Source organism: Oryctolagus cuniculus, chromosome 18 (genome assembly GCF_051225735.1).
Source record: "Oryctolagus cuniculus isolate XC-2025 breed Fujian yellow rabbit chromosome 18, ASM5122573v1, whole genome shotgun sequence".
In the NCBI taxonomy this organism is placed as follows: Eukaryota; Metazoa; Chordata; class Mammalia; order Lagomorpha; family Leporidae; genus Oryctolagus; species Oryctolagus cuniculus.
Window position 1 is genome coordinate 78,125,247 of NC_142884.1, and position 243,793 is coordinate 78,369,039.

Sequence of the window (243,793 nt, forward strand, 5' to 3'; positions counted from 1 at the left end):
AAGACCCTGCCCGCAGCCGGGGCTCCTCGCGCTGGGGTCTGCGTCCCGTGGTCTGCCTGCTGCTGGGCCAGACCACGCTGACCACCGGTACGTGCCAGCAGCTGCACGGCAGAGGCACAGGTGTGCCCACCGCTGGGGGCGCCGTCCCCCAGGTGCCCGGGCAGGGCCAGGGGTCCCAGTGGACTCGATGCAGCCGGGGCGACTGCCTGGAAGAGCCCTGCAGCCTCCCACCCTGTCCTGCCCTGGACAACAGGCAGGCCTCGACATGGATGTGGACCGCCAGAGCAGAACCGTGCATGGGACACGCTGGCACCGAGCGCCAGACCAGTGCCATACGGCAGCGAGCTCTTAAGGACTTTCCCTCCCAGACAGCCGCTTCAGGCTCTCAGTGCAGAGACACTAAGTGACAGCCGAGAGCCTGCGCCCGGTCCCGCCCGCCCCAGGCACCACGGCACCCTGTGCCTGTGGGGACCTGGGTGCCCTCCAGCCCCGAGGGACTCCTCCCCGCTCCCACGACTCCTGCATCTCGTCATCTACCACGCGGGACTCCCAGACACACAGAGGAAGCAAACGGTGAGCGTGACAGCAGTCGGGGGAGCTGTGACACCACTGTGCCCGCGACTACACAGGACGGCAGCCCAGGGCAGGAGCCGCTGCGTGCCTCCCTCCACACTCCGCGCACCTCAGCAGAGGGCGCCCACACCGCCTGCTCGGCCCTGCTGGCTCTCAGAAGGGTCCAGTCCAGAACAGGAGTTGCTGAGCCACGGGGGAGTGCCGGGCGTTAGACTTAAAGTGGATGCGTGTAGGGGCGGGGTAGGTGAAAGGCAGCCGTGTGCGTCCTTAGGTTGCGGTTCCAGTGTTTACCTGGTGATAGCGCCAGCACGGCCCCTCCGGACAGGACCTGCTGGGCCTGGACCCCGGGGACAGGAGAGGCGGAGGCCCAGCCGCCCCCAGGACGCTGACAGCCCCTGCTCCGGCGCGTCCGGGACTGGAGGGTGGAGTCCCTGCCGGGGTCCGTGTGTCACTCCTCTCACGCTCACCGTCAAGGCACCTGCTAGACTTGAAGACGTCCATTTCCACAGCTGACCACGATCTCGACCCTCAGGAGGAGGCACGGCCACCATTTTCATCCGGGATCTTAGGGCTCGGCTGCAGGAGCCTGAGGCGGCTCCCGGGCGCTGCCGTTGCGGTGCCGGGCGGTGCAGCTGTCTCGGCTCCGTCCTCTTGCCCAGGCCCAGCAGGTGTCAGGGGATGCTGTCAGTCAGCCAAGGCCACAATGACCTGTGCCCAAGCGCTGGGAAGTGCCACTAACTCAGCCTGGAGAGACGCAAACAGAGGACAGTGCCTGTTGTGTTTTTTTCTTCAAGCCAAGTTGTGTCTTGCCCCCTGCCAGGACACGGCGAGCTCAGCAGCAGCGGGGTGCCGGGCGCTGGGAGAGCACAGGCCCGGGGCAGGAGGGTGGTGGGACACTCCCCAACCCTCCCGTCCCTACCCTGGGAGCAGCGGGCGCGAGGCTGCTGCCCATGGCGCGGAGTGCCTGCGTCCTGGGTTTCAGGGACGGGGCAGGGGTGCCCCTGGCTACCTCACCTCTCCTCTCTGCCCCGCCCCACCCACTTCCCACCAGCGAAGACGCACGCCTGCACACGTGCTTCACTGCGTGCAGGCTGCCAGCTCGGGCGGGCACTGCACGCCTGCCCTCACCTCTGCCACCTGCACGTGCTGGCTGCCAGCCACACCAGTGCTGCTTGGTGACAGCCACCGGCCAGCCCGGGGAGGCCACACTGCGTTCTGCCCTGGTCACCTGCCCATGAAAGCCACACCAGCCCTGCTTGGTGACAGCCACAGGCCAGTGTGGGGAGGCCACACTGCGTTCTGCCCTGGTCACCTGCCCATGAAAGCCACACCAGCCCTGCTTGGTGACAGCCACCGGCCAGCCCGGGGAGGCCACACTGCGTTCTGCCCTGGTCACCTGCCCATGAAAGCCACACCAGCCCTGCTTGGTGACAGCCGCAGGCCAGCCCGGGGAGGCCACACCACGTTCTGCCCTGGTCACCTGCCCATGAAAGCCACACCAGCCCTGCTTGGTGACAGCCGCAGGCCAGTCCGGGGAGGCCACACCGCGTTCTGCCCTGGTCATCTGCCCATGAAAGCCACAGCAGCCCCAGGGGCAACACCGTGGCAAATTCCACCCAAGGTCATGGCTGTCTCAAACCCATGGCTTCCTGCATCACATTGCCCAACCCCGATCACCCACAGCACCCACAGAGCCCGCGGCCTCCCCCTCGCGCCGTCAGGAGGCGGGGCTCCCAGATCACCTGGCTGTGAAAAGACAGAGGCCAGTCTGCACGGGGGCCGGCCATCCCCAGACACAGGGTTCAGGCTCAAGGGGAGGTCAGCGTAGGGGCGCAGCAGGGGGAGGCGGAGACGGGGAGGCCTCTGGGTGACACCCGCCCTTTGAGCACAGCCTCACCAGAGCGGCTCTGCCTTGTGCCTCCCTGGGCTCCAGGTGGGCGGGGGCGCCTGACCCTGACCCCCACGCTGACCCCAACCCCTCTGGCTGGACTCGCAGCCACCCGCGGCTCGTGACCGAAGCCACACCGGCTGGGGCCGCCCTGACAGGGAGCTGTGACCCCAGTGTAGACGCCACCTTGCAAGTTCTGATGGGAATCGGCCGTAACCTGCCTTGCCCTTTTCCTGTGCGTGTGAACGGCTGACAGTGCGGCCGTCCTGGGCACTGACACAGGATGGGGACCGTGTTCTGACTTAGATTAGCAGCTAAAACGCTACCTCGGCCTTCTTTCCTCACAGCTGGAAAGACAGCTCCGTCACTAACGAAAATAAAGTCGTTTTCTGTAACCAACGTCCACTCTCTCCGTCATTCCATTACCACACACCTCCCTTGGAACCAGGGGACACGGCTCGAGAACAATTTTGCTCCTTTTGGTAATGAACTCCATCATCTCAATCTGGAAAACATGTTTAACGTGGCTGCCGTCGGTCTTTGCCGGCAGCTCCTCCCAGCCCAGTGGGATGCAGAGGACCCCGCCCCCACCCGCATCTCCTGCACCACGAGGGCACCACGGCATTCACCACGGGGAGAACGGCTCTCCCCTCTCCACCTGGTTCCTCGCTACCAGGTGAGCAGACGGAGCAGAGGAAGGCGGGCCAGGCTCCGGCTCCAGCCGCACGCCTCCCGGAGCCCGTGCTGGCTCCCCAGGGCCTCACTGCCCGTGTCCCCGCAGGCGGGGCGCCCAGCTTCTCAGTGAGGCCCCCTCAGCCCGCGCTCCCGCCTGGCTGAGTCCCTCTGAGCACTGCGCTCCTTCCAAGTCCTCTCTCTGAGGGCAGAGGGTGAGACCGGGTACGCAAACCCCGGCCCTGCCCCAGGGCCACCTGCTCATCACCAGGCCTCCTGGCTGTGCTGGCGGATGCAAGGGTCCCCCCTGAGGGACCAAGCAAGGCCTGGCCTCCAGCGCTGCCGCAGCCGCTGTACGCAGACACGGAAGGGCAATGAGATGGCACTGGGCTCCAGGACCTGCTTTCTCGTGTCACCCACCTGGGCCGCAGCCGACACTGGGATCTCCTGTCCCTGCACGCGGAGCCACGCTGGGGATGCTCAGCAGGGTCAGAGCCCCAGCTGTCTTCCTGGCGGGAGCTGCCGCCACACCCCCACTCCCAGCCCACGGGGCAAACCCGAGTGAAGTCACCAACCACAGGGTGTCACTTTGCCACTGCCACACACTGCACTGGTTTCCAGGCACGGCTCTCACCTGCACACGTGGACACAAGGTGTGCCAGCTCCTCACCTGTCCCAGGTGGTCCACGGAAGAGGGCCTCCTGCTGCCACAGGCCTTGGACACGCACAGACGGGCACCCACCACTGACTTCCGCCTGTCACGTCCAGGACCTGTCAAACCACTGTCAATGCCACCGTCGCGTCTGAAACAAAAACCCTCGATGTCCAGGATTTAGAAACCAATTGCTGATTTCCCGCCAATTCAGCCCAATCCAACCCAAGAAACCTAAGCCTCTGCCCAGTTCCTTCACACGAGTGGACCTCCACAGGCAGCCCAGAGAATGGAGCCCTATTCAGAATGCGGGGGACCCTGGTCTGCAGGGCTGGCGTCGGAATGCGGGGGACCCTGGTCTGCAGGGCTGGTGTCAGGATGCGGGGGACCCTGGTCTGCAGGGCTGGTGTCAGGATGCGGGGGACCCTGGTCTGCAGGGCTGGCGTCAGAACGCGGGGGACCCTGGTCTGCAGGGCTGGCGTCGGGATGCGGGGGACCCTGGTCTACAGGGCTGGCGTCGGGATGCGGGGGACCCTGGTCTGCAGGGCTGGCGTCGGGATGCGGGGGACCCTGGTCTGCAGGGCTGGCGTCAGAATGCGGGGGACCCTGGTCTACAGGGCTGGCGTCGGAATGCGGGGGACCCTGGTCTGCAGGGCTGGCGTCGGAATGCGGGGGACCCTGGTCTGCAGGGCTGGTGTCGGAATGCGGGGGACCCTGGTCTGCAGGGCTGGCGTCGGAATGCGGGGGACCCTGGTCTGCAGGGCTGGCGTCGGGATGCGGGGGACCCTGGTCTGCAGGGCTGGCGTGGGCAGAACCCAACAAGTGGGCGGGAAGAAGGGGCTCATCAGCAGGAGCCCTCAGCACACCAGGGCAGCAGTGGGGGGGCGGGAAGAAGGGGCTCATCACCAGGAGCCCTCAGCACGCCAGGGCAGCAGTGGGGGGGCGGGAAGAAGGGGCTCATCACCAGGAGCCCTCAGCACGCCAGGGCAGCAGTGGGGGGGCGGGAAGAAGGGGCCCATCAGCAGGGGCCCTCAGCACGCCAGGGCAGCAGTGGGGGGGCGGGAAGAAGGGGCCCATCAGCAGGGGCCCTCAGCACGCCAGGGCAGCAGTGGGGGCCTGCGCACCAGCTCAGACATGGCGTGCGGCAGCTCCAGCTGCTCCCGCCCCAGCAGCTCCAGGCGCAGAGGCGTCAGGGGCATCGGGCCCGGCGGAGCGCCTGTGCCAGGCTGCGTCACGGCACCCCGTCTCGGGGAGCTCCTCCCGTTCCTCCTCGCCGACTCGCGACCGCCTCCGGCACCACGCCAGTCAGAGCGGCCAAGGGCCTCAACCCAGTGCTCTCCGTGTGGGAAGTTTCCATTTCTTTGAGGCTTCTGCCCTCTTGCTTTGGGTTATCCAAAATATATCTTCTTCCTTCAAACTCCGGGTCCCGAAGGGTCCCTGCTAACAGCCAACTGTGCTGCAGCCGGCGGGCGTGGACAGCAGCAGGCAGAGGCCGCCGGGCCCGCGGCCCCCACGACGCCTTCACCTGGCTTCTCAGCCATCCTGAGCAGGGTGGCCAGCTCAGCCGGAGTGCCACCCAGAGCCCCTGGCGGGCCAGCGCTCCAGGGAAAGCCAAACTCAACCCCCCACCCGCCCCACCGCACACAAACCACACACACGGCCGGAGCCACACGGCGGCCGCCACTGGCTCTGCGGAGCACCAAACTGGCAGCCTCCCTTGAGCCGCACGCAGAGCCCTCCTGCCTCTGGGCGCTGTCGGGTCCCGGGAGAGGGCCCGGCAGTCAGGGCTGCTGGAGCCCGGGGCCGCGCCAGGCCTGCCCAGAGGCATGGAGCGGCTGCAAAAGCTGCAGGCACCCTCAGTGCTGAGGCCGTGCGGCTGGGGGAGTGACAGGCTGCTCCCAGCCAGCTGTGGCTCAAGCCCTCCCCAACTTCCAGGCGGTGGTCATGGTGTGTGAGGGAAGTAAGAGCTATCCTCACTGATGAAGCACTGAACATGAAGCGGGGGACTGCGTGAACTCGAACCCCAACTTCTGGCCCCAATCACGCAAACAGAAACCAGGGTTCTGCCGTTCCCAGGCACCGTCACTCCCAGGCCCCCACAGCGATGGGGCAACGGGTGCCCTGCGTGGTGGGCAGGCGGCGCTGGGCGGAGGACGGCACAGGCCTTGCGGGTCAGCTTCCCTTCCTCCCCGCGTGCCCACAGGCTAAGCTAGAACAGGTGCAGCACAGGAGCTGCACTCCACCCAGGCGGCAAAGACCTCCACCCCGAGACCCAGAGTGAGCCCCGACAGGGCCGAGAACCGAGACAGTGCCGCGGGCCCTGGGCTGCCCTCGGCACCACAGCAGCAATGCCCCGCTCAACCACGTGCCCTGGCGGAGCCGTGGAAGGAAAAGGCCCACAACACGCAGCTCAGCCGCTTTTATTAGAGCAGAAACACTGGCTGTGCCAGGCCGGGCACGGACGATGAGCCGTGCCGCTCCCTCAGGTCCAGCTTTACCTCGATGACACCGGGACGCCCAGGGGACTCAGCCGCACCTCAGTCAGTGTCACGTGGGGCCTTTAACTGCATCCTCAGCTTCCGCCACGGCCCAGGCGTGCAGCACAGCCCTGTGCGGTGAGGGCCATGGCCCGGCGGCCTTCACCTGGCGCCGCAGGGAGCCGGCGATCTCCCTTCCGCCGGGCGTTGCGCCGCGTGCTGTCCGCGTCTTCTCTCTGTCGCCACCTCTGAGTGCGGGGGCTCTTCTCACAGGCCGAGAAAGAAACAGCGTCAGCAGGGAAGGCCTGGGCAGGCGCTCGCCTACACCACAGCCCCAGCACGTGGCCAGGCACGCTCTAGAGGGCCACAGGCTGAGAACTGAAGCCCAGGCCGGCTATCGTGGCGCAGCAGGACAGGCCGCTGCCTGGGATGCACACACCCCTGTCGGAGAGCAGCTTCGAGTCCCGGCTCCACTGCCAATCTGACTTCCTGCTAATGCTCCTGGGAAAGCAGCGGGCGATGGGCCACGTGTCTGGGTTCCTGCCACCCACGAGGGAGAGAACTGAGCTCCAAGCTCCTGGGTTCGCCTCGCCCAGCCCCGGCTATTGGACGCATCTGGGCAGTGAAGCGGAGATGGATGATCTCTGTCACTCTGCCATTCAGATCAATCTTTTTTTTTTTAACAAGTAAAAATTTAAAACTTAGGCTTGGGACAGACGATGTGGCACGTGAGATTAGGCTGCCACTAGCGACACCACAACCCATGCCACGGTGCTGGTTCCGATCCTGGCTCCTCTGCTTCTGACCCAGCTCCTGGCTGTGCGCCCTGGGAGGCAGGGGATGAAGGCCAAGTACACGGGATCCTGCCCCCATGAGGGAGACCCAGGCGGAGCTCCTGGCTGTGCGCCCTGGGAGGCAGGGGATGAAGGCCAAGTACACGGGATCCTGCCCCCCATGAGGGAGACCCAGGTGGAGCTCCTGGCTGTGCGCCCTGGGAGGCAGGGGATGAAGGCCAAGTACACGGGATCCTGCCCCCCATGAGGGAGACCCAGGCGGAGCTCCTGGCTGTGCGCCCTGGGAGGCAGGGGATGAAGGCCAAGTACACGGGATCCTGCCCCCCATGAGGGAGACCCAGGCGGAGCTCCTGGCTCCTGGCTTCGGCCTGGCCCAGCCTTGGCTGTTTGGGGTTTTTTGGGGAGGGAATCAGCGGAAGGAAGCTATCTACATATTTCCCTGCCACTCTGTCTTTCAAATAAGTAAAAAGAAGATTTATTTTATTTATTTGAAAGGCAGAGTGACAGAGAGAGGGAGAGACAGAGAGAGAGCTCTTGCGTCTGCGGGTTCATTCCTCAAATGGTGGCAAAAGCCAGGGCTGGGCCAGGACGAAGCCAGGAGCTTCTTCTGGTCTCCCACGTGGGTGCGGGCCCCAGCACTCGGGCGTCTCCACTGCTCTCCCAGGTGCACTAGCGGGAGCTGGATGGGAGTGGAGGAGTCAGGACTGAACAAGCACCGGTCTCCCACGTGGGATCCGAGCACTGCAGGCCGGCCCCAGCTTTAAAAACCTCCACTGCCTAAAGAGGGCGTCTGCAAAACGACACCCAATTTTACTAAACAAGTGATGAAGATACAAAGCCTCTCTCTCAACAGAGAGGCCAGGGAGGGTGCTGGCCTGTGTCCAGCCCCCATCCATCTGCCACTCACCTTCCTCCTCCTCTTCCTCTCCACTGTTCTCGTCCTCGTCCGAACCATCTGCACTCTCGGCTTCCTCACTGTCCTCGTCCGAGTCCGTCTCCTCCAGCCACTCCTGAGTTTCTTTAAGACCAGAGCAGACACACAGGTTCCTAGTGTGGCCAGGAAGCCAGGGATGCTGCCCAGCGGTGCTGAGCCACTTCCTTGGAGGCTGGCTCTTCCTGTCCGCGAACCGTGTGTGCCAACAACTCCAGCCCTTGGCAAAGACACAGTCTGCAAGCCCCGGTCTTAGAGCAGACGGGGAACAGTGGCAGGCTGGACGAGCCCCGCGTGGCACGCCTGCTGGACACAGGGCGCCAGTGCAAGCCCGTGCCTGCGCTGCAGCCTCGGCTCGCGGGCCGCTGCTCCTGTTGACGGCGTCAGTCCTGCCCCGGCGGCAGGCGCCCTGAACGGCAGGCTCTGGGTCACTTCCCATCTCAGCTCTTAAAGGCACAGTCCAGCAGCAGCTGAGGATGACAGCCGCGAAGCTGGCGTCGGAGCGAGCGGGGAGACGGCTGCGATGGGGGCCCGGAGGCCTGGGCACTGTGGACCAGCACTGGCCTTGCCCCGCAGCAGCGGGCACAGAAAGGCCAGAGCAGGGCCCTTGCTGGCACACAAACTGCTGTGCCCCCGGCAGCTCGGGCAGACGCCACCGAGCCTGGCTTCCTACCACCACCACCACCACCACCACCACCACCCCTGCCGCCAGCTTACCCGGGTCCACGTCCACCAGGACCTTCCACTCCTCCATCCTGTGCAGGTCCAGGCAGTACAGGTCCCCGAGGGTGATCTGGCGGTCACCAGCCTCAAACATGCCCCCGTAGAGGTACAGCAGCCCATGCTTCACAGCCAGCATGGCGTGGGAGCGTGGGCTGGGCCCGACCTCAGGCCCGCCGGCCGCCTCAGCCCCGTCCCCATCTTCGTCCTCCTCCTGGGGCTGTCCCACCGGGCCCGGGGCTGCGACCATCTGCTTGATGGTGACCACGGTCCCATCCTCGGTCACCACCTCGCTGACCACCTCCAGGGGCTGCGGGGCACTGGCTCCCCGGCTCTCCGGCTCACAGGCCCCTGCCAGGTCCTCCTTCTTGCCCCGCCTCCGTTTCCTCTTCTCTGATTTGGGGCCCTATCGACAGAACAAGCACGGGCAGTGAGCTGGACAGCAGCCCTGACAGGCGGATCTCAGGACACAGGAGACGCCACGCGCTCAGCCCTGGGTGGGGAACCCTGCACCTCACACGGGGCGACAGGACGGCCCTGGGGACGCCAGGCAGCGCTCTGCCCTCAGTGGAGAGGCCTGTCCTGAGGAGGTCCATCCACCCCCAACTGCTGCAGAGCCAAGACGCTGCCACACCGGTACCCTCCGCTGTCAGCAAGAGGACGAGGCAGGCCGCAACCCCGCCCAGCAGTGGACCTGCTCCTGCCCAGCACGTCACGAGGGCCCTCCTGTCAGGGCACTGCCTCCCACTCCAGGGCAGAGCAGGTCAGGCCCCTGCCATCCCGGGTCCCCTCCTGCCTCTCGTGAGATGGCCCCAGCCACACCTTCCCCAACCTCCCAGCCATCACCGCCATGCCCGAGACAACGAGGGCCCCTCGGCCTCTGAGCCTGGGCCACAGTGGACTTGACCCCCCCACCCCCCCAGGAACGCGCAGAGGCCCCGCGATCGCAGCCCAGAACTGCGACTGCACCGCTCCCAGACGCTGCACGTGGGCAATTCCCCACGGGCCTGATGGCCGCCAGAGGCCCCGGGCAACCGGCTTCACTTTCTTGCCGGCAGGGACCCTCAACCACACCCTGTGTGGGCAGAGCAGCTGGGGAGGCTCCGAGCTCATGCCGGGCAAGCTGAGGGCTATGGCAGGGACGGGGATCCACCCCCCACCCCAGGAGCGTAAGGCTCCAGGCCACAGGCCCCTGGCTAAGGAGCAGGCAGCGCTGCCGTGCCAGGGCCTGAGGGCTCGGGGCCCCGTGGAGCCATGGGACGCACAGCCCTCAGGGCCTAGCTACCTTCAGCTGCCCCGCAAACCAGCGGTTCCTGGTGGCGTCGTAGAAGTGCAGGTCATTGAAGAAGTCGCCCTCCAGGCGCTCCTCCTCTTCCTCGTCACACACCCCCCCGAAGAGCAGCGTCTGCTGATTTGGGGCCACGGCCACTGAGAAGCCAGACCTCGGGCTGGGCTTGACTCCGGAGGGGTGAATGCGGGCCCACGTCCACTTTCCTGTGGGAGGCAGGAAGACGGTGAGGGCCGCGAACAGGCCGAGGTCAAGGTCAAGGGGCCAGGCCCACCGCGCCCCCTTCCTGAAGGCTGCCTGTCAGCCCCACACTGCTCCACCAGGGCCGGACCCAGACGCGGCTGGGAGGCGGCCCCTCAGCCAGGAGCAGGCAGCGCGCAGGGGAGGCCTGAGAGGCCGTCCTGAGGTGCAGCCCCTGACCAGGGAGCAGGCAAAGCCCCGGGCGCGGCCCCTCTGCCCTGCTTCTGGGCCCCGTCCCAGACCCCCGCGAGGTCTCCGCTGTTTCTCCTCGGCCGTGCTCCAGTGCGTGGCAGCTCCCAAGGTCACCTGCGAGGCCGTGGGACAATCTCCCACCACATCCAGAACACTGAGACCAACACACACTCAAGAAACACGTTTCAAACAGCTTGGGGTGGGGGTGGGGCTGGAGGTGCAGAAGCCAAACCACGGCGTGGGCCGCCCCAGCCCACCTGGGAGCTCAGGTGCGAGGCCCGGCTGCTGCCCCTGGGAAGGAGGCAGGAGGTGGCTCGGGTACCTGGGCCCTCACTTGGGCGTGGCCCAGCCCCGGCCGTGTGCACACGGGGAGCGAGCGACCCGGCAGATGAGGCTCTCCTTTTCTTTCTTCCCTCCTTCTCTTTTAAACGGATGAAAATAAACATTTTTTAAGAAAACCTAATGGCAAGCAGTGCTGTCCAGCAGCACACAGCCAAGCCACCAACAGGCCGTGCGTCAGCTCCTTACAACGTCACCCCAGCACCCCAGGAGCCAGGGAAGGAGGAGACGCCAGAGCACCACACACAGGCCAGGACCCACGTGCTTCCAGCCCCACCAGCACGTGTGCTCACACGGCACGACGTCGCCCTGCCACCCGAGGCAGCCCAGCCACCAGCTCCCGTCTCGATGACCCCCACCCAGGTCACACCCGTCCTCCTGGGAAGCACCGGCACAGGCATCCGAGCCCCGGCTGCAGGAGCCTTCAGCAGGGCAGTGGTACGGCGGTACGCGGCCCCGGCGTCATAGCGGCCGGCCTCGCCCTATTTGACAAACCAGACATGGCCGGTAGGAGAGGCCCCTCGCTCCCCACCCCCCGGGCCACACCTAGGCAGGGCTCTTGGGACGTCGGGGGCCTTGAGAGCCTCTGAAAGGCCGCTACCGAGAAACAGCCAGTCACTCGAAGCCCGGCTCCACGCAGGAGCACAGAACGCCACAGAGCGCCTGGGCCGTCCAGGGTCAGGCTAAGGCCTCACCCACGGTAACCCCACTTCGGCTTTTAAAGAAGCCCACGAGACCATCACCGCTGCCCTGCATCCCACTAGGAAACGGCGTCCTCAGGCCCATCAGTGCCGGTGCTGGGGGCACAGCAGCTGCGAGGCGCCGAGGCTGCTGGCAGAGCTGCACCCAGCGCCGACTCCGCCCTGGCTCCTCGGGGCAGGGGCCCACAGCATCCTGGGCACGTGTCCTGGAACTCCCCTGTCCACACACGAGCCCTTGCCTGGCCAGGCTCTGGCCTGCCGACTCTCCAGAGCCCTGCCCTGCGTGCTACTGCTCTCACGAAGATCACCCGTGGAGGCCACCTGCACTGCCCAGGGCACACCCGTAGGCCACTTCTGTGCAGATAGGCAGGCACTTAGGGAAACGCACCCCTGGACGAGCAGGCTGGCCCCCAGCTCCAGGCAGTGTGCAGCCAGTCCCCACCCGTCCACCAGAGCAGGGCGGGGGCCTCCCCTCTGCCCCGGATGAGGCAGAGGCCAGCCCCCTGTGCCGTGCCAGTACCTTCTCTCCCGTCCTCGGGCTTCAGCAGGAACATGTCTGAGTGCTGGGTGCCGTGGTCCACGTCCTTCTTGACTCTCTACAAGACAAACGGAGTCGCGTGAGAACCGTGCTGCCACAGCCCCCAAGCCTGCGGGCGCCCCGGGAGGACCAGGAGGGCCCACGTCAAGGAGATGCCGAGAGGTGACAGCTCCAAGGTGCTGCCAGCCGCTCCTCCTGGTACCCCAGCAGGTGTGATTCATCAACTAGAACGGGTGAACCTCAAAGTCTGCCATTCCAGTGACCATCGACCATCAGGGACGGAACACTCCAGAACTCGGCTGCTGCGTAGAAGGGGCTGTGCCGGGAGCCGCCCGGGACGTGGGGCTCGCCCACTTGAACTCCTGTGTTCTCCAGTCCCATCGTCCTTCCAACGGCTCCAGCCTCGCACAGCGATCTGCAGGTGCCACTCACTGCCCACTTAGGCTGTCCTGGGCCTTGAAAACAACAAAAGCCACTTCTCTTCCCCTCGGTCTTCTGCTTCAGTGGGTCTCAGCACCCCCACCCGTCTTCTGTGACGCCCATGTGCCAAGGCACCCGGGCGTCCGGGAAGGACTCGGAGAACGCTGGCCCAGGGTGGGGAGCGCGGCCGTCCCCTCCAATGCCTCCCTGTGTCTGCACTATGAACTCAAAGTGGAAAGGGGGGACATCTATCACCTCCCAGATGCGCTTGGAGGCCAGGCTCACCTGGCTGAAGCCAGGAGCTCCACCCTGGCCTCCCGTGTGGGTGCTAAGGACCCAGGTACTTGGGCCATCTCCTGCTGCCTCCCAGGCCCAACAGCAGGTGTCTGGATTAGAACCCAAGGAAGGGGCTGGTGCTGTAGCACAGCAGGTTAAAGCCTTGGCCTGCAGGGCCGGCATCCCATATGGGTGCCAGTTCGAGTCCCCGCTGCTCCACTTCCGATCCAGCTCTCTGCTGTGGCCTGGGAAAGCAGTAGAAGACGGCCAAGTCCTTGGGCCCCTGCACCCACGTGGGAGACCCAGAAGGAGCTCCTAGCTCTTAGCTTCACATCAGCTCAGCTCTGCCCATTGTGGCCATTTGGGAAATGAACCAGAGGTTGGAAGACCTCTCTCTGTGATTCTGTCTTTCAAATAAATAAAACTTAAAATCTGGAAAAAAAAAAAAAAAAAAAAAAAAGGCAGCAGCAGCAGCAGCCAGGGAAGGCCCCGGAGGTGATGCACCCTAGATGGTGCCCGACTCACCACAAAGACCCCAGATGGGATCACCCCTCAGGGCTTTCACTGTGAAGTCACCATCCCCCTCCACCGGGCCCTACTCATACGGGCGGGGGGACACTCCGCCTCCCCCAGTCCCCTCCTGGGAGGAACAGCACTTGAGCCAGAGGGTCACTCCCCAGGCCACGCTCCTCCTGGCCCTGCCCCCACAGCCCCACTCTGCTGCACGTGGCTGCCGTGTGACCCGGGCAGGGCTCCTATGCCGCACACCCTTCCTACCGACCACCACGGCTCCACCCTGGCTCTGCAGCTCATCTGGACACGTGCGCACTCCACTAGACTAGAAAGGAAACGACGCAGGAAACCAGAGGTGTCGCGCCTCACCCAGAGCCTCCGCGCCGTGACAAGGCCACTCTGCTCTCTAGGCATGAGCCCCCGAGGCAGCTCAGGTGAGGCGTCCGGAGGCTACAGGCACACGCTCAGAGACGAGTCCTCCGGCCCAGCACCAGCGGTGTCTCCACGACACCCCCGGCTGAGACACGGCAGCCAGAGCAGCCGAGATGGGAGGCTGGGAGACACTGGCTACCCACGATGCTCCCCAGAGCGTCTGACCACCTGCCTCGGCCACACGTGCCCTGGCGGCAGGCCCGCTCACCTGGCTCCAGGACCTGTCATCTGCTCGGCTGGTCCCAGGGCCGGGCAGCGACTGCCAGGCAGGGGGCGGCACTAAGGGAGCAGGGCCTCAAGGCAGCAGGACGGGCCCAGGCTGCTGCTGCTGCCCCCGGGGCCTCCCCACGGTCACCACCAGGGGGCAGAGACGGGCTCCACAGAAAGCAGTTTCAACTCGGCCAAGAAGCAGGATGACAGGAGCAGGCTGCAGAGGAGAAGCCGCCCTCACTGATCTGGCCACGGCCTCAGCGACACCTCAAAACCAGACCCGCCATGCGACTGCCCCTCCTGAGGGCTCCAGCGGCCCCAAGGACCTGCACGTGCTGTGGGCGGTGCACAGAGCAGGAGGGGCCCCAGCCGCTGGCCGTGTCCCCTCGGGACGGCTTCCTGATAAAGGCCCTAAGACCCTCTGTGCGGAGCCCTGGGACCACCTCCTGGGGAGCTGCTCAGCCTGACCTTCTAAATAAGCCTTGATGGGCTTTATCTGTTTCTGCTGATGAATTAGAAAAATGAAGGCCATGTCCCCGCAGCTGCGAGACCAACCACGCGCAAGGACCAGAGAGGAGAAGGGCGTCCCCACCCGTTTCTCCTGCAACAGTCGCGGCAGGCCCCCACAGGAAACCCAGCACGGACGCACCCACTGCTCAGGCGCACCCAGGGGCGGAAGGGGGTTTCCCCTGGTGTCCAGGGCGCAGTGGCTGGCTCCCGACACAGCCAGCGACACCTGCTTCCTTGCACACGGCACAAGGCCGAAAGGAAGAAATGCAAATGTCTGCAACGGTGACAGCAAAGTCTACAAGCATCTCAGGGAGGAGCTGCCTGAACAGCCGCGCAGCAGGACGGGCACAGCTGCTCAGCGCACCTGCAGCACGTGGCTCTCGCTCAGCGGCAGCGGCCAGAAATCCCTGGCAATAGACAGGCAGGGAAGCCCAAAGTACTCAGAAATCACACAACACTCTTAAGTACGCCACAGTTCAAAACAAGAAACGGAGGGGCAATCACAAAATACGAATATTCCTAACTTGCTGATAAAATTCAGAGTGTCATTCAAACAACCTGCATTAGGAGAATCTCTGACTTCAAACACTTGCACTCAAAAAGGACCTGACACTGGCTCGGGGCGGGCGCTGTGACACAGAGGGCGAAGCACGCCTCACAGCAGGGTGCCCCCTTCCAGTTCCGGCTGCTCCACACTTCGTCCAGCACCTGGACACCAGCCTCCCACGGGGCAGATCCAAGCGCAATTCCTGCCTCCTGGACTCCTGGCCAGCCCTGGCTGTAGCAGGCACGTGGGGAGTGAACCAGTGGATGGAGGATCTCTCTCTCTCTCTGCTTCCAAGCCCGTCCCTCAGAGGCGGCCACAGGAAGGGAGGCGGAAGCTCCTCAGACTGGACACACGCTCACCACTACCAGGAGAACACCGGCGAGGCCGCAGCCCCACAGTTTTAAAACAGAAGCGAACACTCCAACGATTCTCCACCGACAAATCTGGCGACAAGACGAACCAGGCAGCTCACTTAAAAACCTGGCCAGTCCCAAACCCACTGAAGAAACGGCACAGTCAGCACACGCCTCTGGATAGAGACCTTCCAGGCAGCTGGCTGCAACGGTGAATGCCAAGGGGCACCCAGGGAATCAGCACCAGCCACCTGACAGCTCTGTCCCCACAGGACCCCCGCCCACCCAGGGAATCAGCGCCAGCCACCTGACAGCTCTGTCCCAACACAGGACCCCTACCCACCCAGGGAATCAGCGCCAGCCACCTGACAGCTCTGTCCCAACACAGGACCCCCGCCCACCCAGGGAATCAGCACCAGCCACCTGACAGCTCTGTCCCCACAGGACCCCCACCTACCCTCATGAGAGGCAAGGAGAGCCCAGTGAATCCTGCCAGGAGCATCAGAGACACCCCCAGGGCAGGCCCTCACTCAAAACACCAGCAGCCCCAGACGGCAGCACCACGGACCAAGGAGGGCCGTCACACCAGCACAAGCTCCGCCTACCATGGGGAAAGCAGCCAGGGTGACGACCAGCCAGCACACTGCCGACCCTCTCGGGAAAGGCAGACAACAGACGCGGCATGGTTCAAGATGAATTCCCAGCACGGACCTTGCGGCCTGCAGGACGTCTGTGCTCGGAGCAGCAGCGCCGTGGCGTGGGGCTGAGGGCGCGGTTTGGAACGCATGGCTGCCATACTGGAGGGCTTGGGGTCAAGTGCTGCTCTACGTCTGTCCCAGCTTCTTGCCAGTGCAGGTGATGATTCGAGTACTTGGCTCCCTGCCACCCATGTGGGAGACCCAGAGTGCGTTCCAACTCCTAGCTGTGGCTTGGCCAGCCCTGCCTGCTGTGGGTATTTGAGGAGTGAACTGGTGGATGGAAGATGTCCCCCTGTCACTCTGCCTTTTAAATAAATCAACAGAGCGTGGCACGGTGCCCAGCTCCTCCTAAGGTGGAGAATGGCCTGAAGTCCACCCTGTGCATCTGTGTGCTGTGCTGAGGCCTGGCCAGCAAAGCTCACAACCGCAAGGAAGCTGTCTCTGCACACTGCTCTCTCAAGGCCACAAGACCACAACCTGCACGGTGAACACACGCACAGTAAAATGTGCTTGCACTGGCAGCAACCAACTGGAAGGTGCTACGCCCATCAAGTCCTCTCACATCTGCATCCACAGGCACAAACCTAACCAAACGGGCATAAGACACAGCCACAAGACACTAAAGAAAACCAAAACAAATGGAGACGGTCAGTGTTCGACAACTGGGAGCGTAGACGTCCAGGCCCCACAGCCACGCACAGTTCTCGGACAGCCATGGCCTCCACTCCCAGCAGGCTGCAGGGTGCTGTCCGTCCTGACCACCACTCCCGGGGCAGAGACCGACAGACCGACACTCAGCATTCCGAAGAAAGGCTAAGAGCCTGGAACAGCGGGACACAAAGAGGCTGGCTGGCTTCCCTGCCCAACTCAAGACGTCGCGTCAGAGACTACGGGGGCCAGTGTCCATGCACGGCAGGAAGACGGGCAGAGAACCCAGACACTGACCAACACTTCATCTGCCTTTCACACTGGTCGCCAGAGCACCCACGGGGAAAGGTGACAGCAAGCGGCCCTGGAATAAATTACCGTCTCCGGGGCAGACCCAGGCAGCTCAGCGCCTCCCTGTGCTACCCATGGAGATGAGCTCGAGGCAGCCTACTGACCACAGAGCTAAAGCCAGCCGCCTGGAGAGAGAAATCTCCATCACTCCAAGTACAAGGTCTCCTCAGGCAGAACAATCATTAGAAGGCAAGGGGCCGGCGCTGCAGCTCACTAGGCTAATCCTCTGCCTGCGGCGCTGGCACACCGGGTTCTAGTCCCGGTCGGGGCGCCGGATTCTGTCCCGGTTGCCCCTCTTCCAGTCCAGCTCTCTGCTGTGGCCCGGGAGGGCAGTGGAGGATGGCCCAGGTCCTTGGGCCCTGCACCCTCATGGGAGACCAGGAGAAGCACCTGGCTCCTGGCTTCAGATCGGCGCAGCGCACCAGCCGTAGCGGCCATTTGGGGGGTGAACCAACGGAAGGAAGACCTTTCTCTCTGTCAATAACTCTGCCTGTCAAAAAAAAAAAAAAAAAAAAAAAAAAAAGAGGAGGAGGAGGAGGAGGCAAGGGCCTCTGAAACCTGGCTGCCAGCTGGGAGGAGAGACTGACACACACCCCTGTAAAGGACCCCTGCAATCCAGGAACAAAAACACAGCCCACTGAGCACAGCCAGAGACAGGAAGACGCACTGTCGACCAACAAGTGCCTCGCATCAGCAGAGATCGGAAAACCATGAATGAGAGCCACAGGGAGAAGCTCACTGCCACAGGACGGCCAACGCGCACACGGAACAGGGTGTGGAGCCAGCGGACACTCAGGGACCTTCTGTGCAACCTTCTGTGCCTCCCCCTGCAGCGCCGGCACACCGGGTCCTAGTCCAGTCGGGGCGCCGGATCCTGTCCCGGTTGCCCCTCTTCCAGGCCAGCTCTCTGCTGTGGCCCGGGAGTGCGGTGGAGGATGGCCCAGGTGCTTGGGCCCTGCACCCCATGGGATACCAGGAGAAGCACCTGGCTCCTGCCTTCAGATCGGTGCAGCGCCAGCCGTAGCGGCCATTTGGGGGGTGAACCAACTGAAGGAAGACCTCTCTCTCTCTCGCACACGCACACCGGGCCTGTGGGGCCGCTCCTCGGTGTTCACCGGCAGACAAAGCTGCAGCCACGCAGAGGCCTGGAGCAAAGTGCACGCAACAGGCAGAGGCTGGCCACGGCCCGGGTGCGGCCCAGGAAGGGCGCCTGCCGAAGCCTGCCATGGAGCAATCACACACAAGTCAGGACAGATGTGTTCCACAGACCACACGTGTTCCACAGACCACACGTGTTCCAGACGACATGTTAAACACAGATGACATGTTCCACGGACCACACGTGTTCCAGATGACGTATTCCACAGATGACGTGTTCCACAGACCACACGTGTTCCAGATGACATGTTAAACACAGACGACATGTTCCATGGACCACACGCTGGACCCCACGTCCATCAGCAACTCCCTCACAGGCAAACCCAACACAACAGAAAACCACAACAGCAACTGCCCCTGAGCCGCGGCCTGGGCTGACTGTGCGTCTGTGACAGCCACCAGCAAACACCCAACAGGAGGCTGGGTTTACACCAGCGCACACCTCAACCTCTACGTCTGAGTTCAGGCCCAAGTTCAGACTGTGCCACACTGAGGTCCCCCGACAGTGAGGACCCACACAAGCACTGCCCCCGCTCAGTCCCCGACAGTGGGGAACTACGAGGTAGTCACTGCCCACGCTCAGTCCCCGACAGTGGGGAACTAACTACGAGGTAGTCACTGCCCACGCTCAGTCCCCGACAGTGGGGAACTACGAGGTAGTCACTGCCCACGCTCAGTCCCCGACAGTGGGGAACCACACACAGCACTGCCCACGCTCAGTCCCCGACAGAGGGGAACTACGAGGTAGTCACTGCCCACGCTCAGTCCCCGACAGTGGGGAACTACGAGGTAGTCACTGCCCACGCTCAGTCCCCGACAGTGGGGAACCACACACAGCACTGCCCACGCTCAGTCCCCGACAGTGGGGAACTACGTGGGGAACTACGAGGTAGTCACTGCCTGCTCGGAGAGCACTCAGTGGTGAGAAACCACCAGCAATGACCACCCTCAGCTCAGGGTCCTGGGTGGCAGAATCCACACAGCAGTCCGCCCCTGGCTTAGGAACAAAGACCACCCCAAAGGCAGAACCACTCCTCCAGGGCTCCAGGGGACGCGGGTCAGAGGTGGGGTGCTCTGTAACACCCTAGAACGTGCAAGGAGAACACAGGGACACCACTTCCCACCAACACCACGAGACTGCTGAACCTGCAGATGGCAGCCTCCTGCCTGGCCCACGTCCCAGCTCTCACCTGCTTCGAGTAGCCCCCATAGACGACAATGCCGCCCTGGGGGGTGATGGACATCTGGCAGCCTGACCTGGGCGAGGGCCCAGTTCCGGAAGGGCACAGCTTGCTCCACGTGAAGGTGTCCAGATTAAAGGCATACACGTCGTTGTAGTAGATGTAGTCCCTGGTCAGACAAAGAATACAAGCCACCATGGTCGGTGACAACGGGAAGACACAGCGACAGGAGGACAAAGTCTGCGGTGCTGGTGGGGAGCCTGGTGGTTAAGACGCCAGTCAGGATACTGGGGGCCGTGGCCCCACCCTGAGAAAGTGGCTGGATTCCAGGATTCCTGTAACGCAACCCAGGGAGGCAACAGTGGGGGCCACTGGGAGACACGGCTGGCATTCCCAGCTCCCGGCTTCCGCCTGGCCCAGGCCCACCTGCTGTGGAGTGGGGGCCACTGGGAGACACAGCTGGCACTCCCAGCTTCAGCCTGGCCCAGGCCCACCTGCTGTGGAGTGGGGGCCACTGGAAGACACGGCTGGCACTCCCAGCTTCAGCCTGGCCCAGGCCCACCCGCTGTGGAGTGGGGGCCACTGGGAGACCCGGCTGGCACTCCCAGCTCCCGGCTTCCGCCTGGCCCAGGCCCACCTGCTGTGGAGTGGGGGCCACTGGGAGACACGGCTGGCACTCCCAGCTTCAGCCTGGCCCAGGCCCACCCGCTGTGGAGTGGGGGCCAGTGGGAGACACGGCTGGCACTCCCAACTCCCGGCTTCCGCCTGGCCCAGGCCCACCTGCTGTGGAGTGGGGGCCACTGGGAGACACGGCTGGCACTCCCAACTCCCAGCTTCCGCCTGCCCAGGCCCACCTGCTGTGGAGTGGGGGCCACTGGGAGACACGGCTGGCACTCCCAACTCCCGGCTTCCGCCTGGCCCAGGCCCACCTGCTGTGGAGTGGGGGCCACTGGGAGACACGGCTGGCACTCCCAACTCCCGGCTTCCGCCTGGCCCAGGCCCACCTGCTGTGGAAATCTGGGGAAGAAACCAGCGCACAGGAGAACTCTTATCTTCTTGTTTCTCTCTTCCTCTTAAAAGAATTTTTAAATAACTTAAAAAATTAAAAAGTAAACCTGATTTAAATTAAAGGCAAGCTTTCTATCATTTTTCTAAGTTATCTGTTTAAACTCACATGAAAGGCGGCAAGCACGTGCGAGCCTGCACTGGCAAACTAACAACCGCGCTCGCTCACGGGGGCGAGACCTGAACCCGCGGTCCCGCAGTCCTCACTGCCGACAGAGCCGCAGCCTGCAGAACGACGCTGGGACTCCCCGGGCGCGACTGCCGACAGCAGGGAGGCATCAACAGAACACACCCACAGTGTGCCAACAGGCCAGACCGCGGACAGGACTGGAGGGACGGCAAGGGGCCAGAGCGAAGCAGAGCCCACGTGTGCCCCAGCACAGCAGGCCAGGGCGGCGTCCTGAGGCTCCCCAAGGCCGTGCTCTGCGACGCACGCCAGAGGACTCGGGCTCTAAGGGCACTCAAGAAAGGCGCCAGCACACGGGCCGCGGGACTCGGCTGTCCCAGGGAGACGCACAGAGCACATGGCTGCCGCCGAGACAAGGAAACAGACCACACTGTTCACGCTGCACCCGAAACACCCCAAGTCTGGGCTTGGGACAAACCCGCACAGAGCCCACAGCCACACGGCCGGCCTGCACTCTGCTGAGCTCACCCAGTGCCACAGGCTTGCCAGTGTCATGAAGACATTTATTTACTTCAGACGTCGAGTTACAGAGACAGGGAGGGACAGACATCTTCCATCTGCTGGTTCATTTCCCAAATAGCCACAACAGCCAGATCTGGGCCAGTCCAGAGCCAGGAGCCAGGAGCTTCTCCGGGTCTCCCATGTGGGTGCAGGGCCTAAGCACTGGAGCCATCTTCCACTGCTTTCCCAGGCCATAACAGACAGATGGATCGGAAGAGCAACAGCCAGGACACAAACTGGTGCCCATACGGGATGCCGGCGCCACAGGCAGAGGCCTAGCTCACTATGCCACAGCGCTAGCCCCCGCTCCACGTCTGATCCAGCTCCCTGCTATTGCACCTGAGAAAGCAGTGGAGGATGCCTAAAATGTTTGGGCCCTGTACGCACATGGGAGACCCGGATGGAGTTCTAGGCTTCCGGCTTTGGACTGGCCCAGCTATCTGGGAACTGAACCAGGGATGGAAGATCTCTTTCTCTGTGTCTCCTCCTCTCTGTCTTTCCCAATTTGTAACTGCCTTTCAATTTAATTCTTTTCTTTTCTTTTTTTTTTTTTTTTTTTTGACACGCAGAGTGGATAGCGAGAGAGAGAGAGAGAGAGAGAGAAAGGTCTTCCTTTGCCATTGGTTCACCCTCCAATGGCCGCCGCGGCCGGCACTCTGCGGCCGGCGCACCACGCTGATCCGATGGCAGGAGCCAGGAGCCAGGTGCTTCTCCTGGTCTCCATGGGGTGCAGGGCCCAAGCACTTGGGCCATCCTCCACTGCACTCCCGGGCCACAGCAGAGAGCTGGCCTGGAAGAGGGGCAACCGGGACAGAATCCGGCGCCCCGACCGGGACTAGAACCCGGTGTGCCGGCGCTACAAGGTGGAGGATTAGCCTAGTGAGCCGCGGCGCCGGCCTGTAACTGCCTTTCAGAAGGAAGAGAGGCAACTGGCCCGCAGAGCGCCGCTCGTGCCCCCGTACCTCTTCCAGGACGCGCACTGCTCACCCACAGCCGAGGGCCTGTCGGAAAACCGCTTTGAAAGCCTCGCTGCGTTCCGTGCTGCTCGGGCTCAGCTTCACACTGCAAATTCTCAGTAAAGAAACCCTGTCGTGCATGTAGATCAACAGCAAATGCTCTGAGGACAACTCGGGAAAGCTGGCATTTAAAGGTCAGGCTCGTGTTTAACAGACGGTGACTGCACGTCTTCCAGGAGCTTCGTATTTTCTGTTTGAAATATTCCCTCAATAATTTTAAGATAACAGCTGCTTTGCAAAACACTGATCTGGGCAGTGCTGTGGCGCAGTGGGTTAATCCTCCGCCTGCAGCGCCGGCATCCCATACAGGCACCACTTCCTGTCCTGGCCGCTCCTCTTCCGACCCAGCTCTCTGCTATGGCCTGGGAAAACAGCAGAAGATGGCCCAAGCACTTGGGCCCCTGCACCGGCGTGGGAGACCCAGGGAAAGCTCCAGGCTCCTGGCTTCGGATCAGCCCAGCTCCAGCCGTTGTGGGCACTTAGGGGAGTAAACCAGCGGATGTCTCTCCTTCTGTCTGTAACTCTACCTCTCAGATAAAAATAAAAGCAAAAACAAAAACCTGTGGCACTGGGTGAGTTTAGCAGAGCGGAGGCCAGCCTTGTGGCTGCTCTGCGTTGCTGTGGACACTGTGGGTTTGCTCCCATATGGGCACTGGTTTGTGTCCCGGCTGCTCCTCTTCCAATCCAGCTCTCTGCTATGGCCTGGGAAAGCACTAGAAGATGGCCCAAGTCCTTAGGTCCCTGCACCCACATGGGAGACCCAGAAGAAGCTCCTGCCTCTGATCAGTCCAGCTCCAGCCGCTGCAGCCATTTGAGGAGTGAATCAGCAGACAGAAGACCTCTGCCTCTGCCTCTCTGTAACCCTGGCCTTTCAAATACATGAATAAATCTTTTATAAAAGAGAAACACTGATGCTAAGACAGCTGGAAGTTTAAACCACTGCAGCTTTGACCTACAGTCGCAAAGCCTGGAGTGCCCACCGTACCACAGGCCCTGAGTGAGCGCACTGACGCACTGTGCCTGCGTCCTGACAGCTGCTCCTCACGCCACACGCCTGTCCCTCTGTCATCTGTCAGCACATAATGCCTGTCTCTTTCTCACGCGTCAAGTCCTCAAGAAGTCCAAACTCCTCCAAAATCAACACTCAACCAAGCACCTGGCGGCAGAAAGAGGCACACCGACGGAGAGCAGAGAAAGGGCCACGGCCGACCACGGCCGACCACGGCCGACCACGGCCGACCACGGCCAACAAGGCCGACCACGGCCGACCGGCTGTGTCGGGACGGCTCTGCTGCTCCTCACCTTCAACCTGAGACGGTCGTCCGCGCCACTGCAGCCTGGTCTTGGCAAAGTGCAGAAACACTTGCTACACTACCCAACAACACACAACGGCAGGACACTGCCCACCCAGGCGGGAGCCTTCAAGGATATAAACGTGTTCCTTATTTAAAGTGAATTACACTCTTCAGTCACTCCCTCAAGAAGCACTTCAGAGTTCGGATCTCCTGGGCCTGGTGTGGCACGGCGGGTTAAGCCGCCCTTCAACACCAGAATCCTGTACTGCCGCGCTGTTTGAGGACCCACTGCTCCTCTTCCAATCCAGCTCCCTGCTAATGCCAAGAACAGGCCCACCCCCACGGTGGGAGACCTCTGCGTGGAAGTCTAGGCTCCTGGCTTCAGCACGGGGTGTGGCAAGCATCTGGGGAGGTACTCACAGGGTGACAGATCTCCCTCTCTCTCTCACCCTGCCCCTCTGCCACTCTGCCTTCCAAATAAATAAATCTTTAAAAAACAAAGTGTGAACTCAGATCCCATGACGAAAAGCCGAAGTCTGAAATGCACCCAAACTGGCCCTCTGTCTCAGCCCTCCTCACCCCAGCACCGCCATCCTCACTCACCCCAGCACCGCCCTCCTCATTCACCCCAGCACCGCCCTCCTCATTCACCCCCAGCACCGCCCTCCTCCCTCACCCCAGCACCGCCCTCCTCATTCACCCCCAGCACCACCCTCCTCACTCACCCCAGCACCGCCCTCCTCCCTCACCCCAGCACCGCCCTCCTCATTCACCCCCAGCACCGCCCTCCTCACTCACCCCCAGCACCGCCCTCCTCATTCACCCCCAGCACCGCCCTCCTCACTCACCCCAGCACCGCCCTCCTCATTCACCCCCAGCACCGCCCTCCTCACTCACCCCAGCACCGCCCTCCTCACTCACCCCAGCACCGCCCTCCTCACCCCAGGACCGCCCTCCTCATTCACCCCAGCACCGCCCTCCTCACTCAACCCCCAGCACCGCCTGAATGCATTTACGTGGACCAAGAGTTACCAGAAAAAAGCCTGTGCAGGTGGATTCACAATGTGAAAGTGTGTGTGTGGTGCCACCCCAAGGAGAAATGAACTTCTGCGATGTTTCACCAGAAACAAACAAGGGGGCAGGTGAGGCCCTGAACGACAGCCACCACTTGGACACGTTTGGGACGTGGGCAGTCACTGCTCTCCCCAGCAAGGTCTTCACGGGGGTCCACAGGAGGCTCTCTGTGGGAACTTAGGGAAGTGCAGAGTCTAGGCCACCTCCAGGCCCACTGAGCCCGAGCTGGGCAATCGGTTTCAACGAGCCTGACCCCAGCTCAGGGCCTGAGTCCCACCTCAGACAGGACCCTTGTTCAGCAACGACTGAGAACGTCAAGGAGAAAGCAGAGCCGCGAGGCCCTCCCAAGTGCACAGCCCAAGTCCAGGGCCTGGGTGGCTGCCAGGCTGCCCCGCAGGAAGCCGGCCTCGGGCGGGGCGGGCATCACCCTCCTGGGCACGCACACATCCTCCCCCAGGAAGTCCACCCCGCCCTGCCCCAGCAGAGAAACATTTTCCTGATCACACCAACCTTGCACTCTCATGGAAGCCACCGAAAAGGATCAGGTGCCTCTTCCAGGCAACCATCCGATGTCCGCTCCGACCCGATGGACCCCCTGGGGCTCTAAAAGGGAAAAGATTAAAAAGGTGTTGAATCTCTCGTCGTTTTTACTTTTTCAACTGTTGTAAAATATTTTTTTTAAATAAAGATTTATTTATTTGAAAGGCAGAGTTACAGAGAGAGAGGTAGAGACAAAGAGAGAGAGGTCTTCCATCTGCTGGTTCATTCCCCCAGTGGCTACAACGACCAGGGCTGGGCCAGGCCAAAGCCAGAAGCTTCTTCAAGGTCTCCCACGTGGATGCAGGGGCCCAAGGACTTAGGCCATCCTCCACTGCTTTTCCCAGGTGCATTGGCAGGGAGCTAGATCAGAAGTGGAACAGCTGGGACTTGACTGGGTGCCCACATGGGATGCTGGTACTACAGGCCTGGGCTTTAACCCGCTGCACCACAGCGTCAGCCCCCATAACATCTTTTTATTTATTGGACAGTCACAGAGACAGAGACTGACAAAGTGAGCTCCAGTCCATTTGTTCACTTCCTAAATGCCCCCAGTAGCCGGGGCAGGGGCCAGGAGCCGAGACCTCGTCCAGGTCTCACAGGTGAACGCTAAGACCCCAATCAGCTGAGCCCTCACCGCTGGCTCCCAAGGTCTGCACCAGCAGGAAGTGGCACGGAGGAGCCGGAGTCAGGACCAGCCAGGCACTTGGTCTGGGCGCCTGTGCCTTCACCATCAGGCTACCACGCCCACTTTCCAGTCGCTTCTCAAAAAGAATTTTCATGCTGATTTCTGTTTTACAAGCACTTACAAAGCCATTCTGTTAAAGAGTATAGCTACTTTAAAACTTCTAGAAGAAAACAAGATAAAGTTTCTATACTCCCAGAGCTAAGGATTCTCTTAGCAAGCACAAGACAAACCAGAACCCATCAACATAGGAAATCTCGAAACACCACTCACAAGTAAGACAGGATGGGGCAGCGCTGTGGCGCAGCAGGTAAAGCCGCTGCCTGCAGTGCCGGCTTCCCATCTGGGCGCTGGTTTGGATCCAGGCTGCTCCACTTCAGATTCAGCTCTCTGCTATCGGCCCCTGCACCTGCGTGGAAGACCTGGAAGTAGCTCCTGGCTTCGGATTGGTGCAGTTCCAGCCGCTGCAGCCAACTGGAGAGTGAACCAGCGGATGGAAGACCTCTCTCTCTCTGCTTCTCCTTCTCTTTGTGTAACTCTTTTTTTTGGCGGGGGGGGGGGGGGGAGGGGCAGGTAGAATTATAGAAAGTGAGAGAGACAGAAAGGTCTTCCTTCCGATGGTTCACTCCCCAAATGGCCCCCACAGCTGGTGCTGCGCCGATCCGAAGCCAGGAGCTGGGTGCTTCCTCCTGGTCTCCCATGTGGGTGCAGGGCCCAAGCACTTGGGCCATCCCCCACTGCCTTCCCAGGCCACAGCAGAGAGCTGGACTGGAAGAGAAGTGACCGGGACTAGAACCTGGTGCCCATATGGGATGCCAGCACCGCAGGCTGAGGATTAACCAAGTGAGCCACGGCGCCAGCCCCATGTAACTCTTTCAAATAAATAAATAAATCTAAAAATAAATAAATAAAAAGTAAGAAAGGCAAGTCAGAGATGGGGAGAAAACAGTTTCACACACAACTGACAAAGACTCATACCCAGAATGTACAAAGAATCCTACCTCACCAGTAATACAGACAATTCAATGAAAATAGAGACAAAAGCTTTGAACAGAAAGTCAGATACCAGAGAGTGGAAAAAAAAACAAAAAAAAAATGGATAAGAATATGAAAATATGTTCAACAGCCCCTCTCAGGGATGTACAAACTGGAACCACGATGGGGAGGGAGGCGGCTGCACGGGGGTCAAGACACCACCTGCAGCCCCTCCTCTCCAGGCAGGGCGCTGGGTGCGATGCCCGGCCCTTCCTCTGCCGACCCAGTGTCCTGCTGGTGTGCACCCTGGGAGGCAGCAGGTATGTGGGTCCCTGCCACCCCCATGGAAGATCTAGAATGAGCGCCCGTCGCCTGGCCAGCCCCAGCTGCTGGTGTCCGGGGAGTGAGCACTCTCTCCCCCTCCTTTTTGTGATACTCTTTCAAATAAAATAAAAATAAGTTAAAGACTTTTTAAACCACAGTGAGTTCCCACCATATGTTATCAGAGCACCTAAAACAAAGACGCCAGAGATGACGGAGACATGGCACAGATGGAGCCCACGGCACCGGTTAGAATGAGAAACGCTACGGCCTGGCCTCACGCCAGCCTCTCACCACAGGAAACACGGACTCAGTGCTGCACACGTGCTTGGCGATCTCTGAGACCCCTCCGAGACAGGGAACACAGCAACACGCTCAGAGAATCCGCACGCACTTCAGAAGTTTATCACAACTGTCGAAACGAAAAGCAAGGGGCAGGCTAGGAGACCCCCGACTCCAGGCAGCAGCAGTGAACACAGCCTGAACCACACGCTCAGTACGCACTTCTGCAACACAGGTTCTACCTTGCCATTTATTTGCAGGCATGCTAAACCACTTCCCCCAAAACTCACTTGCAGGGTTGATATAAAACCCCACAAAGGGTGGGCACCCTAAAAAGCACACCCACACACATAATCTCAGAATGAAAAGGGAGCTGAGCCTACCCACTCCACCCCTCCCTGCTCCCAGATCCCCGGTCGGGGTGTCAGCACACGTCACCAAGGGGGCGCAGGGTCCTTCCCCTGCTCCAATCCGGAGTGAGCCTGGTGCTTCCGATCTTCCCTCCAAGGCGACACCACACTCTGCCACTGTCCCTTTCAATGCGCCACTCGCTTGATCACCACGCTGTCCAGAGAAAGCCAGCGGAGGCCACCAGCACCTTTCTCTAGTGACTCAGCCTCCAGGCCTAGCCTTCTCGGCGGCCTCGGCACACGCAGGTGCCTGCCGGGGTTGCAGCTCCCCCGCTGCTCTGATCTCTCAGCAAGTCATACCTTGGCCCTAGATCCACGTGCGCCCTGCGAGGGAGAGGTAGCCCACTCGAATCCCATCTAGCTGCATTTGGTTCACGGAAATACGTTAGTCTTGCATGCACTCACAAATTTAATAGCCATACAAGCTTGCCAAAAATCCCAATTTCAAACACTGTGATGTGGCTTAAAAGGAGGCTCAAGGAATCCCAGGACCCCCTGCCTCAGTGGGAGCTGTGAAAATCCCCAGGATCGTGCTGGGGCCCACCCGGCTACCCACCTGCACGGGGAAGCCGTCTGCACGAGCTGCCTTCCCAGCGCTAGCAGACAATTCATGCACAATGCCCTCTCCACCGGAGCCAGGAAACAGAAGCCACACACCCAAGCCGTGCACAGGAGCTTGCACGAGAAGAAACCCACCACCTGTGTCGGCAGAGGCAAACTGCTATTCTGCGAAGCTTCCTCACCTACGACTTCACGACCGCGTGTGCTGGGGATGGGAGGGCACAGTGACAGCGGCGTGAGCCCCGGCCTGCTACACGGCGTCCCACATCAGGGTGCCTCACTTCTGATCCAGCTCCTGCGATGCACCCGGGGAAGCAGCGGAGCACACTACCTGATGTCCCCCCGCCCCACCGGATCTCCACAGCAGGAGGGACTGGTGCCGGCTGAAGCCAGGAGCTGGGAGTCACACCCATGTCTCCCACGTGGGGGCAATAACCCAGCTAGCTGGACACTCACTGCTGCCACCCTGCCCACTCCAGAGTCAGGACCCCTGTGGCTCCAACACAGAATCCCACCCGGCTGAGGAAGGCATGAAGCAGACACTTCACGTGTGTGGCAGCAGCCAGGCAAGGCACCACCATCCGTAACTGGAATGGAAAATCTCTCTTCAAGAAGATTCCACTCCCCTCTAAAGAAATAAAACCACGGGGAAAAGCCCACGTGTATCTGAAACTCCACCAGGCTCTGCCAGTGCCGACCTCCAAACAAGGAATCTGACAAACCAGCAGGTCCCACTGTCAGAGGCCTGCACGCGGCACAAATCCACCAGTGTAGCGCCGGGCACCCCCACAGGCGAGCAGCCAGGTGGGGTCCCACGGCTCTCCCAGGACCCCGGGCTGGCATGTGCACAAGACCCGCAGGCTGCTCAGTGCCAGCTGCAGAGGCTCTGCAGGCGGTGGCTTCACCTGCTACATCACAGCACCAGCCCCAAACTCCACGCTCAAAAGAAGCACTTTCGGGGCTAGCGCTGTGGCGTGGCAGGTGGAAAAACATATGTGTCCCATATGTTAGAACAAGCAGCCCACAGGAGGGAAGCCTCTCTAAACCACAAGAGGTGCGGGTCCCCGATGGCGGCGCTCCGCCTCCCCTGCCTTCCCCACCCTGGCCCCTCTCAATCCCAGTCCTTCACGTGGGAAACTGATCCTGCGAAGGAGTGGAAAACGCTAAGAACCACGTGCAGAGGCAGGATCTGAACAGCGCAGCCACACTCAGGACGCCACGCCCCCACTGGAGAGCCCGGCTCAAGTCCTGGCTGCTAGCTTCCCATCCGGCTTCCTGCAGGTGGACTCCTGAGAGGCACAATGTGCAAAGTACGTACTCGGTGCCTGTCTCACACGAGACCAGGACTGCGTTCCAAGTCCCGGCTTCGACCGGGACTGCCCTGGCTGTTGTGGGCATTTGGGGGGCGAACCAGCAGACGGAAGTGCGTGCTCACTCACTCGCGCTCTCTCCCTCCCTCCCTCCCTCCCTCCCTGTCCTCTGCCTTTCAAATGAAATGAAAATGACTTAAAAAGCGAATGCACCGCGTGGGGTCAGAACTCCTGTGCTTCTCCAGCGATCTGAGCCACGGAGTCATCACCAGAAACAGAAGTCCATCTTAGTTTTGCCTTTACAATTTCCTTACCTCTTCTCAAAGATCTGCTTTTAAAATTAAAGATTTTCCATGCACCACCAGCAGTTCTCTCTCAGGAGCGGCCATTACGTCAGCACGCCAGTAACCAAGTCCCTCAGAGCAGCGCCCCTCGGCCTGGCCTGACGTCCGCCGTCCCACTGCACTCTCCTCCGCGCTCAGACACGTGGGCTGAGCACTGCCAGACAAGCGAGGTAACGCTCGCACGCGGAGGCATCAGTAAATTGCAAAAGCAACACCCACGCTGTTTTAACCGCTCCGGATCCAAGAGGCACTGAACGCGAGTCTCCCTTCTTCAAAGGCGCAGCTCACTGTGTCCAGGTCAGGGAACAGCACTCAAGACCAGCACGCCACCCACCAGAGGACCAGGACCAGAGGACCAGGACCATGGACACGGTCCCCACCTTAGGCCTGCTGAATGGACGGACCTCCGGCACGGGGAAGGCTGGGGTGTCCGCTACATGACCGCCAGAGGTGCCCTCTCCAGGCTGGCGGCACTGCGGGTCACTGTGCCAGAGGCCAGAATCAGAACGAGCGCCCTTCACTGGCCGGCCAGAGGCCTTTCTATCGCAGGTGCAGCACTGAGGAGGCAGCATATGCCGCAGGTGTACACCGAGGGGACAGGGAGAACCACTCGGGAAAACCGGAGAACAGCAACCCAGCACCAGCAGAGGTCGGGACTCACCTCAGCGCCGGTGGGGAGGGGTCTTTCGGGGAAGGGGCAGAGGTAAAAAGCTGTTGCAGCCCCCACGCCCTGGGGCTTTGCACTGGGCAACCCCAGCGGTTAGCCTGACCGCTGGCAGCGGGCAGCATGCTCAGACACATCCCCGCCTCCTCCCACCCCCTCCTGCCAATCAGGTAAGCTGCTCCCGGCTGTGGCGCAGGCCCGCCTGGAAAGCTACTCCAAGCTGAGTGGAGAGGCACCCTGGAGCCAGCGTCGGCATGTCCTGTAGTCACACCCCTGGCGCCAGCGTCGGCATGTCCTGCAGTCACACCCCTGGCACCACCATCGGCTCTGTCCTAGAGTCACACCCCTGGCGCCAGCGTCGGCTCTGTCCTAGAGTCACACCCCTGGCGCCAGCGTCGGCTCTGTCCTGTAGTCACACCCCTGGCGCCAGCGTCGGCTCTGTCCTAGAGTCACACCCCTGGCGCCAGCGTCGGCTCTGTCCTGTAGTCACACCCCTGGTGCCAGCGTCGGCTCTGTCCTAGAGTCACACCCCTGGCGCCAGCGTCGGCTCTGTCCTGTAGTCACACCCCTGGTGCCAGCGTCGGCTCTGTCCTAGAGTCACACCCCTGGCGCCAGCATTGGCTCTGTCCTGTAGTCACACCCCTGGCGCCAGCGTCGGCATGTCCTGCAGTCACACCCCTGGCACCACCATCGGCTCTGTCCTAGAGTCACACCCCTGGCGCCAGCGTCGGCTCTGTCCTGCAGTCACACCCCTGGCGCCAGTGTCAGCTCTGTCCTGTAGTCACACCCCTGGCACCAGCGTCGGCATGTCCTGTAGTCACACCCCTGGTGCCAGTGTCGGCATGTCCTAGAGTCACACCCCTGGCGCCAGTGTCAGCTCTGTCCTGCAGTCACACCCCTGGCGCCAGCGTCGGCATGTCCTGTAGTCACACCCTTGGCGCCAGCGTCGGCATGTCCTGTAGTCACACCCCTGGCGCCAGTGTCGGCATGTCCTAGAGTCACACCCCTGGCGCCAGCATCGGCTCTGTCCTAGAGTCACAGCCCTGGCGCCAGCGTCGGCTCTGTCCTAGAGTCACACCCCTGGCGCCAGCGTCGGCTCTGTCCTGTAGTCACACCCCTGGCGCCAGCGTCGGCTCTGTCCTAGAGTCACACCCCTGGCGCCAGCGTCGGCTCTGTCCTGTAGTCACACCCCTGGCGCCAGCGTCGGCTCTGTCCTAGAGTCACACCCCTGGCGCCAGCGTCGGCTCTGTCCTGTAGTCACACCCCTGGCGCCAGCGTCGGCTCTGTCCTAGAGTCACACCCCTGGCGCCAGCATTGGCTCTGTCCTGTAGTCACACCCCTGGCACCAGCGTCGGCTCTGTCCTGTAGCCACACCCCTGGCGCCAGTGTCGGCTCTGTCCTAGAGGTCCTATGCCCAGTTACACCCTTCTCCCTGCCCTCTAAAAGCGTAGGTGGCTGTGAGTGAAGTGGGACACGTTCGCTGAAACTTGTCTCCGGTGCTCCTGTGGGACGGACTCTGTGGCCCTGCTCTCCCATACAGGTGGCTTTGCAGGACAAGTGCACTAGACCATTTTATTTATTTACTTTTTAGATTCATTTAGTTGATTTGAGATAGAGATACAGAGAGGGGGTGGAGAGAGACCTTCTACCCACTGGTTCTCTCTCCAGTCGGCTGCAATGGCCAGGGCTGGGCCAGGCCAACGCCAGCAGCAAGGAGCTTCTCCTGGTTCTCCCATGTGGGTGGCAGGGGCACTTGGGCGACACTTGGGTCATCTTCCATCGCCATTCCCAAGCCACTAGCAGGGCACTGCATCAGAAGTGGGGCAGCCGGGACGCCACCAGCACCACACGGAAGGTGGGCACTGCAGGCAGCGGCTTCACCCGGTCCACAATGCTGTCTGCTCTGGGCCGTGTTAAACTGCACTGAGGATAAGAGACAAACCTCACTACAGAGTCAGCACGCGGCGGTCCTGACGGAGAGGACGAGGACAACGAGGGCGCCGACTCTCCCTAAATGCCATTGATGGAGGCATGCGATGCAATCAGAAGTTAGGATTTTTAAAAAAGCATTCAGAAAACTGGTAGTGAAGCTCACAGAAAATGCACGAGAAGCAGTGTTAGGTGAGAAAAACTTTCCAAGCTGCCAAAACGTGCCACAAAGCTACAGTGAGCGAAACGGATGCCAGGACAGGCACAAGGCAGGAGCAGCGAATCTGAGTCCAGAGACGAGCCAGGCTTCCCCTGGGCCGTGTGTGCACGCTGGGGCCCCTGTGAGCAAGCACAGGCAAACGGGCACGTACAGACGTGCACACACGCGTGAACACGACGGGCACATGTGCACACACACCAGCCTTCCTGAGGCATGCACACAGGCTCTGCACCTGGCTTCTTTCTGCATATTTTTTCACTTCTTTTGATAGAAAATGACAGCAAGCACTTTCTTTTAAGGCAAACTCCTCAAAGCAAGGACACGCACCCACATGGGAGACCTGGTTCAGGCTGCTGGGGAAGGAACCAGTACACAGAAAATCTGACACTCTGCCTTCCAAACCCTTCTTTTTTTTTTTTGGACAGGCAGAGTGGACAGAGAGAAAGGTCTTCCTTTGCCGTTGGTTCACCCTCCAATGGCTGCCACGGCCGGCGTGCTGCAGCCGGCACACCGCGCTGATCCGATGGCAGGAGCCAGGTGCTTCTCCTGGTCTCCCATGGGGTGCAGGGACCAAGCACTTGGGCCATCCTCCACTGCACTCCCGGGCCACAGCAGAGAGCTGGACTGGAAGAGAGGCAACTGGGACAGAGTCCGGTGCCCCGACCGGGACTAGAACCCGGGGTGCCGGCGCCACTAGGATTAGCCTACTGAGCCGCGGCGCCGGCCCCAAATCCTTCTAAAAAGTAAAAATAAAAATGCGCTTAGCAGCTTCTACAACATACCTTTAAACACCCTCCCCTTTTATTGCGATAAAAAGGTATCTGAGTCACGGGACACCTGCAGAGTGGGTGGTGCTCGCATGTCCTGAGTGCAACTGGGCTGGCAGCAGCAGACAGCTCACGTCACACACAGAGGGAACGGGCTGCTCCCTGGGCGGCTGCATGTTCACATGTTCACATGTTCTCATGGTCACGTATTCACATGTTCTCCTGTTCTCGCTCCCTGGGGACAGACCCGGTGACAGGCACACTCCTGCTGAAGCCAGAGGCAGGGAGACCGTGTCTGTGCTAAAGCAGCTCCTAGCAGCCCTGCAGGGGTGGCCTGAGAGAGCTCCTCACCCGTGCATCTTCTCTCGGGGTGGCCATCTGCACTTCCCCTCAGGTGCGGGACATGTGCTACCAAGCTTGACAAAATGCTAAGGAAATATCAGTGAATTCATCAAAATGAACAAGCAAGCCAATAATAACAATCGTGCTTGGAAAGGAATAATTAAAGCAAAGCAAAAGACACAAGATCCATGCTTTGGGTCTCAACGCTTTTATAAAGACTCATTTATTGGGGCCGGCGCTGTGGCGTAGCAGGTAAAGCCGCGGCCTGCAGTGCCAGCATCCCATAGGGGCAGCGGTTTGAGTCCTGGCTGCTCCACTTCCGATCCAGCTCTCTGCTATGGCCTGGGAAAGCAGCAGAAGATGACCCAGGTCCTTGGGCCCCCGTACCTGCATGGGAGACCTGGAAGAAGCTCCTGGCTCCTGCCTTCAGACTGGCACATCTCTGGCTGTTGCAGCCACCTGGGGAATGAACCAGTGGATGGAAGACCTCTCTCTGCCTCTGCCTCTCTGTAACTCTGCCTTTCAAATAAATAAATCTTAAAAAAAAAACAAAACAAACAAACAAAAAAAAAACATTATTTCAAAGGCAAAGTGAGAGTGAGAAAGAGAGGGAGAGACAGAGAGACAGAGAGAGAGGGAGTGAGAGAGAGAGATCTTCCATTTGCTGTTTCATTTCCCAATATCCCCAACAGCCATGCCTAGACCAGGCTGACACCAGGAGCCCAGGTACTCGGACCATCTTCCACGGCCTTCCCAGGAGGGGTCGCAAGGGGCAGCCTACCCTGCTACAGCACAACAGCTCCAATACTTTTAAAGGGAAAACGGCTTGAGTTTCAACTTCGTCATATAATCAATGTTTAATATGAAAATAATTTCCTGGCTGCCCTCCTGCCTCAGTAAAGAATCTTGCCGAAAGCGAGCCCGAGAGAAACGCAGAACTGGGGACACAGTAACCCCTGCACGCCCCAGCTCCCCCTGCCAACGCCCTCTCCTCCCCCAGCAGCCGAGCGCAGCAGTCTTCACTCGCCTGCTCTCGTGTCCGGGCCCAGCACCCCTCCCGGGCTCACGCTCCAGTGAGTGGCCCTCGTCCTGCCAGAGTCCCAGGACTTCAAGAGGAGGCCCCACCACGGAATCCCACGACAGCCCTGCCGCCCCACTGGAGCAGAAGCTGCCAGAACTGTGCCGAAACACCCCCGCTCGGGGAGGATGAGGCACCGGCTCTACCGCCAGCTGCCGCTCTGCCAGGCTCCTTCTGTTACAGATTCGTCAACACAAACATGGTCTCTGCCACTCAGACCCCGCGGCGAGCGTGCCACCAACAACCAATCCCCAGCATCTGCGAGAGGGGGCATGAAGCACACCCACACCCAGCCCAGGTTACTGACAAGCGGGAATCCCGCCCCCCACCAGCCCCCCACCCCTCCAGTGCACAGGACTAGAGCACTCCCTTTAGCAACAACACATTTCCGAGGGGTCAGCTCCTCCCCAGCCAGTGTGAGACCCAGGGCGGCAGCCACGGTAAACAGGGCTCCTCCGTGGGAGGAGACGGCATTACACGTGACAAACGGGGTGCTGAGCAGAGAGGAACCGGAAAACAAACCCGAATGCAGTGCTGGAGCCCGCGACAAAGCCGGGGGCCAGCTGCTCCAGGCCGGGGTTCTCTGCAAAGGGTCCAGAGAGAGCATGAGCCGTCTCCTCACGGCCCAGTCACCCAGCCCTGTGGCATTTCAGGACTGCACCTGGGCTCCCCAGCCCTGCTGCTGAGACCCCACCCCCACCCGCCGGCCAGCTTACTTGACTTGCTCCCAGGTCTTGTTGGCCAGGTGCAGGACCCAGAGATCCTTATAGTGGTAGAACTGCTCCCCGTCGGGGGACGCAAACTCCCCTCCGAAGATCCACAGCTGCCCGCCGCCTTGAGGCACCACCACAGCCTGTTAAAAGGAAAGTGACGGGTCAGGGTGACCACAAAGAAGCAGAGCCAGCCCCAGGTGACGCCAACAGCAGCTCTGCCCACTCAGAGCCCTGGAACACTGCCCCATCTTGGCCAGCCCCACATCTCCATCTGCTTCCCAGGGCGTTCCCAAAACCCCAAGGGCACACTGCCCTGGGTCAAACATCCAATAAACCTGCATGACTTCCTAGGTTCAAAGACAAACGGCCACATAAATTCAGGTAACACCATGTGTCATCAAAATAAACAGTTGCTCTGGCCTCAGAATCAGCCCTAAAGGCATTCAGATCCGGCTAAAAAGCCAATGAGAGTATCTCAGGCATGGAAAGCCAAGATACTGTGGCAAAAAATAACTTAAATGAAAGATCTCTGTGAGTGAGACCCCGGTGGAAAGAAGGGGCCATCAAAGAAGGAGGTACCTTTCTCTGAAGGGAGAACTTCCACTTTGATTATAGCCCTGTCTCAATAATGTCGGAGTTTGTGGACTCAAAAGGTTTCCACAGCCTTGGCAGCTCATGACAAGAGCCTCGGGTGATTACTGACACCATACATCAGAGTGTCACTTGTTAAATCAACAACAGGAGTCACTGTGCACTTGCTCCCCATGTAGGACCTCTCTCCTTAATGTGTTGTACTATGAGAATTAACGGTATAACTACTACTCAAACAGTACTTTATACTTTGTGTGGGTGCAAACTGCTGAAATCTTTATGTAGTATAGAGTTGGTCTTCTGTATATAAAGTTAAACTAAAAATGAACCTTAATGAAGAATGGGATGAGAGAGGGAGTAGGAGGTGGGACGGGAGTTGAGGTGGGGGGGCGGGTATGGGATAAGAACCATTATATTCCTGAAGTTGTACCTATGAAACATGCACTCATTAAATAAAGTTTACAAAAAAAGTTCTACTCCCAAAATCCAGACCTAGGGAAAACAACAGACTACACAGTGACTTTGGCCTTGTAACTGTTTAAAAGACAAAGAACAGGATGCCAAATATCGTGCTCATCAAACCCAGCACAGGACACGTTTCTAGGTGCCAGAGTTCAATGGAGTAGATTCGAACTGTAATGATCTACAGGCAAGACTTCCTAACCAACATCTGCTCCCCATGTCTGGTTCACTGTGGAACGCTTTGGGGAAACAGCAGGTCACCCTCAGCGACACAGACAGCACCGAGCCCCAACACAGGAAGTCTTACGAGGCATCCAGGCAAATCAGATCTGAAGAGAAACCAGCAGCAAAACCAATCCAAGCTGGCTGAGGCCCCCACGGCATTAATCCTACAAGAATGCAATTAAGACCTGCGATCCCCTGAGCCGGCGGAGCCACAGCAGAGCTGCACAGGAAGTGTGACTGCTCCGTCGGGACACCACCAGCCCCACTCTGGCCCCAGATCCCAGGGCACACCAGACCCCAGCTGCGCCCCAGGGACCTGGGACGGACTCTTCCTCCTCCAGGACCGAACAGTCCTCAGCTCAGCAGGCAGGAACAGAACATTCCAGGCTCAGGACGGTGTGGACGCCTGAGGGCTGACCAGGACCCCTGCGTCTGTTTACACCCTACGCGTCACGAGCTCACTGACACCTGCCCCAATCCCAGAGGAAGGGTGGCCCGGAGGCCCGCTGGCCTGCGTCTGCAGGAAGCCTCCTCGCAGGCCTGTTCAGACCAGGGACTCCTTCTGGGCACGCAATCAGAAAACGGGGCAGCAGACACTGGGAAGCCATGTCCTGCACCGTGGAGACCACGCCCACCCTTCTCCACAGTCAAATCTCGTGTTGAGTGAACTCGGCTGTCCGAGGGGCACAGGAACATCCGGACGCGGAAGTGCTTCCCCCGCAGCCCACCCAGCAACACCGCTGTGTCCCCAACACCTCGGAGACAACCCCCCCAGGCCCACCCAGCAACACCGCTGTGTCCCCAACACCTCGGAGACAACCCCCCAGGCCCACCCAGCAACACCGCTGTGTCCCCAACACCTCGGAGACAACCCCCCAGGCCCACCCAGCAACACCGCTGTGTCCCCAACACCTCGGAGACAACCCCCCAGGCCCACCCAGCAACACCGCTGTGTCCCCAACACCTCGGAGACAACCCCCCAGGCCCACCCAGCAACACCGCTGTGTCCCCAACACCTCGGAGACAACCCCCCAGGCCCACCCAGCAACACCGCTGTGTCCCCAACACCTCGGAGACAACCCCCCAGGCCCACCCAGCAACACCGCTGTGTCCCCAACGCCTCGGAGACAACCCCCCCAGGCCCACCCAGCAACACCGCTGTGTCCCCAACGCCTCGGAGACAACCCCCCCAGGCCCACCCAGCAACACCGCTGTGTCCCCAACGCCTCGGAGACAACCCCCCAGGCCCACCCAGCAACACCGCTGTGTCCCCAACGCCTCGGAGACAACCCCCCAGGCCCACCCAGCAACACCGCTGTGTCCCCAACGCCTCGGAGACAACCCCCCAGGCCCACCCAGCAACACCGCTGTGTCCCCAAGGCCTCGGAGACAACCCCCCAGGCCCACCCAGCAACACCGCTGTGTCCCCAAGGCCTCGGAGACAATCCCCCAGGCCCACCCAGCAACACCGCTGTGTCCCCAAGGCCTTGGAGACAACCCCCCAGGCCCACCCAGCGCCATCGCTGTGTCTTCCCCAGGGACGATTCATTTCCTTCTAGAATAACCATTCTCCTACCCCCACACCCCACTCCCCTCCTTTCACCATCTAGTGGGAACCATGAGCCACAGGGTCCTCTCAACTCCGGCAGACAGCGAGCCCCCTGCAGACCAGCGGCTGCCTGCCGAGTACTTCACACCCCGCGGTGAAGAGAAGCACCACACCGTGAGAAGTCCAGGTCACAGGACGGCGGAGCCGGGACGCTCGGTAAGGCCCCGCCTCCGCACAGGCCCCGGTCACCCACAGCCTCTCCAGTGTGCGCCAGACTCTGACCGGGAGAGGAGGGAGCAGGCCACAGTCAGGGCTGCATACCTGGTGCGCACAGCGCCGCGGCGGCGGGCTGGGGATGTCCACTTTGGTCCAGGTGTCCTTCCTGGTATTGTAGACATAGAGCTCGTTGTACAGCAACGTCTGCAAGGAGGAGAGCAGCGTTAGCGTCTGAATGACGTCCTTCCAGGCCGCGGCAGGAACAACCGCGGTGGTTCCCGTTCCCGGGCAACGTAAGTCACGCACAGCAGGAGGCCAGCAGCTGGTCCCCGGACAGCTGGGTGTGACAAGGTCACGTCCCACAAACCCACCACAGCTCCAACCATTCTAGGTCAAAAGTGCACTTAGTACACCTGACGCGTCCCAAGCGTCCTAGCTCAGCCCAGCCCACCCCGCGTGTGCTCAGAGCCCTCACCTTAGCCCGCAGCGGGGCAGACTCACAGCCCACTTTGTGACTTACTGACGACTATCTCACCCCACTTACCAGGCACCGTACCGAAAGTGAGCCAACAACGCGGTCTAGCGCTCCCCCCGCACGTGCAGTGCTCAGGTGTCTAACCCATCCAACCCACAGCACTGCCCGACACGCCTGGTACCCCACCCAGCCCACGCCACTGCCCAACACGCCTGGTACCCCACCCAGCCCACGCCACTGCCCGACACGCCTGGTAGCCCACCCAGCCCACGGCACTGCCCGACACGCCTGGTAACCCCCATGACACCGGGCGTCTGGGATACTGGGTGAGATTCGCCGTTCTCCTAATTCAGGCCTCAGTTTTGAAGCATGAAAACCCAGAGCCGATCAATGAAGTCGAACGCACGGGGTCCCCACAGACTCGTGTGACGAGGCCGTCTCACACACAACTCAGAAGCGTGGGGCTTTCTGGGCTGCTTGACACAACGACCCTCCCCCCCCCCCCCCCAGCCAGCACACTCTTCTACAGGACCCTGAAGGCTGGCTGTGAAACCTGAAGACCCACCGGGGGGCTGCGCAGCGCGAGGGAGAGGAAGCAAGACCCTTCCACACCAGCGCCAGCGCCAGCACAGGCACTGGGTCCCCAGGCGAGGACAGCGCGTCACAAAGGCCTGATGCGCTCGGTGTGGCCCGCTGTCTCAAGCCAGCTCGCCTCGAATGAGGCCCAGGAACACTGGGAAGAATGGGAAGAAAAGGCAGGGGCGGTGTCGTGGCACCGCACGTTCTCCCACAGCAGGCGGCCCATGCTGGAGGGTTGGTTCAAGCCACAGCTGCTCCACTCTGACCCAGCTTCCTGCTAATGCACCTGGGAGGCGGTGACAACGGCGCGAACACCGGAGTCCCTGCCACCCACGTGCAAGACCCAGATGGGAGGTCCTGGCTCCTGGCTTGGCCCAGGCTCAGCTGTGTGGGCATTTGGGGTGAAAAACAGATGGACGATCTCTCTCTCTCTCTCTCTCTCTCTCTCTGCACTTCCCTCCTTCCCAACCCCCCTTCCCTCTCCCCTTCTCTCTGTATCTCCTCCATCATTCTGCCTTTCCAATAAGTCAGTCTTAAACCAAAATTTAAAAGAAAGAAAAACATATATACTTTACTTTTTGGCCATTGAAATATTCACCTCCGAACAGGATCAATTCATCTTTCTCAGGATGAGCAGACAGAGAGGCATTCAACCTGGGGGGACAGCACACCAGCACCAAATCAGACCCTTCGCTACTCTGAACAAGATCTGGCCTCCAAACTCATGCAGTTTTATTTTTTGCGGTTTTAGAAAGAGGCCAAAGTACCTGTATATTTAATAACTTCTTGACATGGTAAAAGAATTCCACACTACGGCCCACGGGTGGCAGAGTGAGGAAGGGCAGCGGGACAACCCGCGGAAGGCGAGACACGTCAGGCAGACATCCAGAGCCCAGTCCTAAGTTAACGTCACACACAGGGCGGAAACTAATCCATCACGGGCTCCAGGAGGCGGGGCCTAGCAGGAGGCCCTTCAGGCACCAGGCAAGAGTCCGGAAGGCAGTTCCCACAAAGAGGCCTGGTTATGAAGGCCAGGGCCAGACCAGTGGCTCTCCTCCTGCTGTGTCCCACACTACCACCGGCACCCTCAACAGGGCCAAACCAGTGGGACTGCCCGATCTTGGACCTGGAGCTCTGAAACTGCGAGCCGAATGAACCTGTCCTCCCTGTAAACTTCCTTTTTCAGGTACTCCCCGGCAGTGACAACGCTGACCACTGCGACACCGGCTCCCACCTGGCAGGCCTCCAGGGACTTGCAGCCTCCAGGCTTGTGCGGGAAGGGGCGAGGGTGCCGGCTCCCTCCCACACAGGTGTCCGGCTCCTGCACTGCTGGCCAGCTCACACTCCCAGGACAGCCCTGGCTCCACAGACCAGGACCAGGCTGCGCACAGCAACGATGCCCCTCACACCCACACTCTCCAAAGCTGTCCTCTGATGTCACCACCAGCACTGTTTTAAGATTTATTTATTTATTTGAAAGTCGGGGTTACACACACAGAGAGAAGGACAGGCAGAGGCAGAGAGAGAGAGGTCTTCCATCTGCTGGATCACTCCCCAGTTGGCCACAATGGCTAGAACTGCGCCAATCCGAAGCCAGAAGATTCTTCTGGGTCTCCCACACAAGTACAGGGGCCCAAGGACTTGGGCCACCTTCTACTGCTTTCCCAGGCCATAGCAGAGAGCCGGATTACAAGAGGAGCAGCCGAGACTCAAGCCAGTGCCCACATGGGATGCTGGCACTGCAGGTGGTGGCTCTACACACTATGCCACAGTGCCAGTCCCAGCACGGTTCTCAAACCAGTGTAGGCATTTTAGTCGACATCCCAGCAACCTTCCAACCACACACGACAACAGCACAGCAGTGAGGCCAACTGTAGATACACTGGCACACAACGACAAGGGACACACTGCCAGCCTTCTCCAAGTCCTCCACAGTGGTGTTCCCCACGCCTGTTCCCAGACACGCATCCCAGACCTCACTGCACGGCTCACCTTCTTGAAGCACGTTTCAAGGTCAGGGAACCTTGGAAGCCTTGGAAGCCTGAGAACTCTTCTCCTAGGGGTTTACTGTGCACAGACATTTCTCAGGCTGAGAAACGTGCCTGTGAACAGGTGAGTGAGCGGGCGGTGGCGATCTCACAGCCACGGGACAGAGGAGCCGAGCCCATCACACCAGTGGTGCACCCGAGACACACTCAGAGCTGAGAAGCCAGACCCTAAAGGACAAACGCTGTGTGCAGCAGTTCACAGGGACAGGAAGACTAGAGTGGGGGCGGGTGTGACAAACCCGCGGGCACCAGGTCACTACTATTCGGGGCATCGGAGAAGTCTGGAAACGCGGCACAGCGCTGGCTGCACAGCACTGCCAGCTCAGTAACCCACCATCAGTGACCCGGTTTAAAACAGCCACAATGGCTACCCTCTTCAGAAGAAAGTGTTTCCCACACTCCTCCATCACCAGACTTTTCCTTAGCAAACATCTACTGATTCTTGGTGGGAAACCACACGAGGCCCTGCACAGGTGTCTTCATACTCCGGTCTCTCAGAGCAGGCAGGGGACTGCCTGCAATGGCCTCACTTCCCAGACAACTACACCTGGGCCAACACCTGGGAATTCGCACACCCACAAATGGCTAACTTCTAAGGCTTCTCCATAGCATTATTGAAGAGGTGGAGTCAGACGTTAGTGAGCACCATGCACCGGCTCCTCCCACCCAGAAGCACCCCAGCCAAGCCAGGGAACAGCCAGTTACGTCCTGATGCAACATGGGACTTCTGGGCAATGCTGCTTTAGAAGTCCTACAGTATCAACCTCACCCCACCCCCTAAAAAAATCCCCATTCAAAGCAGCTCTCCTCAGGAGGGCCAGGGCACACCAAGCTTGAAGCCTCCAAAGGCTAAGCTGCCACCTGCAATGCTGGCATCCCCTATGGAACGCTTCTTTGAGACCAGCTGCCCAGACAGTAGCTCAAGTGCTGGGGCCGGCGCTGTGGCGAGCAGGTAAGGCCGCCGCCTGCAGGGCTGGCATCCCATAGGGGTGCTGGTTTGAGTCCCGGCTGCTCCACTTCCGACCCAGCTCTCTGCTGTGGCCTGGGAAAGCAGTGGAAGATGGTCCAAGTGCTTGGGCCCCTGCACCCACGTGGGAGACCCGGAGGAAGCTCCTGGCTCCTGGTTTCGGATCAGCACAGCTACAGCTGTTGTGGCCATCTGGGGAGAGAACCAGCAGATGGAAGACAGACAGACAGACAGACAGACAGACAGACCTCCCTCCCTCCCTCCCCTCTCTCTCGCTCTCTGCCTCTCCTTCTCTCTGTAACTCTTTCAAGTAAATAAGTAAGTCTTTTTAAAAAAAAAATAGTTCAAGTGCTTGGGCCCCTGCCACCCAACCAGGAGAACTGGATGCAGTTTCTGGCTCCTGGCTTCAGCCGGGCCCTGCCCTGCCTATTGAGGCCATTTGGGGAGTGAATGAGCAGATGGAAAGTCTCTCTCCCCCTGTGTGCGTATGTGTCTCTCTCTCTCCCCCTCTCTTCCCAACTCCACCCGCCCCCCCGCACCTCCCTGTCCAATGCTCTGCCTTTCAAATGAGTATCTTTTCAAACACATGCATAGGGGCCGGGGCTGTGTCTTAGCAGGTAAGGCCACCGCCTGCAGGGCCAGCATCCCATACGGATGCTGGTTCGAGTCCTGGCTGCTCCACTTCCGATCCAGCTCTCTGCTGTGGCCTGGGAAAGCAGTAGAAGATGGCCCAGGTCCTTGGGCCCCTGCAGCCGCAAGGGAGACCTGCAAGAAACTCCTGGCTCCTGGCTTCGGCTCAGCATAGCTCCGGCCATTGTGGCCATCTGGGAGTGAACTAGCAGATGGAAAATCTCTCTCCCTCTCTCTCTCTCTGCCTCTCTGTAATTCTGCCTTTCAAATAAGTAAATCTTTTAAAAATCAATCAATAAATAAATGGGTCATCAGGGTCCATGGTAAGAAGTTGGCTGAGCAATAAGTTGTATATATACAAGAGGGGGAGGGGTATGTACAGCACGGTCACAGCACGGTGGAACGTGTGAGGCCCAGAGACAGCCTGTCAACCCAAGGGAAAAACAGCCCAACTCGCAGTGTCATCTCAGGGGAATACACTCTTTTCCCTCTTCACACGCGGCTTAACCAGAGTTAACTGCAGACTTCGTGACTGATCAGACGCAAGCAAACTCCACAGACAGGTAACGCTCAAGAATTCCAGGGACTACAGGCAAACAGCTAGACCTGCAAGCCCCAGACAAGGAGACCACCAAGTCCGAGGAGCCTGATGCCCAAGGGACCACCGCCGGTCAGGACCTTCAGTCAGCGGCTCTAACAGTCAGGCCTCAGGTCACGGAGCCACCATCTGCTCAGCTGGGAGCTGATTCACCCAAAAACCAACAAAGCCCATGAGCCTCCCCAGCCCCCACAGCGGCCCCTCCCTCCTCTAAGTCCGCTGTACCCTGCAAACCCGGAAAAGCGCCTAGGAGACAAGTTCCCCTTTGCCCCAGGACCGCCAGCCCCGTGAGTAAAGCCCATCTCCTTGCACCAGCTCTAGTCCCTGGGAGCCGGAACTCCAGACAGACAGGAGGCCTGACGGGCAGGAAGCTGCTCAGAGGCCGCCCCCGCCCTCCTGGGTCTGAAGGGGGGGGGGGGGGTCTGGCCCTGCGCTGTCGGCGCTAGGTCCCAGGCCTCCCCAGGCTGGGACAGCGCTTTCAGTCCATTCTGAGAGACGTGAAACAAAACACTTCAGCTATACCACAGGCCCAGCTCGGAACGACGCAGTCTCCGCACTCCTCTCTGGGCTCCCACCCTGACCTCTCGACTCAGAGTCCCAAATCTAAGAATCACGCAGCCCTGAATCCAGACGTGCAGCACTCAGGACTCCCAGGCCGCGCAGCTCCGCTCCTTCCACGGCGCCTGAAATCCTGCACACCTGTAACTCGTCCACCTAATTCACAAATGCATCTACAGCGGCTTAACTTCCAGACAACAATAAAAAAATTAAGAAGCAACAGGACAGAGAGGCACGGTATTCTTCAGATTGTCACCTGCAAGGCCCACCTGTAAGATACGTTCAGGACCCAGGCGCCGCCCCAGGACAGTCGCCCACGGCGGTGCCCCGGAGGCCTCTCCCGCCGGCACTGGCCCTGTCTCCAGCTCCACAGCCTCCACAGGTTTGCAAGAGCGAAAACGTCCCAGGTGCCTGATGGTCACAAAACCACCGTGCTGATTTAAGGCACTTTCCAATTTGCAGTCCAAACGCTAACACAGGAAACTCGCCAGCTTACCGTGGTGAGGGCGGGGGGCACGGCGTCTCCACGACCTGGGTCTTCCTGGCGTCCAGAGTCTGGAAGTGGGCGATGAGGGCCTCCAGGTCTTCCTGCGGACACAGCGGGCCACACGTGAGGCTGGGGAGACTGCTCAGCTTCCTTCCTGGTCGCTCTGTCAGGGGCGTGGCCTCCCCCAGAACCCTAACCGCTCTGCCTGTTTGACACATGTGATGGTAACACCCAGGCCCCGCAGAGCGGACCTGAGGCAGCCTCCTGGGCGGCGTGGATGCCTGTGGTCCTCAGGACCACTTCACCCCAGCTCGGGCCCTCACGCACCTCGCTCCTGGTGCGGGAACACCCCCTGCTCACGCTCCAGAACCCCCCAGGCTCCCAGGCCAGCCTGCATCTGGTCTGCCCAGCAGGGTCTGCTGTTTCTCGTGTGCATTTGCATAAACCCCCTCCCAGAAGAGAGCATCGGCTCTGGGAACAAAGTCTGCCCAGCGGGGCCCGGCAGGCATCGGCAGGGTCCCCCCGGGGGAGGAGGTCTCCGCGGTACAACCCTGCAGCCGACTCGGGAGTTAGGGTGAATGCCCACGGGGCTGGCCAGCCCTGGAACCCAGTCTTCACTCTGGTGAAAGGGGGATGCGGCGGGAGGAAGGGGCACTGGTCAGAAAGGAGCAGCTGCAGCAGCCCTGGGTGCGGCTGGCATTACTGCCACCAGGCTAAGGCCATCCCCACGGGGCCAACCCAGCGCACAAGGGTGCTTCCATGTCTCCTGTTGGGAGCGGGCTCCGTCAGAATGTTCTAGACACTGGGCTGCAAACACACAGGTGCAGGAGGCGCACAGCCTGGCAGGAGCGCAGGTTCCACCTCCGCCTCCTCCACTCCTTGCCCACGCGGCAGCAGCCACTGCCCCCGTCTTGCCGAGGAACACTCACCTGGGCCCACACCTGGCACTCCAAGGCAGCACCGCTTCCCCTGGGCCCACACCCGGCACTCTAAGGCAGCACCGCTTCCCCTGGGCCCACACCCGGCACTCTAAGGCAGCACCGCTTCACCCGAGGGCCCCACGAGCACTGGGTTGGGGGAGACAGAGGTGGGGTCTGGGGGACTCAAGTGGCCCTGTCAGTGACAGTCTCCCCAAGGCAACAAGGAGCCGACAGGCAGAGAGGTAAGGCCACAGCGTCCGGAGACCTGGGAGAAAGGCAGTGTGGCTGGAGCGGGGAGCCGGGCGGCCGGGGAGCCGGGCAGAGGCCAGCACAGTGGCAGTGCCGACCAGGAGAGCCGACACAGGATTCTGGGGCAGGATTCCAAGCCGTCTGCAGGACCCCCGTTCCCGATGACCCCTGGCCTGTGACAGGACGGGAGATCACCGCTGTGGCTGCTTACAGGACACACACGGCCAGTGATCTTAAGGGTGGTTTTGAGGATGAACAGAGGTGATGAGCAAGGTCCCGGACCCACAGGCTCTCTCCCGGGAAGCAACTCCCAGGGTCGCTGAACGCCGGGCACCCCAGGGGACAGTGGAGAGCAGCGACCGTCACCAGCTCCTTCCTGACCGCCTGCTTCGTGCCAAGCACTGTGCTGCAGACGCCACACAGCTGAACCCACTTCCTGCGCCTCGGAGGCCGGCAGCCAGCTGCGGCGGAGTGGATTCGAACCCAGGCCCTCGAGGGGCAGAGCCCGTGCACTTGGCTGCTCAGGAAGCTGACAGCGTCGAGCCGGCCCCACGATGTGACTGGGGGGGACAGAAAGGCCTCGGAAACGCTCAGCACCGGGCGCGTGTGGTCACTCGAGGCGGTGTGACGCTCTGGCCTCTGACCTCCCGTCCGGCGGAGACATCAACACGGCACGATTCCCTGGGCGGCGAGGACGGCGGCCCGCGGGGCACCCCGCACGCGCTCCCGATTCTCAGAGGAGCCCTGAGCAGCAGGCGGCAGCAGGCAGCACGCTCGGCGCAGGTGCGCCCGGGGGGACGGACACCCCCACCGCGGCGGTCACCAACTCCAGCAGTTCCAGCGGCTCCCTCTGCCTCTTCACCCCCGGGAGCGCTCTGTGCCGGGACTTCTCGGCAGCCGAAACGGCCTCACTCGCGGGCCACGCAGCTTGCAGAGGCGCTGGGGAGGGGGAGCGGGCAGGCGAGAACGGCCTGGACCCCCCAAGGGCCGGCACCCTAGCGTCCAGGGCGGGGAAGGGAGGCCAGGCACGCGCGGGGTCCCGGGAGGGGGCGCCGGGCCGGACAGCGGCCTTCGCCCGCCCCGCGAGGCCGGTGCGACCCCCGCCTGCGGCCCCCGGAGGGCTGTGTCCGCACCCGGCCCGCTCACCTCCTCCTTCCGCGAGCGCTTGGACACTTTCTTCTCCATCTTGGCGGCCGTCTTCTCCGCACCGCGGCCCTTCTTCTCCTTCTTGCCCTTCTTGCCCATCGCGCCGGGTCCGAGGCGGCTCCAGCCACCAAGAAACTAGCAAAAGCGCGGCCGCCCGAAGCTGGCGCTCCCCGGACGGCGCGGCGCGCTGAATGCGCGTCACTTCCGGCACGCCCCCTGGCCGCTTCCGGGCGAGGGTTGGGCGGGGCGAGAGGCCTGGGGCTTCGGGGGCGTGGTCTGTGCGCTCCGCCCGCGCCCGCCTTCTCCCGCCCTCCGCGGCCCGTGGCCGTTCGCTGCGTGGAAGGACTCGGGCTCAGCGCACTGCTCGTCCCCGCGAGGATTTTCACGCCCGCAGCCCCCGCCTTCTGACAGCCGCTTCCGCCAGCCGTGAGCACACGTGCGGGGCACGCTGGCCGCGGCGGGGAAGACGCGCGCTGGGCCCCCGGAGGGGCGGCGGCTGCGGTCCTGGGGCCCCGCCGCCCTGTGGGCGACCTGGAGGGAGCGCCTGGCTCCCGGCGCGGCCCGGCCTTGGGGTGTCGGGGTGAACCGGCGTGGCGGCGCCGTCTCCCCACTCTGTAATGAAGCGCGGGTGGCGGACAGTCAGGTGCCGGGGCCGCGGGTCCTGCACTACACGCAGACGCACCCCTGCCCCCCGCGACTGCGCTCAGGCCCCCCGCTTCTCCGAGGGCGCTGGCCCGTCGCGGGGGGAAGTGGGACCCGAGTGCGCTCCAGCCGTGCGGCGAACGACTGCCGCGCCCGGACACTTCCCGGCTCAGCGGGGAAAGCTGCCACCTGCGGTGCTGGCATCCCACATGTGCGCTGGTTCGAGTCCTGGCTGCTCCACTTCCGACCGAGCTCTCTGCTGTGGCCTGGGAAAGCAGTAGAAGATGGTCCAAGTCCTCGGGCCCCTGTACCCTTGTTGGAGGCCTGGAAGAAGCTCCTGGCTTCAGATCGGCCCAGCTCCGGCCGTTAGAGCCAACTGGGGAGTGAACCAGCGGATGGAAGATTCTCTCTCTCTCTCTCTCTCTCTCTCTGTGTGTGTGTGTGTGTGTAACTCTGACTTTCAAGTAAATAAATAAAGCTTTCAAAAAAAGAAATGTCGGGGTGAAGGTGTTTGGTATTACTTAGAAGACGTCATCACGGACCTGGGAAGTGATGGGAAGGAAGAGAACTGGAACAAGGCCCAGAGGTGGCGGGAGACAGAACCAGTTTGGATCTGATCGTGCGGGAGCGGGAGGGTTGCCCGCGCGTGATAAGCTCCGGGAGACCGAGTTCTCACGGTGCCCCCAGGAAATAATTACATTCCATCTCCCGGGCTGTGAGCTGAGGAGCACGGCTAATCCTGCCACGCTCTTTCCTGGCCATCCCGAGAGGCCTGGGCACGATGGCCCTGGAGCCACAGCCAAGTGCGGCCCCTCCGAGAGGCTGGGAGACGGAGGAGCAGGTGCAGGTGCAGGTGCAGGGTTCGCTGCTCTATTACCCACAAGACTCTTGAGGCTGAATTGGAAGGCACTTGGCTTCTCCGTGTCAGGGTGATCCACTGGCGAGGATGGGGATAGAACATCCAGAGTGAACTCTGAAATAGCAAAGCGACTGACTGCAGCGGGTGCTGGGGAAATTCTCGCCTTTGCAACTTTAATGGGATATCTTAAATACAATGTGTCCTTGACTTCCAGGCCGTCTGGCGGGTGAGCTGGCGCCCTCTGCTGCCTCCAAGTTGAAGTTCACAAGAGGAGGGACGTTAGGGATGGCTACGCTGAAGGAAAATCTGTGGGACTGGACGTTCTCGCCAGTGCTCAGGAGGTGCATCCTTGCACGTCTCCGCCGGGGAGGTGAGCAGCAGGCCAGGCCACCTGCGACACAACGAAGCCACTGAGAGCGCAAAGACTGAATGGAAAAGCGGCAAACAAAAATGCTAGAGGTTGGGCACCCGCGCACTGAGGTCGTCATCCTGACCTGGCTGACGGTCGCCTAGCAACCTAGGGACGCTGGCCAGGGGCTGCGTTCGAGGGAGCCGGAGCTGGACCCGGTGCCCTCGGGACTAGTTCAGAACCGGTGCTTCTCCGCTGGTGGGTTTCCAGCTGCGAGGGGAAGCAGCAGGTGCGGTCTCACTGCTCCGCGCTGGGGGCGGCCTCTCCTCCGGGGGTGCTTCGTCAGCTGTGCCGCAGAGAACGCACCGTGCTCCACTCTGGTCCTTGCGAGCTGACTGAGACGTGGCCCCCGGACAGCGAGCCCCGCCGGCGTCTACCTGGGGGAGACGGTCCTGCCGCTGTTCCAGCACCACGGATCCTCACCGCGCGTGTGCTGCCCGTCCACGCACACTCCACAGGGAGGAACACGAGCCGCAGCTAGAGGCTGTCTGCGCACGGCCTGCGCCTGCTGAACATGTGCCTGCCGGGAAGGTGGCACAGAGGGGGAGGGAAGGACGAGGGGACCAGCAGGGACCTGCGGGGGGGCTCATCGCTGGGGAGGGGCTCAAGGGTTGAGGAGGAACTTGCGTTATGGTCCCGAGACTCCACAGGGAGAACCACAATGGCCCTGGGCAGGTGGGGCATCGTCTTGGTGCACACACAGACTTCTTGGCATAATTCAAATAATAAATAAAAGTGCAGAATTTCACGTGTGCCGGCGAGTGTACATGCAAACACCCACAGAAGCCTTGCCACAGAACGGACGCCTCATCCTGCACCTGCCAATCTTTCCTGTCCTCCCGGCCCCTTCCCTGAGTGACCCTGTTTTACCAAACACGAGCACGCAGGACGTGCGCTTTTTCTGGGGGAGTGAGGGGACTTCCTGCACGGAGCCTGCTTCTTCTGAGATTTGCCTCTGACCGTTGCTATGGGACTCCATAGTCCCCGGGGGCTGGCGCTGTGGCGCAGTAGGTTAGTACTCCACCTGCAGTGCCGACATTCCATGCGGGTGCCAGTTCGAGTCCCGGCTGCTCCTCTTCTTGTCCAGCTCTCTGCTATGGCCTGGGAAGGCAGCAGCAGAAGGCCCAGGTGCTCGGGCCCCTGCAGCCATGAGGGAGGCCCGGAGGAAGCTCCTGGCTGATCTCGGATCGGTCCATCGCACCTACATGTAAGGGAATGCTTGTACATACTCAGAAATAAAATACTCAGAAATAAAACGGAATGAATTATTGTTTTTAAAAGATTTATTTATTTACTTGAGAGGCAGAGTTACAGAGAGAGGGCTTCCATGCACTGGTTCACTCCCCAGATGGCCACAAAGGCCCGTATGGGAGGCAGGCGCTGCAGGCTGGGGCTTTAACCCACTGCGCCACAGCGCCGGCCCCTCTTTGCTTTTTAAATGGTAAGCAAGGAGGCAAAGTTGAATGAGGAGAAATACATCTGGTAGACTAGGTGGGTGTCAGGAAAGATCTGCACACAGAGCTTTTGCAGATGTGGGTGTGAGCCCCTCATCCCCCCCCCCACCTCCCCCTCTGGGGTGTGGCTGGGGGGGGGCTTCCTGGGTGTGGGATTCCCGAAATTCCTCCCAGAACCTGACAGGTCCCTGGGGGAAAGGAGAGGAAAACCCCTCCAGGCTGCCCCAGGAGAGGGCCCACCTCCCAGTCACTGACAAAAGCAATGCTGGCCGGGCTCAGTTCCACGTTTTTCCTCATTCCGCTGATGTTCCTTTGTGCCCGCGTGCACAGAGACCAACGTCTGCCTCGCGCGTAACATTCCTCTCCCAGAGGAGCGGGGTGGGGTGGGGGGGTCTCCACGTTCCTTCAGACCGGCACGTGGGTTTTCTCGTCTTGCTGACCTGCAGTGTCCGAGGGTGGCCTTGGAGGAGACTGTCCTGTGCCGTCCAGAGGGCTGGGCGAGGGGCTGGCATCCCTGCCCGCTGACCACCTGGAGCTGGACGGCCTGTGTCTGCGGCTCTCATTCTCTCCTGCCTGGCTTTGCCAAATGTCACCCGAGATGGCTGCCCGATGCCCTCGTGCAAGAAGGAATTCTGGCGTGAGACAGGGCAGCAGGAAGCGAGGGAGCAGAGTGAAGGAAGAGAAATGCACCTGCCGGACGGCGGCGGCTCAGGAAAGAACCCAGCGCTCACCCCAGTTTTAGAAGGAAGCGCTGGGTGAGTCCTTGTGGTAGGTGTTAGGAAAAGAGGTGCGCGTCGGTGCCTCCTCACCGGGCTCCAGGATGCCAGGAAAGAAAGAGGCAGATCAGGGGCGCAGCGTACGCGCTCACAGCCTGACCGAACTCGTCCAGAGAAAATAAATCACAGAGGTGGGGGACCAACTGCCCACGTGGACACTGACAGAGACCCCGGCCCCCAGCAGCAGGGCTTTTTTAAGCAGGGCTCGGGATGGGGGTGGGGGTGGGGGCCGCAGGTGGAGGGGAATTCCTGGAACTGGGCGGGGCATTGGGAACCAGGAAAGGAATGCAGGGTGGGGTATGAAGGCGACAGGTGTGAGACCCACCTGAGCTTCCAGGCAAGGAAGACCCTCCCCTCCGGTGTTCATCTTTTGGACAATGAGCTAGAATGGCTGAGGCTTGTGTCCTTGTTCCATCAGTAGGCAAGCTTCTAGCATGCCCCCAGGTCCCGGCCCCCAGTCCACCCGCCCTGTGGTGGCCCTAGGACTCTGTGTGTGATGGATGCCACCAGAATGATTAGGTTAGAGCTTAGACAAAGCCAAGCGTGAGAAAGGGACGTCAACCTCCCTGCACCTGACCCAATCCAGGCGCCTGCACTGTGGCCTGCGCTGTGGCGGAGCAAGTAAAGCCGCTCCCTGCAGGGCCGGCATCCCCTATGGGCACCAGTTCGAGTCCCGGCTGCTCCACTTCTGATCCAGCTCTCTGCTATGGCCTAGGAAAGCAGAAGAAGATGGCCCAAGTTCTTGGAAGTCTCTGGAAGAAGTTCCTGGCTCCTGGCTTCAGATCAGAGCAGCTCCGGCCATTGAGGCCAACTGGGGAGTGAACCAGCAGATGGAAGACCTCTCTCTCTCTCTCTCTCTCTCTCTCTCTGACTTTCAAATAAATAAATTTTTTAAAGATTTATTTTATTTATTTGAAAGATGGAGTTACCGAGAGAGGTAGAGACCGAGAGAGAGGTCTTCCATCTGCTGGTTTACTCCCCAGATGGCCACAACAGCCGGAGCTGTGCTGATCCAAAGCCAGGAGCTTCTTCCGGGTCTCCCACATGGGTGCAGGGGCCCAAGCACTTGGGCCATCTTCTACTGCTTTCTCAAGGCATAGCAGAGAGCTGGATCGGAAGAGGAGCAGCCTGGATTAGACCTGTTAGGTAGGAAGTCAGTTATGAGCTTATGTGTGTGTGACATAAAGGCCTAAAGAGAAGACGTCTATGTCCAGCATATGCATCTGCTGACAGTGTTGCGGGGGCAGCCCGGTATTCACATCCTGCCCCGCCCCCTTCTACCTGATAACCTGCCAGGCGGGGATCCCCGCCCCTTCTGCCTGACAAATCTTAGCCTTCCTCTTGTCTGATACCTTCAGGGGAAAACTCAGAAGTTTTTCTATTTACATCCAAAAAGCCCTTTGTTCCTAGAGGAGCAGAGGTGGGGAAGCAAGACCCATCTCCTTAAACCCCCCCACCCCTGAACTGGACTGTGCGCTCAGCCCTCTGCCTCTCTGCTGAGCCGCCCGCCTGGTCTGGCCAGGTGTACTCTCACCACTCAACCTTGTAACCTTGCTCCCCGCCCCCCAGTCCGAGCGACTGGGCACTCTCTCAGTCTCAGGCTCTGTCTGGAGAGGTGCCCATCCGATGTCCCTGCCCTAATAAACCTTGCTAATTTACCTCCCACTACTCTCTGTCTCACGCCTGAATTCTTTCTTGCGCAAAGACAAGAACTCTGCAATTTCTCCGGTAACAGACCTGGTGCCCATATGGGATGCTGGTGCTGCAGGCCAGGGCTTTAATCTGCTTGCCACAACAATGGCCCCCAGTAAATAAATTTTTAAAAAATAAAAAAAAAAAGGGAACTGTCTTCCCAGTGAGAGGGACTCACCACGACTGGCTCTGCAGGTGGGGGGAGGGGCCGCATGGCACCGAGTCCAGGTGCCCTCTGGGAGCCAGACATCCAGGCATGGCCAAGGTCTCACTGAGACATTTCGCATCTGTGTTTAAAGGGACGTGGGCCTGCAGCTTTCTCGTCCTGCTGGGACTTTGCTTGTCTCACAGAACAGGCTGGGAAGTCGCTCCTCCGCGGGCGTAGACAGATATCATCTCTTGCTGAACGGTTGACGGGTTTGCCGGGAAAGCCAGCATGGTTAGAGGTGCCTTTCTGAGAAGGTTTCTGGCTTCAGATCCGGCGTCTCTGGTCAACGCCTGGCGCAGCAGCTCTTTAGGCTTTTCTGGAGAGAGTTGTAGTATTTGGTCCTTTCAAGGAACTTGTCCATTTCATTTAAGTTGTGGATTTATTGGCAAAAAGTTGTCCACGACAGCCCCTCCTCGCCCCTTCCCGCCTGCGATGGGCAGTGCCGGTGTCTCTCTCCTTCCTGGTGCTGGTCACTTGCGTATTCGCTTTTTCTTTTCCTGGTCAGTCTGGGTCAAGGTAGAGGCTTATCAACATTACTGATCGCCCAAGAACCCAGGGTTTTAATTAATTAAGTAATTACCTAATTTTATTTGAAAGGCAGAGAGGGGGAGAGGGAGAGAGGGCGAACTTGTTCATCTCTTGGTTTATACCTCAGACGACCGCAACAGCCAGGGCTGAGCCAGGCCAAAGCCAGAAGCCAGGAGCTCCACCTGGATCTCCCACGTGGGCGGCAGGGACCCAGGGACCTGAGCCGGGACCTGCGTTAGCAGGAAGCTGAGTCGGACCAGACGTGGGGCTGACAGCCAGGCCGCCCGCTACGGGCCTCGGTGTCACCGGCTCCTCCGTGCTCTTGTCTCCCTTTCTCATCCGGTTCTTTCCCTCAGCTGGCCGGGCTCTGACCCCGAGGCTGCGGCCCCCGCAGGCGGGCGCTGCCCCACGCCCCCCCCCCACCCCACCCCGTGCCGTTTGCTTGCTCCTGCTCCGCACGCCCGAGGGATACTTGGAAGTGAGTTGTTTGGCTTCCACGTAGCTGGAGATCTTCCAGGGCTCTTTCTGGGAAGCAGTGTCCTCCTCTCCCTGCGACTGGTTCTGTCTTTGCTGCTCTGCGGTCTCCCTGAGAAGCTGCCCAGGGTCCTGCGTGGGGCTGGTCCGTCGCTCTGGACCCACATTTCCCCCAGGGAGCCTGGCTCCTCCCTCTCTGCTCTCCTACCAAGCCCCCCGTTACTCAGGGCCCTCGCCTTCCTGGCCTGCACTCTGGTTAACACTTTCTGGCTTCCCCACGGCTTCCCCGTGCCACCTGCTGACCCGGCTGTGTACTTTCCAGCCACGTTACTGTCCCCCTCTTTTCAGAACGTCCGTGTGCTTCTTTCTCGAACCTGCTGGGTTCCTGCGATAGCTCGTGTCCTGCAGGTCCTCGGGCTCGTCTTCGCCGCCCTGGAGCGTGTAAGCGCGGGCATCGGCGACGCTGCACGTGGTCTGGGGAGGGTCGTCCGCCCGTGGCCTCGGAACGCCTTGGGGGAGAACTGCCTCGGTGTCTCAGAGAAACAGGGCGCCCCCAGCCCAGCGCTGTGGCTCGGGGACGTTTGCAGACTGTGTAGCGCCCAAGTTTAGGCTGAAATCTAAGGAAGCCAGAGCGTGCGTCCAGGAACCAGGATGCACTTGTGGCCTGCACGGCCCCGGGGCCACCTCCACACGTGTGCCGACTGGTAGATTTGGGATCCGCAAGGAGGGAAGGCCTACACTTCTGGGAATGGAGAGTCCCTACCCGCACTCCTGAGGAAGAAAAGTCCTTGTCAAGGTCCCTGCAGGTGCCTAAAGGTCAACCAGTGAGGATCAGACCCGCCTCAACCTTTAACCCCCATGCCCTGAATCTATAAAGGCCCTCTCCCAATCTCTGACACGCGACTTCTCCGGCCCCCACTCTGTTGCTCTGTTGGGACCAGGGAACCTTGCCCAGGAGGGGAACCCCAATAAAAGCCTGTGAATTAATTGATTCGTCTGCCGAACACCTTGCACCGACTTCGCCCTGTGTGCAGAGCCCTCGCCACCTCAGTTGGTCTTTGTCCCCGCCTTGGGCAGCCTTGGGTTTGTTTTTGTTTGACAGGCGGAGTTGGACAGTGAGAAAGACAGAGAGAAAGGTCTTCCTTTTTTCATTGGTTCACCCCCCTAGTGGCCACTACAGCTGGCGCTGCGCCAATCAGAAGCCAGGAACCAGGTGCCTCTCCTGGTCTCCCATGCGGGTGCAGGGCCCAAGCACTTAGGCCACCCTCCACTGCCTTCCTGGGCCACAGCAGAGAGCTGGACTGGAAGAGGAGCAACCGGGACAGAATCCAGCAACCTGACTAGAACCTGGTGTGCCGCTGCCGCAGGCGGAGGATTAGCCTAGTGAGCCACGGCGCCAGCCAGCCTTGGGTTTGACGGACAAAACCTAAGCTCTGTATGGGAGACCAGACCCTCCCTGTGGGCCAGGCGGGCTCCAGGGCAGCTCCTGCCTCTCTTCCCAGCTCCTCGTCCTCGCCAGCTCTCCGAAGCGTCCCGAAAGGCCTCTTTCCACCTGCACCCAGTCTCGTTAAACGAGCCGGGCCACCCGGCACACGCAGTCCTGAGGACGCACGGTGCTCGCTCCCCCCACAGCCGCCACGAGCACTGCCCGGCGGGAGGCAGAGACTGGTGCTGCAGCCTCACCCGCTCGCCCCGCTGTCCCCCGTCCCCGTTCCTGCCGGTTCCCCGTGCACAGATGCAAAGATGACTACAGGGCCATCCCCGGGACGCCTGGTGCCCCCTTTGTGACGCCGCTGGCCCCGGCACCTGGGACCCCCAGCCTGTCCAGACACAGCCGGCCTCAGCTTCCCCGTGTGCGTGTCCAGAGGGGCCAGACTGCAGAGAACACAGCACACACAGGAGCACAGCCCGTCGCTGACGCCGCGTTCGCGCAGAACAAATGTGAGCCCCTCGGCCAGAGAGCTGAGACGCTAATCTTCCCGCCTGCTGCTAAGCCCCTGGAAGATCCCTGTGTGAGTGTCTGGCTCGTTAATCCTGCCTGGCCCCAGAGCCGGCCGGTTTTCCAGTCCAGCGACCCCACAGCCAGACACTAATGCTGAGGGTGCAGGCCGCGGCCCCTGGAATTCCAGCCGCCTGGTGGGAAACGGGATCCCAGCGCACGGTCCGAGCAGAGCCGTCTGCTCCCCCTGCTCCCCCCCCCGAGGCCAGCCGCAGGTGTCTGTTAGCGTTCTCGGAAGGCTGGTCCTGAAACCCACGCTCTGGGTGCAGGGCTAACCACATCCTCCTATTCCTGGCACAGCCAGCGCGTGATGCAATGCAGGCAGAACAAGTGAAACACAGCCTAGGTTCCCCCACGCCCAAGTCTGAGGCCTGGTGTTGTGCGGGGCACATCTCATCCTGGGGAACTGGGCTGGAGAACCAGTGTCACCTGGCACCCCAGAGACCTCCACACCTGAGCGCCAGCGAGGCAGGGTTTTCCCACGGGCAGCCTGTCCCGACGGCCCCGCGCGGACCGCAGAACTGCTGTGTCGCTGGCCACGTGCTGGGCTCTGGCCGGCCGGGTCTCACCCACTGTGGCGTCCCCAGGACAGACACTGCGCCAGTGTCCCTTCAATGCCAAGCAGGTCCCCCCTGAAGGCACCCAGGGGGCGTCTGTTCTGTGTAGGTCAGAGCAGGGGACACGTCCTACGCGGGCCGCCCGCCTCCACGGCCCAGGAGCCAAAACTCCCCGGAGAGCAGAGGAAGGCACAGAAAGACACAGCTGAGACTTGGAGGTCCCCGGAGGATGTGTCTGCAGGTGACGGCAGGAGGGAACCGGCCCTGGGTGCACTGGGAGCGAAACGCATGTCCTTCCGGGCTGTGAGTGGGTTCTGTGGGCTCGAGGGCGCAGCAGACCTGCACGTCTGACCCACCTGGCCTTGGCCAGAACCTGGCGGCCGCCCTCGCACCAACTCACGTCTCGCTTTTCTCTTTGTCTCTTGCTTCTTGCCCTGGCCTGAGAGGGAAAGTCAGAGGCGGCTGGGTGGAGGGGATTCTGCTACTACGGGCCAGAAACACGGCCAGCGGGGGCTACCAAAGCACCGGCTCCCCTTCCCGGCACGGGGAGAGCACCGACGGCTCTGCTGCCTCTCCTGGGGCCTCTCTGTGCCAGGAGACACATGGCAAGCAGTTTCAAGTCATGTACACTTCTCCACGTGGTATTCCATCACGGAAGGGCAAGCCAACACAACGCAGTGCCACACAGGCCTCTGAGCACGGCCCAGATCCAGGGGGGGCAGCACCAGTGAGGCCAGCAGGGGAGCGTATTTTTGTAGTCACATGTTTACCGTGGTCTCAGCTCATCCCGAACAAGAAGGAGCCACGGGCCCAGTGCAGCGGCCTCAGCACGTGGGAGTGGGGGCGCCGAGGCCAGAGCCCACCTTCCGGGAGGCAGGTTCAGAGGCACCCACCCCAGACCCTGGACCCTGGACCCTGGCCACTACCACCTGCTCAAAATTGCCGTCAAAACAACACTGACGTTTGAGCCTGGCCTCTGAAACTTCCAAGATTCTGGGAGTCCTGGGTAGTCCAGCGATGGGGCTGAGGTCGGCCAGCAGGGGGCAGCAGTCAGACCAGCAGTGGGCTCTGCTGCGCGGCACACAAGACCTCACACTCATGTATATTTAATAATAATAGTAATAATAATAACAGCACCAAGAGTGAAGGAAGAAGCACTGCAGAGAGGAGCCGGAGAGCCAGGTAGCGGGGCCGACTCAGCAGCCTCCGGGAGCCCGCGTCCTCCGTCCCCCACACCCCACCCAGCCCCCACCCTGCCCTGAGGAGCTGTTGAAGGGTTTCTCATCTCCACTTCTCACAGGACACAGTGCATTTTGCACTTTGGGGTCTCGTGCCCAGATGCTGAGGGGCAGAGCAGGCCAGGCCCCGTGACCACTCCAGGGACCACTGCCCTGGCTGAGGATGTGGGCAGAGAGGGCCCACGAGGGGGGTCAGTGCAGAGCTGGCCTGGGCTCGGCCACAGCAGGCAGAGCTTCTGAGAGGGCTCCTGGGCCAGGAGCCAGGCCCGTGAGAAACAGCCCCCATCCCAGGGACACGGCTCCCAGACAGGCCCGTGAGAACCAGCTCCCCAGAGGGGGCTTCCCCACAGGATGTGGCGTGGGCCCCTCACCCCGCGGCCTGTGGGGGGTGGTGAGCCTGGGTCTCCCAAGACCAGGGCCAGCCTGGGTTTCCTCAGTCTCCACGGGCTGATGCAACTTGGCTGTGAGGTTAGGAGAGGCGCCCAGGCTGGCAGTACCGGCGCCGGCCTCCAGAGGTCAGCCCACTCACGAGAAAGCAGCCCAGAGCGCTGTTGCAAGTATTGCATCATGCCCACCGGCCGCGAGCAGCGGGGGACGAGGGCTGAGCCGGCTCAGGTGCTCTGGCTGCATCCTTGCAGGCCCAGAGGGAGGGCGGGAGGCGCCCGGAGAGCGGCGTCCCCACGTCCACGCCCGCCTCCCGCCGTCGCGTGGAAGCCACACGTTCTAAGAGGGGCTGTGCTGCAGACTCAGCAGTAGGAATTTTCAAGACTTGTTCATTTGAAAGGCAGAGAGAGAGAGCGCGCTTCCGTCTGCTGGTTAACTCCCCAGCTGGCCAGCAGCCAGGAGCCATCCAGGTCTCCCACGTGGGTGCCAGGGACCATCTTCTGCGGCTTTCCCAGGTGGACTGGCCGTGGAGCAGCTGGTGAACGGCGCTCACGTGGGATGCCAGCGGCACAGGCCCTGCTCAACTTGATGTGGGCCCAGCAGCAGGTTTAAAGAACCCAGCGAGATGGGAAGAAGCACCCCTCAGTGCCCCTCTGCTCCCTCCCTCTCCAGCACACAGAGGGCTCCCTTGGGTCTGCCACGCCCAAGTCACCCCAAGCGGGCCAGAGCCGGGATCTGGCCGGGACTTTCACAATCCCGAGTCCCGCCACCCTGTGTCTCCGGCGGCCCTGGAAATCAGAACATTGCTACTTGCTCAACTGCTCGGAACACAAGCAGGAGCAGAACACAGCCTGTGCTGCTCACCGGGTGAGAGGCCCGGGTGCCAGGGGCCGCGGGCAGAGACCCAGGTGAGAGGTCCGGGTGCCAGGGGCCGCGGGCAGAGACCAGGTGAGAGGCCCGGGCGCCAGGGGCCGCGGGCAGAGACCAGGTGAGAGGTCCCAGTGCCAGGGGCCGCGGGCAGAGACCAGGTGAGAGGCCCGGGTGCCAGGGGCCGCGGGCAGAGCCGGCTGCTTGCCTGCTTCTCGCCCTAATCTTCACTTGATCACCTTCGTCATCAGAGCACGTGGGCAGCAGGAGCTGGCCGCCCTCTGGGCTCCTGGAAGAGAACCTGGCGTCCCCTGAGCGGAGCCTCTGACCGGCTTTACCGCCCCGCCTCCCAGCCGCCTCTCCCACTGGCTTCAGCCTCGCAGAGCAGGTGCCTGGGGCTGCTCTGGCTTTGTTTCATTGTTTTCTTTTGTGATGAGTTTAGCTTTGCAGAGAGGTTGCAAAGAATTCCCAGAGTTCTCTGTGCACAGCACCGAGGTCAACACTGGGGAAGCGACACAGGGGCAGGGACATCGCCATGTCCACCCAGCTGCAGGCCTTCCCCGGACCTCACTGGTCTCTTCCCAGGAACGCCCTCTTCCCACCCCCGGCCCGGAGCCCCTGCGCTGGTGAGCAGGCCCTACTAGGAGCAGGATGTTTTATGACGTCATTTGCAGGCCACAAAGATCGACTTGATCAGCCCGCTGCAGGTGGATCGGACCGGAGCCCGCCTCCGGCTGCCCGGGCAGGGCCACACCGGTGACCTCGGGGGTGGGAGGTCCCCAGCCCTGCAGCCGCCCTGTGCTGAGTGGCGTGGCAGCTGCACCTGCTGCTGCAGCAGGAAGCACACCTGGGCTGCCGCCGTCTGAGGAGGGGGCTGGGGCCTTGATGTCCCCCACCCGCCATGTCTGCCCAGGTGCCTCGCTCCCGGATCCTAAATACCAGTCGGTGGCTACTTGGCATAAGCCACAGCCTGTGCCGTGTCGGAGCCAGCGGGCTGCCGAAGCAGGAGACACACACCCCTGCTCTGAGAAGCCGAACCCCAGACGCCCCCAAATCTGCAACGTTCTCAGAACTGGTGTGAGGCCGCAGCTGGAAACCGCTCACCGGCCCGGCGAGCTGAGCCGCACTCATTCATGGGGTGTGCCCCAGACCCCAAGACCTGGAATCCCAACACCTCGGTCTCTCGCACCTGGGATTCGGGAGGCCCGCCTGTGCGGGGACCGGCCACCGTCCCTGGCAGGAGCTCCCCTTGGTGCCGTGACCGGGCCCTCTGTGTCCCCGGAGGAGGCCTGGTCCTGAGCAGCCCTCCTGTGGGACTGTCTCCCAGCAACCAGACACCTCTGTCCAGCACTGAAACCAAGAGACCCCGGGGCCCAGGGCCAAGACCTCCCTGCCCCTCGGGCCCGAGGTGGGGCCGTGACTCCACCCGGGCACCACCCGAGAGGAAGTCACAGAAGGTCAGGCCTGGGCGCCGCCTCCGGGAATCTGTGGCGCCCAGGGCCTGAGGGACGGAAGAGAAGACAGCCTTAGCTCTGCTGGCGTCCAGCCTTGCCCACACCCCTGCAGCCTCAGGCCAGAGCTGGGAGAAGCAGAACCCCCTCCTTCCTAACAACGCCGGCCCAGGGCATGCATGACCGTGGCCTGCAGAGGGGACAGGTGCGGCCTCCCAGCTTGCCCTCACTTTTAATGATTTATTTGTTTGAAAGGCAGAATGAGGACAGGTAGAGAGAGGTCGATCTTCCACCTGCTGATTCACCCCCAAATGTCATCAGCAGCCAGCCCGGGTCAGGCCAAGTCGGGAGCCAGGAACTCTATGTGGGTCTCCTACCTGGGTGGCAGGGGCTCGATAACCTGACCCGTCCTCTACTGCTTCCCAGGCACGCGGGCAGGGGCTGGATCAGAAGCAGAGCAGGAGCCCCGATACGGGATACCCGCATCGCAAGTGGCGGCTTCACTCGCCTCACCACAGCCCCAGCCCCCGATTCCTGAGAGGCAGAGAGCTGGGTTAGGACGTCACCCCCAGAGTTCTCCCCGGGACCCGAGCCCTGCACCTGCCCCAGTGGCCTCTGTGAAATGCAGGACGGTCACCTCTCCCAGGGTATGGTGAGGGCAGAGGTCAACGGGGGCCAGGCGCCTTGACCATTGCCCACCCAGAGGTGTGGCTCAGACTTGCCCACCCTGGCGTCTGTGACCACCAGCAAGTGCTGGGGTCCCCCAAGCTGCCCTCCATCGCCGGCCTCTGCCCCCTGCCATGGCCCCGCCCCTCCTCCAGGTCCCTGCCCCGCGGGATGCAGAATACGCCCATCCTGGCTTTGCAACTTCAGGGAGCCAGGCACAGAGGAACTAAGCCCCCGGCTTACGCAGCCCCAGCAGAGGGGCCACTCCCAGGGTCACCGCACCCTGACCCCAGGCTTGCACGTGCTTAGGTCTCTGGGTCACATCAGCCCGTTTCTGAGCAAGGCAGCGATGCCCCACGCAGGGTGGAAGAGGGCTCCGCCCATCAGAGTCCCAGGGACCCCCTGCCCTCTCCGGCCCTCCTGCTCAGTTCGGGCCACGTCCACTCTGTCAGCCCTGGACACACAAGCTCCGCCCACAGCCAGCCGAGTGAACGACTGGAGCTGGGGCGCTGGACACCCAGGGGCTGGGAGGGAGGGGCCGGCTCGGAGGCCCCGCCCTGGGGAGGCCGAGCGTGGGGGTAGTGGGTACCTGGGAACTCTGCTTTCTGCTCAGCTTTGCTGTGACCCTAAAACGCTTTTTAAAAAAATAGCCTATGAAAAAAATGCAAGCCCGTGTGGCCGGGCTGCCCTCGGCTGGGCTCTCCTGGTCCCGTCCCTGGGTGCTGCCCCTGCTCCCCTTCCTCTGTGCATTTAAGGGTCCGCCCGGGGCCCCACGTGTGGAAGGACCTTGGCAGCCAGGCCCGGCCCGGAGGACTTGCGGGCAGACGTCGGGAGCAGGGCTGCTCCCCCGAGGCCCGCCCCCTGGCTTGCACAGGGCGACTTTCCTCTCTTGGGGGTCCTGAGGGGTTACCCCATTCACTCTGGCACAAGTCGGGGCTCTTCCTCCTCCGGAGATGCCCCAAGGGTCCTTTTCTGGTAGGCACCAGTCACTTCCATCCGGGACATCCTGTCACTCCAGGTGCAGTCCTCAGCTGCGCCTCCTGACGTCACTCACATCCGCCCCTGTGGGGAGAGCTCTGCGTGTGGTGTGTGTGGGCGCTGGCCCTCGCTCAGCCACCGTCCTCAGACACTGTCTGTGGGCCATCTGTGGCTGCGTGTGGGCTGTCTGTGGGTTGTGTGTGGGCTGCGGTCCCTGGGGATGCCTGTCTGCTCCGTGCTTCAGGTCTTGTGATAACATGGATGGGATCTGACCTCAACAATCTTCTGCAGCTTTTCCTTTTTTATAAAGAGGTTTGTTTATTTGAAAGGCAGAGTGCCAGAGAGAAAGGGAGAGATGGGGGGGGGGAGAGGGGGAGAGGGGGAGAGGGAGAGAAGGGTAGAGGGGGAGAGGGGGAGAGGGGAAGAGGGGGAGAGGGAGAGAGGGGGAAATAGGGAGAGGGGGAAATAGGGAGAGGGGGAGAGAGGGAGAGGGGGAGAGAGGGAGAGGGGGAGAGGGGGAGAGGGGGAGAGATGGAGAGAGGGAGAGGGGGAGAGGGGGAGAGATGGAGAGAGAGGGGGGAGAGGGAGAGGGGGAGAGAGAGAGAAAGAGGGAGAGGGAGAGAGAGAGAGAGGAAGAGAGAGAGAAAGGGAGAGATGGAGAGATGGAGAGGGAGAGAGGGAGAGGGGGAGAGATGGAGAGGGGGAGAGGGGGAGAGGGAGAGAGGGAGAGGGAGGGAGGGAGAGGGAGGGAGAGAGGGAGGGAGGGAGAGAGGGAGAGAGGGAGAGATGGAGAGAGAGAGAGAGAGAAAGGGAGAGATGGAGAGAGAGAGAGAGGGAGAGAGGGAGAGGGGGAGAGGGAGAGGGAGGGAGAGAGGGAGGGAGGGAGAGAGGGAGAGATGGAGAGAGAGAGAGAGAAAGGGAGAGATGGAGAGAGGGGGGGAGAGAGAGGGAGAGAGAGGGAGAGAGATCTTCCAGCTACTGGTTCACACCCCAGATGACTGCACTGGCAGGGCTGGGCCAGGCTGAAGCCAGGAACCAAGAGCTCCATCCGGTTCACCCACATGGGTGCAGGGGCCCAAGCACTTGGGGCAGCACCTGCTGCTCTCCCAGGCGCATTAGCAGGGAGCTGGATCACAAGTGGAGCTGCCGGGACTCGAACTAGCGCTCTGATATGGGATGCTGGCGTTCTGAGGTGAAAAGCAGTATTTCTGAAAACAGCGGTCAGTGAGGGACACTCATTTGCAAACCTCTCTCGTCTGACGTGGGCGCCTGCACCCACAAGGCAGACCTAGATGGAGCTCCTGGCTCCTGGCTTCAGCCTGGCCCAGATCCGGACGCAGGGGCCACGAGGGGAGTGAACCAGCGGACGAAGACCTCCCTCTCTGTCTCTCTGGAACTCTGCCTTTCAAATAAATAAATAAATATTTAAAATTGTGACGATGCAAAGGACTGAGGGGGGCAAAGACCACGTGGAGGGAGTGGAGGGTGCGAGGACTCGGCTGTCCACGCTGTGGCCGGGGAGCGGCGAGGCGAGGGACGCCCGGGAGAGAAGTGCGCACGCCGCATCGTGGGAAGCCAGTGCAGGCTCACCTTTTACACTGGGTGACCAGAAGCGGGAGGGAAGCGGGGCACTCCGGGCACCTGGCAGGGTCCCTGGGGATTCACCTGGGGCTTCTCGAGACCCTTCCTTTACCTCCCAGGACAAACCGCTCTGCCTCCCCGCCTCTGAGCCACGGCTGGCTACGGGGCCACCTCCAGTCCCAGGAGGCCTCAGTTCCCGGCGGCAAAGGAAGCAAGGCAAGTTTGTCCTGCTCGCGACGGCTGGCAGATCCCAGGGCCCAGGCGCCTGTCGGCCTGGCCTGCTCAGGGCAGGTGTTGCTGTAACAGCTCACGGCTCTGCACCTGGCACACGGCCCCAGTTCCGGCTCAGGACCCGTGCAAGGCTACGTGGGCAGCAGCTAGAAGCCACAGCGAACTGTTGAACAGTGCACACGGAACAAAGGCCAGAGGCAAAGCCGAGTGGGAGGCACACAGCGCCTCAGACCTGCCTGGTCAGGTCAGAGGAGCCATCAGCAGGTTGGAATGAGATCCCAGCCCTTCCCACGTGCCCCCCGGCCGTTTCATTCCTTGGAATGAACACGCAGGAGCCCTGAGGCCTTAGCAACCAGGGCCACGGTGCACGGTCGGGCCGTGGCCCGGCCTGGAGCCGAGGGGAGCTGCTCGGGGCGCCGGGGGCGCGGGCGGATGTGCAGTCGCTCATGGGGGCGCGTGTAGGACGGCGCAAGGTCACCTCCTGTTCGACACGCACTCCGCCTGTCTGCCCCGAGTCACGGCCGTAAACCCGAGCGGCTCCGCCTCAGCGCGCCCTGCCACACACGTGGACGCTGCCCGGCACACAGGGAACCCACTGCCCCTCCGGGGCCACTTGCCGTGGCCTCTGGGACCTGCTCCTGGGGTCCCTCCGGTCTCCGGGGGGATGATCGAGGGGACAAGCCAACAGAAATGAGCCCAGGGACCAGGCGGTTGGCCCGTCAGCTAAGACGCCTGCATCCCAGATCGCACAGTGCCTGGGTTCGATTCCCCGCCCGCTCCTGGCTCTGCTTCCTGCTAACGTGCGGGGGGGGGGGGGGGGGGCAGCGGCTCACAAAGTTGGGTTCCTGCCACCCAGACGCAGCCCTGGAGACCTGAGGCTTGTTAGCATCTGGGCAAAAAAAGGCAGCTCTGTCCGTCTCTGTTACATTTAAAACAGAAAGGAAACTGCCCAGGATTTGCCGTCTGGCTAGCCGGGGGAAGCCTCTCGCCCCCGTAGCCTCCGTCTGCCAGGCACAACATGGCGGCCGGCGGTCTCCAGAGGTAAGCGCTGTCATTAACAGCCTCAGCAGAGCCCCACCCAGCTCCTGAGACCCCAGGCAAGAGCGGGAACCGTGCTGGGACTCGCCTGTGCCTCCCGCCCCGGCACCTCTGCCCCCCCCCCCCGATAATCCGGCTCCCCAGCTCCTCAGGGCTCTCCCAGGAGGGAGCAGCCGCGGCCGGCCGCCGAGACTGGTTTGTTGCCCACCCAGTGTGGTCACGAGGCCTCGGCCGGCGCTGGCACCAAGCCCCTGAGTGCTATTCTCTGCCTGCGAGTGGGGAGGGCGAGGAGGAGGGGGATGCAGACGAGGTTTCCAAGCCCCACGTGGGGAAGCCGGGCGGCTGGCCAGGCACAGCCCTCTCGGCGGGCAAGGACTTCATCTGCTGGAGTGGCCGGCGCTGGGCGCCCACACGGGACACAGGCCCTCTGTCCTCCCCGGCCCAGCCGGAGGGCCCTTTGTCTCTCTCAGTAACTGGTCAGCAGCGGGCAGCCACCCAGGCCGAGACCCAGACGCCAGGTCGTCTCAACTCACGAGTCCCTGCCACACTCGCCGCCCTGTGCTGTCACCGCTCCTGCGGTCCAGGACGGGACACGAGTGGCTGGACACACACGGCGTGGGCCAGGGACATGCATGACTGAGCAGGGCTACCTGACAGGGGGGATGGGGAGCCTCAGGTTGGGCCAGGGAAGCGGCTCAGGGGTGCTCGGGGTGGGGGGGCTCCCCTGTGACCCCAGGGCTGCAGCCAGGGTGTGCTGGGGCCTGGTGAGGAGCGGGGAGCAGGGCAGGGACGCAGGGGCTGCTCCTCCCCCAGGAGCCCCGAGCCACTGCGGGGTGACCCGCAGACAGCGAGGCCTGGGGCAGGGGGACACCCCCAGGTGGCCTCGTCCAGGTCCCCACAAACAGCCTGTGACTGACCTGACTCAACCTAGGGATGTGCAGGCGGGCGTGAGCCAAGGGCCTCGAGGGAGAGGTGGGGACTGTGCTGCTGGCTCTGAGGGAAGAGGCCACGGCCACGGCCACGGGATGCAGAGGCCTGCAGAGCTGCGGGGGGGTCGGCCTGGGAGCCCCGCCCGTGGAGATCCCGTTTGGACGTCTGACCTCCCCGGCCGTCAGCAGTTTGTGGCCACGGTCACCAAGGTGTGCTGAGGCAGACGGCGGGAGGCCGGCAGCCTGGCCCAGTGGGGAGGGGCTGCCGACCTGCCGCTGTCACACCACGGCAGGCACGGTGACCCTGGCTGTGGCAGAGCCGGGCCAGGAGGGGATGAAGTCTCGGCTGCTGGGGGCTCAAGGACCCTGTGCACTGCCAGGACATTCCAAGGGGTCAGAGGTGGCAGAAGGCAGGCCGGCCATGCCGGGGGCAGCAGGCAGTTGGCTGATGCCTGGAGGCCCCGGCTGCCAGCACCTGCCTCTGTTCTCTCCTCCCCTCGACCTCGCCACCGCCTCCTGCCCTCCCATAGCTCCTGGGCACTCCTGTCTGGACACGAGGCCAGGGTTTGCAGGCAGGCAGAAGTCATAGCCAGCAGGATGGAGCCGCCTCCCACGGGCACCACAGCAGAGCACAGACTCGGGAGGGGTCCTCTCCATCGTGGTCCGGAGCCGTGAGTTTGCCAAGGTGTGGCAGCACCGGCTCCTCTGCACCCTCCCCGCTCTCCCAGCTCCTGGAGGCTCCGGGCGGCCGCAGGGCTCGGCCTCTGTGTGCCACTCTCGGTGTGCGCTGTGTCCTCATGGCCTTCTTTTAAGAATGGCAGCACCAGCTTTGGGTCCACGCCCGGCCAAGGTGGCCTCGCCTTACCAAATCGCCCCGCAAGACCCTCTGTCTGAGGCTCAGCCCAGGGGTGGGGTCCGAGGTGGGCGTCTGGTGCCTGGGGGAGCCGTCGAGATGCCAGGCCAGAGACTGGGGACAGCCGATTACAGCGCCGAGAGACCCACACTGCAATCCACACGTGGTTTTCTCATGGGACACACAGCACAGCGATGCTCTGTGGGCCCTGTTTGTCAAACCGACACTCTGTCAGCTATGAGAAGCAAGGTACAGAGACCCAGACCCCCGGAGCTGGCCCCCATAACCCTGGGAGGCCCTGTTTCCTTTCCGCGAGCCAATGCCAGGAATGGGGTCTTGCCGGCTGGCTTCCCAGCTGTGGGACCCTTGGCTCCCACACATCTCCTGTGATGGCAGAGGTGCCCTGCTTGGGGCCTGGCTGCACATAGGGGCCAGGGAACCCCGGAAGCCACCCGGAAGGGGTGGCTCTGCCAACACTCAGAGAGCCCAGGTGGCCCTGAGGTTGGTCCTGGGCCCTGTGCCCCACACAGTCTCCAAAAGGGGACAGCCAGAGGCATCGGCTCTTGGCTCAGCCCAGCCTTGGCAGCTCTCACCCCCTGCCCAAGGAGTAGGGCCGTGTCTCTGCTGCCCGACTGCCCTCTGTGGGCCCCTGAGCACCGCCTGGCCCCGTGCCAGCCCACGCTCCCCACCCCCTGGACTCCCCAGGGGGCCGCCAACCAGCACAGTGCTTAATCCTGGCTGCAGCAGCTGCAGGGTCCTGGCCCCTCCCGAACAAGGTCGGGGGCCGACCAGATCACGCCTGGGATCCCGCGGGGAGTCTGGGAAAACTGCTCGCCAGGAGCTGCGCCTGAGCAGCCCAGGGCAGGTCAGCCGACTCAGGAGGGCGGCAGACGCAGGCCAGGTGTGGGGGCGTCGGCTCCGAGCCTTGCTGCCCCCACGCAAGGTCGACCCCTCCCCTGCACAGCTCTGCTCCTCTCTCGCCCGCGAGCTGCCAGCTGGCCACTCCCTGAGGTACCCCAGCCCCACGGCCCCAGTGTGGCTAGAACAAGCAGCACTTGAGAGCCGAAGCCTTGGGCCGGGGTGTTGGTGCTGGGGCGGGGTTAGACTGCAGCTGGAGATACCCCCCCCCCCCCCCCCCCGTGTCCGAGTGCCTGGCTCGAGTCCCGCCTCCTGCTACCGTGCCTGGGATCCCACAGTGATGGCCTGACTTGGGAACCTGCACCCGCGTGGGACACCCGGAAGAAGCTCCTGGCTCCTGGCTTCAGATCGTGCAGCTCCAGCCGTTGCGGCCAACTGGGGGGTGAGCCAGCGGGTGGAAGACCACTCCCCCACAGCCTCTCCTCTCTCTGTGTAATTCTGACTTTCAGTAAAATACATAAATCTTTTTTAAAAAAATAAGCAAACTTTTAAAAAAGAGACATTCTAGGAATAACCAAGCTGACTCCTCAGGCACGCGGAGCCCCCAGCACAGACGCTTACCTGGGAGAGGCAGGGGACTGGACCGCGGGCACAGGGCGCATCAAATGGCCCCTGGGGGCTTCCGTGGGCTGGGCGGCTGAGGCTGGGGACCCCGGGGACACGGACAGGCCCAGGCTTCTCGGGGAAGCGCCCAGAGGCCTCTCGCTCCCCTCAGAGCTCACTTCCCCCAGCGGGCGCCAACAGTGGGTGGGCAGGGGACAGTGTGTCCGTGTTGGGCTGCCGGTTGTGGAGAGCACAGGGCTGGCCAGGGAGCACAGCGCTGAGACGGCCAGGGCCTTCGTGCCCGGCGCCCGAGCCAGGCGGGCAGCGGAAGGGCCGAGCGCCATGGACCGCCCTCGGGAGGGGCTTCCCCGGCTTCCTGTGGGCCGTCGAGGGGCGGCTTGTCCTCACGGCCGGCTGAGGCCTAACTCCTGACACCTGGGACACCGCGCCTCCTGGAAACAGGATCATCACTGATATAATTCATCTGGCCTCTTTATTTGTTTTTAAATAATATTTTATTCTGTTTTTAGAGATTTATTTAAGGTTTTTGTTTTTGAAAGGCAGAGTTAGAGAGAGAGAGGTCTTCCTTCTGCTGGTTCACTCCCCAAGTGGCCACCGTGGCTGGAACTGGGCTACACAGAAGCCAGGAGCCAGGAGCTTCCCACGGGTCTCCCACGTGGGTGCAGGGGCACAAACTCTTGGGCCATTCTCCGCTGCTTTCCCAGGCGCATGAGCAGGAAGCTGGATCGGAAGTGGAGCTGCTGGGACTCAAACTGGCGGCTGGGATGGCGGCCCTGCAGGCGGCGGCTTCACCTGCTGTACCAGAGCACCGGCCCCTGTTTGTTTGTTTGAAAGGCAGCATGACAGAGATGACAGAGGGACAGATCTTCATCTGCTGATGTACTCCCCAGCGGGCCTGAATGGCCAGGGCTGGACCGGGCTGAAGCCAGGAGCCTAGAAGTCCATCCCGGTCTCCCATGTGGGTGCAGGGGCCCAGGTGCTTGGGCCACCACCCGCTGCCTTCCCAGGGGCAGTGCAGGGGGCTCGACCCAAAGTGGAGCAGCCGCCAGGACTAGAACATGGGACCACGGGGCACCAGGGTCACAGGTGGCGGCCTAACCTCCTGCGCCACAGCACTGGCCCCTACGTTGGGTTCTGGAGATGAACTCTGTAACAGGTGCGCACCACTCACAAGCAAGAGTCCTTACCAGCCCCTGGGGGAAGGGGAGGTTGAGGGGCAGGCCCAGGGAGGAAGACCACCGACAGATGGGGCAGAGACGAGAGAGCGTGGTCCCCAGCCCAGGCACTGCAGGACCCTCCAGCCACTGCAGCGGCAAGAAGGTGTGGCGGCCGACTTCACCTGTGACCTTGACCAGGTCACACGGCGCTGGGGTGCTCCTTCCGGCGTCACTGGGGGTGTGTCCTTGGGGAAGCCGGCGGCCCTCCCCGGCGTGGTGGGCCTCGTCCAATCAGGTGAAGGCCTGTAAAGAACAAAGAGAACCTGGACAGGAGCCTCGGTGTTCCCGGCCTGGGCCTGGTCCTCAGGCTCACGGACTCAGCCTGGAGCTCCTGCCGTTGGCTCGCCGGGGGCCCCAGGCACCAGCATCCCATGGACCTTGGGAATCATCCAGCTCCACGGTCACGGCCCCCCAGACCCTGCCTCCTCCAGTTCTGCTGCCCCGGGGGGCCTCAGCGGGGGGCGTGGCACGGCGGAGACCTCCCCTTCCACCTCATGGCCCCCGCCTCCAGCCCTGCTCCCTGACGCCCCCAGCGTGTGGGCTCTGTGACAGCAGCCGCAGGAGTGAACACTCAACAGGGAAGTGTGCGGGCGCCGGGGCGGCTGCGTCTCACGTCGGAGCTCCTGGGTTCGAGCACCAGCTCTGCTCCTGGTCCAGTGTCCTGCCCGTGCACCCTGGGAGCAGCGTGGACGGCTCAAGGGTGTGGGCCCCTGCCACCCACGTGGGAGGCTCCGGGGAGGTCCAGGCTCCCGGCTTCAGCCTGCCCAGCCCTGGCTGTTGTGGGCATTTGGGGGTGAACCGGAGGATGGAGGAGCTCTGCTTGTCGGTGTCTCTGTCACTCTGCCTTTCAAATAAGTCAGAATAAACATAAAAAAACAAAAACACAGCTTAGGCCGGGGAAGCCTCGGACATCTAGTGCGCGGCTCTCTGCAGGCCTAGCCCTCGTTCTTCAAAGTTGGGGGTGCCCTAAGCAGGGAGCCCGGCCCTCCCCACCCCCACCCCGGTGACCTGCGGCCCTCAGGCACTGCCGACACCTTGGCTGGCTCTGCTCTACCTGAGACAGTGCCAGGAGACAGAAGGGAACTGGGTTGGGGGCAGCAACTTCCAGGGTAGCTCAGCGCCCCCCGCCCCCCGCCCCCCGCCCCCCGCACAGCTGGGATCCCACAGGGTCTCCCAGCCTCCAGCCAGCGCCACCCCCACACGGAAGCTGCTCCCAGCCCCCGCACCTCCCACGGAGACACCCCAGCAAGGGGCTCTGCCGCCTGCCAATCACGTTGACTGACAGAGACCAGGCCTGGGACACAGCTCTGCTCACGGCTCCCGGGCGGGCGCCAGCACCTGCCCCGCGGCTCAGCCCCACATCCCACCTTCCTCGCCCGGCCAGCTCAGTGCCTAAGCTTCCCAAAGCTGCCGACACGCGGAGCGGACCGCCAGCCACGGGACCAGCGCTTCCCCTGCCGCTCCGTCCCACCCCCACACGGGCCTGCCATGTGCAGCCACGCTGCACACACACTGCTCCTTTTCTTCCTTCCAGAATCCTGTCTCCCACAGCCCAGTCTCCAGGGAGGAAGCAGGTGAGCCCCTTGGTCCTGCACAACACGTCCCACACACGACATCTGAGTGCCACCTGCCACATGCCACATGCCACGTCCACACACCCCATCCTGCATACTGCACCTGTGCCACATCCGGTGTGCCACGTCCCATGTGCCAGTCCACACACCTCCTCCGCACGTTACATCTGTGTGCCACGTCTCACATACCACGTCCTGCACACTGCATGTCTGTGCCACGTCCTGTGTGCCACATCCCACATTGCGGGCTGTGCTGTCTGTCCCATGAGGACAGAGACTCGGGAAGCAGTGCTGGGAGTTGATCCACTTGGTCCCTCCAGGGTCCAGCACGGGGCCACTGCCCACACCACACAGCCCAGGGAGGAGCAGCACGGACACCCACACACACCTTTGACATGGGGTGAGGTCTCCCCTCAGGAGTCCGAGTGGTCACTCTGGATCCAGGAGCCTCCAGGTGCGAAATCTGGCCACGCCGGGGCAGGCAGTGTGGTGCAGGGGTTAGGCCACAGCTTGTGACACCAGCATCCCAGATGGGTGCCGTTCCAGTCCCGGCTGCTCCACTTGCCATTCAGCTCCCTGCTCACGCTCCTGGGAAGGCAGCGGGAGATGGCCCGAGTGCTTGGGCCCCTGCTCCCACTGGGACAGGATGGAGCTCCTGGCTCCTGCCTTTGGCCTGGCCAACCCCCAGCTGTTGCAGCCATTTGTGGAGTGAACCAGCAGAAGAAAGACCTCTCTCTGGCCGGCGCTACAGCTCAGTAGGCTAATCCTCCGACTTGCGACACCGGCACACCAGGTTCTAGTCCCGGTCGGGGCGCCAGGTTCTGTCCCGGTTGCCCCTCTTCCAGGCCAGCTCTCTGCTGTGGCCCGGGAGTGCAGTGGAGGATGGCCCAAGTGCTTGGGCCCTGCACCCCATGGGAGACCAGGAGAAGCACCTGGCTCCGGGCTTCGGACCAGTGCGATGCGCCGGCCGTAGCAGCCATTGGGGGGTGAACCAGTGGAAAAGGAAGACCTTTCTCTCTGTCTCTCTCTCTCACTGTCCACTCTGCCTGTCAAAAAAAAAAAAAAAAAAAAAAAAAAAAGAAGAAGATTCTCTCTCAGTCTTGGCTGTCACTTTGTCACTTTGCCTTTTGAATAAAGAAATCCGATCACACCAACGCGTCCAGGCTACGGGGAGACCCCTGGGAGCCTGTGGGAGGCCGCGTGGACATGGCTGTGCACTCAGCCTCTCCCCGACCGCACCTGCACCGGAAGCAGAGCCCAGGCGGCCCCAGAGGCAAAACTGTCAGCAGCTGACTGACGACGTGGCCGTGATGGTGGCGGCAGCTGGAGCAGGCGGCTCGGCAGGAGCTACAGCAGGCTGTGCTCTAGGGGCCCCAGCCGTGGGAGGCGCGGCCAGTGGTCATCGCTCTGCGCAGGGCACAGGGGTCGCTGTGCAGTGCACAAACGGGTCAGTCCAGCCCCGAGGCCCAGGGGAGCTTGGAAGAGCCCGCTTCCGAGCAGCACTCTGAGCCAGGAAGGCCTGGGTGGCGAGACTGGGCATGGAGGAGGTGCTGGCAGGGCTCCCGCAGCCCACAGGTCAGGACTCGATGCTGCCCGGGGCCATGGCCTGCACCCACTGCCTGTGCTCAGCTCCCCTGCCGCTCAGGGCCAGGATGTTAACAAGGGCACTGAGCTGGAACCACGCACAGCCCCCACCGCTAATCCCTGGCTGCTCTAACCCACCCTTAGCCCCGCCCTCCGCTGCATCCCCCACCCCGGGCCTCAGCCCTGAGGAGCACAGGCCGGCCTGCGGCTGCCCGGGGCTCGCTCCTCCAGGCAGCCCTCCCACGGTCATGTCCAGGCCCCGTCCTCGTCCTGGGAATGGTCTCTGAGGCACCGTGGGGTGCCTCCCTGGCAGTGAGAGTCCTCAGGGAAAGCACCGGCTCTCCCAACTGGAAAGATCCAGAAAACCGGGGAAGAGAGGGGCGAGGCTGAAACACAGTCCAGAGGGGCTGAACGACATTATCCCAGGAGAGGGGGCAGCCTGGGGGAGGGGGACAAGGGCCCACCCCGAGGCTGTGCTGGCTCCCGTGTCGGGGAACTGGGGGAGAAGGAGCAGGCCCCAGAGCAAGCCAGCTCTCGGAGCCGCTCCGCTCCTGTGCAGTGGCACGGCACTCACGCCACGCCCCCGGGTGTGCTCACTGCTGCGGGTGCGGAGTGGCAGCCTGGGGGCCCCATGCTGTCGTCCCCCTTTCCTGTCCTCGCCACTCGAGGGGGCCCAGGTTCCGCGGTCTGACTGGACACTGAGCCCCGGTCCTCTCAGCAGAACTCAGAGACGCCCGAGCAGAACCCAACGCTTCCTCCCGCGCCTGAGCCCAGTGGGGGCGGCCTCCTACTTGTGGAACCCCAGGGGAGGAGCACGCGGCTGTGCTCCCTGTGCTCGGAGCAGAGGGCCAGGGGCAGAGCGAGCAGGACAGAGTGGCTGCCCCCATGTGGCGCTCGAGGGTCGGAAGTGTCCACCTCCTTCCACTGGCCGCCCCCAGGAATTCACTGCTGCCCGCAGGGTGCACTCAGCTCATGAGCGGAGCCACGCTCTGCCCTCCCCACCCCTCCCCGGGGGTTGCAGGCTGGTGTGGGACCCCCAGGGCATGGGTGATGTTCACACCACAGCACTTCTCCGGCTGGGTCTCATCCGAGCCCGTCTGGCATGGAGTGAGGGACTCAGAATGGACAGACAGAGGAGGCTCCCAGGTGTGGGCTCAGCGCCAGTCCCGGACAGCAAACCCCGGCGTCCCACCCTGGAAAGGAGGAGCCTGGTGGGAGTCCTGAGCTGGCACCTGCTGTATCAGGCTGTTGAGGCCCACCCCTCACGTCCCAGCCCTACTCGGGCACCAGGGCCCAGGTTTGCCAGCTCCTTGCCGCCGGCTGCCCAGTTCTTGTCGCCCCAGGCGGCGGCCCCGGCTGTCACTGGTGGGTGCAGGTCCGGGAGGCCTGCACACTGGCCGTGCACTGGCCAGTCCCCCTGTCGGGGTACGTGCCCCAGAGCCCCCGGGCCCCGGCACCCCCCCAGAATCAGCCTGCCAGCAGCACAGTGGGAAAGCCCCTCCGGGTCACCCCTGCTGGGTCCCCGAAGACAGGGCTGCTGCCCAGCTGCTGCAGGGCCTGCTGGGGGCCGCGGGCGTGCGTGCCCGTCCTGGCCCACACGCACGACTAAGGCGCAGCAGGAAGGCGCTGCCTGCCCGCCTGCCCGTGGGTGTCTTCTAGCCCTCTGCGCCCCTCCCCAACGTGGGGGTGGCGGCGGCAGCTGTGGGGTGGCTCCTGGGGAGGGTGGGGGCAGCTGAAACTCACACTTCCTGCTGGAATCGCACTTATCTTGCATCTACCACAGCAGCCTCGTGGCAGAGGGCATGGGGTGAGGCCAGGGCCGCGGGGCCAGGGCGTGCCCGCACCGTGGGGTGCCCTCTGGCTGCTCTGTTCACCATGGAAGGGGACACGCCCCGAGCTCCCGGCTACAGGGCCCAAGCTTGGTGCTTGGGCCGGCCCTGCGCAAGTGGAGGTGACGGTGGCTCCTCAGAGCTGCTGGGACACCCGCCTGTGTCCCTGGCCCCTCCGGGAGTCGTTCCCCGGGAGGGCACAGGAGGCAGGGAGGCCGACACCCTCGCAGGGACGCTGGGAGCCCAAGCTGCAGCCATCTGCACTTTGCAGGACAAGGAGCCAGCAGGGGGAGCCCCACCAGGTCCCTGCACACAGCTCAGATCCTGTCTGGCTCCGTGTACACCCCAGCAGAGGTTTCCCTGTGCCAGCTCCTGGCCCCTCGTGCCGGCTGCCTAGACCCCAACCAGGGACTCGCGACACGGTCTGGGGACATTCTCGGCTGTCACTGCTCACTCGGGGAGTGGGGTGCTCCTGGCGTCCTCACAAGAGGAGGCCCAGGGAGGAGCCAAGACCCTGCCCCGGAGGACAGAGGCAGAGACCACAGTGCCACGGTCACAAGCTGAGGGATACCGGAGCCCCCGGAGGCAGAAGCGCCCTCCCTCGGTGCCTCCAGTGCTGCCGTCACCTTGACTTTGGCCACCGTGTGGTCATTTACGGCGGCCGCCCCAGGACGCAGGGGCCTTGGGCACCAGAGTGTTTTCTTAATGTCAGCACAGAACGGTCTCGCAGTGGCAGCATGTGGCCACCCCCAGGGGGCTCCCGGGAGGGCCTGGCGCCCAGAGGGGAGCAAGGGACCCAAGGCTGCCGTTTCCCACCCCAACCATGGTCGGGAGGTGCCCCAGGCCACGTTTTGACAAAACCTGATGGACGCCTGCGTGCTGGACACGGAGAGTGACCTGCCCAGAGCAGCTGGGGGAGAAGAGCCAGGAGTCGGGGAGCTGCAGCCTGTGCCCACCCTCGCAGCCAGAGCTCGGCCAAGATTCAGCGCAAACGCGCGTCTCTGAGGCCCCGTCCTGGATTCTGGCTTCTGTCCAAAGGGCACTCAAAGCTTTCTTTTTAGAAAATATTTATTTATTTATTTTTGAAGAGGGAGAGAGAGAGAGTGAGAGTCCGTCTGTCTGCTGGGCACTCCCCAGACGTCGCAAGAACAGAAGCTGGACTCGGCCAGAAACTCCCCTGGGGTCTATCACCTGGGCCTCCCCGGGGCCTCGCAGGGCGTGAGCAGGTGGAGGCGGGACTGATCCCGGCACTGCTCTGTGGGCCTCAGGCTCTGTGCTACCTGCACAGGCCCTGTCCCCGCCGCGTGTTCTTACAGATGAGATGGAGAAGAGAAGCCAACCAGCTCGCAGGAGTGCAGGCTCTGTGCCCGGGGAGACCCAGGAGGAGGCAAGGAGAGCGCCCACCAGGGAGGGAGCAGCAGGTGCAAAGGCCCTGGGCTGGGACGCAGAGGGGCACAGGTTGGGAAAGTGGGCCAGGCAGGGCCAGCGTGCAGAGCCCCGACCGCTCAGGACTCGGACGGTCACCTCGGAAGCCACACTGCAGCGTGTGCTTCTGGTACCTCCCGCGTTTGCCCGAGTCATGGCTGGAGTTGGGGCTCAGGGCCACCTCGTGTCTCACCCGACATCCCCAGAGTGGACGGTGCTGCTGGGCTCCCCTGGCCCCCGCCAGCCTGCAGCTGCCTCCTCTGAGCGGAGCGCAGAGCTGCCCTCAGGGCTCTGGCCTGGCCATCTCCACGGCGCCGCACGTGGGGTGGGTGCACGGCCCCCTGCTGCTCCCCGGCCTGGCGCGGCTTCCCCGGCCCCTTCCATTGCCTGAAGCTGTGTTGGGATGAGGGCTCCGTTCTTCCTGTCGGTACCCAGGAAGCACCTCGTCCACATCCTGCCACGGGGCCTTGTCATTGTCCACTGTGGGTTCCGAGCCCCCCTTTAAAGACCACAGGGGCCTGGGGATGCTGAGGAGGGGGCCGGAGAGGCAGACACCCGAAAGCTCCCTCGGGATTCCTCCAGGCTCCTGAGCGCCCCCCACGGCGGCACCACACCCACCCAAGGACTGACCCCAGTGGGGAGCACACTTCACGTCCCCGCAGCTCATCCCTCCTCAGGCACCGCCACGCCCAGGCCGCCTCGGGGCCTCTTACTCCCGTGACCCTGGCACAGGCCTGGGCTCCGGAGGTCAGGGCGTGGCTGGCCCTGGTGTCAGAGCCTCCCGCAGTGAGGCCCCACAGGGCTGAGACCCCAAGTGCATCCTCCGCCACGATGGTGTTGGAGTCGAAGGGAGCGACTGGCCCGAGGACGGCAGGCAGGCTGGCAGCCTGGAGCCAGGGCAGGGGTCCCCATGGAGGGGGCGGGGCCCTAGTCAGGGGATGAGGCAGAGTCGCAAGGCGGGGCAGCCGTGGTGAACGACCTGGGCACGTTGGTGTCTCAGGTATGTGGTCCCTGAGAGGCTCACAGGGCTGGTGCCAGAGGCTGTAGCCTCAGAGGCAGGAAAATGGCCCTGGCTTCCCTCCCGGCCACCCCAGGACCTGTGAGCCGGCCAGCGACCTGAAGTAGCCACCAGGAGGGCCAGTGGCAGGTCCCTCCTGCCTCCCGCTCCTGCAACACCGGGGTCCCTGAGCCTCACTCCAAGCTCCTGATGAGTGGGTGCAGGGCCAAAGCCAGACACGGAGGGCTGGCTTCCCTGGGCGGGGTCCTGGGTCTGCAGGGTGCGTGGGAGATGCTGAGAGACAGAGAAGGGCCTGGCACACACACAGCAGCCACGCGGCAAAGCCCACCAGCCAGTGCCCCAGGAGCCAGGATTTTCTTCCCGGTCTCCCATATGGGTGCAGGGACCGAAGCACTTGGGTCATCCTCTGCTGACTTCCCAGGCCATGAGCAGGGAGCAGCCAGGACTCAAACCTGTGCTCATGTGGGACGCTGGTGGCGCGGGTGCCATCTAATCTGCTGCAGCACGCCAGCCCCGCATGTTTTACTGGATGGCTCACTGTCCGTGGAATGCCTCAAGGACAGGCAGACCGGGAGAGGAGACGAGGGACCCAGGCCCGGCCGTCCCACAAGGGCATCCAAAGCTGGCAGAGGCCTAGGACGGGGCCTGTGGCAGCCTAGAGGCTCCTTCCGGTTCCCTGACCGCCCAGGACAGCAAGCTGTGGTCCTTGGAGCTGCTTGGAAGATCATGGAAGTGGGAGGCGGCCGACCCGCCCGCCGCGCCCACGCTCTTTCCCCTCGGGTCTGAAGCTGTCCCAGGGATTAGGGGATCCTCTGAGCTCCTGGGAGGGGCAGGGATTAGCTGCAGCCTCCCGTGCAGGACTGGGGGCCAGGGTGGAGAGGCTGGGACGTACTGGCCGGAGGGGACGGTCAGGGTCAGCGAGCAGGCCTTGCCAGTGAGTAAGAGCCCCCAGGGAGAGGCCAGCGAGGGAAAGGGAATCTCTGGGCCCCTCCCTCACCCTCTTCGACTCAGAAAGGATTTGGCCTGCAATGAGTCCGGCAGAGACTGGTTTTGGGGGACCTGTCTGCTCAGGTGCCATGCGTGTTTCAAGCGGCTAACTTTAATCCGGCCCCTGAGTGGCTCCCTGAGTCACCCCAGGGGTCTTGTCGGAACCAGAGCCCAGGAGGCGAGCAGGGCTGTGCACGTGCATCTGAGACTCTCCAGGTGGGGCAGAGTCCTGGGCCCACCTGGGCCCGGCGGTGCCGTCTGGAGGAGGGGAGGGCCCTTCGCACCCAGCACAGGTGGGTCCAGTGCCGTGCAGCCCCGCTGGGTCACCTGGGCAGGTGACAGAACCACCCAGGCTCCCATGTCCTCCTCTCTGGGACGGGACAACGCAACACCATCGACGGTGTGCGTTGGGTCACCGCCCGGGGCTTCTGCTCCGCTGGGCTGCCGTGTGGCAGAGTGAAGAGCCGTGAGTGTACTCAGGAGCCGGGCGGGCTTTCTGGAACGCGAGGGTTCGTCCCCGCTCCTCACCAGGGCAGCACCAACGCAGTGCATTCGGGGCCCCGCCCTCACCCCGGCGCCACGCCCACCCCCTCCTTGAGGAGGGACTGCCACCGACTCCAGGCGCCCAGCTGCTCCAGAGTGGGGAGGGGCAGGAGGGGAAGTGGGACTCGGGGGGGAGGGGGGTATCCAGGTCTCCCTGGGACAGGGCCTCGCCCAGAGCCCACATTTGGCCTCCTCAATGCTCCCCCAAGCTGCCCGTCCACCCCAACCAATGGGAACTAAACTGTGGTCCAGCCTCTTGCCTTCCTGGGTGCCCGCCCAGTCTCAGTCTCCGACTGAGCCAGCCCCGCCCCCCTGAGACTGTGCAAGGCAGGGGACAGCACTCTGGCTATCTCTCCTGCGCCCTCCAGAGGAAAACCCCCGTGCCCGGTGCCCCCTCCCCCAACTGCAGCAGCCCCGCTCCCTGCAGGAGTGCCCGGAACGCCTCCTCCCTATCAACTCCTCCTGTCAATCTGCGGGCCCCTGGCAGACAGCGCCCCTTGGGAGCCAGCGTTGTGGTGTAGCGGGTGAAGCCAGCATTTGCAGCGCCGGCATCCCGTATCGATCGGATGCCGATTCAAGTCCTGGCTGTGCTGCTTCTGATCCAGCTCCCTAATGCCCCTGGGAAAGCAGCGAAAGGCGGCCCAAGTGCTTGGGCCCTGCACCCACGTGGGAGACCTGGCTGGAGCCTGGCCCAGCCCCAGCCATTGTGGCCATCTGGGGAGTGAACCAGTGGATGGAAGACCCCTGTCTCTTTCAAATAAATAAACCTGAACAACAGTTTTTTAAAAAGACATTCCCCCTGTTCTGAAAAGGCCCACAAGCCCCAGGCTGGGACCCTGGGGTCTTGGTCCAGCTCTGCCCCACCCCAGGCCCTGTTTTGTTTTGGCATTTGCCATTTGGCTGGCCTGGGCGGCTCTCCCTCACCCTCGCCCAGGAGGCTCCAGCCCTGCCCTCACACTCAGCCCCTGCCCCTGCGGGCTCTCTGGCTGCCCGTAGTGTCACTGCGGTTGTGATGGGTGCACACCGCCCTGCGCCAAGTCCACCAAGGCAGGGCTCTGCCTCCCTTGTCCACAGGGCTGGCCACTGCGGGCCTTGCCACTCGACCACATGAAAAGATGAAGCCAGTGCTGAGAGAGCAGGTGGCCACCTTGCGGGGGCAGAGGCTGAGACACCCAACTTCCTGGGGAGGTGGGGGAGGGGCCTCTCCTCCAGGGGAGGGGCAGGCAGCTTCAGGAGTCACGCTAGGGAGGGGCTCTGTGCAGCTGCCCGCTGCGTGGCCGCCCTGCCCAGGGCTCCCCAAGCTTGTGGAGCACCCACGCCGCCCTGCCCAAGAGACCCAGCAACAGGAGTCCCGCGCCCCCGCGTCTGGCTGGGGCAGCTGCAGTCGGACCCCTTGAGGTCCTGTCCTGCACCCTAACAAGCCCTTCAGTGGTCACTGCCCTGCCCGAGGGCCCTGAGCGTCCTCAGCCTCTTCCAGCCCCTGGGGAAGTGGCTGGTCCCCCAAGGGCCCCTGTGGGGGAGGGGACAGGAGGCAGGGCCCCTCCCCACGCCTGCTGACCCCCTTCGGGGCCCGGGCATCCGGTTCGGCAGAGGCGGCCCTGCCACCACGACCCCCCTCCCACTCAGCCGGCAGGCTCTGGGGGCTGCGAACCCTCACCTAGAACCAGGTGGCCCCTGGCCCTGGCCTCCGGGCTGGATGAGGCCTCGCCGCAGGCTGGGCCCGAAGCCAGGTGCTTCCTACCCCAGGGTCTCTGATGCGCCCGGCTGCGACTTGAGTGTGCGCGAGGCCTCCAGCCTCTACAGGCAGACCCCTCCCCTCGCCCCACCCCGGTGCTGAGTGAGGGGCCCGGAGGAACCCCAGGACGCCCCTCCCGCTGCCGGAACTTGGCGCCCAGGAAACGACACGAGGACTCAGCAGTACCTACAAGTCTGATTGTTTTTCTTGAAAAACAAACACAAACAAACTCATAAAAAAACCCCAGAACTCCCCACCCCTAAGTAGCCCAGTGTAACAGGTTAGCCATTGACGCGAAGAGGGAAGCCGTCACGGTCTCGGCGGGTGTCTGTGGAGGGCCTGGCGTGGCCGGGACACGGCACGCCGCCGGCCAGGCCGAGCCCGCCCGCTGGAAGCGGCATCTTGTAAGTTAGATGTTAGGACAAAACAAACAGAAGCAAAGCTACCGAAGCAGCCCAGGCCGGGACTTGCCAACCGACACGAAAACCCACAACAGAACCCTCAGGACATCTGTCAGATCGCGGTCAGGAAGGCCAGGGCGTCCCAGACCGTCCCGGGGTAGCCCCTGCCCTGCGGCTGAACCCCAGCACGGCAGAGCCCAGGCAGTCTGCCCAGCGGTGGAGGGGCGGGGCCGGCTGGCCAGAGCCAGGGCCATGGGACACGGCCTGAGCGGGGCCCCTCGGACCCCCTCACGTGGTGCCCCCAGCCAAGCACTGGGGAGAGCCGTGCTCAGGAGGTGCCCGGCCTCTCGGGGCCCCAGTGCTGGTCTCGGTTCAGGACCCCAGGACGACCCACCCTTCGGCAAGGAGAACTGCCCAGGACACACGCCGGCGAGGGAACGTGTCCCTGTGGGCAGGGGCCTGGGGGGTGAGGGGGCACCAAGACTGTGCTAGCCGTGGGAATGAGTGGGAGGGGAGCTGGGAGCCTGCCCCCAGACAGCTCCAAGGGGCTGCCCAGTGTGCAGCTGGCACACAGGACTGGCGGCAGGGGCGGCCCAGCCGGGAGCCCACCAGGAGTGTCTGCTGTGGAGTGTCTGCAGCACCTGCAGCTCGGCCCTGGGGGGAGCTGGAGCCCACGTCTCACGCGGGATGGTGTGGGGTGGGCTACGGCCAGGAGTCCTGGGGGGCCCAGGCGCCGCCAGGCTCGCCCCTGGCGCGGGTTCCGGAATCACCCCTGAGCCGCAGCCTCTGCTCAGGGGCAGGGCCTGCCTCTCCCGCGGAGCAGAGACAGCCCGGGGCTCAGCGTTCAGCGTGTCGCCACGTTCCTGACAATAAAAATAAGGCCAAGCACACACCTGCGGTGCCAGCGGCCTGGCTGTCAGTGCAAGTCCAGGGTTGGGACGGCAGCGTCCGAGCCTCGGCGGCCTCCGCTGCCGGGGATGGGGCGGGGCCCGGGCACCAGTGCTGCCCCCTCCCTCGCTTCTTCAGGAGATGAGCATCGCGGTGGTGTCCACCCAAAACTTAAGTTAAAAAGAACACAAAGTGGGGAGTGGCCCGGCCCGAGGCCCAGGAGCGCTGAGCCTCCTTGCTGGACCCAGGACGCAGATTCGTACCAGTTTCACAGTGGCCTGTGGGGGGCAGTGAGGGGCGTGGGCGGCTGTGGGGACGCAGGGACCGGGTGTGGGCGCAGGGGAGCAGGTGTCGGCTGGACCACTCGGCGTCCTCTCGGCTACGTCTCCTGGGGCACCACCTGCATCAGCTTCTGGCAGAGGGCCGTGGCCGAGACTGTGGGAGACAGGAGCTGCAGGTCGGCACGGGGCCTGCTCAGCCCGACTCCCCCCACACTTGCAGAGGCCGCACCTGGCAGGTCTGAGGGTCAGAAGCTCAGAACCCGGGGGAACCTCCCGACTGGAGCAGGAGCACCCCGTGCCTCTGACCTTCCTGCTCACATGCAGGGAAACACCACGGCTGGCCAGAACTGGGGGCCGAGGTGAGCCGAGACCCCCAGGGCACGCGGCCCCAGGCCTCGGGGTCTTCAGCAGGAGCAGCTGGGGGCGGGCACCCCTCCTGCAGGTATATACTAGGGGCGGGGCCCTTTCTGCAGTCTACACTGGGGGCGGGGCCTTCCTGCAGGTATACACTGAGGCAGGGCCTTCCTGCAGGTCTACACTGGGGGCGGGGCCTTCCTGCAGTCTACACTGGGGGCGGGGCCTTCCTGCAGGTCTACACTGGGGGCGGGGCCTTCCTGCAGGTATACACTGAGGCAGGGCCTTCCTGCAGGTCTACACTGGGGGCGGGGCCTTCCTGCAGTCTACACTGGGGGCGGGGCCTTCCTGCAGGTCTACACTGGGGGCGGGGCCTTCCTGCAGGTCTATACTGGGGGCGGGGCCTTCCTGCAGTCTACACTAGGGGCGGGGCCTTCCTGCAGTCTACACTGGGGGCGGGGCCCTTCCTGCAGGTCTACACTGGGGGCGGGGCCTTCCTGCAGGTCTACACTGGGGGCGGGGCCCTTCCTGCAGGTCTACACTGGGGGCGGGGCCTTCCTGCAGTCTACACTAGGGGCGGGGCCTTCCTGCAGTCTACACTAGGGGCGGGGCCTTCCTGCAGGTCTACACTGGGGGCGGGGCCTTCCTGCAGTCTACACTGGGGGCGGGGCCTTCCTGCAGGTCTACACTGGGGGCGGGGCCTTCCTGCAGGTCTACACTGGGGGCGGGGCCCTTCCTGCAGGTCTACACTGGGGGCGGGGCCTTCCTGCAGTCTACACTAGGGGCGGGGCCTTCCTGCAGGTCTACACTGGGGGCGGGGCCTTCCTACAGGTCTACACTGGGGGCGGGGCCCTTCCTGCAGGTCTACACTGGGGGCGGGGCCTTCCTGCAGGTCTCAGAGGCACCTAACACGGCCTGGCTCCCCATGGTCCCCCCCCCCCCCCCCCCCCCCCCCGGTCTGGTGGCCAGCTGGGGGCCGAGCAGAACCTGCAGGCTGGGTCACAGCCTCTGCTCGGGGGAAGTGGTTTCGGGCTGGAGCCTTCTTTGCTCCGTGCTCTGGGTGGGATCCTGAACAACAGGTAAGTAGGTCGCTGTGGCCAGGACGCGAGGATCAGAATTCGGGGGTCGGGGGGCCCTCACCTGCCCGGCTGCCAGGCTGCTGATTTTAGAAGCCACCCGGGGACGTGGGGACCGAGCCTCGGCCCGCAGGCACCAGGGACTTCTCCCAGGAGCCGCGCCGCATTCACAGGGCGAGCACAGGGTCTCGGGCCTGGCGTCAGCAGCCCCGGCCAGTCTCCCTCCCACCTTCCGGGGCCAGGCGCGGTACGGGTGCGGCAGCCGGCAGCAGTCGGCGGGGATGAGCTATTTGGCGCCCGCTGCCTGGTCTCGCGGAAGCCCCTGCTCTGAGCTGAGGGGATGAGTCCTGGAATACCAGGCCCGGGCAGAGCCTGCTGCCCAGCGTGACTTGGCTGCCCGGGGCCTGGCCGGCTGCTGGGAGGGAGGCCACGCTGGCCACACCGGCGCCCGGGTACTCACAGATGCCCTGCAGCAGCCACTTGGGCTTGTTTTTCCACCACACCCCGAAGAAGTAGACGGGCAGCCCGCTGAGGATGATGGTGAAGCCGATGCCGCACTCCACGGGCGTCTTCCAGAAAGAGACGGCGATGAGGAAGAGGCAGGCCAGGATGAAGAAGACGGGGAGGGCGAGGTTCACCTGGGCGCAGAGAGCAGGGCCTTGGAGAGCACGCCGGGGAAACCAGCGGCCCCGCCCCATGCCGCGGGCCTGGAATGCCCTGGCCAAAGTACCCGGCCACAGCCACAAGGCCGGAGCAGGCGCCTGGCGCGCCTGGGGAGACTGTGGCCAGCCTGACGAGCGGGAGCCGCCTCTGAGACCTCTCTGTGGACGGGGCCGCCACCAGCCTGGGGCAGACAGGCCCTGCCCAGCACGGGACAGTGTCCTGGGCCCGCAGACAGGCAGGGCACCCGGGAGATGGGGCTGGGCCAGGGTCCAGACGGGCAGTGCAAACCACAAGCCTGCCCCGGTCCCCGCATGCCCACACCATGCGCCCAAGGTTCCCATGGGGACAGCCTCCCACAGGCCTGCAGGGCCTCTGCCTCACCCACGTGGCTGACCCCGACTTCCTGTCCACCACCGCTGCAGGCCGCCCTGGCCCCCCTGCCAGGTGCTCCCCGCTCGCCTGATGACACTGCGCCTTCCTGGCCTGCTCCCTGCCCTCGCGAGAACACAAGCCCTGGGTGTTTCGTCCACTGAGGAACCTCGGCACCGGCTCCACCGGCCCGCGAGGGGCCCGGGGAGCGCCCCGAGTAAAGGAACCCCGCCATGCTAGAGCAGCGGCTGCTCGCTTCTCTCCACGGGTGCCTGGGGACGGCGCTGAGCCCGGGGCCCCGGCCAGGTCTCACCTTGATGGGCCTCTCCAGCTCGGGCTTCTTGTAGCGCAGCCACATCATGCCGATGATGGCCAGGGCCACGCAGAGCCAGTTGAAGAAGCTGAAGAAGTTGATGACGGAGAAGATGTCTCTGGAGAAGGCGTACAGCAGGGTCATGGCGCACTGCAAGCAGAGGCGGCGGTGAGCACCTTCTCGTCCGGGCCCAGTGCCGGGGCAGCGTCTCGCGTGACCGCGGCAGTGCCCACGACAAGACCCACCTGTGGCCGGGCCTCCTGACACTATCCCCCCGGGGGGCCTGCCCGCCCCTTCTCCTTGCGTGGAGCTGCACTGACCTGCTCCTAACAAGTGCCAGGGCCGGCCGGGGTGACGGCCGTGCAGCGAGCACCACGGCCTGAGACCGCGCACGGAGCCCGCGGAGCGGAGGGGCCCGGGCTCTGGTCCGCGGCTGCGGGCGCCCGTTGGGAAGGGGGCCCCCGGGTGCACTGGAGCCTCGGACGACACAGCTGCCCCTAAGAGACCCTGGCCAGGACCACCCGGCTGAGCTGCCAATTCCTGACCCACGGCACAGAGAGCACATACAGTTACTTGAGCCACTGAATTCTGGGAGATTCTGCGGCGCAGCAAAGGAGCACTCAGACGCTGCACACGCATGGGGGTGCGCGTCTGGGACAGGACGGGGGTGATGGCTGCCACAGGAGGAGACACGGACTGTGTGTGAGCGCGCATGGGTGTGCATGAGCCACGCCCACAGGCACCACGTTTGGGATCAGCCCCGCACGACTCTGAAACGCCAGGACCCATGTCCTGCGCCTCGCCCACGCACCTCTCTACTCTCGGCATCTCGGGCAGAGCCCAGTCCGCACCCTGGCTGTGCCGCCCCAATCCGGAGGGTGTGGCTCGCCAAGGCTTACCGTGAACACGAGCGACGGCACGGGGGTCAGGAGCTGCGGGTGGATCATGGACAGGACAGAGGGCAGGTGGCCCTCCCTGGACCCCACGAAGAACAGCCTGTGGGCAGAGGCCCAGGGGTCAGCCCGGTCCGACCCCCACCAGCAGGGTGGAAGTGGTGGCTTGGGGGGCACAGCCTCGCTGGCCTCCTGCGTACACGACCACCGGGTAGGCGGGGGAGGGGAGGGGGACCACCCATCCCCTCAGCCTCCCGGAGACTTGCAGAGGGTCTGGACCCGGAGCAGGGGCACGAGTCAAGGCCCGGGCCCTGACTTCCTAACAACTGCACTCGTCCCGCTCGGCGGGCACGTGGTGCACGGGTTTCAGCTGCCACCTGGGACGCCCACATCCGTGTCACACTTCCTGGGCCGAGTGCCGGCTCCTCCATGTGCCCAGCCCAGCTTCCTGCTGACGGGCCTGTGAGGCAACAGGTCCCTGCAGCCACGCGGAACACCCGGATGGAGTTCCAGCTCCTGCCTTTGGCCCCGCCCAGCCTTGGCTGTGACGGGCATCTGGGGAGTGAACCAGTGGATGAAGAACCCCCGCCCCGTCCCTCCCTCTCTGTCACTCTGCCTTCCAAATCCATCAATCTTAAAAGATGACAACACTCTCAAAACAGGTGCTGCAAAGCGAGGTGTGGGGCCGCCGGGCCCTGGCAGCTGCCTCCCCGGGGTGGGGCTCACCTGGAGGACGTGAAGAGGGACCCGTTGACAGAACCGAAGCAGGACAGGCCCACGAAGACGGGGATGACCCAGGACATGACTCCCAGGTGGTGGTTCCCGAAGTCCTAGCAAGCGCAGTGAGGTGAGCCCGTGGCGGGGCGCCTGGCACGGCCGCGTCCACGCACTGAGGCGGAGCAAGGCCCCGGCCTCTGCTACTCAGCATCTGGCCCGGGACCCCTCCGCTTCTCTAGTGATCAGGTCCTGGATTCGCAGGGCCCCTGGCTCCACGGGACCGAGCTCAGCTCTGGAGACAGAGACCCCCCAGCGCACGCTCACGGCACTGACTTCTGCTCACACCAGCCCTGGGGAGCGGCGGGCGGGCGGACAGGAGGGTGCACTGCGGTCCACCAGACTCCACCCCTTCTGAACTTGGATATAAAACTGAAGGCCTGGGCCTCTCCAGGTGTGATGACCCTGACCCCTAACCCTCTGGGCAGGAGCAAGGCTTGGGGACAAGGGGCGGGCGGCGTCTTACCACGGCCACGGCCTCGGACGCCAGCATCTGCTCAGGGGACAGGGTGGTGAAGTAGGCCAGGTTCGTGAGCACGTACACCAGGGTGACGATGGGCAGCGAGATGATGATGGCCAGGGGCAGGTTTCTGGAAGGCAGGCAGGCGACAGGTCAGTGCACGGCCAGGACGAGGGCCCAGCCCCAAGGTGAGCAGCCGGGCACCCTCGGGCCGCAGCCACCGTCTGGAGCCTGGCTCCCCAGGGCCAGCGGCAATCGGCAAGGTAGCCGACACACATGCCTGGGCCAGTCACGCGGCTGCTGGCCTTGACTCCCCCATCAGAGAACCAGGGACTCCGAGGGTTCAGCAGGTGGCCCGGTGTGACTGTCCACAGCTGCCCTCGGGCTGTGTAGCTCAGGACCCAGGGGGACAGGCTGAGAGCCGGGGGTGGGGGAGAGGGCACGCGCACGCGCGCGCATACACACACACACACACGTGAGCACGCACTCTGCTGGGAAGACAGCCGTCCATTCCTCTGCCTGGCCCCGTCCGTCATGGGATCCATGCAGCCACTGTGGGCGTGGCACAGCTGTCCCCCGAGGTCGGGCTCCAGGCCCTTGCACCCCCACTCCCGCAGCCACACAGGGGCGGCTCCAGGGGCCTGGCACCTACCGGTAGGGGTTGATCATCTCCTCCGTGACGAAATTCAAGTAATTCCTGGAATTCAGAGAACAGAGCTGAACTCTGCGTGTCTGCCTCATTCAGTGACCACCAGAACCCGGCCCCTGGCCCCGGCCCCCTGGGGCAGCAGCAGTGGAGGCTGTGAGCAGGACGCAGCTGGCGAGGCCGCCCTGCAGGCCAGCTGCACCGCGGAGCCCGGCCCTACTGACCACGAGACCCATAGCCCCCAGTCCCCAGGGCGGCCTGGACACCTCCGGGTCCACACGTCCCGGCCACGGGAGCGGAAGTTCCGGAACCTACCATCCTCCATAGGCGAAAAGGCCGCTGTACAAGGCCAGCACGATGTTCCCCACGTCCCAGTTGGTGCCTTCGAAGGAGAACTTGGGGTCTAGATTGGACACGCCACCTGGCAAAGGCCAAACACCGGGGCGGGAGGTCAGGGCTCGATGGACACTGCGTGACTGTGAGCACACCAACCCAACGCTGGCTCGCAGCTTTCACACTTGTGTCCCCGGCTGGTCCTGAGGACACGGGGGGCTGAGCTCCCTAGGCCAAAGTCCCCTGGGGGACAGGAGCCCAGTGCGGGCAACCGCCTCGCTCACCTGGACATCCGTGGCAGGGCGTGGGGGAGGGGGAGGGCGCACGGGGCATGGCCAGGGCGCTCAGCCCCCTCCCCCAGCACAGCCTGCACTGCACACACTCACAGGGCGCCTGGTGCAGGGCGCCCGGGAGGGGGGAGGCATGTGAGCTCCCAGACGCCAGCCCCCTGCCTCCAGATGAGGCTGTGACCCGGTGAGTGGCCCCGCCCCCGCCCGGGTGCAGTCACAAGGTGGTCAGCAGGCTGAGCCTGTGGGCCGGGGCGCGAGCCGCTCAGCACAGGGCTCCTTTCAACAGCGGGCCGCCCACGGCCCCTGGGGCTCCTTCCCACCTGCTTCCCGTGGAATGTTCTGGAATGTGCATCAAAGCCCTGCTGTTGTGTCCCGAGGTCTTGCCCACTACTGCTGCGGGGTGGGGGCATCTGTCCCACAAGGCGGGAAGGCGAGGTGCAGACGTGAGGCCCTGCCAGGCTGCAGGTCCAGGCAGGAACACGTTCCTGGGGCCCCAGTCACCACCAGACACACGGTCGCTGTATCCTCGTGGGGACAGCATGTGTGCGGTTCTCTGATGGGCAGCCCAGGGCCACGAGCAGTGACTGGGGCTTCCTGTGGGGAACCCACTATGTGCAAAGCTCCTGTAGTCTCTGACCACATGGCCGAGTGCAGCTCACGGGGCGGGAGAGGCAGGAGGGTGCGGGAGGGAGGCTGGACCCTCAGCCATGCATTTGGCTGTTTGGGGCCCACACGACCACTGCACGTCCCTCTGGCCTGTACCCCCGGCACAGTGAGTCCTGCTCCCCAGCCACAGGTGGGAGAGGGCGTGGGTGCACACATGCACCCAGTGGTGCAGCGTGGGCAGAGGCCAGCCTGGGCTGTGCTGGACGCCAGCCCAGAATGGGAGGCTACAGCTTCCCTGGGCGCCTGACCAAATACGTACAGGCGCCAGGGCTGCCGGCCCAGGGCGGTGACTTGGCCTGGATGCCCCTTGAGCTGTCCCCAGGGCTGGCAGAGCCTAGTGAGGCTCAGGGGTGCCCACACAGGGGGGCTTGCAGAGCTGGGGGAGGGGCCGTGCTTGTCCATCGGTCTTGGTGCCCAGGCAGCCCCCAGGGGAGGGAGAGGGGACTTGGCCTCTACAATGGCAGCTTCAGCCATGCCACCTGCAACTGGGTCAACTGGCAACGCCTGTGGACTACACGGGGGAGCTGCCAGGCCCCAGTGGGTGAGCGGCACCAAGTAACTGCGGCCAGGGACACGGCTCAAGGTCCCCCCGCCCCAGCCTTGCTCTAAGAAGGCAGCAGTGGCAGCCAAGACCTGCTCGGCCCCAGTGACTACCGCCAGGGCTCTCGATTCTCCCCGGCCCGCCGGACAGGCAAGCTCTGTCCACCCAGCCCAGGGAGGCCAGGGAAGGCCCCTCTGGGACTGGCTGAGACCAGGCTTGGCAGCACCGAGGCCCACGGTGTGGCGCTGTGGGCCCCGGTGCCACCCGCTCTCTCTGCCAAGCAGGTCCCTGGCAGCCCCTTACCCCTCTTCCGCAGGGCAGCATCCCACCAACCAGGCCCCCTGAGGGTCCCCACAGCACACAGGTACCACCATGGGGACATCTGCCTGAGGGGATGGCCACCACTACCTTCGGGAACAGGACACAACAAAGCCAGCCCGCTGGCTCCTGACGCACAAGACAAAGGCTGCCTGTGGCCCCTGGACCCTGCCCTGGGAGGGAGAGGCCTGGTCCAAGGCTGGCCAGGGCCTCACCCAGGCCCCAGGCATGGACAAACCTGTGGCCTGGACTGGTGGCCAGCCCTGAGCCGGTCTCTGGGGCTGGGAGGCAGAGAACATTCCAGAACCTCAGGGCTAACGGGCAACACCCCAGCCACAGGCACCCTCTGAAGGTCTGCAGGCTGCCGTTTAAGCGCCGCCTTGCGTCCCCGAAGCCGCAGGCTGCGTGCTCCGAAATGAGGTCTCTGGAGAGAGGAGAGGAGGTGCCCCACAGCCCAGACACGCGCGTCCTCAGAGGACAGAACCCAGACGTGGCCACGAGGAGACAGACGGACGCGGGAGCCCCAGAGCTGGCCGGGGCGGGGGTCCTCGCCCAAAGCCAGCGCGGGGCACGGGGCCCTAGAGATGCTTTCACAGGGGCCAGGAGCCACCCGACTGTGGGGTGCACGCTCGCTGCTGAACCGGCCACTCCCTGTCACCAGTGACAAGGCCCACAGTCACACACGGCATCACACAGCCATACACAGCCACACACGGCCCTATCACAGCCATACACAGCCATACACGGCCCCCTCACACAGCCGCACATGGCCACACATGGCCCCATCACATAGCCACACACAGCCACACACGGCCCTATCACAGCCATACACGGCCCCATCACACAGCCATACACAGCCACACACGGCCACACACAGCCCCATCACACAGCCGCACACAGCCACACACGGCCACACATGGCTCTATCACACAGCCGCACACGACCACACACAGCCCCATCACAGCCACACACGGCCCCCTCACACGGCCGCACACGGCCCCATCACACAGCCATACACAGCCACACATGGCCACACACGGCCCCATCACACAGCTGCACACGGCCGCACATGGCCCCATCACAGCCATACACAGCCACACATGGCTCTATCACACAGCCGCACACGACCACACACAGCCCCATCACAGCCACACATGGCCCCGTCACAGCCATACACAGCCACAAACGGCCACACGCGGCCCCATCACACAGCCGCAAAGGGGCTGCATCACAGTCACACAGCCCAGCCCTTGAGCCTACTGAGCTAGAACTGCAGGCTCCCTGGCCAGGAGAGACCGCGGTTCTCTGTGCTTCATGGTCACAAGCTGGGGACGAAGTGCAGTGGCCACCGTCACCTCCTTTGCAGCCCACCCCCTCCTGGCAGCTGCACCCTGGGGCCTGGGGCCTGGGAGACTCTGGCACGTGCTCCCCGGCTAGCATGTGTCCCTGGTATGCCTCTTAAATGCCCACAGGAGGAGCTGGTGCTGTGGCACAGTGGGTAAAGCTGCTGCCTACAGTGCCGGCATCCCATGTGGGCACCAGTTCGAGTCCCGGCTGCTCCACTTCCCATCCAGCTCCCTGTTAATGGCCTGGGAAAGCAGTGGAGGATGGCAAGTCCTTGGGCCCCTGCACCCACGTGGGAGACCTGGAAGAAGCTCCTGGCTCCTGGTTGGCCTGGCCATTGCAGCCATTTGGGGAGTGAACCAGCAGATGGGAAATCTTTCTCTCTCTGCCTCTCTGTAACTCTGTCTTTCAAATAAATAAATAGTTCTTTTAAAAAATAAATCTTAAAAATTTTAAAAATAAATAAATGCCTGCAGGAGTGTCCCCTGTGCTCCTAGGTCAGCCTCGGGCCTCAGGCGGCTTGGAAGGGCCTTTTCCCCAAGCCGCAGGCCACACAAGACCCAGGCACAGGGCTGTGGCCCCTGCCCGCCCCTGCCCCGCCCTGCCCTGCTGTCCTGGCCCGGCCTCACCAGCCTGTGTCCGCCTGTGTCCGGGCCCGACCCCCGCCCCGGGGCCCTGGGGGGAAGCCCAGCTTCCCGGGCTTTGATCCTGTCGGGGCGCAGCAAGCACAAGGCTCTGACGCTGAATTCAGGAGAACGGTAGAGGCCCCAAGAAAGGGACTCAGCTACAAATGACCACCGCCCGGAGGGAAAGCAAGCCCACCCCCCGAGGCCGCACGGCCGCCACGAGTCCAGGTGCAGGGGCAGCTCTGGCCGCCCTTCTCAGGGCCGTGGGTTCCTCACCGAGGACTGACCCTACGCCAAGCTAGTCAGGAATCCGGCGGCGGTCCCGTCTGTCCCGGGCTGACCCCGGTGGAGGGCAGGGCTGGGCTGCGGCGGGTCAGACACGGCCCGGGACTCACTGCGAGCTGCTCTCCAAGCTCAGGCCCTGTTACGGACTGGACCGCGTCCCCCAGGGCCCCGACCTGCACGGTCACTTCCAAGAGAAGAGAACCCCGCCGCTGGTGAACTTGGCAGGAAGGAAGCCGTGCCTGCCCCTCATGGGGCCACGCCCCGCGCCCGCCTGGCCCAGCTTCAGTCCTTAGAGGTTTCTCGGGTGTGAGCTCGTCCCAGCCGGTGCTCACTTACGGCCCCCCACCCCGGGAGGGCCCCAGGCCCAGCACCTCGGCAGAGGGCAGCAGTGCCCGCAAGCCGGGCCAGGAGGCCTCTGCGGTCCCATGCCACGCACTTGGCCGGCGTCACACGGTGGACGTGCAGGCTGAGCGCCGTCCACCACGGGGGAGCGGCGAAGCCAGGCCTAGGGCAGGGGGCTCTACTCCCACCCTCTCAGGTCACAGAAGCCCCTGCCCCAGCCTGGGTGTTGGACAGGGGTGTCCCACGCTTGTAGGTACAGCCCCCCCAGGGGGCCCTGTGCAGCGGTCAGGAAGGGCGCTGTCACTGCTGCGCTGCAGGCCACGCCCACCTGGCAGCTCAGCCAGGACCTCAGGGTCCGAGCCCGCTTGTCTGCTGTGTGTCCCTGGGAGGGGGCACTCGCGCTCTGGGGGACAAGGATCCCCAGACAACGTGGGCGAGGGAAGAGGGGCGGGTGCGCAGCAGGTGCGTCCATCACCACTGGGGTCCCACCGGCCTCCCGGCGTGCTGGATGGACACTTCATACAGACTCTCCCGAGCCAAGAGCAGTTGGCAGGGAAGTGGCCCAGAGAGGGCGAGCGACTTCCCGCTGCCCACCCAGCACAGGAGCAGGCCATGGCCCACCCAGCCAGGCTTAGAGCCCGCGTTCCAGGAGCTCACACTGCGCCCACATCAGGGCGCCTGGGTGCGGGCCCAGTTCTGGCTCCTGCCTCCAGCTCTGCCAAGGCACAACCCCGGCTTAGGCCCCCTGGCCATGGGTTTGGGGAGTGGAACAGCAGGTGGAGTTCTGTCTCCCTGCCTGTCAAATAAATAAACTAAGAAAAACAAAACCCAAGCTCCTATAGCTTCCGTACAGCTCCTCACGTTCACAGCACGGTGGGCGCTACAGGGGCTTCGGGTTTTGTTTGTAACTGAACAGAGAAGCAGACAGTGTTGGTCCCCACACCACCTGCCATGGCAGCCAGCCAGGCCCCGCCACCTCCACCTAGCACAGGCACTGCAGGGGCCTACTGCCGTCCTGCTGGGCTTGGCGTGCCTGTCCCGGGCCAGCCAGGCCCTCCTGGACACGCAGCCACGAGAACCAGTCACCAAACAAACAGCCAAGCAAACACCCTCACAAGCCTGAGTGGCAGCACTGCTACGGAAGCCAGAGGCGAGGCGGCGGCCTCAGCCCTGCCCAGAGAGAGTGAGGGAGAGCCACGGGAGAGCAGGCCACGCGACACTGACCACCGGGAGGGGCGAGGTCGGCACGGCTGGAGAGGCCCTTGCTGGGGGCAGCGCCCCTAGGGGCGGGGATGACCGCCTGAGTGACGGCACCCGCCCCGGCGCCCGGCACGCTCACTGGGGCTGGCTCTTCGCGCAGCGAGGCTGGCGGGCAGCAGCTGTACTCACCTTTGCCGATCTGGACGAAGCCCAGCAGGATGATCAAGGCCAGGGCCAGCAGCTTGGCGGCGGCGAACGCGTCCTGGACACGGGTGGCAGCCTTCACGCTGTAGCAGTTCACGGCCGTGAGCAGCACTGTGGGGACAGGAGCGCAGCCTGAGTCCCGGCAGCAGACGCCGGCCCAGACACGGTCAGAGCAGGCAGGCCGGGGCAGACACGGTCAGAGCAGGCAGGCCCGGCGCCTGGCGGGCGGGGCCAAGCTGGGCACCGCGTCCACGCCGGCCCCGCGGCAGCTTCCGCTCGTCAGACACCTGTTTTGGCTAACAGCTGCCCAGCTCCAAGGCCAAGGCTGGAAACACTGAGCTTGCATGACTCCTACGACAGAACGGATTCCCTTTGAAAAAATGCTTCTTTACTTATTTGTTGGAAAGGCCAGGTGACAGAGAGCTGCCATCTCTGGGCTCACCCCCAGATGCCTGCAACAGCTGGGAGTTGGCCAGGGTCCCCCGCGCGGGTGGGTCGGGAAGCTGGGCCACGCGGGGAGGCGTGTGCTGGACCTACGCCCAGGCACTCAGATGCGGGATGCAGGCGACCCAGGCGGCAGCCGCGCCCCAAGGATTTCCTTCTAAGTGAACGGATTTCAGCCCAAAGGGGCCCTCCACCAAAGCAGCTTTTCCTCCGCACTCCCACCGCACCTGCCACGCGCCGAGAGCCCTGGCACTGCCCGAGTCCAGCACGGCCGGCGGCTGTGTGAGGTGGGCTCCCCACTTCCGGGAGAACCTTCCCTGGACCCCACCAGGATGAGGGCAGGAGCATCCCACCCGCAGGCCGAGGTGAGGACAGACAGCACCTGCGGGCAGCCAGCCTGGCACAGGAGCCAGCACACAGGCTACACCCGACCTTCTGTGGGCCTGGGGGCTCCACCCCGCAGCCGCTGGGTGGCGGCTGCAGCTCCTGCGGGAGGGTGGGGTGGGGGTCCCAGCAGCGAGGCAGGCCAGCACCCCGTGCGGGGGCCGCCGTGGAGCGCTCAGGGGCTGGTGGGTTGGGACAGTGGATGCACCTGCAGCATAAACTGTGTCGTGACACAGAGCAGAGATGCCGCGCGGTCGACACCCAGGACCCCGCTCTCTGCCTCTCCACACCTGTGTGCCCCAGCTGAGTTATGCCTCCTGGGGCTGCAGGGACAGCATTGGCTGCGAGGGGCCGGCCACATCGCCCTGGGCGGAGCCTGAGTCCCAGCCCACACAGGGGCCGCTTCCTGCAGGGCCGGGGGGAGGCAGGCGGCCAGAAAGCACTGACCTCAGCGCCTCTTCCAGGAAAGCCAGGGCAGCGCTGGGCTCCGACCCCAGGCGCCCGCTCCTCCCGCAGAATGGATGGCAGGCAGCTCCAGAACCTGAGGCACTGGCCTCCGAGAGGCAACCCCGGGCCAGTGGACCGGACGGGAGCCGACAGCCCAGGTAACAGAATGGACGGGAAGCTCCCGGACGCGGACAGGCTGGGGCCTCATCTCACCCCCAGGCTCGGCTGAAGCCTTCACCGGGCCCCTCCTCTGGAGGGCGAGGGGCGGGAAAGCCTGCGGGAAAGGCGCTAAAAAGTGAGACACTGCGGAATTCCCAGGGGCAGGCGCAGAGGCCAAGGCCAGGGTGGGCACCTGGCAGGGGTGGAGACGCTGCCTGGGACACCGGCGTCCCACACCGAGTGCCGGGCTCCCCCGCCCCAGCCCGCTGCCGGTGCACGGCCCGGGGAGCAGCAGCTTCGGGCGCTTGGGCCCCTGCCACCCACGTGGGAGACCCGGGCGGAGTTGCAGCTCCCAGCTGGGGCTGGGCTGGGCCCTGCTCCTGCAGACATCTGGGGAGTGAACCAGTGGACGGACGATCTCTGTTCTCAGTCTCTCTCTGTGTCTGCCTTTCAAATAAATTTTTTCAAACACTTTAAAAAAAAAATTTCATTCCCCCAGGGCCTGCGCGGCCACAGCGTCTCTGGCGCACCCCGTGGAGGATCCAGGGCGGATCCAGGGCGCTCCACCTGGGCTGCCCCTCCCCCTGCTCTCGGCGCGAGGGGCGGGTCTTCTGGACGGGCTTGCATTTCCTTATAGGTGACAACAGAGCAGCGGCTCCTCCCCAGCCCCGCCTCCCCGGCTGGCACCGCCTTCGGATTTGCAAGAGCGGTGCTGATTGCATCACTCGGCCGGCGGCCGGCGCGGTGGCGGCTAGGCGCCCCCCCCCCCCATTTCCTGTGATGAGTGGGCTCTGAGTGCCCTCCGTCTGGGGTTTCCCACCTCCCAGATGACGCACTGGGTCTCCCGGAATCCACGTGTCCACACTCCCAGCCTGCCACCCCGGGCAGTCCCTGAGCCACCAGGCTGGCCTAGACATCGCCCAGGTCACCACACAGGCCGCGGCCCTGCCCCGCCCAAGACCCAGCCCCCGCCCCCAGACCGATGCACAGGCCAGGGACAGGCAGGGCCGAGTCTCCAGGTCTCACTAGTTTTCTTTCATAAAAAACAAACACACGGTGAAGTCTCAGCGTTCAGTGGCTCTGACCAGCAAACAAAGGCTGCATCGTCTCCTAGGCCCCTTCGTCTTTCAACTTCAAAATGAAATGTAACTTTAAATACAGAAGTGAAAACACCTGGCCCAGGCCCCTTTGCCCTGCCAGCCAGCCAGCCAGCCCGGGGGGGGGGGGTCCCTCCCCAGGGGGACCAGGAGGAAGTGGCTGTGCCCTGAGGCAATGCAGGGGGGGACAGAACAGGGTGCCCTGCCACCCCCTCTAGGCTCCCCAGATAAGTGCGGCTGCCTGGCCCACGGGGACAGCCGGGCTCAGCAGATAAGGCCGGGACCGGGGCTGGGTGCAGCCAGCTGGGAGGCTGGCCCCTGTGCCACGGGCCACGCCAGGCCACGCCAGGCACTCTTCCCCCTGCAGGTTTTGCCTGGCCCTCTTCCTGCTGGGTGGCTCAATCAGCTGGCTGGCAGGGGGACAGAGGAGCTGGCCCCTGGCTGGCCGGGCCTCTGGCCAGGGACTCACTGCCCTTGGCCTCCTGCAGCAGCTCCGCTCTACTGCCACGCCCTCATTTTCTGGGTGTGCCTTGCCGGTGGAAGGAAACCCCCGGCTATGGCACTGGATAGGGCAGGGCACCTGCCCATCAAGCCTGGAGAGCCGCGCAGACCAAAGCCACACATCTCCGGGGCCACTGGCCAGGCCTCAGACCCCTGGGGTGACTCCAAGGGCTCGGAGCCAGGGCATCCCCAGGAGGCCGCCTCCAGACAGGACCGCAGCCGCCGGCTCCTGTCTCCCCGTCGGGCGGACGCGCGCCCGCATGGACCTAGCTTGCACTGCACGAAGCCAAACTTCCCTGCCCTGAGCCCACCAGAGCTGCCAGAACCAACACCTATGGAGGTGCCCGACGTGAACTCTGACCCCTGCTGGCCAGCAGTGCTGGCTCCTTGGCATCCCGGTCTGTGTGTAACCCCAAACAAAACCCGAATCCACCTCCTGCCCACCGACAGGATTCTCTGCCTGGCTGCCCCTGCGGACGCCGGGGAGCTGAGTGTGAGCCCAGCTGTGCACTCACCACTCGTGGCATCACTGACACTGTCCGGGGACAGAAACCCGGACCCCCAGGGCCGACTTGGGCAAAGGTGCCCCACAGGGAGGCGGACCCTCACCCCCCAGCCAGCCCAGGGAGCCTGGGGAAGGCACCTGACCAGCAGCTGCGCTGGGAACAGGGCCCCGAGCAGGACAGGTAAGCGAGGTTCCCAGCCCAGGACACAGAATGGGACCAAGCCCTGGAGCCCAGAACCTCGCGGTGGCCCCAAGAAGAGGCCCCTTGCGAGCAGTGGCCACAGCCAGGCGGGGGACGCCACAGGTCCAAGGACTAAGCCTGGGGGTCCGGGTAGCGCCCAGGTAGCAGTTCCTGAACAGGGATGGATTAAGGCCAGCTCCTCCAGTCACAGGCCAGGCCCTGGGCAGCCGGCCGCTGGCTGGAGAACCGTGAGGTCCAGCTCTGAGCACGGCACTGCCGCGGGGCAGCCACGTGCAGAGGGGGAGCAGCCTGTGGGTGAGGACCGGGGTGCCGCTGGCAGCGAGGGTGGGAGCTGCTCCCTGTGCACGGCCTCGTGGCCCACCAAGAACAGGCAGCACCGCGGCAGAGATGGCCTAAGGCCCGGGAGTAACAGTGCCGTGCCGCAAACCTGCCAGGTGAGCCAGGACCCTGCAGGCACCACCACTGTGTCCTGGCAGCACAGAGGGAGTGCCCAGCCTGAACCCTGGCACACCAGGCACAGCAGCCGGCACTGGGCCCGAAAGCAGCGCCAGCTTACCACCATGGCCACAGGTGGCTGGAGACCGGGCCCTCGTGGCCTGCCTAGCCCAGGCCACCAGTGCTGTGTCTGACCACTGAGACCTGCAGTCCTGTCTGTGCACGACTTTGTCCAAATCCGCCCAGGGCATGCAGGTGCCCTAAAATTTAGGGGTACCCGGGAAGCATGGGGCTTGTGGAATTCGGGGCCTGCCTCCTGGCCCCTGGAAGTCCACATGTGTGCCGTCCACCCGCTGCACCGGCCCACTCCTGCCCCGCACTCCCGTATCTCCAGAGCTAACAGATGCCCCAACAACAGATCAACCCCATGACCCACATTTGTGCGTGCACCCCAATATCTAAGGGCTTGTAGAGGTGGATGTGGGGGAGGGACAGCACCCCTACTTGGACACCAGTGGGCAACTCTGCGGCCTGTGGTCTCCTCTCCTGGGCCCCAGCGCCTCCGTGTGGCTGCCCCACCACTGGCCCCTGAGATGGGAACGCCCATGCGGATTCCAGGGCCAGCCTGTTCAGGGAAACCCCTCGAATCCCAAAGATCTCGGCACAGAAGTTGCTGCCGCCTGTGGACTGGCTGGACCCGCCCACTTCCTCACTGTGACCCCGTGGACACAGAGGCCATGGGGTTCCCTGCCCCCGAACACGTGTCTCCATACTCTGCGGCATTCTTAGCCAAGCTGAGTTCCTCAGAAGTGAGAGACCGGGTGGAGGAGCCGGCGAATGACACATTCATTTCCGAACAGGTCAGCAAGGGTGGGTTTATCAAGTGCAGTCTGCTGGCGCTGCAGTCCCGGGGCAGGGGGGAGCCCTGCAGCTGGCCAGGGCTCTTCCTTTGTCCTGGTGAGTCAGATTTCCAAAGAACAACCAGCACTCAGGCAGGGGACCAACGCTGGTGCAGCTCGGAGGTCAGGGCCCTGTGACACGCTGTGTGACCTCGGGCAAGTTCCTACCCTCTCTGAGCTTTCCTCTCCCCCACCCCCCAGGAACAGGATCACCGCTGCTCCAGGCCCCACAGCATCCTGGGGAAGGAACGGATCTGGCGGGTCCCTGGGCCGCCCACGACCCTGATAACCCCGGCCCGTGTGAGCCCAGAACCCGCCATCCCTCCAACACCGAGGCCAGGCGAGAAGGAAGGTACACAGCTCAGGGGGACAAGGTCTCTGTGGCAGCCCACGCCACACCCTCACCTACTGTGCTCCTCAAGGTTGGAGAGGCTGTGTGGCCCCAGGTCTCCTGACTCCCCCTCCCCTGTCCTGGCCGGTGGGACGGGGGGGCGGAGGGGTCTCCGCCCAGGACTGACTCACTGCCCAGCTCCACAGGGGCACCCAGCCTCCAGTCTCTATCTGACAGCAGTGGAAGCAAATGTGCACCATGAACTTGCTCAGCGGGCAAACATTCAGGATTAAGCAGTGCACGCCCTCCGGCTGGGGTGCAGCTGTCAGCCAGAGCCGGGCCTCTCCCCAACCCCTCACAGGTCAGCCATGGGAGCTGGGACCCGGGCCCTGGCCTCGGGGAGCCCTCAGCTCTGGGCAGGTCTGCAGCGACCTCAGGGAGAGAGAGACAGGGAGGGGATGGTACCATGTCCAGGGGGCTCTGCCTGCCTCCCCACTCCCAGGGTTCCTGGCTTTTGTGGGCCTGGGTCACAGAGCCAGGGGACAGCCCCAGGACCCGCTCAGGCTCTCTGCAGCCACCCAGGGCTTGCCCACTCCACAGCCCGAGCCGGCGATTTGAGCAGGGTCCTCTGCTGGCCCTGCACAGCGTGCACACACAGGACTTGGTGCTGGGCCAGCCAAGGTCACGCTGGCCTCGGCGGAGTCGGCTGCGCCCTGAGCAGCTCCCTCAGGCCATGGTCTCAGCAGCGACAGATGTGGGCCAGCCCCAAGGTCGGGGGGACGCAGGCTGGGTTACAGGCATCACACTGAGCGCTCCCCTGGGAAGTCGGTGGGGTTCTTCCAAGCCCAGGGGCGTGGGCCAGGCATGACAGACGGGCAGCCAGCCTCCCTCGCACCCACGGTGTCCCCCGCGAGCGCCCACCTCCTGAGCAGGAGCTCGGGGCACTGGCTGGACGAGGGCCCCTGTCGCATGGGGCAGCACAGGGGAGGGGGTGCTGCCACAGGAGCTCAGGGGCAGAGGACTGGGCTGTGAACCAGGGGCTGGGTCGCCACGGCTGGGCACTGACCAGGGGGCGGGGGAACAGGTGCACTCTGGGCACCTGCCGTGAGTCCCAAAAGGAGGGGATGGACTAGAGGAGGGGGCTGGCAGCCAGTGCCGCTCCAGAGGTTCGCGGGCAAGATCAAGACTGACAGAGGCCAAGGTCGGCCGATGGCTCTGCACGCCAGGGAGTCCAGGACACCTCTCTGATCTGCCCGGATGTGACTTCCTGACGCTGGCCCTGACCCCTGGCCCCCACCATCCTCCCCAGAGATGCAGCCATGTGCCCCACAGCCTCACGGTGAACGGTGGTTGGCATGGGGGTGGGGCCACAGCTCGGACACCTGCTGCTGCCCCGGCTTTCCCAGCACCAACTACAAAGCCCGGCAGGGAGGGCACAAGGGGTCCCAGCTCCTGCCCTCAGGGACTCGCTCCCCGGGACGGCGGCCCCTGGCCTGGGCCTCAGCTCCCATGGCATTAACAAAGAGGCCCGTGACCCAGGGAAAAAAAGGCCAGGGACGCCCGGGATCTCCCGTCTGCCCCGGGGTCACGCACTGCGGATCCCGTGACTTGGCGAGACCGGCTCAGGCGGGCGGCAGCGCCTTCCTGTCGGGCGGGGAAAGTCGGGTTTCGCGCTAATTACCGGGCTGTGGGGATGCCGGGACCTGCCTGGCGCAGGGCAGATGCCTGGAGCGTCCGTGAGGCCCACAAGGAGAGGGGTAGGGGCCGTGGGGCAGAGCCTCCTTGGCAAGGTGCCCCTGTCTCAGCCCTGGCCGACCCTCGAGCCTGCTGACCAGGGCTAACCCCCAGCTGGGGCTCACAGCCAGGGCCCACATTTCTTCACCTCCGGCTTCTCACTCCCTCTGGCCTCCTCCTGCCCAGCGGTAGGGAACAAAGACGCGGGCGGCGTGGAAGACGCGGGCGGCGTGGCTGGACCCATCGGCCCCGTGTTCCCGTGCGGGCTAGACCTCGCACCAACAGCCAGCTGGGGCGAATGCCCAGCCTGCAGACGCAGAAGCGGAGGGTCGGAGGGTCCCAGGGGGTTGACCCAGAACCAGGCATCTCTAGACCTGAGACTGGGCAGGGATGGGGGGTCCTCTCAGGTCACAGGGCCCAGACCATGCCCAGGACCCTGGGCGCCGGCCAGGCGGTGGGCTGAACCACCCCTGGGAGCCCCCGTGCGCGGCTCTCCCCGCAACTCAGCAGGGGCGGCCTGAGCCGTCTGCACTTGGAGGCCTCTGACCCACAAGCCTCCTGCGTCCGGAGCACACGCGGGGCCGAGCCGAGCCCCCACGCCCACCTGCGGCCCAGGCCTGCGTCCCTGTGACCGTGTGACCCCTGCTGACGGGACAAAGGCTATGCCAGCTGAATTTCGAGTGAATGCTACCACAGCTTCCTGAGAGTGAGGCGCCCTCATCAGCCACACCCACCCCGGTTCCGGGGGCCAGAGGGCACTCGGGGCCAGGCCTGCTCCCGGTGCGACTCTCCACGGGCAGCCAGGAACTCAAGCTGTCCCCAGGGCTCTCGAGCTTGGGGACAGGGCCCCGGAGGACTGCGGAGCAGCCCGGGGGACGGTGTTAAGACGCCCGCACCGCACACCGCAGTGCCTGCCTCTGCTCCCCACGCCAGCTTCTTGCTAACGCACGCTCAGAGAGGCGCAGGTGACACTGCAGTAGAGGGGCCCTCTCACCCCTGAGTGAGACCCGGGTGGAGCGCTGGGCTCCTGGCTTCAGCCTGGTCCAGCCAGCCCCAGCTATTGTGAGCGTCTGGGGGCTGACCCAGCGGATGGACGACCTCTCGATCTTTCAAATAAATGAAGATAAATAAATACGCAGAAGCAAAACAAGAACGCCCCAAGTTTCCGTGGATTTTCTCTGCCCTGGAAACCCTGTCCGCAGGCTCTGCTCAGCCGCAGCAGCCCCACCCGGCTGCACCTGCACCACAGGCCTGTCGCCCTCCACCACGAGGCTGCTCCTGCTGCTGGAGGTCTCAGACGCCCCCTCTGGGGCACCCACAGCAACCTGTCAGGGCCCACCCTCGCCCTGCACTCCCTCTCGGCGGCTCAGAGCGCGGGCCAGGGGAGGGGGCTTCTCCCTGTCTCCCTGCTGCAGACACCACATTCCTTCTTGTTGCTGAAAACCCTCTTCCCAACACGAAAACAGGATGTCCCCCCATCCACACTCCCACCCAGGCCCAGGGAAAAGCCACCCAAACGGCTGAGGGACATGCGGTTAGGGGCGAAGCAGCGCTGGCTGAGGGACACACGGTTAGGGGGGAAGCAGCGCTGGCTGAGGGACACACGGTTGGGGGGGAAGCAGTGCTGGCGTAGGGACACGCGGTTAGGGGGGAAGCAGCGCTGGCTGAGGGACACGCGGTTAGGGGGGAAGCAGCGCTGGCGTAGGGACACGCGGTTAGGGGGCGAAGCAGCGCTGGCGTAGGGGTGGCGTGGAAGCCACCCAGACCATCCTTTAAAGCCCCGTCTGCCCTCAGGACGGAGCCTGGCGCAGTCTCTTTGGAAGATATCCAGGCTATCAAAGCAGAACCACCCCACCCCGAGGGCCGGCAGGGCACACCGGGCCCGCTGCCCCCCACCCCCACCCCGGAAGAGCCAGAGCCGCCAGGTCTGAGCCGGAACAGCATTATCAGTTCAGGCCTTGGAAAAGCAAGGTGCAGGACACGCTGTCCCTCGGGATCCAACCGACACTTGAAAGAACGGCCTGGGAGCGACTGGACGGGAGCGGAGAATGTTCTAGAAGGACGCGTGTGAGCCAAGTATCTGGGGGAGGGGTGGGAGGAGGGACGTGGGTCTCAGGACTGACTGATGCATCCTGTTTTTTTTATTGGACAGATAAGACGAGGAGAGCGCCACCTCCGTCCGCCTCCTGTTGGCCCAGGTGCCTTTTCCACGACGCAAACAGCCTCGGCACGCGGCAGCGCAGAGACTGGACGTGGAAGTCCGCGGACGACGCCACGAGCCAGCACGCAGGGCTGCCCCACCAGAGGCCCCTGCCTTCCAGGCCCGGCCGGCGCGTCCTCCCCGGGGGGACCTCGGCACCCACGCCCAGAGGGGGCTGGCTCAGCTCAGCCACTGCTAGCCCTGACCCACCCAGAGACCACTCTGCCCAGAGTCTCAGGAGCTGGCCTCAGAGGGCGCCCCAGAACCCCAACAGCGCCAGCCGGCACTGTCCACACTGCCAGGGGGCTCAGAGCTCAGGACCCTCCCCTGCGGGTGACCAGCTCCTAGGGCAACGAACAGGCAAAGCCTCGCAGGCCCCAGCGCACCCTGAGAACTCCGAAAACCCCCAAGGCTGACCAAAGGGAGCGCTTAGAAACGCCCGCGGCCAGCAAACAAGCCCCAGGCACTGCCTCCGGGGAGGCCCCCCGCTGCCAGCCCCCAGAACACGGAGCTGCGCTCCCGGCACAGCCCGGGACCCCTGAGCCAGGTCGGATCCGATGTGCGCCACCGGCTGGGGGCGGCTCGGGGCTGCAGGAGCAATCTCCTTACTACTTCTCCTGCGACTCAGGCTGCCGGGGCAGAAATGAATGACTTTCTTTTTTTTTTTAAACTGCAATTCCGCCTCCAGTCAGCCAGGGAAGCCCAGACAGGAAGTTGCCGGTGCTGTCCCGCACGTGGTGCGCCGGCCAGAGGCAGGGGCTGCCGCTGGCACGGCCAGGCGCCCACGCGTGTGTGGGAGTGAGCGAGGGGCTCGGCCAAGGGCAGTGCCCGCCGCAGGGGCAGGGCAGGGGCCCCGCCGCCCGCCCGCGGCGCGCCAGGAGGAATGAATGGAGCCCCGTCCGGAAGCGAGCGAGGGGACCCCGCGCCGCCCGGGCCGCGGCGACACACACCCCCGGGGCCCCCGCGCGCCCCTACTCACGCACGCAGAGGCAGGCCACGAGCTTGGCGGCCTCCTCGGGCACCGGGCAGGTGGGGAAGACGGGCTTGAGCAGGTAGGTGGCGAAGACGAGCGCCACGATGTACTGCGACGAGGGCCGGATGATGAGCAGCTCGATCCAGAGCTTGAGGAAGGCGGGCAGCGAGCCGTAGACCTCCAGCATGTAGGCGTAGTCGCCGCCGGACTTGGTGATGGTGGTGCCCAGCTCGGCGTAGCAGAGCGCGCCCACGATGGAGAAGACGCCGCACACGGCCCACACCACGAGCGACAGCCCCGGCGAGCCCGCCTCCTTGAGCACCCCGGTGGGCGTCACGAAGATGCCCGAGCCGATGATGGTGCCCACGATGATGGCCACGCCGTTGAGCAGCGTGATGTTGCGCTGCAGGGCCACGCCCTCGCCCTCGGCCTCGGCCTCGCGCCGCGCCGCCAGCATCTTCTCCCGCGCCTGCCGCTCCTCCTCCGGGGCCGCCGCCGCCGCCGCGCGCCGCTTCGGACCCGCGCCCGCCATGCTCGCCGCGCAGGCCGCCCGCGCTGCGTAAGCGCCCGCTCCGCCCGCCGCCGCCTTTTATGGCTTCCGCCGGCCCCGCCCCGCCGCGGCCGCCGCCGCCGCGCCCCCCGCCCCCGCGGGCCACGCCCCCGAGGCCACGCCCCCGAGCGCCCGTTGGTAGGCGCTGCCGAAGCCCCGCCCCGCGCCCTTTGGGCCACGCCCCCCGCCCGGCCCGGGCTCGGAGCGCGTGCGGCGCGCAACCGCACCTGGCGGGCGCCCCGGGTCCCGGAGGCCGGGCTCGCGTGCGGGCCGGGCGGGGCCGGGGGGTCGAGGCGCGCGCCTCCCTCCTCCCAGCCGCCCCGACGATGGCCCCGGGCCCGCCTCGGGCTGCAGGGCAGGGACAGCGCCGGGCTGGGGGCGTCCGCCGATCCCCGGAAGGGCACCGGGTCGCGACATCCCGACGGGCGGCCGGGGCCTGGGAGACTGAGTCCCGGGGCGGGGGAGGGGCTCTGAGGATGGCAGGTCTGGAAGGGCAGAGGGGTGACGGTCCTCAACCCAGCCTGCAACCACCCAAGAATCAGGAGCACCTGCTGACTGGGCGACAGGTGCGCGGGGAGGGGGGCGCCGCGCAGAGAGGGGCAGCTGCTGGGCACCCACCCCCCAGATGCCCTCCTGCACCCCTGCAGTGTGGCAGTGGGTCGCTCACCTGCCGAGGGAAGCGGTGATAAACCCGCAGCCAACGCAGGGGAGCTGGGAGGTTCCACAAGCGCCAGTTTGGGGGACCCTAAGCCGGGGGGGGGCTTGGGGGGAAAACACGACCCCCCCACACACTCTCCATGCTGGACCCGCAGCTCAGCAGGGGGACCCAAACCCTTCGACACCCACGTGGAGGTCCCGGGTGTGCTGCTTGCCAGCGCCAGTTCAGAGCGGCCCAGCCAGCCGGTGGGCGCAGCCCCGTCCCTGGGAGACCTGATTCTGCCCTCCTCCCGGAGCTCTGGGTTCCGTTTCTGTCGCAGTAGCTCAGGTGCCATCACCCCTGCACACAGAGCACTCCGCGAAGTTTGTGGAAGTGGAGCCTAAAAGAGCGTTTTGGTGCGGAAGTTTTCAAGTCGAGCATACGAGGTCTTCAACAAGTTGGTGGAAAAAATGTACTAGGAACGATATGCAGGGTTTTCAAAACTTTTTGCTCCAAAATAAACATATTTTAATTCCATTTTTCCGTGGACTTTTTATAAATGGGATGACCTATGGATTTATTTAAGATAGATTTACTTATTTATTTGAAAGGGAGAGTTACAGAGAGAGAGACAGAGACCTTCCATCTGCTGGTTCCCTGCCCACATGGCCACACAGCTGGGGCTGGGTCAGGCCTTAGCCAGGAGCCAGGAGCTTCTTCCAGGTCTCCCACGTGGGTGCAGGGCCCAAGCATTTGGGCCATTTTCCACTGCTTTCCCAGGCCATCAGCAGAGAACTGGATCGGAAGAGGAGCAGCCAGGACTTGAACCAGCATCAGTATTGGATGCCAGTGTTACAGGTGGTGGCTTAACCTGCTGTGCCACGACAGTGGCTCCCATTTATTTATTTATTTATTTGAAAGGCAGAACAATTGAGAGACCGAGAGAGATCTTCCAACCTTCCATTTGCTGGTTCACTCTCCAAATGGCTACAAAAGCCAGGGCTGCTTCCGGCTGGAGCCAGGAGCCAAGAACTCCACCCTGGTCTGCTACGTGGGTGGCAGGGGCCCAACCACCTGGGCCATCACCGGCTGCCCCCCGCCGGGTCTGCATTAGCAAGAAACTGGAATCAGCAGCAGAGCGAGAAGGCAGGCACCGACACTGCTGGTGGCCAAGAGAGCTGGCTGCAGGGAGCCAGTGGGTTCTGCCAGATTCGGCCGGGCTCGGCCGGGGCGGAGCTGGGCGCTGAGAGCCCAGGGTGAGTGGGAGTTAGCAAGGCGCCCCGGGACGGCTGGGGACCCCGGGGGCACCTTCAGACCTCATGACGGGAAGTGTCACCTTGAGTGTTTTCAGGGTCCACACATGTTTGCCCTCCACCTTCCGTTCTGGCGTGGTTTTCCCGTGAAACGCCCCGGATGTCTCCCGTCTGTTTGCCGTGGGAGACTGCGAGTGCATCTCAGCCTCCTGCGAGGAAAGCCAGTCGGCCGGGACACCAAGCTCTCAAGTGCTGGCGGCGACCGCCATCTGCTGGTGGCCTCGGCAGCGGCATCCCGCCTGCTCCCGGGCGGAGCGCCTGCCTCAGACACTGCGCCCTGGCCGGTCGCCGTGAAGAGCTGCGTCGCCTATTCCCACGCTGCGGGAGAAACGTGGGCATTTCGTCCGGAAGCCTCCCACCCAGTGACTCCACCCCGGGGATTCCTCCGATGGCTGCTCGAGGCACCAGTCCCCAAACTCAGCGACACGTCAACGCCCGTGCCCCCGGCAAGGTGCCCGCGTGCCCGTGCTGGGGCACCCGTAGGTGACCACTGCAAAACACGACGGGCAGCATCTTCGCTGAGGAGCTGCTAGGATGTCCGTGCTGAACCCGGGGCGCACAGCCGCGAGGGCCGCTGGGGGGACAGGGTGCGGCTTGGCCTCGGGCAGCGGCCCCTTCTTTCAGGGGTGCATTTTCCTGGGCCTCTTGGAGCAGAGAAGAGTGGTCCCCGAAGAGAGATGCTGGCCGTGGCCTGCTTCCCTGCGGGCAGTCACAGCTCCACTGACGACTGTTCCCCGCCGGGGCCTCACCCCTGCAGAGAGCAAGGGGCTCCTCGGCTCGTCCTGCCCCCACCCCCACCCTTCTTGCATCATCACCAGAAATGTTCAGCTTCCTGAGGGCCAAAGGTGGGCGGGGGGGGGCTTGGGGGGCAGCGTCCTGAGAGCCCCCTCCCCCGCTGCCGGGCGAAGTCCAGTCTTCCCTGGTGCCGTCGCCCCTCCCAGGCCTGGTGTCTCCGTCGCTGGTTTCACCGGCTACAAAATGAGAATCTGGCGCCCGAAACACTTTGCAGTGTCTGTTACAGGAGAACCTTTGTGGCCCAGCAGGTTAGGCCGCCGCCTGCGACGCTGGCGTCCCATATTGGAGTGCACCCTTCTGATCCAGCCCCCTGCTAATCGCACCTGGGAGGCAGCAGATGGTCGCCCAAGTGTCTGAGCCCCAGCCACCCACACGGGAGACCCGGTGGAGCTCCAGGCTCCTGGCTTTAGCCTGGCCCCGACCTGGCCTTTGCAGCCTTTTGGGTGAATGAATGATGCAAGATCTCTCTCTCTCTCTCTCCCTCTCTCTCTGTCCGTCTGCCTTTCAAATAAATAAGTCTTAAAAAATCAATAAGTTGGCCAGCGCTGTGGCTCACTAGGCTAATCCTCCGCCTAGCGGCGCCGGCACACCGGGTTCTAGTCCCGGTCGGGGCGCCGGATTCTGTCCCGGTTGCCCCCCTTCCAGGCCAGCTCTCTGCTGTGGCCCGGGAGTACAGTGGAGGATGGCCCAGGTGCTTGGGCCCTGCACCCCATGGGAGACCAGGAAAAGCACCTGGCTCCTGGCTCCTGCCATCGGATCAGCGCGGTGCGCCGGCCGCAGCGTGCCGGCCGCGGCGGCCATTGGAGGGTGAACCAACGGCAAAAGGAAGACCTTTCTCTCTGTCTCTCTCTCTCACTGTCCACTCTGCCTGTAAAAAAAAAAAAAAAAAATCAATAAGTTGTAGCCACTAAGGGCAGCAGTAGTTTCTATGAAAGCTGCGAAGCGAGAGAAAATACACAGGAGAGGGGAACGGCAGCCGTCTCCGGCGGGGGGACGCTCGTTTGCCTTTTCATACTTCTCTGTTGTTTCCAGACTTCGAGTTGTCAATCTTTCTTTCTTTTTTTAAAAGATTTATTTATCTGAGAGGCAGAGTTACAGACAGAGAAGGAGTGACAGAGAGAGAGAGAGAGAGAGAGAGAGAGAGAGAGGTCTTCTATCCACTGGTGCATTCCCCAGATGGCTGCAATGGTCAGAGCTGAGCCGCTCTGAAGCCAGGAGCCAGCAGCTTCTTCCGGGTCTCCACGCAGGTGCAGGGCCCCAGCACTTGGGCCGTCCTCCACTGCTTTCCCAGGCCACAGCAGAGAGCTGGATGGGAAGTGGAGCAGCCAGGACCCGAACTGGCGCCCATATGGGATGCTGGTGCCGCAGACGGAAGCTTAACCAACTGTGCCACAGCACCAGCACCAGCCCCAGGTTGTGAACCTCTGGGTGCACCGTCTGCAAGGCCGTGGAGCACCGAGCCGGTGAGCAGGCTGCGCCCCCTTTTCCAAACCGGGCTGCGGTGTACTCCTTTCTGTCCTGCATCTGCTCAGCTTCTCCCGGGAAACGGGGCTCTGGTCTGGGAACGCCCCCTCCCACTCATGCGGTTTGGCCTCTGGTGCCGAGCCGGGGAGGGACAGGCTCAGAGCCGGGGAGGGACAGGCTCAGAGCCGGGGAGGGACAGGCTCACGAGGCTTCTGCCGTGGGGGAGAAAGCTTAAGGCCCTCACCCAGCGCCAGGACTCACCCCCCCCCCACCCGTCTGCGGGCAGTGGCCTCAGCAGGTGCGTGTCAGTGAGAACGGGAATGTGGTGCTCACGGCTGGAGGACGGGAGACGCACAGAACACGTGTGGAGTGTTTCCGCCTGGCCACGCGGGGGCTGGCTCTGGCCTACCTGTGCCCTCTGTCCGTGAGTGCCCCACCCCCATGCCAGCCTCCTCCATGGTGACCTGTGCAGCTTTAGGTGCCACCTGTTTCGTCTCCTCCTCAGGCTCGCGGCTTAACCGAGGTAGGGGAACGGGTGCCCAAGCCGAGTGGCAGCCTCGGCCGACCGGCCCCTCCGCCTGCCCCAGGCCTCGCTGTTGCTATGACTCCTCTGCGGTGACAGCCGGGCAGGAGTGAGGTGGTGCGGAGACGGCAAGGGGGCAGCCGGACCGCTGTGGTTCCCGGCCCGTGGGAGCAGCGCGTGCCTTCTCTCCGGAGCCCTGTTTCGGAGCGCCGGGCCGGGCCAGGCCTGGGCGGCCTCAGTGGCGAGGTGTCCTTGCCGAGGGAGGCTGCCTCCTCAAGACCCACAGAGAGGAAGCCGTGGTCAAAGCTGAGAACAACGGAAGCGAGGTTAGAGTCACAGCAGGGGAGACCCCCGCCCTGACCCTCCCCCAGCCGCTCCCCCACCTGCCCGGGCACAGGGCACAGGGCGCCTGTGTGCCAGACCCCTCCCCGCTGCTCCCTGCCTCTCTGAGAGCAGGGGTGAGAGTCCTCCTCCTCCTCCGCACAGCTCCTCGGGCTGAGTGAAGCCCCCAAGGCAGCCAGGCCTGGCCCTGCTCACTGTCCTGGTGCCACGCCGGTCTCTGCCATTCGTTGAACTTCCCAGAACTGCCCCCTGCTCACCCCCGGCCCCAGGGCCTAGTTCAGATGCCAGCTGCTTGGGAGGCGGCCCGGACCCCTCTCGGGACTCCAGCCTCACTCCCTGCCTCCACCATGCTTTGTCCACTTCTTAGCACATCCACGGTCTCTTGGCTGCCCCCTGCCGGTCGCAATCACCACAGGGCTTGGGGCGGCCCTCTGCTCACACAGGGTCTGGCAAGCCCGGGTGGGGGGCGGTGCTGCGTGTGAGATGCGAAGTCGCACACGGGCACGGGAAGAGCCCTCCCCCGCTCCTGCACATAGGGACCAACAGCCCGCGACACGCATGTACGGTGCCCCCTCTGAGCCCCCGAAGTGTGGGAGGAGGATCACGCGTTTCACTCTGCTTAGAGGATCAGCACGTTTCACTCTGCTTAAAAAGCAACTCCCCGATGTGCAAACATCTCACCGCTCCCAGCAGGCTCCCGCGCGGCCACCGGGAGTTCTCACGGAGGGAACCCCCCGGGCACTAACGCAAGCACGCACACCCTCAGTGCTGGGGTCCTTGGCGCCGCGGGCAGGCACCTCGCTCCCGGTGGTGCCGCAGACTGGGCTGGGCTGGGCTGCCCATGGCCTCGGCGTGGCCGCGGGCTGGGTGTCGCTGCGTCTCCCCTTCAGCTTACAGGAGAAGCTGCGAAGGTCGAGTGTCACCACTTAGAGATCTGTTTTATTTGAGAAAACGCCCGGGGGGATATTTTTCACACACACACACACACACACACACACAGGGCCCTATACTGCACAAAGCCTCCACGGCCATGTGCTGTTCCTCCCCAGGCTCATGTCTGTGTGCTGTTCCGTGCTGCTCCTCCCCAGGCCCACGTCTCTGTGCTGCCCGCGCTGCCCCTCGCTGTTCCGTGCTGTTCCATGCTGTTCCGTGCTGCTCCGTGCTGTTCCGTGCTGCTCCTCCCCAGGCTCATGTCTCTGCGTGCTGCCCCTCGCTGTTCCGTGCTGCCCCGCGCTGCCCCGTGCTGCTCCTCCCCAGGCCCCCGTCTCTGTGCTGCCCGCGCTGCCCCGTGCTGCTCCTCCCCAGGCCCACGTCTCTGTGCTGTTCCGTGCTGTTCCGTGCTGCTCCTCCCCAGGCCCACGTCTCTGTGCCGCCCGCGCTGCCCCGTGCCTGCATCGGTCGCTTTCTCCGAAGCTCTGCATGCTAAGACGGCAGATGCCGGACTCACGCCTGCTTTTTGATCTCTCTAACCCGCCTGTTGCTCACTTGGCTTTGCAAGGGCAGGATGTCTGGGAGGCACGCAGCCTGCATGTGACTGGCGCACACGCGCCTCTGTGACCCTGTGCCGTCTGGAGGGCAACTGTGAGCGGGTGCACAGGACCCAGGGCAGGGACGCTGCTGCCTGGGCCAGGCCTCGGAGCAGAGGAGAGAGCAGGGGACACACGTGCCCAGATGCAGGGGCGGGCAGGACGTCCCTGACTCACCTCGCTGGCACGGAACAGCTGCTCAGTCTGTGCATTGGTGAGCAAGGCACGTGGGCGCCAGGGCCTTCCGGACCACAAAGGAAAGAGGCGGCCAACAGGCAGGTGCCTGATGCACACGGCTGAGGCAGGGCAGGGCTGTGGTCTGGGCAAGCAGCTGAGACAGGAAGAGGCAGGTGCAGGTGGACGCAGAAGAGATCCTGGGGCCCCCGGGCCAGGCAGGGGGACACTGGGCCTCGTCACTGGCATCAGGAAGCCTTGGCTTTGAACAAGTTTACGCTCTCAAAAATAAGTCTGCACTGCTATGAAGAATGATTTGATGGGAGTGGGGTGGAGGGAGGGGAGGGGCTACGAAGGCAGAAGCTAAGTGGGTGCAGAGGAGACAGCCAGGTGCGTGGGTTTGGGACCCCCCAACAGGACCCCCCAATGTGGGGGAAAGGGTTGGGGAGACTGGGGGGCTCCAGGTGTGCCTTTGGCCCTGGGTGGACGGAGGGGCTGTTGGCTGACATGGGGTACAGGGGCTCTGAGTGGGGGACAGGTGTTGGGGTGCAGTGGGCAGGGGGAGGGGATGTCCAAGCCCACCCCAGTGGGTGTGCGGCCCCTCCCCACTGCGTGGGAAGAGTGGGTTCTGCCCACAGTGGACGGTGCTGAGGGCTTTGGCCGGGCCTGGCCTGTCTGCACGGAGCCTGGGAAGGGGTGGGGGAGGGGCAGAGCTCCACACACAGGGGTTTTCAGAACGAGAAAATAACATGAAAGCAAAGGGAGGAGACCTTGAACTTTAAGCTGGGCCAGAACTGAACAATGCAGTCGGCAGTGAACCGCCGAGAGCCGGGAGCCCGTGCCGGCCACCGCGCAGCTGGCAGCGGCGCAGGGCGGGCCGGGCCGCCTCTGTTTGTTGCTTTGTGCGGCTGCTTTGAGGGCTTCTGTCAACAGCGCTTCCTCTCCACTTGTTTGTGGCTTCACAGCAAAGGGTCCCAGCCGCGTCTGCTTCCCGGAGTATCTCAGAACCTCGGGCGGACCCCGCTTTTCCAAAATAGCCGAGAGACGCGAGCGTCTGCATGAGGCAGAGACGCCGGCACGCTTGGAGCCGGGGCCCCACCCTGCATCAGGGCCGCCCACGAGGCCTGTGCCGTGCCTGTGGCGCCGGGCATGGTGATACAGGGCGCCGGGGCCCAGATCGCCGTGGACGTAGCCGCCTCTGCCGCCCCCAGCCCCAGCTCAGGCTCAGAGGCCCGGGAGCTCTTGGAGGCTCCAGCAGCCTGAGCGGGGACCTGGCCTGCACTCGGGTCCCTCTGCCACAGCTGATGCCCGCGGGCTGCGGGCCTGGGCTTCCTGGGCCTCGAGCTTCTGTTGCCCCCATCCCTGGCCCCATCCAAGAGGCGGGAGAAAGGCGCTGCCTAGTCCCAGGCCAAGGGGGCGCCATGCCTCTCGGCCTCCTGAGTGTGCCTCGGTTTCCCCGTTAAACAGTGGGGACAGATTCTCAGGACTTGGTCCCATGGCTGCACTGGGTGCCTGGGTGCTCGCCCTGGCTGCACAGCCCGGTCATGTGGGGGCTGCGGAGCCACTTGCCGGGCCGAGGCCCCACCCCCACCGCAGCCTGTGTGGCTCTGACCAGTGGTGCCTGCCAGGGCCCGGCACAGGTGTGTGGGGAGAGGTGTGGACCGTCCCTCAGGAAACACCTCTGCGCAGTCGGTTCCTCTTTAAAATGGTTATTTATCTTCCTCTACTTGAAAGGCAGAGGAAGCGACAGGCGGCTGGGGGAGAGAGTTTTCATCCAGCGGTTCACTGCCCAGAGGGCTGCACGGTCAGGGCCGGCCCGGGCTGAAGCCAGGAGCCAGGAGCTCCACCTGGGTCTCCCACGTGGGTGCAGGGGCCCAAGCACTGCGGCCGTCCCCCGCTGCTTTCCCAGGCCACAGCAGGGAGCCGGATCAGAGGCAGAGCAGCCGGGACCCTAACCATGACTCTGATCTGGGATGTCGGCTTAACCCGCTGCGCCACAGCACCGGCCCCTAATTCACCGATTGTAGGCGAGGGGAGCCTCCACGCGGAGGCTGACCTGGAGACCCCCACTCCCACCCAGTGCTCTGCTATTTTGCATCTGTTTTGATGGCTTCTGGCCGACCCTCCCTCACCCAGGTCCCCATCTGGCCGACCCTCCCTCACCCAGGTCCCCATCTGGCCGACCCTCCCTCACCCAGGTCCCCATCTGGCCGACCCTCCCTCACCCAGGTCCCCATCTGGCTGACCCTCCCTCACCCAGGTCCCCATCTGGCTGACCCTCCCTCACCCAGGTCCCCAGAGGGAGCAGGACACTTGGGGGACGAGTCGCCTGCTTCTGCTCGGGTCCCTGGAGGTGTGCACACCACACGTCCCTGTCCACAGCAGCCAGGGACAGTGCGGGCTGGGCCCTCCCCAGTGACTCAGCAATGTCCCTAATGTGTCCTCCGGCCCCGTCTGTGCACCCGGCACGCCCAGTCCCTGGCCCGGCTCTACCAGCTCAGAGGCCTGTGCCCCAGTGGGCGGCAGAGAGTTCCTCACACCCGTGTGGCAGGCGCTGCGTGATCGCCTCCATGACCTCACTTCCCGGGGCCACGTGTGCCCAGGGTCTGCCGTATGGTCAGTGCAGCTCCAGAACATTCCATGGCCCCAGCATGCACTGCGGGATGCTGCTACGCCAGAACACTTCCAATGCCGCCACCCCCACCCCGTGCCCAGGCGGCCCCCTCCCTGGCCACCCCGGAGGACTCCACGCTGTGGGCCACAGCTTGGCCGAAGTTGCCAGTGTTTTGCACAGTGTGGGGATGGAGCGTGGCCTAGATGTCCACGTCCCAGTCACGGAACCCGTGGACATCACCTGATGTGTTAAAGGGCCTTTGCAGATACAGCGTGGACGCGGAGGTCCCAGGCCCCTGACACAGTCAGGAATTTGGAAGTGGGAAAGAAGCTTGGTTCTGATGTCTGTGCTGCCTGGGGACCACGGGAGGGTGACAGCCGTGGAAGGACACAGGGCACAGCGGGAGAGGCCGAGGGTGACCACGGGGGTCGGTGCTGACTGCTTGGTTCCTGGGGCTACCACGCACCCGCCTGGGTCAGTGGTGACCGCTCCGTCCCCGGGGCAAGCAGGCACCTGCCTCGGGTCCCATGACACCCATGCACCATGGACTCAAGTTTCCGGGGAGTGACGGTGACGGAAACAATGATCCTGTTCTCTTTTTATCTCAGAAGTCACACATGACCCGGTTGTGAAACGGGATGTGGTGCCACCTACCCACAGGGGCACGGTGACTGGCGGTCACCCCCTCCGGGGACTTGGAAGGACGCGCGGAGCTTCCGGCCCATGAGGGGCTGAAGCGGGCGGAAGTTGTCTGCCATCATCTTCTCCTCTTCCCCGGGCGCAGAGAACACGAGTGTGCGGAAGGCTGACAGCTGGAACAGAGCAGCCAGAGAGCCTGCAGCAGGTGCGGAGTGATCCTGTCCCAGGCCCCGCCTGCACCGGGGATGGCCCTGTAAGACCAGGGACAGTGCTGGCTCCCAGGCTAGGTCCCCCTTGGCGACTGGGACGGCTGCCCTGGGGAAGCCAGCGGCCGTGTGGTGAGGGTGCTCAGGCAGCTCAGGCGGACTCCCACGGGAGCCGAGGCCCAGCCGTGAGAGTGGGCCACGGTGGAACGCACCCCTGTGGACAGGACCTGAGGCCCCGCCCGCCACCTGCAGCTGTGAGTGGGCCGCAGTGGGGAGGTATCCTCCCGCCCGAGCCAAGCTTTCAGACAAGTAGAGCTGACACCTGCCCACATTTCCACAGGAGACCGCCGGCCACAGCCCCCTGCTCCTAACCCAGAGTCGCTTCCAGGGGTACCTAACGCTCGGTGCCTTCTGAGCCCCCGCGTGTGGGAGCGTCTGTTCCTTGGTGCGTGGGGACAAGCACGCTCCGCACAGACGCTGCCGCGGCGCTGCATCCACGTCTCCCTCTCGGGACCGGAAGACGCTGGTCAGGCTCGCGCCCGCTGGTGCTCAGAGCCCACCGAGCACCTCTGCAGGACGGCTCCGGCCGGTCAGCTTAGGCGGCCAGTGACCAGGTCACTTCTGTCTGCTGCAATGACTTTCCCGGTCCCAGGCCGGGGCGGGGGGTGCTGGCCTGCGCACCTGTGTGTCCTCGGAGGCTCCTCACACATGGTCCCAACCCCCCAGGATCCGAGGGCCGATGGCAGGGCTGCACCCCTATCAGGTGCCTCTCCCCTCCTCACCCCTCTCCCTCCCTCTCTCCCTCTCCCTCTCCCTCTCCCTCTCCCTCTCCCTCTCCCTCTCCCTCTCCCTCTCCCTCTCCCTCTCCCTCTCCCTCTCCCTCTCCCTCTCCCTCTCCCTCTCCCTCTCCCTCTCCCTCTCCCTCTCTCTCTCTCCCTCTCCCTCTCTCTCCTGTGTAAGTATCCGAGGAGCTGAGATCCCTGGAACCCCTGTCACACGGACATCCAAAACAAGGCAACGCACAGGCCCCCACGGCCCCCACGGCCCCCACGGCCCCCACGGCCCCACGGCCCCACGGGCCTCAGCAGAGAAGCGCCGGCCGCCGCTGCTCACCTGCTCCTGGGCCACCTCGATGGGCTCTCTGTGGATGAGCCAGGTGACCGACTCAGCCAGCGGCGGGGTAGTGAGGGAGCCCCCGTAAGTCCAGTAGTCCCGGCAGGCGGGCAGCAGACAGGAGGGGTCGAAGGGGCCAATGGCCACCCGCATGTCCTGGGAGATGGAGGAGCACACACTGCGTCAGCTGGGGGGCCCAGGTGCTGTGCGAAGGGACCCCCAGGGCCTGTGTGTGCACCCCCGGGAAGACGGGAAGACCCCACCCATGCCTGTAGCTCTGCCCACCCAGGAAAGCGTGGGCCCACCGGTGTCTGCAGCTCTGCCCACCCGGGAAGCACGGCCCCGCCCCGGGAAAGCGTGGCCCCGCCCCCTCAGTGCTCCTCAAGCCACGCCCTTCTGCAGACACGGGCTGTGGAAATACTTCACTTTCCTGTGACGAAATCTACAGAACCTGACATGGAGCCTCCCGGCCATTCCCGCCAGAGCGGCCACGGCCACCCCTCTCCTAAAGCTCCCCACCTCCCCGCCCCCTCGCCGATGCCCCTTGTCCTGCTCCTGTTCCACTGGGGGACAGCGTGCGGGTGGAACAGGGTGTGTCCCTCATGACCGGCCTGCCCTGTGGAGCAGTGTCCCCAGGGTTCAAGCGTGTGGCAGGTGCGTCAGGCGTGACCCCTTCCTTCTGAAGGCTGAAGGTGTCCACAGTGCGACGGACCCCCGCGCCCACCCCTCCTGCCCCCTGCCCTCCCGGCTTCCGGGTGCTGTGCCGAGGCCCTGCTTCCGGTTCCTTGAGTGTAGACCAGGAAGTGAACTGCAGGCACGTGGGTTAGCCCATGTTCAGTGCTGCAAGGCCCTCGGCCTGTGTCCCACAGGGCCAGAACACGCAAGAGCCGCTGAGCTCGGTCCACACAGCCCCGACACGTGAGCCACGGAATCCACGTGCGCTGACCCCCTCTGGGGCTGGGTGTCACCCGTCCTCCATCACTGGGTGCCAAGGTCACCGCTCTTCCCGGGCACACGCACGGCAGCTCACGGCAGCGCGTGCCCCACGCGGAGCCCTCGGCTCCCAATTCACCGTTGCTTGCTCTGTTTCCCAGGAGGTGCAGAGGAGCCGACCTCCGCTCTCTGGGGGCCGAGAGTCCTCCCACCGCACTGCCCGCGGCCCCAGGACTGCCTGCATCCCCGGAGCTCGCCTGCACCTGCGGCTCGGGGGAGGAATAAGGCAAAAACCTAGGACTGGCATTTCCCAGGCACAGTGGTGAGCCCACAGGGTGGCGCTGGGGCCAGCAGGGCAGCAGCCCCCCCCCTCCCCGGGGACGTCCAGGGCGGCAGGGGGAAGGAGGCCCCCCGTGAGGCAGCACGTCCAGCCCCTCTTTGAGGTGGACGGGGCTGGAAAACATCCCGCGGCCCAGGCCGACACTGGCTGCGGCCCAGCGAGGAAGGGCACGGGCGGCAGCGGCCTTGCCGAGTTCCTGAGCCGCGGGACCGGCGGCGGCTGCGGGCCCACATCAAGGGGAGGCGAGGGGCACATCAAAGGGCGCGCCCCGCCCGCTGCCGTCCGGAGCCCCTCCCGCCATTGTGCACACAGGTGGAAGCCTGCGCGTCCCCACCTCGGCTGGCCGCTTCCTTCCGCCCTGGGTGCTTTGTCAGGTCCTGAGAAAACAAACTCAGGGCTCTGGGCTTCCCACTCCATCGCTGGACGTTCCCGCGGCGCCCCTCCCCCGGCCGCGGCCTGGAGCCCCCGGTCCCCAGGTGAGCCGCCCTGGGACCAGCAAGGAGCTCTGGACTCCCACCTGCTCTGAAACCAGCGCAGGTCACGCCCGGGACAGGCTCAGGAGGCCTGCAGAGTCCGACCCCTGCCCCGCCCCGGGCAGGCTGGGGGCCCTGCCGGATCCAGGCCCTTCCAGCCCCCCCCCCCCCCGAGGGGCCTGACCGAGGGACAAGGACGTTCGCTCACCTTGTGCTTGACTTTTGGCAAGACGTCCACCAGCTGCTGCAGAGCCTGGTGCTGCGCCCCCAGCTGCAGGGCAGACGCGGGCAAGGTCAGAGGGCAGAGGCCACAGGCAGGACCGCCACCCCCGCCACCGTCCCCCTGGCACGCAAGCGGTCACCTTGAGGAACACGCCGACCACTGCCAGCCCCTTCTCTCCCACGACGGCCTCCCGGTAGCTCTGGTATCTTGCGGAATTCCAGTGAACCAGGTGCAGCTGAGACACGGGAGAGAACCGAGCCCAAGGCCACTCCCTTACCTCGCAGCGGATCTGTGCGCCCATTCACTGATTCGCTGTATAAGTTCTCCCCCCCCACCCACATTTCATGCTTTAAGCTATTTTAACCTGGAGTACATGAGAAATCTGGGCGGGCCGGTGGCTGGGTGGCTGGGTGGACGATCGGTGGCCGCCTGCCCGGTCTCCCGACAGCCATGGTAAAGCGCCTGGGGGACCAGCAGGGCCCCACCCCGTCCCACAGGCCAAGTCCTGACCCCCGATCCCACCTGGGACTCCGACAGTGTGGCTTTGCCCTGATAAGGTCCCCGCTGCACAGACGCTCAGAGCCCCCGCAGAGACCATCAGGGACCTCGGCAGGGTACACATGGCCATTCACCGCGTGCTCAGAGCCCCCGCAGAGACCCTCGGGGAGCTGGAGACCCACCACACCCGTGTCAAGGGGATGGCGTCTACACACCTCGGCAGGGTACATGTGACCATTCACCGTGTGCTCAGAGCCCCCGCAGAGACCCTCGGGGAGCTCCTGGAGACCACGGCTGCCGGCACACGGCATCAGAGAGGCTGTGAGCTTGGGCTCTGGGAGCACCTGTGGTGCCCCCCCAACTCAGCAGGGGCTGCCAACCACTCTGCCTTGAACCTTGAGAGACCCAGGCCCGGGAGACCCTCCCTCCCGGGCAGTGGAGCCCGGCTTACGGGACGCACCGCACCCGTGCCGAGGGGATGGCGGCTACACACCTCGGCAGGGTACACGTGGCCGTTCACCGTGTGCTCAGAGCCCCACGCGTTTGTGGCTCCCCAGTGGAAGTGGAACTGCTTCAGCCGGTAGTGGTTTTCCAAGGGCCCGCCGCTGACTCCTGCGAGGAGGCAGAAGAATGGGGAGTCGCCCGCTCTGCCCCAGGATGCGGTGAGGCCCGGGCACCATCCACGTTTGCTATTTCTTTTAAAGATTTGTTTGCAAGTCAGAGAGAGAGAGAGAGAGAGAGAGAGAGAGAGAGAGAGAGAGAGATCTCCATCTGTCACACCGCAAATCTCTGTAATAGGCAGGCCAAAGCCAGGAGCTTCTTCCGGGTCTCCCACGCGGGTGCAGGGGCCCAAGGACTTGGGCCATTTTCTGCTGCTTTCCCGGACCATAGCAGAGAGCTGGATCGGAAGTGGAACAGCCGGGACTTGAACCAGCGCCCACATGGGATGCCGGCACTGCAGGCTGCGGCTTTACCTGGCACACCCCAACACGGACCCCAGCTGTCCACATTTGCTATTGAATTTAAGAAATCACACATTTACTTGAGAGGCACAGACACTCCCATCTGCTGGCTCCCTTCGCCAACGCCCACTGAGGCCGGGGCTAAGCCAGCCAGAAGCCCTCCAGGTCTCCACTGGGTGGCAGGGACCCAGCTGCCTGCGCCCTCACTGCGGCCTCCTGGGATAGCAGGAGACTGGAGTCAGGGGCCGCAGCCGGGAATCAAACCCAGGCATTGTGACGAAGGAAACGGGCAGCTGACCCCTGCCCACCGCTAGTCTTGCTAGTCTCTGGATCCCTTCACCTCCACTGCGCCCCGGCCGCCTGTGCCGCCCACAGTAGGTCCACGAAGTGCCGGGACGGGTGCAGGTTCCCAGAGCTCCACTAGGTGGCGGTAAGGACCTCTGCGAGATTTCCACACCCTTCTTTGCTTAGAAAAGACATCTTCTGAATTAAACACTGATAATAACAAGCAGTTTAAATCCCGCCAACAAAGGACCCCACAAAGCAGTGCCAGCCGAGCGAGACTCTCACACAAACCCTGGGGCAGAACAGGCAGCCTTCCCCCAGTTCTGGTAACCGGGCAGCCCCCGCCGCCTCCCACTGCACGGCCAGGCTCACCGCACGCCCCTTTCGAGGGGTGCCATGGAGCCCTCACCTGGAAGTCAGCCGCGCACCCAGCAGGCCCAGGGCAGCTCTGCTCTGTGGGCACGGGGCTCCGCTCGGTCTCCCCGAGAACTCAGGTAGCTCCACGCCCGGGCTCAGACCTGAGCATCCATCATTGAGGAACTGGCGGCGCCAGGCTGTGGATTCCCGGCTGCCATCCCCAGAGATCACGGCTGCACAGGGCCGGGGAGAGGGCTGGGAACCCCGGCTGGTGCGGTCCGATGCTGTGGCTTATCTTATCTCCGGCTGCACACTGTCGCCTGCAGATTGCCATCAGCAATTGCTACTCTGACATCTCATTTTTAATTGGAGCGCTTGCCAAGCACCCCTGGGACGGCCAGGCTAGGCTGGGCCGGCGGGCAGAGTGGCAGCGTGGACCCCTGGGCCAGGGACCTCCCTTCCCGGGGCTGAGCCGGAGCTGGAGCGCTTACGTGGGCGCGCTGGGTGCCCAGGGGCTAACAGTGCTCGGGGGTCGTCTCTCCCCACAGGAGGCACGAGCAGCAGGAGGCAGCTGCCGTGGCCTGGATGTGCCCTGGTCCAGTCCCGGCCCCTGCGTGACTTTGGCAGGGGGACATCGAGAGGTTAAGTGAGGAAGGGGCAGCAACCCCCAGGGCAGCTCTGGGAACGAGGATTCGAATCCAGGTCTGACCCCAACCTGGCGCCTTACACCTTGTCTTTCAACGTGTGAACAGAACCCTGGGCGGTCCCAGGACCACAGCCTGCACCCGCGGCCATCCCGGTGTTCGCCTCTGCCCGGCGCCCGTGTGTGTGGTGAGGAGGGGGTTTGCAGCACCAGCCGGCCCCAGAGCCCTGGAGGCACCAACGTGCACCGATCTGTGACTGAGGGGGAGACTCAGGCACTCCCATGGGACGCGTGAGAGAGCGTGTCTGGCAGCCTGGGAGAAGGACAATCCACAGTGCAGTCCTGGCTTTGTGGCTCAGCCCTGCCTCCAAGCTGCTGTGTGACCCTGGGTGTGTGGCGTAGCCTCTCTGAGCCTGTGCACCCGTGCGACGGGGTGGGGCGGCAGGAAAACCATTCAGCACAGGTGAATGGGGCTGGGGCCTCCTGAACCCGGGGCACCTGTCACTGGGGAGGTGGGTGTGCAGGGGTGGGACCTAATCTCCTCCACGGTCCTTTGTCTCTGAACCGGGCACTTGCCTGAAGCAGCGGCCACGTGGGCTGGGGACCAGGCAAGTGACATGTAAATTGAAAAGGCACTCGAATCTCCCCAGCTCCGTGACAGGCAGGTGACACCAAGGCCAGAAACACCACACGAGGTGAGGCGCAAGGCAGGATGGGCGCAGCCGAGTTCCCAGGAGGGGGCACGGTAGGGCACGGAGAACTTGTGCTGGCCTGGGGCGGCCCCTGGCGGAGAAGTGGGAGGCAGCAGGCGGCTGTGCCGGGCGTGGCTCCATCCTGCCGGCTCCTGCAGTGGGAGAGGACCCTGTCCTTCCAAACTAGGCAGTGCCGGCGGTGCTCACAGGGCCTCGTCCGCGTCACATGGGGCAGTGCGTGGAGAGCAGTCCCAGTGACAATGCCTCCGAAGTGAGATCTGACGGCCAAGACAGCCCGCCCGCCCGCCGCGTGCCTGGCTAGTCAGGGCAGGAAAGCCGAGCACAGTCCCTCCTGTGGGCGTGGTGCAGCCCGCCTGCCGGCTCCCGGCCTCAGTCTCTCCTCTGGAGTGGGGAGGATCCTAGCAACAGCACCAGGTCACGTGGGAATGAGGTTCTTGGCACCACCCTGGGCACGTGCACTTGAAACAGGAGAAATAAACAAGAGCCACAAGTGTGGGAACTTGTGGTAAACAGAATTAACATTTATTTGGGTGCAAAAAAAAAAATCCGAAATCCACGCCCATGAGGGATCTTTGACACATCCACGGGGAACCTGTGACAGACAGAAAAGCTGCGCACGCTTGCACGTTTCTTGGATCGACACACACCCATCTTTTAGCTCCATTTGCCACGACTGTCCGAAGCAGCTTTGCAGCTGACTCAGGAGCAGCAGCTGTCGCCGGCCAGGGTCTCGGCGTCCCCGGCCCCCTGCTGTGGCAGTGGGCAGGCCGAGGGTGGCCCAGCCCCCGCGGGCCGCAGTGCCTATCCCCAAGGCACCTGCGTCTGTGCCCGGCCTCCAGCCCCCGCGGGCCGCAGTGCCTATCCCCAAGGCACCTGCGTCTGTGCTCGGCCTCCAGCCCCCGCGGGCCGCAGTGCCTATGCCCAAGGCAGCTATGTCTGTGCCTGGCCACCAGCCCCTGCAGGCCGCAGTGCCTATCCCCAGGGCAGCTGCGTCCACACCCCGGCCTTCTTCCCCAGCAGGTGCAGTGGCTCACCGAGGCACGGTCGGGCGACAGGATTGGCAGGTGCCAGACTGTCCAACTGCAACCACAGCTGGCGCTGGCCCCTCAGCCATCTTCTGTAGTCTGTGCTCTCGCCAGGATGGGCGAGGCAGGCACATTTGCTGCGCCACACCACGGCTGCCCCACGCCCCACGCCACCTCCCCCGGCCATGGCTGCGCCATACCTCACGCCACCTCCCCCGGCCACACCGCGGTTGCTCCGCACCTCACGCCACCTCCCCGGCCATGCCACGGCTGCTCTAAGACCCCCACTTCCCTGCCCCTCCCACCTCAGCACCCTGCCCCCACTAAGGGTCTTCTCAGCCCCACCACCTGTCCCTCCCCTTCCTGCCCTCTCCGCCCACGCACTAGGCAGGCGGGGGGGGGGTGTCCTGCGGGCAGCCCCTCAGTCTGGCTCCCGGGACGGCTGTGTGTCGCTGTCACCCGAGGTGGCATTCCCAGCGTGGGAATGCCCAGGGCAGCATTTCCCCAGACGGCTGCCCGCACGCCTGGAGGAGGTGGCCAGGGACCCACAGAGGAGGCTGACGGACGCGGGCCTCCTTGGCCCTCGCCTTCTCGTCTGCCCCGGGCTGGGAGGAGGAGGCGAGGCCACTCAGGGTGACTCACTGTCCCCAGCAGCAGGGGGAGCAGAGATATAGGAGCACGGGGGCGCTGGGTCCCTGTGCACGGGGACGAGGAGATGCAGGGGACACAGAGGTGGGGACAGCCGGGGGAAGGAGGGAGGGCAGTGCGGGGGCTCTGCTGGCCCCTGCAGGCTGCGGGGGTGGCGTCCGTTCCGAGGCCACGAGGGGAGAGCAGTTTTCTAGAGGTCTGCTTGAGGGACAGAGAAGCAGAGATAGCAAGAACCAGAGCCAAGGTTCGGACCGGGGTCCTTGCTATCTTCAGAGGGAAGGAGGACCCCTGGACCATGGGGAGACCAGTGGGCGAGGAGGCAGGTCTGGCCCGAGCTCGCCAGACACCCGGCCTCCCAGCCTCGGCAGCTGCCACCAGGGGTGCGCACCAGGGGCTGCCCGCCAGGCGAGGCAACGCGGATCCAGCTCCCAGCCCAGACCATTCTACGCTGCACAACCCCTGTGGCCGCATTGATAACCTGCTGTCTACACTCGGGGGCTTGTGGCGGCCACGTGATGTAGCCCGCAGCCGGGAGTGCAGCTTCTGTCACAGCCTTCTTCCACGATGAGCCGGGCTGCACGGGGAGGTGCAGCGCCGGACGACTCCCAAGGACAGGATGCAGCGCCCGGGCCCTCCGCGCAGCCCCAGCGCCATCAGAGACTCCAGGAGCGGCAGCAGCCTGCGCTGTGCCACCTGCCGTGCCGCCACGACGCCGGGCCCCGTGCCAGGGCAGAGGCCCGCACCGCCGCCTCTCGGCTCCCTGACGCAGCCTCTGCTTGTTCCCCGAACCTGCCGGGCGTGCTCCCGGCCCAGGGCCTAGGACTTTTTTTTTTTTTTTTTTTTTTGACAGGCAGAGTGGACAGTGAGAGAGAGAGAGAGAAAGGTCTTCCTTTGTTTGCCGTTGGTTCACCCTCCAGTGGCCGGCGCACTGCGCTGATCTGAAGCCAGGAACCAGGTACTTCTGGTCTCCCATGGGGTGCAGGGCCCAAGCACCTGGGCCATCCTCCACTGCACTCCCGGGCCACAGCAGAGAGCTGGCCTGGAAGAGGGGCAACCAGGAAAGAATCCGGCGCCCCGACTGGGACTAGAACCAAGTGTGCCGGCGCCGCAAGGTGGAGGATTAGCCTAGTGAGCCGTGGCGCCGGCAGACAGTGTGTATCTTATTTCTTAAAAAATTCTTTATTTTCACTTATTTGAAAGTGTGTGTGTGAGGGAGAGATTTGTGGGCTGGTTCACTTCCCAAAAGCCTGCAGCAGACAGAGCCAGGAGCACAGACCTCAGTGTGGGCTCCCCGTGGGTAGCAGGGACCCACACTCTGGAGCCATCACCTCCTGCCTCCCAGAAAGCAGATAAACTGTGTATCTTAACTACTTCAGCCTGCGCTTCAGTCTGTTAAGTCTGGGCTGGCCCTGTGACTCAGCGGGTACAGCCGCCTGCAACGTAGCACCCGTGCGGGCGCCGGGTCGCGCCCCGGCTGCTCCAGTTCTCTCCAGCTCCCTGCTGATGGCCCGGAGGAGAGCCACGCGCTTGGGCGCCAGGAGTCTGGAACTGAAGTGGAGCAAGAGCGGGAGCGGCGGCCCCCTGGTGGTCAAAGCTGAAACAGGCCCACTCTGGAAGCTGGGGCCACGTCTGCGTCTCAGCCTCCAGGACCAGGCAGGAACGAGCGCCAGGGGCCTCCGGTCTCCTCCGCCCCCGCGACGTGCGCACCCAGGACCCGAGGAAGCAGCTTAATAAGGGCGCGCGGGATGTACGTGCACACACTCCAAGAACTTCCGGAAAGTGGAACGAAAGTCCATCTCGGCGCAAACACACTTCGAGATCCCTGCGGTTTCTCCCTAAAGCACGTTAGCGCGGACTTCTCCGACGGCGCTTCTTCAGTGCTGTGCACAGCTTACCCCCCCCAGCCATGCCAGTGCGTCAGCCACTGCTGTGCACAGCTTACCCCCCCCAGCCGTGCCGGTGCGTCACCCACTGCTGTGCACAGCTTACCCGCCCCCCAGCCGTGCCAGTGCGTCACCCACTGCTGTGCACACCCTAACCCCCCCCCAGCCGTGCCAGTGCGTCACCCACTGCTCTGCACAGCTTAACCCCCCCCAGCCATGCCGGTGCGTCACCCACTGCTGTGCACACCCTAACCCCCCCCCAGCCATTCCAGATGCGTCACCCACTGCTGTGCACAGCTTACCCCCCCACCCCGCAGCCATGCCGGGTGCGTGAACCACTGCTCTGCACAGCTTAGCCCCCCGCCCCAGCCGTGCCGGGTGCGTCACCCACTGCTCTGCACAGCTTAACCCCCCCCAGCCATGCCAGTGCGTCACCCACTGCTGTGCACAGCTTAACCCCCCCCCACCAGCCATGCCGGTGCTTCACCCACTGCTCTGCACAGCTTAACCCCCCACCCCGCAGCCATGCCGGTGCGTCACCCACTGCTCTGCACAGCTTAACCCCCCCAGCCGTGCCGGTGCGTCACCCACTGCTCTGCACAGCTTAACCCCCCCAGCCGTGCCGGTGCATCACCCACTGCTCTGCACAGCTTAACCCCCCCCCCCAGCAATGCTGGGTGCGTCACTCACTGCTGTGCACAGCTTAACCCCTCCTCCCCAGCAATGCCGGGTGCGTCACCCACTCTTCTGTCGACATCTCCCAGTCTCAGGGGGCCCCCCTTCGCCAAGGACGAACCCCCGGGTTACAGAGCACGATGCTTGGACCACCAGGTGCAGGGGCCGAATTCCAGGTCTCACTGTCGACCTCCCCTTCACGGGGACCCCGCCTGAGCTGCATTGCACTCAAGGGGCCAGCACCGTCCAGCACTACCCCCCTGGCCATTCCTCCTCCATCCTTCATCCCTTCTCACTGGCCTTCCCACAACTCTCGGGAGCAAAGGACAGACGGGAACCAGCCCTCGGACGTGGCCGAGCAGAGCGGTCTTGGCTGCAGGCCCCACGGCACTTGGAGACCCCACCATGAGCGGGGCCTCAGCTCTGCACGGCCGGCTCTGCTCTCCTCTCCCTCTCTCAGCGGGCTCTTACCTGCTGCGCCGGCTTGTGCCAGGGCTTGCCGGAGGCCGCCAGATTCCCTTTGAACTTCCCCAAGAAAGATCTGACGGGTTTCCGCTGGCCCAGCCCTGGCCCAGCCACCGCCTGCTCCCACTCGCCCACCGCCATTGCGCTGCCAGCGTCCTGTGCTCGGGGAGTGCGGGAACGGGTCCCAGGGAACAGGGGACAGGAGGCTGGTGCCCAGCCAGCGGGAGGGACCTCCACCATCAGCATTGCTGCGTGGAGCGGGCGGTGGGCACGGCACACGCTGAGCCCCAGTGAGCCCCACACGGGCCCCCGATAGCGCCAGGAAGGCTGCGCCCCACCCCCAGCCCAGCTACCCCACTCGCAGGGGCAACGGCGCGGGCTCACCTGAGTCGCCAGTGGCATCGTCAAACTCCACTTGGAAGAGGTAGCCGGTGTTCCACACGCAGCGGCAGGACGCCGCACTGTAGGAGGCCCTGAGCGGCTCCAGGTGGGGGTCGTAGACGCTGTCCCCCCACTGGATGTCGATGGGGGACTGCCGGGTGCCCCCCGGCCTGGGGCCCAGGCCCGTCCAGAGAGGGTGCACTGGAGAGGGAGAAGAGACCCCGCCTGAGTCTCTGTGCCATCCCCCGTCTTGGATGGAGACGGCAGAATCTCCCCAGTGTGTGCCCCCACAGGACCCCGCCCGGGGCAGCTGACCCACGGGCAGCCCTGGCTGTAGCCAAGCCCGCGATGCAGTGCCCCCTTCCCTGGTCACTCCAGACCGTCCAGGGACGCGGACTCTCTGCCCACCTGGAGTGGCCGCTCCGCCGCGGCCAGTGCTGCTCTGTGTCTGTGTGTTGAGAGTGGCCGAGGGAAGTCCAGGCAGGAGCCAGGAGGCGGGGGACGGAGGGTGGCTGGCAGGGCCCGTGTGGCCGCTGTCTCCTTGACTCCCATCTGAAGGCCGGCGGCCGCGGGAGCCGCTTGTCCTGCGACTCCTCCTACCCGGGGAAACCAAGCCCCGGCAGGCAGAACGGGAGGCAGAGTGGCGGCTGCCTCCGTCTTCCTGAGGCTCGGGGTGAGGTGCACAAATGAGCAGCTTCCCAGGGAGAGGTCCAGCCCAGCAGCTCGGGCCCCGCCTCCCACCCCCAGAACCTGCCTGTGATACTCAGCTTCCGGCTCACGCAGAGCCGGCGGCAGCAGGGATGCTCCAAGGAGCTGGGTTCCCGCCACCCGTGGGGGAGCTGGATGGAGTTCCAGGTCCCTGGCGTGGGTGGCCCGGCTCCAGCCACGGTGGGTACTGGAGAGTGAGCCAGCACGTAGGACCTCTCTGTCTCTGTGATTCCCAAGTAAATAACACAAAATCCAAGAAAATGTGGCGGGGCTGGCACTGTGGCGTAGCGGGTAAAGCCACCACCCAGAGTGCCGGCATCCTACAGGGGTGCCGGTTCATGTCCTGGCTGCTCCACTTCCAATCTAGCTCCCTGTTAATGGTCTGGGAAAGCAGTGGAAGATGGCCCAAGTCCTTGGCCCCTGCACCCGCATGGGGGACCTGGAGGACGCTCTTGGCTCCAGGCTTTGGATCAGCACGGCTCCGGCCATCGCAGCCAGTTGGGAAGTGAACCAGCAGATGGAAGACTCTCTCTCTCTCTCTCTCTCTCTCTCTCTCTCTCTCTGCCTCTCCTCTCTCTGTGTAACTCTGACTTTCAAATAAATAAATAACTCTTTAAAAAAAGATCAGTTCTTTCCGGCGCCGTGGCTCACTAGGGTAATCCTCCGCCCTGCGGCGCCGGCACACCGGGTTCTAGTCCCGGTCGGGGCACCGGATTCTGTCCCAGTTGCCCCTCTTCCAGGCCAGCTCTCTGCGGTGGCCCGGGAGTGCAGTGGAGGATGGCCCAAGTACTTGGGCCCTGCACCCCATGGGAGACCAGGGTAAGTACCTGGCTCCTGCCATCGGATCAGCGCGGTGCGCTGGCCGCAGTGCGCCAGCTGTGGCGGCCATTGGAGGGTGAACCAACGGCAAAGGGAGACCTTTCTCTCTGTCTCTCTCTCTCACTGTCCACTCTGCCTGTCAAAAAAAAAAAAAAAAAAAAAAAAGAAAGAAAGAAAAAAGATCAGTTCTCTGCCCACGACACTGGGACTGCTTCCGGTGTGTTGCGGCGAGATCTGTGATGACGGCTCTGTCACTTCTCTGCACTTGCCTGGGTCATCGGCTTCCTGATGGGCTCCTGGGCACACAGGTGCCAGCCTGGGCCGCGTTCCTGCCTGCTCCTTGCAGAGGAGCGAGCCAAGGGCCGGGGAGCCGGGGTTGCTTTCCCGAGATCCCCACGGGTCTCCCCGAGATCCGGGTCTCCCGAGAGTCTCCAGCTGTGGCTTCTGGCTGCTCTGGCCCAGGCCTGGACAGCTTTTCTCTTCCTCGTTGGCTCTTGGGGGCCCCCCGAGCCCCTCCCACAGGGGCGCCCTGAGGCTGATGTTGCACTGTTAGATCCAGGCGGGGAAGCCGCTGTGGGCAGGCGGCCCTCACATGGGGCCAGGGAGGCAGTAGGGAGAGGTGGGGACTGTGGCGGCCTGCAGAGTGGGGAGCGCCTCCCACCTGGGGGTGCTCGGGCCCTCACTGCCAGAGCGTCAGACTCTTCGAGGGACGACAGAACAGATTTTCACCCGCAGCCTCCCAAGACTACGGCTGTCAGGTGTTTTCTCTGAGTTTAGAAGTCGTGCCAGGGAGACATTCCTGAGATACCTGCGCTCCCTGCTTCTCCTCTGGGTTCTTGGGCCCAGCCGGCGGCCCCTGAGGTCACTGGCACCAGGGAAACATGTCAGACCCGGGATCCCACCTTACAGACCCGCGGGGACCCCTGACCCACAGCGGACTCACTCAAGTGGCTATAGGGGCCGGCCCCCAGGGCTCTGCAGGTGCACCCTGCATCCTGGCCCAGCCCGCGGCAGGGCCTGAGCGCCCTCGTCCAGCTCCCGCCTCCTCTCAGCACTGCCCCAGCCGCCCGGGTGCCCTTGTCTGTTCTCCCCACAGAGCCCCTCTAACCACACGGCTCGCAGGTACATCTGCTGGAAGCCCCCCCGAGCCCGCCTGCCGCCTCCACCTTCCCTACAGCCGGCGGGGGCTGCCAACTCGGCTGCACAAACCTAACTTGAGGAGGACTGGGGACAGCGAAACTCAGGACAGGAGAGGTGCGGGGGTGGGGGGACAAGGACCCTCACACAGAGACTGTTTTAATGAACAAGGATCCGGCCGTACACATTACCTTGCAATTCCTTTACATTTGGTATTATCCGTTCCACGCCACATCTTTTTTTCTTTTTTTAAGTTTTTATTTTATTTGACAGGTGGAGTTACAGGGGGCCGGGGAGGGAGAGAGATCTCACATCTAGTTCACTCCCCAAATGGCTGCGACAGCCGGGGCTGGGCCAGGACAAACCCAGGGGCCCAGAACTCCATCCTGGTCTCCACGTGGGTGCAGGGGCCCAGCCGGCTGGAACTGGAAGTGGAGCTGGGAGTGGAACCCAGGCAGTCAGCCTTGGATGGTGGATGTCCCAAGGGGCACGGCCGCCACTGTGCCAGTCGCCTGCCCCGGGGACCTGCCTGGGCTGTGACTGCACAGATGGACGGGCTGGTCTTCTGAGCACCCATCCCTCGTCCCTAGAGGACCACACCGTGGGCGGCTTCTGGTCAAGGGGGCCTGGGGGACATGGCCCAGCTGGGAACCCAGCCTCGCCCAGCCCAGCCTGCGTGGAGGACCATGGATGTGAGAGCCCAGAGCCCATCAGCATGTTGGAGAGCACGCGTGGGGGGTGCTGGTCAGGGTTTAGCAACCAGCTCCCCAGGGAGTCGGAACCTCGCGCAGGCGTGTGCCGGCTGCCGTGGTGTGAACGCCCCCTCCGCCGCTGTGACGTCCCCAGCGTGATGTCCCCGGTCAGGGAAGGCTCTGCCCGAATGACCCGCACGGCTGGTGCTTCGAGGCAGAGCCACCAGGGTTCGTGGTCCTTTTGACAAAGTTGCCCAAATGGCGCCTTCTAGAGTGTCGGTAAAGACAATGCAAGAGTGGAGCCGGGACTCAGATCTGCCGCTTCCGGCCGAGCACGTGGCGGGGCTTAGTTCAGGGGTGGGGACCCGCGATGCGGTGCCAGTCGCTGGTGTGTGGCCGGTGTCCTGAGAGCCCAGTTCAGGCCCCAGCTGCTCCACTTCCGACCCAGCTCCCTGCTCACGGCCTGGCAAAGCAGCAGTGATGGCCCGAGTCCTTGGGCCCCTGACCCACGTGGGAGACCTGGACGGAGCTCCTGGCTCTGGCCTGGCCTGGCCCAGCCCTGGCTGTTGCAGTCATCTGGGGAATGCCCCAGTGGATGGAAGATTCTCTCTCTCCCTGTCTTTCCCTTTCTGCCTTTCTGCTGGAAATCTTCCCTGAGCTGGGCCGGGTGTCCCCCGGGGCGGAGCCCTGCACAGTCCCCTCCCCCACACAGCCACGGCTCCCCCAGAACAGCGGATGACCTGCACCCGGAGCCTAGGAGGTACCAGCCTTGCTACACAGGCTGTGTGGTCCCTCCACGGCCACCAGACAAACCCAGTCACGTCCATGTCCTGGGTGAGGACGCTGGGGCTCGGGGCAGTGAGGCGGCTTGCCCCGGCTCATGCGCTAGTGAGGGGCACTGGGCCTGGGTGCCGAGTGACCACAGCCCGGCTCCCGGGAGCGCCCGCTCAGTCCCCAAGGCCCCAGTGAGGGGTGACGAGGTCGTGGTGTCACCCTCAGCAGGGACTGTTGCGATGGTGGCCTCCCGGTGCCTGGTCCCCTCTTGCCACGTGAGCTCTCCCACAGGCACCCCCCACCCGGAAGTCCCGAGCCACGTGGCCACACCGTGGAGTCGGCAGCTCCGGCTGTGCACCAAGTCCACCCGTTCTCTGCACCCCTGAGGCACCCTTGGGGGCTTGGTGGCAGCAGTGGAAGGTGGACTGAGGTGGCCGTGGAGGGCCAGCCAGCCGTGGACTCTGCACGCCCGCTCCTGCTCACGATTTCTCCCGTCGGCCACTACCAGGGCGCGTCTCAGGGGTTCAGGGTCTACTCACAAGCGCCGCTCCTGCCCCGGTGAGCACAGGGGTGCTGTGAGCTCCGCCACGCCGGCCCCGGCCGCTGTCCCCAGAGTGGCACCGGCATCTGCTTCGACAAGAGGACCCTGCCCAGCAGCCTGGCCCTCAGCATCGTCCCGCGTGGCCCCAGGCCCGCCGTCCACTCTCACTGTGGTTGCAACAGCTGCACAGGGGCTTGGGGCAGAAGCTCACCCACCGTCCCCCGCCTAGGGGTTAAATTCCAACCCCGGCCTTTGCGCTCGGTGGATGACGTCTGGTCTGGCCCAGGGGTGGGGGCGTGGGGACAGGCGACCTTAGCTGGGGCAGGGCAGGGTAAACAGTGAGTGGACAGCCTGCTGTGAGCCCCGGGAGCTGCACAGGCAAACAGACGGGGCAAAGTCCCTGCTCCCTTGAATGGCCCTGCCGTGTGCGGCCTGGGACGCCACAGAGACGGCACAAGCGTGGGGACCGACTAGCCGGCGTGCCCCACGGCCCACAGGAGACCGACTTCCTTCTCCCTAGGGAAGCTGCTCCCTCAGCCGGGGACACGCCCAGGGGGTGCCTGCTGCCTCAGCACAGCCGTTTAACCGCGGTGGCACTGGGACAGTAGACAGACGGCCACCCCAGCCGCACACCGTCACGTCGGCAGGTGCACCGAGAGGTGCTAATTACTTCTCCCATAGGTGGACATTTAGGTTATTTCTGGTTTTTGAAATAAAAATTATTTGAGAGGCAGAGAGAGAGGGAGAACCATGCACTGGTTCACGCCACAGCCAGGAGCTTGGCGCCCATCCGGGGCTCCACGTGGGTGGCAGGGCCCAGCTCTCTGACTGTTCACCCGCTGCGTCCGGGCCGTGCGTGAGCAGGAGGCTGGGACCTGCGTCTGACGTGGGATGTGGGCGTCTCAAGCTGGTGGCCTCCCCACAGTGCCAGGCCCGCCCTCCGCTGGGCTCCGCACCCCAGGGATCTGTGCCACTCCATGGAGCCTGACAGTGACAGGGACGCGGCCCTGCTGTGCTGCCCGTCGCTTGCCTGTGGAGGGCCTGGGGTCACCGCCTCCTGTCCTGAGCACAGCCAACGACCCCCCCGTTAGAACTCACTCGGCCTCTCTTGGAAGTGTGGGTCAACACTGGACAGGGCGGGAGCTGTTCTGTTCCAGGGGTGTATACACAAGGCGCACAATGGCTGCATGCCAAAGCAGCGGGGAAGCAGTTGGAGGAGAAGCGTCCACGCTGGCTGACACACACGTGACCTCTGGCTGCCCAGAGCAGCCGTGCTCTGAGCCCCCACCCCTGAGCCTGGGGGCCCCGGGGAGCCACTGCCCCAGCCCTCAGCCTGCACCCCTGCACGGCCGCCTCGGGGCCTGGCTGAGCGCCCAGCCCTCACCAGGAATTTGCCACGGGGATGACAACAGAGGTCCCGGCTCAAAGGCCCCGGCACAGCCACCGTCTCCAGCTCTCCTGACGCCCGTGTGCTGTGGGCGCTGCACCCCGTCTCCCTGGTGTGGACGCCTCAGCAACACGGGGGAGGGGGCGTGCTGAGTCCCTGTGGGAGGACCCTCCAGGCTCGGGCCCTCACCCACAGGGGCGCTGCTGCAGGCCTGGCCCTCACCCACAGGGGGCGCTGCTGCAGGCCTGGCCCTCACCCACAGGGGGCGCTGCACGCGGACCCCCTGCAGGCCCGGCTGGGTGGCCACGCGGACCCCCCGCAGGCCCGGCTCGGTGGACACGCGGACCCCCCCGGAGGCCCGGCTCTGTCACGCAGACCCCCCGCAGGCCCGGCTGGGTGGCCACGCGGACCCCCTGCAGGCCCGGCTCGGTGGCCACGCGACCCCCCGCAGGCCCGGCTGGGTGGCCACGCGACCCCCCGCAGGCCCGGCTGGGTGGCCACGCGGACCCCCCGCAGGCCCGGCTCGGTGGCCACGCGGACCCCCCGCAGGCCCGGCTCGGTGGCCACGCGACCCCCCGCAGGCCCGGCTGGGTGGCCACGCGGACCCCCCGCAGGCCCGGCTCGGTGGCCACGCGACCCCCCGCAGGCCCGGCTGGGTGGCCACGCGGATTCCCCCGCAGGCCCGGCTGGGTGGCCACGCGGACCCCCTGCAGGCCCGGCTGGGTGGACACGCGGATTCCCCGCAGGCCCGGCTGGGTGGCCACGTGGACCCCCCGCAGGCCCGGCTCTGTCACGCGGACCCCCCGCAGGCCCGGCTGGGTGGCCACGTGGACCCCCCGCAGGCCCGGTTCTGTCACGCGGACCCCCCGCAGGCCCGGCTGGGTGGCCACGCGGACCCCCCCGCAGGCCCGGCTCTGTCACGCGGACCCCCCGCAGGCCCGGCTGGGTGGCCACGCGACCCCCCGCAGCCCGCGCCCCTCCGGGCCCGCCGGGGGCGCCTCACGCCGGGACTCTGAGCCGCTTCCAGGGACACGCGGGCTCCGGGTTCTGGAACTTTCTGGGCCCTCAGGCCTCGGAGGGCGTCTCCGCTGCTGCTGCCCGGTGCGCGCGGACCCGGGTCTCCGCAGGCGCGGACGGCGGTGAGCGAGCGCCCCGCGGCGCCCGCAGGGGACGACTCTCTTCCTCGTTTCTACTAGTGTGGAAGGTCGGGCGGGAGAGAAACGGGGAACTCAGCCGCGGACGGCTCCTCAGGTGGCCGCAGCGGCCGGCGCGGGCCAGGCCGGAGGCGGGAGCCGCAGCTCCGTCCGCCCGCGGCCATCGCGGGCTGCACCGGCGGGACCGGGGCTGCGGGCTGCACCGGCGGGGCTGCGGGCTGCACCGGCGGGACCGGGGCTGCGGGCTACACCGGCGGGGCTGCGGGCTACACCGGCGGGACCGGGGCTGCGGGCTGCACCGGCGGGGCAGCGGGCTACACCGGCGGGACCGGGGCTGCGGGCTGCACCGGCGGGGCAGCGGGCTACACCGGCGGGACCGGGGCTGTGGGCTACACCAGCGGGACCGGGGCTGCGGGCTGCACCGGCGGGGCAGCGGGCTACACCGGCGGGACCGGGGCTGCGGGCTGCACCGGCGGGGCTGCGGGCTACACCAGCGGGGCTGCGGGCTACACCAGCGGGGCAGCGGGCTACACCGGCGGGACCGGGGCTGTGGGCTACACCAGCGGGACCGGGGCTGCGGGCTGCACCGGCGGGGCAGCGGGCTACACCGGCGGGACCGGGGCTGCAGGCTGCACCGGCGGGGCAGCGGGCTACACCGGCGGGACCGGGGCTGTGGGCTACACCGGCGGGACCGGGGCTGCGGGCTGCACCGGCGGGGCAGCGGGCTACACCGGCGGGACCGGGGCTGCGGGCTGCACCGGCGGGGCTGCGGGCTACACCAGCGGGGCTGCGGGCTACACCAGCGGGGCAGCGGGCTACACCGGCGGGACCGGGGCTGCGGGCTACACCGGCGGGGCAGCGGGCTACACCGGCCGGCCCGCAGGCCGCGGCGCACGCGGAGCAAAGCCACGCCCGGGGCTGGCGGCGCGGGGCGGAAACGGATGCGGAACGCGCTCGGACTCCCGCGCCCGGAGCCGGCCCGGCCCTCTGCGCGGCGCGGACCCCGTCGCGGATGCGCGCTGTCTCGCACACCACGTCACGCCCTTCTCCGCGCCTGTGCGCGCCGCCCGCCCGCCCGCACACACCCTGGGGCGTCCCTCGGCACCCCCGAGCTCGCAGTACTGGCACGGCGGAGCCCAGGCTCGGCCCTCCCGGGGAGGACCCGCGGCGCGCCCACGGCGCACCTGAGTTGTCGGAACTACAATTCCCGGCAGCCCTCGGGGAGGAGGCCGAGTCTGGTGGGACTACAAGTTCCGGCAGGCTAGGCGCAGGTTAGAGGACTACGGCTCCCAGAATGCTCTGCTCCTAACTGGCGCGGTGCACGCTGGGACGTGTAGTCGTCGAGGGAAGCTAATTCCTAGAAATTCTTTCGCAAGGACAACGCAGATTTTCCCCCGAAACGATTTTTCTATGGCTGGAAGGGAGTCGTGGGCACACGGCGAAGAAATCAGGGCAACCGGGGGCCGACGCTTCGGAGCGGGAGCGCGACGCCCGCGCATGCGCACCGCGAGCCCCGCGGCCGAGCGCTCGTTCAGCAGGCCGCGGAGCCCTCAGCCCCGCCCCCGGCCCGCGCGCGGCCCGCGGAGTCTGCGCGGAGGGCGGAGGGCGCAGGCCGCGGGGAGGGGCTCGCGGCGCCTGCGCAGAGCGGCGGCTTCTCTCGCGAGGACGGACGCCATTATCGCAGCTCCCCGACAAACACCACGAGAATTCCGCAGCCCACACGGTAATTGCAGCTCCCGCAGCCGGTCGCGCCTCCGCCTCCCCCTTCCCGCGGGGCGAGAGCGAGAGCGAGAGCGAGATCTGCTCGCTCCCTCCGCCCTCCGCCCTCCGCCGGCCGGGCCGCAGCCTCGCCGCCGCCCCGCCGCCAACGGCCCGGCCGGCCGCCCCCGCGGGAAGCCCCCGCCCCGGCCGCCGGGCGTCCTCGTCCAGCTGCTGCCGCGGCCCGGGCCCGGCCTCAGGAGAGGCGCGGGCGGCGCGGGCGCTCTGCGGGGCCGGCGGCCCGGGCGCCCGGTGGGGACGGGCCCGGGGGACCCGGGCGCCCCCGAGCCGCCGCCTGGCTGTGTCGGCCGGTCGCGTCGCCGCGCGTTCGCTGGGCCGAGGGCCGCGGGGGAGGGGCGGCCGGGGCCGGGGCCGGCGCGGGACGTGGGGCGGCGGGGGTCCTGGGCGAGCTCCGGGGCCGCCGGGCAGCCCGGCCCCGAGCTCCGCGGGGGTCCGCGGGCCCCGTGGCCGAGCAGCCGAGAGCGGAGCCCGCGGCTTCTGTGTAGGAGCGAGGCCGGCGCGGTGGGTGGACGGACGTGCGGGGCCGCGGTGCTGCCCGCCCCCGACCCGGCCCGCGCCGGCCCCCTCCCGCCCCTCCGCGCGGCTTTGTCTCCCTTCGGCGTCCGACCCCCGCGACCCGCTCGGGGCCGCCGGCCTGCTGACAGCGCGGCTGGGCGCGGGGCCCGGGACAGCCGCTGGGCGCGGGTCGCCGTGTGGCGGACAGGCGGGGGCCTCCGCTGCCGTCCGGGTTCTCCGCCCTGCGGTGTCGGTCGCCAGGGGAGGAGCGGGTCTGCTCAGCTCTCCTGATGCTGTGTTGTTTATTTAAGATTTATTTATTTCGAAGTCAGAGTTAGAGACAGGGAGGGCTGCCGTCCGCTGGTTCACTGTAATGCCCAGAATGTGCCGTCGGGCGCCACTGCCTTCCCAGGCCGCAGCCGAGAGCGGATCGGAAGTGGAGCAGCCGGGGCTAGAACCGGCGCCATGCGAGGCTGGCGCTGCAGGCTCTGGCTGTACCCACCGCACCACAGCGCCGGCCCCGCGTTCTGCTGCTGCTTGTCTTCTCTGATGTCACCTTTTTTTAAATTTTTAAATGCTGACTTGCTGCGGCAAATCCTCCCCAGGCGTCCGATTGTGTGGGGGCCCCGGGATGGGGGCGTCTCTCCGCGGGGCTCTGGGGGGCTGAGCGGGACAGTCAGCGGCTTGCAGGGACCTGCTCCACTTGGGTCTGGGAGGCGGAGCCCCAGCAGGGCCCACCCGCTTTGGGGGTCCTGGGTTTGGGTCCCAGCTGCCCGCGGGGCCCTCTGAGCCTTGAGCCCACCCGCGTGCCCCAGGTCGTTGCTTGCTGTGCCCCCAGTGGCTCCTCTCGCCGGCCTCCGTGTGTTCTCGAGGGACCGAGCTCTGGGCGCCCGGCGCTGACCGGGAGTTGCACAGCCCGTTCTCGGAGGTAGCATGTCACGGTCAGCAGGGCAGGACAGGCGACCGCTCACCGTCCCCGCGGCTGCTTCCGTGTGAGCGATGGCTCTGGCTGGCTCTGCAGCCCTGGAGAGACGCCAGGCCGCGCTGGGGAGGTCAGGACACCGCTGCTGCCGAGTGCGAGGCTTCGCACAGCGGTCAGTGTCCCCCCGGGCGGCACCTGGGGCAGCGTCCTGGGCGCTTAGCCAGTGGCCGCACGCGGAAGCCGTGCACAGGCACAGCCCCTGTGTGTGCCGGCCTTGCTGCCAGGGTGGCCCTGTGGCGCTGACACCTGCCTGTGGGAACCGGTGAGACTTCAGGCCCCGCCCAGACCGAGCCGGGTCAGGGCTTGCAGCCGGTTCCGGCGCTTCCTCGCTCCGGTGCCAGTGTGGTCGGCCCAGGCCTCGAGCGACGCCGAGCAGGGCTGCGTTAACTGCGGTTTCCACGCGTGACCTCCCACGCGTCCTCCCTGTCCCGTGCCTGCCCTGATCCTGGGGGCTCTGCCGAAGCTCAGAGAAGGTGGGAGTCAGAGGTGCGCGTCGCGGTCGAGGGATTTGGGAATCCGCAGACGCACGTGCCACAGGCTGTCCTGAAGTCCCAGGGGTCAGGGAGGGAGGAACGGAGGCCCCGCGGCAGGAGCACCTGGGGCGCGCGGCCAGAGGTGCTGGGTGAGGGAGGCACGCCCCTTCTCAGACCCACCGTGCTGCGAGACCCTGACCCGGTTCCCCGTGGGCGGGTGCTGTGCGCGCTTCCGGGGCTGGAGGTTAGAGCCGGGCCTAAGCTCCCCGTGTTTCCATGAACGTGGTGGTGCCACCTGCTGGGGTGTGCTGTGGGATCCAGTCCCGTCCGCGGGAGGCCACCGCTGCGTGTCGGCTGCAGGTGCGCCTGCAGGAAAGGCACGCCTTCCTGTTTGAAGACAAGACTTGGGGGGCACGCGGTCAGGGTCCCGACGCGAACAGATGTGTTTAAAAGATCCTGTACTCGAGGTAAATAAAGATCCTTATCTCACCTGTGTGCTGGCCGTGGCCTCGCATCGTGACCCCCCCGGCGGAAGTGCTCAGGCCCCTGCACTCCTCGCTGGCCCGAGAGCGAATGTCGTGTTTACTCCCCTGGCTGCGATTTGCTTAGAGAAGTGCCTGGCCTTCAGCCTTGCTGGTCACAAGGACCTGGGGCCTATGACGTCACAGGGGCGTGGACAGCCCGTCCTGCAGTGCACAGGGGCGTGGACAGCCCGTCCTGCAGTGCACAGGGGCACGGACAGCCCCGTCCTGCAGTGCACAGGGGCACGGACAGCCCCGTCCTGCAGTGTACAGGGGCACGGACAGCCCGTCCTGCAGTGCACAGGGGCACGGACAGCCCCGTCCTGCAGTGCACAGGGGCACGGACAGCCCCGTCCTGCAGTGCACAGGGGCACGGACAGCCCCGTCCTGCAGTGCACAGGGGCGTGGACAGCCCGTCCTGCAGTGCACAGGGGCACGGACAGCCCCGTCCTGCAGTGCACAGGGGCACGGACAGCCCGTCCTGCAGTGCACAGGGGCACGGACAGCCCCGTCCTGCAGTGCACAGGGGCACGGACAGCCCCGTCCTGCAGTGCACAGGGGCACGGACAGCCCCGTCCTGCAGTGCACAGGGGCACGGACAGCCCCGTCCTGCAGTGCACAGGGGCGTGGACAGCCCGTCCTGCAGTGCACAGGGGTGTGGACAGCCCCGTCCTGCAGTGCACAGGGGCGTGGACAGCCCCGTCCTGCAGTGCACAGGGGCACGGACAGCCCCGTCCTGCAGTGCACAGGGGCACGGACAGCCCCGTCCTGCAGTGTACAGGGGCGTGGACAGCCCCGTCCTGCAGTGCACAGGGGCGTGGACAGCCCCGTCCTGCAGTGCACAGGGGCACGGACAGCCCGTCCTGCAGTGCACAGGGGCACGGACAGCCCCGTCCTGCAGTGCACAGGGGCACGGACAGCCCCGTCCTGCAGTGCACAGGGGCGTGGACAGCCCGTCCTGCAGTGCACGGGGGCGTGGACAGCCCGTCCTGCAGTGCACAGGGGCACGGACAGCCCGTCCTGCAGTGCACAGGGGCACGGACAGCCCCGTCCTGCAGTGCACAGGGGCGTGGGGGCGTGGACAGCCCCGTCCTGCAGTGCACAGGGGTGTGGACAGCCCCGTCCTGCAGTGCACAGGGGCGTGGACAGCCCCGTCCTGCAGTGCACAGGGGCGTGGACAGCCTGTCCTGCAGTGCACAGGGGCGTGGACAGCCCGTCCTGCAGTGCACAGGGGCACGGACAGCCCGTCCTGCAGTGCACAGGGGCACGGACAGCCCGTCCTGCAGTGCACAGGGGCACGGACAGCCCGTCCTGCAGTGCACAGGGGCGTGGACAGCCCGTCCTGCAGTGCACAGGGGCGTGGACAGCCCGTCCTGCAGTGCACAGGGGCGTGGACAGCCCGTCCTGCAGTGCACAGGGGCACGGACAGCCCGTCCTGCAGTGCACATGGGCGTGGACAGCCCCGTCCTGCAGTGCACAGGGGCGTGGACAGCCCCGTCCTGCAGTGCACAGGGGCACGGACAGCCCGTCCTGCAGTGCACAGGGGCGTGGACAGCCCGTCCTGCAGTGCACAGGGGCGTGGGGGCGTGGACAGCCCGTCCTGCAGTGCACAGGGGCGTGGGGGCGTGGACAGCCCGTCCTGCAGTGCACAGGGGCACGGACAGCCCCGTCCTGCAGTGCACAGGGGCGTGGACAGCCCGTCCTGCAGTGCACAGGGGCACGGACAGCCCGTCCTGCAGTGCACAGGGGCGTGGACAGCCCCGTCCTGCAGTGCACAGGGGCGTGGGGGCGTGGACAGCCCGTCCTGCAGTGCACAGGGGCGTGGACAGCCCCGTCCTGCAGTGCACAGGGGCGTGGACAGCCCGTCCTGCAGTGCACAGGGGCACGGACAGCCCCGTCCTGCAGTGCACAGGGGCGTGGGGGCGTGGACAGCCCGTCCTGCAGTGCACAGGGGCGTGGACAGCCCGTCCTGCAGTGCACAGGGGCGTGGACAGCCCGTCCTGCAGTGCACAGGGGCGTGGACAGCCCGTCCTGCAGTGCACAGGGGCGTGGACAGCCCGTCCTGCAGTGCACAGGGGCGTGGACAGCCCGTCCTGCAGTGCACAGGGGCACGGACAGCCCGTCCTGCAGTGCACATGGGCGTGGACAGCCCCGTCCTGCAGTGCACAGGGGCGTGGACAGCCCCGTCCTGCAGTGCACAGGGGCACGGACAGCCCGTCCTGCAGTGCACAGGGGCACGGACAGCCCGTCCTGCAGTGCACATGGGCGTGGACAGCCCCGTCCTGCAGTGCACAGGGGCGTGGACAGCCCGTCCTGCAGTGCACAGGGGCGTGGGGGCGTGGACAGCCCGTCCTGCAGTGCACAGGGGCGTGGACAGCCCGTCCTGCAGTGCACAGGGGCGTGGGGGCGTGACAGAGCCCCCATCTGTCATGTCCTTCCCTTGGGTCTGTGCAGCTGTGGCCTTCACCCCACCTCGTGTGCCGAGCCCGGCCTCTGCCTGCGGCTCTGCAGGGCGGGAGTGAGCCCTCCGTGAATGCGCCTGGAGTCCGCCCTGTGCACGAGCAAGGTGCCGGTCTGTGCGGTGTCCCCGTGGGTCTGTCCCGAAACACTCCCAGGGAGGGCGGAACTGCCACCAGCCGCAGGTCACTGTGGAACCAGCACCCGTGGCTCGGCGTCTGCCACATAGCCAAGCTCGTGAGCCTGAAATACCGCCTCGTGGGGACGAACGTCTCTGTCCTGTCCACAGTCAGGCTCCGGGCCATCCTGCTGCTCAGGCTTGGGGTGGCTGGGCAGCGAGGTTTGCTTCTTCCCTGGGGAGGGGCACCCTGGAGAGGGAGCCCCCAGCCACCTGCGGGAGAGCAGAGTGGCCTGGGAGCCCAGCGTTAGTCGGAGGTTGCGGCCCAGTCGCCGAGGAGCGCGGAGGGAGGGTGGCGTGGCCGTGCAGCCTGCCGCTGCCCCCTGCCTCACGTGGCCGTGTCCGCGTGCATCAAGTCGTCCAGTGAGTCCCGGAGAAAGTGAGCGGCAGGAGGGGCTGGGAGGCCCTGGGCGGGTGAGGGCTCCGGCCAGGTGGGCCGGGCAGCCCTGGACGGGCCCTGTCCTCGTGAAGACCCAGGTCCTGTGTGGAGATGCTCTCGTGGCCGCTGTGGCTCCTTACGTCGGCTTGGGAGGTCGCCCAGGAACCTGGAGCAGAGTTGAACTGTTGGGAGCCGGCGTGGGTTTGGGTCCAACCAGGAGAAAACTCACGGGGGCCGTTGGCGCTTCCTCCTCCGTGAGCTGCCTTCCCCTTGAACGTGGCCGAGGTCACCCGGTGACATGGGGGGTCCTGCTGTCCCCAGGGCCGGGATGGGGGCAGCCTCTGCTGCACGGCCCCTCCCCGAGTGAGGCTCAGTGCGCCCCTGCAGAGCCGTGGGGGTCCAGGCTGGGAGCCGCGGAGCTGTGGGGCTGGGTGTGTGTGCCCTGCTGACACGCTGACCTGCGCACAGCAGGACGCAGGGGGACGTGAGCCACCCACTGACATTTTTTCAGAGTTATTTACTTGAAAGGCAGAGTTACAGAGGGGCAGAGAGAGAAAATCTTCCATCCGCTGGGTCACCTCCAGATGGCCACAGTGGCCGGAGCTGAGCCGATCTGAAGCCAGGAGCCAGGAGCCAGGGGCTTCTCCCGGGCCCTGTCATGGAATGCCGGCAGGCAGCAGGCCTTGGCTTTACCTCCGACTTGGGGAAATTTAACATTTCCTGCGTTTCTAAGATTTGCGGGATTCAGGTGTTTCTTTTGCCAGGTGAGGGCTTGGTGTTTATTTCAAATTATAATGCAGATTTACCTGAGAAAGGCAGTCATAGTGCAGGCAGGGGGGAGGCAGCTGACGGGGGCGCCCTGCCTGTGCCTCGGCAAGTGCAGCTCTGCTGCTTCCCCCTTGGGCTCTTAGGGACCCCTCCTCACTGCGCACTGACTCCCCAGTCCCTGCCTTCCCCTGCCCTGCCCTGGAGGTGGTTGGCGTCCACTAGCATTGGTGGGCTCCACTCAGGAGGCCCGGTGGCCACCCCACAAATGCTGCCCAGTGTCAGTCCCCAGACTGGAAAGATGGCAGGCGCACCTGGCTTTGGCCTGGCCCAGCTCTGGGCCACCGCGGCCATCTGGAGAGTGAGCCAGCAGATGGAAACCCACCCTGCCCCCCAGCTCTGCCTTTTGGGAGAATAAAGTAAATCCTAAAGAAGAAGAAAAGGAGCTATGGTACAAGCCCCGGTGAGGACCCAGGAGCTGCAGTACACTGCTCCTCCCCTCCCCTCCCCTCCCCTCCCCTCCTGCCTCCCCTCCCCTCCTCTCCCCTCACCTCTCCTTTTTTAAAGATTTATTTATTTGAAAGTTGCAGAGAGGAAGGGAGAGAGAGAGACCTTCCATCTGCTGGTTGACTCCTCAATGGCTGGAACTAGGCCAGGCCAAAGCCAAGAGTTCCTTCCGGGTCTCCCACGCAGGTGCAGGGGCCCAAGCACTTAGGCCATCGTCACTGCTTTCCCAGGCCACAGCAGGGAGCTGGATGGGAAGTGGAGCAGCTGGGATTAGAACCAGTGCCCACATGGCATGCTGGCACTGTAGGCGGCGGCCTTCCTGCTGTGCCACAGTGCTGGCCCCAGAGAGCCAGAGGAGAAGAGGGTTGGTCTTTGTGTTCTGTCCCAGCCTTGGTCACCGTGGCGGCACTCTGCCCTTGCAGGTCGGAGCTGCGTTGGGCCTGGCGTCTCCTGGTACAGCGTAGGCACGAGGCAGCCGCGGGCCGAGGCTTGGAGGGGCCGCACAGACGTGGGCTGGGCTGGGAGGCTGCTGAGGTGCGGCTGTGGTGCCGGGTGCGGCCCAGGCCCCTGCTGCCCACGTTGCAGGGACTCTGCCAGCTGCCCCGGCATCCGGCGTCCATGCTGAGACAGGGCTGGCGACCCAGAGGGCCTCACTGGGGCGCTGGGTTCCGGGCGGAGGCGCTGGGGTGTGGATGAGGAACGTGGTTTCCCGCTTGGCTGTGTCAGTGACAGCCTCCCCTCGTGTTGCTGCCTGAGGACCTCTTATTTGTTTGTTTTAAACGATTGAATTATTTGAAAGACAGAGTGACAGAGAGGAAGAGAGGGAGATGTGTCTTCCATCCACTAGCCAGGAGCGCCGTCCAGGCCTCCCGCGTGGGAACAGGGCCCAAGCATGTGGGCCATCCTGTGCTGCTTTCCCAGGGGTCCGACGCAGAGCAGCCGGGCGGGACCCAGCACTCTGACGGGACCCGGGCGCCCCCAGAGCATCCTCACAGCCGTGCCGCAACGCCCACTCTGCCCTAAGATCTCATTGAGATGGGCCGTTGTAATGATTTGTAATAATGTTAGTATTTGGTCATCTTTTTACCCTCTCTCCCTGTGTGTATTTATAGATTTCTGTTCTCTCTGTGTGTGTATAGATTTTCTGAACAACTTGAGACACGATGGCCCTTGACCCTTGAACCCTCAGTGTCCCTTTCCTACAAGGGGCGTTCTCTTCCGTGACCACAGGGCTGTTGGTGCTCCGGCACTGAGGGCTGATGGGTGTGTGCTGTGTGCGCCACAGGCCGTATCTGCGTGTGCCCCTCAGTGCAGAGAAGCCCCGAGTGGGAGCTGCTGGACACGGTCCCCTGTGTGTCCTTGCGTCACCACGTGCTTCTCAGGGTGTGTGGAGGAGTGGCACACGAGCTGGCAGGTTGTTCCAGACAGGAGTCCCTTTGGTCGCCTGCTTGGGCTGTGGCAGGCTTGGGAGAGGTGGCGTCGGGCGTTCAGCAGTGGAAGGCCCGGTGTTGGTGAAGCGTGCCCGGGGCAGCAGCCCTGCTTTGAGCCCCATGGGGCTGGCTTGGCCTGGTTGGTGGGACCGCCTGTGGCCGCTCCCCGGCAGACGCACTGGGGCTGGGCGCGGCGGGGTGGTTTTCAGTCTGGGCTGGCTGAGCTCGGGCCTGTCTGTCAGGGCCAGCATTTGGGGTTAGTGAGTTGCGCTGTGTTCTCTCTGCAAGGTTGACGGCGGGTTGCAGTGAAATGAAACCCTCAGAGGCAGGTAAGTTAATAAATGGATCACGTCTCTTTAGTCAAAGCGATTAAAAAAAAAAGATTGATTTTTTACTTATTTATTTACTTATTTCAAAGACAGAGTTAGCAGAGAGAGGTAGAGAGAAGTCTTCACGCCCCACATGGCTTGCAGTGGCCAGAGCTGCGCCTATCCGAAGCCAGGAGCCAGGAGCTTCTTCCGGGTCTCCCACATGGGTGCAGGGGCCTAGGGACTTGGGCCATCTTCTACTGCTTTCCCAGGCCACAGCAGGAGCTGGATCACAAGTGGAGCAGGTGGGACTTGAACCTGCGCCCATGTGGGGTGATGGTGCTTCAGGCTGGGGCTTTAGCCCGCTGCACCACAGTGCCGGACCCAAAAATGATTTCTTAATTTATTTCAAAGGCATAATTACAGAGAGAGATCTTCCATCAGCTGGTTCGGCTGCAAAGGCCAGATCTGGGCCGATCCAAAGCCAGGAGCTCCTAGGTCTCCCAAGTGGATGCAGGAGCCCATGCATTTGGGCCATCTTCAGCTGCTTTCCCAGGTGCATTGGCAGGGAGTGGATCAGAAATACAGCAGCCAGGACTGGAACTGGAGCCCACGTGAGATGCTGGCAGCGCAGACAGCGGCTTTACCTGCTGCCCCAGCCCCGCTGGTCTTTGTTTAAGTGCCACGTCTCTACGCAAGCTGTCAGCGTGGCAGGCATTCCTGCCCTTGCTCGCTGGTGACGGGCGCTGCTCGTTCTCTTCCCACCTGGTCTTGATCTGAGTCCCCTTGCAGATAGCCAGTCGCTTCCGGTGTCCTGTGCTCCAGGGAGTCCACACTGTGGGGGGGCCATTGGGGAAGAGGCTTTCCCATGTTCCTCTGGGAAGAGAGGGCGGGCACAGCTTCACCCCTGCGCTGATGCAGGTGAGGAGAGAGGGTGGGCACAGCTTCACCCCTGTGCTGGTGCAGGTGAGGAGAGAGGGCAGGGCAGCTTCACCCCTGTGCTGATGCAGGTGAGGAGAGAGGGCGGGCACAGCTTCACCCCTGTGCTGGTACAGGTGAGGAGAGAGGTCAGGGGCAGCTTCACCCCTGTGCTGGTGCAGGTGAGGAGAGAGGGCGGGGGCAGCTTCACCCCTGTGCTGGTGCAGGTGAGGAGAGAGGGCAAGGGCAGCTTCACCCCTGCACTGGTGCAGGTGAGGAGAGAGGACGGGCACAGCTTCACCCCTGTGCTGGTGCAGGTGAGGAGAGAGGGCAGTGGCAGCTTCACCCCTGTGCTGGTGCAGGTGAGGAGAGAGGGTGGGCTCAGCTTCACCCCTGTGCTGGTGCAGGTGAGGAGAGAGGGCAAGGGCAGCTTCACCCCTGTGCTGGTGCAGGTGAGGAGAGAGGGCGGGCACAGCTTTACCCCTGTTCTGGTGCAGGTGAGGAGAGAGGACGGGCACAGCTTCACCCCTGTGCTGGTGCAGGTGAGGGGAGAGGGCAAGTGCAGCTTCACCCCTGTACTGATGCAGGTGAGGAGAGAGGGCAAGGGCAGCTTCACCCCTGGGACTGGTGCAGGTGAGGAGAGAGGGCGGGCACAGCTTCACCCCTGTGCTGGTGCAGGTGAGGATAGAGGGTGGGCACAGCTTTACCCCTGTGCTGGTGCAGGTGAGGAGAGAGGGCGGGCACAGCTTCACCCCTGTGCTGGTACAGGTGAGGAGAGAGGGCAGTGGCAGCTTCACCCCTGTGCTGGTGCAGGTGAGGAGAGAGGACGGGCACAGCTTCACCCCTGTGCTGGTGCAGGTGAGGAGAGAGGGCAGTGGCAGCTTCACCCCTGTGCTGGTGCAGGTGAGGAGAGAGGGTGGGCTCAGCTTCACCCCTGTGCTGGTGCAGGTGAGGAGAGAGGGCAAGGGCAGCTTCACCCCTGTGCTGGTGCAGGTGAGGAGAGAGGGCGGGCACAGCTTCACCCCTGTGCTGGTGCAGGTGAGGAGAGAGGGCAGGGGCAGCTTCACCCCTGTGCTGGTGCAGGTGAGGAGAAAGGGCAGGCACAGCTTCACCCCTGTGCTGGTACAGGTGAGGAGAGAGGTCAGGGGCAGCTTCACCCCTGTGCTGGTGCAGGTGAGGAGAGAGGGCGGGCACAGCTTCACCCCTGTGCTGGTGCAGGTGAGGAGAGAGGGCGGGCACAGCTTCACCCCTGTGCTGGTGCAGGTGAGGAGAGGGCAAGGGCAGCTTCACCCCTGTACTGATGCAGGTGAGGAGAGAGGGCAAGGGCAGCTTCACCCCTGTGCTGGTACAGGTGAGGAGAGAGGGCAGGGGCAGCTTCACCCCTGTGCTGGTGCAGTTGAGGAGAGAGGGCGGGCACAGCTTCACCCCTGTGCTGGTACAGGTGAGGAGAGAGGGCAGGGGCAGCTTCACCCCTGTGCTGGTACAGGTGAGGAGAGAGGGCAGGGGCAGCTTCACCCCTGTGCTGGTGCAGGTGAGGAGAGAGGGCGGGCACAGCTTCGCCCCTGTGCTGGTACAGGTGAGGAGAGAGGGCAGGGGCAGCTTCACCCCTGTGCTGGTGCAGGTGAGGAGAGAGGGCGGGCACAGCTTCACCCCTGTGCTGGTGCAGGTGAGGAGAGAGGGCGGGCACAGCTTCGCCCCTGTGCTGGTGCAGGTGAGGAGAGAGGACGGGCACAGCTTCGCCCCTGTGCTGGTGCAGGTGAGGAGAGAGGGCGGGCACAGCTTTGCCCCTGCACTGGTGCAGGTGAGGAGAGAGGGCGGGCACAGCTTCGCCCCTGCACTGGTGCAGGTGAGGAGAGAGGGCGGGCACAGCTTCGCCCCTGCACTGGTGCAGGTGAGGAGAGAGGGCGGGCACAGCTTCGCCCCTGCGCTGGTGCAGGTGAGGAGAGAGGGCGGGCACAGCTTCGCCCCTGTGCTGGTGCAGGTGAGGAGAGAGGGCAGGGGCAGCTTCACCCCTGTGCTGGTGCAGGTGAGGAGAGAGGGTGGGCTCAGCTTCACCCCTGTGCTGGTGCAGGTGAGGAGAGAGGGCAAGGGCAGCTTCACCCCTGTGCTGGTGCAGGTGAGGAGAGAGGGCGGGCACAGCTTCACCCCTGTGCTGGTACAGGTGAGGAGAGAGGGCAGGGGCAGCTTCACCCCTGTGCTGGTGCAGGTGAGGAGAAAGGGCGGGCACAGCTTCACCCCTGTGCTGGTGCAGGTGAGGAGAGAGGGCGGGCACAGCTTCACCCCTGTGCTGGTGCAGGTGAGGAGAGAGGGCGGGCACAGCTTCACCCCTGTGCTGGTGCAGGTGAGGAGAGGGCAAGGGCAGCTTCACCCCTGTGCTGGTGCAGTTGAGGAGAGAGGGCGGGCACAGCTTCACCCCTGTGCTGGTACAGGTGAGGAGAGAGGGCAGGGGCAGCTTCACCCCTGTGCTGGTACAGGTGAGGAGAGAGGGCAGGGGCAGCTTCACCCCTGTGCTGGTGCAGGTGAGGAGAGAGGGCGGGCACAGCTTCGCCCCTGTGCTGGTACAGGTGAGGAGAGAGGGCAGGGGCAGCTTCACCCCTGTGCTGGTGCAGGTGAGGAGAGAGGGCGGGCACAGCTTCACCCCTGTGCTGGTGCAGGTGAGGAGAGAGGGCGGGCGCAGCTTCGCCCCTGTGCTGGTGCAGGTGAGGAGAGAGGGCGGGCACAGCTTCACCCCTGGGACTGGTGCAGGTGAGGAGAGAGGGCGGGCACAGCTTCACCCCTGTGCTGGTGCAGGTGAGGAGAGAGGGCGGGCACAGCTTCGCCCCTGTGCTGGTGCAGGTGAGGAGAGAGGACGGGCACAGCTTCGCCCCTGTGCTGGTGCAGGTGAGGAGAGAGGGCGGGCACAGCTTTGCCCCTGCACTGGTGCAGGTGAGGAGAGAGGGCGGGCACAGCTTCGCCCCTGCACTGGTGCAGGTGAGGAGAGAGGGCGGGCACAGCTTCGCCCCTGCACTGGTGCAGGTGAGGAGAGAGGGCGGGCACAGCTTCGCCCCTGCGCTGGTGCAGGTGAGGAGAGAGGGCGGGCACAGCTTCGCCCCTGTGCTGGTGCAGGTGAGGAGAGAGGGCAGGGGCAGCTTCACCCCTGTGCTGGTGCAGGTGAGGAGAGAGGGCGGGCACAGCTTCACCCCTGTGCTGGTGCAGGTGAGGAGAGAGGGCAGGGGCAGCTTCACCCCTGTGCTGGTGCAGGTGAGGGGAGAGGGCGGGCACAGCTTCGCCCCTGCACTGGTGCAGGTGAGGGGCACCGAGATGCTGTTCAGTGAACTCACAGCTCCGCCCTGCCCTGCTGCCCGTCTCCGCCTCGGTCATGTCTCAGGCAGCCCCTGGCAGACGGTCTCTAGTTTCTCCGACACTGTGGAGTCCTGATGTCTCCTGTGCAGTGGCCGTGTGGCAGGCGTTTGGTTGCCTGAACGGCTCGTCCGTCTGGAGTCCAGCCCTCTGGGTTCCGGCTTCCGGCGCAGGGTCTGCTCTGCTGAGTGTGCCTGCCTGACCTCGTTTGATCGCAGCTTGAAAGTGGAGTGGTGGGTTAAAGTCCTGGCCTGCAGCGCCGGCATCCCATGTGGGTGCTGGTTCGAGTCCCAGCTGCTCTACTGTTGATCCGGCTTCCTGCTGGTGCACCTGGGAAAGCCGTGGAAGATGGCCCGCGTCCTTGGGCCCCTGCTCCGCTTGGGAGACCCGGAAGAAGCTCCTGGCTTCGGATCCGTGCAGCTCTGGCCATTGCGGCCATTTGCGAAAGACCCAGCAGACGGAAGACCTCTCTCTCTCTTTCTCTTTCTGTCTCTCTGTCTCTGTCTCTCTGTAACACTACTTTTCAAATAAATAAAATAATTCTTAAGAAAAAGAAAAGAGCATCTTGAGAGTGAAGCTGCCTCGTGCTGTGTTAGCACGAAGACCATGAACTGAGGGCGGCCATAGTCCATCTGTGTCAGCACAAAGACCATGAACCAAGGGCGGCCATAGTCCATCTGTGTCAGCACAAAGACCATGAACCAAGGGCGGCCATAGTCCATCTGTGTCAGCACAAAGACCATGAACCAAGGGCGGCCATAGTCCATCTGTTCGCTGCCACTGAGGCGCACGCACTGTGGAGCAGCCGAGCCTGGGCTGCGGGGTGTGGGTCTGTGGCCAGCCCTGCTGGACCCACTTGGACAAGGCTGTGTGTGGCTGCCTGTGCAGCCGGAGGGGCTGACTTGACAGGCGTCGGCTGCGTGGGCGTGGTGTGACACAGCCGGGGAGCCCTGACCCTGCGTTTCCCTCCTGTCATCACCTGTTTCTGTTGATATCGAGCTAGGAGTCGGTTTTCCTCTGAGTCTGTGTTGCCGGCCGGCGTTAGAGTTCTGTTTGTGTGGAATTGCGAGGTGGGAAGAGGTGGTGAGGACTGGCACCTTCACTCTCGACAGCCCCCCCCCCCCCCCCCGCCGCCCTGTTTTGCAGAGTTTGGGAAGGAAAGGAGGGATGCGTGGGGGGAAGGGGTTCCTGTCTGGAGGGAACTGGGCGATGCCAGCGCCCAGGCTTGGGGAGGGCAACGAGAGAAGGCGCTGTGGTGTGGCGTGGGCTGGCCCTGCCAGCGTTGGTGTCCCTGTCTTCACAGCCCCGCCCGGTTCTTTAGGGAATGCTGGTGGCTCGTGCTTCTGCATCCGCACGGGGCGCGGGGCGCGGAGGCTCAGCCAGCCGCTGTCTCCGGCATCGTGATGTTTGGCACAGCTGCTTGGCTCTCAGGGAAGTGGCTTGCTCATGCACATGGTATTGCAGACTGCGACAGATTCATTCCTGCACAATGTTTAATTCTGATGGTTCAGTGACACTTTATTGAGAATTACACATTTTTTTAAAGATTTATTTCTTTATTTGAAAGTCAGTTTCAAAGAGAGAGGAGGAGAGGCAGGGGGGCGGGGTCTTACATCTGATGGTTCACTCCCCAATTGGCCGCAACGGCCAGAGCTGCACCAATCCGAAACCAGGAGCTTCTTCCAGGTCTCCCACGCAGGTGCAGGGGCCCAAGGACTTGGGTCATCTTCTACTGCTTTCCCAGGCCACAGCAGAGAGCTGGATTGGAAGTGGAGCAGCCTGGTCTCAAACCGGCGCCCATATGGGATGCTGGCACTGCAGGCCAGGGTGTTAACCCACTGTGCCACAGCGCGGGCCCTAAGAATTAGAAATCCTTTTAAATGATTGTAGACAGTTTGCCATGTTGAATATGAGTTTTTTTTGTTTGTTTGTTTGTTTGTTTTTTTAAAGATTCTATTTATTTGAGAGGTAGAGTTACATACAGAGAGAGGGAGAGACAGAGAAAAAAGGCTCTGGCCCGCGTGGCACTTGTGGCCCTGGGGTTGATCTGCACGATGCAGTGTTTCCAGGTGCCCGAGTGCAGTCACAGCCGTGGATTTTACAGTGCGAAGTGCAGAAGCTCTTTGCTGTCCACGTTGCAGCTTTGGAGGAGCAGAGCGCCTGCCAGTGTCCCAGGAGGGAATGTCTGCTGGGAAGAAGGTCCTGAACGCTCTTCCCTTTTCCCACTGCACCCCCGCGTGGCTGGGCTTTCTTCCCGTGTGCCACTACTTATTTATTTGAAAGACCGAGTTACAAAGAGCCAGAGGAAGACAGAGAGGTCTTCCGTCGCTGGTTGACACCCCAAATGGCCGCAATGGCTAGAGCTGTGCCGATCCGAAGCCAGGAGCTTCTTCTGGGTCTCCTAGAGAGGTGCAGGGGCCTAAGGACTTGGGCCATCCTGCACTGCTTTCCCAGGCCATAGCGGAGAGCTGGATCCGAAGTGGAGCAGACGGGTCTCGAACCGGCAGTCACATGGGATGCCTGCACCGCAGGTGGTGGCTTTACCTGCTATGCCACAGCGCCGGCCCCTGTTACGTTGATTTTTACAAGTTTAAGTGAGTAAATAAATAGTACAACATTTTGTATTCCAGTGTTAGCGTGGAACATACTGATGGGTGTAATCTGTGTTGGCACAGGCGCTTTGGGGCACGCGCCCATCCTACACGGTGAAGGGCGTCCTGGGGCCAGAGGTCAGAGAGTCCTCGCCTTCCGGGTGCAGGCCTTTCAAGTTGTTGCCGTGACAGCTGTGCCTGTAACGATTTTCTGCCATGGTCCTCCGTGTGATGAGAGCTCAGGCTTGGACTTTGACCACTCACTTGCAGGCTGGAGTCCCTCTCCTCCTCCTCAAGTATTTGGGTTTCTTCTTGTGAGTTTTAAATTTGTTCGCTTTAGCTCTTAGAAAGGAGAGCTGTGTTCACGTATCTGGAAAGCCGCCTAGCAGCTGTGTTCACCTGTGGCTGTGCTGGGTGGCCTGGCCCTTCCCTGGGCCTGGTCAGCGATGCGGCCAGGGCAGGCCTCCGTGCCGGCCGCCTGGCCACTGCTCTGCCGCGCTGTGATGGCTCTTCAAAGAGATTTATGTATGTTTTTAAAAGAATTATTTATGTATTTGAAAGTCAGAGTTACGCAGAGGGAGGGAGGGAGAGAGAGAGAGAGAGAGAGAGAGATGTCTTCCACCCGCTGGTTCACTCCCCAATTGGTTGCAATGGCTGGAGCTGCTCCGATCTGAAGCCAGGAGCCAGGAGCTTCTTCCAGGTCTCCCTCTCGGGTCCAGGAGCCCAAGGACTTGGGCCATTTTCTACTGCTTTCCCAGGCCAGAGCAGAGACCTGGATCTGAAGTGGAGCAGCTGGGTCTCAAACCTGCGCCCAGATAGGATGCCAGCGCTTCAGGCCAAGGCGTTAACCCACTGCACCACAGCACCAGCCCCAAGATTTATGTATTTTGAAAAGCATGAGTGGCTGGCGCCGCGGCTCACTAGGCTAATCCTCCACCTTGCGGCGCCGGCACACCAGGTTCTAGTCCTGGTTGGGGCTCCGGATTCTGTCCCGGTTGCCCCTCTTCCAGGCCAGCTCTCTGCTGTGGCCAGGGAGTGCAGTGGAGGATGGCCCAAGTGCTTGGGCCCTGCACCCCATGGGAGACCAGGATAAGTACCTGGCTCCTGCCATTGGATCAGCACTGTGCGCCGGCCGCAGCGCACCGGCCACGGCAGCCATTGGAGGGTGAACCAACGGCAAAGGAAGACCTTTCTCTCTGTCTCTCTCACTGTCCACTCTGCCTGTCAAAAAATAAAAATAAAAAATAAAAATAAAAAAAAAAAGCATGAGTGAAAGTGACAAGTTTTTTTTTTTATTTTCATTTTTTAAAAGATTTCTTTACTTGAAAGGCAGAGTTACAGAGAGGGCGGGGGCTGGGGAGAGATATCTTAAATCCGCTGCTTCACTCCCCAAATGGCTCCAATGGCTGGGGCTGGGCCAGGGCAGAGCCAGGAGCCTGGAGCTCCATCTGGGTCTCCCACGTGGGTGCAGAGGCCCAAGGCCTTGAGCTGTGTTTTGCTGCTTTCGGGGAGCTGAGTTGGAATTGGAGCATCTGGGACTCAAACCAGCTCCCATATGAGATGCCGACGTCGCAGGTGGCAGCCTAACACACTCGCCACGGTGCTAGCCCCTAAGTGGCAAAGAAGTTTTTTAAAGATTTATTTATTTGAAAGGCAGAGTTGCAGAGGCAGAGGCAGAGAGAGAGAGAGAGGTCTTCTGTCCACTGGCTCACTCCCCAGCTGACTGCATCGGGAGGAGCTGAGCTGATCTGAAGCTGTTAACCAGGAGCTTCTTCCAGGTCTCCCACGTGGGTACAGGGGCCCAAGGACTTGGCCCATCTTCTACTGCTTTCCCAGGCCACAGCAGAGAGCTGGATTGGAAGTAGAGCAGCTGGGACTTGAACCGGTGTGCATATGGGATGCCGGTGTTGCAGGCCAGGACGTTAACCCAGAGCTGTGGCGCTGGCCCCCAGAGCAGGATCTTTGTGGACGGAGGGAGTGGAGAGTCATTCAGGACTGAGAGTTTTGGCCTGAGCAGCCAGGAAGTGGGTGTTGGAAGGCCTGAAACAGGTAGGCTGGTTTGGGGTGCGTAGCAGGGTTTCAGTTTGGATGAGTTGAAACAGAGGAGACCCCCAAGAACTGGTGTCCAGGAGAGCTCCCAGTGAGGGCCGAGTGGGAAGGGACCTGTGACGTCAGCGTCAGCTCGCGTCCCAAGCCGCTGGACTGATGAGCTGTGGAGCTCAGCTCTGACCAGTGTCTGGTGTCCAGGCAGGGAGTAGATGTGGAGCCAGCCCGGTGCTGGCCCAGCCTCTTGGGCCGTGTGGGGACAGGGTGCCTGAGTGGCTGGGCTGGGGCACTTAGGGTGAAGAGGAGGGCAGGTCTGAGGTGGGTCCTGGGGTACAGAGCGGAAAGGGGACAGCCTGCACAGGCCCTTAGGGGAACGTCAGGCTGCAGAGGGCCCGAGAAGTGGGAAACGCAAGTGTGGCAGCCTGAGTGCCTGGACCAACGGCAGCCCCTGAGGACTGATGAGAGAGGAGGCAAGATGTCCCTTGAGCCCAGGGAGGGCGTGACTGGAACTTGGAGGGATGTCCGGGAGCGTTTGGAGTTCCTGGGGAGGGGAGAGGGAGGCTGCCCGGGGCTGCCTGGGTGGACTGGCCTGGCTCGGAGGCACTCTTGTCCGCTCGGCTGGGCCCTGGAGCCCTCTGGGTGCTGGGCTGGGGGATGGACCTAAAGCAGCTGGGTTTCATGGTGCACTTCAGACTGCTGCACAGGTGACACAAGCAGTAGGTGATTAGGAGACAGCAGTTCCTTGGGCACAGTTACTTGTGCTCGACTGTGTTGTGTGTGCACACACATGCCTGCACATACATGAATCAGCAGGAAGCTGGGTTGGGATCCTGTGGGCATTGTCCTTACGTTCCACAGCGTCCTGCTCTTCCTTTCTGAGGGTGTAAAATCTGGGGCCTTTCCATCGTGGTTCCTGCGGCTCAGCCATTCCTGCCCACGCTTGGCCGTGAGGTGCGCCTTGCCGTCCCGTTCGCACTTGGGCTGCACGGTGCTTGGGCTGGTGTGTGTGCCTTGCTGGTCCTCACTGATGGCTCCGTGGTGCTCTGGGGGGGCCTTGGTGGTCCTCACTGATGGCTCCGTGCTGCTCTGGGGGGGCCTTGGTGGTCCTCACTGATGGCTCTGTGGTGCTCTGAGGGGGGGCCTTGGTGGTCCTCACTGATGGCTCTGTGGTGCTCTGAGGGGGGGGCCTTGGTGGTCCTCACTGATGGCTCCGTGGTGCTCTGGGAGGGGCCTTGCTGGTCCTCACTGATGGCTCCGTGGTGCTCTGGGAGGGGCCTTGCTGGTCCTCACTGATGGCTCCGTGCTGCTCTGGGGGGGGGACCTTGCTGGTCCTCACTGATGGCTCCGTGGTGCTCTGGCGGGGGGAGCCTTGCTGGTCCTCACTGATGGCTCCGTGGTGCTCTGGGAGGGGCCTTGCTGGTCCTCACTGATGGCTCCGTGCTGCTCTGGGGGGGGGGGGGCCTTGCTGGTCCTCACTGATGGCTCCGTGGTGCTCTGGCGGGGGGAGCCTTGCTGGTCCTCACTGATGGCTCCGTGGTGCTCTGGGAGGGGCCTTGCTGGTCCTCACTGATGGCTCCGTGGTGCTCTGGGAGGGGCCTTGCTGGTCCTCACTGATGGCTCCGTGCTGCTCTGGGAGGGGCCTTGCTGGTCCTCACTGATGGCTCCGTGCTGCTGTGGGGGGGGGGGGGCTTGCTGGTCCTCACTGATGGCTCCGTGGTGCTCTGGGGGGGCCTTGGTGGTCCTCACTGATGGCTCCGTGGTGCTCTGGGAGAGGCCTTGCTGGTCCTCACTGATGACTCCAGGGAGCTCTGAGGGGGGCCCTTGGTGGTCCTCACTGATGGCTCCAGGGAGCTCTGAGGGGGGCCCTTGGTGGTCCTCACTGATGGCTCCGTGCTGCTCTGGGGGGGCCTTGGTGGTCCTCACTGATGGCTCCGTGGTGCTCTGGCGGGGGGAGCCTTGCTGGTCCTCACTGATGGCTCCGTGGTGCTCTGGGAGGGGCCTTGCTGGTCCTCACTGATGGCTCCGTGGTGCTCTGGGAGGGGCCTTGCTGGTCCTCACTGATGGCTCCGTGGTGCTCGGGGGGGGGGGCCTTGGTGGTCCTCACTGATGGCTCCGTGGTGCTCTGGGGGGGCCTTGGTGGTCCTCACTGATGGCTCCGTGGTGCTCTGGGAGGGGCCTTGCTGGTCCTCACTGATGGCTCCGTGGTGCTCGGGGGGGGGGGGGCTTGGTGGTCCTCACTGATGGCTCCGTGCTGCTCTGGGGGGGCCTTGGTGGTCCTCACTGATGGCTCCGTGGTGCTCTGGGAGGGGCCATGCTGGTCCTCACTGATGGCTCCGTGGTGCTCGGGGGGGGGGGGCCTTGGTGGTCCTCACTGATGGCTCCGTGCTGCTCTGGGGGGGCCTTGCTGATCCTCACTGATGGCTCCGTGGTGCTCTGGGAGGGGCCTTGCTGGTCCTCACTGATGGCTCCGTGGTGCTCGGGGGGGGGGGGCCTTGGTGGTCCTCACTGATGGCTCCGTGCTGCTCTGGGGGGCTCTTGGTGGTCCTCACTGATGGCTCCGTGCTGCTCTGGGGGGGCCTTGGTGGTCCTCACTGATGGCTCCGTGCTGCTCTGGGGGGGCCTTGGTGGTCCTCACTGATGGCTCTGTGGTGCTCTGAGGGGGGGGCCTTGGTGGTCCTCACTGATGGCTCCGTGGTGCTCTGGGAGGGGCCTTGCTGGTCCTCACTGATGGCTCCGTGGTGCTCTGGGAGGGGCCTTGCTGGTCCTCACTGATGGCTCCGTGGTGCTCTGGCGGGGGGAGCCTTGCTGGTCCTCACTGATGGCTCCGTGGTGCTCTGGGAGGGGCCTTGCTGGTCCTCACTGATGGCTCCGTGCTGCTCTGGGGGGTGGGGGGCCTTGCTGGTCCTCACTGATGGCTCCGTGGTGCTCTGGGAGGGGCCTTGCTGGTCCTCACTGATGGCTCCGTGGTGCTCTGGGAGGGGCCTTGCTGGTCCTCACTGATGGCTCCGTGGTGCTCTGGGAGGGGCCTTGCTGGTCCTCACTGATGGCTCCGTGGTGCTCTGGGAGGGGCCTTGCTGGTCCTCACTGATGGCTCCGTGGTGCTCTGGGGGGGCCTTGGTGGTCCTCACTGATGGCTCCGTGGTGCTCTGGGAGAGGCCTTGCTGGTCCTCACTGATGGCTCCAGGGAGCTCTGAGGGGGGCCCTTGGTGGTCCTCACTGATGGCTCCAGGGAGCTCTGAGGGGGGCCCTTGGTGGTCCTCACTGATGGCTCCGTGGTGCTCTGGGGGGTCCTTGGTGGTCCTCACTGATGGCTCCGTGGTGCTCTGGTGGGGGGAGCCTTGCTGGTCCTCACTGATGGCTCCGTGGTGCTCTGGGAGGGGCCTTGCTGGTCCTCACTGATGGCTCCGTGGTGCTCTGGGAGGGGCCTTGCTGGTCCTCACTGATGGCTCCGTGGTGCTCGGGGGGGGGGGGCCTTGGTGGTCCTCACTGATGGCTCCGTGGTGCTCTGGGGGGGCCTTGGTGGTCCTCACTGATGGCTCCGTGGTGCTCTGGGAGGGGCCTTGCTGGTCCTCACTGATGGCTCCGTGGTGCTCGGGGGGGGGGGGCTTGGTGGTCCTCACTGATGGCTCCGTGCTGCTCTGGGGGGGCCTTGGTGGTCCTCACTGATGGCTCCGTGGTGCTCTGGGAGGGGCCATGCTGGTCCTCACTGATGGCTCCGTGGTGCTCGGGGGGGGGGGCCTTGGTGGTCCTCACTGATGGCTCCGTGCTGCTCTGGGGGGGCCTTGCTGATCCTCACTGATGGCTCCGTGGTGCTCTGGGAGGGGCCTTGCTGGTCCTCACTGATGGCTCCGTGGTGCTCGGGGGGGGGGGCCTTGGTGGTCCTCACTGATGGCTCCGTGCTGCTCTGGGGGGCCCTTGGTGGTCCTCACTGATGGCTCCGTGCTGCTCTGGGGGGGCCTTGGTGGTCCTCACTGATGGCTCCGTGGTGCTCTGGGGGGAGCCTTGGTGGTCCTCACTGATGGCTCCGTGGTGCTCTGGGGGGGCCTTGCTGGTCCTCACTGATGGCTCCGTGGTGCTCTGGGCGGGGGGGGCCTTGCTGGTCCTCACTGATGGCTCCGTGGTGTTCTGGGCGGGGGGGGGGGGCTTGCTGGTCCGCACTGATGGCTCCAGGGTGCTCTGGGGGGGGGCTTGCTGGTCCTCACTGATGGCTCCGGGGAGCTGTGGGGGGGGGGCCTTGCTGGTCCTCACTGATGGCTCCGTGGTGCTCTGGGAGGGGCCTTGCTGGTCCTCACTGATGGCTCCGGGGAGCTGTGGGGGCGCCTTGCCGCTGTCTCCGCTGCTGTTGAGCTTCCGGGTCGGGAGGCTCTGCTCCATTGCACCCTGGAAGGCCCTGGTTCCCAGGAGCACTGTGGTGAGTGACGTCAGTGAATGTCAGTCTTCCCAGCTGTTTTCTTGTATTAATACCGGACTCTCCCTAGGACTTCTGAGAAATGGCAAATTTAACTTTCCAAAATGACAGCCATGTGCATCAGGCTGTTCCAGTTCTCTCGGGCTTGTTGCCTAGCCTGTTCTGTCACAGCCTTCACTGTGAGCACTCTCCTGGCTACAGAGTCCTCGGTGCAACGTGGGTCGTGTGTGGTGTCCCCAGTGGGAGGGGCCTGGGGTCAGGGTTGTAGGGTGCCCCTCGCAGAGCTGTCAGCAGCCAGGAGTGCTTCGGTGGGGCCTTTGCCGAGCTTGGCCTGGCTTGTGAGAGCAGCCTGTGAGTGTCCCCGTGGGCCTGGCTGGCTGTGAACACCCTGCAGGGCACAGCTCCTGGCGAACCCCAGGAAGCCAGGTGATTGGTCACTTCCTTGCTTGGGAGGAGCCCCGAGGGCCCGCGGGCCGCTCCTTGCTTCCAGCTCCCCTGCCTGCTCCGCCCGCCCGCGGCACAAGGGGCCACATGCTGGCCCTCCTGTCTGGAGGCTTCCCGGAAGCTGCCGTGCGCCGTCGGCGCTGTGTGTCGCTGGCTGGAGCTTGCTGGCCCCACGTGTCCCTGTCAGGTAGGGCTCCTCACTGGCGTTGGCGAGATTTTGCACAATTTTGTCAGTGCCTTTTTCTAGAGAAGGGTCTATAGAGTTTGGGTTAATTTGTAATTTTAATCAGGTTTTGAAAGCAGTCTGTGTCCCTAGCATGTTTCGAGCCCACGAGTGTAGAGGTGAGGTGGGCAGTCCTGCCTGACTCAGGGCCACTGCCTTCATTAAGAAATTGTTTTAGGAGCTGGTGCTGTGTCGTAGCGGGAGAAGCCACCACCTGCAATGCTGGCGTCCTCTGTGGGTGTCGATTTGAGTCCCAGGTGCTCCACTTATGATTCAGCTCCCTGCTGTGGCCTGGGAAAGCAGCGGAAGATGCCCAAGTGCTTGGGCCCCTCCACCCACGTGGGAGACCTGGAAGAAGCTCCAGGATTTTGGCTTCAGCCTGGCCCAGCCCCAGCTGTTGCGGCCATCTGGGGAGTGAACCAACGGCTGGAAGACCCCACTCTCTCTCTTTGCCTCTCTCTTTCTCTAACTCTGCCTTTAAAATAAATAAAAATAAATCATTTAAAATTTTAATTTTTTAAATCTGTTGGATAATCTTTGCTTTGGGCTATAAATTTGGAAACAGAAGGTTGAGTTTGTGGCGGCTGCGGCGCTGGTCTTCACACTGACTCCCTCGGCGCTTGTCTTCAGAGCTGTAGATTCCCTGTGCTTCCTAGGCCTGCGAGTGGTTTGGTTTCCGTCTGCAGCTCCCTGAGCACTTCCTAAGGTGGGAGGGCAAGGAATTGCCAACGTTGATCTCAGGTACCTGCGTTTGAGAGGTTGAAGTACATTACCGAAACTGGAATGGAGACTTGCCCTGTATCTCCTTGTCTGATGAGTTTTTGGAAGTATAAAATTTATTTTGCAAACCTTATTCAAGGGGTAGAGAGAGCACTGTACTCACTGGTTCACCCTCCAAATGCTGGCAGAGGCCCTGGGGTGGGGGCCAAAGCAGGAGTGGGGCGCTCAGCCTGGATGGCCCACGTGGCTGGCAGGAGCCCACTACCTGAGCTGTCAGCATGGCCGCCTCCCAGGGTCTGCGTTGGCGGGAAGCTGGAGTCAGAAGCCAGACCGGAGTCAGGCCCAGGTACTCTGCTGTGGGACACAGGCATCTCAGCCAGGATTTTTATTTTTGCAAAGATGATAAATACACATGAAAACTGTAAAATATTATAAAAGACTGAAAATGAAAAAGCTCCCCTCTTACCTGTTACATCCCAGTGTGTTGGCATTTGTGTGTGATTTAACCTAGAAATATTCTTTTTCAAGATTCACTCATTTATTTAAAGGCAGAGTTACAGAGAGAGGAGAGACGCAGAGAGATCTTGCATCTGCTGTGTCACTCCCCGAGTGGCCGCCATGGCCCAGGCAAGCCCTGGTTGCCGTTGGTGAGCCGTTGGTGAGCATCTCAGCCCCTCAGCTGGGCTGCGTGTGTTGCTGCTGCACTGAGCGTTGCTCCTGTACCTTCTCTGTGGACAGAGCTAGCGCGTGTGCAGACACACCACACACGCACACGTGCCCGAGGTCACACGCTCCTGGCAGGTCTGTGACGCCTAGGGCTGCCCTCGAGTTCTTGACAGCAGCCACGTGCAGGGGGCGTCCCGCTACTGTGCCGGCTCTCGGGACGCCCCCAGGCCTGCAGCGCATGCCCAGGCTATTCCTGAGGCTGGCTGTCCGCTCCAGCCTTCCCCGTCTGAGCGCTGCCTGGGGTCCTGCCATCCGAGCACAGAGCCAGGCGTCCATACCACCCTTCCTGTTCCTTGTGTAGCCTGAGCTTCTTAGAAGCGACTGTGCCCAGATACCAAGTACTTGGCTCACGTTTTCCCTGAGTATCTGAGATATGTCAGTCCGTGTCCTTCTGTTGGAGTTTAGTTTTCTTTCCGTTGTAAATCACCTGATCCTTTGCCTGGATGTCTAGGTGGACTTTTCTGCGACACTTGGATTAAGAAGCGTCCTCTGGTGGCCCCGGGACCGTGTTCCTGCCCCTGGTTCTCAGTGCTGCAGGTGCGGCCCGGCCCCTGGGTGAAGCTCTGACTGTCCTTAACCTGTCTGCCGGGCTGCTCGTTCTGAAATCTCAGCTCTCTCATTTCGTTTTTGTTCTGAACTTCCTTCCCTCATTCTGTCGTCTAGCTTTTCTTACGGCACTGAGGGTTACGTTTGTTTATTCTCGGCTTCCTTCTACTTGGCCTTTCTGACGGATGTTTCTTCTATCTCTGGTCTTGCTGCGTCCTGCCGCTTCACTCCCTGAAGCTGCCGATGGCCGCGGCTGTGCCAAGCTCTGCAGCTCAGCCTGCTCTGAAGGCTCGCGCGGGCCCCAGCTCCCCGGCACGCCTCTTCCTAGCAGGCCTTGACTGTGTGCAGCGACGCTGTGCCCTTCACTCTCTTCCAGTGTCGCTACTGCCTTTTGTAATTCGGCTGCTCATTTATATGTGAACAAAGTCTGCTTTGAATACTCTTCCCAATTCCAGCTGCAGCTGCTGTTTCGGAAGTGGTGCGCTGGCAGCCTGGTCGCCGAGCTCACGCCCACCGCCGGTTGCCCTCCCCTCGCTCTGTCTGCTTCCTGAGCCCTGTGCGTTCCGCATTCTATTTCTGGTCGCTTCCTTCCCGTGTTTGACTGGGAAGGGCCTTGAGAGTCCGTGGGCTCCGGAATGTTCCAGGGGATGCGGCTGCAGCTCCCCGGGCTCGTCCTCGGTGCGGTTGTGCGTGTTCCTTGGTGTTGGCGGCTGCTTCCCTCGTGTGCGTCTCCCCCCTCCCCCCCCATCCTCCCTCAGACACACTCGTGCCTTGGGGGCCTCGTGGCTTCCCCCGCCGTGTCTCCCTCGCTGGACTTTGGGTTTGTGGGAACGCCCTCACCCAGTCCGGCTGCAGATGAGGACCTGCTGTCTGGCTTTGCTGTCCTGTTGCTCTGTGCTGTTTGTGGGCCTTTTGGAAGGATTAGACACTTGTGTCACTGCTGTCTTTTTATTTTTTTATTTTTATGTATTTTTTTAAATTTTTAAGAAATATTTTTGACAGGCAGAGTGGACAGTGAGAGAGAGACAGAGAGAAAGGTCTTCCTTTTGCCGTTGGTTCACCCTCCAATGGCCGCCGCGGCCGGCACGCTGTGGCCGGCGCATTGCGCTGATCCAATGGCAGGAGCCAGGTGCTTCTCCTGGTCTCCCATGGGGTGCAGGGCCCAAGCACTTGGGCCATCCTCCACTGCACTCCCTGGCCACAGCAGAGAGCTGGCCTGGAAGAGGGGCAGCCGGGACAGAATCCGGCGCCCCGACCGGGACTAGAACCCGGTGTGGCGGCGCCGTAGGCGGAGGATTAGCCTAGTGAGCCGCGGCGCCGGCCAACTGCTGTCTTTCTAGAGTTGGGCTTCGGGCAGGTTCTGCGACAGCGTCTCTGAAGTCCCCGTTCCCATCCCAGAGTCGGGCTTCTCGAAGGTTCTGCCCCAGTATCCTTGAAGTCCTTTGGTTTCCCAGTGATTTGTTATCGGTGCCTTCTTCTTTCTTCTTTCTTCTTTCTTCTTTCTTCTTTCTTCTTTCTTCTTTCTTCTTCTTCTTCTTCATTTATTTGAAAGTCAGAGTTACACAGTTTCAAAGAGAGAGAAGGAGAGGCACAGAGCGAGAGAGGTCTTCCATCCGCTGGTTCACTCCCCATTTCGCCATAACGGCCGGAGCTGAGCCGATCCGAAGCCAGGAGTCCAGAGCTTCTTCCAGGTCTCCCACGTGGGTGCGGGACACAAGGACTTGGGTCATCTTCCACTGCTTTCCCAGACCATAGCAGAGAGCTGGATCAGAAGTGGAACAGCTGGGACTCAAACCAGCACCCGTATGGGATGCTGGCACCACAAGCAGCGGCTTAACCCACTACGCCACAGCGCCAGTCCCGGTGCCTTCTATAAAGAAGGATGACAGATGCTCCGTAAATTGATCTGATCTGTGTGAAGTTTGATCACACGTTTGGTGGTGCCTTCCTGTAAAACCCCAGAAAGAAGGGCTTGAGACAGCGCGCTTGGCTCCCCCTCCCGCAGACAGTGTTGCCGCGAAACGATGGAGCTGCTGCCGTTTCGCCAGGACCCACTCTGGGCAGCAAGGAGAGGAGTGTGCGCCTCATCTGCAGGACAGGCGTGCGTGTGAGGCGTGAGCCTGCGGGAACCCGCCCACTGACGGGGTTTCGCTACGTTGGCAGCTGGAGCTACGTGGTCGGAAGATAGCACTTTCCCCTGCCGTGGGAGTCGTGGCCGGGGACACGGGTGCCTGGAGCTGGGCTGGTGTGTGCACGGGTCCTGGGTTCAGAGGGTGTGTGCTGGGGTTCTGGGAAGGCGAGCTTCACTTCGTCATTTTCATCAGTAGTTAAAAGGGAAGTGTAAGGGTATTATGATAAGGATTATGGTGATAAGGATATTATGTGGCATTGATTCCTGACTTCTCCAGGGCGTCCTTGTTTTGAATACTCTGTGTAGGTCAGTGTCAGTAGACCACAGTTTGAATGACGTGGCCTCGGTTTCCCTCTGGAAAAGATCTCAGCAGCCCAATCCAAGTGTCCCCGGCACCGTGCTCTGGACGGCACAGGGACCGCTCGTGGCCACGGCTGCGGGACTCAGGAAAGCGTGTGGGAGCTGCTGCCCTGCCCCCCTGTGGGGAGCAGCTGTGCAGTGGAGGGTGGCCTGGCTGGGACGATCTGTCGGGAAGAATTTGGGCAGTGGGGCGGGACGTCGCCGTGGAGGTCAGCGCGGCCTGGAGACTGTTGGCGGGGGCGTTTCCAGGTCGCCTTAGGAAGGTTGAGCTTGGTGAGAGGCGTGGGGTGCGAGAGGGTGTTGGTGGGGCTGCGTTGCACAGGTGTCGCCACTCACTTTCCCTCCTGCTTCCTGTGCTCCTGTCTGCAGGTGACAGCCCCGGCCCTCTGTCGCTGGCTTCCCGGGCTTTGCCTGCCCCACTCTGCGGTTCTGGATGATGTCGGAACAGGACCTGGCGGATGTGGTGCAGATTGCAGTGGAAGACCTGAGTCCCGACCACCCAGGTACGAGCCGTGGGACAGCAGTGAGAGTGACTCTGCTCCCTACAGCCCAAAGCCGCCCAGTGTTTCTTTGGTTTACATCAAGCAGAAGCGCAAGTGCCGCTGGCCTTCGGTCTGGGGCCGTGTCCGCCCTCCTGTCTGCACTGCTCCCCGGGTGCAGCCGCACAGCACGTCCTCTCTGCGCTCCTGCCACCCACTGGCAGCGCCGCCGTGTGGGCCGGCGTGCACACGCATCCGCCTCCCGTGGCCTCCCGTGGCCTCCCGTGTCCGGAGGCTGTAACCCTACAGAGCGGCCTGTAGACATTGCACTTGTGAGGTGTGAGGTGGGAACCTTGCCATGCAGGAGCAGGTGTCTGTCAGAGAGACAGACAGCCCCCAGCCAGGTGCTGCAGCCGGGAGCCAGGATCGCAGTCCAGGCCTCCGACACGGGTGGCAGGAACCCAGCTGCTGGAGCCTTCGCCGCTGCCTCCCTGGGTCTGTGTTGGCAGCAAAGTGGAGTCAGGAGTTGGAGCCCAGGAGCTAGTGTGGGGTGTGGGTGTCTCAGCCATGGGGCTGAATGCTCACTCTCCTTTTTTTTTTTTTTTAAAGACTTATTTATTTTATTTGAAAGTCAGAGTTACACAGAGAGAGGAGAGGCAGAGAGAGAGAGAGAGAGAGCGGTCTTCCATCCGATGGTTCACTCCCCAATTGACCACAATGGCCGGAGCTGTGCTGATCCAGAGCCAGGAGCTTCTTCTGGGTCTCCCACGTGGGTACGGGGGCCCAAGGACTTGGGCCATCTTCTACTACTGTCCCAGGCCATAGCAGAGAGCTGGATTGGAAATGGAGCAGCCAGGTCTCGAACCAGCGCCCATGTGGGACGCCAGCGCTTCAGGCCAGGGCGTTAACCCGCTGCGCCACAGCGCCGGCCCCCTTTTCTCTCAGGTCCATGCTCGTCATCTACAGGTGCACCCTGACCTACTGGACCTCCTCCTGAAATGGCCGTTTGTGTGGTTTTCTTTTATATGCTGCCCTGTATTTTATATATATTTCTTTGATATACTACCCTGATTTTCTTCTTTTTTTTCCCTAAGGATTTATTTATTTATTTGAAAGTCAGAGTTACAGAGAGAGAGAGGGGGGGGGGGGGAGAGAAGGAGGAGAGAGAGAGAGAGGGAGAGAGAGAGAGAGATCGATCGATCGATCGATCTTCCATCTGCTGGCTCACTCCCCAGTTGGCCACAGTGGCTGGAGCTGCACAGATCTGAAGCCAGGAGCATCTTCCAGCTCTCCCACGTGGGTGCAGGGCCTAAGGACTTGGGCCAGTTTCTGTTGCTTTCCCAGGCCACAGCAGAGAGCTGGATCGGAAGTGGAGCAGCCGGATCTTGAACCGGCGCCCATATGGGATGCCAGCACTGCAGGTGGCAGCTTTGCCCTCTATGCCAGAGTGCCAGCCCCCTCGATTTTATTTTCTGTGCTACCCTGTGGCAAAGATTCTCGCCCTTGTATCTTGGCACGTGTTTTGGGGCAGGCTCGCGGTGGCAGCACTTCCCTGAGTAGTGTTCAGCAGGGCGGCAGGTGGTTCTCTGGGGAGGCTCCGTGAACAGGCTCTCCCACAGGCGGCCGGAGGACAGCCTACCTGCGCTGTGCCGGGGCTCCAGGGCGGGCGGAGGACGGCCTTCCCCACGCTGTGCCGGGGCTCCCAGGCGGCCGGAGGACAGCCTACCTGCGCTGTGCCGGGGCTCCCGGGCGGCCGGAGGACGGCCTACCCGCACTGTGCCGGGGCTCCCGGGCGGCCGGAGGGCGGCCTTCCCCGCGCTGTGCTGGGGCTCCCAGGCGGCCGGAGGGCGGCCTTCCCTGCGCTGTGCCTGTTTATTCTGAGGTGACCTTTGAGAAGTAAACCCCTAAATTTCAGGTGTTTCATCTGTGAAGAACCTTTGTCTGCACGTACTATTTTTAAAAGATTTTTTTAAAACATTTATTTTAGTTATTTGAAAGACAGAGTTACAGAGAGAGGGAGGGAGAGAGAGAGATCCATCTTCTGTCCGCTGGTCCACTCCCCAAATGGGCACAGTGGCCTTGGCTGGGCAGGCTGAAGTCAGGAACCAGCAGCTTCATCTGGGTCTCCTGTGTGGTTGCAGGGGCTCAGGACTTGGGTCGTCCTCCGGGCTCAGGACTTGGGTCGTCCTCCGGTGTTTTCCCAGGTGCACCAGCAGGGAGCTGGATCGGAGTGGAGCAGCCAGGGCTCAAACCTGCGCACATATGGGAGGCCGGCACTGCAGGCAGTTGCTTAACCTGCTAGGCTACCACACCAGCCCGTAAACGATTTCTTAAGGGACGTCTTCTTTTTCTGCCTTAAGAAGTCTTAGATGTGCTGCACTGTCTCACTCCAGTTTGAAGTGACGGGTCCATACAGTGGGGGCACTGAGAGTGTGGGTTGCCTGGTTACTGTTCTTTCTGCAATGGTGGGATTGATATGCTGACAGCTTTTCTCCTCAGAAAAGAGAATTTTTAGCAGTCTCCTAAGGAAGTGTGATGTCTTAACTTGTATTTGGTGTTAATTGAACAACTGCATGTGGCAATCGCCCGTGGTGTGGAAGAGGTGTGCGCTGGGAATGGTTTGGGAACAAGCTGTCCCCGGAAGTCGGCAAGCTGTGCCGCAGGGCTGGTGGGCTTGCCTCAGGGCCGGGGTTGTTCCTGAGGAGCACTGCTGTGTGGAACCCTTGACCACGTGGGGAGGTGAATGAGCACAGAACAGCATTTCCCCGAAAATACCCAGCCACCCAGACCTGGGAGTCAGGCCTGGGAGTGCTCCCTGCACGGGCCGCAGCCCACAGAGCAGGCAGTCAGGCCTGCGAGTGCTCCCTGCATGGGCCGCAGCCCACAGAGCAGGCAGTCAGGCCTGCGAGTGCTCCCTGCACGGGCCGCAGCCCACAGACAGGCAGTCAGGCCTGCGAGTGCTCCCTGCACGGGCCGCAGCCCACAGACAGGCAGTCAGGCCTGCGAGTGCTCTCTGCACGGGCCGCAGCCCACAGACGGGGAGTCAGGCCTGCGAGTGCTCCCTGCATGGGCCGCAGCCCACAGACGGGGAGTCAGGCCTGCGAGTGCTCCCTGCACGGGCCGCAGCCCACAGAGCGGGCAGTCAGGCCTGCGAGTGCTCCCTGCACGGGCCGCAGCCCACAGAGACGGGCAGTCAGGCCTGTGAGTGCTCCCTGCACGGGCCGCAGCCCACAGAGCAGGCAGTCAGGCCTGCGAGTGCTCCCTGCACGGGCCGCAGCCCACAGAGACGGGCAGTCAGGCCTGCGAGTGCTCCCTGCACGGGCCGCAGCCCACAGAGACGGGCAGTCAGGCCTGCGAGTGCTCCCTGCATGGGCCGCAGCCCACAGACGGGCAGGCAGGCCTGCGAGTGCTCCCTGCACGGGCCGCAGCCCACAGACGGGGAGTCAGGCCTGCGAGTGCTCTCTGCACGGGCCGCAGCCCACAGACAGGCAGTCAGGCCTGCGAGTGCTCCCTGCACGGGCCACAGCCCACAGACGGGGAGTCAGGCCTGCGAGTGCTCTCTGCATGGGCCGCAGCCCACAGACGGGGAGTCAGGCCTGCGAGTGCTCCCTGCACGGGCCACAGCCCACAGACGGGGAGTCAGGCCTGCGAGTGCTCCCTGCACGGGCCGCAGCCCACAGACGGGGAGTCAGGCCTGCGAGTGCTCTCTGCACGGGCCGCAGCCCACAGACGGGGAGTCAGGCCTGCGAGTGCTCTCTGCACGGGCCACAGCCCACAGACGGGGAGTCAGGCCTGCGAGTGCTCCCTGCACGGGCCACAGCCCACAGACGGGGAGTCAGGCCTGCGAGTGCTCTCTGCATGGGCCACAGCCCACAGACGGGGAGTCAGGCCTGTGAGTGCTCTCTGCATGGGCCGCAGCCCACAGACGGGGAGTCAGGCCTGCGAGTGCTCCCTGCATGGGCCGCAGCCCACAGACGGGGAGTCAGGCCTGCGAGTGCTCCCTGCATGGGCCACAGCCCACAGACGGGGAGTCAGGCCTGTGAGTGCTCTCTGCATGGGCCGCAGCCCACAGACGGGGAGTCAGGCCTGCGAGTGCTCCCTGCACGGGCCGCAGCCCACAGAGCGCTTGGAGAGGCCGATTCTGACCTCTGTTCACTCAGTCACTCAGTCTCTTATCTGGATGTATTTTTCTACCCCATTTCCAATTCTTGAGATTGATGTTTAGCTCATTAATTTTCAGCCTTTCTATGTGTCTAATATATGTACAGTGGACACGTCACAACATTCTTAGAAAATTTTTTTAAAAAGATTTTATTTATTTATTTGAGAGACAGAGTTACAGAGAGAAAGAGAGGGAGAGACATACAAAGAGAGGTCTTCCATTCGCTGGTTCACTTCCCAAATGGCTGCAGTGCCAGAGATCTGAAGCCAGGAGCTTCTTCGGGGTCTCCCACGTGGGTGCAGGGGCCCAAGCACGTGGGCCGTCTTCTACTGCTTTCCCAGGCCACAGCAGAGAGCTGGATCAGAAGCGGAGCAGCCGGGACATGAACCGGCACCCATGTGGGATGCCAGCTATGCAGGCGGGTGCTTAACCTACTGCGCCACAGCGCCCGCCCCACCATTTCTACTCTTGACCTGGTTCCGTCTGTTTCTTCAGTGAGTGGGAACTATGGTCCTTTGTTGGTTAACAGGCGGACGTGAGCAGAGCCGCTGAGGCCTGCCCAGCCCAGAGCTTGCGTCCTGAGCCACAAGAACATGTCCAGGGTGCGCGCCACGGTGTCGTGCACATCTTATCCACAGTGTGTTGTGCTCTTCTGTAAAATAGGAACCTCACAGACATCTGAGGAGGCGGCCACGAAAGTGGAAGTAGCAAAAGTTCTCCGTGGTCCCAGCGGCGTGGCTGATCTCCGTGGTTGGCGTTGTAGCCTGCCAGCTGTTCTTGTTTCCATCAAACCCAAAGAGCTCCGGGTTCTTCTGGTTTCGCACGTATGGACCATGTGGTTGTACAGAAGTGCGATTGTGCCTTCACAGTCCAGTAGGCTGGGATGGCTTTAAGATGAACAGGCATTCTTTCGTATAATTCTAAAAGTGATGCATATAAAATTATAAAAGCCAGTGTGTAAAGTACAGAATTATAAAAACCAGTGTGTACAGAGTGTGGCAGAATTATAAAACCTGTTGTGTACAAAATGTAACAGAACAGGACCAGTGTGTACAAGGTGTAGGAACAGTGTAAGAGCCCGTGTGACCGTGTGAAGAAGTGTAGCCGAACCCCAAGGAGACAGCGAGTGTCGGTTGCCGTTGCTGTTGGCAGGCAGCCTGAGCCCCTGTCTCCCGCGTGGCTGCCTCTCAGTGCTTCCGCTGCAAGGTGCAGGCATGGCTCACTGAGGAGCCACGTGGCCCCGCAGGCACCCAGTCTCTCTGGCTTTTTTTCTTTCAACAAATGGAAGGCTAAAATGATGATGGTGGGGTCCCCTGGTGGTCCTGGTTCAGTCTCCAGCTTCCTGTGGAGTAAGTAGACTGAATGACCACAGACCCCTGCAGGCGTGGGTTTTGGTTTTCCCTTTTTAAATTTGGTGGAACAAAAGTTCATTTGCAAAGGTTTCAGTGAGAGGAGGGGGTTGTCCCTGCCAGTGAGGATTCCCTGCGTGGTAGCAGAGCCCATGGGAGCAGTGTCTCCCCCCTCTATTTTTTTTTTTTTAACAAATATTTATTTACTTATCTTTTTTTTTTTTTTTTTTTTTTGACAGGCAGAGTGGACAGTGAGTGAGAGAGAGACAGAGAGAAAAGTCTTCCTTTTGCCGTTGGTTCACCTTCCAATGGCCGCCGCGGCCAGCGCACCGCGCTGATCCGATGGTAGGAGCCAGGTACTTATCCTGGTCTCCCATGGGGTGCAGGGCCCAAGCACCTGGGCCGTCCTCCACTGCACTCCCTGGCCACAGCAAAGAGCTGGCCTGGAAGAGGGGCAACTGGGACAGAATCCGGCGCCCCAACCGGGACTAGAACCTGGTGTGCCGGCGCCACAAGGTGGAGGATTAGCCTAGTGAGCCACGGCACCAGCCCATTATTTACCTATCTTTTGAAAGACAGAGAGAGACAGAGATCTTCCATGTGCTAGTTCACTCCCTAAATGGCTGTAACTGCCAGAGCTGGGCCAGACAGGAGCCAGGAGCTTCTTCCAGGTCTCCCACATAGGTGCAGGGGCCCAAGCACTTGGGCCATCTTCTACTGCTTTCCCAGGCCACAGCAGGGAGCTGGGTTGGAAGTGGAGCAGCTGGGACTTGAACCGGCGCCCACATGGGATGCCGGCATTGCAGGAGGCTGACACGACTTCACCACAGCCATGCTGTGCCCAAGCAGTGTTTCTCCTGCATATTGGTCCTCGGCTGTGACGTCCGCCTCCAGGGAGATCAGATTTTATAGCTCTGGCCAGGCCCTGTGAGACCTTTCTGCTGGAGCCGCCACGTCTGTAACTTGCAGTTTCACAGTGGATTTTCTGGCCTGCACAGACTGCAGGCCCTGGCGCTCATTCCCCTGTTGAGATCTTCCTTGGAACACACACGTGGCATCACTTTGATGGGGGGACCACAGAGACCCAGGCACTTGGGTTCCCTGAGTGCCAGCCATATGTGTGGGCAGCCCTGTTGTAAGGGGCTGGGAGGTGTGGTCTGTTCTGTGGGCTCTGTGACTTGGTGTCACAGGGTGAACAGATGTGAGTTCTGGCTCTTAAACAAGGTGGCCTGTGACGGGGGCTGGATGGAAGGTGGACTAATTCTCCTGGTTGAGGGATGGGCAGTTGGTGGTCGGAGGAAGATCCCAGTGGCTCATCCTGCCTGTGTCAGGTGCATTTGAAAGCAGACCAGGCTGTGTGGCCCCCAGCAGGCATGCTCACACCTGTGCATGTCCGCGCTGGTACTGTTACATCGCAGGTGCCCTTATTGCTACAGAAGAGATACACGGCTTGAGTTGTTGCGGTGAGGCAGTGAGTTGGAGCCGCTGGGGAGCAGGGCTCTCGTGTCCTGTTGCAGAGTGAGGCAGAAGGGTGCAGACATCTCTTGCTTAGGTGATGCTGAACTTCGCGTGTGCAGGTCTGTGCAGGTGTGTGTCGCGTGTGTCAGGTTCTGGTCTGTGTGCATGTGCAGGTGTGTGTCGCGTGTGTCAGGTTCTGGTCTGTGTGCATGTGCAGTGGGTGTCAGGTTTGTCTCTGAGCACGTGTGTGTGTGTCTGGTGTTCATCTCTGCGTGTGTGCTGTGGGTGTCAGGTTCACTTCCGGGTGAACATGTGGAGGGGAGTGAGGGAGGCACACCCATTACCACTGATTACTTCCGGGGCGAAACTGTAGCAAAGTGACAGAGTAACTCCTGGGATACAACTTGATAAAAACGTTGACTGTGAAGCTCTGTCTGTCTTTCTTTTTTTTCTTTTTTCAGATTTATTTATTTATTTGAAAGAGTTATACATAGAGGAGAGGCAAAGAGAGAGAAGGAGGTCTTCATCTGATGGTACACTTCCCAGTTGGCCACAATGGCCGGAGCTGTGCCGATCCAAAGCCAGGAGCTTCTTCCCGGTCTCCCACGCGGGTGCAGGGCCCAAGGACGTGGGCCATCCTCCACTGCCAACGTGTCCGTCTTTCAGAACGACCTGTTGTGGGGCCCAGGGTTGGGCATGTCCCCCCAGAGTGTGGCCGGCAGCGATGGGTCGATCGTGGGCGGTCCTGGTCTTTGGTTCTCTCTGATGCCATGTTTGTAGCAAGTGTACATGGAGGGAAGGTGGCCAACACCCTGCGGCAGGCCTGGCGTTGGGGAGCTGCTGATGGGGAGGAAGTCGTGTGGGCGTGGCTCAGATCACGACCCGGTGTCACCACCTCAGAGTGGGTTTTGATTTAGAAATCAGCCGCTGACAGCATTTCCAGCTGGGCGAAATCACTGTTGTTGGCTGCAGGCTGGCCCTGGAGCTGTACAGGCCACCTGGAGACCGCCCGGACAAGCCGGCTGTTCCGGCGTCGCGGCAGCAGCGTAGCTCCCCTGGGACCGCAGGTGCTCCTGGGAGGAGGAGGGCTCCCCTCCTCCCTTCTTCTGCTTGAGTGCACATTTTAAGTTTAAACTTTAAAAAAAAAAGCACGATCCTTATTCGGTGGTAAGCTGTCAGTGTTGCTTACTAATGTTAACGGGACTCTGAGGCAGTAAGTTGAAGTGTTTGTCATTGATTTCAGTTGTTCTGGAGAACCACGTAGTGGCGGACGAGGACGAGCCTGCCTTGAAACGCCAGCGACTCGCCGTCAGTTGCCAAGATCCCTCCATAAAGGTGAGACACCCGTCTCTGACTCTGTGCGGCTCAGCCGCCGATTGCCACCCACTGGGGCTCTTCTCCCACTCCGGAGGCTCGGGCAGGAGCTGCTTCGGGCAGAGCCTCCCGCAGCTCTGGTGGCCCCGGGCGTCCTGGGCTCGGGGCTGCAGTGCCCGGCCTGCCTGCTGTGACGCGGCTTCCCCCTGCTGCCCTGGGACTGCCTGCTTGTCTGCTCTCGGACTTGAACTTGAGTTCAGGGCCACGCTGGTCCAGAAGGTCTCGCTGACTTAGATCTGCAGACCCCTTTTCCAGATGAGGCCACGTTTCTGGGTCTTGGGGTTGGATCGGAACATACTGTTTTGTTTAAGCCCCCACAAAAGAGAGCCCGAAACCCCTTGTTCCCTTGAGGAGTGTGGCGAGGAAACGTCCACAGGTGAGGAGCCTTGCTAGACACAGGGCTGTTTCCATCACTGGTGACTGTGCCTGGCATGACGTCGGCTGCGCTCTGAGGTCTCCTAGGTGGGTTCCTGGGCAGCACTCAGTGGGCTATCTCTGGGTCTTTGGTTCCGTATTTGCCGAGTCGTGGCAGGAAGTGTCAGCACGTGTGAGAAGCGCACGGACTGTGCACAGGAGAGCTCTGGCACAGTTTCTCCGTTAGGCAGCGGGTCCGGCAGCGCACACTCACGTCAGCTAGAGGAAGCGGCGTAAGCTTGCCCACAGGCAGGGGATTGAGTGACACCTGTGCAGTTCCAGCCTCAGACCAGAGGCTGGACAGTGGCTGCATTAGTACCACCGCTCTGCCATGTTTTAAAACAAAAAGTGATTGTAATTTTGTCACAGAAGACATTAATGCAAGCGTGGGGCTGTGACGTGGCCCTGCGTCAGCGCTGGCCTCAGTGACGTGAGAGCTGGGCTGCGGTTGGACGCTGCTGGCGAGCAGTCCTGAGCCCTGTTGGAGTGCTTGCCTGCAGACTTGCAGAACTGTTAGAGTCAAGTGGTCTCTGGGTAGCGCCCGTCGTGTATGGAAGCTTGCTCAGCAGTCCCCCACTCTTCATTCCTTATTGTCTTGTTTGATAAGCTGTTTTGTTTGTATATAACAATGATTTTCACCCAAACCCCAGATGGAATTATTTCTAATTCAGAATTAAAATAATATGGTATTACTGTGTTTAAAGAATACAGAAGGGGCTGGCGTTGTGGTGCAGTGGGCAAAGTGCCACCTGCATTGCCGGCATCCCTTAAGGATGCTGGTTTGAGTCCTGGCTGTTCCACTTCTGTTCCAGCTCCCTGCTAATGCACCTGGGAAAGCAGTGGAAGACGGCCCAACTGCTTGGGCCCCTGTACTCACATGGGAGACCCAAATGAAACTCCTGGCTTCGGCCTGGCCCAGTGCTGGCTGTTGTAGTTGATCTGGGGAGTGAACCAGCAGATGGAAGATCTCACTGTCTCTCTACCTCTCCCACTCTGTAACTCTGACTTTCAGATAAATAAATCTTTAAAAAAAATACAGAAGACGAGTGTTTCATGTCTTCAAATTACAAAACAAAAGTGGGGTTGTCAGTGGTCTTCTGTCAAGAGTTCAGTGGGGTTATCGGTGGTCTTCTGTCAAGAGTTCAGTGGGGTTGTCGGTGGTCTTCTGTCAAGAGTTCAGTGGGTTTGTCGGTGGTCTTCTGTCAAGAGTTCAGTGGGGTTATCGGTGGTCTTCTGTCAAGAGTTCAGTGGGGTTGTCGGTGGTCTTCTGTCAAGAGTTGAGCATTTCAGGGTGATGTCCGTGCTGTGGCACAACTGGCATTGGCCTTGTGGCCACCGTGGCTGCGTGCCAGCACCCCAGGTGTCCCCTGCCCCTGTGGCTTATTCTCCCTCTCTCACATCCTGGGAGTGGTCAGTGGATCACTGTGTGCTTGCCTCACCCTCTGGATGAATCTTGCCCTTAGGAAGCAGCGGACTGAGACAGAAGTGAGTTGCTGGGTGATGTGAGGTTTCCTCCCCCAGGATGCTGCCCTCCCTGCCGTCTCCCAGGGTTTGGTGCCGGCCGCACACCGTGGTGCGTGACGTTGCTATGCTTTGATAGCTGCAGATTCCTCTCAGGTCCGAGCAGAGTCCGCTGCTGGAGGTCAGGTCCACGCTGGCTCTGAGCAGCTCTCACACACACCTGTGCCTTCCCGCCCGGCACGGCCACGGTGGGCTCCTGGCTCTTAAGTGTTGGACGAGTCGGATCCTGACTCAGGTCGGGTGCTGCTGGCCAGCACTGTAGAATTCCGGCAGGATCCTTCCCTGGAGACCCCCGTAGGATGGCGGCTGGGGAGTGCGGCCCCTCCCTGGGTGCTTTGTGCAGGGGACGTTTTGTGCGTTTGGAGTCCTGTGTGTCCCTGCTCTCGGTGTTTACCTGGGGTTGGACTCAGTCATGGCGAGCAAACGTGAGGCCGCTCTCCCCATCACCACCAGGTGGCGAGCTTGCAATGCAGCAACTCCGGAAGCCCAGGGCGAGTTCATGGGGTGAATGAGCTGGAGGTTCCCAGGCCGGTGGCAGGTGTGATCTGTCATCATTGGCGAGACGTGGGCGGCTTTCAGTGTGAACACACCACTTGATAGAACATGCTAAAGACATGCTTTCTTACACAGTTTGTGCATAGCTAAGAATTGCAGCTGCACATAGAAGTCAGACTGTGGTTGATGGCCGTGTTCCAGAGGCAGGGGTTGCGTTGTTTACGCAGATGTTCCTGGCGTGTGCGTGAGGGAGTCGCGGTGCAGTGGTGCGCTGTGGGAGGAGCTGCACCTGGAACAGAACACGGCTCCCCGGTGCTCCCGGGAGCCTCCTCCTTGCGTTCAGGCCTCCTTTCTGAAGCCGTTCTGTTTTCACTTCCAGTCCTTCCTGTACTCCATTAACCAGACAATATGCCTACGACTGGACAGCATCGAAGCCAAGCTGCAGGCTCTGGAGGCCACTTGCAAGTCCCTGGAAGAAAAGCTGGACCTGGTCACCAACAAGCAGCACAGCCCCATCCAGGTCCCCATGGTGGCGGGCTCCCCGCTCGGGGCCACCCAGACCTGCAACAAAGTGCGATGGTAAGTGCAGACTCAGCGTGGCGGCCCCCGCGCAGCCCTGGGGGAGGGGGCTCCCCTGCGCCTGCTCCACGTGCTGTGGACAGCTGGGCCTCGGCACTTCCTGGCGCTGGTTGTAGGCAGACCGAAACCGAGCGCAGGGCGTCTTGCTGGCACTCGTTTTTCTCTGTGACACAAACCAGACCCCACGCCTTTGCTCTGGAACCAAGTCTTTGAAGATGGACGTTGGCTTCTTTTCTCTTTCCTGCTCCATCTGGCAGATCTTTTCGGTGTTTTTTCTTCATAGGTGGTGTTTATAAATTTCTCTCCAGTATATCAAACTTTCCATTCAAGCCTGTGGTTTTTATTGAGCCTATTTTTAAAGCTGTCTTCAGAGCCTAGCCTTGGAGGCCTGTGCAGTGGGCAGTGCACTGCCTGAGGCGAAGCTGGTGGAGTTTGGTTGCGCGGGAGGAGCCGAGGAGCCTCTGGCCTGCTGTGCTGGGTGCTTCAGCATGGCGAGGAGCTCCGGCTCGCACTGTGGGTGGCAGTGCCCCTCAGCCCGGTGGGCGTGGGCAGGCTAGAAGGTGGCTGTGGTGCCCCTCAGTCCGGTGGGCGTGGGCAGGCTAGAAGGTGGCTGTGTTTGTGGTGGTGGGCAAAATATGAAATATGTCTGTGTTCCTCTTGGGGCCCGGGAGCTGGGAGACTCTTCACGCAGTGCTGCTCTCTGGAGCACTCTGGAGGGGTGGCAGCCTGCTGCCCTGAGTGCGGAGGACAGCAGTTTGGGAACTGGGGGAGACAGGTGGACGCAGAGGAGTGGGAGCCACAGCCCGCCTGCAGGCACCGCAGTGGCCTCGCTGCCCCCGTCCCTGTGCTCTGTGGTCCCTCAGGTACACGGGGAGAGGCAGGAGCGCCTCTGTGCTGTGGTTCTGGGATGCTGCAATACAAGCCCAGTGACTCCTAATGACACCAGTTGTGCTGGCGTACTTACTCATGCTTCCTGTAGACGCTCACTACCTGGCCCCTACCCGATCCCCAGCTGGTAGCGGCAGAATCGGGTGTCTCAGTACCCTCTGACACAGGCAGTGACGTCAGTGAGCTGGTTCTTTGCGTGGACACTTGATTAGGTTTGCTGAGGAGACTCACCGGACTCAGTGCCTTTTTTGTTGGGTAATTTTTGTGATGTTCTCTTATTGTAAAATACGATGCTTAGAAAATAAGATTTGTAATTTAAAAATTAACAGGATGCCCAAACTGTATTGTAAAAGTAAAAGGACAATAGTGTATAGTAAGATAACTTTTTTTTTTTTTTTTTTTTTTTTTTTTACAAAAAGATTTATTTATTTGAGAGTTAAAGAGAAAGGTAGAGATAAAGAAAGAGAGGTCTTCCATCCACTGGTTGGCTCCCCAAGTGGCCACAGTGGCCAGAGCTGAGCCGATTTGAAGCCAGGGGCTTCCTCCAGGTCTCCCACGTGGGTGCAGGGGCCCAAGCACTTGGGGTATTCTCCCCCGAGGTGCACCAGCAGGGGGCTGGACCAGAAGTGGAGCACCTGGGGCTCCAGCTGACACCCTAATGTGATGCCGGCACTGCAGGCCGGGCTTTAACCCGCTGCACCACAGTGCCGGACCCGAGGAAGATAACATATTACAGCAAGCCCGTGGCTGACAGGGAGTAAGCCAGGCGCCCTGTCTCGGTGCGGTCCCTGCAGGCTGACCCCGGCCGTCCACGGGCTTTCCAGCATGGTGGCAACTCTGGATGAAATTTCAAACTAGGCAGAGTGCGATGTTCCGCTTACCTGGTAGTCAAGTTCCTGGAGAATCCGAGTCATGTTAAAAACACACAAGCATCCGCGTGTGTGTGTGCACGTTGGCCGGAGCGCAGGTCTGTTCCAGTGAGTTAGCGGCCCGATGTCGGGGCCCTGAGACGTGTGCGGGAGGATCTCCTGTTAGGAGCACGCTGAGCATGTCTGTCTCAGTGGATGCAGAGCACCGAGGCGCGTGGGCACCTGCTCCACGGGACAGCTCCGAGGGCGCCCCAGCCATGGTGGGCCTGGGGTCCACCTGCGTGGTGGGACGCCTGGCCCTGGGCCTCCCACTGTGGCTCTGTGGCTGAGTCTGTCGTTTGTGGGCTCGGTTTCCAGTGCCCCCTGACCCTGGCTGCTGTGGCGTGTGAATTCTCCCACTGCCTGGTTGTGGAGACATCCGTCTCGTTGGGGTGGGTGCCGCGCTCACACTGACTGCTGTGCTGTGTTCTTGGAGTTCTGGGTGTCTGGTGCTAGAGCCACCCTCGGGGACGGGCTCTTTTCTAGCCGCAGGGTCCCCGTGTCCCCTCGACGGGCAGCAGGATGGTTCTGCTAGCAAGTAGTAGAATACTCCATCCATACTAGCAGTAGTAGAATACTCCGTCCGTACTAGCAGTAGTAGAATGCTCCAACCATACTAGCAGTAGAATACTTCATCCTTACTAGCAAGTAGTAGAATGCTCTGACCATACTAGCAATAGAATACTCTGTCCGTACTGGCAGTAGTAGAATACTGTCTGTACTAGCAGTAGTAGAATGCTCCATATGTGCTAACAAGTAGTAAAATACTCCGTACAACTAGCAAGTAGTATAATACTCCATATGCGCTGATCCGAAGGCAGGAGCCAGGTACTTATCCTGGTCTCCCATGGGGTGCAGGGCCCAAGCACTTGGGCCATCCTCCACTGCACTCCCTGGCCACAGCAGAGAGCTGGCCTGGAAGAGGGGCAACCAGGACAGAATCCGGAGCCCCAACCAGGACTAGAACCCGGTGTGCCGGCGCCGCTAGGTGGAGGATTAGCCTAGTGAGCCGCGGCGCCGGCCGTAAAGAGGTATTAAATCTGGCATTTTCAGTATTGGTTCTGAAAACAAGAAGTATGAGTTGCCAACAGCTGCAGCTGTTCACTGGAGATTCCAGGGAGAGCAGGTGAGCGGGGCCTGGCGGTAGTGAGACCGTGTCTGCTCCAGAGGCCACTGCTCTGTGAACACGGTGCAGTGATGAAGTGTCAAAAAGTCTCTAAAAACAGTGAAGACTTAGTTAATTTTTTTTTAAGATTTATTTTATTTGAAAGGCAATGATACAGAGAAGCAGAGGCAGAGAGAGAGAGAGAGAGAAGTGTCTTCCTTCCGTTGGCTCACTCCCCAGATGGCTGCAACGGACCAAGTGGCGCCCATCTGAAGCCAGGAGCCAGGAGCTTCTTCCGGGTCTCCCACACAGGTGCAGGGGCCCAAGGACTTGCGCCCTCTTCCTCTGCTTTCCCAGGCCACAACCGAGAGCTGAATTGAAAGTGGAGCAGCCAGGATTTGAACCAGCACCCATATGGGATGCTGGCACTGCAGGCAGCAGCTTAACCCACTAGGCCACAGCGCTGGCCCCAGTTAATGTTTTATTAACTTTGGGCCTCAGATGCTGGAAATAACGTAAGTCACAGATGTCTTGTATCTGCGTCACAAGCTCCTAGAGATAACGTGAGCTCCCCGGCCACTCGGGTGCTGGGACAGACCGTCTCACTCTGCGGGACTCTGAGCAGGGCCGTGGCGCTGTCTGCTGAGCACTGCTCCCCGTTCCCCGGCACGGCCACGGGTGGCTGCGAGCCTCGTGGTGGGGGCACCCTGCAGGGCCGTGCTCTGCTGCCCCAGGCGCACTGCACCTGTGGTTCTTCAGGTGCGGCCTCACAGCTGCCGTGCCGGTGCTGAGCAGCCCCACCTCCCAGGTCTGCTCCGTGGAGCACAGGGCCCTGGAGCACTCCAGCCCAGCCGCACAGGAGCCACTTTTCAGATTCTTTTTTTTAAATAAGATTTATTTATTTGAAAGGCAAAGTTACAGGGAGGCAGAGAGAGGGAGAGGGAAGTCTTCCATCTGCTGGTTCTCTCCCCAAATGGCTGCAACGGCCGGAGCTGTGCTGATCCGAAGCCAGGAGCCAGTTGCTCCTCCTGGTCTCCTAAGTGGATGCAGGGGCCCAAACTTGGGCCATCTCCTACTGCTTTTCCAGGCCACGGCAGGGAGCTGGATCGGAATTGGAGCAGCCGGGACTAGGACCAGTGCCCACATGGGATGCTGGCACTACAGGCGGCAGCTTTACCTGCTGTGCCACAGGGCTGGCCCCTGGATTTCCAGATTGAGCCTGAAGGAGACTCCAAATAGCTTCAGGTGGGAAGAGGAGGAGCGGAGCCCCTCTGAAGCTGCAGCCCGTCTCTATTGAGAGACTGGTGAGGCTCCTCGGCTAGGCACTCGCCCACCACAGCGTTCTTGGCGACAGGAAATGGATTGAATTCTAAGGCGGGGCTTTTGTTCTTCCTCCAGGTGTGCCATGAACTTGGATTTTCTGTATTGCATATGCAGGTGTAGCGACGTGAAGCTTCCCTCCCGAGACGTTGGGAGGTGTGGTGTGGCCTGGGGTGCCTGGGGTGGGCACCGGGTAGGCAGTGTTTCAGCACGGCGGTGTGGCACCGGGTGCCAGAAGGGCGCGCACGCTCACGTGTGTGTGCAGATGACCCTGAAAGACGGAGGCTGGGGGACGTGCAGTGGGTGGCACAGAGCTGAGCGCGCTGCCCGCACTCGGTGCTGCAGGGCCCAGAGCCGACCACGGGGCGTCCTGGTGCCCTGTGGAGGCTGGAGCCAGGCTGCTCCCTGACACAGGTGGTAACACAGACAGGGGCTCCGCTGGTTGCCTGTTGTAGCTGAACGTGCTCACTGACAAGAAAGCTGGTGCTGTTTCTTATTTTTAAAAGATTAAAAATCAGGAGAAACTTTATTATGCTTTTACAGTCTTAATGTAATAAGTCAGAGGCTTCTTCAAAACAGTAGCTCTCAAAATTAAGAGAAAGTGACGTGAAGTCTGTTTCAGAGGGGCGTCCTGAAGGGGGACGTGGCGAGGGTTATTTTCTTCCTTTTCCTCGAAGCTGAGTGTTGACCCCTAGAGGGTGGGACCAGGGGGCCCAGAAAAGCCTCAGGCTCCTTGTCAGGACTGGCTGCCGCCACCCTCCGTCTGCAGAGCCTCTATTCCAATGCTGAGGGTGCCCCGCAGAAGGCCGCCTCTGGCTGCAGCCCTCGGCGTCCTGGTGCCCGGCGCTCCTGCTTGGCCGTGAGTGGGAGTCCTGGCAGGGGAGGCTGGCGTGGAGGCGTTCCCGGTTAGGCGGCACTGTCACTCAGCAGAAGCCCAGGATCCCGGGCAGGCATGCGTGCCAGCAGTTAGCGTGCTGGGAGGGGCGTTCGCATCCCTTATCAGGGTCCTGGATTCTAGTTCCAGCTCTGGCCCTGACTCCAGCAGCGATGGCTCACGTGGTGCAGGCCTGCTGACCCACCGGGGGCGATCTTTCTGGATTCCTGGTTTGGCCTCAGCCTTTGTCGGCATTTGGGGAATGAACCAGATGAGAGTTGGCTCTGTCCTTGTCTCTCTGCCTCTCTCTCCCTCCCTCTTAAATAGGTGAATTAGAAAAAACCTGGAGAAAGTACAGCAGGTCGTTGGCTCTGGAATGTGATAAACTCAAGATGTAGTGCTATTTGGATTGTGAAGAAATAGTTTGGTCTTCGGCATGAAGGACTTGTTTAATTCTTCGCTTATCTCATTGGAGGCTGGAATTTTTTAAGTGATAGTACCTTGTGTGATTGCATCACAGATCTGAACTGCTTGGAGATAAGCCTCACAAGTATGCGCAGCCAGGCGGAGGGCTCCTCCCCGCTCCCCTGCGGGCCCAGCAGAGCGGGCAGCCCTGGGCAGCACTGAGTGCAAACAGTGGCCTGCACTCAGGGTAAGCCTGGCTCTGAGTACCTGAGTCCTCTTCCTGCCTGGCCTGCGTGACTTTGGGTGGCCTGATTGAGATCCCTGTCCAGGTCAGGGCTGAGTACCAGCCATGGGAAACAGGTACATGCATGGCCTCTGATGGCTCAAGGGAGACCTGCCAGTAACCAACACTGATAATAGAGTTGAACGTTCTAGAAGGTTGTACACCTTCTAGACACTTGGAGCACTTAGATCTTGGAAGCACTCGCAGCTCACGGGCTGCGGCTGGGCCTGCAGGGCTGCTGATTGAGGCCACGCGGCGTGTGGCTCCCAGGCCTATCTGTGGCATTCATCTCTACGCGCTCCTGCTGGTCGAGGCAGGCACCCTGGGCAGCGCTTCCATCGCCTTCCGGGGTTCCCTGGTAGCGTGTGGAGGTGTGGAGTCCTGGGCGGCTCTTCCATCGCCTTCCGGGGTTCCCTGGTGGCCTGTGGAGGTGTGGAGTCCTGGGCGGTGCCTCCATCGCCTTCCGGGGTTCCCTGGTGGCCTGTGGAGGTGTGGAGTCCTGGGCAGCGCTTCCATCGCCTTCCGGGGTTCCCTGGTAGCCTGTGGAGGTGTGGAGTCCTGGGCAGCGCTTCCATCGCCTTCCGGGGTTCCCTGGTAGCGTGTGGAGGTGTGGAGTCCTGGGCGGCTCTTCCATCGCCCTGCCGGGGTTCCCTGGTGGCCTGTGGAGGTGTGGAGTCCTGGGCGGTGCTTCCATCGCCTTCCGGGGTTCCCTGGTAGCGTGTGGAGGTGTGGAGTCCTGGGCAGCGCTTCCATCGCCTTCCGGGGTTCCCTGGTAGCGTGTGGAGGTGTGGAGTCCTGGGCGGCGCTTCCATCGCCCTGCCGGGGTTCCCTGGTGGCCTGTGGAGGTGTGGAGTCCTGGGCGGCGCTTCCATTGCCCTGCCGGGGTTCCCTGGTAGCGTGTGGAGGTGTGGCGTCCTGGGCGGCGCTTCCATCGCCTTCCGGGGTTCCCTGGTGGCCTGTGGAGGTGTGGAGTCTTGCGCACCGTCCTCATCATGGGGCGCTTCTCAGCTCGCTGCGTTTGCTGCCGTCCGTAGCTGTCTTGGTAATTTTTAGCGCACGTGATTCTGCCTTCACGTCAGGGTTTACTCTGTTCATTTCTGAACCATTTGCTCCCCGTGCTGGCTGTGGCCTCGCGTCAGTGTTTCTGTCTTCGCTTTTCATCGGCGTTTCGGGGCCAGTGTCTGTCTGCCGGCATCGCGAGTGCAGTGAGCTGAGGACCTTGTGCCGATGCCTGATGCCCGGGCTCTCGTGTCCTGAGGGCCTCTGCCGGGACTCGCTCTCGGCTGCGTGTCTGCCGTGAGCCCCAGAGGAGGGTGCAGTCAGTCGCTGAGGCCGGCTGTGGACGCTTGGCCTGCCTGGCGCGCACAGCGTCTCGCCGCCGGCCGCCTGGCTGCCCTGAGCTAGGCTCCCCTTCCCGCTCCTCCGCTGTCTGAGAGCCTTCCTGTCGGGTGAGGCTCCTTCCCCTGGGTGCCTGATGGCGGTGGCCGGTGCAGTCGTCCGGGCTGAGGCCTTTAATAAACACAGGGCTTGGTCACTGTGGCGCCTCCTGCCTTAGTGCTGGTTGTGTCTCTGGGGGCTGGCCCCTTTCCTCTCGATTCTGGAATGTATTAACGTGGTGCTCTCCATCGTCTCCCCTTTGTGGGCCGTGTGGGACCCCTGGCTGAATGCATTCTGGGCCATTCCCGTCACAAGGGAAAGAATTCAGCGAGGAAGCACCAAGGTGTGTGGAAAAGCAAGGTGTACTGAAAGACGGAGGACAGTACACACCCAGAACCAAGCGCAGGCAGGCTCGCGGGAGCGTGAGCAAGTGGAAAGACGCCAATCCCTCTCTGCCCCAACCTTCAACAAGGTTTGGGCTGTTCTTCTAGGGTTTCAGGAGGCACGGGGGGTTGGGGGCTGAGGGGCTTAATTGAAGAATCAGAGTGGGTGGAGTTGGGGCGGGCCGGAGCTCTGAGTCCCCATGCCCTGTTCTGGAAACCTCCCCGTGTCACGACATCAGGGCGTGGCGGCAGTGGGAGTGTACCCATGGGGACTTTATTAAAAGTCATGTGGGGACACAGCCCACAGCCGCGTCGGCTATTTGCACCTGGCACTGGTCGTGAATTTGCAGTTTGTGCCACACAGAAAGGGCAGGGCCTGGCGGGACTTGGCAAGAGGGTTTGGGGGGTACAAGACCAGGCTGCCGTGTGGGCCAGCTGCAGCGGCTGTGGCAGCCGGAGTCGTCCCCCCTCAGCTCTGCCACTCGCGCTACCTGCCTGCTCGTCTGTGCAGTGTCTGTGGGGTCTCGTTAGGCTCCCTGGCCTGTCACGGCTTCTCCGCCCTTTCCTGGTTTTTGAGTGCCAGTCAGGTTATTGTGTAGCACCGCCTCCATTGGAAGCAGTCCACTGTTTGCACCACGATTAGACTGGGGGATGGGTGGGGAGGGAGACCCCAGCAGCAGTGTCCTCCCTCCCTCACGCCTTGCCAGGGCCACCTCCCTTCGGCGTGACTCGGCTCTGTGATGTCCACGGGCGTCACTGGCTGCCCGTGTCCTCGGTTTCCCACTGCAGTGCACAGTCCCCTGGAGAAGCGGGCAGTGGTGCGCCGCCTCCTGGGGGGCGGAGTCTGCGGAGAAGTCGGCTCTTTCCCAGTCGGTGGTTCGCGCTGTCCTGTGTTTGTCGCTGTGGATATCTGGGTGTCTGTCTTACGTTCCGAGGCTGGGTTCAGGCTCCTTTACTCGGCTGCCGAGTGGGGTGTCCCAGCTCTGCCACTGGGCTCTCTCGGTTGGCTGTTGGGCACCGCATCGTCCAGGGTCTTTGTTTCCAGTTCTCTGGCCGCTTCCTTGCTTGCACGACGCTCTGAGGGGAGCTCCAGGCGCGCCCTGTGCGTTCCCTGCCCTAGGCCTGGAAGCCCTGTTTCCTTCCTGTTGCAGATGAGCGAGTGCAGTGCGGCCCTGTCGCCCGAGGGTGTCACAGGCACTGCTGACTCCCCCCAGAGCCGTCCTGATGCCCAGCCCCCTTCCTCGCTTGTTTCTCAGCACCCCCAGTTTACAGATGCCCTCCTGCTCGGAGGGGCGGCCCTGCCCCGCTGCCGGGCTCCTGGCTTCCTGCAGCTTCTGGTTGAAGCTCGTCTGATTGGGTCCACCGTTGCCTGCCTCCAGTGAAGTTGGTTATTGGAAAGAGGTGTTGGGGTTTTTTTGTGTGTGCAGATTTGTTTTATTTAGAGAGAGAGATCTTGCATTCCCTGGTTCATTCCCCAAATGGCTGTAATGGCCAGGGCGAGGCCAGTGCAGCCAGGAGCCAGGAGCTTCTTCAGGGTCTCCATGTGGGTGCCGGGGCCCAAGCTTTTCCCAGGTACATTAGCAGGGAGCTGGATGGGAAGTGGAGTAGCCAGGGTTCAAACTGGCACCTGTATGGGATGGCAGCCTGCAGGCGGCGGTTTAACCTGCTGTGCCGCAACGCTGGCCTTGGGAGGCTTGATTTTTGTGTGGTATTTTGTTCAACTCATTAGATACTGGAAAGAAGCAATTTTTTTAAAAGGTTTGTTTATTTGAAAGAGACACACAGAGATCTTCCATCTGTTGATTCACTCCCCAGATGGCTGAAATGGCCAGGGTTTGGTCCAGGCTGAAATGGGGAGCTCCCTCTGGGTCTCCCACATGTATGCAGGGACCCAGGCCCTTGGGCCGTCTTCCTGTGCTTTTCCCAGGTGTGTTAGCTGTGAGCTGGATTGGAAGTGGAACAGCTGGGACATGGACTGGAACCCATATGGGATGCCGGCAGTGACGGCTACGCCACAGTACTGGCCTCGGAAGGAAAATTTTAACACTGATTTATTCTTATCCCTTTTAACACTGATTTATTCTAATACCGAAAGTTTTTTTTTTTTACTCTGACTTTGCAGACTTTTCACTGGTTAGCATGGGAGCAGTGGTAACAAAGCGTGTAAAACATTGTACTTTGAGTGTGTGCTGTGAGCTGCTGAGTGGGGCAGCCCAGGCCTGGGGGCGGGGAGGCAGATCAGAAGTGGAGCAGCCAAGACTCGAACCGGTGGCCATATGGGATGCCAGTGCTGCAGGCGGTGGCTTAACCTGGTGCGCTGCTGTGCCTGCCCCAGCATGTTTTCTGACATAGAGGAAGCAGGGAGAGTGACTTGAGGTTTTTGATATCTTTTGTTGAGTTTTTTTCTTTGAAAACATGTGTGTCATTCAGAAAATTCACATTCTGTCGAGTTTCCCAGACTGGGCGTGCTGAGTGATGGCTGGCAGCTGCAGAGGGGACTGTGACGCGGTCGTCAGCTGCTCAGGAGTCGGCCGGCCCCGGGCTCCGTGTGCGGGCACCGTCGGAGGGAGCGCCAGTGTGCGTGTGCTCAGGACCGACCCTGGCTGAGAGCTGCACCCAGGTTGTCCCACACGGCGTCCTCCACCTGCTGTCGCCGCTCTGTGCTGTCTGCCTCCAGGCCTGCACGTGTTTCCTGCTGCTCCACAGGTCAGAAATTTGGCCCCTCCGCTAAGTGCCGGTGGACCCTGGTCCTGGGTGCTGTCCCTCTGAGGCAGCGTGACTTGGCGACAGTGCTTTCCTGAGAATAGAAGAGGCTGACAGTCGCTTTATTACTGTCGCCTCGGCCATGTTTGCCATGAGAACTCTGAAGACTGAGGACGTTGTTTTAAGTGTGTCAGAGCGAGCCAGTTAGAATGAAAGGGCAGGGGCCGCGCTGTGGCACAGTGGGTTACGCTCTTGCCTGCAGTGCTGGCATCCCATGTGGGTGCTGGTTCGAGTCCTGGCTGCTCCACTTCCCATCCAGCTCTTTGCTAATGTGCCTAGGGAAGCAGTGGAGGATGGACCAAGTACTTGGGCCTCTGCACCCACATGCGAGACCTGGATGAAGCCCCAGCCTGGCCCATCTGGGGTGTGAACCAGCGGATAGAGGAGTGCGTACTCTCACTCGTTCTTTCTCCCTCTCTTTCTGCCTCTCCTGCTCTCTCTGTAACTACCTTTCAGATAAGGAAACGAGTCTTTAAAGCAACAGAAACGAAAGGGCAGGCTGTGGCGTGGCCAAGCAGGGTTCACAGGGTGGGAGCCCTGCTCTTTATCAGTAAGGTGGGGATGAAAACAGTGAACAGGCTTGCCGCGAGTGAGGAATGCAGACACAGCGTGAGCTGTGAGCTTCAGCGTCCCTGGGAGGTTTGCAAGTTGCAGTATCAGCACTTGTCATTCGCCAAGCACCCACACTCAGCCGGGGTCCCCCAGAAAGCCCAGAGTTTTTGGTTACTCTCAGCCTCGCGTCCTCCAGAAGTCAGGGTCAGCCTGTGTCCCGTGTGAGCATGTCCAGGCCTGTCCCTTGGGCGCCGCGGCGTGAGCACCCTTCCCTGGTTGCTTCTCCTGCCCCTGGACCTGCAGCACAAGGCCGTGTAGTCAGCGAGCGTTTATCCCACCTGAGGCCTGTTCTGGAACTCACTCATGCCTCCAACAGGTGGTGTCCTCCAGGCACCAGGGGTGGTCCTTGAACAAAACAAGGATCCCTGTAGAGGCGGAGACCCCCACAGTCAGCCAGGGTGGGTCAGCTGATGAAGAGTGCCACACACCCGCTGGGGGAAGGCTGGAGGCATCTGCGTGTCTGTGTGTGTGTGTGTGTGTGTGTGTGATTGTTTTGCCTTTAAAGAAATATTTATTTTCATCGACTTGAAAGGCCAAGTGACAGAGACGGAAAGGTACCTTCCGTGTGCATGTTCACTCTGCATGCGCACAACAAGCAGTGCTGGACCAGGCCGAAGCCAGGAGCTGGGAGGTCCGTGCGGGTCTCGCCTGCTGCCCCCTGAGAAGCGTTAGCAGGAAGCTGGGTCAGCCGTGGCGTAGCCTGAGCTTGAACAGCTCTGTGATGTGGGACGTGGCATCCCAGCAGTGGCTCAGTCTCTGTGCCTGCTGGGCCTTTTCATCTTGGGGTGTCAGTTAGAATTTCCTCCGGGAGCTGGAAGGAAGAATGAGGTTCCTAGCTGTCTCTGCAGGGCCTTGGCAAGTCGTGTGTGTGTGGGGGGGAGGGTACCAGGTTGAAGATGTGTGTCTTGTTGATTTGGGTTTGGCACATCAGCTCTGCGTGTCACAGGAGGACTTGGGGCTCAAGTGCAGCTCTGCCACTCACTGGCCGTGTTGTCTAGAGCAGACATCCATCCTCTGTCCGTATGCGGGCTCGCCGTGCCGTCTCGGCCTGCGTGAGCTGGCCGACTGGTGGGGTCCGTCCCAGGCTCCGGGCCGCGAGTGAGCCGCGTGGTTCGTGCAGAGTGCTCAGCTGTGCGGCACCACCCTGCCCACGACAGCAGCCTGTGGCCCAGCCCCCTCTCCGTTCCCGAAGCTTTGGTGCCAGTCCCAGGCACCGTAAGTAGGTCTTAGGGGAGGAGACAGGAGGAAGTTGTAGGATTCAGGCCAAGGGCAGGAGTGGGGGGTCCATGACCGCCAGGGGAGCAGAGTAGAGAGCAGAAATGGCCACGCGGACGTGCCCAGGGGCTTATTGCCGAAGCGCTGGAGCAGTGGAGTGGAGTGGAAGAAGGGGGGCCCTCGGGCAGCCAGACGTGGCGTGCAGGGGAGGAGGGCACCTCCTACGCCCTCACACTTGGTATGAAAAGGAACTGCTAGGCCGGCGCCGCGGCTCACTAGGCTAATCCTCCGCCTGCGGCGCCGGCACACCGGGTTCTAGTCCTGGTCGGGGCACCAGATTCTGTCCCGGTTGTTCCTCTTCCAGGCCAGCTCTCTGCTGTGGCCCGGGAGTGCAGTGGAGGATGGCCCATGGGAGACCAGGATAAGCACCTGGCTCCTGCCGTTGGATCAGCGGCCATTGGAGGGTGAACCAACTGCAAAAGGAAGACCTTTCTCTCTGTCCTCTCTTTCTTTTCTTTTATTTATTTATTTATTTATTTATTTATTTTTTTATTTTTGACAGGCAGAGTGGACAGTGAGAGAGAGAGACAGAGAGAGAAAGGTCTTCCCTTGCCGTTGGTTCACCCTCCAATGGCCGCCGCTGCAGCCGGCGCACCGCGCTGATCCGATGGCAGGAGCCAGGATCCAGGTGCTTTTCCTGGTCTCCCATGGGGTGCAGGGCCCAAGCACCTGGGCCATCCTCCACTGCACTCCCTGGCCACAGCAGAGAGCTGGCCTGGAAGAGGGGCAACCGGGACAGAATCTGGCGCCCCGACCGGGACTAGAACCCGGTGTGCCGGCGCCGCTAGGCGGAGGATTAGCCTATTGAGCCACGCCGCCGGCCAATGTCCTCTCTTTCTCTCTCTCTCACTGTCCACTCTGCCTGTCAAAAAAAAAAAAAAAGGAACTGCCAACAAATCACAGATCTGTGAGGCGGCTGGTGAGCTGAACCCATGAGGGAGGGGTGAAGAGGACAGGGAGACCACGCCGGCAGCCACGCGTCTGACGTGGGCAGGCTGGGCACCACAGCACCTCACAGCTCAGCAGCACGAAATAACCCAGTTTCTGCGTGCCTGAGAAGTAGTGAGCAGACGTTTTGCCCGGGAGGGGATGGGCTGGCCAGTGCGGGCGTGAGCAGGTGCGCCACCCCAGGCGCGTCCACAATGAGGCGCCACCGCATGCCTGCCGGAAAGGCAGAGGTAAAGCAGGCAGCACCAGTGCCGCTGACGACATGGGGAGGCCGGGGCTCTGGCCAGCACTCGCCCTCATGGAGACATGTGTCCACGTGCAAGCCCGTCCACGGGTGTCCCTGGCAACCGTATCTGGGCAGCCAGATGTCCTTTAGCAGGTCCGTGCTGCAGTGGACCACCGAGGGAGGAGGGCACGCTGCAGCTGTCCCCCACTTGATGTCACCTGGCTGGCGCTTGTGCAGTGGCGAGACTGTCCAGGTGGACAGGGCCTGGGCGGGCGTGTTAGCTCCACAGAGCTCCTTGGTGCTGACGGCTGCTCCTGTCTTGGTGTGTGGGGGTCCCAGCTGCATACAGCTGCACACGTAGGCACACTCGCATAGACGGAGGTAGAATCTGGGTAGGGCCTGCACGTGCCGTCCTGCTGTTGCCATGGCGCCCCAGGTACCGAGGCTGTCACCATCGGGGGATGCCCGAGAGGTCCACAGGGCTCTGTTCTCGTGACTTCCTGTGAGTAGTTATTTCAGCATGCATGAGTCAGGTTCAGCTGGAGAATCGGAACCAGCCAGAGGAAGAGAGGGGAGCCCTGACGGAGTTGATTCCCTTATTCCGGAACTGGCTCCTGCGCTGTGGGTGGGTGGGGGAGGGGAGCTGTCAGGAAGCCTGAGACCCCGTGGCAGCAGCAGTTTGGATTCTCTGAGTCCTGGGAAGCCCAGACCCCTGAAAGGGCCCCCTCAGAGACCAGGGCCGCCTGGTGACGTCCCTTGGAGAGCTCAGAGTGCTCTCAGGGGCTCTGTTCCACCTGTAGCGCTCCTTCCTCCTCGCCGCAGTTCAGGGCTCCATCTCCCTGGGGAGCAGGGCTCAGAGCCAGGCAAGTGCCCAGCCCAGAAAGGCATCCTAGGGTGACAAGTAGGGCGTCCCTGGGCTGTGGACAGACAGAGGCAGCTCCTTTGGGAAACCCCAGGGAGACGGGAGTGAGAGCTGCCTGTAGTTTGCATCCCAGGTTTTGACAGTCCTTGCTGTACGTGTGACAGACATGTTTCCATTTGTTTGTTTTTTTGCTACTTAGTATTACTCAAGGGAACAGGCAGTTGGTCTAGTGGTTAAGGCGTCCGAGTTCAGATTACGTGGGTTTGGTTCCCAGTCCTGGCTCCTGAGCCAGCTTCCTGCTAAGGCAGGGCCTGGAAAGCCTGGATTGAGTTCTACGCTCCCCGCGTCAGCCCTAGCCCAGCGTTGGCTGTGGTGGGCATTTGGTGAGTGAAGCAGTGGATGGCAACTCTCTCTGCCTCAGTGTGTGTGCGTGTGTGCGCGTGCTCGCTCTCTCTGCTTCTCAAACAAATTTTAACAAATTATTGTGGGCTTTTCCATTTCATTTCCTTCACAAAAGCCTCACCCTGCGGCTGCGGCTGCTGCTGCAGAAGCACGGAGCTAAATCCTGGTGGCACAGGTTCTGTCCTGAGAATAGGCGTCGGGGTCAGGACTCTGCTGCTGTGAGTCGGTGCCGCGGTGATGCGTGTGCAAGGAGCAAAGCACGTGAGCACACTGCCTGCGTGGGGCAGCCGGCCTGGGAGTGCACTGCCCACGTGGGGCAGCTGGCCTGTGAGCCCGTGAGACACTGCCTGCGTGGGGCAGCCAGCCTGGGAGCGCGTGGGCGCACTGCCCACGTTGGGCAGCTAGCCTGTGAGCCCGTGAGACACTGCCCTCGTGGGACAGCCGGCCTGGGAGTGCACTGCCCACGTGGGGCAGCTGGCCTGTGAGCCCGTGAGACACTGCCCGTGTGGGGCAGCCAGCCTGGGAGCGCGTGGGCGCACTGCCCACGATGGGCAGCTGGCCTGTGAGCCCGTGAGACACTGCCCGCGTGGGACAGCCGGCCTGGGAGCGCATGGGCGCACTGCCCGCATGGGACAGCCGGCCTGTGAGCGCGTGGCCCCAGGGGAGGAGGGGCGTTGGCCTCAGGCTTTGGCTCTTACAGTTCTAAGCATTGAGAAACTTGGGTCACATAGTAAATCCGTGGCAAGGGGACGGTGTGTGCCCGGTGCTCAGGCTACCCGGGGCAGACTGGAGGCAGAGCTCAAGTGGGAAAAGGCTTTGTCTGGGGAAGCAGTACGCCGCGGGCTCTCGGGAAGTCACTTCCAGGGGGCGGGGCCTGCGGGAGGTCCTCAGACCCTGTGAGGCCTCAGGTGCCCCGGGGGTGCGTCATCCCAGCTGGAAACCACTTGTGTCAGGGTGCGAGTCCCTCAGTTTTAAGTCTGTCAGCTGAGGGCCACATGCCGACTCCGCTCCACAGTCAGGGTCCCGGTGGCTCATGGGGAGGTTGTGGGGGAGGATCCTGGGGACCCTGGCCCCCACCAACACGCCTCTGGGAGAATGCCAGCCTCCTAGGAACCACTTCGGTCTGGTGCTCTGTGTCTGAGACGCCGTGTCGCTAAGTGACCAGAAACCACGCCCAGAAGTGCTGGGTGGCGGCAAACACCTGGCCCATGCAGAATCTTCTGGCTGTGGTTCCCCCGGGGTGACCAGCAAACACACGGGCTGTGGCACGGCTGGGTTTCCACAGTGCACGTCCCGGGAAGGCAGGTTTTCCGCAGATCGGCTTTCTGGAGCGTGGAATCCAAGGATGATGGTGTTTTACTCCCAGGAAGTGTTCCTTTGTGCTACAAGTGCCTGTTCTTCTTGCTCCCAGCACCCACAATTTAGAAATTTCTGGGACCACAGAGCACTAAGGGTTACAAAAATTAACTGCAGGAAATGGGGTCTGTGCGGTGGGTGCTGCTCTGTCAGCTCCCCCTGTCGTAGCCCCTGTGCTCCCGCGGGCCCACCTCAGGCGCCGTGTGTTCCCCGGGAGGATCGCTGAGGCTGTGTCACACGCGTGTGTGCAGGCAGGAGCGTGCAGATCTGCCCGGGGGACGAGGAGCGATGTTCACCACTGCTCTGACAGACTGAGCCGCGCGTGGCCTGCCTGTGACAGCCCAGCCTCTGCTCCACGCGGGCTGTGATAGCCTCAGCTCGACTGGGAGCCCCCAGGGAAGTCCAGCTCCCCAGAGCGTCCCCGTCCTCGCCACCCCGGTCTCGCCTGGTGTCGGTTCCCTCACTGCCTTCGTGCAGGTCGGGGGAGTGGACTGTGTTGAATTGCTCGCATGTGCTCTTAAAGTGAATGTTGCTGTGTTAAGGTCTTCTTTTCTTTGTGATTCTTTTGTTCCGTAGCGCCGTCCCCCAGACTACAGTAATACTCAACAGTGACCGGCAGAACGCCATTGTAGCCAAGATGGAAGACCCCTTGAGCAACAGGGCGCCGGACCCCCTGGAAAATGTCGTTAGCAAGTCAGTAGCCACGGCACCCCCACCTTCCCCCACTGAGACGAAGACAGTGTCCCCAGCCAGGGCACTGTCCCCGCACGTGGTCCATGGTGGTGGCGGTCGGGGAGGGCCAGTGCAGCACCCAGGGCAGCTGGCGAGGCCGAGGGCCGTGTCCTGATCCACCGCGGTGCAGAGGGCAGGCGGCCGGGGCCCCTGTGCTGGTGCAGACGTGTGTGAGGGAGGGAAGTCGCTGTGCATCCCCGCTCAGGGAAGGCGTCTGTACTCCCGCCCGCGTGCCAGTCCCCTGGGTGTCTCCTCTCACATCTGCCGGTGACGCAGACCTTTGCAGGCGGTCAGTTTTTTCTCACACCTTTTTCTTTTGAGGCATTTTGGGTGGACTCTGGTCAGAAGTGGGAGTGGACAGACGTCGCTGTCCCTGTGTGTGGAGTGAAGGCCCTGCAGGAGGCCCTGTGCCAGCATCCCGGTTCGGGCGTCCCCCGTCCCGGGCCCCTGCCAGGGCTCTGCCGCTTTGGTTCCCCGTTGGCCCACTTTCTCTCAGGCTCGTGTGCAGATGGGTCCTCCTCCAGCTTTGTCCCGTTTCTCGTTGTCGTAGCCTCTCTGGGCGAGCACCGCAGGGGCCTGATATGGGGGTGAGAGGCAGGAAGGAGCCAGTCTGCTGGTGGAGGCTCACTCGGAGGGGCACCCGAGTGGCAGGGGGAGTTCAGCCGGGCAGTTCTCGGGGAGGCAGGTGCAGAGAGTGCAAGGGCAGCGGCTCCCCGGCGGCCGGAGCTGCGCACAGTTCGACGGCAGGCAGGGAGACGTGTCTGCTGTGCCGGATCTCGGTGCTTCGTGGCCCACGGGGGCTGTTGGGAGGGCCCTCTGCAGGCCTCCAGACGGCCCTTTGGTTTTCTTTGGTGAGCACGTTCAGAAGCTGCCCTGGTGAAGAGGCAGCCCTGTGAGTTCTCTGGATCTCTGGCCCCTGCAGTGGACTTTGCTGGTGCGAGTGACGGGGGTGAGGTTGCTTTTCGGAGGCTCAGCCGTCTCTGGGTGTCTCAGGTGCGGCCTGTGCTCCCCGGGGCCCGTGGTGTGCTTCCTCGGCCTGCAGCCTTCCCTTTGGTGCACCCATAAAAAATGCGCAGATGCTCTCGCTCAAGTTCCGCCCACTGACAGGATGGCCTCTGACAGCACGTGCTAGGCCAAGTCACAGTGAGTTGTGGTTTTCTTTCTTTTGTGCTGAAAGTAGCTTCGTCCTACCTTCGTTTCCTTTTGTCTGATTTCCGTTAAGCCCAGGCTGTCCTCTCCCGTTAGATGGCCACCTTAACTTTGTAGGAAGAGCAGTGCGGTCCAGACTCAGTTAGCGCCGTGCTAGGCCAGGACCCACGCCTGGCAGTGAGCAGAGCTGACCCCTGCTTGCCTGGTCCTGCCCCTCTCACAGCACTGGCTGGCGTGTTTGTTCCCACAGCGCAGTCCCTGGGCGTCGGCAGAACACCATCGTGGTGAAGGTGCCGGGTCAAGACGACAGCCACAATGAGGACGGGGAGAGTGGGTCGGAGGCCAGCGACTCTGTGTCCACCTGCGGCCAGCCGGGGGGTCAGAGCATCGGGAACAACGTCACCCTGATCACCTTGAACTCGGAAGGTGGGTGCCCATCAGCCAAGACAGTCGGGGTGAGGGACAGCTTGACTTCTGCTTTTAGAAACGTAACACAGAGGATGGAGGTGATGGAATGACTGTAACCCCCGTTGCGAGGCCTCCAGCCTCCTGGGCTTGTTCTGTGTTGACACATGTGCCTCACTGTCCCCACTGCAGAGAAGAAACCTCTCCACGTAGTGCAGGTTTCTGTAGTGTTCTTCAGTTTGTTTGGCCTGTTGGCTCAAGCTCTGGGTGCTTCCTGAGGACGGGCAGCAGAGCCCTGGGCTGTCCTCACCAGCATTCAGCGTCTGCGAGCTGTGTCGCTGATCTGAGGGACAGATCTGGGCTGGGTTCCTGGCATCAGTCGTCCTGCAGCTTCTGACCAGTAGCTGGAAGGCAGGGGTGGGACTTCGTCTGACTCCCGTTCTCTCCAGCGAGGGCTGCGGTGTCCTCCTGCCTGGCCTTGGGTGGCCAGGGCCTTTGAGAGGCCTCACGCCACGTGGGGCCTTCGTGTGGCTCTGTTAAGGGGCTTAGCTACGGTAACCGGGTTACTGCAGCATGGCAGGAGAGGAAAGGCTGGAGTTCTGAAGTCTGCCTGTGGCTAGCTGGTGAGACCTGTGGGCGTTGTGCCCCCCTCCGTGAGCCGCTGCTTCTTCCAAAAGCACAGTACAGGGCTTTATTACTTTTTTGAAAGAGTTATTTATTTATTTGAAAGGCAGAGTTACAGAGAGTCAGGGAGAGAGAGGTCTTCCACCCGCTGGTTCACTCCCCCAGACGGCTGCGACAGTTGGAGTTGCGCCCATCTGAAGCCAGGAGCCAGGGCCTTCTTCCAGATCTCCCACGTGGGTGCAGGGGGCCAAGGACTTGGGCCATCCTCCACTGCTGTCCCAGGTCATAGCAGAGATTGGATCAGAAGTGGAGTGGCCGGGCCTCAAACTGGTGCCCACCTGGGATGCTGGCATTGCAGGCGGCAGCTTTACCTGCTGCTCCACAGTGCCAGCCCCGCAGGGTTTTCTGTTGAGCAGAATGTTTTTCTTCTGGAAAGACTCGTCCCGGGGGGGGGGGGGGGGGGGGAAGTCTCCCAACCCAAAAGGCGCCTTAACCACTCGGCCCAGCACTGGCCTGGAAGTAGCCACTGTAGAGCATTCATTCCATGGTTTCTAGTCAGTTCGCAGGGCTTTGCAGTTGTCTCGTCCATGTAGTTCTGGATTGGTCATTGCCTCCAGAGAAACCCGGGCGCTTCAGTTGGCACTTTGTGTCCTGTGCTTGGCCGTAGTCTGTTGGACAGAGGCTGTGAGCGAGGGCCGCGCTAGTGGGCAGCAGGTGTGTCGGTGCCGTCATGTTCCTTCCTGGCTTCCAGGACACAGATTGTTTTCTTGTGTGAGTATTGAAGTGCCTGCATTTTCAGAGAACCGCAACAGCTGGGGCTGGTCCAGGCCAAAGCCAGGAGCTCAGAGCTGCATGCGGTCCCCGCCCCCCCCCCCCCCCCCCCCCGCCCCCTGAGCCGCCCTGTGACCTGGGGAAGCATCCGTGCCTTCCAGACCGTGCAGGTCGTCTGAGACGTGAGCTGTCTTGGACCTCACGGAGGCAGTGCTCACTGGGCTGTTTGGTGGTGGTCTGTTCCCCGGCCCTGCGGGCTAGGAACGCCCCGTCTGAGCAGCCTGCTGCGTCTCAGTGGACGCTGGTTTTGTGTTGCTGCCATGTGAACGCCCCTGCTTACTGCTTCCGAGATCCACAGAACATCTTAGTGAAGCGAGCTGTCTCACTGCGATTCTGATCACGTTTGATAGTGGGGAGAGGGCAGACAGGACAGCGACCCACACGGTTTCAGCTGTGGCCTCGGGGTGCTGAGCAGGATCTGACTAGGGGGCTCCCCACGGCTTCCGTTGCTCTCGGCCACCAGGGCACTGAGCTGCATGGCCCCAGCGCAGGCACAGCCGCCCGGGGCACAGACTCTGCCCTGGCACAGACCCTGCCCCGGCACAGCCGCCTGGGGCACAGACCCTGCCCTGGTTGGTGGTTAAGCAGCCTTTCCACTTTAAGGCATACTTGAGTGTTTACTGGCAAAATCTTTCTGATAGGATTGCTGATCTAAGAACCCTGTACCAGAAACTGTCTCAAGAGAAACAGTGGATTGAGTAATTTCTCAGGCGCTGTCTCTGATTTGTCATCTGTGGAATGACGGTGTGAGATTTCTGGAATTCTCACGTTCTGTGTCGGGTGCTTGTGTCATCTTTGTTTGTGTTGAAAGAGGCCCCGCTGGGAGGCTGCTCGGTTCCCAGGGTTGTCGTCCAGGCAGGGGCCTTCCATCTGCCCCCTCCCCCATCCCAGACATCCATGAGATGGCCACTGCTCCACGGTAGGTGGTAGGGACGAAGGTTTTATAATTCACTCCTTCAGCCGGCGCCGCGGCTCACTAGGCTAATCCTCCGCCTAGCGGCGCCGGCACACCGGGTTCTAGTCCCGGTCGGGGCGCCGGATTCTGTCCCGGTTGTCCCTCTTCCAAGCCAGCCCTCTGCTGTGGCCAGGGAGTGCAGTGGAGGATGGCCCAGGTGCTTGGGCCCTGCACCCCATGGGAGACCAGGAAAAGCACCTGGCTCCTGGCTCCTGCCATCGGATCAGCGCGGTGCGCCGGCCGCAGCGCGCCGGCCGCGGCGGCCATTGGAGGGTGAACCAACGGCAAAAGGAAGACCTTTCTCTCTGTCTCTCTCTCTCACTGTCCACTCTGCCTGTCAAAAATAAAAAAAATAAAATAAAATAAAATAAAAAATAAAAAAAAAAATAATTCACTCCTTCCTCCTCCTCTCCTTCCTTCCTTCCACCAAGACCTGAACGCAGCAGTTACATGTGGAAGATGGGTGACCCAAGCTGTGTCTCAGCAGCTCAGCCAAGCGCTGCCACCACGGCCCTCCCACCCCCTGCCCCGCCAAGGCAGGTTCTTTCGGGGTGTCTATAGTGGCGTCACACTAGCAGATGCCAGAGACAGCCTGCTGGGACACATGTGGCTTTATGTGCACTGAGTTCTGAGCCCCGTTCAGTTGCGGCAGCGTAATGATGCCGGGAGTCCTGTATCAGCCATGGAGTTCTCACACTCTGCCACGGGTGGGGGAGCGACTCACTGCTGTTAGGATTCCATGGGCGCACCTTGAGCCGGGAGCCCTGTGATCGCCAGCTTGCGTGGTGGCGGGGTGCTGGCCTTTGAGCTCCCGGCTTGTGGGTTCTGCGTGGACTTACTCTTTGGGACGGTCCGTTGTTGGAGCTGTTTCTCCCATTGTGTGTGTGCGGCCTCTGTGAGTCACGGAGAGCTTGGGCAGGGCTTTACAGAAGCCAGATGAAAGTTAGCGTTAGCATGGGTGGACGAAGTAAGCTGAGCCGGCTCATGAGCCCGACTGTTCCTGAACGCTGGCCTGGAAGGCAGCTAAGTTGAAGTGAGGGTTGCTGTTGCGCGCAGTCTCTGGACGGCAGAGTGTTGCTTTCTTTGGAGATGGAAGTGCGTCGTCAGTCGTTCCACGGCGGCGTGTTTGGAGTGCGTGGAGTCTCAGGCATAGCCTGGGAGGGTGGCAGGTGGAATGTGGGAGGCGGGCAGCATGGTGGGAGCTGGGAGTGTGTCACGGCCGGAAGGTGGGACCCCAGACACTGAGATGCTGGCCTAGTCGCTGGGGGTGGGGCTTCCTGTCTCTGGGAAGGCCCCAGGAGGTGCGTTCCATTGGATTGGGGTGAGGTGGTGCTTGGAGCACTGGGGATTTCTGGTCGGTCCATCCCTGGCCTCTTGCCGCCATGGTACCCAAGTTGTGTCTGGCCGCCTCTTCAGCTGCCCTGGGATTGGGCTGCCTGCCGTGGAGGAGCAGGGAGGCAGTGTCCCGGCTGCTCGGCCGCCCTGTGTCTCCCCGGAGGAGAGCAGCCCCGAGTCAGGCCGTGCAGGCCAGCGTGAGGCAGGGACGAGGATGGACTGTGGTGCTGTCTGTGCCTCTGATGGTGACACTTGGCCAAGGGCCCGGGCCCAGGGAGCCCCGTGGAGCATGCTTGTCCTCTGTCCTCTCTGGAGGAGGAAGCCTGGAGCCAGGCCGCTGGCCGTGCCACCCTCTCAGCTCTGGGCTTTCTCCGGTCCTCCTCGGGAGCCCGCACAGCAGGCAGGCGCGCTTTGCGGCACGGACGTGCACTGGCTGCCAGAGGTGTCGCCTGCACCTGCCGTGTTCCAGTCGCAGTGCTGTGGGCCTTAGGTGGCTGGACGAGGGAGCACGTTTATTTTTCTAGTAATTGACTTGTACTCTCACAGAAAGCGACTATTCCTGTTGCTTCAGGTGCCCAAATCAGACCAGTGTGTGTCGGTAAGGTGTCATTTCGAATTACCGAAAGGTGGTTTCTCAAATATTGCTGGAGGCTGGTGCTCAGCCTTGTTTCACGTGTCCATGACGTGTTCTGTTGTCCCCAGCGTGAAGCAGAGTTCAGGAGAGGGCAGAGGTGAGGCAGGGCGAGCATTCCCAGGGGATGGCAGCCTCAGGGAGGCGGGTTTGGCTGTGCCTCGTGGGGATGCGGTGGAGCCCTGGTCCCCTGCCGCTGCACGCTTCCCTGCTCCTGGGGCAGCAACCTGTCACCCTTGCAGTCAGTCACCGTGGCCTGTGGGCCTCGTCCACCTCGTCCACCTGACCACATCCCTGCTGTTCACAGGACGAGGAGGGGGTCGGCTCTCCCTGGGGAGGAGCGCGTGGTAGGAAGCAGGCAGGCGAGAGTTCGTGCTGGTGGTCTCGGTCGGTCCCTTCCAACAGGACCCAGTGAGTCCCTGCCCTCTGGCTGCCGTGCAGTGCTCACTGTCACTTCAGTCCCCCGCTCCCGTGTAGGGAATTGTGAGCACGCGGAGAGCTGAGGGGTCAGCACATTGCATCAGGAGTCGCTCATAGACCACCCCTTTCATGTTCTTCAAATATTGAGGTTCATCTACTAGAAGGAAGAGTTATACATACACACACAGAGAGACAAATCAGTCTTCCGTCCACTGGTTCACCCCCCAAGTGTCCACGATGCCAGGGCTGGACCAGGCTGAGCCCAGGAGCCAGGCGCTCCATCCAGGCCTCCCATGCAGGGCACAGCAGTGCCGTTCTCCAGGGAGCTGGAGCCCCAGTGGCGCGGCTGGCACTGCACTGCACTGCACTGGGCACGTGAGGTCCCCAGCATTGATCTGGCCCAGCGCACCGTAGCGTCCCTCCCAAGAACACCCCCCCCCCCCTTCCAGCAGCTTTTTAGGAGGAGACGTTGGAAATGCCCGGATCACTCCAGCAGGAGGAAGCTGTCCTGGTTGCACGCTTGCTTTGGATCCACGCTCTGCCCTTGCTTGCCCTGTGACCTGGATCGACAGTGCGGTCGCCTCTTGTGTGTGAGGGCCCGCTGAGGACCAGCGCACCAGGGCTGTGGTGTGGGGAGCTGCGAGTTCATCCTGCCTGGGGCTGTGGGGCTGTGGGCACAGAGCTGTGCCTTCCTCTGCCCTGAGCCCAGCAGAGCTCAGCAGCCTTAGTACCCAGCAGGCCCACCTGGACACGCGCCATCTCCATCCTCTGAGCAGGGCGGGTTTGTGCGCCACGACTCTGCCAGCACAGGCCAGCAAGCACCAGAGTGCTCTTGGCTGCACCTCCTAGCCTTTGGCTTGTGGGGTGGAGCTGGACCTGAGAACTCGCATTTCTAGAAAGTACCCCATTTCCTGCTGCTGCTCTGGGGTAACGGGCCCAGAAACCCTGCCCTCAAGTCCCTGGCTAACAATATGCGTTTACCACTTCGCTCCTCGTGACACCAGTGTGTTTCTCAGCCTGGTGATACATTGGAAGCACCGGGGCTTCTGGAACTACTCAGGATAGGCCTGCCTAGCTTTGACGGGTAGCGTCGGAGTTGTGGGCCTGGTTCTTGGTGCAGGTATGTTTTTCAAAGGTCTCCAGCAGCCTGGGTTGAGAACTGCTTGCCTTGAGCCAGATTCCTGCCTGGCCCTGAGCGTGCGGGCTCCTGTGTCATCCTGGCTGGGCAAGGGCAGCCGTGGCCCCGGCTCAGTGCAGTAGGCACCTGCAGATCTCCAGCTCCCGGGGAGTAAGGTGAGCTACGCTGCCGACAGCAAGTCCAGAGAGGAGGTCCCTGGTGAGCCCGCCCCAGCGTGGTCATGCAGAGCTCGAGGCCCAGCGTGGAGGGAGGTGCAGCAGGTCCTCCCGGAGGGACAGTGTCGGGGGCCCTATTGGGTGACGAAGGAGATTCCAGTGAGAAGGAGCCGGAGAGCCCTGGCTGAAACAAGGAGGTCTGTGGAGGACCAGGAGCGAAGGAGGGTGGGGACAGGCTCGGGTGCTGGGTGCCGGGGTGACCTCCCGCGGAGCTGCAGGTGTGCTTACCCTACATTGGGTGTGTGCGCACCAGTCCCCGCGTGCAGCCTGACACCCGTCGGGATGACCTTGGTGATGGAGCAAGGAGCGCCACTGCCTTTGGTGCTGCCTGGTGTTACTGCAGGCCCTGTGGTGTGCATGGTGGTGAGCTGGTGCTCACCGTGAGGGGGACGGGAAGTTCTCCCCACGCGGGGGCAGCAGGGAGCTCCTGTCACTGCTGCTGGACGGGATCACATTCTGTCAGCGTCCACCACAGGGAGACTTGGACCTGATTTGCGTTGTTTTTTGTTTGTTTGTTTTTTAAGATTTCACTTATTTATTTGAAAGACTTACACAGAGAGAGGAGAGGCAGAAAGAGAGAGGTCTTCCATCTGCTGGTTCCTCCCCAGTTGGCTGCAAAGGTCGGAGCTGTGCCAGTCTGAAGCCAGGAGCCAGGAGCTTCTTCTGGGGCTCCCACGTGGGTGCAGGCGCCCAAGGACTTGGGCCATCTTCTGCTGCTACCCCAGGCCATAGCAGAGAGCTGGATCAGAAGTAGAGCAGCCGGGACTAGAACCAGCGTCTGCATGGGATACCAGCACTGCAAGAGGCAGCTTTACCCGCTGCGCCACAGCGCCGGCCCCATGTGGTGTTGGCTCCTTGGTTAAGACTCAGTGCCTCCTGTCCTGTGTTCATGTTCCTCCTAAAATGCTCCGAACACAGCAGTCGTTCCCGGGGCTCCGAGCGTTGGGCTGCGTCCACCCACTGTTCCTCATGCTGGGGATGCGGCTCGGGGTGGCAGGGCGGCCACGCCCCCACTCTGATGCCTCAGGCCACCAGTGCCCTCCCCCGTGCCCACAGCGGGTCCTGGGCTTCCAGATGCCTGGTGTTGGTAGATATCACCGTCTGCCTGGTTGTGGCGGACTCCAGGGGAGACAGGCACGTGGTGCTGTGTGCTTGGGAGCAGCTTTACCCTCAGCCGTGAAGGACAGGGGCTCCCTGTGGCCACAGGCTCTCGAGTGGCCTGCTGCCCTGATCCTGTCCGCTTGTGGGCAGGCCTCGAGCAGGCAGACGTTCTGAAATGTGGTCAACATCTGTTTGCCCTGGTGGGGTGCTGTGAGAACCTGGGCTAAACTTGATGGTGAACTTGGGCTGTGCTGTAAGGCCCAGGCCTTTCCGCCCAGGTGCCATGAAAGCTGCCGCCCTGGGTTTGTGCCAGCAGCCACGCGTGTGTCAGGTGTGTGGAGGGCCAGGCGCTTTGCCTGTGGGGAGGGCTGGGTCAGCAGGCAGCTTAGCTCCCGTGCACGCCAGCCTCGAGGGCAGCATGGGGACGCGGGACTCAGCCTTTCGCCACCTTTTTCCTGCAATGCAGGAGGAGCAGCTCAGCCTCTCTCTTGGGAATGGTGTCATCGTCTGTCCTGTGGGAGGGCCACACCCCGGTGCTGGCTCCTGGGACGTCTGCGGCGCGGTGAGTGCAGCCCCCGGGCGGCCTGGCACCACTGACCGAGAGCTCTCCTGTCTTCCAGAGGATTACCCCAACGGCACGTGGCTGGGCGACGAGAACAACCCCGAGATGCGGGTGCGCTGCGCCATCATCCCCTCGGACATGCTGCACATCAGCACCAACTGCCGCACGGCCGAGAAGATGGCGCTGACGCTGCTCGACTACCTCTTCCACCGCGAGGTGCAGGCCGTGTCCAACCTCTCGGGCCAGGGCAAGCACGGCAAGAAGCAGCTCGACCCGCTCACCATCTACGGCATCCGCTGTAAGTGTGCTGCGGGGCTGCGGGGCTGCGGGGCTGCGGGGGACGCTGGCCCTGTGTGGCCGCAGGTCGGGCGTTTCCTCCAGCGGCTGTGAGGAGAAAGACCTGCGGGAGGTGTCTCCAGGCACCCAGGCCCTACCTCACTTAGCCTTAGACTAGTCTTCTTTTCTTTTTAGCATTCATTTTTTAAGTTATTTGAAAGGCAGAGAGACGGAGGGAGGGAGAGACAGAGAGGTGAGTTTTCCATCCTCTAGTTCATTCTCCAAATGGCCACAGTGACCGGGGCTGACCCGAGCCGAAGCCAGGAGCCAAGAGCTTCCTCTGGGTCTCCCATGTGGGTGCAGAGGCCCAAGCACTAGGGCCATCTTCTACTTTCTCAGGCCACAGCAGGGAGCTGGATCGGAAGTGGAGCAGCCGGGACTTGAACCGGCGCTCACGTGGGATACCCGTGCTGCAGGTGACAGCTTGACCTGCTCCGCCATAGCACTGGCCCCCCTCAGGCTACTCTTCAGGAAGAGAGAGGGAGAAGAGCCGAGGCCCCCCGCCGCCCGCTGACCACGCTGACCAGCCCTCACTGATGGCCCTGCCCGGCTGCCTTAGGCCCTTGGTGCCTCCGTCCTGAGCGTGTGGGCCCACCAGGTGGTGCTGGACACCGGCCGGTGCGCTCTGATGGCAGCACTGGCTCAGATCCCTCCTCACTTGGTGATGGCACCGGGAGAGTGGTGGCAGCAGGTGCAGAGCCTCTCCTCAGCGCCCTCGGGCCACGCACGCCGCAGTCCGTCTGGCTCCGGGAGCTGTGAGCATGGTGGGCTGAGTCAGGGGGACGCTGTAGTCAGAGGGCCTGGCAGCTGTCAGGGGACACAGTTCTGGGTGGGCTGCAGTTGAGCGAATGCCCAGGTGCCAGTCCAGCAGGGAGCCCTCACCTTTCAGGCGCCCTCTGGTGCCCATCCATGGCCCAGGGGAAGGAGGCCTGTGTTGTCAGCGGCTCCTGTAAACAGGCAGAACCAGTCACGCCGACACTTGGTGAGACCGAGGGTGTCATTCTGATTGAAGTCGCTGAGAGTCAGAGCCCAGGTCCCTGCTTAGGTGATGTGGGCAGGGCGGCTCAGCATCCCAGGGCTTGGGGCCGCTCCTGTCTGTCCCAGGGACGCCTGTCCCAGATGGCCTAGGAAGAACCGTGCCTGGGCCTGCTGCACTGGGTGCTCGGGTCGGGCAACGGCTCTCAGCGAAGCAGTGGTGCAGGCTTGCCTCCGGCTGGGGTCCAAGACGCTGCTCAAGGGCCGTGCAGCTCCACTCTGAGAGCAGCACCCAGTGTCAGCCAGCAGTCATGGCTGCGCCTCCACGGCCCCGTCCCAGTGTGCACAGCTGCGCGCCCTGGTCACACCGCCATCGCGGAGGGAGCTGTGTGGGCTTCCAGGGCACCATTTTGCAGCACGGGCCTGAGAGGGAGGTGCCCACAGCAGAAGGATGCTGGGGCCTGGGATTCCATGACCAGACAGGAGGGGCCGGGTCCTGGTGGGTCCCGCCCACCCTGACCTCCGAGTCTGCTCGTGTCGGGATTGCACTGGGTGTGCCAGGTGCTGCGTGGAGCATGGGGTCTGCCAAGCCCGCCCTGCTGGCTTCGGCTGCCGCGGCTGCCTGTGCTCTGCAGGCTGCCAGCACCCTGTGCAGCCACGGTCAGCTGGACTGCCTCCCTCAGCTTCCGGCTGGGCCTGAGACCACTGACCCAGAGGTGGTGTCCTGCTGGCCTGCGTTCTGTGAGAAGTCCCCTCCGGGGCAGCCACGCCTTCCCTGTGCACAAGGAGCTCGGCATGGCACAGAGGCCCAGTGGGTGCTGGTGTCAGAAGCAGAGGTGAGAACCACGAAGGGCTGCCGGCCAGGCCTCCTGGAGACTGGAGCGGCTGTTGCTGCGGGCCGACCGAGGCTGGGATTGTTGAGCAGGGATTCTGGAAAGAGGAGCGAGGCTTGGCTTGATAGGAGCTGGAAACTTGACCAGCGTCGCTGTGAGCCAGGGGCGCAGCCCGTTGTCTGCCCGGCAACCTCTGGGTTGTAGGCAGGATGGCTGTGTTGTGTTAAAGGCCACGTCGGGGGCGTTGTGTGTGCTTTTGGCAGGAGCCTCTGGGTGGGCCCGGAGTCTTGTTGCAGGAGACTCCGCAAGGAGCGCGTGGGGCCGAGGCTCGCAGCCGCAGCCGGGGTGCTCCCGGCTTGCAGGTAGCTCCCCACTTGCTGGGAAGCCTGCAGCCTCCCTTCTGAGGGAGGCGTTCCTGACTCGGAATGTCGACATCTGGGCGTGTCTGTAGGCATGAAGACACAGAGCTGAGATCCCAGGTTTGTTCCCTGGGAGCCGGCCCTGTGGCCCCATTGTCAGAGGAAGGCCGCCGTAGAGGGCAGGCCGGGCTGCAGGAAGGGGCGGGCTGATGGGATGCAGTGGAGCTGACCCGTGGCTCTGTGTTCACGGCATCACAGACTTTACCACCAGTAGTGCAGGGCAGCAGGCTGGGGCTGTGACTTCCCTTAGTGTGGATGTGGCTGCTGTCTCCTTACTGAGCAGAGAGCTGCGCAGGCCAGCTCCGAGAGGCAGGGAATTCCGAAGAACCGTGTCTGTGTCTGTCACGAGCATTCCCGGTCTTCATCTGGTGGGGAGAGAAGTGCCCGGGGGTACCTGTGGCTGCCATGTGGGGCCTCACTGGGCCAGCAGCCTCTGGCCTGGTCCTGTGCTCAGCCCTCCCAGCTCCCTCAGCAGCCGTGCAGGAGGAAGCGGCAGGGGGAGACAGGGGTCCTGGCTTTAACCCCGTGATCTCTGGGCCCATCGCTGGACAGCGCCACCAGTGCTGCCGTGGGGTGAGAGATGGTGCTGCCTGCCACACACAGGCTCGCTTCCCTCGCCGGGAGGCCTTGGAAGCGGTGTGCTGTTGCCAGTGTTCCCATGGAGCTGTTGAAATGTTCGGATTTCTTGACCTCCTTTCCCTTTGGCCCAGTTTAATTCTTACTGCTGATGTGCTCAAAAACCAAAACAAATGCATGAACTGACTCCTGGGCTCAGCTTGCAGAGCTGCGAGAGCAGAATGGGCTTCACCACGGTCTCTGGTGTCTTCAGGACACCACAGGGATGCCCGTTGCGGGAGCGGTTGCAGCCCTGCTGCGCGCCTGCGGCCCAGTGCGGCGCCGTCCCGAGAGACCCTGGTTCAGGTTTCTGCCTTTGCTGCCCTTCTTGTTCCGGAGACAAAGTCCGTGTTTTGAAGCACATAGGCGGGACATCTGAGCATCTCCTGTGGCGATGAGGGCACGAGAGTCTGTTGAAAGGGAGAGGGGAGACACGTGCCTTTCGGAACCTGACTGTTTGGGGTTCCCAGGGTTCCTGGGCCCCGCACTGGGGGCAGCGGTCTGGGAGTGCTCTGCGGAAGCTGCGCCTTGCTGTGCTTTGCAGACCTGGGAGTTCTCAGCACTGGGACGGCGGACCGAGCACAGGGGCTTGGTTAAGGTCTTTGCGGGAGGATCACACGGCCTCTGCCTGCACTGCAGGAGAGTCAGGTGCTCCCAAGGGAACATGCCGGTCAGCACGGACAGCCCCGGGTCTCTGCAGGCCCCTCTGAGGAGTGTGGAGGTGACGCGTGATCCCCGTGCGCTCTCCCGGCACTGTGGGGCAGATGGGATGAGTGCACACACCCAGAAAGCCCACGGACGCAGCGCTGCGTGGCAGGGCCAGAGCCATTTCTTTTTTTGTCGTCCACGAGGGCGCACGCTTCCCGGCTGACTGCGGCCTCGCCCACACTCCCCACTGAGAGCAGGTCCACTTCCTGCCCAGCCGCGTCTCACAGGACGTGCTGGCTTCCTGAGGCTGCTGTAACCCAGGACCAGTGACGGGGCCGTCCAACCGGGCATCTGCGCTCTCACAGGTCAGAGGCCCCAGGTCCGAGATGTGGGTGTTGGTAGGGCCGTACGCCCTCTGAGAGCCTTGCCCTCTGCCAGCTTCTGGTGGTGGACAGCCGAGGTCAGCGTCCCTGCCCAGGGCAGCGTCACTCGTGCCTGCCTCCGTCACGTGGCTGTTGTCTCCCTGAGCGACTGTGTTGTGGTCGCTCTCCTTGCCTGTGTGGATTCCAGCCACATTGGGTTTCAGCCCCACTGTACTCAGCTATGACCTCATCTGAACTAAATTAATCCCATCTGCAGAGCCGTCAGTGCCAAGGAAGGTCACTCCTGAGGTCCTGGGAAGGCCATGGTTGTGGGGACACCGTTCGAGCAGTACTCAGGCCAGGGTTCCCCGAGCTCACACACCACACGCTGCTCCACGCACACCTCCGCCTGCCTGGGGCATCCTGGAGAAATTCCGCGTGGGTTGTGGCGCTTTGTGCGTTACAGTGAACTTAGCTCTTAGTTCTGTTCTCTTCTGTGGACTTCCTGAAGTCCTCGTGTTTAGCCACTGTGGGCCAACACATTCGATGGGTGCATCTGTCACTTGGGCTGGTGTCAGAGAAGGGAAGCTGGCCGCTGTGCCGTACCCATCAGGCTCGCTCGCCCTAAAGGTTATTTGTTTGTTTGAAAGGCAGAATGACAAAGGGAAAAAGAGGTCTCTTCTACCTGCAGGTTTGCTCCCCAAATGGCCTCCATGGCTGGGGCTGGGGCTGGGCCAGGCCAGGCCCAGGCCAGAAGCTTCTTCGACGTCTCCCACGTTGGTCATTTTATGCTGCTTTCCCAGGCCGCTAGTAGGGAGCACGAACCAGCGCCCATAATGGGGTGCTGGCGCTCCAGGTAGTAGCTTTACCCACTCACCACAGCACTGGCCCCAAGGGTCTCTTACAGACCAGGGACGGAGGGACTGGAGGTTGCTCCTGAGGGCTGTGGGCTCCCCTCCCGGGAAGTGGCTGTGACTGGGCGGCGCGGGTGGAGTGTCGGCCGGCTGTGCTGCCCCGCTGCCGTGGAGTGCTTGGCCACGGAGGACAGATTCCTTCCGCTTCCCTGGCCAGTTGCTATCAAGTCTGTAATTTCAAGAAGTAAATTGTTGGCACTGAGCTTTCTGCTGGCTTTGCCCTCGAACTTGAGATGACATCCAGCCGTGGGGTTTCATTCTCTGTGGCTGATAAACCTCCTGCCACCCACCAAGCTCTGAGATCGTGAGCTCTGTTCCTCCTCTTTGGCCGCTCCTCTGGGAGGCTCATTAATGAGAGCTGGGAATCTGTTTTTGTGATTTGAGGCACCGATGCCAATGGAGGGGGCGTTCTGGGGGCTGGGGAGAATCCTTTCAGCTCTCGGGGTTGCTGGGCAGCTCGTCAAGAAGGGAGGTGAGGGGCCGGCGCTGTGGCTCACTTGGTTAATCCTCCGCCTGCGGTGCCAGCATCCCATACGGGCACCGGGTTCTAGTCCCAGCTGCTCCTCTTCCAGTTCAGCTCTGCTGTGGCCCGGGAGGGCAGTGCAGGATGGCCCAAGTGCTTGGGCCCTGCACCTGCATGTGAGACCAGGAGGAAGCACCTGGCTCCTGGCTTCGGATTGGCACAGTGCCAGCCATAGCGGCCATTTGGGGGGTGAACCAACGGAAGGGTGACCTTTCTGTTTCTCTCACTGTCTGTAACTCTGTCAAATAAATTTAAAAAAAAGGTGGGGGGGTAGGTGAGGGCAGCCTGGGCCTCTGCTGTCCAGGTGAGATGGACACTGTCCCTGGGAGTCAGTTGCTTGTTGGCTAGAGGTTGATGGCTCCGGTTCTCTGTGCCCCGGCAGCTGCTGTAGATTTCAGTTTGCCTAAAGGGTCTGCTGTGTCTGCTGGCGGAAGGTCCATCATGGCCGTGGAACCAGGGGAGGCCCCTGAGTGTGGGGCAGGGACACGCGTGTGCTCTCTGCTTGGGCTCGGGGCTCTCGGGGCGGAGGAGGGGCCGCAGTGCATCAGCCGCTTCTCCTCCAGGTGGGTGGGCTCTGGGAAGCCCAGCTTTTCCCTTTGATTTTGCTTCAACACTGGACCTTGTTTCCAGACTTTCTTCTGCTGATTAAGTAACACGCGAGCTGGAGTGCCAGGCAGCTGTCCATTGCCCGTGAGGTTCGGGGCAGTCTTCCACGTCATGATAAGGCTTTTCCTGCTCCACTGGCCGAGCTGAGGTTGCTCGGCTGAGGTTCTCGGGAGAGGAGCGGAAGGAAGCTTTGTGAGGGCGGAGGAAGCGGTGACTCGGGGCCGTGCCCGGGCTGCAGTGTCCAGGTCCCTCCCCGACGTCCAGGCTGGCCCCGTGCGGTGCGGTTTCTGAGGGCAGAGCGTGAAGCCGCCTGTGCAGCTCTCGGGGCACGCACGCCTGCCTTTCCAACCCGCAGCTCTTCCGGCGGGGGGCCTGCTGCTGATGCATCGGTTGGTTTGTCTTGGCTGAGATTCGGGCGGCTCACCCTCCAGTGGGAGCTCTGGGTTGCTGCGGGAAGGAATTATGTAACATGATGTTCAAGGAGAATTTAAAAATGGATCATGTGTAACTAAATAAATAGACATTTTTTCTTTAAAGGATATAAGCCAGGTTTTAAACTGGCTGCTTGATTTTTACAAATTCAAATTTACTAATATTTTTGCCTGTTTCTTATATCTATAACCTCTGTGTGTTTTAGTTTCTGTTAACAAATTTTTAAAAATTTGTATAATGTTATTAATCCCTAGGGGTACTTTAAAATTTTTTTCCGTACATGCAAAAATATGAAAAGAATGAGTGGTGGCTTTGACGATTTTTCTTTTTATCCAAGAGTGTTCCAAGTAAGATGTTTTCACAGTGTAGCAAACACCGTTTTTAGTCTGGGGGGCCTGTTGTGACCGTGGTCCATGGTGGGCCTCTCTGCCGCGCTGTGCGTGGTTCTGATGGCTGAGTTCTGTCGTGACCGCGGTCAGCGGTGGGCTCCCTCTCTCTGCCGCGCTGTGCGTGGTTCTGATGGCTGAGTTCTGTCGTGACCGCGGTCAGCGGTGGGCTCCCTCTCTCTGCCGCGCTGTGCGTGGTTCTGATGGCTGAGTTCTGTCGTGACCGCGGTCAGCGGTGGGCGCCCCTCTGGTTGAAGTTGATAACAAGCCAGGGCCATCGTGAGGCACCTAAAGCCAAAGCCACCACAGGCCCGTTGGTATGTGCCCGCCAGAGCCTGCAGCCTTGTGACCGTGAAAGTGGGCAGGGCCTGAGGGGCATCAGCTCCAGTCTGACACCTGCTCCGCAGTGCTGCCCTGGTCTGCTGTCCCCTGGTCACTGAGAGAGGGGACTCTGTGCTGTTGGCCATGTCCTGAGCCCTTGTGGGTGCTCAGGGGTTAACACGTGTGATTCTCTGCGTGTGCAAGATGCAGTACGGGGAAGCTGCAAGCCCACATGCGCCGCCTCCTGGGCAGGTGCGCAGAGCACCCGGGACCAGAAGCAGTGGTGTGCCCCACGCCCCGCTGTGCTGCAGGAGGTCTTCAAGTCTGGGCTGCTGTCTCCGAGCACCTGCCTCGTGCGGGGGGGGGTGGGGGGGTTTGACACCCCCGGGTGAAAAAGCGAATTTCCTGTGCTTGTGCAGGAGACAAAGTGGAAACACGCGCATATGCAAATTCTGTACATGCTGCACGGTAATCACTGTGCTGAGAAAGCAGGCGGAACAGGATCTGGAGGCTTCCAGCGCCAGGGTGGGGGTGCATGTGCGTGGGGAAGGCAGGGCTCCCGGCACGCTGGCGGAGCCGTGGCGTGAAGGGATTGCCAGAGGCCCGAGCGAGCCTGAGTGAGCCAGGGCCGAGGGGCAGCGTCATGGAAACCCAGATGTGACTGAATTGTTGGGGTCCTGCATTCCTCCCTAGACGTCTGGGACTTGAGTGCTGTTTTTGAAGTCAGGGCACAGGTAGGAGTGGGGTGAAGGCCTCGCGAGGACCCTGGGCCTTGTGGTGTTGGGGAGCACTTCGGTGACAGTTACTTAAAGCGATGGGGAAAGACCTGACTGTTTCCTCGGTGTGTGTATCCGATCTTGGAAGATCGTTGACTGAGTGGGCGGCACTTTCCTCGCGTATGGGATTTTCCAGGAGAGGGGCCCAGCCCTGAGGGGCGAGGGGCGGGTGTCCAGGACTGAGTGGGCGGCACTTTCCTCGCGTATGGGATTTTCCAGGAGAGGGGCCCAGCCAGCCCTGAGGGGCGAGGGGCGGGTGTCCAGGACGCGGGCGCTGTTGATGCCGCTCGTGGCGCAGGGCTCTCACAGCTTCTGCGGGGCTGTCCTTTCAGGTCACCTCTTCTACAAGTTTGGGATCACGGAATCTGACTGGTACCGGATCAAGCAGAGCATCGACTCCAAATGCCGGACAGCGTGGCGGCGGAAACAGCGCGGCCAGAGCCTGGCCGTCAAGAGCTTCTCGCGGAGAACGCCGTCCTCCTCCTCCTACAGTGCCTCAGGTAGGCTCTGCGGCCGCCGGAGCAGGCGCCCGGGCCACGGTGCGTGCCGTGTGGGCGCTGTCCAGGTGCTGCGCCCTGGTGCTGCCTCCACACGTGGGCTGGGCCGCTGTTCAGAGAGCGGGCGGTCTCCCGCCTGCTGGTCCTGGGGTGAGACCTCTGCCTGAGGAAGGAGAAGCAGCGGCCTCCTGGGGGCTCCTGAGGTCACAGGGGACTTCTGTGGTTCTGTGGCCCAGGGGGGCTCTGGTCCAGACCAGGGTGGGTGCTGCGTCCAGCGGCTGCTGACTCTGCACCTCCCCTGCTGCTCTGACCCCTGAGCGAGTGGCCGTGACTGCTCCCTGCGAGGTGACTGTCGCGGAGGGCAAGGGGTGAACCCTCACTTGCGTTCCTGGCCTCAGTGCCAGGACCACAGGTCGTGGGAGGAGCCCTCCAGCCTTCCCCGCGCACACTGCTGCAGGCCTCTCTCTCCCAGGGGCGCGTTGGCTAGAAGGGCACCCGGACTTCAGCACTGCCTTCCGCCCCGTGACTCCAAGAATCTGAACAAATTTTTAAATGGAAACAGTTCTCCCGCTGGGCTGGGGTCAGAGTGTGTGGGTGGCAGTCTCCCGCTGGGGCTGGGGTCAGAGTGTGTGGGTGGCAGTCTCCCGCTGGGCTGGGGTCAGAGTGTGTGGGTGGCAGTCTCCCGCTGGGGCTGGGGTCAGAGTGTGTGGGTGGCAGTCTCCCGCTGGCCTGGGGTCAGAGTGTGTGGGTGGCAGTCTCCCGCTGGGCTGGGGTCAGAGTGTGTGGGTGGCAGTCTCCCGCTGGGCTGGGGTCAGAGTGTGTGGGTGGCAGTCTCCCGCTGGGCTGGGGTCAGAGTGTGTGGGTGGCAGCGGGCGAGGCCCCTCTGTGCGTGGGCCTGTTGCTGAGCTCCGCTCCGCGGCCTGCACCGGACAACCAGACCGCCTGCGGCGCTCGGCGTCTGTTCTTTCTGAGCCAGTCCCAGGAGACTCTCGCCCCCCAGTTGTTTGGGAAGTTTTTGGATACTTGGCCCCGAGCTGTGGCCAGGGGTCCTGAGGGTGGGAGGCAGGGTGGTGGCCACACACATTGCCCCCTGCCCCACCCTGGGCAGTTGTTTCAAGCGTCTGCTGTTGATGAAAGCAGCCCTTGGTGAGGAGGCTGGACCTCGTAGTTGCCGACAGGCAGTGTGTGTGGAATGCAGAGGGGCAGCCCTCGGGTGCGACTGAACACCTGGCGATTGCGTGCAGGGCGGCAGCTCCTGCTGTGGCACCGGTGCCCTAGCTGCCGTGCCCTGGCACAGACGGGAGAGATGCAGTCATGGGGGACGCGTGCTGCATGTGGCGTCACGGACAGTCTCAGCTGATGGCCTTGCAATTTAAATTTTTTTCTTTATGTCTTACTGGAGCTTCTGGATTATTTCCAGTAAACACTGCACTGGTTTTACGGTTTTTCAAAATGCCTTCAGGCTTGATGCAGGGCAGGGACCAGGTTGCATTCTGTCCTCGTAGAAATCTGGGCGAGGCTCCGAGGCAGCTGCCTCAGACTGGGGAGCCGGCAGCACAGGACGGTGACCGCTCGAGGGGGAAGGGGGCCGACCCTGCCTCGCCCGGGCTCGCTCAAGGAGGCGCCGGCTGGCCTCTGCACGCGGTGTGAGACGTCCCAGGCAGGCCGCAGCTGCGTCATACACGCAGGAGACCATAGTGCAGGGGGTGGGGACAGCCAGGAGTTGTGGAGTGGAATTCTTGTTTTTTTGTTTTTTAAGCTTGATTTATTTATTTGAAAGAGTTACAGAAAGAGAGGGAGAGACAGAAAGATCCTCCACGTGCTGGTTCACCCCCTAGATGACCACAGTGGTCAGGCCGAAGCCAGGAGCCAGGAGCGTCTTCCAGGTGTCCCACGTGGGTGTAGGGGTCCCAGCACTTGGGCCATCTTCTACTGCTTTCCCAGGCCACAGCAGGGAGCTGGATCGCAAGTGGAGCAGCCGGGACTCGGAACCGGCATGGATGTGGGGTAACCTGTTACGGCTAGTGGCTGTATCGACTGCACCACAGCACTGGCCCCCGAGCGGGGTTCTTGTGAGGAACGAGGTTTGTGGGAGACTCCGGAGTGCACAGGGTTCTGCTGCACAGACTTGGAGAGAAGAGGGCACACCTGGGCATGGGGCTCTGCGCTGCCCTGGGCTGAGGGCGGTGCAGACTTTCCCAGCTGTGCTCCAGAGACCTGGGATCTGGCCAGCAGGAGACCACGCTTACTGAGGAAGCAAAGTGTCCCCCGAGTGGAAGCCGAGCCCCCACTCAGCCTTGGAGGGCTCACGCTCCCCCACCAGGTATAAAACTTCCAAAGAAAGACAGCAAAATCCAGATTCGCTGAGCAGAGTGAGATCCACAGTGTCCAGAATCCCCTGCAAATGTGACCTGGGACCAGAGAGCTGTCAGAGAAGGAGCTCCTGTGTGGGATTAACAAGCCAGGATTCCAGAGACTGTTAACATTGTGGTCTGAGATGGAGACCACAGCATAGCAAGGCGACGTAGGAGAGGCGAAGCAGCGAGTTTGCTCTGGGGTGAGAAGCGAGGGCTGACTGCCGTGCTGTGCCTTCTGCCCTCTCCCTGCACGCGCCCTGGTAACGCAGTGGCTTATTTCAGCAGCTGGGCGAGCACAGCCCAGGCTGAATTGTTGCCAGCATCCGTGGTGAGCAGGAGCTGCGAGGTATTCCAGTCCAGATTATTAGCAAGTTAAAGGGTCTTGCAGGGGCAGATGAGGAAGTTGAAGGGTCTCATAGGGGCAGATGGAGTGAGGTGATTTTTATTAACATTGCAACAGAAATTACTTGGGAGCCTCCGTCGCCTGGTTCTTGTTAGCTAGTGGGGCGACTGTCAGCATTTGGCTCTCAGACCCTCTCGGGGGAGTGTCCCGAGCTCTCTTCTCCCCAGCACGTATTCAAGTTCAACCTTTAAGGACGTTTACACCCAGCAGCATTCATGCGGTTTGAAGTAATCGAAAAAAATATAATTGCTAGCATCTTTCAAATATTAACGTTTTGTTATTATTATAATAGTTTTAAAAATGTGGGGCCAGCGCTGTGGTGTAGCAGGTAGAACTGCTGGCATCCCATATGGGTGCCAGTTCTAGTCCCGGCTGCTCCACTTCCGATCCAGCTCTCTGCTATGGCTGGGAAATCAGTGGAGATGGCCCAAGCACTTGGGTCCCTGCACCCACTGCTCGTGGCTCCTGGCTTCGGATCAGCGCAGCTCCGGCCGTTCTGGCCAGCTGGGGAGTGAACCAGCGGATGGAAGACCCCTCTCTCTCTCTCTCTCTCTCTCTCTCTCTGCCTCTCCTTCTCTCTCTGTGTAACTCTGACTTTCTAGTAAAATGGATAGATCTTTAAAAAAAAAAAATGTACTCAGTGGAATCTATAAACCGTAGCAGTTTGATGCTTAGAATTAACTACTGAAGGGGCCAGCACTGTGGCGTAGTGAGTAAAGCTACTGCCTGCAGTGCCAGCATCCCACATGGCTGCTGGTTCGAGTCCCAGCTGCTCTACTTCTGATCCAGCTCCATGCTATGGCCTGGGAAAGCAGTAGAAGGTGGCTGGAGTCCTTGGGCCCCTGCCATCTCCATGGGAGACCCAGAAGCTCCTGGCTCCTGTCTTCGGATTGGTGTAGCTCCAGCTTGGGTAGAATACCTCTCCCTCTCTCTGCATCTGTTCTCTCTGACTTTGCCTTTCAAATAAAATAAGTAATACTTAAAAAATAATTAGCTACTGGCCGGCGCCGCGGCTCACTAGGCTAATCCTCCACCTGTGGTGCCAGCACCCTGGGTTCTAGTCCCGGTCGGGGTGCCGGTTCTGTCCTGGTTGCTCCTCTTCCAGGCCAGCTCTCTGCTGTGGCCCGGGAAGGCAGTAGAGGATGGCCCAAGTGGTTGGGCCCTGCACCCCATGGGAGACCAGGAGGAAGCACCTGGCTCCTGGCTTTGGATCGGCTGCAGCGCACTGGCCGTGGCTGCCATTTGGGGGGTGAACCAACGGAAGGAAGACCTTTCTCTTTCTCTCTCTCTCTCTCTCTCTCTCTCACTGTCTAACTCTGCCTGTCCCCAAAAAAAACAAAAACAAAAAAAAAAAAAAAACCATGCATCTAAAGTAATAACTCAGTTAAACAGAGAAATCGAATTCTTGGAAAGTCCCTTCGCTACATTGGGGTGACATTTCCCCAGTTAAATTATCCATGGAGGCCGGCGCCGCGGCTCGGTAGGCTAATCCTCCGCCTAGCGGCGCCGGCACACCAGATTCTAGTCCCGGTTGGGATTCTTTCCCGGTTGCCCCTCTTCCAGGCCAGCTCTCTGCGGTGGCCAGGGAGTGCAGTGGAGGATGGCCCAAGTGCTTGGGCCCTGTACCCCATGGGAGACCAGAAGTACCTGGCTCCTGCCTTCGGATCAGCACGGTGCGCTGGCCGCAGCGCGCCAGCCGTGGTGACCATTGGAGGGTGAACCAACGGCAAAAGGAAGACCTTTCTCCCCGTCTCTCTCTCACTATCCACTCTACCTGTTAAAAAAAAAAAAATTCCATGGAGAAAGCTTACTTACTGCTGGAGTGGAACAGGCTTGCTCTCAGCTTTAGTCCTTCTCATTTTTGCAGGTGCATCCCAAGAAACTGCCTTCATTTCCGAAGTTCTTGGAAAGTGGAGGGAGGGTTTGTGACGACAGTCACCCAGTGTGCAGGCTCTCAGGCACTGCGGCTTACTGTTGCTGATCCCGACAGAAGGGAGGACGTGACGGGGACGGGTCTGGGGACAAGGGCGAGCGGGATGTGCTGTTCTCTGACGCCTGTGTCCTGCTCCCACAGACACCATGATGGGCTCCCCGCCGGCCGCCAGCGAGCTCCCGCAGCCACAGCCGCAGGCCCTGCACTACGCCCTGGCGAATGCCCAGCAGGTGCAGATCCACCAGATCGGAGAGGACGGACAGGTCCAAGTAGTATGTACCTTCCCGCTGATGCGCCGGGGCTGGCCGGGGCCGGGTGGTGGGGTTGCCGTGGGGACCGCCGGCTTTCACTGAGTTTCTGGAGCATGCGGTCGTCTGGGGGAGGTGGAAGTACCCGAGGCTGTGAGCGTGGGGGAGGGGCCTTGTGATGCAAGGGCAGCAGCCGGTGCTCGGCCCCCTGTGCTTGTCCCCGCCCTGCAGGGCCTCCTGCCCTGAGAGGCCCCATCTGTGTTTCTGTTCGGAAGCTCAGTAGAGGCTGCTTGAGTGCCCTGAGGGAAGAGAAAGTGATTTCCTCCCGGCTCTGCGGGAGGCGGCGGCCTTTGTGTCTGCGCTGTCTCCCGTGGGCTGGATCAGTGTGACTGCCCCAGGGAGGCCACGCACCTGCCTTCCCCCTGTGCGGGCAGACGCGGGGCCTGCCCTCTAGTCGGCGCAGCAGATCCTCCGCTGACAGCGGTCCCCGGGTCCCAGTGTGCAGGCTGCAAGGAGTGGGGGGTAGCGTTCTCGGGCACCCTCACTGGGAGCCAGAGGTGCTGGGGGGCGGGGGCATCCTTGTGCCTCTTGGAGCGGGGCTGACCAGCACAGGCGCCTCTGCTGCGCCGCTGACCCCTTGTCCCTGCAGGCACTGCCTCCTGCACCTGCTTGCGGGACAGGCGCTTCCTGAGACGCTGTGTAGCGCTTTTCCGTGGCTTTTTCCCCTCTTCCCTAGGAGGTGGAGCAGTTATGAGTCAGGAATTTAATGGGCTTATTAAATTTAATCGACATTCACAAAGGCAGTGACTCTCCTCTTGTCAGTAGGAAAGTTCTTTGAAAGAATCCCAGAGTAGATAACTCTGACACAGAGTTTACATACACGTAGGAAAGTGTAAGCAGTAGAACATTCTACAGTACTTTGAGGTCCATTTCAACCAACTTCAAGAATTTTAAGTAAGATGTGAGTCTTCGTTTCATTTTCATCTAGTTTACAGGGATGATCTGGCTGTGTCAGTACAACATAAATCGTCTTAGCTGGGCTCTTTGATTCCTTATTAGTGTTTGCTCGAGTTACTCAGACACTCGTGTGAGTGTCCTCTGATTTGAAGAGCTTGCCTGACCCGCTGTCAGTGTGGCTGCACACGCAGCCCTGCCCTGTCCCTGTCCCTGCCCGTGAGGGCCCCAAAGCAGCACACGCAGCCCTGCCCTGTCCTGTCCCTGTCCCTGCCCGTGAGGGCCCCAAAGCAGCACACGCAGCCCTGCCCTGTCCCTGCCCGTGAGGGCCCCAAAGCAGCACACGCAGCCCTGCCCTGTCCCTGCCCGTGAGGGCCCCAACTCTGGGGTTCCCCTGGGTTTGTTGTCGCACCCAGTAGAAAGTGTGACTTAGAAGAAGACTTGTCACCCTGATTCTCTGGAGTCACGCTCTGGCCTTGACTTGTTCAGTGACATCTGAAGATCTGCACTCGTCCTTGCCCGTCGCTCCTGTAGGAGTCGCTGTGGAGCGTGTCTGTTGGGTCTTAGAGAGGCGGTCCCAGAGCTGGGACCCCAGCCCACCTTGCACTCCCTAGGGTCCCGGAAGCTGGGACCCCACCCCACCTTGCACTCCCTAGGGTCCCGGAAGCTGGGACCCCAGCCCACCTTGCACTCCCTAGGGTCCCGGAAGCTGGGACCCCAGCCCACCTTGCACTCCCTAGGGTCCCGGAAGCTGGGACCCCACCCCACCTTGCACTCCCTAGGGTCCCGGAAGCTGGGGCCCCAGCCCACCTTGCACTCCCTAGGGTCCCGGAAGCTGGGACCCCACCCCACCTTGCACTCCCTAGGGTCCCGGAAGCTGGGGCCCCAGCCCACCTTGCACTCCCTAGGGTCCCGGAAGCTGGGACCCCACCCCACCTTGCACTCCCTAGGGTCCCGGAAGCTGGGACCCCAGCCCACCTTGCACTCCCTAGGGTCCCGGAAGCTGGGACCCCACCCCACCTTGCACTCCCTGGGGTCTGCTGTCGTTCTGGAGCAGGTAATCCAGAACCTTCCAGAAAACATCGCTGTGTCCTTTGTTCTTGTTTTTCTTCTGATGCTTCTTGGTGTCTTCTCTTGCTGTGGATCCCACAGGGTCACCTCCACATCGCCCAGGTGCCTCAAGGGGAGCAGGTGCAGATCACGCAGGACAGTGAGGTGAGTCCTTGGAGGTGGCCGACAGCCGGCCTCCTGGGAGTCCTCTGGGGGAAAGCGTGTGACAAGGGTGGCTGTGCTGTGGGACACTGGTCCAGCTCTGGCGGCAGCTTTGGTTGGGCAGATTGGGTGCGGGGGGGGGGGAGGGGCGGCGTTGGCTGGGCTGACTAGTGTGGGAAGCCCACTGAGGCCGTGTCGTATGCCAGAGACCGGGCCAGGTGTTGGATCACGGCAGAAGCAGAGCAGCTGTAGGCCCTGCCTGCGAGGACCCAGGTGTGCCTGGACGATCGTGCCTCCGTCAGCAGTGGGGCTAGAGGTGGTATGCACACCTCAGCACCAGGCTGCGAGACTCCAGGAGAGGGCCGGCCGGGCTGCTGTGAGGGCAGTGCCTAGCAGAGCGTGCTGGCGGGAGGAGAGAAGCTGAAGGGTGGTGGGGTGGGCAGGTCTGGTGAGGGGCTGTAGCAGGTGTCCATAAGGTAGGTTTCCATAAATGTGCAGCCCAGTGAGAGAGAAGAAGAGAGCCCAGTGTGGCTGCAGCGTGCGTAGGACGAGGGAGCTCGGGCAGACGGCCAGCTCAGAGGAGGAGGTCCTGGGAGGCAGGGAGAGCGAGGCTGGAGGGTGGAGGCCCGTGGAGGGCACTGGGGACAGGTGGCTCGGGTTCTGCAGGACGCGTCAGACAGGAGCCCTGGGGAGCTGGGGGCAGAGTGGGCATGGGGCCCACCCGTGGTGGAGCTGCTTCGTGGGCTGCGTCTGGGAGTCAGGGCCAGGCTGTGTTTAAAGGTGCAGATGAGCGCGGGACGCCGCAGTATCGGAGCGGGGGCGGCTTCTCCGCACTCTGGGGGCCTGTGGGCCGCAGAACCCCACTCTGAGCAGAAGGGGAAGCTGACCGGACAGTGAGGGAGAAACAAGCCCGCACTTGCTGTTGTGTGAATGCTGGGCTTCTGTGGGCTTCTTGAATTCCAGTTTTTCACTGCTGGTTTTGTTCTTGTTTTTTAGTTATCAGAACTGAATCTGTCTTGTATACGTAATTCAGTATTTTTGTTTCCATTAGGAATTGAATAGAATAAATTAGAAGAAATTGCTGCTGAGTTTAATGATTACCTTGTGATAAGTTAGAATATGCGGTCTTGTTATGACGACGACTGCTTACCTGGTTTGTCCAAAATGAAGTGTTTTGTTGGAGAGAGACAGGCGTGAGCATGGGTCTCCTGGGAGCTGTGAGTCCGTGCGGCGTGTGCTGGTGTCGGCATTTGTGCTGCTGTGAGCTGTGCCAGTGGCGGGAAGGTGGATGGCACCAGTGTCCCCACCGGGACCTCTCTGTCCCCATGTTGTGTTTCTTGTCCCTCAAAATTGTCTCAAAAACTGGAAAAAGTGGGAGTGGGATTTTTTTTTAGGATGGGGTGAGGGGAATGGGCACGAAGTTGGAACTGCTTCGTTGTTTACAAGAAAGAGTAGTTCCTAGAGACCCAGCTTCTGCATTGCATTTGCAGTTCTTACTCCACGAGGGGCCAAAGTCTTGCAGACTCAGCGGCTGTCTGGTGGCTCCCAGATGGCCCGGGGCAGGTCCTGCCCGAGCAGGCGTGCTGTCCGTCCCCTTCCTGATTCTTCTTCTCCTTTCTCTGCAGGGCAATCTGCAGATCCACCACGTGGGCCAGGACGGGCAGGTGAGTCTGAGTGTCCTCTCGCTTCCCACAGACCAGGCACTGCGTTGCCCAAGTGACAGCGGCTCTTCGAGGAAGGAGCGGGGAGTGAGGAAGAGTGGCCTCGCTCCCGGTGGCCCTGCTCACGGGGCCTCGCTCCCTGTGGCCTCGCTCCTAGTGGCCACTCAGGTGCCTGGAGGACGTGGAGGGTGGGCCAGGGCTCATCTTTGCTTCTCTGTTGGACGTCACGTGGCTTTACCTCGTGGAGGACACTCCCAGCCTTGTCACTGGTCCCTGCACATTTTGTGAGTGTTGTGGTTTGCACACAGAGCCATGTATTCGAGTAAGGTGGGTTTTGTCCTGCTCTGTTGCTGTCAGACTCAAACCACTTGCGTTTCTTCCAGTCTGAAACCAGACGGGCAGACGTGCCGGGAGGGGTCTCCACAGTGTGGTGCCGGCTGTAAGGCGTCGAGGGGATTTGCTGCCCAGGGCGGGGTGAAACTGCTGGTTTGCAGGCTTTATGTTTTCCTGCCCTTTGGAAGGCACATTCCGTCGCGGGGACTGCTGATGCCTCTGGACCATCACCGGTGTCTGGAAGGTCTTCCTGTTTCATAAAACCTGACCCAGGAACGTGGCGGCGCGCTTGCTCAGGACATATTACTCACTGTCCCCAGATCAAGTGTTCTGCCCTTTGGAAAACCCGCGTGTGTCCTTCTCTCACTGGCCAAGCCCTGCAGAGGTCTTCCTTGGGACCCGGCATCCTGGGAATGAGGGTGCTCACAGCAGAGGGGCCCAGGGGTCGGCGCCCCGGGAGGCCCCTCAGGAAGGGGCCGCAGACCCAAGAATTAGTGTCCTCCTGGGTTGCCTGGTTTCAGAGTTGCTTCAAAACGCACGTGAGGTTCTAGTCTGTATTCCTGCAGCAGTGTCTGCATCGAAACAGGAGCTGGCCCTCGGGCTGGGCCAGAGCGCGAGGCGTGCGCAGCTGAGAACTCACACTAGTTCTCCGGCGCCTGTGCTGTCTTGGCGAGGTCGCCGTGGGGCTGGCAGCGGCCGGTTCTCCACCCCCTCCTGCGGTTCCTCAGGGTCCCCGGGGCAGCCGCAGGTGGTTGTCTCAAGTCTGTCTCGTTGGTTTCCTGGTTTGTGTTTATACCTGGAGTGGAAATCGTCCCAGAGAGCGTGCAGCTGGGCTGGCACTGCGACCTTGATTTTCCATTTCTGTCCCTTTCTGTCTCTCTTCCTAAACAGAATTTTAAGAATCGAAGTGGCTTTGACACCGCGTGAGTGTTGTGCTCACGGTTGGGGCTGTAGAGCAGCCCAGCTGGGAGTGCGGGCGGAGGTTCCGCGTGGCTGCGGCGGCCTCGTGCCCAGGGGAGGCCCTCAGCACTCGTGGTACAGTGTGGGGCCTCTTCCTGACGGGGCTCCTTCCCAGGCGTGGCCGCCGCCGTGCTGGGCACAGGGACCCTCCTCCACTTGCCGCAGGTTCTTTCTCTGACCACGCCCACCTCCCCCATGAAAGAGGTGAAGCAGAGGCTGCCGCTGGTCTCCTCTCGGCACCAGTGTCCTGCGGAGGGACCTCAGTGCAGGCCGGGCCAGCGCGGGTGCCCTGGGCAGAGCTCTGTGTGGGAGCTGCTGCTTTCCAGAGAGCGCCGCCGTGAGCCGTGATTTGAGGAGGCAGCCTGTGTTCATGTGGCGCTGCACACGCACGCGCACGCACATACGCACACACACACACCTGTCTGACCTTCCATCTGTGGAGTCCTGTGTGGACTCCACCCTCCAGCCGGTTCTCGTTCCTGTTTGGTTGCCGCGCTCCTGACAGCTGTGGGGGAAGGCAGCCCTGTCTCTGCTCTGCTTGTCCGGCTCCCCGTGCCCTCGAGGCACTGGTGCCCGTGGACTCAGGGCGCTTTCCCACCAGCAGACGTGAGGTTCCCATAGTGCCGCAGGCCACAGCTGTCCCCTGTGCCAGAAGCCCCTGCCCACCTGGGGTCGGATTTGGAGACTGCAGCTCAGGTCAGTGGAGGAGGGGTTTATGACCACCTTGACATGGGGTTAGAGGTCATTTTGCTAAAGACATACGTGATGGCCTTTGTTGAGTTCCCAGATCCCTGAGGTGGGTGGGATGGCTCTGCTGTAGGGCGGAGACCCCCAGGAGGTGGGCCTCCGAATCCAGGGCAGCAGAGGGCGAGGTTGAGGTGGCTGTCCCCGACCCTAGTGTGCCCAGCCTCATGGGGAGGTCCCGAGGGAGGGTGAGCACACCAGTGTTGAAGGGGCAGCAGTGGCCACAAGGGCCTGGGAGAGCCCACGGCCAGGGGGAGGTTTCAGTGTGGCAGAACATGGCCACCACGACAGGTGCGGGGAGCACAGCTGCGTGGCGCCGCCCCTCCACCCCCAAACAGCCCTTCCAGCTCTGGCGCCCCCAGGAGTGCTCCCTCGTGGCCACCCAGCCCTCTGGTCTCTGGGCTCCTGCCCTGTGCCGTTTGGCTGTGCTGATCAGCTCCTGCCCCGAGGTCCTGCCTGCCTTTGCCGTTCATGGGGACACCGGCACGTCTCAGAACCTGCCGGCCTGTGGCGCTGCTGCCGGCAGAGGGCAAGGCGCGGCAGGGTCCCAGGGACAGTGAGATTCAGACTGCAGCTGGCTCTTCTGCGCCTCCCTGGTGTCTGCTCCTGTGTGCCTCGCGGGAGCAGTGCACAGGGCTGGCCGGCCCAGGCTCTGCCTTCTCCAGGCCTGTCTCGGGACTCCCGTGCAGCACCGTTGTGCTGCACGTGGGCACTGCTCCCTCCTTCCAGCTTCAGCCAGGCGTAGCCTTTCTCAGCCTTCGCAGGCCACTGGTCGAGGGGAGGCCAGGGAGCCGCACTTGTTCCCATTGGAAGCTGCTCGTGGGCTTTGGCGAGGCGGGTCCTACGGTAACGCGTGGGCCTGTGCCCGGCCTCCGGCTGTTCCGGTGCCTTTGCGGGCTGTGCTCTGGCGGGTTCTTGCCGTTCAGAGCCGAGCTCTGCAGCGTTGCACGTAACTGACCTGATGGAGCTGTGCCGATGGCCTCGTCCTCATCCTCCAGTGCGGGGTTCCCCGAGTGTCTTCCTTGTTGCTCCGTGGATGCCCTGAGGGTGCGTCGGGGATGGCACGAGTGTGGGGTGCTTGCCGGGGGTGGGGCACAGGACTGCCTTTGTGGTTCACTTGTGGAGCTGCGAACCCTGCAGGAGAGGGCATGGGCTCCGCGCAGGAAATCGTGTGAGGATCCGGGCCCGGAGTGCCTAGGGACAGCGGGGACTGTGGGAGGCAGCCCACGGGGAGCTGCTGTGTGTCTGGAGCGGCCGGGCCACGCGTGCACAAGCTGTCTCGGGTGCTGCTGTCCACAGGCAGTGTTAGGTGTCGGAGGATCTTGAATGCTGCGTGGGTTTTCAGAAGCCTCTGAAGCGAGGGAAAGTTCTCAAGAATCAGGAGCCCGGAGATTCAGGGTTGTAGCAGAGTGGGTGACGCCACTCCTGCATACATTTTGTTTATTTTAAAGGTGATTTGTTTGGAAGAGTTACAGAGGTAGGGGCGGGGGGAATTGATCTGCATCTACTGGTTACTCCCCAGATGTCCACAACGGCTGGGGCTGGGCCAGCCCAAGCCAGGAACTTCCTCCAGGTCTCCCACGTGGGTGCAGCGGTGCAGATAGTGCGGCCATCCTCTGCTGCTTTCCCGGGCAATAGCAGGAGCTGGACTGGAAGTGGAGCAGCTGGGTCTTGAACCGGCGCCCATATGAGATGCCAGCACTGCAGACAGCAGCTTAACCCACTGTGCCTCGGTGGCAGCACTTGTCTGTCTGTTTTTTAAGAGCTTGTAGTTCTAAGCTGTTGAAGTTAAATAATTTTTCAACACTTACAACGATGTGGTATTTATGTTGCAGGTACTGTTATGCTTTCCCCCACGTTTTGGTAAAGCAAAAGAGGGTTTTCTTGAATTATATTAGAAAACTAAAAAACAATCATCAAAGCTTAAAAAATTGTCAAGGCATTAGGCCTTCTTTTCTAGCGTACTTCTCAGGGCTGTAGTCAGACCTGGCAGGTGAGGGTGATGGATGCCCCTTCCGTGTCGTGACACGTCCCGGCAGCGCGTTGCCTGGGTGCTGTGCTGCTGTGGCACTCCTGGTGATGGCTGCTTCTGTTGGAGGTGAGGTTGGTGGAGGGACTGGCCCTGTGCGGCCCCTCCTATTTCTCTGTGCCGTGGTCTTGCTCATGGGCAGGTCTGGGGAGAGAAGGAGCCAGGTCCAGGAAGGTTTCACCAGTCGCAGGTCTGTGTCAGGGAGGCCTTGACGGGCGTAGCCGGGGCTGGTCAGGGCAGCTGGATCAGCAGCAGGCGGCATTTTCTTCTGGAGCCTCTGGGCTGCGTTGGGCTTGTGCAGTGTCCTGGCTGCATGTTCACTGCGATCGGAAAAGGGGGGTCGACTGCAGGTGCAGATCTTTTGGGAGAGACCCGGGGGTGGGCTGAGAGTGGTCAGTGAGGTCTGTGTGTCCTACTGGGGGTGACCTCACTAACTGGTGTGGGGGTGGCAGAAGCACCTGCGTGCTTCTTCATGAAGGGGTGGCTCCTGCGAGCCCTAAGGCCTGCCCGGTGCTCTGCCTGGCTCTGGGAGGTGCTGTACAGGTGTCGTTTGTACAGCATCTGTCTGGGTGACTGGTATTCGAGGGGGGAACAGACAGTAGTGGGCTCTGGGCTGGAGAAGTTTTCACCCTGAGTGCTGGGAAGCAGTGACCTCCCTGGACTGTACCCCTTTGAGATTCCTGATGGAGACCAGCAAGGCCGGCTGCTTCAGGTGTGTGTGTGTGTGTGTGTGTGTGTGTGTGTGAATTTTAGAGATAGAAGTTAAAAAGCTATGTCCTTGAAAATGTTAATTAATTAGGATAGGAAATAATTCCTCTTCTTGTTAGGGTGATCACCATGGCTTAACCTTTTAAAGCCAGCAGGTCACCTGAGCCATCAGTGCACAGCAGTTTCCAGTAGAAATTTAGCTTTTCACAGTGAGGTAAACATTTGTGAAGAAATACCAAATGGGGCCCGTGCCATGGCGCAGTAGCTTAATCCTCTGCCTGCGGCGCCGGCATCCATATGGGCGCCAATTCTAGTCCCGGCTGCCCCTCTTCCAATTCAGCTCCCTTCTGTGGCCTGGGAAAGCAGTGGAGGATGGCCCAAGTCCTTGGGCCCCTGCACTCGCATGGGAGACCCGGAGAAAGCACCTGGCTCCTGGCTTCAGATTGGCGCAGCTCCAGTCGTTGCGGCCACTTGGGGACTGAACCAACAGATGGAAGACCTTTCTCTCCGTCTCTCCCTCTGTCTGTAACTCTACCTCTCAAATAAATAAATAAAATCTTTAAAAAAAAAATAAAAGAAATACCAAATGGGGCCTGCGCTGTGGTGCCGCAGGTTAAGCCGTGGCCTGTAGCGCCGACATCCCATATGGGCGCTGATTTAAGTCCCAGCTGCTCCGCTTCTGATCCGGCTCCCTGCTGATGCCCTGGGAAAGCAGCAGGCAGTGGCCCACGTCTCTGGGCCACAGTGCCGGCCCAGATGTGTACCTCTTGACAGGTGCCTTTGGGCGTTTTGTGTCACCTGTGAGCCGGTGTGCAGCCAGTGTCCCGCAGCCCCGTGAGTGGGAAGTGTGGCGCTGGATTCTGAGTCCAGCCGGGTGACCCGTGACGGGTGAGTGGGACCCAGTTGTGTAAAGTCATCCTTGGGTCTGTGAAGTGTGGCTGAGTGTGTGCTTTCCAGAGCGAGTGGTCGCGGGCTGCAGGCGTCCAGCTTCGTCCAGCGTTGTCAGCACAAGGACATCTCCCTGCACGACCAGAGTCGTGATGAACGCTCTTGCCTTACATCCCCCTTGAAGAGTCTGGGTTTGTTGGAGTCAGCGGTGGTCTTTGTGCTCTCCGTCCTGTCGCCTGAGCTGCAGCCAAGTGGCGGCTCACCCACCTGGCCCCTGGCTGGCAGCTCAGCCGTTGACTGGCGCCGTGGCACTCTGCACAGGTTCCCACCTGGCGTGCGTAGCGGGTCTCACAGCAGGGTGTTGGGTTCCCAGGCTGTAGACCCGCAGTCCTGCACAGAACCTCCGTCTCCTCGAAGGGCGGGCAGCATCTCCGTGTGTGTGGACTCTGAGCTCCTTCGAGGCTGGGCCTGCGCGCTGGCCTGGTGCAGGAAGTGAAGTGGCCCCAGGTGAGACCGCTGCGGCCAGCTAGCCAGTGTGTGTCCACGAGGCCGGGGGCTGGGGCTGAGTCCAGCAGCTCCACAGGCATGATCTCGGGGACAGCAGGCCCCTTGTCTGGCGTGAGAGTGCACGTTGGGGGATTCAGGACTTCACTGCGTCAGATTCCTTTTCAGAATCTTTTCCATGAAATGCGGCCTTCTAAACCCAGCTGGGAAAAGCGTTAGAAGAGATGGGAGGTGGCCAGCATTTTATATGTACGATTTCTTGGCGAGGGTGAGGAGAAGGGGTGGGTGTGTGGCGTGGCCTTCATCTGCCGCAGAAAAATGGCCTCCCGTGTTCCCAGGGGGCTGTGGGGCCCTTGAGTGGTTTGCCACAGGAGGGAGAGTCATGCTGACGTCACAGCACGCCACGTGGCTTCACTTGTCCCATGTTCCTGCGTGCTGTGCTGTCCGGGGCGTCATCCCGCACGGGAAGCCTGCCCTGCCCAGAAACGGTAGAAATGACAGTTGTGGCCGCAGAAGCTCAGCATGAGTGCGGTGGTGACTGGTTTTCGAGAAGGTCACAGAGCCCTGTCGCGCTCTTGCTGCCTGGACAAGGGCCAGGGGAGAGTTGGGTCCCCTTGGACAGCATCTATGGGCCTTGGGAGGAGGCAGACCCTGGGAGGCACAGGACGGCCAGAGTGTCTCCCGCTGCGGCTGTCCTCAGCCCCTCCTTGTCCCCTCACCTAGGCCGGCACATGCAGCAAGAGTGACTGCTCGCGGCTCCTTGTCTGCTCTGGGGGATGGGGAGGCGGCCTCACTGTGACTGACTGCTTGGCAACAGTGGATCCCTTTCAGGGCCAGCATTTTGTCCCTGTCCAGGTTTAACATAGACAGGTCCTTCAGGTCAGGCAAGACCCCAGAAGCTGGACAGCAGTTTGGTTAGGAGCAGTGGTCTAAGTTTTGTACAGAGAACCTGGTGAGGTTACTTGAACAGTGTGTTAGCTGAGGTTGACATGGGTTTCTAGTAAGTTCCGGGAGACGCCTCTGGGACCAGCCACACCACACGCTGGCCTCGGTGCTTAGTTCCATGTCAGTCTGACCTCAGATAGTTGGCGGGGGGGGGGGGGGGGGAGGTCGGCTTTGTGAATGAAGGGCTGCTTTGATTAAATTTGTTGTTTTCAAATACACCTAAAAAGGGGAAGTTTTATTAATGCTGAATTATTTTGTTTGTTGAAATAGCTGGTGTAGCGGACATGGTCTCGCAGTGGCCAGTGTGGTAGACACAGTGCATCCTCAGTATTTAGTGACTGAGTTGGGTGAGTGGAATCGGTGTCTGCCAGTCCAGGGGCCCAAGGGTGCGAGGTGGTGGCGCTTGAAGAAATGAGACACTCACAGCAAGGCTGGCGGCACAGCTCTGGCCCTCGAGCCCCAGACTTCATTTTTATGTAATAAGTCACACAATGATTCTTTCTTCTTACAGTCACAAGTCTGCTGTCCACTTTGATCTAGTGACGATTTCTTTGGTTTTCAAGGGCACATTCAGAGCACAGACAGGTGCGAGAGAGCGGGCCGCCCACACAGCCAGGGCCTGAGTGCTGCTGAGCTATGCAGAGACTGGCTACCCCAGTGAGAACAGTGCCTTCCTAATCTGACCTTTACTGGAAGCCCCAAGGTCACAGCAGGCCCTTTTTCAAATGTGTCCCCTCTCTGCAGTTCTTTCTGTAAGTAATTTCTTTATTGTGCTTATTTAAGGTTCACTTAACTCTTCTACAGTTTAGACATCCTAACCATGGCTGTATTTGTAGCACATACTGAATTAAAGCTTTAATCACATTGATTCTTGTTTAGTGGGGAGTCGACACTAGGGAGCCTGTTGCCTTTTAATTCTTACCCACAAACAGCTCAACCTTGCAGAAAGCTTAACCCCTTCTCCAACACAAAGTTCTGCTTGATTAAAATTCTACAAAGCAGTGGACATTTTGGAGGTTATGAGACTAAGCGCTTTTCCCTACAATTAGGAATACAGCAATCATTAGCTCCGGAAGGAAGCTCTGTCTTCTTGTGCAGAGCGCAGGTCCCAGCAAACCCAAAACCACCAGGAGGACACAGCTGTCCTCCTCACGCCTTGCTGAGACAGACCTGCGTGACCTTGTCAGCCAGCCGAGCTGCCTCGCCCTCGCCCGCGTCAGCTGTCCTCGGGGTGAGACGCTGGGGCGCAGGCTCCTGTTCTTTGCACTCACTCACTGTAGTCGCGTGTCCTGAAAATGAGTGGAACAGGACTCATTTGAAGTCGCGACCCAGGCGCCGTGACCTCGCTGAGTAACCGCAGCTTTCTTCTTAGTGGGATCCCAGTCTGGACTTCGCATGGGCAGGTTCGTGATTCCTGGGTTTTCTGGAACTTTTCTGTCACCACCTTTCTTTATTTTTCTAAGTTTACTTTCATCTACTTGAGAGGCAGAGAGAGAGTGAGGGAATTGCCTTCTGCTGGTTCACTCCCCAAATGCCCGCGACGGCTGAGGCTGGGCCAGGCCGGTGCCGGGAACCAGAGCCAGGAACTCCACCGGGTCTCCCACGGGGGAGGCGAGGACGCGAGGACTGGGCCTTCACCTTCCTTCCCAGGTGCATTAGCAGGGAGCTGCGTCAGAAGCAGAGGAGCCGGGACCGGCGCTGGCACTGCGGGGTGGGCTGTCAGTGGGTGCCTGCCCCGTCACCATCTTCTCAGTGGGTCTGTGCATCTCGCAGCCGGATGTGGGATTTGATGCCGTGTGGCCCAGCCTGCACTCCATGCTGCAGCTCCCTCTGGAGACAAGCAGCTGGTGACACAGAGAGGATTCTGGGAGGAGGGCCGTTGGTGGAGCTGCTGTGCAGGGAAACCTGGTCCTCAGCGCTGCCGAGTCACTGAGTAGAGAGAGAGAGAGAGAGAGAGAGATCTCCCTTGGCTGGTGCCCTCCCCCAGGCGTCTGCAGCTCCCAGTCGGGACCAAGCGGAAGCTAGGAGCCAGGAACTGTACCCAGGTCTCCCACGTACGCAGAGGAGGCCCAAGGTCCTGGGCCAGCTTCCGCGGCTTCCCCAGGCACATTAGCCGACACTGCGGCCGATTCCCCGTGCCGCAGCGCTGGCGCGCTCTCCGTGCTGTTCAGGAGCAGAGGCACTGCGGGCCAGGTGGCGCCCCTTATTCTGACATCTGGGGAGACTCCCTGATGGGGTGATCGGGGTTTGTAAGCAGTTGGTCAAGTCCACTGCCGTCTGCTTTACTTGTCCTCCAAGGATTTGTTCTGAAAGTGACGTCATGCCCTGGGTTGGAGAGAAAGTGTAATGTATGTATGTATGAGCAGTCGTGTGTGCGTGTGTGTGTGCGTGCACGTGTGCCAGTGTGCTGTGTGTGCTTCAAGAATGCTGTGTATGTGCACACACATGCGTGCTCTCTGCGTGTACACACATGTGCCATTGTGCAATGTGCCCGTGTGCTCATGCATGTGTGCCCGTGTGCTCTGTATGTGCCTGTGTGCCCGTGTGCTGTGTGCTCCGTGTGTGTGTGCATGTGTGCCAGTGCCATGAGTTTGTGCCTGGGCTGCATGTGTGCTTCAGGAATGCTGTGTGTGTGCACTTCAGAACACATTGACTTGGTGGTTGCTGTGTGTGATTGTACATGGCGTGCGTGGAGAGCAGGACAAATGGAGGCGTTGAGTTTAAAGCATGGACCATTGCTTAATGTTGATTCCCAACAAAATCAAACCCGAAGTCTTCCAAGTGACCGCAGACTGATTTTAATTATTTTCATTTTATTTCAAAGTCCAAGTGATGCAGAAATAAAGTGAAAGAGTGAGAGAGCGAGAGAGAGACCCTTCCATCTACTAGTTCACGCCCCAGAGAGAGCACGCGCAGAGAGAGAGAGAGAACCTCCTGTCTGTTAGTTCACTCCCCAGAGAGAGAGAGAGAGAGAGAGAGAGAACCTCCCGTCTGTTAGTTCACTCCCCAGAGAGAGAGAACCTCCTGTCTACTACTTCACTCCTGAGAGCGAGAGAGAGAGAGAACCTCCCGTCTGCTAGTTCACTCCCCAGAGAGAGAGAGAGAGAGAGAGAGAGAGAACCTCCCGTCTACTACTTCACTCCTGAGAGAGCGAGCGAGAGAGAGAACCTCCTGTCTGCTAGTTCACTCCCCAGAGAGCGAGAGAGAGAGAGAACCTCCCGTCTGCTGGTTCACTCCCCAGAGAGCGAGCGAGAGAGAGAGAACCTCCCGTCTGCTAGTTCACTCCCCAGAGAGCGAGAGAGAGAGAGAGAGAACCTCCCGTCTGCTGGTTCACTCCCCAGAGAGAGAGAGAACCTCCCTTCTGTTAGTTCACTCCCCAGAGAGCGAGAGAGAGAGCGAGAACCTCCCGTCTGCTGGTTCACTCCCCATGTTCCTGCAGTAGCCAGCGCTGGGCCAGGCTGAGCGCAGGAGCCCAGGACAGTCTGGGTTTCCCGTGGTGCCTAGCACTCTAGCCTCCGCCGCTGCATTAACAGGAAACCTGGAGTCGGGACTTGGTCCGGGGCTCTGATACGGATGACGGGGTGGGAACCGTGTGCCAGGCGTTCAGCCCACACTGATCTTTATTTCCGCCTGTGCGCCCCGTGGGGTGTTGCTGTTCTTAAAGGGCCAGGTCACCAGGGTGCGGGACGTTCTGTGAAGAACCCTCACGGCGTGGGGGAGCTCTGACCGCAGTGGCTTTGACCCAGCGAACCCGTTGTAACTTGGAAATGCACTGCACGCTGCCGCCTGCTGGGCACCCTCGCCGGCCGGCCTCACGGCGCTCACGTGAGCCTGTGTTTGGGGGAGGGCGCAGCGCCGAGCCTGTTGTAGGTGAGTCCTGTGCTGACGGTGCAGAGCGGAGTGATGGCGCAATTGAGCCTCCACCGTGGTGACGGTGCAGTCGGGACTGGAAGCTTCCTGGGTCCCAGCCCTGCTGTGTGGTAGCTTGAAGATGGGAAGCAGCAGGCCAGGACCGGGGGCCCCCACCCGGGCGCCTTCCGAGGAGAGCCGGGACCAGGGGACCACCCGGGCACCTTCCCAGCAGAGCGGGGACCAGGGCCCCCTCCCGGGCACCTTCCCAGGAGAGCCGGGACCAGGGCCCCCACCCGGGCACCTTCCCGGGAGAGCCGGGACCAGGGCCCCCTCCCGGGCACCTTCCCAGGAGAGCTGGGACCAGGGCCCCCACCCGGGCACCTTCCCGGGAGAGCCGGGACCAGGGCCCCCTCCCGGGCACCTTCCCGGGAGAGCCGGGACCAGGGCCCCCTCCCGGGCACCTTCCCAGGAGAGCCGGGACCAGGGGCCCCTTGCCGGCGCCCATGCGGCACGTTTCCGGGGGTGGTGGCTGTCGAGGGGCAGGACCGCAGATCGCCCTCCAGAGCTCCCAGGCGGCCTCCGCCGGGTGCGCGTGTACGGACAGCTGCTGCTCACCAGGCCTGCCGGGAGTTTGCTGGACTGAGGAGGAGGAAGTTGGCTCCTTGAAGATGTCTTAGCGGCATAACGAGTTGACGAGCCCTTTTGAAAGTGCTGGCTTCTTTTAGAGGGGCGCTCCCTGGCACCTGCAGAGCTGCTGGGACACACGTGTGCTCCGGCGGGCAGCGACAGGGCTTCAGCCGGGAGCGAGCCAGCAGCCAGCAGCTGAGTCATAACCTCGAGCGGTTTTCCTGCCGCAACAAAAGCTGAAGTCATTTTCATGTTGTCATGAAGAGAAAATTATTTTCTCTCTCTCTCAAGATTTATTGATTTATTTGAAACAGAGTTGGAGAGAGAGATCTTCCATCTGCTAGTTCCCTTTTCAGATGGCCACAATGACCAGGGCCAGGCTAAGGCCAGGAGCTTCTTCCAGGTCTCCCATGGGGGTGCAGGGGCCCGAGGACTTGGGCCGTCTTCTGCTGCTTCCCAGGCCACAGCAGAGAGCCAGGCTGGTTAGAAATCAGTGCCGAGGGCTCCGCAGTGCTCCCCGGAGAGCCTGCAGGTGCCAAGAGGAGCTCAGCATTCGTGTGACACCATCTGTTCCCCGGAACCGGCCACCCGGCCGGGCCAGGGCTGTGCTGACCGTGTGGGGGAGACCCTGGCTGCCCGGCTGAGCGGGAGGGAGCAAGGTACCTGCGAGCCCTCAGCATGTTCTCAGGAGCGGAAGCACGCAGACTGTCAGCCGTGGGCATTTGCTTCGCTGGCCCCCGGGCCCAGGGCAGTGTGCTGCCTTCCCTGCACAGGGAGGGCAGTGTGGGCCGCGGCATGGGGCTGTCCCAGTCACCCAGGGGCGGTCACCCCCGTTGTTGTGCGCCAGCCAAGCCCTGGCCTGGCAGTGGTGCTGTGCGGGCTTCCCCGCAGCACTGCGTTCGGTAGGACGTCGGCGCCCCCCCATCACAGTGAACACGCGGCAGCTTTGCTCCCATGCCGGGCGTTTTCCAGAGAGCCGCGAGGAGGTGGCCCTGGGAGGGAGGCGGGCTCTGCTCTCGTCTGGGCTGCAGCTGGCGACACTCGTGGTCACTGGTGGGTGTCTTGCACCTTGAGGCGGCTCCCCGCCTGCCGCCCCACCCCAGGGGCAGATGAGCGGTGCTGGGGGCGCTGCCATCACTGCTGTGGTCATGGGACAGTCTTACTTCCTCGCCCCTTCCACTGCCTGCCCGCCCCAGCTCAGACCTGCAGGGCATGGGAGGACGCGGGGGCCTTGGGTTGGACTTTGCCTTACTGAACCCTCACCTCCCCACCCCAGCCCCACTCAGCCAGGAGGTTCGGATCTGTTCCCAGGAACGTGCCCCATTTGGAGTGTGTGTGTAGATGTGTGCGTGTGTGTGCGTATGCGTGTGTGTGTGTGTGGGTGTGAACAGGCCTCTGTTTTTGCCTCATTGTGTTTCTTAGGTTTTCTGCCTTCTCCCCAGATTGTCACCTGAGGTTCATGCTCCGACTCTGGGAGCCACAGGGTACCCCAGGGGAGATGTGCCTGTGGGTCTCCTGGGGTCCTCTGGACTGCAGCTCTGGCTCTGGGCCTGGAGGCCGTGCGGCGTGTCCTCGCTACCTGTGGGGTCCTCTGAGGTGCCGTGCCCGCTTGCCCTCAGCAGCTCTGTGGAGCCTGCACCGTCTCTCGGTCCCGGCTCGATAGGCGGCAGCGGCGCGAGGTCGGCTCCACGTGCTGCCGTCCCTGGCCGCTCTGGTTTATGAGGTGTTGAGATGGAATCCGGGGAGGCACGGCGGCTTCCCCTCTGTGAGGTCAGAAGGAGGTTGTGTGTAGCCCCTGGCTCTTGGCACTGCTGTGCAGGTGCAGGACAGGGGTCAGGCGGTCGGGTCCCCCAGGCACCTCTTTGCTCTTGGTGAGGTGGCCACTCTTGGAATGTGGGTCTGTGTTTGCGAAGCGCGCCGTGGGTACGTGGGCCGCGTCACCCCAGCAGGCTGGCTTCAGAGTGAGTGGCAGCCCTGGGCCCTCCGCTCCGTGTGCCTGGCCGCACAGCGAGCGGCGCGGCGTCCGTGCAGAGTGCTGCTGAGCCTGCTCTTTGCGTTTCCTCCGGGCGGATTCTCGGTCGCATCCGGAATTCTACATCTGAACAGTTCTGAGAAGTCCTCGGGCTTCTTGCATTTATTTTGGGTTTTGCATCAGTTTTGCGTGATCTCAGCCGGGTATTAAAAAGAGTTTTGGAATTGGCCGCAGATCGAGGAAAACCAGATGGGTGAGCGCCAAAACATTGTGCTTTCAGACCCAGAATTCCCTTAGTAGGCGGCTTCGCATTCAAGCTTCCTGCCACGTCCCTGTTGTCTGGAAATAATCGGGAGGAAACCCTCACACCCTCCGAGTGCAGCCAGCAACAGGCCCTGGCTGCAGCGGTCACTCGCGTGACAGCGTGTGCAGCCTGTGGGGCGCCTGCTCAGGGTCAGACGCGGGCCATCTGGAGTGGTGCTGCTGGCTGCTGGCCTGGGCGCGGGGCCTCAGCCCTGGCCAGCAGCAGGTCTCCCCTGGGCCTGCAGGGTGGCCCTGATGAACACAGAGGCCAGCAGGCTGGAGGAGGGGTTGCGAGTTCACTGTCAGGAGGGTAGTGGACGTTGACTCACGTGTCCGTGATGGCCTTCGTCAGACTTGGTCTTCGCTTCCTGGTACCAGGGCTCAGCTGCCTCCCGAGCAGGGAGCACCTGACCAGGGTTCTGATCCCTCGTCTGGGACATGCGCTGACCCCGCACCTGATCAGGGTTCTGATCCCTCGTCTGGGACGTGCGCTGACCCTGCACCTGACCAGGGTTCTGATCCCTCGTCTGGGACGTGCGCTGACCCCGCACCTGACCAGGGTTCTGACCCCTCGTCTGGGACGTGCGCTGACCCTGCACCTGACCAGGGTTCTGATCCCTCGTCTGGGACGTGTGCTGACCCCGCACCTGACCAGGGATCTGATCCCTCGTCTGGGACATGCGCTGACCCTGGCGTGGGACCTGACCAGGTGTGGTCCTCAGCGTGTTGTCACTACAGTGAAGTACCCAAGGCAGCTAACTTCATGAAGAGAAGTCTGTTTGGCTTGCAGCCTTGGAAGTTCAAGTCCAGGATCAGCCTCTGGTGCAGGCAGTGGAGTGGTGGGAAGGCGGGGAGCAGAGAGGCCGCCGCCTCGGGCCAGGCGCTGCTGCTGGGTGAGGTTTATGCCCCGCTCAGCACTGGCCGTGACTCGGACGTGATTGTCTGTTTAGGTCGTGTTAACATCACTGCAAGGTTTCTAACCAGTTTAAAATCCAGGCCAAGCCGGCAGTGGCTATGCCTTGAGGAGCCGCCAGCCCACAGCAGGCTGTTGTGTGACGGATGGATGTGCACTTCATTTCACTCGTACCCTGGTGAGGATGACCTGCCAGAGACTGACAGGGTCACAGAGCAGGGAGCCACGCCTGGGCTGCAGGGGCCTGGGCTGCAGGGTGCCCAGCTGCTGCTGTGTCCGTGCCTGGCCTGGGCTCTTGTAAAATTCAGCGTTTATTACTTGTTCTTACATACTTGAAAGGTGGAGCAGCAGAGAAAGATTGCTGTGGCCCCACGTGCCCACCGTAGCCAGGAGTGGGTCAGGCCAACCCCGGGACCCTGGAGCTCCGTCTGGGTTGGCAGGCGCTGGAGCCGCGTGCTGCTGCCTTGCCGGAAGTCGGGCAGTAGCTGGACTTGAATTGGTGCCCCCAGGAGGTGCAGCCTGACCTGCTGAGCCACACCTCCGTGCGCGTGCTCAGTTCAGCATCCCCACCCGCCGTGGCCTTGGCGGTCGTCATGCTTGAAGCCCTTTCGTAGTTCATGTGATTTCGTTGTTCATCATGAAAACCATAGGTGAAAAAAACAACCCACAGGGCCAGTGTTGGGCGGGAGGCCCCTGCCAGCCTGGACCTCCCTGGCCATGGGGCCGACCACCAGGAGCTTCTAGCAGCCGTCAGATGACGTGTCCCGACCACTCGCTACAGCCTGTTCCCAGGGGACCCTGGGCCGCCTCCGGCCCACACCGCAGCCTTTGGGAAGCTCACTTCTGCGTCTGGACTCTGCGGGAGTGGAGAGTCCAGGCATTGTCCAGGCAGGGCGGACATGTGTGCGGCAAACGTGCCTCTCGTGTGCTTTCCGGGGCTGCGGTGTGGGCGGGCCTGCCTCGTGCCGACCTCAGCACCGCTGGCGTCCAACACGCAGCCCGGGGAGCGGCCTCGGCAGCTCTCTCCTGCTGCCTCTCCCTCCCTGCTCGTGGTCCCGTTCTGGGGGTTCCACAGGTCTCCCTCCCTGCTCGTGGTCCCGTTCTGGGGGTTCCACAGGTCTCCCTCCCTGCTCGTGGTCCCATTCTGGGGGTTCCTCAGGTCTCCCTCCCTGCTCGTGGTCCCGTTCTGGGGGTTCCTCAGGTCTCCCTCCCTGCTCGTGGTCCCGTTCTGGGGGTTCCTCAGGTCTCCCTCCCTGCTCGTGGTCCCGTTCTGGGGGTTCCTCAGGTCTCCCTCCCTGGTCGTGGTCCCGTTCTGGGGGTTCCTCAGGTCTCCCTGCTCGTGGTCCCGTTCTGGGGGTTCCACAGGGAAATGCCTGTAAAGAGCCGTGCCCTCCCATGTTGGAGTCGGTGCTCTGTAGGGCGCGAGGACGCGGTGCGGCCACCTTAGCGGGGTTCCAGCCTGCGTGCCCTCTGCCAGGGCCTCTTGCACGTGGACAGTGTCCCCTGCAGTGGCCGAGGCACCAGCAGACTCCGTGGAGACCCACCCCTGCCTGCATCCCCGCTTCCCGCCTCCCCTGCCGACTTCCTCAGCGGTCGGGAGCACGAGGCCGGGGAGGAGTCACAGCAAGTGGCTGAAAAACGCTGTTTTCCAATCTTGTGCACATTAAGTTTTTAACTCATTCCTGAGATGCTTATCACAACCAAACCAAGAAGGGACTCCCAGCTGAGAGCGGGCTTCTGTTTACTTCACCCGAGTCGGGCGGTAGCCTGTCTGTAGCTGCAGATTGAGACCTGAGGTTCCGGTCAGCGCCCGGCTCACGGGACGAGCGTCTGGCTGGCAGTGATGAGCAAGTCCGTGTGAGGCGCCGTGAGATGCCCTCCGTTTGCCGGGGCGGTGAATCTGCCCCAACCTGTGGACAGGCAGAGCCTTCTCGGCAGTGAGCCCCCAGCTCCATGGAGGACGTGACCCTAAACTCAGCTACTCAGGGAGCTTTTAAAATGTAAAGTGATTATAAAAATAGGACCATATCACGGTCCCTAACATTCTAACTTGGATTCTGTAAACACGGCAGAGATTTTGTTTTTCGGATTTAGTCCAGGATTTAGCCTCTCGGTGCTGTGGCGAGGCCGCCGGGACGCCAGTCCCTGCTCCCACTGCCAGGTCCTCTGCACCTCCACCGGCAAAGGGAGCGGCCCGGACCCCATCTGACCCTTCCTGGCTGTCCCCACGGGAGCTCTCGGCAGGGCCCTGCCTGACCCCCATCGGCAGCGACTTGGTGGCCCACTGCTGTGGGAAGACGAGGGAGCAGAGTCCGAGTTCGTGTCCTGGTCTGGATGACGATTTACAAGACCAAGCGTGAGGGTGAGGGCTGGGCTGAAGTGTTTTTTAAGTAAGAAGCTCCAAAGGGCTGGTAGAAGGGACGAGCCGCTGGGGCCGCGCGGTCTAGGGGGTTGGTGTCCTCCACCCGCAGTCTGCGAGGGCAGTGCAGTGGTCACTCAGGGGCAGTGTAACAGGCTCTTCTGACTTGCTCCTGCCCACATCTCAATCTCGTTGTCTGTTGACAAATATTCGTGACGATGGCTTCCTCCTGCCCTCTTCAGTGCTGCAGAGAGCTGTAGGGCGGGGCCCGTCCCGGGCTCCCCCAGCTTTCCTCCCTGAGAGTGAGCCGCTTGTCCCTGTCAGCTAGAAGGAGCCGGTTCGGGTTGCGTTGAGTGTTTGCTTGTTGGGGGACAGAGGGGCCTCCAGTGTGCAGCCGGCCCAGTGTCCTCTGGGACTGCCTCTCCCCTTTGTTAGCCTTGCCTGCGTCCCTCCCTGCTCAGACCTGGCTGCAGGGACCCTCAGGCCAGGCCCCACACACTGCCTCTGGTGCAGGGCAGGCCTACTGGAGGGTTCCGTGCAGGTTTGATGGCCGGGTTTGTGGCCTCTTCTGCCCTCCGGCCCCCTCTGCACACCACGCGCTCCTGCTCTGGCTCGGGCGGATGCCCCTGGTGGCGGCAGACGCCTGCCCCCGGTTCCTGCTGCCTCCCGAGCCCAGCAGCTCACCTGACCCACAGACTGCCCGCTCACGCCAGCCCCTAGGCTAGAGCGCTCAGCACTGCCCCTCCACCGCCCGGTCGTGTTTGCCTTCCTGCCTTGCAGTGCCCAATACGCAGTGCGTCCTTCCTAAGTGTTCGCACTTGGTTCTGGGGGAGGGGGTGACGCGGGAGAGGCCGCTGGCCAAGCAGGTCTGGGAGCAGTGGCCTCACTGTGGGGCGCCTGAGGGCTCAGCCAACGCTGGTCAGGGCAGCCGCACGCAACAGCGACCGGTGATGTCCGGTCTCGAGAAACCGATAGTGAAGCAGACAGGGCCGGTGTGCGCTCTAAGCTCAGGCGCACCACAAGTTCTGTTGCTTGCTGCCGTCGGGTGTAGCTGCCGTCGTGGGTTTAATGTGCCCGCAGCAGGAGCCAGTGCTTTTGTCATTGGGTTATCTGCCAACAGCTTTTTTTTTTTTTTTTTTTTTTTTTTTTTAAGATTTATTTGTTTCTTTGAGGCCGGCGCCGCGGCTCACTAGGCTAATCCTCCGCCTAGCGGCGCCGGCACACCGGGTTCTAGTCCCGGTCGGGGCGCCGGATTCTGTCCCGGTTGCCCCTCTTCCAGGCCAGCCCTCTGCTGTGGCCAGGGAGTGCAGTGGAGGATGGCCCAGGTGCTTGGGCCCTGCACCCCATGGGAGACCAGGAAAAGCACCTGGCTCCTGGCTCCTGCCATCGGATCAGCGTGGTGCGCCGGCCGCAGCGCGCTGGCCGCGGCGGCCATTGGAGGGTGAACCAACGGCAAAGGAAGACCTTTCTCTCTGTCTCTCTCTCTCACTGTCCACTCTGCCTGTCAAAAAAAAAAAAAAAAAAGATTTATTTGTTTCTTTGAAAGAGGTATCTATAGAGATCTTCCACCTGCTGGTTCACTCCCCCAAATGACTGTAGCAACTTGGGCTGGGAGCTTTATCCTGGTCTCCCACGTGGGTGCAGGGGCCCGAGAGCTTGGGCCATGCTCCACTGCTTTCTCGGGCACGTTAGCAGGGAGTTGGATTGGAAGAGGAACAGCCGGGACTCAAACCGGTGCCCATGTGGGATGACGGTATTGGAGGCAGCAGCCTAACCCACTGCGCCACAGCGCTGGCCCCAGTGGCTGGTTTTGATCTACAGTGGCATTTGGATTCAGAGAACCCACGCTGTGGCTGTCCCTGGGCTCTGTGGGGACCTGGAGTTTTGAGAATCTTGGTAGTAAAAAGGGCCATTTAAACGTCTGCAGCCGCTCAGCCCCGCTTCGGAGCCATGCGAGTCCGTGGTTGTCTGCGCCCAGGGCCTGCGGTGGGAGGGGTGAGCCCCCCCACCCCCACCCGGGGCCCCTGCTGCACCCCAGCAAGGTCATGGGAGGCAGGAGGTCCTCTCGCGCCAGGCCCTTTGTGTTCGGCTTCACCGCGACGTCTCCTTCATTCCTGACAGCACTTAGCTTGGGGCTTCCTTAGAAGACTTGCAGGGGCTCTGGCTCGGGCAGGACACCTGCGGTCCCAGGGCCCCGGAGTCCTGTTGTCACTCACGAACGACTCCAGGGGAAGGCATGAGTGACCCGAGAGACTTCACGTTTTTTCCTCTGATTCTTCCAGATCTTTGAGAAACTCACAGAATGCAAGTGGCTTATAGTGGAAAAGAGAAGTGGCCCCTCCCCCAGCTGCCAGCCTCGCCCCCAGGCAAGGAAAGCCAGGTCTCTCCCTTGTGCTTCCATCATCGCCTGGGGCAGGGGCTGCCCACGTGGGTGAGCAGCCCGTGGGCCCCAGGCCGCTGTCGCAGGGCCGAGGCCGCTCCTCCTGGCGGCTCCAGGGGAAACCTCTCTCCTTGCCTTTTCCAGCTTGTAGAGGCCACCCGCATCCCTTGGCTCTTGACCCCTTCTATCTTCAAAGCCAGCGACCACCAGGTGAGTCCTCACGCTCCGGCCTCGCCTCTGGAGCGACACTGGGCCCACCTGGGTAATCCAGGTCACAGCCCGTCACAGACGCTCACCCGCCCCGCCTCCGTCCACTGAGGGAGGTCCGCTGAGCCTCGTGGGCAGGGCCCCGTCCACTGAGGGCGGTCCGCTGAGCCTCGTGGGCAGGGCCCCGTCCGCTGAGAGAGGTCCGCTGAGCCTCGTGGGCAGGGCCCCGTCCGCTGAGGGCGGTCCGCTGAGCCTCGTGGGCAGGGCCCCGTCCGCTGAGGGCGGTCCGCTGAGCCTCGTGGGCAGGGCCCCGTCCGCTGAGGGAGGTCCGCTGAGCCTCGTGGGCAGGGCCCCGTCCGCTGAGGGAGGTCCGCTGAGCCTCGTGGGCAGGGCCCTCGTGCATAGAGCAGCGCGTTCACCAGGCCTGGGGTCAGGACCTGGACGCCTCAGGGCTGCGTTGGACTGGGCACGTGCAGATGGCCTCTGACGACAGGCGAGTGGTTAAGGCTTCCCGCCCGCCGTGTTGGTTCTGAGCTCCCCTGGCGGATGGAGGCGTGGAGTTGAGGGGAGGGGTGAGGCAGGCGGTGTGTGGCAGTCGCGGACACCCTGTGGCCTGCCCGGGCCCCGCTGCCTTCCCGCGGTCCTGGGGCGCCTGTCGGAGCGTTCCCTGCCGCTGGGACGCCCCTGCAGCTGTGGTAGAGAAACACTTCCCAGAGGAGGAGGGCCTGACGGCGCCTGAGATAAACGCGTGAGTCAGAGCCGTGCAGTAGCTTGATTGACAGGAAGTAGACGTTTGAGAACCTCCCTCACTGATGCCTTGAACGAGAGCCAGCAGGTTCCGAGTTGTCTCTGCAGTGCGTGTGCAGAGGGAGTGACGGCCCTGGTGCCCAGCAGGGGGACGGCGCCCCAGCGCCGAGAGGAGCTGCCCTTCCCAGGCCTGGGGCGCAGGCGCAGTGAGCCGGGCCGCCTGGTGCTCGGCTGCACGCGGAATGAGCCGCGCAGCGTGTGTGCCACAGCACCGTTCTGGGCAGCGGCGAGAAAACCGTGGCCCCTGGGCCGGAACGGAGGCAGAGCTGGCGAGCGCTGCTGGGGTCTTGAAGGCCGTCATGAGGACAGGCTGGGTCTTCCTCATTCAGCCCCACCCACCAAAGGGAGACCAAACTGGACCTGAGCCTGTCACGTCAGCGTGGAGACCGGTGTCCTTTTCCTGTCCGGTCTCCTGGGGAGACGGAAGCTCCTGGGGGAGGGGCGGGGCTCTCGTGCAGGGCAGGGGGTTCTGCCGAGTGGCGGGGGCTGTCAGCTGCACACAGGCAGCGGCGGCTCCCACGTGTGTGTGTGCAGGTGCCAGGCGGGCGTTCTGGCACAGTTGGAACATGCGTGCAACCCAGTTACAGTGGTGTGTGCACACTTTGTCCTTGTCTGTCGTGTTGGACGTTGGGCATACGTGGAGCCATGCCCAGGGTCCAGCCAAGCAGAGGGCAGGGAGGGGCGCTGCGCACGGCTGCCGCGTCTGCCCCGTCTGCATCTGTCCTGGCCCAGGGTGCTGTGGTCGGGGAGTGGCCAGCAGGACTCTGTGCAGCGGGGACGGTCGCAGCCCATGCCCTGCCTGCTCCCTGGGGCCAGGCTGGACCGAGGTGTCCCAGCTGACAGGCGCAGGCCGCCAGGGCCTCCTTTGGCAAGACCTCAAGCTGGAAACAGGGCTCTGGGTCACGTGTGGCGTGGGCCCACCGAGGCCATCCACGTCCATGCGTGTCACAAGACTGTTCAAACTGCAAAGGTGCAGTTCACAAAACACTCTTGATTTTTTCAGTCATTCACAAGAACTGAAAAAAGCCAGTGGTTAGGAATCATTTGAAAAGCAGTCTTGCTCACAGCTATGCAAACCTGGGCCGTGGGTTTGCTCTGGGAGCCGTCGTGGGCTGTGCTTTGTTCTTTGGAAGAGTGGGTTTTCGAGGCTGGCGTTGTGGCGTAGTGGGTAAGCCTGCCGCCTGCAGTGCTGGCATCCCATATGGGCACCAATTCGAATCCCAGCTGCTCCACTTCTGATCCAGCTCCCTGCTGTGGCCTGGGAAAGCAGTGGAAGATGGCCCACGTCCTTGGGCCCCTGCACCCACGTGGGAGACCTGGAGGAAGCTCCTGGCTCCTGGCTTCAGATCAGCACAGCTCCAGCCATTGCAGCCAAATGGGGAGTGAACCAGCAGATGGAAGACCTCTCTCTCTCCCTCTCTCTCTGCCTTTCAAATAAAATAAAATCTAAAAAAGGAAACTCTGATAGGCATTAAAAAAAAAGTGAGTTTTCCAGCCCTCCAGGTTCTGAGGCGCAGCGGCTCCCGGCTGTGCCCTCGTTCTGTCTAGGACGCCTCAGCTTACCTCTGGGCGCACAGTGTGCTTCTGTATATGATTCGAGGGCTGGGCTGCAACCCCAGTGAAGACCCTGTGCTTGGGGCAGCACAGGCTGGGACTCTGCGGGCCATCAGAGGCTGGGTCCCTCCTGCACCAGGGCTGCCTCCTGAGCCCTCTGACTCCGGTGGGCCCGGCTGTGGGATGCTCACGGGGTGGAGTCGCCTGGAGCCCATCCAGGGCACTTTGAACAGGGCCCCTGGTGGAGTGGGGTGACCGTGCCCGTGCCCTGCTCCTGGTCGTCTGCCGTCCCGGCGTCCCTTCCTGCCGGTGCTTCCTCTTGTGACTTCTGCGTGCAGAGCTCCTCACGTCTGCTCTGCCGCACGCGGCCTCGCACACGCACGTGGCCTCCTACACTCACGCGGCCTCGCACCCGCGCTCGTCCTGCCTGCTCTGCCCGGGCAGCGCAGTGTGCTGTTGCTTATTTTTTGTTAGCTCAGCTTCTTCCTTTTTAAGGAATCAGAAAGCCCGGGCTCGGTGCGGCGTGTGGGGAACGTGCAGGGCTCCCGGGAAGCAGTGAACTCGCTCCCGCACTCTGCCCAGCAGGAGTCACTGCGGAGAGCCCCTCGCTCCCGCGGCGGCTGACGGAGTCCGGCTTTCTCTCCCCAGGTGCTGCAGGGCGCCCAGCTGATAGCCGTGGCCTCCTCGGACCCCGCCGCAGCGGGTGTGGACGGGTCACCCCTGCAGGGCAGTGACATCCAGGTCCAGTATGTGCAGCTGGCGCCTGTGAGCGACCACACGGCCACAGCCCAGGTGAGTCCTCGTGGCCCCAGCATGGGGCCCCGCCCCTCCGCAGGTTCACACTGGCCCTTTCTGGAGGGGGGGAAGTTACCATGGAGAGCACCTGACCAGGCACAGGGACGTGTGGGCTTTGGTTTTTTTTATGAACCCCCGAGAACTCGATGAGAAGTTAAGAAGTTAGGTCCTGGCTCCAGTCCCCACGTCAGGCGAACTGCTGAGGTTCTCCACCTCGTGTGGGTGTGGGGTCTACCCTCAGGGGCGGAGTGGGTGTGGGGTCTACCCTCGGGGGCGGAGTGGGTGTGGGGTCTACCCTCGGGGGCGGAGTGGGTGTGGGGTCTACCCTCAGGGGCGGAGTGGGTGTAGGGTCTACCCTCGGGGGCGGAGTGGGTGTGGGGTCTACACTCGGGGGTGGAGTGGGTGTGGGGTCTACCCTCGGGGGGGGGGGAGTGGGTATAGGGTCTACCCTCGGGAGGGGGGAGTGGGTATAGGGTCTACCCTCGGGGGGGGGGAGTGGGTATAGGGTCTACCCTCGGGGGGGGGGAGTGGGTGTGGGGTCTACACTGGGGCAGAATGGGTGTGGCCTTTCTCCTCTGCTCCTGGAGGCCGGCCGCAGGGCTCTCCTTGTCTCCCCTCCTGGAGGCCACGCGGCCGTACTCGGCACGGCAGCCTGCGCCCGCTAGGAGCTTCCCTCATATCCGGGTGTTCAGCACCCGTGCCCCCGGAGCGCCTGCCGCAGCGGGGCTTCCTCAGGGTGCCCAGGTCCCAGCTGCTGCCGTGTCATTGGAGGGGGGGGCTCTCTTTGGGATCCCCCTGGTGTGTGTCCTGGGGCCTCTCCCGTCAGCCTGGCCGCCACTTGGCTCCAGGTGGCGGGCTGTGTGGACAGTGAGTTGTAGGTGAAGGTATCACCCTGGTTCTGTGAGAACCCCAGGCTTGGTCCCGAGAAGGCAGGGCTGCCTGGATGCAGGATGGGGCCCCTGTGCGCTCAGTGACAGACGCACCCCTGCCCTAAACCAGGCAGGGCCGCCTGTGCACAGAGTGACAGACACACCCCTGCCCTAAAGCAGGCAGGGCCACCTGGATGCGGGACAGGGCCCCTGTGCGCTCAGTGACGGACGCACCCCTGCCCCCTAAACCAGGAGGGATCACCTGGATGCAGGACAGGGCTCTGCCCTCTGCCCTCTGCCCTCTGCCCTCTGCCCTCTGCCCTCTGCCCTCTGCCCCCGGTGGGCTCTGGCAGGCTCTGCCGTGCGCAGCACGCCCTCGCCGTCTGCTGTCTCAGGGTCTCGTCCTCCGTTGGGGGCCTGTGCTGCTGGTTGAGGTGGGGGATCTGTGACTGTTGCTTTGCCTGTGTGCACTGACAGGGACGTTAGGGTCTCCAAGGGAGCTCAGTGGCCCCCACAGTGCCCTTTAGGGACAGGGAGCAGAACCTGGAACCCTCCTGCGGCTGCTTCGCCAGTGCATCCTGGGCGGGGGCAGCCAGGCTGTCCCAAGTTCACGCGTGGGCGTGTCAGAGCAACCTGGGGTGCACGCTGTGTGGACGCAGCTGAGCGGCCTGGGTGTGCCCTGTGGGTTGTCAGCACGTGCTCTGCGTGGGCGCGCTGCGTGGACGCGGCCTGGGTGTGCCCTGTGGGTTGTCAGCAGTGCTCTGCGTGGGGCGCGCTGCGTGGACGCGGCCTGGGTGTGCCCTGTGGGTTGTCAGCAGTGCTCTGCGTGGGGCGCGCTGCGTGGACGCGGCCTGGGTGTGCCCTGTGGGTTGTCAGCAGTGCTCTGCGTGGGGCGCGCTGCGTGGACGCGGCCTGGGTGTGCCCTGTGGGTTGTCAGCAGTGCTCTGCGTGGGGCGCGCTGCGTGGACGCGGCCTGGGTGTGCCCTGTGGGTTGTCAGCAGTGCTCTGCGTGGGGCGCGCTGCGTGGACGCGGCCTGGGTGTGCCCTGTGGGTTGTCAGCGCGTGCTCTGCATGGACGCGGCCTGGGTGTGCCCTGTGGGTTGTCTGCGTGGACGCGGCCTGGGTGTGCCCTGTGCGTGTTCTTGAGAAGTGCCCTGTCTCCCCTTTGCAGACGGCTGAGACCCTGCAGCCCACCCTGCAGCCCGAAATGCAGCTTGAACACGGAGCCATCCAGATCCAGTGAGTGGGCGGGCCCTGTGGGCTGTGGCCCGGTCCCCTCGCCTGTCCTCGGCTTCGTGGCGGCGCCCGCCTGATCCCGCTGAGTGTGCGGGGAAGGTGCCCTGACAACCAGAGGACCCCGCCGTCCCTGCGAGAGCCCCTCGTGCTGAGTCTGTCCGGAGGAGGCCTCGCTGCCCGGGGCGCCGCGTGCTCTCACATACCGAGAACTAGGATATTTTTCTGTTTCAGCGGCTTTTTTTAATTTGCTATGGTGTTTATAACAAAAAAGAAAACTGAAAAAAAAAAAGGCGGTGGAGCAGCAGGCCCCGGCCGTGCGCTCCGCTCAGTGTGCGGGAAGGAGGTGTCGCAAGGCGCGGGTGCTGGGCGGGACGCCGCTCACCGACTTGTGGGGGCCTCGCTCCAGCACCGCAAGGATGCGCTTCTGATGAAATAAATGTATTTATGGCCACAGCCGCTCCGCCGTCTCTTCTGGGGCGCTTCCGTCGCTGGGCTGGGCGGGCAGGCGGCCTCCAGGGCGGCTCAGCCACTGCCGCTTGGGGGCTCCCTGCCCTGCGGCCAGCAGTCCCCGTGTGCTCGGCTGGTGGGCACCAGGCCCCAGGGCCGGCCGGGGAAGTCGCTGCGGGAGTCTCGCTTGGTCAGAGCTGGCTGCTGGCGGGAGAGCCCACAGCGGGAGGAGGCACGGACCCCCTTTCTCCCTCCCCGCTTCTCCCCCACCCCCTCCCTCCCTCTCCCCCTGCCCCTCTTCTCTCCCCCCTCCCTCACTCTCCCTGTCTCCGTTTCTATCCCTTTTCTCCCCGTTTTCTCTCTCCCACTCTGTGTCCCCCACACGCGTGTGCACACACGTGCACGCACAAGCACACCCTCTGGGTGCCCCGTGCACCAGTGCTGCCAGCAGGTTCTGAGGCTGCAGCCCCTCTTGGGTGCGCTCGGCACGCAGCACCCAGCCTCCGCGAGCCGTGGCCACCTCCGTGCCTCCCAGCCTCGTTCTCCACAGCCCGGCCTCAGGAGCACCAGGGGGCAGGGCCTGTGGGCGCAGCCCAGAGCTCTGGGGAGTGTGTTCAAGCTTGGAGTGGCCG

At 62.5% G+C, this 243,793-nt stretch overlaps 4 protein-coding genes across 20 annotated transcripts; 1 reads left to right on the forward strand and 3 right to left on the reverse strand.

Moving 5' to 3' along the window:
* Positions 1 to 6,189: 6,189 nt before the first annotated feature.
* KLHDC4 (kelch domain containing 4) lies at positions 6,190 to 47,514 on the reverse strand. Of its 4 annotated transcripts, XM_089319046.1 has the most exons (13): positions 47,279 to 47,514; positions 44,973 to 45,064; positions 44,746 to 44,887; positions 40,251 to 40,329; positions 38,727 to 38,825; positions 35,582 to 35,718; positions 24,951 to 25,043; positions 19,312 to 19,471; positions 11,988 to 12,063; positions 9,993 to 10,201; positions 8,705 to 9,113; positions 7,964 to 8,074; positions 6,190 to 6,525 (listed from the first exon to the last, which is right to left on the reverse strand). In XM_089319046.1, the coding sequence occupies exons 7-13, from the start codon at positions 25,004 to 25,006 to the stop codon at positions 6,425 to 6,427; spliced, it is 1,122 nt and encodes a 373-aa protein (XP_089175172.1). In that variant the 5' UTR covers positions 25,007 to 25,043; positions 35,582 to 35,718; positions 38,727 to 38,825; positions 40,251 to 40,329; positions 44,746 to 44,887; positions 44,973 to 45,064; positions 47,279 to 47,514; the 3' UTR covers positions 6,190 to 6,424. The 4 variants fall into 4 exon arrangements, with proteins under 4 accessions (XP_089175172.1, XP_069917991.2, XP_069917990.2 ...); XM_070061890.2 differs by lacking the exon at positions 44,746 to 44,887 and having other exon boundaries at positions 47,279 to 47,500; XM_070061889.2 differs by lacking the exon at positions 40,251 to 40,329 and having other exon boundaries at positions 47,279 to 47,500.
* Positions 47,515 to 80,669: 33,155 nt separating this feature from the next.
* SLC7A5 (solute carrier family 7 member 5) lies at positions 80,670 to 104,614 on the reverse strand. The gene is given in 10 exon segments (NM_001082120.1): positions 80,670 to 82,210; positions 83,947 to 84,124; positions 84,832 to 84,981; positions 85,731 to 85,827; positions 86,451 to 86,554; positions 86,965 to 87,088; positions 87,611 to 87,655; positions 87,920 to 88,025; positions 93,739 to 93,864; positions 104,071 to 104,614. Coding segments are annotated over 10 exon segments (1,512 nt in total). The 5' UTR covers positions 104,597 to 104,614; the 3' UTR covers positions 80,670 to 82,154.
* Positions 104,615 to 114,588: 9,974 nt separating this feature from the next.
* Positions 114,589 to 131,425, reverse strand: CA5A (carbonic anhydrase 5A). Of its 2 annotated transcripts, none has more exons than XM_017339453.4 (7): positions 131,134 to 131,425; positions 126,468 to 126,665; positions 118,921 to 119,039; positions 118,069 to 118,164; positions 117,915 to 117,977; positions 115,961 to 116,116; positions 114,589 to 114,814 (listed from the first exon to the last, which is right to left on the reverse strand). In XM_017339453.4, exons 1-7 carry the CDS (start codon positions 131,264 to 131,266, stop codon positions 114,653 to 114,655), a joined length of 927 nt encoding a protein of 308 aa, XP_017194942.3. In that variant the 5' UTR covers positions 131,267 to 131,425; the 3' UTR covers positions 114,589 to 114,652. The 2 variants fall into 2 exon arrangements, with proteins under 2 accessions (XP_017194942.3, XP_017194940.3); XM_017339451.4 differs by having other exon boundaries at positions 114,589 to 114,892.
* Positions 131,426 to 135,261: 3,836 nt separating this feature from the next.
* Positions 135,262 to 243,167, forward strand: BANP (BTG3 associated nuclear protein). Of its 13 annotated transcripts, none has more exons than XM_070062822.2 (15): positions 135,262 to 135,399; positions 162,772 to 162,905; positions 171,094 to 171,185; positions 174,034 to 174,233; positions 190,797 to 190,913; positions 192,352 to 192,527; positions 200,377 to 200,616; positions 208,797 to 208,964; positions 213,796 to 213,926; positions 216,000 to 216,071; positions 217,694 to 217,732; positions 237,149 to 237,232; positions 237,391 to 237,456; positions 240,463 to 240,606; positions 242,650 to 243,167. In XM_070062822.2, the coding sequence occupies exons 2-15, from the start codon at positions 162,836 to 162,838 to the stop codon at positions 242,719 to 242,721; spliced, it is 1,671 nt and encodes a 556-aa protein (XP_069918923.1). In that variant the 5' UTR covers positions 135,262 to 135,399; positions 162,772 to 162,835; the 3' UTR covers positions 242,722 to 243,167. The 13 variants fall into 13 exon arrangements, with proteins under 13 accessions (XP_069918923.1, XP_069918924.1, XP_069918925.1 ...); XM_070062823.2 differs by having other exon boundaries at positions 216,009 to 216,071; XM_070062824.2 differs by lacking the exon at positions 237,149 to 237,232.
* The last annotated feature ends 626 nt before the right edge of the window (positions 243,168 to 243,793 follow it).

Bases quoted from the DNA above. Each gene is read 5' to 3' on its own strand.
- KLHDC4 (XM_070061889.2), bottom strand. From the start codon at position 47,377: ATGGGCAAGAAGGGCAAGAAGGAGAAGAAGGGCCGCGGTGCGGAGAAG. The intron at 19,472-24,950 runs GTTGGTGTGATC...TTGTCTGACCAG, and splicing joins GGCTTCCATGAGAGTGCAAG to GGACTACATCTACTACAACG. The intron at 12,064-19,311 runs GTGAGAGCTGGG...TTTGTCTTGTAG, and splicing joins ATGGGGGCTACTCGAAGCAG to AGAGTCAAGAAGGACGTGGA.
- CA5A (XM_017339451.4), bottom strand. From the start codon at position 131,266: ATGCTGAGGGCCAGGCTGCTGGGCAGGGTCCTCTTGTCGAAGCAGATG. The intron at 118,165-118,920 runs GTGTGTAGCCGC...CCCGTGTCTCAG, and splicing joins GCCACGTGTACCCTGCCGAG to CTGCACCTGGTTCACTGGAA. The intron at 117,978-118,068 runs GTGACCGCTTGC...TCTGCCCTGCAG, and splicing joins TGGTCGGCGTGTTCCTCAAG to CTGGGGGCGCAGCACCAGGC.
- BANP (XM_070062822.2), top strand. From the start codon at position 162,836: ATGATGTCGGAACAGGACCTGGCGGATGTGGTGCAGATTGCAGTGGAA. The intron at 190,914-192,351 runs GTCAGTAGCCAC...TTGTTCCCACAG, and splicing joins CTGGAAAATGTCGTTAGCAA to CGCAGTCCCTGGGCGTCGGC. The intron at 217,733-237,148 runs GTGAGTCTGAGT...TGATTCTTCCAG, and splicing joins ACGTGGGCCAGGACGGGCAG to ATCTTTGAGAAACTCACAGA.